Genomic DNA, 288,358 nt, shown 5'->3' with positions numbered 1-288,358 from the left:
ACAATGTTTCTTCTTTCCTTGTCAAAGTTTACACACATAAGTCATGTTTTCCTCAGAATCTAGTCATTTTACAAATAGTACTCATATCTTTTCAATCTCCAGTTAAATGAGGCAGCTGGCTGATCTGCCAGAGTTTGCTCATGTCAAAGTAGACACAGGACTTCTCAAGGATTTCTTTTAACGGTTCTGTTCTTCTTGCCACTCTTCCACAAAAGCCAGACATAGCAACCTTGGAAATATAAGTCTAGGAGGGTGAAACACAGATAGAAAATTAAATTTAGCTATAAACAGCTTTAAAGCACTGAACAAAAAAACTCAGTGTCGAAGTGATTTACATTCAGTAGTTCTGGATTTCACACATGATTTAACAAACAAAAGAGACAGTAATAAACTTCAGGGTCTCTTAAGGCAGGACAAAAAACAAAAATGCCAATTTCCGACTGAAAATAAAATAATTCTTGTCTAAAGAAAATACAAATATAACACTTAAGCTCCCTGTCTGACCTTAAAACAGAAAATGGCTGTTAACCCCTACAAAACCTCCCATCTTAAAATGATAGAGTTCACCAGATAAGAATATCTGATGTCAGAAGTCCTCTTTGCATTAAGTGTCACAGTCAACAAAGTCACAGAAGACCAAGGGGAAGAGGTATGGTAATGGATGACTGAAGGTTTTATGCAGTCCGCTGATGATGGAGGAAGAAAGATGGGGAGGTAGAGGAGGAAGGGAATTCAGTTGTGCATCAAGGTGTGACAGGAGGCATACAAACAAATAGAAAAGAGCTCTCTCTTACTTGAAGAGTCAGTGGTCATAACACCAGATTTGTGGAGTGCACAGCTCACAGTTGTTCTCTTGACACATCATTCCAGCTGAGCTGTAGATCCCTACAGCTCCTTCAGAGTTATCATGGGCTGTTGACTGATTCTCTGAATAATACTTTTCTTGTCCAGCTGAACTGAGCTTTAAACTTCACAAGATTGCCCCTTATTTGTCAGAGGTCCTCTTCGGTCTTTGTGATGCTGTTTGTTGGCCAACATTTTCTAACAGTCCTTTCAGGTCTTCACAGAACGCTGAGATTGTACCGTTCACTCTGTAGGCTACTTATGCTAGAAATTTGTTTAATTGGGTTTTATTCAGGGCCACCAATATAATTTGCTGAATATTAATACATGCCACTCTTTTGAGATTTCTTTTTGAAAAAAAAAAAAGAACACTCCACAATTAGATCTTCCTTTTTTGTTTTTTGTTGTTGTTTTTGTTGTTGTTGCGGTTCTTCATATTTACGTGAAGGACAAAAACAAAAATTTTCCCAATTAATGGAACTCAACATTTTGGTTTTAAAGATACAAAAAAGTTCCAGGGCTTTGAATACTTTCCCAATAATATTTCAAATCATCTCTGTATTTATTTACAAAAGTTGCTTGTTAGGCTGAAATATCTCAGCCAGCACTCTGTTTAGCTTGTGTTTTCTGAACATGAGAAAGTGAACAAAATATGTACCATCTGAAAAGCCTTTGTTCCTAGAAATGGTTCCCGTGATTGGATCGCTGACCCAGGTCAGCGATTCACGGTCACAGTCAAATACTCAGCAAAGTCACCGTTTCATTTTGTTGTGATTTAGTTTGTCCTCCTGAGAAGAGGGTGAATATTAGGAGGCTGAAGAAATCTGGCTGTGATAAAAGCCATGCACTCATGCAGACTATGACAGACAACTGGCGAACCAAACATTGGAAAAGCACTTCTTTGGTTAAAGTTAACCAAGAAGTACAAGTTAGATGCCAATCAAACAACAACAACATTGATGACAAAAATGATGATGAAAGCATATCAGAACAACATATGATCAGGTTAAGAGCTCTGTCATCTGCGGGGAGCTCAAAGCAGAATGAAGCCATTTGAGATGGTTGGGACATCTGATTACGATGCCCCTTGACCGTCTCTTTTTCCTGCCATGTCCCAGTGGGAAGAGACCCAGTAGGACATGACACACGTCCCTCTCTACTGGGAGGAAGGAGCCCATTTCAGAGCGTAATGGAAGACCCGGAACTCTCTGGAGGGATTATGTATCCCATTTTGCTTGGAAACACCTCGGGATATATGGATGGTTAGTAAACTGGCTACATCTTTCCCTTTATTTCTGTCACAATATTCACAATCCTAAAGAAATGTAATTTCAAAGCTCAAACATGTCCAAACATGCCAACTTTTGGCAGTGTGGTTGAGACACATATTTCACTGCTCACATAAATATTTGGATTTTTCATTGGTATCAGAAGAGGAATTAAGACGATTGAGGCTGAAGAATTTAAATTCAAAGCAACCGCTGAAAGCCCTAAAGGTGTGTTCTAATTAAAGCCAAGCAAGGTTGGAAATTCTTACCCTGCTGGTTGGGCTTTGGTCCACCACCAGAGATGAGAAATCGGCTTATGAGAACTGCTGAGAGTAGATCAAGTATGATTTTATGTTTCAAGTGAGTACATGTTTTCAGCCCTTTTCTCGCATTCTTTACTTACAACAGAAAATTACCATCCAAAGATAGTAAAAGAGACAACTAATGCATCGCTCAATACAGAATTACATTACATTTTGACCTCTGTTCTCATCCTCAGCATTGGAGTTGACAAGGCAGATAAATAAGCCGGTATGCGCTATTAGAGTCCGTTCTGCAGGTCATTCCCTCAATTGAAAGATAAAGTAGCTTGTATGATGATATTATTCCAGCTAGGACATAAGAGGTAATTTTTTGTATGTTTTTTTTCTGGATTTGCTCTGCAAGAGAACAGTTGGTTATGAGTAAAGATGAGACCGGGAAGAGAATTTACACAATGTATCATGTGGGCAAGAAGTAAGATGAATAAAAGGAGAAAACTACCAAATTAAGAAAACTAACAGAGTTATCATATCAAAGTTAATCAGAGTATATTTTGATACAATGCCAAAGTTTGTGTTCTCTAATTATTTGTTCATCATAACTTCATAATTGAAATTGCCACTACACAAGATTTTTTTTTAAATGTCACGAAGCAAGAGCATATTTAGAGCTTAAAGAACATGAACTTTTATATTAACAAAGCAGAGAGAAGCCATTACCTTAGAATTGAAAAAAGACTCCACATGGATGAATGGGCCTCAATGGCCAATAATTTTTTTGCTCAAAATAATTTTTTCCTTCTCTTTTTTAATCAGTCTCACTGGATGGTCGGGGAAAAAACATAAATTAGAACCTCTTTCATTTAAGAAAGATTGAAGATGCTGAACTTTTGTATTAATAAAAGCTGCAGCAATGTGCTCTTCTCCAGTTATGTATCTTGAATCACATCCGTCTTGCAAATTTCCAGTTTGCTTTTTGACACCCACCATTACTTGTGGACTATATATGGACAGATAAATGCATAACCCAGTTATGTCTACTTAATGCAACTGGGTGAAGTTGGAGGAGAGTTGCTCCTTTTGTAAAAGGAGACATGGTTTTCCTAAAAGCAGAAGGGGTCAAATATTGCGTCCAGCTAATTTTGGTGTAGTCTAAAACACTTGCCACTTAATTTACTTGGGCAATACCGATGTAGCTTTGCTGTTGGCTTAATATCAGTATGCTGCTGAATACAGCCCAGTGGCAGCTGAATATGAGCAATTTTTAGACACAAAGCAAACTCTGTCAGCTGTACCCTCTCTGGATGAGGTTAAAAACTACTTCATTTCGACCCCATTATGCACTCCTCAGCAGCCCGGATAGCAACAAGTTAGAGCCAGGGAAGCGCTTGACAGAAAGAGACCCCTGTCTCTAGCACATGTGCCAGTCACCATTAATGCTTGTTGCACCAGTAAGGCTTTTCCCTCTGCCTGACACTCACTTGTACTCAGTCTACCCTCAATTGCTGTCACTTGTGTCCTAAAGGCTGTCATCTCCACTTTGTGCTCCATTGCCACCGCGTCTTCTCCACTGCTTTATTTTTCCCAGTTCAGTCAAGCTTGTGGCTGTTTGTCAGAAGAGGTTGATAGCCCTGTTATTTGGTTTAGCTGTCTGCTTCCCTGTTGCTCTGCCACTACATTTTGGCTCCTGTGAGACATTTTATTATCCATCAGTGCCTTCGCAACACCGATTTCCAAGAGCAGCTCATGCTCATTATTGTACTCAATTTAATGACCCACTGTCAGACATTCCTAAAATAAAAAAAATAAAAAAAATAAAAACAAGATAACCGCAACTAACAGGAATCCATGAGACCAAATACAGATCTGCAGATTGCCTAGCAGATTGTCTGTTTTGTTTAAAATTCGTTCTCTCCATGCCTTATAATGTGTCTATCAGGAATGCAAGTCAAAATCATACCTGTAGAGGTCAGCATCTGTCTAATCTTTATCTAATGGAATATGTATGCTGTGTGCAGAGTGACATCAGCCTTCCTCCTTAAAGCAGCCTTTCTGCAGGGATGAGACAAATTATAATGCTTAGCTAGAATCAGATACAATATATAGACACATAAAAATAACTGCTGAAAGTAAGTGAAAGTTTCTTCCTTGTTCCAATTTCAAAGCAATATCATGCTAGAGCTCAGCCCTGCTTGGAGTATTTGATTTACAAAAAAAAAAGTAATTTTGGAACAAATGAGCAATTAGTCAATACTGCTTTCATATTAGATATCCACTAAAGCTGGCATACTCCACCGCTTTCCCATCATAATATGACACCGAGATCTCATAATGGAGAATAATGTTTCGCAAACACATGGAGAAACGTGTTCTTCATGTGAGTCACAAATCTTGTAATTATCATCCTCATTGTTCATAAAACCTGAACTTCCTGGCATACAGAATTAGCATGATGCCTTTGCTATCTACTGAATGAATATTACGCTATATGCAGTTTTATATATCGATAGAATAAGGACTTCATATATTATTGCTTCCTTGAAATTTAAACAATGGTGCGCCATAGATAGAAGGTCAGAGAAAAGGGTAGGTTTCCCATACAAGATTTGCAGCCTGTTATGATTTAAAACTTGAATAATCCATTAAATAAACATTTACATAAGTGCTAACTAAAATAATTAATTGGCATTAATAGATAAATACATATTGAAATTATATAAATAACTTAAAAATTTATATTTTCAGAAATTACTAAATAAATATTTAAGTAAATACATAAGTAAGTCTGAAAATTATTCACGTTTTTATTTTTATATGTGTATATATTAAAACAGGCTACTATTTGGTAATTCTTTAATTGTTTCATAGTTGTACTATATATTATATTTATTTTCAGCTCTCAAGAAGTTTGGGTGGGGCTAATTCATTGCAACACACAAATTTAAGGTTCAGTTGCTGTGCAAGTTCACCAATAAGATGTTAACACATAAAAGAAATTCCATAATCAATTAAACATTTTAACTAATTATTTCCAAATATAATTATTCAATAGTGCGCATAGTTAAGTATTAACCCACTGAAATGACTTTAGATGCACTTTTAATTTACTTAATGGATTTGTTTATATTTTAATTATAACATTAGCTTTTGGTTTTCATCATGACATTCTGAAGGATGCTTTTTCATTATTTAGATTCTACTTTTATACAAAAGGCAAGCAACAAAAAAGGCCCTATTTACAGAAGCATGATAAATTATTTCAGTTCATCTGTCAGTTCCTGTTAGCATTTATTTAAGGACTTTTGTCAACAAATAGAGTTTTTGTGTTTAAAACTTTACACAAAAAACCCACCTCTCTGTTTCCCTGTTCTTTGGAAGTCATTATCGCAAAAATGAATCTTTTTCATATCTGATATGAAGCAGATGTTGCACGTATAGTGAGTGTGTATATCTTATCTCACCCAAACATATTTAATATTTTCCCTGTTTCATCTAACCTTTTATAATTAGCTAAAACATCTTCATGTCACAACACGCCAAAACAGATTAATTGCAGAGGCTTTAGGTAAAGCATATAAAACACAAATTAATCACAGCTCTTTGCAGTCACATCTTTTTATATATATATAAATATATAAAAAAGCAGATATGTAATCTTGGCAAAGAAACAAGATTGTATGTTTCTCCAATTTAGCCTGAGCTGAACGTTACATCATCCAAAGCTCTGCTGATGAATAAGAACATCTTTCATCGAGACATGCACCAACAACGCGTCTGACGCACGTGTTTAATTGGAAAGGTCAGGAAGCAGCACTGTCAGATGGAACCCCACTCCCCTCTGCATTGCTAAAGCAATTTGGATATTTGCACTCACACATATTTAAAGCGTGTAATGGAGATGTATCATCGGTTGCTGTATGGATCGCAGAAAAACACATCCACAGCTGAAAGCTCCCAGAAATCAAAACAGCAAACTCACAGTCATCAATCAGAAATCTCCTTTTCTGAGCCAACTTGCTGCCTGATATTTTTTATTGCCAGTGTTCAACTGGATTTGCATTTGTAGTATGGATATTTAAGAACAGGCTTGAGCCTTTTATGACTTTGTCGTAAAAACAAATAATTTACTGTAATTTATAGCCAAACAAAAACATTTGAATGTAAATCTTTGTTTGCGTAGGTGGCACCCATTTCAAATTCAAAATATCCCACGCAATAAGAAAATACACACTACCTCACTGCAAAAAATAGAAACTTTAAATTATATATCAGAACCATTGAGAGGTAAAAGTAATAGTGCTATGTCTATATTTTCAACTACACAAATGTGTTTTATATTATTTAAAACGTGAAACAGTTTTTTAATGCCCTACCAAATTATAGGAGTTTAATGGTATAGCAGGGAGAATAAACCCCTCTGTCTGGACACGTTGCTAAGCAGACGTTGAGGGGAAATAACAAAAAAAACATTATTATTATTTTAGGAAATGCTGCATTGTGTATATTTGTCAGGGAACGTTAGCATCTGATGAAAACTACATCGGTTACTATGAGTAGTATTGTAGGTAGCAAAATTTGAATAGTAATTTGAGATCCAAGAACAAAGAAACAGACTTTCTTTCTTTCAAACAAAAACTGTGCTATAATTCAACAGAGATCCCCTGCTTCTGCAGTCTACAAAACACTGAAGCCAACATAACAGTGTGCAGCAAAAAGATCATTCAGTGTGTTGGGTTTGCTCTGAAGCAATAGGTTGGGTCTGCATGCATGCAGTCAGATGAGAGATGCAGTTCAAGTTAGAGGGCTGGCTGAGTGGGTGGACAGGTATTGGATAGAGGCTGTAGAAACGGTGAGTAGAGCCAGTGAAGATGGGTTAATTTCACCTCCCACAAATCCTCCAACACTTGATTGCCTGGGTGGGCAGTGTCTGAGGCAATCCTCCCTGCCCTCCTCTTTGCTCTGGCATTACATGACTGCTCAGTGGAGAGCAACTGGCAAGCTATGGCCCCTCTCAGCTGGATGACACGCCACAGTTTCTTCCCTGAAGCAAAAAGAAATGGAGCTGTGGCAGATTGCACGGGGATATCAGGACAGTCCTTATTGTCGATCTTTATCCCTAGACAGGATGTGCTCTGATATGTTTGTCATGCCTATTTGTTACAGAGAAAAACACAGTTTTGTAAGAAAACTGCATTTATTTAAGACATTGTGAACAATAAAAGCATTGTTTTTTTCTGCAGTCAACATTTTCAGGGGTAATCAGGTTACTGGTGCACCGAAAAAGACTCATTATTTGTTTATAATATCCAAATGGCTTCCTGACATGATACCACGGTGAAATCAATCAATTTCAGGAGGAAAAGTAATTGTCTCCTGTGCTTGGCAATGCAATGGCCCACATTGCTGCCTGTTAGCAATTACTTCAATACGGCTTCTTGGGATTAGCTTTTGACCTATATCACGCTGCAGCTCTAAGGAAAGACAGCATTTATACTGTGTAGAATTATCAAACTGAACTTCAACAGCAAATTCAGCGAGAAATGCATACAATGAAGATAGAACACCATGATCGAAATTATGTTGTGAAAACAGAAAGTCTTAAAAACGTTGATTGATAACGCTGTGATTAGAATTTTATGAATTGCTTTCTAAAGGTGAAGGTTTGACATTTGTCTATATGTACATATACAGTTTGATTGGACTGAGTGTCCCTTTGTAGGATTGCAATAGCACAACGATTTCCGAACTTGCAACTGTTGATAGGAAAAAAGTCCATAGCAACACATAAAGATAAAGAAATGGAAGCAGAGAGCACAGTGCAGCTTCACAGAATCCATCTGGGACTGTCTCAGTCGTCTTTTCACAACACCTGACACATCCTTACAAAGGTTCGGAACAACTCAGCCTGCCAAGTACCTGGATGAACTGAGAGCAAATTCAGCAACAGCGATGGGATGCCTTACGTTTTATAGGTGAACAAAATGTCAGTGAAAGATTCCCTTGTGTTTTTTTATTTTTTATTTTTTAATGTCAATACTAAAATAAAAACCAAAGCATTATGGTTGCTTAGTCTGACTTCATTTGAGTTGCTTTGCATTTCTTATTGATTTGATATGACTTTGACTTTGTCTCAACTGAAGCCAAATCAAATTTGTCCCTCAAATCCGATCTTCAGGACAGACTGTCCTCACTTATGTGCGCAGGTGATCGAATCAAATGCTTGTCAAGACATTTGCAGCCCACGCAAGGCATGCATACAGCCATAACCAAGCAACTATCCACCACAGTATAAATGTATAGGTCTTGTTGATATTCTCCTTTCAGCACTAGATTGTGCAGACGCCTCCAAACCAAAGTGCCACAAGAGAATTCACTTGCGCGTCAGTCCATGGACCGCTGTTTTCAATGTTTTCTTTCAGGGTGCCCTGCTGATAGAAGTATTGATTCCTCTCTGCACTTCCATTAGTCTGGATTTGTTGTCATTTTTTGCGCGTCCTGTGGCGACTGAGTAAAAGACACTTTGAAATCTGTTTTTAGTGGACAGACTGACACTGCTGAGAAATAATCTACAGATGCCTGATTGAAATTTCATGTCCAACCCAGCGTCAAATGTGATTTGAAACCAATGACCCAGATCAGCAGAAATTGCCTCTTTGTATTTTTTTTCATTTTATTTGGAATATTTTTTTCAAAGCTCTGGCAACATTCCTAAGAAAATATACTAAACTGTTCTAGCACTCGGAGGAAATTGTACAACCTAACATGTCAACAAAATTACCATTATGCCACATATGCGTCATGGCTGATCAAATGATTGGGATTTCCAAATAGTGCAGAATATGTAAGCAACACTTTTTACAGCATAAGCATATTCATGTTCAGTGTGCCGACTAAAACATTTCCTGTTTCATTCCCTTTGATCAATATGCAGATTCCAATGTATTGGGCAGCACTCTTCATAGAGATGTGGTAAAAGCTTGAAAATGTTAAAATTATTACAGAAAAATCAAAGTATCTATTACTAAGAAATGATTTAAAGAAATTAGTCACAGTCACAGTTGTTGGAAATCCTGAAGCACAGGTGGCTGAAATTTTTATTGTGAACACGTTTTATGGTGAAACATAACGACACCTCAGCTAAAAATGACAAAAGTTGGAAGGATAACTTTGACTAAGCAAATTTGATACTAAGACATTCTTTCTAGTATCTAATTTCTGCTGGTTTAATTCCGCAAAATAAAAATTAAAAGAAGACTTCATTTATTTTCTTATGTGTTCCAAAACTGAAAAAAAGTTTTTAAATGCTTTTGCCCCATGTCCACTGAACGGGTTTGTTTAGAAACGAGTTCCATGATAAAAGTTTGGGCTCACATATTTATGGACAGGAAAAAAACAGTTTTTATGAAAGTAGCAACATAATAGCAACCTCTAACTTGACCCAGGTTCCCCTTCAGTGCATTAGAGGCCTGGTGGGCCTTACGTGACCCACCACAGGCTAAGCATTGTGTATTTGTTTTTATTAATTTTTTATTAATTTTTTTATTTTTTAATAAGCTGGACTGCAAGAGTCTCTTCGGCCATGAGCATTTTACTGGCAGGGCAGAATTATTCCTGACAGGAAAATGGGTTTATAGTTTTTAATAGTTGTTGAATTGTACAGGGAGCGCTGCACCGATCAGACCGCTGTTTCCTCTGCGTGTTGGCTTCTTCGCGCTGTCATGTCTGGATCTCTGAAGTTTGCCTCCGCGCAGATCGTTCATGTGGGCTCACCTATATGGACATTTATATCAACCCCCCGTCAGGATGAAGATCCATGTTGCTTTGTAGAATTTATCAAGGTAAGAGTCGAGCTGAAATCCACTGCATTTGCTCTGCCCATGCAGCTCGATGTAAACAGCAAATGTTCACATTGAGCAAAGCTCAATGTTCACAGGTGTTGAGGTGCACATTTAGATGAGAATATTTCTTTGTTAACAAAGCATTATGTTCGGCACATGCGTTTATGTCTCAATATGCTGACTCTGTCTGCGTTGTTACATTTTGACTTCCAAGTTAGTTGGTACGTTAGTGGACTGGGGGTTCAACCCTTGAAGGAGCTTTTGTGCTCACCTTGTGACTAGCACAGCACATTGGCTTATTTTTATTTTAGTAAATTTTTTGTGGTGACACAATGCCAATGCTTTGTCTACTTAAAATGAGGGAGAGTTGCTGTGCGGCCCTTGCAGAAATCAGAAAAACTTGTCCCATGAAGCTCGGGTAACCAGCTTCATGGCACCACAGCAGTCTCATGCAGGGCCGGTCCAATGTTGAATGAGACCTTGAGCAGAATTTGACTTGTATCCCCAAATATGGATTACATGTGCTTGATTGTGCTGCAGCAGAACCTCAATAAAGCTTTTAAGCTACAAAAGGTTCTATAAAAAAAATTCTAATCACACATTTCCTTGTGGATGGAGCCAAAATTGACAATAGATTGAAATTACAACCAATATTTAAAATTACAATTTTGTTTTTACTGCTTACTTTCCAAAAGAACAAAATGACATTCCACACTACCTGCATTGAATTACAACCAATATTTAAAATTACAATTTTGTTTTTACTGCTTACTTTCCAAAAGAACAAAATGACATTGTTCATATAGAAAAAAAACTTTTATGCTTCTGTTGTCAAACAGAACCACATTTACATGGATTTCAGACTCTGGAGATCTTGAGATGCTACCTGCATTGAATTATGACTACATGAGCAAGTTTTGAAGGAGCCTGGAGAACAGCAGTTCTTCTAGATGCATCCGAAACTAGAGATAATATCTTTCCAAACATGTAACAATTATTACCTCTAGCTTTGGATGCTGTGCACCTGAAAAGACTTTTGCTCAATCAGTTTTTTAAAACCGAAAGCAGCTGATTAGCATCTCAAAAGCTAAAATAAATTCTGAGCTACAATCCCAAATCCCGGAGGAGTTTAAAAGGAGTCTTCTTAGAAGAGCAGGAGCAAAGAGCAGAGTGAAGGAGAGAGTTCAAACCTGTGTTCCCTTTTGATGATAATGTGCAAGGATCACATAACTGACTCCAAAGTCTTTCTGCCTGGGTGTCTGACCAAAAGGCCAGATGGAAAATTAAACAGGAGCAGCAAACGCAACTGAGGTGGATTAGCAGCGCTTGCCAACAACTGATAGTGCCACTGAGGCATCTTGGTGTGGAATGTTGTTTCTGCCACCAGTAAATTGAGCTTTCAGCATGTCATGACAATCATGAAAACTGTCATACTGTAGCAGTCTTCAGTCAGAGGCCTCTTCAGATTTGTTGCAAGACTGACTGCTACCAGAAATCCCTCCTTCCAACAGCAACACTATGCACAGTGACTAGGCGATGCTTAGATGATATGAGTAACAAAAACATGTAATTTCAATTCGGAATGAATAAAGTAGTGAATTGAACTGAATAAATGTGCTCCAATTAAAGGCTTGAATTTTTTTCAGGCTATCAAAAAGTTTTATGTGTCTGAGTCTTTTTTATTTTACAACACCATTGTATGACAACATACTGTCGAGGTCTTCAAACACACTAAGACTGCTAAGAGTCAGGAGACAGACCGCTGACACAAAAACAGCTAAAATTCTATCCTTTGACAGGAGCTCAAAATTCAGGGCCTTCGATTTCTCCTCAAACAGACGTACAGAGGATTATCTGCAAGCGCTGGATGAGATTATAATTTAACTTCTTCGTAAGTGCTCTTACTTCAAATGACCCCCTCTTCCTTCATTTCATTTGAAGTATTTAAGGACTTAAACAGAAATATCAGAGGAGGATGAGTATAACTCATAACTCTTTAAGATCGAGTATGCATCTTAAATGTCACACTTTGAGAGCCTGAAGCAATGTGTGCCGTTTTTTTTTTTTTCTCACTCTTTCTCCTATTTGGTGTGTGGATATCCACACAGCCGAAACCTGTTCCAAGAAGAAAGAAAAAAAAAAAAAAAGAAAGGAAAAAAAACAACAAATTGTTGTCATCAAGCTGAAGGATGCTGATAATGGATTCACCTTTTCTATTGACCTAATAGGGCAAATCAAAAGGAAGGGTCTACCACAGACTGCTGAATCAATATGAAGCACTTATCCTGATTGGGCGCTACACAGGTACAGCAGCATTAAGGCTGGTTAAAGGGGTTAGCTTGCTTTCATTCCCTCTCCATCTGTCTCATTTTTTTAACAACACTTAATAACTGCTGGAGAACTTAAACTCGGTTCCCTTAAACGACAAGATATAATCATTAAGAGAAAGCAGACATGCCTGTGTATTGAACACATGCTTCCTCTTGGTGAATGTGGATCCAGCTGTAAGGTATGATAGGTACATCTCCGAATAAGACAAAACCTTTACAGTTTAAATGTTTTTATTATGCCTTCCTTTGCCGCATGCTGAGCATTTGACAGTTTGCTGAGAATAATGTAATCAATATCTTGGCTCTGTTGAATTGGAAAACACAAATTACTCCTCAGTTATTAACATAGCTGTGCTTAGGTTGTTATCTCAGCAGTAGCACAACATTCACATAAGCCAACGCCTCTGCTTCCCAAAACGTTCAACCTCCCTGAACTATCTTACATTTGTCACATTAGAAAAACAAACTTTTGTGTTTTGTTATAATTCTATGGGACAGAACAACTCAAAGGAATGAAAAGAGAACAATGCATAGCTTTAAGTTTTCTTTTCACGTATACAAATTTGAAAAGTTTCAGACACCCTGAATCGATGCTTTATGGAGTCGCCATTCAGTGCAGAACAGTGTTCTGTAACAGTCTAAGCTTGTAATGCCTAACTTTGATTTACACTTACACAGGGGCGGAAATTAGCACCCGCCACTGGCCACATGCAGGTAAAAGCATTAAGTGGTGTGTAAATTGGAGCCTCGCACCCGCCACTGTGGCGGGTTGACAATTTCAACAGAAAAAAAAAAAAAAGTAAAGAAAAAAACTCCACTCAGTTTGAACTTCTGTCCAGGGGAGGACTGACTGTCTGGGATACAGACTAATGCACATACAAGCTGCACTAAATAATTAAACATAATTGAACAAGGCAGGTACAGTTTCCTCTAGGAATTTTAATAATCAAGGTACTCGAATCATTCGAGGAATCGTTTCAGACCTAACTGAGAGTGCTACATTTTGCAACACTGCACCAAAAAGATTTAGACATCTGTCTTTAAATCTTTGCATTGATGCTGTGGGGAAAAAAAAAAAAAGGCATCTTAATGTGTCACAAAGCTTTTAAGCTGTTCACTATTGGCAAGCTAGCTGTAGTAACACTTTTAACAGATAATATGTGCAGGAGGTGACACTGAGGGCTGGTGAAATAAAATCAACAACCATTCTTAATGGATGCAGGTCAGTTTGTCCAATAATCCCTCTTACTTGGATTCAAAGCTAATAAAGACAGGGCACATTAACTCGCTTCTAGTTACAAAATGGACTATTAGAAGTTGAACTGGAGATTTCTGACTTTGACTTTAAAATAAGTAGCATCCTTGTTTTTTTTGGAGATGTTTTCAAAGTCCTGTTCTTGGTGAGACCAAGAATGTTATACCTTCTTTCTATACATTCATTTCTGATGGAGTTTGCACAGTGAGGTGACAATCGCTTGCTCTCCTCCAGCCAAATGACTGGCGAAATTTGAATTTGAATGTTTAATAAATCAGTGTACATTTAAATGAGTGGAGGTGCTGATAGGTATTATTTTTTCATTACTCCAAGTCACATGAATGTTTTGAATCTGGTTGGAAAATGGCTTCACACATCCACATTGTTCTATTTTGCTCTAGAAAAATGTGTTTTGTGATTGGCTTTGTGTTCTACAACACAGGGTTTTCTTTTTCTGCTTAGGATAGGTAGAAAATATACAAAGCAGCACGGCAAGGAAATTATATAATCAACTTCTGAGGAGACAGCCAACTGACCAAGAACGCGTAGAATGTGGTGTGATTTATGAAGAAGTAACAAAGAAAAACTTTTAGTTACTAATAAAATGAGTAAAACTCTTTTATGAATGGAATATACATGCTGCCAAGGAAACTATACTGACAATGAGGTAATAATGGTAATAGAAAAGTCTGGCAAAGATTGCAAGGAAAAGACAACATGTGACATGATAGGAGTGACAAATGGATCAGAAAAAAAAACTGAAACCGGTCAACTAAATGGAGAACAAGGAATAAACACGATAAACAGAACACATAAGACAAACGCAATTACAAAAAAATTAACCCTAATCCACACATGCAAAACTCTGAAAAAAAAACAAAAAAAAAAATATATATTATATATATATATATATATATATATATATATATATATATATATATACATATATATATATATATATATATATATATATATATATATATATATATATATAATATATATATATTCTAGTTCTTTTTTCCCCATTATTGCCTATCTGCAGTCTGCAGTATGACATGGTTGTTTTACAACAATAAACATCGCTGTATTTTTCATTTTCACCTGGTGTTCAACTCTACAATCATCCAAATGGTGTACAGGTGGATCATACGTCGGGATGCCTGAATATTTGAGATGTACTGGAGGATGGCATAAAAATATTAATAATGGAGCAGTTGGTTTCCACGGAGACTGAACGCAGGCTGCTACAAGCTCAACGTTAACTAAATATTGCAAAAGCTTCATTAAAAACATACATACAATCCAACCCCCCCAAAAAAACTAAGCTATTGTATTTTTTAACATGGTTAGAAAATGACTAGCTAAACGAGTGCAAACGTATGCATGAATGTGAATTTGTGCTAAAACGGGTAGGTTGACATTGCCCACATATTCTGCATTTCCAGCAAACCAAGCTTCAGATTACGATTTCAGTAATGTTAACACGGCGTTATGCACCTTTACACAGTTCAACTTTGGCGCAGACTTTGACAGAGAGTTATATTACTTTCTCACAGTGGGACAAAATTGTATACCTGAAAGCTACAATACCAACAAAGACCAAACCCCGAGTATCGCAGGTAGAAAGAGAGCTGGAATAAGTATCTTGTTGAATATTATTGCTGAAGGACAGCTGGAGGGAATTTGCAAAGATCAGGACACTGTAACGTATAGCGTTGCATATACGGTTTGTGCTGTGTATTTAATGGGGCTGGCTGCATGGCAGAGGCTTTGTGTGCGAAGCATGCTGAGAATGTCGAAATGCTTTCTGGAGCAGCAAGGAGCAATCTTCACAACTCTGTCACCTGAAGTGTAAAAGAATTGAAGTTATCTCTGCAGCCTGTCAGAGGCTGCTAAAGTTGTGCTGCAGCCGGACCGAATAAGAAGTATCTCATACGTCACAGTATGCTACAGTGCAGTAAACAACCGGACCTCAAGACATGCTTGCTTTAAGTCTGCGAGCTGGTATGTGTTTGAGTAATCCTTTTCCTGTAAAAGACAGAAACAGATAGACTCACTGCGTGATTCATTTAAAGAGCTCCACAGGGTTTGTTCAGCTCTTTTTTTCTTCTTTTGTTTTTGCTGTCAAGCTATCTACCACACATCACTTCCTTATATGTTTTATAGTGGTTTTCAAAAGTGTAGACAGCACCGGAAAAAAAATGTTTTTTAAGGTTAAGATAGATCACGTTGAAAACCTTTTACACCCTTGATTTGACATTTTTCTGTGACATTTCTGTTCAATGCCAAACAAATCGGGGAGAAATATAAAAGTAAAAGCGCTCTAACCTGATCCCATAAATGTTCACACTCGAAACCAAGCACAATTGAATTTCACTTTTTGGTTGTGCCTATTTGTAGTCTATCTGCATGCCATTGGTAATATTTGCCCACTTTACCTTGCAAAGGTTTTGCAAACATGTCAAGTTGCGCACTAATACAGATTCCATGACATAGTTCTACTCTCAAATTTTGCAGCATTGTAAACTTATTTTAAAAACACCCCTAAAATGATTCTGTCACACTGCAGGGTATAATTGTTTGGCAGTTTTCAAAAACATTTAATAGGTTTATTCACAAGGAACTGATTTTTGAAATACTATTCTTTTTCTCTTCTCTGACAAGACTCCAGCATCTTTCAAATAATTGATTAAAAACAGTTGTCTAGTGAATAATCTGCACAGATGTGGCACCATTAGTAGTTATGATAATTGCTGACATGCGACTTATCTGAAGGCGAAAAATAGAAAGAAGTTTTTTTTTGTTTTTTTTAGCTATTCTTGTTCATAGATTCACAATAAAGTAATAGACAATGATCCACGCATACACATGACATTAACGTGATCTTCAAGGATCTTTTTATTTGTCCCTGACTGTCTCAGAACAACAATGTTACAATTGGGAACACAGTAGCTTTTTAGATAGGTCCGTCACATTATAACAACCTAATAGCAAAGTAAGATATTTCTTTTGCTAATTGTAGTGCTTGTTGTGTTGAGAAATGTTACTTAGTTGAATGAAATTAGGTCACCTTATTTTTATTTTAACATCGACTCTTTTAATTTGTGTTAGGTATTGTTATTTGTCTGTTTGAGTTTTGCTATTTTTGTATGTTAAGCTTGTGTACTGGCAGCAAGTTAAGCTTGAATTTAGTTTATCCACTCTGAATAAATGCCCTGTTGAAGAAAAAAAAAAAAAAAACAAAAAAAAAAAAACAAAAACAAAAAACAGGGCATTTAAAACAGTAAAAATAAAACAAGCTAGAATACTTATAATTAATATTTACAAATGTTTTAAAGGAGTTTCTAGAACTAGAATACTTTAAACAAACTATCCCGTCAAAAACAAACTGATCAAAGAATTGATGTTTTTTTTTTTCAGTTATCAAAACTTTTTTCTTAATTTACTTTGACACCTGATAAAATGATCACTACAAATCCCTGCAACCTATTTGCTGATGACATGTCCCAGTAACACAAGCCACATTCATCCCCAATTCTTAGAACTGCTTCATGCTGCCGACTTATCTGATGACATCACTGAGTAATGCACTTCACTCCACTGTTTTGCTCTACTGTAACAATTCAATTCTCATGTGATGCAATTTAAAGCAATGACTTTTAAGCTATTGAAAAGTAAAGTGATTATAAGAAGCCAAGTGTCAGCTGTAAACTAACCTGCACTACAAAGCAACACACACTTAAAAAAAAAAATCAGGAGTTAAATGTAGCTTGAATCCTATTTTTCATATCATTTTTGCTATACTAACAACAACCATCATTGGCTGTTTTAAGTAAAACAGTCATAAAACACAGTTAAATGACATATGTCAGTGAAGTTGATAAGTCATGTAAAGTGATGGATTTGAAAAGTTTGGAGCTCTCTGGCTGGCGGTATTAATAGAAATCACTAATATTGTGGAAGAAGGAAGGCATATTATTGGCACTGGAGGCGAGATCAAAACAGACTGAGCTTTTCATTTTTGCTGCCATGCTCCACATGACATGCTGCATTATGAACAATCCTCCCATTTTGCCAAGCTCTTTGGATATTTACTTTTCAGCTCTTTGTGTGTAGGTGTGTGTGTGTGTGTGTGCGTGTGTGCGGGTGTGTGTGGGGGTGTGTGTGTGTGTGTGGGTGCGTGTGTGGGTGTGTGTGTGCGTGTGTGTTATTTTTCATTTTGCTTTGTTTGCATGTTTATGTTATGTGTAGTGAGAATAAAACTACACATCGGTGTTCCAGATCTTGACATAATAATGGCATTTTTATTGAAAAGGGAGATAGAATGGATCATTGTGGAGCACTAAATATGAAAACTCAGACATTTCTTTTTTTTTTAAGGTAGCATTTATTCATATTTATATGAAATGCCCTACTTCTGGATGCTTTTCCATTTATCTTAAATAAAAGCCTTCCTATGGAATACAGTATACATAACTGCGGAGCAAGGCATTATAGGTCTTATCTTTCCCAGAATGTGCCTAATTTCCTCACATTTAAGACATAGTTTGAGATACATTTGTGTTTGGTTGTGAAGCGCTTGGAAGTTCTTTTTAACCCGATATTGTGGAAGAACTTTCACACAAAACCTGCAATATTGAGCCTTTTTTCAATGAAAACAGACTGGTAACTAATGCTTTCTTTAGACATTTGTGAATGTTCCTGTAACATCAGTTATTTCCAATAAATTCTGTTCCTATTGTTGCATAAATGCTTAGTGCTGAATAGAATGTCGTACTGTAGTGTGATATAAGTTTCCAAGTGCTCAATACTTATAACAAGGACAGAGTTGTTGATCAGTAATTGCATCTGAAACGATTATTTTCATTTTTTGATAAAGCAAGGTTAACAATTTATTTTTTCACTTTATATTGGAACCTGACAGGAGAATCAGCAATTTTCTTGTACAGCATTGACTCGCATGCTCTCTATAATAAATACCATCTCTGTAAATGCAAGGTATTCTAACTACCAACTAGCTGGCAGACACAGGGGTGACAGCGAGATCAGTTTTTCCAAGGCCAAGGTGAATAGGGGTCAAGAACTGGGCCCTCTTACTATTGAATATAGTTAAGATTATAAGATTTTTTATTTATTTTTTTATTCAAAATAAGTCTGCTATTGAAAGAAAAACTACATAATATAGAACCTGTGCTGAAGGAAAAAAGTAGTAAAAAATTAAGCAGATGAAAGAGAGGAGAATGAAAGAGTTTAGGTGAGGATTAAGTAAGCATCTGAATTATGACACATTTTCTAATAGTTGAAGAATGCTGTGAATTGATGGCCTCCTTCCTCACCCACATCGCTTCAACTCTGCACACTAGTTTTCTGTAAGACTGAGGTCAGGACATTACGATGACCACTGCAAAAGACTGATATTTTTGCCTTTAAGCCACTTTGTAAGTAATTTAGATATGCATACACAATTCATTGGAAGGACCAATTTGTCACCGAATTTGTCTGAAAATGACACGATCCTTCAGTATTTTTGTAAAATACCCTCTCTTCGTGGTGCCATCTATTTTGTGGAAGTAGATGGCTGGACATCTTATCAACCACATACTGGAGCCGGAGTAGTATACAGTTGAGCAGGGCTTGCAGTCCTCCCATTTTGTTTCCAAAAGTAACAATAGTCATTGTGGTCAAACTCTTAAATTTTCATTTCATTTCACAAGTATTCGCTCTCGACTAATTTGTAAACTGGATCTGCCTTTTTACCTTAGTGTTGGAATAGTGGCTTTTTCCTCCCTTAGCGTGCTTTCAGCCCACATCATTACAGAACTTTCTTTTACTGCACATAATAAATGTCTCTCAAGCTTCAGCCAGCAACTGTGTTTGGCTTTTATTCTAGGGTTGATACACACATACACCAAAACACTTTCATCTGTGAGACACAGAACCCATCTCCTTCCTCAGCAGCATGACTGCTGATCATTCTCTCCATTATCTAACAATGCATCTGTTCGTAGCATTGTTTGAACAGATGAACGCGGCACCGTCAGACATCTGGAAATTGTACCACAGTTGTTAAGGTTCACAGTTTCCTTCCTGACATCTTGGATGATTTCTTTTGATTTTTTTTCCCCCCATGAAATTACAGAAGAAAGTAGGTGAAAACTGCATTTTCAATACGATGCACAATAAACCACGTGAATCTCGTATCATCATCTGGGTCATTTTCTAAATTGTTTTAAGTGATGGAGGTCATAGTGTCGGTGACCATTTTAAATTAAATAAAATAAGAAAGCTTTCATCATTTGTAGAACTTACAAAATAAAAATACCTGTGCTTAATAATACTGACTGACTGACCCAAAAGAGGACAAGTTTACTTAATTAACAGTGGGAAGTAAGAAAAAGAGGTTGTGTGTCTTTTAATTTCTTTTTTTTGTAAATTGCTGTTTTCAGCTGTGTGGTTTCCAGCCATATCATTACAAATCAGATGAATAAGATTCACCATCGTCCTACAAACCTCATTGGCTCCCACGTAATTGCGCTTTCCTGTCACATGATATAACTGTATGCAAGTCGACAACCGTGACTGGAGTGTGTTAGTGCTTTTTCCAGTGGTAACAAACTGGGTCGTAGACTTACCCATAATCGCCATGTAGCTTGGCCGTGACGTTCACCCAGGGGACGATCGGCAACAGACGGAACGAGCACAGGCAGGTTGAGTGCTGACCAACTGTACGGTTTAAATGTTAATGAAAATCTTAGAAGCTGGATGGATTTGAGGTTACCATGAACTGCTGTTGTGTTAATGCACAGGGCAGGATACATAAAGCTTCTTTGGGGAATATGCAGATTTTTGTCAATATATAGACAGGGGTGTTAAATTATATCTATAATTTTAATGATTAAAGGTCACAGGAATTAATCATCTTTGCATTAATTATTGAAATACAGCTAAGTAGTCAAAGGAAAACCTTTCCTTCTGCTGGAAAGTGGAGTAGGCTCAGTGATGGGACTGATTAATTTACTTCTCTAAACTGTCAAAGCAGAAGGGCTCAGTGATGGGGGGAAGCATTTCAAATATTCAAAGGGCCGAATGTTCTTGTAAAACATCTATTAATCATGGAGATTTTGGCCAGGCAGATGAATTGTGGTGTCGGCTTTCAGTGCATGCTGCCACGGAATCATTAACTGCGACATTCGCTCAAACCAGAACAGATACGGAGGCTAATCAGTGGCTGTAATGGACACACTTCATAATTGTCAGTCCTTTTACAGAATCCTAAGGAGATTGAAGCTGGGGAGGCTGAAAGCACAAAGTGTGAAGGCAGCTTTGATCGAATGAGCTGAGAAAGTGATGGGCCTATATACTCATTATTTTTACTTCCGAGTTTTGTGTCTAAAGAACACAGAGGATTTCCAGCATTTAATTCCACAGTATTTTTAAACTAAAAAAAGAAAAAAAAAAGACAAAGCCTTCCCATTCTTATAGCTACTGAAGCGAAGTCAGTTCTCTATAATTAAGGCAACTTTATGGGCACTGTTCCCATGCGAGTGTATGTACAAGTACCTGTGCTAGATGTTTCATCTTTATTAGCCACAGCATGGTAAGCCGGGCTCTTCATGCACTAATCCCCAGCTAAAGAAACAGCTTTCAAGGAATTAACATCAAAAGTAAAGCTTTGCGTGCCAGCGGGGAAGCTTTCAACGCAGCCTGCTTCAACTATCTCCTAAGTATTTTCAGAGCCTGGGGGATGAAGTGGAAGTTAAGTTTAACTTGCTCTGTGTTCTTCTGTGAGTCTTTGACCTTGTTCTCAGGTCTCTTTATAATCCCAGGTATGTTTAGGTCCATTGCAGCTTTTCTTGCATTTGTGTGTGCCAACGCAAGAGGGGTGGAGAGTTTTCACCTGCAAGCTGCTTATTTCTGTGATCTTGAGGTTTACGGTGCACCGTGCTGAGTTCTTGGATTAGCATCTGATACACAGAAATACCTGCAATAGTCGTTGATGCCCACATAATCTTCCCATAAACTGCAGTATGTTGCTTTTAAAGTTAGCTATTATTATTATTATTTTTTTTTTTACATATCGTGACATTATGTTATGAGACAGATAATCTGCTAATGGGGAAAAACAACTACCATTGTTACAGGAAAACCTTTAGCATAGCCACCGCTCCTAACGGTGGCTATGCTAACTCGACTGATCATTCACAACAGGATGTGTTTAATGGGGAAAAGCTGTAGCAGTACCAGAAAGCAAGGGGAGGAAGGGAAGGGAGGATCAGCCACAGGAGATTGACAGGGCTAGTTGCTGCCTCTGGGCTCTGATTGGTTGTTTCAAGTTGGCACTGGAAGCACTGGGAGAAGGCAGCGACTCATAACAGGCTGTCACGACATAGTGAGACTTTCAATACATCCATAAAAAAATATTTTTTTTTAAATTACATAATGCAGATTTAAAATGGTAAAGAAACAAAAAAACATAAAATCCATAAAAATGTGGAATATAATTAAACTCAGCTACTATGTCTGATACTAACCCCAAAAATAAATGTTTACCTTCAGAAGTCACTTAATTAATAAATTGAATCCATCTGTGTATAATACAATCTTAGCATAAGGTCATCCTGTGAAGGCCTCAGAGGTTTGTTAGATAGCCAACATAGACAATACTTGGTTGTTGAAAATGGCACTAGCACTTTTCTAAGTTGCTGTTTTCAACATAATTCTTTAAAGAAAAGATATGTGTAAGGAAACTAAAAATTTTGTGTGTGTTTTATTTTTAAGGTAACATTAGCATACACTGACCAGAAACTTTTGAATAGCTCCAAATAAACATTTGCACTCGGTGTTCCAACTGCTTCCCATCTTTTACAGCTGAATACAGCTTGCAAACGGTTGGGGCTTGTGTAACGGTTTTTCAAAATCTTTATAACATTAGGACTGTAAAGCAGCAGACCACATCAGACTCCTAAAACCCATCTGAAGAGATGACTGTTTGACCCGTAATGATTGCTTTCATAATGCTTGCTCTTGCTTTTATGGCCGTAACTCATTTGCTCTTTCACAGACTCCGACAGGCTGGATTGAGCTAAGGGACAGCGGTGACTGATTCATGGTGTCTTTCCAAAGTACAATTGGAGAAAACGACTTTGGCTGCTTTGCTTTGTTGCTCAAAGCAATATCAAAACATAAACCTTATGTCTGGGGAGGTCCACAATGAGTTCTCTGTAGTACAATAAATCACTTGTCCACCTGATGTTAACATCACAGCAGGAAATCATCTTTCTCCACTCCAAATGTGCTCATAAGCTTTGTGGACCCCCACCCAAACAAAAAAAAAAAAAAAAAAACACTGACGCAAGAGCAAAAGCTCATCTCCTATCTGGAAAACACCAGTTCTGAACAGTGAAAAATCAAGCAAATGCACAGCAGTGGTAAAATAGCTCTATAAGTTGGTATTTAGCTTGTTGGCACAAACTATTTACATTATATAAACTGACATTGCATGTTCAACTGACTTTAATTCTCTTCTAATAAAATTAATCTGGATTGCAATAAATTCAATTTGATCAAATAAGAACTCGATCCAGAAAAAAAAAATAGAACAAACACCACGGATGCCATTTATTTTTATCATCGGCTTTAACTGTAAAATTCTCAAGAATTAGATTTTGTTGGAAGTTATCTTATAAACTTTAAGTAAATAGCACATTATCATCTTATGGTATTGCTATAGGAGACACACATGTAAATTTGCTCATTGCTGTGTCTTTTGGGTCTTATTTTACATAAAAAAAAAATCTCTCTAGCTCAATACATAAACTGTCTGTTTATGTATTGAGCTATACAAATTAAATGCCAAAATATTTTTGATAATTTAGATATTTTATGATAATTTTGTGGTTTGACATGACTTATTGCTTGTCTAATAACACATTTTTGACCATCTTTCTACATTTTTGATCTTTGTGTACATCTTTCTAATGTACACAAAGATCCTGTGTCCTATGTACACCGGACTTTTGACTTTTGTGGGAGGACATGGCTAAAACCATAAACATGAGTTTTTTTTTTTTTGTGAATATTGTTTATGCTTTGCAATTGAAGGGGACTTCAAGTTCTCAACAAAAAACTTATTTAAGACTGCTGTTTGTGAACCTTCTTGACCCGCCACACTTTCCAATAAAATACTTGAATACATTACAGATTTCTGAAGAATCAGGTTGTTCAGCAATGTTGTTTTGTGGCTTGGCCCCCTTGTCAAAAGTTTCAGTCAGTCAGCATTTTTCCTGCTACCGTTCAGCAGTGTCAAAGTCCAGTCCACGAGAGCCACTGTAATGCATTTTTTAGATGGGCCACTGGTCCAACACCCCGGAATCAAATGGTCAATTATCTCTTCACTATGTAGACAAGCTATCCAGAATCCTACTAACAGAATAATTATTTCATTCAAGAGAGGCACATCTAAAAAACACAGAACATTGGGCCACTGGACCTGGAGTTTGAAACCTGTTTGTAGACCATGACATTTCTATTTATTGACCTGGGGGCTTAATTTTGGCTTTTCGCTGGTTTTGACCAAGCTCATTACACTTGATAAAGGTGAATGCTTAAAATCTGCCACTCGGTGTGTCCATTCTCAATTGGAAGTGAGCCCTCTAGTAATAATCCTAAAGTAGATACTATGGTATTTCAGTCTCCTTTGTTTTCAAAATGACCAATCTTAACTAAATAATTTGTGATGTTGAAAAGATGAAGTAGTCGGTCTGCTACAGCCACAATTGTGCTTGTACTGTCTTGCAACAGTAAAATGTTTTACATCTGTCCGACACAGAGGAATTTTTTTTTACAAATACATCCACATTATTTCGTTTAGAAATATGCTTTGTCAATGAAAAGGCTAAATCTTCCCGTCTTTCTAAGCTTCCATGGAGACAGAATAAAATGTAATGTAAAAATGGGTTTGTTTATATATACACACACATATATATATATATATATATATATATATATATATATATATATATATATATATATATATATATATATATATATATATATATATATATATATATATATATGATACCCTCCCATTACTCCTATCCCCTCTGTAACCCATGTGACCGACATGACCCAATCATCTTCCCTTTTAAGCCCATCCCTTTAAGTTCATTGTCATGTGTGTTTCCGGGTTGGCTGCTGCTCACTGTTGGTTGTCGCGTCCGTTGTTGATAAAACAACTTGAAGTTATAAATCGACTCATCACTCATTTAATCTAAACTCAACTTTGAAGATTTCTGGTGAGTTGTTAAATACGATCTGACTTGACGTATTGTATCTGCAATAATAGCGCCGCTAACATTCCCTCCCATTGCAATATTCGCCCATTAACAGCTGGAACACCTTCCTGAATTGAACAAGTTACCATTGCATCCACCTCCTCAGACAATCCGTTACTCGACGGTGAGTAAATAACAGTCATTTACAGTAGGCCGTTACTTTTGCTACGCTCCGCCAATTAGCATTAGCTACCAACTCGACAATCAGGGGCCACATCATTTAGTCTATTTATGAATTATTTACTTAATGACAAGTCACACTGTTTCAGCCGAATTAAAGACTACCCCTTTAATACTTAAAGGTTTCCCTTTTAACTTTAGATTTGATTATTTTTCATGATTTCTTTGTTGGTGTTGTTTTCTATGCTGGTGCAGCAATGAAGTCTCATATCCAACATGATTTGTTGTAGCTACTTTGATCAATCACATTTTTAAATTGATTGATTTTGATTCAATATTACTTGTTTGCAATGACTGCTAATTATGTCAATTAAGAAACTTTGAACTTGAATTATGAAGTGCACTTTTTAAAAAAGGATTTTTTTTTTCTTATTATAATGAAATTATCAAAACATAGCAAGTATGTATTTGTTTTTTTACTTGTATAAATGTAAAATTTATATATGAACTTAATGTGTGTTTGCTGGCCTTTTAGGTCAGGTTTTTTTTTCTTCCGGACTCCTGCACGGATACATTGGATGACGGAAGATGGCGAGCTACCCACCCACCATCTGGTGGTAGGAAACAGAACTACACTTTCCATATAGGAACTGAACAGACTCTAAGGAGTATCAAAAAAAAAGGGAAAATAACTATTCTCCCTTCATTTTTGGACCTCTTGTGGACTCTATTAGGTTTTGAAGTGTCACTGACAAGTGTTTTGTTTGTTTTCTATTTTCCTGTTTTTTGAGAACTTTATTTATTTATTTTTGTTGTTTTGGTATTATCATTATCATCATTATTATTATTATTATTATTACTATTATTATTATTGCCACTGCAATAAATAGCAGTATTAACAAACCTTTTTTGGCATCAATTGTATTAATTATTCACCCAATCATGACTCCATGTCGTACCTACTTCTGATCTACAAACTGGTTAACACTATACCTTGCAGTCAGATCTGCGCATCAAAAGAAACCGTTACACCTCACATACACAGACACCCAGTCTCACCTTGTGTGCCAAAATGTCAAGAACCAGCTTTTTCCTGTACTTTACCATTAAAGAGTCTATAAGACAAATAGACTATTTCACTTTGGTACTCAGTCACAATCACAGTCCCTTTCATGTCGATCTCTTTCCACTGTAGATGTGATGTAGCACAGATCACTTTGGGGTTATTTTGTGTCTAGACGATCCAAAATAATAATAATTTTATGCTCTATTGACAAAGGAATTGCAAAACATTATGAACAGCCAAAACCATTTGCTTCTTGTATAAAAATTGATCACGTTACGCTAGCGGAAGCAGATTTTGCCATACTTACATTCAGTCTTAAAATTAAAATATGTCTGCAGGCATATAATTCTCATTGTGTGTAGCCACTTATGCAAACATGGGAAGAGTGTTGTCTATCCCAAGTGGTCACTGGGTGACAGGCAGGGCAGGGAGAAGGACACATCAAACAGCTACACTCCCACACTCATCCCTAGGTGCAAATTAGCAAAATAAATTAATGTAATAGTGATATTTATGTGCTATGAAAATAAACAGGAATAAACATGCATGGGAAACTCCATGCAGAAAAAAAAAATCACTGAGATTCTTGCCGTTTTTGTATTAATCTCTCAGCTCCAGAATGTTCACATTTAGACGTTTTTTAACCAGAAAAGAAAGGTCAGAGAAAAACTTAGTGCAGCCTAACAAAAGGCTAAATTCACTTTTATTAATGAGGAAAATGTTTGTGTTGGGGGAGAGGCTGTTTGTGTTTATCTATAAAAATATACAGCTGGTGCTATTTTTACTTAACAAATGTGTTTTCTGAAGCAAGTTTATTGTCATTTAAAATGTATGTTTTGTTGTTGAATTATCCTGAACTTTGGACCGATGAAAGTAAATTACCCTGAACCCACAATTTTACCTGAGGTGCTTGTCTTGTGTATTTCCACTGCTTTTGCTGTTAATGTTAATTATAGCCGCAGTCATTTAGAGGTTGATTGGATTCACAACCTTGATACCTGAGGCAGAACATGAAAAGTAAAATTATAGAAAGGTCTTAGGAGCTCCCTTTAAAGCAGATGGAGATGCATCCTCACAGTTTCGGGACGCATCGTAAAAATCAGTACATGCACAAATTGCTGTGTGAAAATGTTAGATTTTTACACAGCAAAAAATATTTCAGATAATTACGCAAGTTTTAAAATGAGACACTGATAAATGAGACACAGAAATTTATTTTAAATTGTGATTTATTTATTAATGGGAAATGGCTCTCAAAGCCAACCCAACCCTGCTGGAAAAAGTAATGGCTCCCCCTCTTGAATTATGAATTAACTGTAACTAACAACATTTTTGGGAAGTTCCATTTACCTAGACACATTCACACTGGATTACTCCCAAACCTGTACAAAAAAACAAAATATTTAACCTGTCTGACAAATAAAGTCCCTGAGATTTACCAGTCTTAAAACGTGTTACAAAACTTGAAATAGAGAAATCATGGAACAGCGGTGAACCTCAAACTAAAATTTCACAGTAAGCGCATCGACCCACCCATGAGCTCCCAAAACCCACACTGTACTCTGACTTGCCTCTTAAGGCCAGTATGTGTTCACTATTTAAAAATAAGATGAATACTGGGCCGTAATGTCATCCATGGGAGAGGTGCAAGGCAAAAACCACTGGTGATGAAAGAAACATAAAAGGCCCGTCTCACACAAGAAGACTTTTATAAGATTAAGACATAATTAATGTGAAAACCAATAGGATGATGTGTGTTTCTTGATGTAAATTTTACAAAGCATTTAATAAAAAGAGCGGTGTGAATGGAGATTGTACTGCGATGGGCTGAACCTAAATCCATTTATAAGCAAAAGCCCGAACCATAATCTCCCCCGTTACTTTGTCTCTGTTTGACACTGACAACAATAAACACATGTAATATACTTGAAAATAAATACAAAATAAGGTAAAGACATTGACTGAAAATGTTAAGAAAATGTCTAGCACATTTTTATAAGAAAAATGTCAGAGAATATTGCCCACTAGCATAAACTAAAATGAATTGCAAGTCACAAAGTTTAAAGAAAATAAAACTCACCTTTATATATGTGAATGTATAATGAGGCGTACATCTTAAAACCTTTCTCCGGCTTACTTGTTGGACATTCGGTTTGAGGTACATCATTCATTGTTACCTTGGGCAAGCCCTGCAAGCATGAAGTGTAAAATGCAATTTTCAATAGAGCGGAAGCGACCGAGCCGCTTATCCCCAAACACGGAAGCGTACGTGCCAAGAGCCCAAAATCCACAGAAACAATTGAGCTCTTTTTCAGTGTCGAACAATTAATTTATTTTCCGCTACTCAATCAGCTGTCACCAATCGTTCACTCTTCTCCCCATCTGGGGAGCCTTTCAGAATAAAACATTTCACATTTTCATAACTCCAATTTTCACTCTTACACTAATAGTGTGTCTGAGCACCTAGCCTCATCGTTCACCTGTGCTGCCTGGATTTCTGGAACCCTCACCGCAATTACCCCAATTCATAACACTGTGCCATGACTTTAATTAAGACAGTCGTGTTTGAAAAACCTGCATTGGGATTGAATTTAAATAATTCAATCAATAAAAAAAAAATCTCTATAGATAGGCAAAAGACTGTTATTGGAAACAATAAATCATACGTTGTTGTCCACAAAATTTGCTCAATTGGTTTGCGGGTTTAGGGGAGATTACTTGTCTTAAATACCGGTTCGAGCCTGGAGATCTGTTTGGAAAACTACAGATTTTAATTAGGTTATTTTTGTCTGAAATCCAACTGATGAACTGAAAAAATATTTAAGGGTGACATTTAAATTCTGTTGAATTGGGCCGATTCAGATTAAGGATGGCAGTTGATAAAGCAGCTAACTATTAAACTTTTTTGTGTAAACTTCTGTAAACCCAAACTTCCCCACGTCAACTCACTTATTTCTCCAGCGCAAAGAAGATGTTCAATTCTTTCATTTGAAACTGATTCGTTAAACTGAAATTGCAAGTGGAGCTATAGTTGCAGATTAATGTTCTTCATAACAGCCTTGATTTTAATAATCTGACAGAATGGTTTTCCATGTAGTATACATGCCGACATATCTTATAATTCATTCCATTAATGGAGGATATTATGGTTTGTATAAATGTACTTCTCCTCTTGTGGCAGCTCTCAATTCAATCTTTCAGCTTTGCTTTCTTTTCTTTTTAGGTCTTTAGTTTCTCAATTCCAAGTAATGTCTGACTATCACATACCTAGAACTGTTTTCAAAGTGCCAGTATGAGCACCCACATGAGCATCTCATATTAACAGTGTAGAGTCACTGTAAAATTGCCTTCGAAATTGGTTGGAGCATTTTAACCCTCATTCCTCTTCTCTTTTTGTTTTATTGTGTGTTTTGTTCAGTGGGCTGTTGAAACAACTTGCATGTTTGTAGCAAAAAACTTTAATATGTTGTGCCATTGTTGAATTTGAAATATGCGTCTTGGTCCTCACAATAAGGCGTCAAGGGAAAATTATTCATGCACACTAATGAAAAGCAGCAGCATTGATGCTCTTACCTTCAGCATAATAACATTTCAGTTGCATTTCCTAGTATTCTGAATGGTGAAAGGATTTGAAAAGAGGGACCTAAAAATTATGATTTCTATCAAGATATGGGGCTGCTGTCATTTTATTGTGGCAAATGATGCCCTAACAAACATAAATCAACTGAATTTCTAATATTTAACATAATAAATGATGAAAATGAAGCTAAAATGTTAAGGCAGTCATTAGTGGTCCCACTATCTGTGGAGGAACAGATGTTTTCTTGTGCTTTAGTGGAGAAAAAAATGTGAGAAAGACTTTATCAGTTATTTGTTCAATCAATAAACTTGTAAAACATAAATCACATTCTTGCTGTTCTTGCAGCCAGTAACACATTAAAGAAATCCAAAAGAAACCCTCCCATCTTATTATTTTGTGTCCATAACAGCAGCTCAGAGACGTCTTAAAGATTTTAAGGAGAGCCGTTGGCTAAATACACTCTGGAACAAAGCCTGATAATCCGAATAAGAAGCTCCACTGAAGCTTTATCATATTCAGAAATCAAACCATTGGGTGTTATTAAACCCAATCTGGGCAGAACACAATGCAGTGAGATTGACAGCCATGTTGCTGTGACCCTCTGGCCTTCTTTCTGTTGTCTAGCAACACAGCGGGAGCTTTCATTTACACTGCAGTTTCTCTTCGTTGTAATTGCAGTGACGTGCAGCTATATGCTGTACTGTCACTGTACGGCTGGGTTTCGGTTTAGTGTTTTGTTATTAAGGATTATCTTCAGCTATCAAACAGGTCACAAGGTTATACTTTGCTTTGACAGGATGTGGAAACGTGGAATATGCTGCATGCTTCTGGTTGTGTTTAGAAAATTAACTGAGTAAATGCATTGTATTTTCATTTTATTACATAAAGTATAAAGTAACCTGATGTTCAGAATACGGAGTTCTAATCAGCAATTTAAAATACTGATTAGAACTCATCAATATTACCTTCAAATTCACTTTGTGTGATAAACAATTTAAGTCAAGCATATATTCCCCAAAGTGGACCGATGATATAACGCGCAACTTCAATAATTGTCAAAATCATCAGATTTCAAGCTCTGAAGGTCAACTAATCAATGTTTGGATGCTACTGTATTCAATCTGTCTGTGCCTGGCAGGCTAACACCGTGTTGCGAGCTCTCTGCAGATGCCAGCCTGATGTTTTGTCAACATAAACTGTGCAGATTAATTAGTGAGCAGGCTGTCATCTTCTCTACCGTCTGCACAAATCATTAAAGCGGATGTCTGGACTAAGCTGAGACATCTGGTAATGCCACACCTTCCTTAGATGTATGCAATACCATGTAAACCTTTTAGAATATGCAAAAGGGGGACGTGATGCAGGTCTCTTTTCTGTTGTAAAAAAGATTAACGTTTCCTGACTTTGAAATCATTTTAGGATGAATTACTATGTAAATTATTGCTTTTGATTGATGAACCACAGAAATTTTCAGGCTAGGTCTGAGATTTTCACAAAATAAAACTAAAAGTCAACTTGCACAGTGGCACAGTTGATAGCAGCAAGGAAGTACTTGATTTGAATACCAATGTGGGGCCTGGCTTGTGATAAACCGGCAACCTTTCAAATTATCAACAGTGTTGTATCAGTTTGCGTCCATTTTTAATATAAAGTATTAAAGTTTGCATTGTTAAAAAAATAAGAATTCACTTTAAAAAAGCTGTAGGAATTGCTGAAATCACTTAAATCGCAATGACTGTTTTATTATCAACAAGAAATATATGATGTGCTGTTTTCAAAAATGACAGGATTATGAAGTAATTTTGTTCTCTACATTTTTGCAGAGAAAATCTGGCAAGCTGTGCACCTGAACACTTTCAAATTGAGGTCTCAGGTGTTAATTAGCTTGTTTGGGTTGCGGGTTTCCTAAGAAAGTCCAGCTTGTTAGACTCAGGAGACGGCCAGAATATAGAAGGTAGGTGTTGCAAACGTGTTTAAAGTTTACAACAGCTTTAATGATGGTGTGTGCAAACACACATACACGCACAAAAAAAAAAAAAAAAAAAAAAAAATCCAAGGCTGCCTCCGTCTCCAGAAGGAGAAAACACTCATCCAGTAATGGATGTCCATGTGTATGTTGGGACGAAGAAAGGCAAACTGGCCAAGAAAAGTGCAGATGCAGACAAAAGCTTGCTCTTAGATGCAATGTGCACAATGATTACTGCCAGAAAATACAGTGAATAAACAAGCAAAAGAGTCAAAGAGAAATAAGGGCAAGACTAACAAAGTAAATGTGCTTCATAAAGACTACAAAGACAAGCAGACACTGAGACAGACGGAAGAAGAAAATTGCTTAAAACACAACATAAAAACAAAATTACCATTGTGAAATTTTCAAAACTTTTAGACATATATTGCTATGTCAACAAATACGTAATTTTACTTTGTGGTTCTTTGCAGTTTCTGCAGAGCATCATGACTACTTTTCTGAAGTCAATACAAGAACCCAGCCTTGACAGTTGGATAGGAATGTCTTGGTAGGTCTGGAGTTATGGTAAACTCTTCCCATTATTGGATGATGCCTTGAACAGTGCTCCAAAACTTTTTTTTAATATTTGGATCTGATTTTATGACCTAATCTACTTTAAATGACCCAAAAAACGTAATCCCTGACTCCCTGACCGGCCTGGTGTGTTCAGCGGTATTGATGATGTTGCGTAAAGATGTTCTCTAATGGACCACAGACATTCAAAGAAGAACTACATTTACAAAAGGGTTATATTTAATGCTGTCAGATTATTAGGGCAAAATGAATGCAACACTTTTCACTTTTGCTTGTAAAATAAAATGTTAGATCATAACAGTAAATTTTAATAAAATAGAAGGAAGTTTACCAAAACAAAATATATAGGTGTGCAGCCATAGACCCACATACTAAGTTCAATTTAGAATGATCAGAGTAAAATAGGCTAGTTGTTTTTTTTTTGTTTTTTTGTCATGGTAGGAAAGCACTGAGATAAATGGAGACAGATTTGAATTAGTCTCTGGTGGGTGGAAGAGTTTTAACTTCATTGCAATCAATAATCAACCTTCACGCGTTATTTGAAGATGTTTTTCTTTTTTGAATAAAAAAAAACATCCTTGTGAAGACAATACAGTTACGAAGTCAAGTGTTTTCACATCGCCATTCCATGTTTCATAATACAATGAGAGAATGGAAGAATACTGGAGGTCGAGTGGAGGTGTAAAAATGTTAAAATGCAAATCAAAACACTTTGCTGTGTTTCTAATCTGACTGCAAAAAGACAGGAAGGTTCTTCAATCTCTGGTGTTCTGTTTTACTGCTGCCACTCCACAAATACCAGTGCTCAAGTCTGACATTGAGGCAGCAACATTGAAATTACTGGGGAGAACAAACAACTCGGTACACAGTTGAAACAAGCTGTTTTAGAATTGAATTAAATGTACATTTTGTCTGGAATGGAGAAAAAGAAATTGCTGATATTTAATGGAAAGCACTTTTAAGGACACAAGTGCAATGGACATTTATGCAATAGGTGTTCCTCATTTTCTATTCAGAAGTTTTTATCTGCCGTTTGAGATCATGCTAAATTTTACTACATCATTTCCCTGCAGTTGACATTTTGACTTTTGTGAACAGTGAACAAAATACTCCCAGTGACTGAAACTTTAGCACCTTTATTATCATAGCATGGGATATCAAGGGTGGTAATTTTAGAGTCCCGAGGTGATAGAGGAAATAGTCAAAAAATAAACAGCACTAACAGGAAGAAAAAAACAGAAGGAAAAACAATAATATTTCTTCTCCAGTGTGAAACTGGTGTGAAACTGACCTCATGACTCATTTTCGGTTCTTTGCACACAAAAAAAATTGTCATTCACGTCCAAAAGTGCCATTATTTTATTCAGACAACTCCTTTCAACAATATTGCTCCTTCTGACTTCATTCAGACAAGTTTGCTATACAATAATAAACATGTTTGACATTTTGCAAGGGGAAGTATTTCACCAAAGTCAAAAGGTGTCATATTGTTACAACAGGTTATACGAGTAGGCCAAGCATCAAGTGTTTTTTTCTTTTAAGAAGAGAAACATCTCCTGTGATATTTCTACCACAGCAGCTGTTAATACTACAATATTGCTTGAATGTCCATTTGCATGTTGTTTTCCAAATTGTGAACATTCTGATGCATTTGCATAAATTTGTTATTTTTATGGTGGTCTATTGTAATTCTTGACAATCGGGAAACATCAAAAGTTTATTTGACACAGAGACGCTTTAACTGTTGCAGATCTCATCAAAGTTTTCTCTTGTTCGCCGGACTTAAGTGCAATAAAATACTATGTGGCTGCTGCTGCTAATTATTGAACGGATTGAACCATTTACTGCAGGTGAAAATTAATGGGAAGCTTTGATAGCTAGGTTATTTATTTAATAACATGATCTGTCAAATTCTTCTGAACCTATGATTATATGCCAGATTAACCCACTACTGCTGTGCATGTCTGTCCTTTAATGGGGCTCCTGCAGCTCACACTTTTGCTGTGTTGAAAGGGATTCGCTCAGTATATGTTAAGTTCAATTCAGTCAGACTGCTGTTGCACAATGTTAAAGGAAAGCAACGGGGTGCTCAATATAACATGAAAATGACATGTTCACTTGCTGTCTGATTAATGGAAAGGAGTGTGTGACTGAGAGAGGCTTTTAAAGGACAACCCTCGCATTTTCATAGAAAGAAAAGTCTTGCAAATCTAAAATGGAAATTTGGAATCCATCCATCCATCCATCCATCCATCCATCCATCCATCCATCCATCCATCCATCCATCCATCCATCCATCCATCCATCCATCCATCCATCCATCCATCCATCCATCCATTTTTTTTTTTTCGCTTATCCATAGTCAGGATAGTTTCCTAATTAAAGGAAGGTTAGACATCCCTCTCCCCAGCCATTTGGGTTAGCTCCTCTGGGAGAATCCCAAAGTGTTCCCAAGAAAGTCCCTCCTTCACGTCCTCGGTTTTTCACTCCTCTTGGTTGGATGTCCAGAAGACCTCACCAGGGAGGCGTCCAAGTGGCATCCTAAACAGATGCCTGAGCCACCTCAACTGGCTCCTCTCGACATGAAGGAGCAGTGGCTCTTTTCTGACTCCCTTCCTATCTCGAAGAAAAAGCCAAGACACCCTACAGAGAAAACTCATTTCAGCCACATGTATCTATGACCTCATTCTTTTGGTCATCACCGAAAGCTCATGACCATAGATGAGAGTAGAAATGCAGAGGGACTGGTTAATCGAGAGCTTCGTTTTTGACTCGGCTCTCTCTTTATCACTGCAGATGCGTATAATACTCACTTCACTGGATACTCTGCACTAACCCACCCATCAATCTCCCGTTTCATTTTTCACTAATTTGTGAACAAGATCCCGAGATACTTAACTCCTCCACAGGAACAAAACAGTTTCTATTTGTTTTTTCTGACCATTTTGTATCTGATTTCTGTGAAATTCAGTTCCCCACAGCAGCAAAACCATATATTGCAACAGTGACTAAATTAGAATTTAAATTTGAAGATTGATTTTCTTGGAGCAATTGATGAATGAAAAAAAGTTTTTCCAATTAAAATGGAGTTTATATAATTTCACTTACCATACAAATACAACGGGAGGCATAACAAATGATTTTATTTCCACTAATACTGTCATCATCATTGGAAAATTAGTTATTTGTATATGTAGATGGTAATTTTTACCTTTTCTATTATTAATTTCAGGGATCTCACTTTTCATTACCACTTCTTAGATAAAGTAGGAGGAAGAACATTTAAAATTCTTCTTTATCCTTACATCTGACAGCTGGGAGTTTTTGATATGGCTGAATTTCAGAAGATGTTGGCATTACTTAATTATGAAATAGGACAGGCTCTGACATAGAGCAAACAACATTCATTATTATATAATAAAATAACCGGTTTGCCTTTTTTGCTTAATGTAACACATTCTTGACACAAAAACTATCCCTTTCATTAACTATATGTGAAACATGTAAACATTCTGACATTAACTCTTGCATAAAAAAGTGAAAAACAGAATTATTAAATGCACTTTTGTGCTATGAATACCATAAAACCTGGAGATGTCATGGCTTTTTCTTTAAAAAAAAAAAAAAAATCATTGCTTTGATGGGGAAAAAATAGTCGAGACACCATTTAGCTTTGATTGCTGCATATATTTGCTGTGGTATGTTTTCAGTATTCAAATGCCACAGCACTTATTTTCATCCAAAGCTGCTTTTCATTTTGTCATCAAGATTTTATTTAAATAACAAGTAGGTCAGACACATTGTATGCATTTTACTGTAGTCCAGGAAAATGAAAGGTCCACAGCAGTGTTATGCCATTTAATTCTTAACAAGAACTAGTTAATTTCAGTCAGGTTGAAACAGAGTGATTAAAATTCATAATCTTCTAGGAATATTTTTGCTTTAACTATTTTAGCTAAGCTTACAGATCTATGTTGATCTAGTTTTAGTTCATTTATCACTGCCTCTGTTTTATTATTTGCTGACTTTCCTCATGAAAGCTGTTTTTGTAATGTCTAAATTCCTAAAACAATTGCTCTTATTCACACATTTTAATAGTTTCACCTGTTTTGTCATTTAAACTATTAGAGTTTAGCAAATAACTGACAAATGCTGAAATTGGAGTTGTCTTGGACGAATGTACTCATTGCACATTTTCTTTTGACAATTCTGTGATAATATCAAAAATAAATTCAGATTCCAGATATACAATTTGAGTCATACAAAAATTAGCTGAATTTTATATTTTCATTTCAAAGAGATTTGTCCATCTTTTGTTCACTTCTAAAGACAGTCCCATAAAGCATCAAGATGAGCTGTATTCGCTTGATTCTCCACAAACAACAATGTTCTGTTCAAAGTTCTTTGATTTGTAAACTCCACTCATAAACATGTTTTTTACGCTACGCTGATCCAACCAATTTATGAGTAGTGATGATGCCAGATCTTGCCTGAACCACTCTAACAACATATGGCCCTGATAGATTTCGGATTGTCGCCTGTGAAATAATTTTTGTTCTTCTACTTAAGCCATTTTAATTGAGACGCACAAAATTGATGACTTAACTGAGACAATATGTCTCTCAGAGCCCATGTTAGGTTTTTTTTTCTGTTCTGTTTACTTTTTCCTTAAGACATTTCTTATATTTCTAGTTATTTTTCTTATCTTATTTCTTTTTATTTTTAGGGACTTACTGCCATCTATGCTGGGATACACCAAGCTTGTCAACCAATAGACTTTTGGAAATTTCTCGCTGAATTGCATCTTTGAAATCTGTAAAACTTCAGTATTTGTGGCAGGCTGCAACAAATAGCAATAACTTGAGGTGTGGTCGAAATTTGTTGTTTACCAAGTTGTCTTGTATGTGCAAAAACAAGAGTGATTTATCTTTTGAGTTAGGAACTGTGCTTGAATGATTTATATTGGTGTTGGTGGCCCAAAAACAACAAGCAAATATCTACCCTGAAAATTGTGTGGCTGATGAAAGTGGAAAAGAACGGAAAATAAACCACAGTCCAAACTTTGGAGGAGCCTCAGAAAGTCAGAAGACCTATCGCTTATAACTGCTAGAACTTGAGGGAAGTCCATCAAAATGACAACACAACATAAACAAAAGCAAAGATACATAAACTACGTATGTGAGACGAGAAGGAGTCAGAAATACACAATGTGACAATCATTTACTGTTTGCTGTACAGGTAGGGAGAAAACACAAAGCAGGCTGGACATTGAGTATGACTTCTGAGTTGATACAATGACTCAGTGTTTCAGACTCTCATCTCATCAAACTGTACTGTTTCAGCACCATTGCTATGCTGAAGTTTAGAAAAGTTTTATGGCAAAATGTTGTTTGCTGCATGTAATTCCACAGATGAGAGATATTCTTTGCTCCATTTTGCAGTTGCTATTACAATCATAAGTTCTGAATCATGGCTTCTGCTACTGTGAATCAGCTCCAGCTTTATCTTCATGTTCTCTCAATGTTATTGAAGAAAATAATAAATTTAATCTTAGAATTCTCTTTTCCTCTTTAAGTCATGATTCTTTTCCTATAGTGGTTCATTTGCCAAAACATGCGTCTTACTTCATTTTGTTTCAAAGTTTGGTTTGTCCTTGGGAAGACATTTTTCTCTCTCCATTTACCACATTTCTACAGTAATTGCTCTTTCAGCCCTTCTGTGTTTCAGCCTCTTCAGGCTGTGGCATGTCTAGACAGCCTGCGAAATTAAAATGGTACATTAATAGCACGACAGGAACTTCTATCAGTAACCATGCAACAGATTTTTTTTTCTCTGCACCTATTCTAACGCATATGTTAAGTCCAGAATGTGAAACTTGACTGAGACTTGAAACTTCGATTGGTGCTTTCATGTGCAGCACACTGACATGTGTGCACATGTGATTATGCAAAGCATGTGCTTTGCATAATCACATCTGTATTAATGAAGACAGAATATAAATGTTTTTCTTTTAGGTGCATTTAAGACTTTAAATGGAACTTCAAAACCATCTCAGTGCCATTCTCAAAACAGAATACTTTAAAACCTGTTACTGAGGTGATGACTAAACCACTGACAGTCAATATCTGCTGCTTTTAGTTGCACCTGATTTTTACTCTGTAAGGCCAAACAAGGTGTGCAACATTGTTCAGTGTGAATTTTTATTCTCTATTATATATTATTTATGAATATAATCCCTAAACATCACCTGACACTAAGCATTAAGCACATTCTTTTATTACCAGTCATAAAAAGGTTTTTGATGTTAAACTGCCGCAATACCTTGCCATAAATTTTTAACTGCCTAAAATTAAATAGCCCACAGCATCGGGTACATTGCATCTTGTAATTCAAATCACATAATTTAGGATACGTTCATAAATAATAATGTTCGAACCTACTGGAAACAGAGAAACCTACACGTCTGTGCAATGAATTGGTTATGTCACTAGAATTTAATAAAATGAAACATGGCTTTAACTACTTAAACAAAGTAATTGATATAAGCATATATTTTTGTATTTTTTTTTAACACACTTGTGTAAATTGTGGTGAAAACAATGACCTGGAGGAGTCTTACAAACATTTTTGACCCCACACTGTTGATGTGTTCATGTATATATAAATATACCTACTATATTTTGCTGAAGTCCAAGGTCCTGTGGTAATACAAATCCAATTCAAACTGGCATATCTGTGCTTTGGACAGAAATGGATGTGTGATCTGAAACATAATTTGGCTGTTTTTGTTTTCTTGGCGCATTTTTATTTGCTTGTGGCTAAGAATGGAGGCTACATTAAAATGGATTACAAACCATTTGGTTTCTGGGCCAGCAAAACCCTATCGACCCTTAATGTACAGCATCAACAAGAAAAGGCTGAAGAAAAGGAACAAAATCAGATCCAAATGTTGGCTCATATCCTGCTTTGCACTGATTTTATTATTTTTTATGAGTGTTATTCAGCTGGCTAACGCTGGCAGTAGCTGTGTCCTTTAAGCAAAAAATTGGGCAATTTTAAATTACAAGAATAAATTTTCTTAATGGACACACACCATTTTAAAACAAAAAGTATGGTTTTTGCTAAGTTTTTGTGGTTTGATGCGATCATTATTCAAGCATATCAAAATAGGTATATTTCACAAAAACAGCAATGGAAACACTTTATTTCTCATCATACGAGCCACGTCATCAACAGCCAGATGTTACAACTCGTGATACCCACAAAGAGGACCGAACGTTTTTGGTGGGAAGTTGTTTTTCTTTGTTTTGGACAGTGTGCAGAAGGTTCCATCAGAGCGCTCACAACATCACACAGTATAAGTTGCTTGTTGCTTGAATAAGACGCCGACGTCTCTTAGGTGTTGAGCTTTTCATGTGAACAAGTTTATTCATGTGTGATTTTAAAATTAAATGAATTTCATTTCATATTTAATGAAAACACAGCAACTGCAAAATTTCATTTTTTCATCATTACCAGGAACTCTACACAGATTTGTTGCTTATTAACTGACATTTCTGCTTGCTTCTGGCAATCGCAGAATAGCAGATTTTGCTTTTGCAGTTTTGGCATGGCACTCTTTAGTGTACCTTTTTTGGGGGGGGAAGCAAGCATGCCTTGATGAGAAGTGACCAAGGCCCACTGTGAGTGCAGCACTATGATCTGGCGACATGCGGATGCAGCAACCCTGTATTTATGGAGTAGGTAGATAATGAGAGCAGCTGGCCTGCCCTCAAGGCGCTGCCTCTGCAATCAAGCACAAACAGAGGAAGAGGAGATAGAGTAAGCAGGCATAACTGCCTCCACAGAAGCATGGTCCACGACACCGAAGGATTAAAAGCCAACAGACTTTCTGATTTCTAGTTGATCTGGGCCAAGATCAGTTTGCACACCATTTGTCAAAGTCTTTCTGTCCGATAGATAGGACTTTGGAAGGGTTTCACAGGTCACTGCAAGAAAAAATAGCAAAATGTTACTTTGCACCTACCTGCTGAGCAGACGAAAAGTACCTATTCTACTTCTTAGCATTTTAATGCATCTTAAAATGCATTAAAATGCATTTTAATGCATTCTTAATGCTAAGAAGTAAAATTAGACAATGAGAATGAAAACTTGGTGAGAATCACCAGTAAAATGTTTTAGAAAATTCTACATGCACACAATATGGGAGCTCTTAGTGCAGCTTCCATGGACCAGACAATTGGTCATTTCAACAAAACTTATGGGACCTCTATTTATTTGCAAGTTGGCCCCTTTTTAAACATATTCAGAGACATTTAAAAAAATATATATATGTTATGAATTACAAAACAGGAATAAGTGGTGCTTGATACCGATGGTTGGCAACCAATTTTAGACACAGACAATGGCTAACCACAATATGTTAAAGTCAACAGATGAGGTTAACTATTGTAGACATTAAAGGTCAAGAGATCAGGATTGACCAGCAGACTAAGTGCTAACATTGGAGAGAGGAATATTTTCCCATTTGTTCAAGATACAGTTTGACTTTGAATGCTTACTCACACTTAAAATTAATTGTCTCATTGTCTTTTGCATGCATTGCACAAACTACTGTCGTAGTCAGAGACAGGGATGGGAGGCAAAATGAGGGAAAAAGCAGGAAAAACTAATCTCAAAAGACCGGTGCAAGGCCTGGAAAATAAGATCAATATAACATTAAAGTTAAGCTGCTAGGAAAAAAAAACTATACATTTGGGACAATTAGGTCTTTCTTAAAATGTACAGCAAGTCCCAATGTAATATATAGATTACAATGAACTATGTTCTTAACAAATACATGTTTGATGGAATTCATGCTTTTTTGTATTTAGTCTGGTAAATTACTTAACTGCATAAAAAGTGTTTAGGGGTTGATATCTGCCTCAGTATTTGCCATATGTAGAGCTGGCTAACAGGAAAGAGAAGACTGTTGTTTCCGTTGTTTAGAATTCATTATGTGTAAATAAAAACAAAGGGTTATTATTTTCCAGAAGTCACAGGGGGGCACAGAGATGCGGTTCGGCTAAATGATCATTCTGATTGTGTCTGCTGTCACGGAGAGTCTCACTTATTAATGGCACCACCTGAGAAGATTTAGTTTGGGCTGCCACTCTGCATTGGTGCTGCCATGAGTCAGCAAGAGAAGACAATGAATTCTCACCGAGAATGCCGAGAAGAATCAAGAGATCAGGACAGAGCGTCTGTGTTGCATATATCAGAGAGGCATGCAGCCACCTCCGTATGCTGGGATAAAGCAGGCTTTAGAGCTGTGATTTATTGAGTGAGTGGAGGGGCCTGACAGGCACGGCTCTCATTAGACAGACATAGTTTTAATTAGTGGGGACACAGCAGTGATGCAGGTGTTTACATTTGTTAGGGAAACTACGCCAAAGCAAAGGCACTTACACAGCTCCCCTAAATACAGAACAGGATGTATTAGATGTTCCCATGGTAACCCATTTATACAAGGACAAATGTTGGTTAAAAAAAAAAAAAGTTATAAGAATCAACTATTTTTGTTTTTCAATCTGACAAAGTTTCAATGATACACTGGAGATACTGAAGATGTTATTTTATTTTATTTTTTTTTTACTTTGCAACACTGAAGTATAAGCAAGTGAACAAAGTCTGCAAATGCTCAAGTGTTTAATGGTTATCAAGGAAGTCTGTATTGATCAACATCAGAATTAAGCTTTTATTAATGTTAATTACTTTTAATTAAGGGATATGTACGGAAAAATGCCAACATAAGTGTCTGTGAAGCTGTACACAAACTATGAAATATTGAAGAATATGGACTAGTATGAAAAATTCATCCCCTCTTCATGGATCAGACCTGACAAGTGTTGTTTAATTTATGCTCCTTAGCGCCAGTAAATTCTCACATTGTAAACAAAGTAAAACCAATCTGATACTTAGCTTAGATATTTGGCCTCCCTAGTTCCATAGCTCTGTATATCAAATATTATAAAATAATTTATTTATTTCAGGAATTTAATTTGACTGCCATTTTGGAATAGCGGACACCGTGAAAGACAGTGGAACTGCTTGCAGATACCCTGTTGTCCAGACAAATAGTCTGATATAGTATTAGGCTTGAATAAAAGGTTCCCTAGCAGTCACTACAACAGACTGGGGCCTAATACAGTAAATGCTATCTGGATCAGCGTGAGAAGGCATGTGTCTATCAGTGAAGCTGCATGTGTCATGTGTGTCCCAACCTTTTGATTGGTAATAAATGTAATGGGTGCACCGTCTCCTCAAAAACAGCTTTCAGACTTTTTTGTTGTGGTTCCCTGGTTCAAGAATTCCCATTCAGAACCTAACATTGTCATGCCTGAGATGAAATTGGACCCAAGGGCATAAAAGCAGACAGGTGTCTAATAAATATGGTCAAGACTGCCTGCCTCTTATGATCGCCGGCTTTGTTTTGCCAGTATGCGCCACGGCATTACTCATATACTGTAAGTGTCATTTTTTTTCTGAGTTGTGTCCCATGTTTTCTCTGTTACTGTCCTTAGAAAAAACTGATGGTGGAGATTTACTTCCATAGCTATCAAGAGGTCTGCAGTGTTATAAAAACTGCTGAACTTCTGTGCGCCATATAAGTCAACCAAAACGATTGTTTCATTCAGCATGATATGTATAGACATTTCAAAGGGCAGCCAACATGGGGACGATGTTGGCTGGGAGCAAGGGCTCCCAATACTTATAGGTAGTGTAATGTCAGTAGCGCCTAAAATTGTAGCCATTGTGGTGGCTTATAAGTCTTGTTGAAAATACCAGAAGATGGTATCATAATAAACATTGTTTCTCCATCACAAAAAAATACCTCTCAGTAATCGCTTTTGCATTTTGCAGTCGGGTGGGTCAGAGAAACTGCGTTCCTTATCTTTATTAAATATTACTATGCAAAGATAAATATATTGTTGTATAAGATTAATGACTGTATTGAGCTGAGAATTACTGTTCTTTTGATTGTTGTGAATATTTCACAGGGGATGTAGGTGGGCAGTTGGAACAGATCATTATCATTGTATTTTCAGCGGGAAAACATCTTTCCACATGCAAATTTTCAACCTACAAATTGCATTTTCAGCATCAAATATGCATTCAAAGATTCAACTGTGCAACAAAAACAAACTGATACCTTAACAGATATTTAATGTCCAGTTTCCATCTGAATCTAAAATAATATTTTATTAATTTCACAAATGATCAGTAATGCTTACTATAAAAAGGAAGGCAGAACATGTCTCACCATTTATTTTTTTATTTTAAAAAAGTTCACCAGTAACAAATGTAAGATTTTGATTAAATACTCATTGTCTGTTAGAGGCCAGTTATTAACATTTCTTCCCAACACCTGAAAAGGTCAAACATTCATCAAAGAGTCAGATTTTTCTCATGTTTTTGTCAATATTGAGCCTCTCTAATTAGCACCTAGCATGATGAGCATTGTTAAAATGGTTAGCATTGCTAGCAGCACCCCTGTGTATTCCCAGTGGATTTAGTAGGCCTTTGTGCTCACTGTGATTTCCAAAGCATTCAGCAAACCAGCTTGTTCTATCACATAGTCTTTTAATGGATGAAATAGACAACCTTGCTGCAATGCATCGAGTTTCCAGTTATTTACTGAAGTCACGCACCCTGGGTGAAAGCCTCAGTGAACAGCTGACATACATCTGTAGAAAAACAGACTTTCCTTTGTAGGAGCTTCTTGCACCTATTGTGCTCCTCTGACTTTATTTATAAATACTTTGTTCATTATGAATTTAGTACTGGTAGCACTTATGTCTGATATGTCTCATGAATACACTGACGCAAAATATATTGAATGAACTAGCACTAAATTACAACTTCTACCGGTCCTATTCATCATAGTTTTTTGTTTTTTTCATTTCAATATTCTATCTAGGTGTTGTGTAGTTAATTGTTTCCATTTCTTGATTAAACTTTTTACCTTGCTGACATTTTGTCTTTTCCTGTTTTGCATAGTTGCTAAGACATGTCAGGTCACATTTATATCCCGAGGAAACAGGAATGAACTAAAAATGAAAAGTTTCTATCTCATGAGGAGCAACTATGTTGACTCGTGAATATTTTTGGACACCAACAGCATTCAGATTTTTAGTTAAAAATGAAAACTTTCTCTAAAAAGATCAACAACCATAAGAAAAAGAAATTTACTTGACTATGGAAGACAGTCTTGAATGTGGGGACATTGGACAAATAATAAAAAACGGTTGGGCTGAATATCTTAAAGGAATGCAAGGTAGAATTTAATGATTAAGCTCAATCAAAAAGATGCCAATTTTCAGGGCATGTGCTGGAAAAGTATAAAGATGTCAAAAGGTTGCTGTTATGTAAGTGTGCTTTAAATACCGCAGACCAATGCAGCATGAAGTGCTAGACTGCTGCCAGGAGAAAAGAGGACATTTCCAGCAGTACTTACTCAGAGTGAAGAAAAAAAATATATGAAAAACAATTTATCTCATTAAGTCAAATCTAGGCTAACAAGTGCTGTACAAGTACAAGGTACCAAGTGGCTAATAAGTACCATGATGCTCTTTTTAAATGAATACTTTATGGTTGCTTCAAACCATAAATATCCCATGCTGAGCTAAACTTAGCAGCAAACCCAGTTCTCTTAACTGGCAAAGTTTTCAAAATAAGGGAATGCTATTGGTGAAAAAACTTGACGGTGGATACAACCCACACTATCTGTGGTGAGGAAGATGTCACATCAAGGTAGGTAAACTTTTCATCCAGAAACAAAAGCACAGCTTTGTTTTGACAATATATAACAAGACCAAAGAAGTTGAAGTTTTAACCACCATTAAGTGGTGAATCCAACACATCATAGATGGTTTGGATCCACAGAGGCACCATTACCATATTTGGTTTGAGAGCTCCATTAGATTGTCTTTGGGGTAACACAAGGTTTTTATTGTACGGCATCTTGTAAGGATGTAACAAGATCTGAGATGATCTTGACAGCTTGTGATATTAAAATTCAACAATATTTCTTGAAGTGCTGTCTCGCCAAGCCTTATCCAGCTGCTGTCAGCATGACTTTGTCCACTAAAATAAGCACTGAAATAGACAAGGCTTGTGATTTGTGAACACTGTAAAAAAATGGCTTGTTGTTCGTCGCTTAAATGTCGACCCTTTACTAAAGATCTAGTTTATCAAGGTTGTTATCCAGTGTGGAAAAGGTATGAGAATTTATATTAGCATACCACAAGTTTGAAGAAATGTGGCCAAATAAATCAAAGGTTTGAAAAACTATTTTCAGATTTCATAGCCAATTCCATTAAGAGTTTATGCTTTACGTTTTCTTCCATTGGAACATTGACTCTTTCCATACAACACGCTTTATCTAGCTATAACAGTGTAAAGTTTGTTATAGAAAGACATCACGAGTAGCTGAGTAGCTGCTTAAAAAGCTATCAGGGTTTTGAAAAGTATTTTGTCAAATTTAGACACACTAGTGACTGATACAGTAATTTCAAGACAGAACTATTTTGGCAAATGATGCTATTGTGGTACAAAAAAAAAAGTTCATGCTGGAGGAAATGGATTCTATGCAAGTTATTTCTCACTTCTATGTTTTGCATATTGAATTGTGACCTGGAGGAGTTGAAAGTCCTTTAGGTTGGGTTGTAAGCTGTGACTTTTATGAAGACCAAGCCAATAAGAATGTGCACTCTTTGATAAAAAATTAAACCCATCTGACTTAAGGCTGCAAGCAACGTTTTTGTAAATTATTATTCTGTTGATTTTCTGATAATTAGAAAAATATGGCACATTTTACAGATTTTTTATTTAAGCCTTTTTATACTTTATGTTTCAACTAACATTGAAACATTGTATGGTTAATATGTTTGTTTATTAATTAATAACTGAGATAGTAAAAATAGATAATCTTTTTAATTGATTTTTGTATTCTTTTTTCTAAATTTGAACTGGGTGAAGTTAACACTTCAGGTGTTATATATTTAAAGATAAATAATGTTTTATTAATACATCAATTCAAAATGTGTATTGTTTGTATAATTTTGTGTCAATTGGTGCTCTGAGTGTGCTGTTCTAATTTAGTTGATGATCATTTCAAAAATTGATGCATCACAATTTGTCCGATTAATCGGATGAACCCTACTCAGAAGACCTTCTAAATTCACCGTGTACAACCAATGACATCTAAAACAATAACTGTTTTTACCTGTGACTGTGGTTCTTCTTGTCTGTCAAAGTTTGTAAAAAAAAAATATGTGATGCCTGTTGCAGTTCAGATGCACTGAGAGTTTCTTCCACCAGATTATTGTGGGCTGTTGCTTCTGTTTTCGTTCATTGTTTTTTCCTCAATGAATCTGATTATTTGACACTTCTCAGATCTGTAATTTCATCAGTTTGCATCTGCCTGAGCAACTCATTGTAATATATGCGGTGCTGCAGTCAAACAAGTTTCAATAGCTCTGCTGGCATGGCGTATATGAAAGCCTGGCTGTGATTGAAATAAGCCTTACATAAGAATGTGGGAGGGATGTCTGTCTGCTCCCTATCTCTGTCATTACATCTGTGTTTATTAGGCTGTGCCTGATTAGGTAATGTCGTTCTGCGGCTGTGGAGGAACTGACATGTTTGATGTTAAGATTAATGACTGACCTGGTGCTGAAAAAATGAATCATATTGATTTTCAGTGTGATTTGATACTGGGTATCCATGGCAGCAGGACCAAAACGGCAGTCTTTCACCAATAGGTCAAAAGCTACATTTGTCAACAACAGTCACTCCCTGCCCTCTTAGGAGTGGCTCTTGTTTCTGAGGCAAAAAAAAGAGAAAGATTTCCATTAAACTAAGAAGCTTGTCTTCTTCAGACTATCAGATGGTCTCCCTTTTATATAGGGCTGCTGTGTGGATTTGTGTATAATTTATGGCTGGACTGCATTATCTTAGATTGATAAAGTAGGATTAAGGAAAAGGGCGATGCAGGCATGTCATTTATCATTGAATATCTGGGAACAATGAAATGTCAAATAACTGTCTGTGAATATAAGAGATATAAAACCCCATCAATCAAGAAAATAACAGGAAAGGATTGGATATACCAAGAGAATGCTGCAATGACAGAACAAAGCAGGTCAGGACAGAGTCTCGCTGTTAGAGAGCCTTTATGGTCAGTATTAGCTGCATTGCGTATCGAGGGAACAAAAGAGCCGTCCTAATGGCCATTACTGCTTAATAATGAGAAACTTATTACTCTGTTACTGTATTATTCATGACTTCCTCATTATACAAGCGATTTTTAACGGAGGGAATCACATTTCTGTCCATGTGCGGGCTGAATTGTGAGTATACGCTCACAGAGGCACTGCCACTGAGCGTAAAAAAAAGCACCTTTCACCCTTCCTATGTGGTAAAGGATATACAGTGATATGAAAAAGCATTTTCTCCCTTGTTGATTCTTTCTTGAGAGAGATTTTGTTTTGTCACTCTGAAATTTTATCAAACAAGTTTTAATTTCAGACGAAGGATGACAGGAGTTAAAGTATCACAAAAAACATGTTATCCTTGTCCTGATCTTAGTAAATCGAAGAACAGATGAGAAACCTTGAAAAGCCTCTCTAACGTCATATGTTTCAACCGCTGTTTTTGCCTTTTATTTTGTATTTCTCTAAGGGAGACATGGTGCGTATAGTATCCATCCAATGGATGCCACACTTATCTGAACCTTCCAAAGGAATTAATGAAGATCTATCGATCTGTCTGTCTGTCAAGTCATTTCTAAGGCTTTGACCCTGGAGTGAACTGCAGTGGCTTGCAATCCACAAATGGACAAAACACTGAGCAATGGGGGAACCTTCCAAGGAAAAGCTGGCGTACCAGAAAACCTACCTTGGCAAAAAACATAGCTGACAAAAAAATAAGTCTGTCTCACGTTTTCTCCAAAACATCTTATTTACAATTATTCTGTCGAATAATGAGATAACAGTGAAACATAGTAGGTGAACATCTTGCTGCAGCTTATACAGAAAGAACATGGTAGAGGTAGTGTGATTATCTAGGCTAACTTTTGCTTATGCACTTGGTTGATTTAATATATATATATATATATATATATATATATATATATATATATATATATATATATATATATATAAAATATAAAATATATATAAAATAAAACCAACTGCTCCTTAATTTAAAACTTGAGACATTTGACCTATAACTCAAAAACACATATAACCTACACAGCTTAGAAATGGTGCAAAGCACTGCTGTGAGTCCATCTACAAAATGCTGAAAAACAACAAAACCCAGGCATTGGAGGGGATTTGCCAAAATCTGGACCTAAATCACATTGCGATAACATGACATGAACTTAAAACCCTGTTATGTGCCTGACTCAAAAGAAGAGTAAGACAAAATTCCTCAACAGTGATAAAAATAGCAATTACACTTATATTAAACATTTCATGACAATTTTACAGTATACAAACAGTTAAAAGATCAACTAAAATCCATCATAATTTTAAAACTTAGCTCAAATTTGATTAATGTCCAAATTGTCACATCGAGTGTGACAAAAAAAGCAAATACAAAAGAAATGTGTAAAGAGATAAATACCTTTTTTTGTAGGATATATGAAGAATATTGCAGAGATGATTTAAAGAGGTAAACATATCCTCTGTGTGGCAAAGAAAACACATTGACAAGTCTGCAGCTCACTGTCATACAAACACATTACATTATTTTCTGATGCCACAAATCAATTTTAAACATCACCATACTGATGCTGTGTGCCTTTGTTTAGTGGATCAATAACTATTAAGACTTAATTTTCACATTCAGAAGCAAGCCCTCCGCTGTGCACTGGCAAGGATATAAAAAGAAATGTATAATTATCTCAGTGCATTTACAGAGTTGGTTCTAAAAGTACTGATTATACCACTCTCGTTGTTCGCCACTAAATCTGCTGCTGCATTGGAGTAAACAGCTTTGTGGGGATGCATCGTTTCTGCTTAAGAGTGTAAGAGGACAATTATCTTGTTCCGATGGATGTGTGCACTTTAATTAGTAAGGACAAATTAAATGAAACTCAGGGAGCTCTAGAAAGTATACAGACTGTGTGTGTGTGTGGGGGTGTGGGGGTGGGGGGGTGTTCTAATCCACACAATAATAGGAATAAATGAAGTAGTAAGACAAACACAGGCACTGCAGAACAAAGTCACACAATATATATATATATATATATATATATATATATATATATATATATATATATATATATATATATATAAAATAAAAAAACACAACTTAGAACAAAGTGTGGAATTATATATATATATATATATATATATATATATATATATATATATATATATATAATTCCACACTTTGTTCTATATATATATATATATATATATATATATAATTCCACACTTTGTTCTAAGTTGTGTTTTTTATTTTTTTTTTGCTGTCTTTTAGATGGATACATAGAAGCAATTGTTTCTTATTGATGCTTCTTTTTTGTTCCATTTAATGCCAGTTGGGGTTAATTTATTTTCAGTGGAGTCAGGGTTGCGCCATACAATTGTCCGAGTAGAGAATATATTGTTTCATATTTTATTGATCTTCCACCAAGCTCACAGGTTCTTAAAATAGGTGCAATGTCTGATTGAGTTACTGATTAATGGTAGTTATTTCATTAATATGTCTTTGGGATATTAACAGGCTGTCAGTTGATCACGTCATTTTTGTCCTGTGCTGATTTGGCTTCCATAAGCGTATGACGCAAGAGTCTCTTTAGAGAAACATCTGTGTGCCAATTAAATAGCTCTTCGTAAAGTGTGATCCAGATGTTTATTCCAATGCATAAAACAACCGTTCAGTGAACAGCATTTAACGTTGACAGAATGACGAATCCCCAAAGGGCTTGGTGGAGACTCCCGTGATGAACTGAGCTAAAACAAGTAGTTTAAATGATAACAAGCTGGGATTTTAAAGGACAATTCTACCAAATTCACTGGTTGTGTGGTGGATTTCCTATTTTTAGAGTTGCCAACTTTTCTATGTATGAAAAGGAGCCATCTGCTTCGAAAACGTTTGTCACAATGAAGATGATCAGCATGCCAACCATCAAATTGTTTACTACAGAAGAAGAAGGAGAAAAAAAAAAGTAAATTCACATTTAAATTAGTTTTTTGGCCACCTAGTTGCCTTTGTAATTATGATTCTCTTGTCACATCAGGTGACCCAAGTTTTCACTATCAGGGAAGCATTTTAAAGATGTTAGATTTTAGTGAACTCCTGCTCATTAAATTACATCCTACTGTTTTTCTAATAAATTAAAAAAGTTGTTTCAAAATAAATAGATCCCTTTTTATTTACTTTAAATTATTGTTCTTGTTTGTATTGTACTCAGTCTGCCATGATGTAATATGATTCAAAAACATGTCAGTAGAAGTTTGATCATATTTCATATTAAGCCAAACAGTGATCCAACAATTAATGAAAATTGGTTATTTTCTGTCACCAGTATAATATACAACATATGCGAACGACTGAAGCTGTTACCTTTTGATTAGTTATTAATCATTTATAATCTGCTAATGTTTTGCTGAACTTATTAAATGAGAAACTGCTGAAGTAAACAAACTGAAGAAATAAAATCTGAATAAAACTATATTCATTTCATTTCAAGTAAATAGCATTGATACTGAAAGTATCAGTGAATAAGATCTACATATCTGAATTTTTTCCTGTTGCAGTCTTATCTGTAATTAGCAGGTCAAGCACTGAGAAATCAGAGCATTTTTTACACTTTATTAAATGCATGAAAACTCTGACATTCCACAGCTTTTAATCTATAATTGCATGAACCGACATCATATATTTTGACAATCTATTGAGTTATTTAAAAATATCTGCTAAATGTAAGGGGCATGGAAGACTCAGAAATTATTTTTCCCCAGGAGTTTTTACAATTCCTAAGAAAATTACTGTCCATCAAAATTGGAATGGGGACTTAAAGGTAAAATGAAATGAGGGCTAGTGAAGAGCAGGTTCACAGACGCATCTCTCGTCAATGAAAAAATCATTCTTGCTTTAATAATAGGTGACAGACTTTGCTAGAAAGGACAAGACAGTTTTTTTTTATTATGTTAAGGCACTTCCCAAAAAATAAAAATAAAATAAAAAACTAGCTGGTCCAATCATACATTGATTACAACTGATCTTATCAACCAGTGTTATCAAGTTCAGTTTATAATTCAAGTTGGGGGAAAAAAAACAAATTCTACCAAGGATGTCCAGCAGATTGGATCCACTCATAGATTCCAGCTTTCACTGGTCGGTGACTTGTATTTTGTCCTTCACGTTGCAACAATCTCTTCTTCTGAGCATACATGTAGCGACAATCGAAAGTAAAACTCCCTTTTAACAGGAAGAACGCTCGCTTGTTGATACTGTGGAATATATGCTGTGATTTAGCACTACATAATTAAATTTAAAGAGAATTTTCATATATTTTTAAAAATAATATTTTTATCAAGGGTAATACTTGCATCTTGCAGTCCCTTTGTTGAATTCAGCCACACCTACCTACCTACCTACCTACCTACCTACCTACCTACCTACCTACCTACCTACCTACCTACCTACCTACCTACCTACCTAGGTAAAATTAAGATACCACAATGCTTAATAACATTGAAAACCTTATGGTCATTCCACCAAATATTACTTTCTAAACTTTTCCTGAGTTTAAACATTATTATTGTTTTTTTCTCTAAATGAATGAGTTTTTTTTTTTTTTGTTTTTTTTGAGGTCTGAAAGGACTGTGTCATTTTTGTTATTTTGACCATTTTTCATTTCCTCCAAATAAATATACAATTTTTGCTTGGAATTTCAGAGACATGTTGTCAGCAGTTTATAAAATAAATGAGCAATGTTCATTTTACTCAAACATATATTTCTAAACAGTAAAATCAGAGAAACTGATCAATTTAAGTGATCTAAAATCTAACTAATTCTTAATGGGCAGTTGGAAATTTAAAAACAAAATAAAAAGCATAATTGATCTCATTCAATAAAAGTCTGATTGATCCAGCTCAGCTTCACAGTGCATCTCATAAGAAGGCTGTCAGGTGTATGAAACTAGATAAAGTGCCAAACCAAAAAGACATGTTTTTTGTAGTCGGCTTCATTTTAAAGTAATTTACCTTGATCATACTGAACAAAGCGACAACACAGTAGCTGTTCAAATTTCATCAACACAGTGTCTCAGAGACGGCATTTTTCTTGGAAGGCATCTGTTGCCAGATGTGCTGCATAAGCTGAGCTCTGTTAAGCAGAGGCAAAAAGATGTGAGCAAGGCTGATGAATCGGAGTACTTCAGTTTCTCAAGTTAGTGGGGTGCAAAAGAGTCAAAACCCAACCAACTACCTTTGAAACTGGAAGGTGTCCAGCTGTGCCATTACTTAAGGACTGGAAGAAATCAGCAGGAAACAAGAACATCCAAAAGCCCTTCATCTTGAAGTTTAATGGAACACATTGTTTATGTCTATAGTCTGTAAGCAAAGACGAACAACTTAAAAAAGAAACAGAACACAGGAATTGGGCTGAAGATAAATGGAAGCAGGTGCTTTTGACTGATGAATCAAATTTTGACATATTTGGCTCGAAGAGAATAATAAACTTGAGCCTGCAGGGCATCTGCAGGCTACATTGAAGTAAAGTGAGAGTGGTGTGCACTTTCTGCTGCATTTCTTGTGACTGGAGTTGCATATTCTCCAAGTCAATGATCGTTTTAGAGCTGTGTTTTTATTACATTTTTGTAAACATAAAAGCATAAAGGTCAGCACGTGAGAGCTGGTAAATCTCTTTGCCTTCTCAATGCAATCTTCAGTTTTAATTAGGTAAATCTTACTATTTTTTTCTTTACCAAAGATTTATTGAAAGCTTTGTTCTGGACGTACCCTGCCTCTCATCCTATATAAGCATACCATTTAAAACATTACACATGCATTTTTTTTTTTTATTATTTCACGAGAGAGACAACTGGAAGCAAGTACAGAGGAACAACATTTGACCAGGGTTTTCTGTTGTTTGCCACAAATAAAACCCTAAAATACGTTTATTCAAGCTTTTTTTTTGATACCCAGAATAATCAAATCTGAGTCTCTTGACTCTGAAATATTGACTTTTATTGTGAATCCACTTACTTGTACGGTACTTTACATCCCCAAGGAATAAAGTCGAACTATTTCATTCCTTCTTTCTAATTTGCTTTTGCTCGGATAGGTCCTCTCTTCCCAGCAGGAAATCATCTGGAGGTGTAACACCGAAAAGTCCTCTCCCATTTCTGTGCTTGTCATTCTTCTGCCAGGAGTATCTCCTGCTTTCAAGAAAAGCTGCTCCTTAAAGACATATCCCCTTACAACTAGTTGTGCTTGCTACAAATCCCCCTTTTTGGTTAGTGCATCAAGAAAAAAGTGACCATGGAAAGAAAGACAGAAGAGCTACTGTTTGTCACAAGCTATATTGGAATCAGAATGTCTTTATTGCCATTGTACAGAAGCACAACAGAATTTCATTTTAGTGCAGCCGGTCCAAAGAGACAGGGAAGACAGGTGTCTGAGGCTGCAGCCCTGAATGGGGACATGGAGGGTCACCACACTTTCATTAGATGAAAATGACATTAGGTAGGATAGGATGAGGGGAAAAAAAATGTCACATTGTGTCCAAGTGGACACAATGTCAGGTTGCAAAAAAAAAAAAACCTCTGCACATAAAGCAACATACAGACAATATAAGGATAGGGGACCTGGTGAAGACAGTGAGTTAAGGGGGATGTGTTTAGAATAAGTGTAGGCGTGATTGTGTGCGTGCGTGTGGTGAACATAAGTCTTGAAAAGTAGCCCCAAAAGTCTGAAGGATTGCCACCGTTCCATGTTTTTTCCATTTGTTCATAATGGCTTCAACATATAAATTATTCAGGTTTCTTTTGGTAGGATTTGCCACCTGCTGACATGAATAACTGAATTTGGCAAAAATCCAGTGAGAGAGATCTGTCATGTTTCAGTGCACTTCCGCATGACGCCTCCAGTACGTGATACAGGCATCAGTTGATGCATCATTTACAATGTGCATTGACTTTAGAAACGCCTAAGCTCTTTTCAGGCCGTTAAATGTCAGTGACTTTGTTTCTCTTTCTTTTTGGTTTGCTTTTTGAGACCTTTTCGCTTACTTTCTGTTGTCAGGCAGGGTTTGTATGAGTGGTTTCTTGAGGTCTGGCAGTTTTAAGATGTGTTATTAGCAAAAATGATTCAAAAGTCTGTTATCAGAAGTCACATTTAACATGGGGCCAGACTGGTTGGCAAGCTTATTTATGTATTTATTTTTTTACTTTCTAAACAAAGAATTTTCTATTATTTTTATTTATTAGGGTTATCTTTTTGTAATATTAACACATGATTATTAAGCTGAAATATTTGAGAGACAAAGAAGCAAACAGATTATAAATAAATAAATCTGTAAGGGGAGAATATTCTTTGATACCAGAGTACCTACAGTAGTTGCAGAGCAGGAAGGATGCTAAATGGAATATTTCATTTTGCGTGTAATTTCCAAGATACTACCTTCACTTTTTCCACATGTAGCCAAAAAAAAAGTGGTGAAAAGCCTCAGTCCTGAAAGAAAGGATGCACAAATTCACCAAAAGTCTTTGGCAAAGTTTTTTCCTGACACTCAAAAAATCATAGACTGTGTCAGGACTTCATTGAACAAGCTTAGAAAATAGTGCATCATCTTACGTCATAAAAAAAGTCCTCACAAACATTAACTTAGCAGGCTTCTTCTCCATAATGTGCTCAATCCAGATATATGCAAAGAAGATATGACTGCATTGGACCAAATTTTGATGTATTCATGTGATTTTAGGAATCGCGAGGAAGTTGAAAATATGCCGATAACTGATCAAAACACCTCAGTCAAGAGATGACTTTTAATCTCAAGGTTTATTTACAGCAGTCTCTAAAACCTGTGGTGCTCAGGCCACCAACAAAGACAGATTGATCAGGGCTACCATGCTGATTAAGAAGAAGTTGTCCCTGCAAAGTCTAATTAGGACTGTACAAAACAGACATTTGTTCGCCAAAGCAGCTGTCAATTAGAAAGAAAAGATCTAAAGCCAGCCCCAGTCTTAGACACGCTTATAGGCACACTGCAGTAAAAATTAGACTTTCTTTTTTCCTTTAAGATTTGTTACTACATTTTTAAGACCTTTTATGGCAAGTCTTTGTGACAGTAACGTGAATGTGAAGTGCAATCATTATTCCAAGTTCACATGAACAAAGTCCATTTTTAGATAATTTTAATTCTGCAATTTTGAAGTGAGATTATTTGAACTTATCAACTTATCATTAGCACCTCTTTCACCAGTAGGAGTAAGAGGTCATATAGCAGCCAGCTTGTACGAGCGAGAGGAAGCTTTTTATCATTTAAAACAACTGAAAACTGAAAGACTTACAAAATTATTCAAAAGGCACTTTTTTTTCTTTCTACCTCCAAAGTCAGTTCGGCCACAGATCTTTTTACACACATATATTCAAACGATCAAACTTAAATTTTTTATCATTATACCATCCACAGAATTGGATGGAGGCTAGTGCCTGTTATTCTGGAAAAAAAATATGTTAAGAGTCTGAATGAGAAGATTTATTAAAACCTTGCAAGATGAGAATAATAATAGTCAAAGGAGTCTGTTAAGTCGGTTCCACCCAACAGTTGACTCAAAGTGTCTTTTGTAGGTTCCGGTCAGTAGATCTTGTGACAGCAGGTCATCACTGTTTCTGTGCGTTTCACATCAAAGGCTAGAGAAGGTTGATTTGAACTATAGAAGTGAAGTTTTGAATTGTTATGCAACAAGGATGTTGTGGAGTTAAGCGCAGATTGTTTTACCATTTGCATTTTGTTAAGAAAAATGTTGCATGTTAAGAAGGACAACTTTGATCCTGAAAAGTTCTGGGTCAGGAAGGCAACGCCTTCTGTTTGATGACACCATTTGCATTTCCGTTAGAAATGTGTGCAAAACTTTGCTGATATTCAGCTAAAATCTTAAAAACACAATTGCTAGTGTTTCCATTAAAACATGAATCCAATTAAAACCACACATAACTGAGCTTGTTCACGCAATAAAACATAAAAAAAAAAAAAAAAAAACTGCCGCCAGATCATCCTGATACCACTCTGAGTCTTCTTTGTCTCTCTGGATTGTGTATAGATACGTGACACTTAATTGAAAGCCACTCATGGCTTCTATACTTTATGCAACCAGTGCACAAAAGGCTCCTCAGGTTACTCTGTTGGTGGGAGAAACAGCCTAGTCAAAATCAGAGCGGAAATCTACCTGCATGCTGCTAGAATTGTCTTTTTAATTAAAGTTTCTTTTTAAAGTCGTTTGTGCCACTGTAGTGATTTGCATGTAGACTAACTAATCTCATCATGGAGAACTTTTTATTTTGACGGTTAGTTCTCCAAGCTGCTGCTCAGACTATATTTCTCATGAGTTTCTTCTGCACTGAATGTAAATAAATTTAGCTGGATAAACTTAGTTGCACTTGTGATCAGCTGCATTTTGTGCACTTAAACTTGTTTGCGCAATTTTAAATCTTGAAGAAGAAAACAAAGAGAATTTTCAAAACATTCTTTGGGAGTATGCATATTTGGAAAAAGTAAAAAAAAAAAAAAAGTTGTAAAGATAATGTTCTTTTTAATAATGCTTTGCAGTTAAAAGCAGTAATGCCTACTCAGCCAATCTTTTCTAAAGTGAAACACAAGCAGAAAGCAATCTTATCTGGCACATTGTTGCAACCCAAGTGCTTTTGTCACAACATTTAACATCTTCTCAGACCATTGATGGAACTTTTTGTTTCTCATAAAAAATAAAAAAATAAAAAAAACACCTAAATGTGTTTGAGCTCCAGGTTGCCTGTTCCTGCTTTAGGCAGAGAGAAGGAAGAGCTCAGACTATCCCATTACCATAGCGATAAATATACGAGTGTGCTTCAAAAATAGATGCAGCCAATTTTACCAAGCAGAAGTTTCAGCGGACTTGACTGCTACCTCCCGAGTATGTGCAGCAGCCCAGGAGCTGACAAAGATGTGAATGTGAATGAGAAGGGAAACATGAAGGCTTTCTGTTGCCTATGTAATAACATGGAATGTGAATATAAATATAACTGAAAAGTAAACCAACCTGACCGAATTATCCCTCATAAACACAGTTATTCACATCCAATATTGTGTTGAGAATCAATCAATTTAAAGGATGTTTATAATATATCTTGTTATATCAGGTTTTCAATATTATATTGTGCTTCAGTACTAGATAATAATAATAAAATCTAACAATAATTAAAAATGCTACTTCTAGTTGTTAACAAAATCACCAAGTGTGATTGGTTAATCAAATTGTAACTGTCAGGAAATGTCAGAAAGTCAGGAAATGTAAATCTGGAAAATCTAACCATTGAGCACCTGTTAAAAATAAACATGGCTTGGATTGTAAACTGAATATATACCCAGCCTTTCTTTTGAATTGAACATTCCCAAACTTTCTCAAGGTTTACTCTTGAGAAAGTTTGGGAAGTTTAAAAACTTATTTTTCTGATTCATAGCCTTGTTCTCTCCAGCAGCCTCCACTCTCATTCCCTCCTTATCACAGACAGGCACAGACCTCTTTAGTACTGGTGCCTCCATAAAAGTTATTTATTTTACTGCATATCCAGTTCTATCTGTTCTGTTAAGGCTTAGTTAAAGAAATGTGATGGAGATTTGTTTCATATAAAATCCAGTCATTTGTTCAGTGTTTCAATGGACGTCTGTCCTTCATTGCCGTTGAGCCATATGTGCCAAAGTTTCAGCAGCTCCTCCATCATTATTATTATAATGACGGATTCCTTAACACTTGGAGCTAGGAATCATATTTAACATTCACAAGCACCTTCATAAACTGACCAGACTTCCACTCTGCAAAAACAAACATTCATGTCATTTGACAAACTGATTTTGTGTTACAATTTCAACATTTACTAAAATATTCAAAAGAGATATGTTAGTTACAGAAGGTAGGCCTCAGAGCCTTAGCCAACATCATTCAATCCTTTATTGTGATATATTTATGACATGTTCATGTCATGTTAAGACCCAGGTTTGCAACATAACCCCTTCAGCAATAGTTGATTTCAGCGATGAGGTTGTTTGTACGGCGTATTGACAGGGTTTCGGGACCACGGACATATGTCAACAGCTAAAATCAACAAATACTTAAAACTACTTTCAAAAACACTGATACCTATTTCTGTCCACCCTGTTCTTGGGAGGGTTACTGTGGAAACGATTACGAGTCTTAAAAAATTGTGAATGTTTAAACTATGATTAATAAACTGTGAATAGACTGGGGGTCCACTGTAATTCTTTAAAGATGGAACACTAAGTTAGCTGATATTAAATTAAAAAAAAACAAATTTGAATTAATTGCTTTTGATTGTGTTGCTTTGATGCCAGACTTTATCACCAAACAAGTGAAAGAGACATTTGATCTTTTTCAGTGCACCACAAATGCTTAGGAATTGAATGTCTGCACCACTGCAAGGGGTATTCTTTCACAACCTTCACAAGATATAGGTGAATTTATTTTAAAATCTTTATTTATAGTGCCATTAGGATAAATAAGTAGAAATACCTAAGGTGGGCTCTGTTAAAAAAAAAATAAAAAAAGAAAGAAAAATAAAATTCGGGGAAAGGCAGTAGCGATGGAAGACAGAGTGAGGTTAGGTTGTTGATGTTGTATTAGTGTTCTGAAAAATGGAGCCCTTTCATGTTTTGAATTGTTAAAACACAGAAGACAGCACTTTCGTTGTTGTGCTGAGTAGTGTATTTTCTATTTCGGTGTTTGGGAGCCACTGTTCAGATTGAAGCAGACAGATGGAAGGGTCCAGAGTCAGAAAAACCTGAGACTTCAAACAGCAGCAAAAAGGGACAGGAGCACCGCAGATGATGGTGGGGCTTTTTCAGGCAGTCTCAGCTCAACATTTGCTCAGCTCAACATTTGCTCTCGTTTTCTTCTTTGCTTTCTTGTTCCATCCCAACGCTGGAATGAAATCTCTGTCCATGGAGACGATGCCTGTCCCATGCAAAATGACAATGTCATATCCCCCAATCAGAGCATATGGTTCCCTAAAAAAAAAAAAAAAAAAAAAGATTTTCCAATTATGTGTGAAGCCCACATTATTTGCTGGACGCCAAAGGTGCTGAAATATGACATGTGTCTGAGGTTATCATTCATGGTCAGGTTTTGTTCTACTTTGCGGAAACTATAGTTTTTCAGTATTAATGACAAAAAAAGAAAAAAAATGGCACAGACAATAGATTTTATTACCTTTGATTACACTGTTTATTTGAAAAAACACCTAACTCTATGTTTGTTGTTCCAAATGTCAACTTTAAAATCTGTTTCTGCCCACTTGGATTAAAGACAGAAAAATGGGCACATTAAGTAAAAATTAAACTTTGTTCCATTGTAAAAGAAAAAATCATCAAAACCTTTAGTTAGTTCAGCTCCAGAGATTGCATATTGTACATTGTGCAAAAACACTTAAACAGCATACAGTGAAGTACTTCAATGCAAATGAAAAGGAGCAATTTTTACTTCAAACTTGTCATCCCTGCTGAATTTGAAACTGGAGATATGCTCTTTTTTCATTTTCTCCTATAATTCTGGCTGAAAACAGGTTCTGGTGTTTCGCCACCCTGGGACCATCGTACCTAGTTTATGTCAGCCTCAATCTCTTTGACATTTGTCCCCTGTTGAAAAGAATCTAAAAGATTCTCTTTCAGAGAAAGTTAATTGAAGACAGATCAAATTGATGGCTTTTTTCATACCAGACTGACCAGCAAAGTCTTTACATGTTTTGCATGTAGGTCTTGCTGCACTACATTAATTCAGAAAGGCTTCTTTCCCCAGTAATTTGCCACAGGAATTTATTTAAACTCCCACATCACAAAATATCTCTCCCCAGCTATGAAGTTATTCAATTTGAAATAAAATGCATTCCTTCAAATAATTGAAAAATTCAGGCAACATGTTCTGTAAGGCTTAGATTTACATAGACAACTCAAGAAATGCAGCTAATAGAAACATTATATTCAGAGATTTATGGTACCTATTTTTAAAACTGCTTCCTAATTTTTGCTCTGTTGAGATGATGATACATTTTTATTGTTCCTTTACGTAACACAAACATATTTTGTGCTAAAATGAAATCTTCTGTTACCATATTCTATCTGTAATTCTGGATAGCAAAAACTAAAATATCCAAATGTGGATCATAGGTTTTAAGTAAACTCAGTCCTCCAATTATGGCACAGAAGAGCTGCGAGACATGTGTGAGGCATGCTAAACTGCATACTGATCTCTTGGGGCTACGCATTAGAAATGAAAAATCTTTTAGTTACAGATGGTAGGCCTCAGAGCGTTATCCAACATCATTCAATCCTTTATTGTGATATATTTATGACATGTCACATTAAGACAATGGTTTGCAACATAACCCCTTCAGCAATAGTTGATTTCAGCGATCAGGTTGTTTGTACGGTGTATTGACAGGGTGCACTTACAAAAACACTGTCCATCCTATTCTTGGGAAGGTTACTGTGGAAACGATTATGGGTCTTAAAAAATTGTGAATGGTTAAACTATGATTAATAAACTGTGAATAGACTGGGAGTCCACTGTAATTCTTTAGAGATGGAAGTCTAAGTTAGCTAACTACTAAAGTAGACCTTTTAAGGTAGTTGCAATACTCTGAAAATTGAATGTCCAATTCAAACCTGACTTTTGCAGGTTCATAAAATGGTGTCTGCAAAAACTACTTTGGCATTTTTTTGAGATTTAGTTATCTTGTGATGGTAGAGGTCCACTTTGGTTTGTCAACCTCTCAAGCTAATATAAATCTGGAGCCTTTGGGATCAGCTACACTGGATATACACAAAATGAAGATGCTGTTAAATTTCTGTACTCTAAAGAAGGCATTACCTTAATAATTTTTTTTTTTTTACTATTTTTTACATCGCTGTAAGCCTTCCAGAAGGCATTGGGAGGCAAATCTGACACTGGCTGATTAAAAGAACTGTACCGATACTATATAATTTACTGAACTTCAGCCTGCTCTACTGATTCGTCAGGCCCTGGTTAGATGATGCTGCCCCTGGCAACACATAGATACTGGAATCTGATTGGTCAGAACACCGATAATCCGAGAGAAACAGAACAGTCAAGAGAGTTATTAAAAAGAGTGTAGACCACTGGAAGTAAATTAATATAATTTAATTGAACACAAAATATAATCTCGGTTGCAAACACATGTTAGGGATTCTGTTAGACCTACAGAGAAGGCCCTGTGTGTTAATAAGTTAAATATCCTATTACTGCTTTTTTGTAATTTTGTTCAAAATACAAAAATTTAATCAAAGATCAGTAACTAAATTGCTTTAAGCCATTGTTGCAGAAGATTAGATTTCACTAAATCATATTTGCTTATTGAGTGGATTTCTGCTTGTGGTGTTTCCTCTGAAGTCGTGTGCTTCCTTGAATTCACACATCGGTGTTCAAGCATATTAATTTACAGGCAGGGGGTTGGATTTCATTACAATATATAACCATGCAATGTAGAAATTCACTACAATAAATCTGCACCTGTAGTACAGCAGATTATTCAAAATATGTCCTACGGTTTTAACGTCTTAGGTTATACGATCAGAATTCTGACAGTAATTCTTGAAGGGTGTGAGAATGTGTAAAAACTGTAACACTGTGCCAAAAAGCTCCAAAACAATATGTAAAAAAAAAGAGAGTTTTTTTTTTTTTAGACAGACTTGGAGAGAAGCAGGAGATTGCAAGGGTTTATTGGCGATTTTCAGGAAGTGTGACATCCCATGGGAGTGAACTGTTGAGGTGATGCGTGACCTTGATCCCAGAGGAAAATCTTTGGCACAGATAGTATCTGGGGTGGATGGAAGAAAGTGACAGTTCTTCCTGACCCTTTTCTCACTCCGACATCATTCCTTCCTGTCCGTTGATCGGGGGCAACGGACAGAAAGTGTTCTGTTCAGTTGTTAAAGTGACATGTTGGAGCCACAGTGGTCTACAGGGAAGAAGGCAGTGCTGGAGTGTAAGAACTACGATGCTTTGAAGGACTATTATTACCTCTTGAACCTTTTTTTTTACAGCCACAAAATTCAAAATTTTTCTTGGGTGTTTTAAGTGATTAACAAAAATACTTTGTAACATTTCTGTAACAAATGAAAATGAGAAACAAGTGACGTACTAAAAAGTATTAAGACATCCTGAGTCAGCACTTTGTAAAGTCATCTTTTTTCGGAGGCGTGTCTCTATCAGCTTTGAAAATTTGTTTGCTCATTTTGATTTCCAAAACAGTTAAAACTTATTCATTGTATGTTTAAGAGACATTATCCTGTTGAAATGTGACCTTTGACCTAAGTTAAAAGTGTTTTGAAGCTTTTCTAGCAGTATTGCAGCAGATTTAGCTCTGTCCATCTTCCTAATAACCCTCCTGGTGAAAAGTACCCCTCTCCTCAACATGATGCCACCAGTATATTAAAAACTGGGCCTGGTGTATTCAAAGTTATATGCAGTTTTAGTTTTTCTTAAGACTAATAAACATGTAGTTTATTAGTTTGTGTATTTTGATCTCATCAGCCCAAAGCATCTTCTGCCACATGTTAGTTGTGCCCTTTTCATGCCTGTGGCAAATTTGAAAACAAACTTTTTGTCACTTAAATGTCCGTCTTTCAAACTGCTCAGCTAGTTGTTATCTTGTGAAAGGATTGATCCAATCAATCCTTTTGCAGCTTCTCCAGAGTTACCATCGGTCTTTTTCCTAGAAAATCAAATATGGTTTTCTGTCCACTGCACAACTATGCAGTATTTTATGGTTATTTTGTGATATAAAGTGAATCAATTAGAATCAAAACTTTTTTGAACACATTGTAGTGCTTTTCTTAGCTGTATATACACATAAATCTCTTTAAATTATGCTGCAAAATTAAATATTGATATATATATATATATATATGTCTATTTAATGTCCTACAGTCCAAATCATTTTTCTCCCTTGATCATAGTGCATTAAATTACCCCTTTATTCGGCCCCTCCACCACTTACTCCTACATCACAGAAAGAAGCCAAATTAAAATAACATCTTTACCTCTCCTCTGTTCCAAATCTCCCTAATCTCATGCCGATTTGTTTTGCCTTGTCCTTAAGTGCACCATTTACCTGAGTCTGGGCAATCCTTCTTCCCAGTACATCGCTCCCACATTTCGACCATCCCTCTGAGCCAAATTACTTCTGTGCACTAATCTCACACTGCTGTAAACTCACTGCCAGGTAAGCCCTTTTCTATTGGCAACAGAACAAACTTGAGGCCGTTAAATCAAATTAGAGCATTTTAACAACGCCCAACGACCCCACGGCTCTTTGGTGAACTCAGCATTAACTCATGGTAGCTCTATGTGTATTAACCACTTCTGCACACGGACATTTGTATGATGTTAAAAGGAAAATCAGCATAGCTCCTCATTTTTCATCGCTCTGCAGAATGCCCTTCTTAAAATTACATCAGTGAAAGACGGAAAATGTACTAAGATTTCCATAAAACTCATGGAAATTGCTGTATTAGTCTATATTATAAGACAGCTTCCTTTAAGAGAAAGTGGAAAAAAAGAGGTACTCTATCATATTTTCTAATTGTAGATATTTTTAGTATCTGGGAAATTGTTTCTAACGTGGACTACTTAATCTAAATGTCTTCCTCCACCATAATTTTCCCTGCAGAGCTCAACTACAGGCTGACAGTATCAATATCTGAAGCAAACTGGCAATCAGAAGTTGCTTGCTCAGACCACCGTTATAGTGTCTGCCAGGGGAAATCCAGTTGCTAGGGGATTTGTTGAGCATGGCTCTGAGAGCCTCTGAAGCAAGTGTCTTTTTGTACCATAACTACTGTTACTGTTAGCTCATGCATATTCATAGTTAGTTTCAAAAGAGAAGAAAACATGTTGTTTTACATTTTTGCTGAAAGCCGGCGGGCAATGATGATCATGCAAGCAACAAGCCTGGAAAACTTCAAATTAACATGACAGGCTCTTTAACTGCTGAGGTCTCACATTCATTGACTGCTGAGGCCTTTCAAATCTTTCACATTATTTGCAATGTATTGGAAAATTTGATATGAACTGAGCAGCTACAGTTTAATTCACCAGTGGTGTGGATCCATCTTGTATTGACAAGATAATTTGGCTTTGACCTTCTAAGGCCAGGCCTCCCAAAGACCTTTCAAAGTGTCCTGGGGTGTCAGATAGCAAACTTGTCTGCAGATTCAATGGGAGACTCTGAGCTGAATGCAAATTATTATTATTATTTTTTTTTGTAGAAGTTCCTCTCTGTGTCTCATCTAGTAAGACCAACTTTTTGTGATCTGGGTTATCGTTTTTCACCGGAGATGTAATAGAGAAGTTTCTAATTTTGGTAGATTTCATCAATTTTTTTGTCATTTAAAAGACATTTTTAAAAATAGCTATTTTTCCAAATGTGCATTTTCACTAACCCTGTTTAGTCTGCTTCAATCGAATTCTGCTTCGTTTGCATAGAACAGGGGTGTCCAAAGTCGGTCCTCAAGGGCCGGCATATTGTGTGTTTCAGTTCTCGCCCTGGTTTAATGCACCTGGATCAAATGATGGCTCATCGAAGGCCTAGGAGAATACTGACATGCTGAGAAGGTTGTCACAATCTTCTCAGAGAACTAAAGCATGCAGGGTGCCGGCCCTCGAGGACCGACTTTGGAACCTCTGGCCTAGAAGATCCGGTTCATTAGGGGAACAAGCAATTGAACTGGAGGGCCCAAAAAACTCTGATCCGTCTAAGAACCTCGTTCTCGGTTCAGTTCAAATGAACTCTGGTACATTTCGAACACAAGTAGATCAGAGACTGCTCCAAAAGCAAGAAGCAAAATATAGCGCAGGGCATTATGGTCAATATATTACCCTTTGCTCTGTGGGTTAGAGGAGGTGTTGTTGTTTGCCATGGCAATGTAGAGTGAAGCTGACACAGAGAGAAAGGAAAAGCAGAATATAAGTGGTTTAAGGTGTTTTATTACACCTGTTTACCAGCATTATTTTCACTTTGCTGTGGCACACAGCAGTCACTGAAATTTAAAACATAAAGAAAATGAAGAAAAAGAAGGACAATTAAAATAAATTGTATGGATCATAAAGATGGAAAAAACTGGCTTTAAAGTTGCAAAAGTGTATACAGAGGTCTTCATCTTGTAAAATTGTAACACAATAACTGAAAAAACCTTTAGCACCCATATACAATCAAAAAGCTTCCCAGAAGGCGTTACCGTAGATTTTATTTCAATTCTTACAAATGAATGTGGCTAAATCTTCTAAGGTTTCTCTTAATGAGAACTATTTAAACAGACATTCAGTTAAAGTCTAACTGCATTTAGATAGAGCAATTAAGCAATTTTAACATCTGCTCTGCCATAGTTGTTTTAATCTGCAGTTATGAGAACAGAACATTTGCTACTATGAACTACATCCTAGCTGCAGGATGCTCTCACAACATTTTCTCTGAGAATTGAAATTACAACAATTGGAGAAAAGTGGTGCTCATTAAAAACAGGCAACTAACCTCTGAGAACCTCTCCACAGACATGCCATATCTGCCATTTCAGAGGAACTATGTACAATCCTTTTCCTCTTTTAACATCTTTATTTTCTGGGCTCATCTCTTCGCAGGCAAATGATTCAGATGGTTACATAAGCAAGCTGGAGAATTTAGGAGCGTAATTGTGAATGTAATAGGCAACCTTTTCACTTTCAGACAGACATGTACAGCGCTTATTTAATTTCCATATTCACAGGTCCATTTTCCTGTATTTTTGTCCTTAAACCATTTGCAATACATTCTAAGCTTACTGATCAACTACATGAGTCATTCACTGACATCAAGCACAACAAGCAACAAGAGAGATTATGTAGAAGATCCACATTTAAGGACAAAAAGAAGATATATATATATATATATATATATATATATATATATATATATATATATATATATATATATATATATATATATATATATATATTCCTTTCAAATAAAGGAATTGAAAGCATTTTAGACCAACCTGCCTTAGAGGCATTGTATGTGCTGATATCCTTCCATGGGCTCAAATATCATTGAAATCTAATTACCTCCAATCATTTGTTGGAGCACTTGCAGGCCGTTCACACTACTCCTGGGCTAAACAATTGAACAATTCAACCCTCATCTTACCTAACTGTCTGCAACTGCATTTCAAGAAAACTTAAAGTGTAACTAACCCTACTCTGAAAGCTAAATCCCACCCTCGGAAAAATGTAAAAAAATCCAGCAAAGTGGGAGGAGCCAAGACACATGGTCAAGTGTGGGGATTAGTGAGTCATTGTTGTCAACTTATTTTTTATTTTTTTTCAAAACAACCTTTGTGATTTGTGCATAACTGAATTTTTCCCTGTGTGTGCATTTTACTCTTTATCCTGCCATAACAATGCAGGCAAAACCAACAAAGGATTTGGCTTGGCTATAAATTTCAAAGTCATTTTGTAACAAAATTTGTAATTATGATTGCCTCAAGATTGTCAAAAAATAAAAGCCAAATAGCCTGATAAAGCTTAGGTATATAAACAATAGCTGAAGGACTTGAGTTCAGCTTTGATATTTCCAAATAATAAACAATTTAACTCCAAAATAGCAGTTTATTAAAAAAAATAATTAAATCTTTTTGATAAAAAGACTCAACAGTTTGATACAAAAAGCTTGGTTCTGCTTTGGTGACTGCTGTGGAACCAGGGGTTATGGTGCAAGCAGAATTCTTTACAGAATTTAATAATTTACGGACATCTACTTACACTATTGAAAAACTTGCTTCAGCAATACTGTAACAAAGTATTATGAAACTACCCCTATTGCCTTCACATCAATAGAGGTAACTGGTGCCTCTCCTTTCCTCAGAACTTTTTAATAACTACATCAGAAGGAAGGTACTGTATAATATTGATACACTCTGGAGACGGGAAACTCAATTTAACCACTATTATGTCATGAAATAAGATCAAAATGTGCTGTTGTGAATCATACCAATGTGTGTTGCATTTTGGAAGCCAAATTTATCCAGCTTTCCCCCAGCCCTACAAACTTTTGGAGAACGCGCCCGACCTGGAGGACACGGCTATTAAGCAACCCCCTCCTGCCCTCCACATCTCCATCAAGCCTTTATTGATATGTTATGTATGTGATGATAGCTTTTACATTATCACTTTTCCTTGACCTCATTTACAAACATTCCAGAGTTGAGAAAACACAATAAATTCTATAAGCGCTTGGGGAAAAGCAGACATTGCTCTAATGAGAATCTGACTATGCTTGAGTCTTGCTGGGATGTGACTCTGTAGCTCAAAAACTACAAGTGAGGAAATTATATTTTCCACAAGAAAAGCAGTAAGTGCTTTGCCTAATACGGATTTACCAACTTTAATGTCAAAGATATTGTTGTATCCAATTTTATTTATTTTATTTTTTTTTACCATATCATTGTTTGTATTCAGAATTGTGAAATAAGTGTATGCTACATACATTGGAGATGCTGAAGGGTAATTTCTTCCCTTTTACTCATGGACAATTTTTTATCTTGCATTTCTTGATGGCCTTCACACAATTCACTGGACAAGTATTAAAAGTTGAAGTTGCATAGGTGTGAAATATAATATCTTCGTTTGCTTTGAAAATCTTTTTTTTTTTCTTACTTCGCAAAAGAATGCTGTCATTTGACTAGCAATATACAGAAAGTATTTAAATTTGTTAATTGATTTGCATGAAGAGTACATTACGTAGAAAAATTAAGGAGAATCACATTTCTATTTTTTATTATTACTTGGCTCATTCAATGTTCAAATGTTTCCTGCATCTGATTTTTTTTTGCTTTGTTTTGCAGTAAGCCATGATCATCAAATCATCAAAAAGAATGCATCAGGTGTTCAAAGGGGCTTTGCGCTAAAACATGCCAGTTAGTGAATGAGTCCTGAGGTTTCTCGGTATCAGAATTAACAGGATGGATGAACGTGTCCTTGACTTGTGACCACTAAAGTGTCACGAGTAAAGAAGTGGAGTAAACAGGTTTACGCTCTGAGCTCGTAGGGTCAAGACAATGCTCATTAAAGCACAGCGCTCACAGGTCCACATCTGTGCACGAGGTGTGTATCTACAAGCTTTTGGCCATATTTCTCAGGTAGTGGATACAGTAATGTGTTCTCATTGCGGAGAAAAGCAACCGCACAATGATAGTTTTCAACTGAAAGGAACCCAGCTGCATTTTTGATTTTGACACTTGCATTTGGTTTTCAAGCACCTGAACTCATTTCAGTATCCATTGTGAGTTTTTCCTCAAGGTTTCCTAAATCTTTTCTTGTTTGTGGCTAAAGCTTTTTGGCGAACGATGCTTTAGCCATGTTGTTAACAATTTTTAGCTGTATCAAACTGTCTGACCAGTCAGCAGATTACTAAAAAAAAGTTATACATTTGGGAACTAGCTGACAGTTGCACAAATTTATTAAAATGGCCTTGCTGATTTTTTTCAAGACTTTCAGTTGTTGCCTGAATTCATAATCAACTGATTAGGCACTTGATTCTCAAATGAGATTTCCAGTACTTTGAGATGCTTTGAGAATTTCTTTACTTTTCTACAAACTCCTTGTTTTATAAAATCAGATGCAGTTCATTTTAAGCATAACAAATCACCAAACAGTTGCAAAGTACCTTCAGTGTAGATCTTAGTACATGTGAAATATGCAAGCAAATGCAAAAATAGGGTGGAATTTGGATTCAGTCACTGTTGTTCAAAATCACTATTATGATTAGTACGTTTAAACACATATTCATGTCCACTGGTGTTTGCACTCGTATATTTGAATGTATTTATCAAAACATCAATGATTACCTTGGTTGTCATGATCCACATCTGTTTGTTGTTTGTCTTGATTGCAGTCAACTGTTTTCAATTAGTCCTTGTTATATTCAGGTCTGTGTTTTCTGCTCACTTGTTGCCTGACTATCTGTTGCTCTTTGTCTGTCTTCATTATTGGTCCCTTCTGGGCTATTATTATTTTAGTTTATTCAAAATAAACTCTCTGTACATGCGTCTGTTGATGTCCTGTTATCAGGAATTAGGAATTAATGATGCCATACTCACCAAAACGTTAACCAATGTCTTTTTGGTCAGTGGTGGTTAGTTTTTTTTAATTTTTAGTATTTTTTTTTTCTAAATCGTATGAAAATTTATACATTTCTGATTTCTGATTTAGCCTTTCGGTGATGAAGCAAATACATTAAAATTGAATGTTTATTTCTTTTTTTAAGCAGTTTGCAGGACCCAAGAAGACTAGAATCCAAGAAATATGAAAGAACAGCTTCCAACACTGGCAAAATTATGGAAAGGTCAAACTTCAGTCTCTCTACCAGTGAGAATTTTTTTATATTTTTTAAACTGAGCACTTGCAAAAAAATACACCAGTCACAAATTAGAGCCGATCCAATCTATCTACAGATAGAGCAGCAACTCAGGAAGTTGTAAGGAGTCAGCACCTTGCTCATTGACATTTCGGCTGAGTGGATATTGGACAACAGAGAGGCTTCAATCTAGGGCCTCGGGCTGCTGGACCACCTTTCTAATGATTAAATCCTCCCTTCCCTCTTTGGTGGTTGTGCTTAGGGCATTTGTAATGAGACGAACAAGTGATCACTTGCACATTTGCCTCACTTTAATAGCAGTTTCTTTAATTGTGCTGGAACCTGATGTTTCAGGTTTGGTGCAGAGCAATCATGGGCTAGTCTCAAGACATGCCACATTTGAAAAGGTCAGAGTTTCAAAATCCCCCAAATTTATCATCATACTATCCCAGAAGCTCCAGCTTTTTAATGGTCTTTCAAAGCCAGAAAGTGCAGGAATTAAGTGAAGACCAGTTAACTTGTGAAGCCAACTCCCTGTGTTTGATGGAAAAAGTAGCTCAACATGACTCATAACACTGACAATTTCCAACGAAAGGGAGGTATCAGGGTCTTAAAAGATACGGCAAAAGATAAGATGGCTAATACCGTTTTGACAGACTTTACTTCATGGATGCTCAGTGGAACTCAAATCTGGAAGTCCAGTCAACACCTTAAGATAGTTGAACTCCATAAACTATATCTGGACTAATTTGATTTTATGTCACTATGTGTGATCTAGCTTCAAAAATACAATTGTCATCAGGGAATACCGCTTCCAGGGAGTGGCACACATCATCTTCAAAATGTCAAAAGTAACATCAATATAGCATGACGCAAGTTTCCCAGTAGAACACTTCTGACTGCCTTTCCTGGTTTGCCTTTTTTCCCATTATGCTCCTGATGCCTTGCCCATTTTTTTCATACTTCTAACAAAGCAACTTTGAGAACAAAATGTTCACTTGCTTTCAAATATGATGACTCCAGATACTGTGATGAAGAAATAAACAATGTTAGTCACTTCATCTGTCAGTGGCTATCATAGTATGCATATGGATAACAGAGGCAGGTACAAAGATTATTGAGTCAGAAGGGGCAAATGCATAGCTCTCTTTTATTAATAAATGCATATAACTAAAAAAAAAAGTCACACTTGTAATTTAACACAGCCAAGTCTACTTTTCTCTAACCACTGTATTATTCTGTTTATGATATATTAGCAAATACCATATTTTTTTGGAAATGTGATCAGTCTCCACAAACTGCTGCCAGCTTCCCTTTAAAGCCTCATTTCCAGTGAGTGGTTCTGTCAGGGTCGATGCGGTTCGGTAGGGATTTTATGGTCTGATTAAGAGGGGATAAACTCAAATGTCTGTTATATTATAGTAGTGGGGTGAAAACACATACCATACTCGTATGTCTTGTTTAGTGGTGGAGAAAGTACTCAAAAAATGTACTGAAGTAAAAGTACAAACAGATAAAAATGTACTGTAGTGAAAGTAAAAGCACATTAACATTTTTACGTGTGTAAAAGTAAAAAAGTACTGGTTTTTAAAAATACCTAATTATTAAAGTAAAAGTACTTGCTGAATGCATTAGCTAATCGCTAATACAATACCATTAAGTGTACCTATTGTATTTAATTTTAATACATCAGAAATGTGCCATTTTAATGAACAATGCCACAGATAAAGCATGTTTTTATTGTGTTTACTCTCTGTGACAGTTTATATGTGATTCTATGCATCATAATTTCAGGGATGGAAGCATCTGGTCTCCTGTCCTAAGATAGCATAAACTTTATTTTTTTGCCACTAATAGCATTTATTTTGAAAGAAATGCAACAGAAAGGTGATGGAAAGAAGGTGGGTGGGGGAGATGCAACCAAGAAGCCACGTTGCAGTGTTGTTGGCAAGATCAAGACCAGCGCCCCGCGCGAAATGACACAATAAAATTAAGTGCACCTATCAAAATTGCTTCTCAAACTGAAAAATTCATATTCCCATGAAAACACCTAGATATTAAATACTTGGAGCTGAAATGAATTTAACCAATAGCATTATAATGTCAAACTCTTCTTCATTCTGCTTTGCTCTCATCTCTGTGCCACAATCCACAGAGGTTTCCTACCACCCCTAACAACATAACACCCTGGGCGGTTGCCCATGTCACCCATGTTAGAAACCACAACTGTCTGCACCATTAGACATTGCAATTAAGGGAATGCATTATTGGTAAGCAACACTCAACTATGATCACTGTCCAAGGTGCAACAAGCAAGAAGTAACCAAGCAGAAGGAGCACTGTGACTGTTCTCACCCTGTCTGCCACCATGACAGGCGACAAAAACAATCAAAGACCAATGAGCATGCCCTGCGTTCTTATGTTCTTGTTTTGTTTATTTATCGATTAAATAAATCTATATATTTTTTGCATTAAATAAAATAATGGTAGCAACTGCAGCGTATGCAGAGCATCACAGGAATAAAGAACGGCTCTGAATGAAGCTTCAGTCCTATAGGACTTAGTGAAGATCGGTCCATTAGAATTGAAGAAACCACTGCGCATGTCTTGTTCTGAATCACATCATCAATTCTCTCGCCTCAGTTAAAACACAGTCTTTCACACGGTTTCTTACCTTTGCTAATGCTGCTCGCTGGTTTATTTTGGAACTTCAGTTGATTAAGGATAAATGTTGTCAACTGGAGCAACTCCATAAAATATCTTGTCTCACCATCCATAGTGACATAGACAGTTCTTTCATATCACATTACAATTTTTCTTTTAATTTCTTAAATTAAATCTGCTTTATACTTTGTCCTCATCTCCTGAAATGAAGACAACTCTAAGATGTTGTATTCATTATTAAACTATATTTTCCATCCCACTGATACTTCCCCCTCTTATTTGGCTGAAATTTGTGAGACCTCTATGTTCTTTTTAATGATGACTTCAAAAAAGCTTTGTGAGCAACTCTGTTAATCGTCTCTATCTCCTTCCTCCTTGTATTAAGAACTCCCTCAGGTTAAGAGTCATCCTTGACAGAATTCTACCATTTCACTGTCATCTTAAAACTTTTTGTTTTAAGGACTTTGAAGGACTGATCCATGCCTTCATTACCACTCGTCTGGATTATTGTAATTCTTTATATAGTGGCATGGTTAAATCACAGATTCATCGACTTCAAATGATCCAGAATGCAGAGGCACGGCTTCTTACAGGAACCAGGAAGCATGACCATATAAGGCCTAAGCTGGTCAATTTACACTGGCTGCCTGTTATGTATAGAATAGATTTTAAGATTCTTTTATTAACTTATAAAGTTTTAAATGGGTTAGCTCCCCCTTATCTTCAGGATCTTTTAAAACTTCAGTCTGTGTCCAGAACCCTCAGATCAAACAATCAGCTTTTACTTACAGTCCCTCGGACCCGACTAAGGAAAGGAGATCGGGCTTTTTCTGTTGTTGCTCCTAATTTATGGAACAATTTGCCTTTTCAGATTAGATCTGCTAGCAGCCTGGATCATTTTAAATCGCTTCTCAAAACTCATTTTTATTCGTTGGCTTTTAACTGAAGCAATTTTTTGATATTCTGTTTTATCTACTTGTGTTACTGTCGTTCCTGTGCAGCACTTTGGTGCAGTTTTATACCTGTTTTAAAGTGCTATATAAATAAATTTGACATTGACATTGACATTGACATATCAATACCAATACCAATATAAGGAAATGTCACCTTTCTTTTGTGACAGCAGCTGACTTTCTTCCCTTCTTCCCTTTTCTTATGTCCTACTTCCATTCTGGTCCAGCCTTGTCATTTCTCAAACTAATAACTTCAACTCTCTTCCCATTGGTCTGCCTCACAAATCCCTCTGAAAACATCAAATGATCCAGAGTTTGGCTGCCCATAACATTAACAAACCCCCCTACTTGTTTTATCACATCATCCCAGTCTTGCAACAACTTCACTGGCTTCTAGTCATGTTCAGAAGCCAATCTGAAATACTGTTGTACACATTCAAGGCCAACTATGACAACTCCCCTCCCTATCTGTCCAATCTCCTGCATATCGGAACTCATTCACACTCTCTCCTTTCTTTATGTTCATTTACCTCACTGTTCCCTCTGTCTGCTTCAGTCCTCTGGAAGCCTGTTAATCACCCAGTTGAGGAACAGAGCCTGTTCTCACTTTGCTCCCCAAATCTGGAACTCTATACTTCCAGTTATGATGGGTTGTCTTCAAATCTCAGAAAATAATTCCTTTTGAGAATAGATGTATTTTGATTTTAAGAAAAACTAATTTGTTATATAGTTACAATGAACATTTTTGGAGTAGTGACGTGCAGTAAGGGGAGGCAGGAAAAATTATAAAAAAATAAAGCATAGCCTAATGATAAAATAATTTTAATTATTTTCACCCTGTGGTTTGTCCTACAAAGTACCTATTTTTCATTTTACTTAACCAATTCTGATGATTTTTTTCTTAATTATTCGGTTTTCGCATTTTCCCATTCAAACGCTCAGAAGCGAAGCCGGTGAGGCATCAGTGAGCTGAGCCTCACCTGGGATTGTGCAACTTCTTGCCCTGGCTGCCATTGGAAGCATGTTCCTCCCGTCTGTATGTCACCAATAAAATGGCAAAAAAAAACATAGAATATATGAACTGATTTTCCATAATTTAACTTATGTATATGATGTAGAGTGGTTTTCGTCACAAACTGTGTGTGTAACTTGTTTTGTGTGCTGAGGAGCGATCAGAACTTACCCTCCACAACTGCAGGGTAAGAGACCAAAACAGTGATCTAGCCATACAGTAAAGTCAAGCGCAGTGATATACTTACAGTTTTTTCTTCTTCCCACAACTATCAGTTATTAATAATCACAAATTAAACATTAAGCCTAAAACCATGCTACTCCAGCAGACTGAATGTTCTGCTCTTTGAGCGGGAAATATTTCAACGTTTTTTTGTGGTGTTGTTGTCAGTTCCTATGGCAATGAGTCTGCCATAGTTGTGCTGATACAGAGAGCGAGAAAGAAGTGGTTTTGAGTGGTACTTTAAGAGTGTTTCCCTTTGCTGTGGAGCACAAAACCAAATTAATAATATCTACATGTCAAAGTTTGATCGAGTTAACAGAATTATTCTATGGCAGCAGCACAGCTGTGCATGACATGTCGTCTTTTTGCCCTCCAGCGTTGTCCGCATGCGCGAAATTTTCTGATGTAAACAATAACTATATTTGTAAATCTGATTATGATTAAGTCAGTGCCTCACCAGCTATGAACCTCACCACTCGTCACTTTTCAGGAGATATGAACAAGTTATTTAATGGGTTTGCGGTATTCTGAAGGTTGCACAACATTTACAGCAATACTTTAGTCTCTTCTTTATTGCAGCAACTGAAGACCAGAATAAAAGATGATACAATGTACACACAAATGTTTTTTTTTTTTTTTTTTTACCTTTGTTCAGCTTGATTTGTTTAAATAGTTTTTTTTTTTTTCTGCCTAAGAAAAATGTTTGTTTCAGATTTTCTTTCCAAATGAAAAAATAAAAGAAAAACAATTAGGGAAATAGCTATTCTGAAGGTATTTCATAAAATAAGTAAAATGCTCCAAAAATTTTATGTCAGGCATTTTATATATGTTTAAGTAGTAAGTTTACAAAAGCTGTGGATTGACTCATGTTTAAGGTGAAATATAAGATTCAGCCATGTTCAAAGATAAATGCTTTACATAAGCTCAAGCTGTAAGAAAGAGGAGCCTGATAATAGGCCAAAAGGAAACAAACATTGAAATCTGTCAATCAGAGGCATGCAAGCGTGTGGCAGTAATTTTAGGTAAGCCATTTTTCCTTCCTTGTTTAATGTGGTTAAAAGGTTGGAAAAGAAATCACAGGCTGTAACCTTCAGACTACATCAGACACCTTGCTTGTACGTCTTTCAACTCTGGAAGTTGTTTGAGGTGAGTCACTTTTTATTCTGCAGCGACTTCAACTCTTTTTCAAAAGTGAGGGTGGATAGTGTTCAGTTGCTAATTGCCAATGTTATTCTTGGTATCAGCGGTTGTTGATTATAATGTCCACCATTCTTGGATGTGATTTAGAAGGTTAATAACTGCTAAAGAGGACAATCTCACAAACATGGATTTGATGGTCATTCTTTTCTGCCGTTTTAAGGGTTAATTTGGATCTTGAAGAAATTCTGTCTTTTCCAATTTTCAAAAAAGGAGAGGAGACAGTACAATCTGTAATGGGGGAGTACAATCTGTACTTATCAACTACTTATAATTAAAACACAAGTTCTAATTGTTATTATTATTATTATTATCATTATTGTTATTGTTATTATTATTATTATTATTATTATTATTATTATTATTTATTAATCTTGTTATTAGGACAAGCAATAGTGGATTAGATTCATCTAACAGAAAATCCCTACCAGTTTAAAAATAAAGCTGTCAACAACAATATGGAAGCCAGGCACCAAACAAGCAGTTGAGATGGACATATCCGAACAGAAGCTACAGGTGTACATTGAATGTGATTTCTTTTCCTTGTTGTATTGGCATTGTGATGCCAATACAAAAGAGGACAATCTCACAAACATGGTATTATGGCCATACCATGCATACCATGCAGTTTGGTGGGAGAGAGAATAATTCTTTGCATGGACAAGAGGGAGACTGGATAGAAAGGTGCTCTGTTAACCCAAATTAGTTGACTTTACTAGAAAATCACATGGAAATCCATTGCCTTAAGCCACTCTGGTTTATACACAATGGTGAAACTAAACACGTTAAGCAGTGTTAACATAGAACCTCAATACAACCATGACCTATAATTTCTTTGGGGGTCATTAAGGGCCCTTTGCTACCATTCATATTATTTTTCTCTGCAATTTGTCATTATTTGTCCTCTTGTTACCAGTGAGGTTGGCTGCAGTTCTATTGACTTTAAACTTCTGAAGAATTTGTGCAAACACATTAACAGAAGCATCAAGCTGCTTGGAGACCGTCTAATTTAGCTTTAGAATATTTGTCTATTATTTTCCATGTAGGATAATGCTTCCTTTTGCTACCACACTAAATATGTGATAAACATTTAGTGTGGTTGTCACTGAACAAAACAAGACTTGTCACCCATTAAAAAAGGCAAACTCACTTATTACAAGCTTCCTTTTCAAGAGGTACCATAATTTCTTATTCTATTGATGATTTAGAAACACAGATGGAAAACAGCAACATATTGTTTTTCTTTTAATTCACCCAATGGCATACTTCAGAAATTTTGACATGGAATTCAGTCAGAAAGTTATAAATAGCTTCTTATTTCAGCAGCATGGAGACTAGTTTGGTATCTTAGTCTGGTATAAACTTGGTTTCTTAAAGACCTTTAGCTTTTTTATCAAGTCCAGAGGACCCCAAAGAGCTTCACATTACATTCACTCATTCACCTATTCTCACCCAGAAGCAACTGAACAGCAGCCACAGCTGCTCTGACCCACCAAAGAGGGTGAAGTGTCTTGCCTGTTGCTTTATTTAATGACAGAAGTAGAGAGAATTAAACCGACAACCTACCCACTGCAGGACAAACTCCTACCACTGATGCCACCACAATCCTGTCCACCATTACTATGCAAGATCTGTCAAGCAAGATAATAACTGATAATATCTCCTCTCACCATCCTTAAAAGTCCATGTTTTCAGAGACAGACAAACCACAATGTGGTGGCCAGTCTGATAAATTCTAACTGTCTGGCAAATAGTCAAAAATATGTTGCTGTAATTTTTTTTCCCCATGACATATTTTTATTGAAATCTTTGCCATTTGAGATCTAGTTCTGTGCTTTCTCTACATCTCCCAATTGGGGAAAAGCAAGACAGCAAAGATGCAGACAGGTTAACGTACACCCTCACCTCATCTACACAGTTTGATTGACATTAAACACAGCCTTTGTGGTGAAAGTCTTTCCTGTTCTCTCCGTAGCCTTGGATACAAACTAAATCTCAGAACAGGATCTATTCTGCAGTGTTGACTTTAAAAAAAAAAATCTATGAAAATCATTTCAGACTGTCTTATGAAAAAGAGAGCATATGAATATTAAGCAATCCCTCACACAAACATTTAAATCAGATTTACATGTTTCTGTTAAATTAGCTGGATTATAAATCTGACACACACACACAAAAAAATGCAAACACAGTTCTCTCTTTATGGATGCACACAACATTAGGCATGAACTATATGAAGACTAACGCTTTTGGCCACAGGTATTCTTCATTCCTGGCACCTGTAGCTGCTTAGTGATGTTTTGTGTTTTTATTGAGTAATTTCACAATATCTCAGATCATTTGTTTCATACTGTATTGTTATGTCACAGTGACAGTTTTAATACATTTGTAAAATAAGTAAATAAATAAAAGTTATATAGGACTGCTTTATAGGAAAACTGACACATGTTGAATGAAGAGTGGCAGGAGAATTTGTACAAGCGTAATAGTGGCTGCTTGCCACTATTTCTCAACATAAGCAAGTTGAGGTTTAAAAGCTGGTTGGTGTTTCACAGGTAAGCTAAATTAGGCCTAATAGTACACAATCAGTGTAACTCTACACTCTTGCTATTTTGAACATTTCAATTAATGATTCAGTGAGGGTCTGTTGGTTACCAAAAATTGTGATTCACCTGCTTTTCATGTTGCTGTCTTTTCCAACAAGGTTAATCAAGAATTATATCAAGCTTAATATCGCTCTAATCAGTATATCAATGCTAATAATAGTTTCTCCATGAGGAATGAATTTTATAAAAAAAAAAAATTTCCCTGAAAGTTCTGGCACATCACCAGGTGAAATGTGTGGCACAAAAGGCTAAAACATTTAACTAAATGTTGGCTCACATCTAGTTATATGGTCCATCACTCCTCACTGGAGAGGACTGTAAAATGACATTTCTCTGAGACCTTCAGTGGGAGTCTGTTTTGGTCTGACTTTGATTAAGATTTACACTGTGGCCTAGCTAGATACTTTTTACTTAGCCTTCTTTTTTCCCTGGCAAGGCTGTGAGAGGAATCAAAGAGTGCATTGCCTTTTCAGTGTTTGCAGACAACACGGCAGCTGTAATTCCGCTTCAGCTGCCTCTGTTGGCAACAAAACATTCTTTAGTTGATGCATATATGACCTGAGGGGAGACAATATTGCATATGAATATTGCTCTTGCTCCTGACTACTCCTTTGACTCTTGATGATTAATAATGTACAGCTATTACCGGCCGGCTAAGATGAACGTGGAAGCAGTGAAATTACCAACCTTTCCCTACGTTACGACAGGTATCTGAAGCCAATTTGTTGCCCGTCACATATTTTATTGAAGGGATGCCCGTGGGAAACTCTTATCTGATGGACGCTTTCCAACAGCTTTGTGCCGACTAAAAGGCTTGGAAAAGTCAACCATTTACCTCGGCCCAGAGGTTTGGGATGGGGCTTTGTTTGTGTGGAGCTCAAAGGCTTAGAAAGGCCAAATGCTTATCATAGACCAAAAGACCTTTAAGGCCACCTGCTCACAAAATAAAATCTGTTTTGTGATTTTGTAGCTGGTGAGTAATGCTGCTGTGAGTGGACAAGAAAGACATCCAGTCAGTCTTTAATTTGCTCTTAAGTGTGTTCCTTTTATTATGTTTTTGGCTGTTTTTTCAAGCTGTTAAGATTGAACAACAAATTCTTACACTGATTATTTCTTGTTAGAACTAATTTTTGCTGTATTCAGTTCTTTATACAACAAACTTCACTTCTAGTCTATTTCATGGCACAAACCTCTTCATTCATCTCCATGAAAGCTTTGGTTACAGATCTTGCATGAGCCTATTATATATATTGATGAAGAGCCGTTGTGTATCTGCATCTTCTCCTTGATTTCAAGGTTGCTCTCTGGCATATCTGTGTTCTTTTTTTTTTTTTTTTCCCCTTTCGTTGATCAAAGAGATACCCAGACTGCCCTCCAACCTGGTTGTCATGGGAACAAATGTCACATGACCTAAAGTGAGACAAACTTTGGATGAGAGAGGATTGGCTCTCTGGAGGGCGTCAGTCCCCCTCTCACTTCATCTGACATGGTTACCTAGGAAACAGGGCTGTGAGACAGGAAGCCGGGAGAAGATGTAAGCCCCTGTTTGTTTGGATAACGGCGAAGAAGCTGCCTGTACTCAAGGCTTTGAGAGGATGGGCTGTTAACTTGACGATCTCAAACATGCAGGCAAATGCCCATCTATGTGTCCACAGCTCGCCCCATTTGTATTTCAATGCACTTGCCCACAGTTCTACACAAAAGTGCAGCAAACAACATACCAGGACCATTTTTAGGAAGTAGAAAGTTCTTAGTGATTCCATTGAGATCAAAGACCTTAATTATTGAGCATTTAACAACAAGGTTAATGGGTTAATGAAAGAGGGCGCTTGATGCTCCCAGCTGCCTTGCATGGACTGATGCTCACGTTTGATATTGATGGCCTTGAGAATGAGTCTGACAGTCCCTCAATAACAGTGACAGCCCATGTTCTGATGGAGGGTGGTAATCAGTTTGCCTTGGGATGTTGTACATGTCCAGCCAGCTGTCAGTCTTCTCAAACCAGAGTCACTATCTGGGAGGCCCAGTGTTACTTCTTGATAAGGGTGCTACTATTTGAGTAATAACACCAAGTAGTGGACACTTTGAACATTTCATTATTAACAAACTTTGTTACTATCGTCCAGTTATTGCTGAGCATCTGTCTTTGTGATGCTGCTTATTCACTAATGCTCTCTAGTAAACTTGCAGAATAGCTGAATTTATACTGAGATTGCATTACACACAGGTGGATATTTCCTACACTGGATTTTATTTACAGGCATCAGAGAAATACAAATGCAAATAAATACTTTTAAATAATTATACTTGTAAAATAATAAAAGGAAAATATTCTGTTCATTTTCTTTACTGTTATGCTCTACTGTTGATATGCCACATATAATAAAAAGGAAAAACATTATTGGAATTTTTGATGTTCTATAAGAAGTGTTAAAACATTTTGGGGGGTATGAGTATTTCCATTATGTTCTGTAGTTTTTAGCTCCAATTGTTTTTGAACCAACCTCTGTTTTAGTATTGCACACTATGAGCATTGTTACAAGAGCAAACATTTTTAATATTGCCTGCTTGTAGATACTATTTATAGGGCAACAGGCCAACTACCTGCTCTGTATCTTTTATTCATGCTGCATAATGATAAGAACAACGGTAAATGTAACATCATAGTCTTTTTTAATCTCATATCGTAATATAAAGGAAGCAGAAATATTCTGCACAGAAAAAATGACAATATTGTCTTGTATTAACGTTTGTCTGTATGTGAGCACCAGCTCTCTTATCAGCGACCCACTTATTTTAATTGCTTACCCACAAATACAAAGATGAAAAAAAAAAATCAAAATAGCACATAGAGTTATTCATGCCCCAGCCTTACACGCACATAAACAAGGAGTATCTCCTTATTAACGTTTCATGTGATCAAGGCCTTTCTCTCATATAAAATCATGAAAGAGAATACATTATCAGCGGCAAACCACTGCGTTAACTGCATCACATGTAAAAACAAAAGTGTGGAATTCAAAGGATTTAAACCGATTCTGACCCAATCATGAAAAAAAAAAAAAAGACGCCTTTCCAGGATTTTCAAGCGTTGATTAATGTCTTCATGACAAAGATTCATTGTATTTTCATGAAATTTATTCTCTGTCCCACTTTTAAAAGCAGATTTACTTTTGCTCAAACTTGTCTACAGCACATTTTCTCACAGGAAATGACTTGTGATCTATCCCTTCAGTTTGCAACCTGTTGCATGTTTATCAAATCAGACAAGCTGGTTCCCAGACATCACTTCAGATGCAGCACAAAAACATGCACCAACTGCCTAACGCCAGCTGAATAATGAGATGTGTTGCTTTCTTTACTGTGCTTAGCAATCAACTTGCTTCATTTAACCTGTTGGAAGAGGCACTGCCATATGGTTTAAGAAGCTGCAGCACATTTCTCCAATCAGAAAGCAATTTAAGGCTTGACTTTGAGGCTTGTCGCAGTGCTTTATATTTTCTTGAAATATTTTTTTTCCCTATGTGCAACAGACTTTAAGATGTCTCACTCATTATGTGAGGTTAATCTATATAAAAACAGAACTCTTCCAACACTCTTGTTTGCAAAAGGGTTTTGACCATGATGAGTAAATCTATGGTCTTAATGGTTTAATTGCAGAGTCCTTTTTCAATTTAGTTTTTTCAACCAAAGAAGGAGGATCGAACAGGGACACACAAATTGTCCATAGCTCTTGGGGAAAGGAAAGCATTCACAGCAGGAAGGAAAACACAGAAGGGCCTGGCATGGATGCAAAACCCCAGCGGGAACAAGTTTGTTTTTGAGAAAAATTAATCTGATCTGTAAGGATTTAGTTGTTTCTGTGTGTTTATATAGGTTTCTATATTCTGTAGTCTCTGTGTTGTCCCATCTACCCCTTGATTAGTTACATCTGTTTCTCCTGAAAGTCAGTTTTGTTATCCAAAATATACTGTGATCTTTTGTTTGAATTCTCTTTAGCAGCAAGTCTCTGTTGATGCAAAATGACCCTCTTCTTTACATTAACTTGAAGCACTTTTTAACGTTGTGTTAGATACTGATTCTATAGAATAAGTACCCTAAAACTCTGTGATCAGCATGTTGAACTTGTGGTCTGTTTTCTTGTTTGAGGCGTAGTTGACCTTTAATGACTGAACTACAGGTATAATGAAGACTGTGATAAGAGTCCTCTTTATAGCCAAGCTCGGGTTATTGTCCTGGTTATGTCATTTTAATGGCATTCTCTTTATTATGTAAAGTGCCCATGTGTAGTGGAGATTTCTGGACAATTTTAGGTTTTGAGTGTGTCCCTTTAGTCTTCTATAGGTGGGATACTAATTTGAACACTGACCGCACCACTTCAACTGTTCACAGTTGTCCCTGTTAGAGTCATGAAATCAAAATAATGAATTCAGAGTCATATTTTACCCTTGGCATATAAAATTACAAGCAGTTTGATTAGCAACGGTTATGCAAGCACTCTTGCAAATAATTAGGCCCGGGCAACAAAAGCACTGTGAAACTCTAATGTATCTGTAATGTTTATTAATCTGTTGGGAAATAAATTGATTTTGTGGAGGCCTAAGCGTAAAAGAAAACTCACCAAATGTTGCACAAGTGTCAGCCATGCCAGAAAACATACATATTTTAAGGATTTTGCAAAAGCTCAACAGTGTCCCCAAGACATGAGGGACCAATATAAGATTAACTTGCCTAACGTGATTTGATACTCAACCTCTTGCTACAACTCTAATGATACTATTCCATTGTTTCACCCAATATCATTGTTGTTCTCAATTTGTTTAAGCTTTTTATTTGTGTGTGTGTGTGTATCTGACAAGAGAAATAAGAGTGCAAAGATAACAGAACTGTGCCATTCCAAACTTTATCAGACACAACTGACATTTGCAACCTTTATCACGCTGCCTCCAGGCCTCGTGTGAAACAGTCCGCATCTGGATTGTGGCCTGTGACATTTAGACAACAGTTGGCACAATATCAGTTGGCCACTAGAAAAACTGTAGTGGCGAAAAATTCTTCTTTTTGTGTTTGTGTTGACAGATGTCAAAAGTAAAAAAAAAAAAAAAAAAAAAAGCCAAAATGTTGGACATAAAAGAAGTCTCTTAAAAGGTAAAGCAACACTTTTATCAGGGAAAACGTTTATTTATTTATTTATTTATTATGTTGTTACTGTGAGTATATAATTAATCATGTGATACTGTGATTAGGGTGTGCTGACATGTATTTGATGGAATTTATAATCAATTTTTCCAGCGCATGCAAACGTAATACTAACATCATCAAGCGTATGGTAATTATAGCTGTAGGCCCTGCATTGATTTCTTGGGGCTAAAGGGGTGATCCCCTTTCAGCTGCAGAATAATAGCTGAACCTTTACCATAGACGGGAATCAATAAACCTGCAGGACTTCACCTTAGTTGTGAAATGAGCACCACCACTGGGCGCCCATTTAACCGTACGGTCAGGAAACTCTATCGCCGCCCTCTCCTCCAGAAATCCTGTGATCCGAGACAAAAAGTGATAGTCTTGATTTTTGATGGCCTGATTGTTCTTAATATTAATTACATCCAAAAGCCATGAAATCCTGTGTATTAATGAATAATTCAGAATTGTTTTTGAACCAGCCTTGTGAAATTGGCATTTGGTAAATAATGGATGAATCTCTGTCTTTGATAATAGGGTTTGCATTAGAAGTATGCTTTCCTTCATTGTATAGGCCCTATTCCTGCCCAGGCAAGTTATTGTGGAAGAATTGATTTCCCTAAAACCCTAACGTGCCAAAAGACATTTGCGTCTATTGTCTGGGAGCCAATGCATTAGTGAAGGTCCCCAGTGTCACGTTGGAGGGCGGGGGATATTTTTTTTTATCCATGTATAATGCAGTGAACCTAATTATTTCCAAAATGACGAGAAATTGCTGAACACAGCGATCGATAGAATCTAACATATTTAAACATATGCAATCGTGAGAAGCAATATTTTGAGAATGAATTTGTGCCCCTTCTGATTGGGGTTTATGAAATATATATTAGCAACCAAACAAAGATTTCCTTGAAATAACCGTCGAGAGCAACAGGGTAATCAGTGAAGTTGATCAAATTTACCAAAGCATGTAATTTCACTCAGAGATGAAAAGGCCTGCTTTAATGAGTCTCTAATCAAAGAAATTAATTGTTATTGATTCATCTATGCATCTAGATTTGTAGACTGAAAATAAAGTGTTTAAAGTGAGACTCGACAGAGGTTACCATTCAAAACGTGCTGATAATATTTGTGTCAATTAAAGTCAAGTTTTAATCGGTTAATAAGTATGCTTGGCTTGTACTTTTTCCACTATGATGTTGGATAAAGGTACAGAGCTTACTAAAAGTCTTTAAACTACTTGAATCTATCTGTATTTTAAATCAGTTTTATATAGTAGATTGTTGTGAAGTAAAGACATAATTGCGACATGTTTTTTAAAGGATTTCACAAAATAAATTCTGAATGGGGTTGTAAGCAATAGGGTTTAGTCATGTTTACTCTGACACTCCGAAACCAGTGGAATGAGATGTTCCTACCAGAAACCAAACTAAACTTTGGGCACTATAAGCTCAAAACACCCAAGGGGATAGATACTTGAAATGAACACTGTTTAGCCACAACTACAGTTGAGTTGCTTATATAAAAGTATATTCATATGTTAGCATGACCCAATCCTGCTAAAAGAAACAAATGAAAACATCTCACTGATGCATCTCACATCTCACTGATGTAATGTACAAAGACGAATGGACCAGAGTTTTTGTTTTTTAATGTGCTGAGCTGGTGGAGACAGACATAAACAATATCCAGAATAAATACAACAAAAACACTTAAAATTGTAATACAAAAAAATCTAAAAAAGTTGAAAGGATAAGTCTACTTTGGTGAGGTAGTATGTAATTAGACACTGCACAGTGAAGTGAGGCCATCAGAAATAGTTGGATTTTAATTTGGCACTTGGAGGTTTCAGGATATTTTTAGACACGCTGATACAAACAACGGCATGACAATGCATTGATCACAGTAACTGTCACCGACTAAGGGCTGTGAAACGACTGACAGAAACAGATCTCTGTCAAAATTCAGCGTAACAATATGTCACGCTCGCATTCGTGCTTGCAAACGCGTTGACACAGAGATGGTTCATTTTTCCAATTTATTATTTTAAAGCTGAAATTAATGCCACTTACAGGAATAAGAATCATAGAGTTCTGCCTGTTGCTCAGAAATAATTAGTTGGACTGCCTATCAGATCTTATTTTAATGGATTTTGTGCATATGTTTGTGAAAATATCTAGCTCTGTCAGGATATGCATATGGTATATAAAACAAACTCCCAACTAGTTCAGCAAATAGCACCTTTTTATCCTTATAGGTTTGAGTGACAAATGTCACACACTAAACCTTATTCAGTTCTCAGTTGACATGCTGAAGCATGTCAACATTTACATGTGTGGTTTTAACTAAACAGGTTTGGTGTGACATTTAAGTCGATTTTTTACTCTTTGTTGAAATAGTACTTTTATAAAATTGTCTGAAAATTATTATATTATATTGCTCAAAAGGGCAATATCTAAAAACCACTGTACTGTTGGCTTGAGGATTTTTGAAAGCATAAACATGTAAACTGTGCAGTAGATATGTGGATTTTGAAATTTTACAATTTAAGATTCTAAAATATTTCCATATTGGATTTTATTTTTATTTTTTTTAACAAATGAAGCCCTTTTAGTGTATCCTTCCAAAAATATTGACCTGATGTTGACTCTGATTGATGTGCTATTAAACTGAAACATGTAACTAAACCTCTAACTTTGACTACTCATTTTATAAATATACCAGAAGTTGATATGTGGTTAGGAACAGCACAGGAGTACGGGGTTGGGCTGTTTGGGTGGAAATGTGAGGTGCTCTGAAAATGAGGAGTCGCAGGCCACCCATGTCACATGTCACTACTCTCTAAAATCCCTTGAAGGCAACATTAGTGTGGCGAAGGACCAGGATGGTCCTGACCTGCATCAGTTCAAGCTGCTCTCCTGCCTGCAGTAGTGCCGGCGGGCAAAGCTCTCTCAGTCGAGTACACGGAGTGTGCAGGGGGCAGGGGAGAGTGGGAGCATTCTCCAAGGTGTGCAGCAACAGTTGCTAGACCGGAGTCGCCTCAGTCAGGTAGAGCTTCTAAAGGAACAAAAACAACAGCGTCAAACTACTGTTATGGATTTGAGAGGGGGAAAGGGTCTTAAACAAAACATAAAATGGTCACTATCTTTATACTTATCCTGGACAGAAGGCAGTGCAAAGTTGGTATATTTCTGTGGCATGGACAGTGATGTCACCAACACATATAAGAAAGTTGTAACTGTAAAATGTGGCAGTTTAGGCACATCAGCAGCAGCATCTTCTGTCTGAGCAAAGAAAAACACAGAATGACATGGAAAATGCTGCAATATAACCTCTCTAACACACCATAGTAGATGAATTGCTGCACCTGTGCTTGCCACCAAGCCAAGCTGCTGTGGTTACAGAGCATATCTACTATCCACTTCATAAACATCTGTATTTCTCTCCAATACCAAATTAAGTGCTGTCACACTTTAGAAATTTTGGAATTATTTATTGTCATCACTATTGAGGTATGTGTGGTAGCACATTCATTTAGAAAAAAAAAATTGAGGTAAAGAAATTTTAAGGACTTTAGTGCACATAATTTACTCCCACTCATGTATTTGCATATTTCCTGAACATTCAAAGTTATTCTATAAAAAGTAGCAAAATAAAGTTTCAAAAAGAGGAAAACACTCTGCATTGGCTATTGGCAGATAACTGATTATGGAGCTTGTATTTAATAATGTTTTTTACTTTTCATTTTTTCAGCATAAAAAAATACAGCTCTGGAAAACATTAAGATACCACTTTAAATTATGAGTTTCTCTTAGTGTACTGTTTATGCATATATTTTTGAGTAATATGAACATTCTTCTTTTATCCTATGAATTTCTGAAAATATGTCTCAGAAATTTCAATCAAAAATTTGTGTGCACAAAATGAGAAATGGTGAAATATGCATTGCTTTCAGACTTCAAATAATGAGAAGAAAACTAGTTCATATTAATTTAGAAACAGCAATGCTAATGTTTTAACTCAGGAAGAGTTCAGAAATCAATATTTGGTTAAATAATTACATTTATACAGTACATGGGATAAATGGGAATATTCATAACATCATTCAGTATCCCCACATGGATTTTGGCATATCTCAAAATAAATAAATAAATACATAAATAAATAAATAAATAAATAGCAAGCCAAGAAAATAAATAAAATTAAACACAAATGTCTCCACTGACATTTGAACATTAATTGAAAATTACTTTCAAATAAGCATAACTTACTCATTTTACTTACAGCAAACTCAAAAATATACTGTAAGCCACATCCTTTTTATAGCATGTTACTTATCTGTATGGCATATTCTGTGAAAGGTCGTACTAGAGATCACCATTTGAAATAGACAAGACAAAACAGTGCCAAAAGCCACAAAATATGCATATGCCCTGGCCTTCTTCACGTGTCTGCGTGGGTTTTTTTAAGTACTACAGCTTCCTACCAACCCAGGAACATTTTTGATTTCAAATTAATTGTGGGCGTAAGTGTGAATCTACATTGCTTTTTGTTTTTCTCTGTGTTGGCGTTACGATGGACCCCATGACCTGTTCAGGGTGTACCTCGACTCTTAGCCTGCGACAACTAGGAAAGGCTGCGGCTACCTCTCGACCCCGAGCATGATAAAATATGCATGAGAAGCGAATGAATGAGCTGCTCCTCTTGTTAACTCTTGTCTGAGGTATACAGCGGCAGCACAAAGGCAGGATAAGGTAAGGCGTCCCTACATCGGGTGCGCGCCAGAGATTAAAGCATCTGAATCATTCACCTCCTCAAATCTCTACTCTGATTATGCCCTTTGAAAATGCTTACTGTTAGCACTGACTCATATTTGAAAAATGTTGCCACTTTTACCTAACATGGAAAGGTAACTGTAAAATGTGGCTACTCATTTTATAAATGAGTAGCCACATTTATAAAATGTTTAACAACCAATATCTAATGTATATATAATAATGTCAAATATTGTTGAAAAGGAACTTTCACATACTATTGCTGCCTAGTGGTTAGTAAAAATAAAAGAGGTAATATTGCTTTAAAGACATTGGCATATTCAAACATGAAAATGACAGATAAATAATAAGAATAAACTTTGCACTACTGTTTTGTTTTGTTTGTTTCCTTCTTTTGTTTTTTTTCACCAGTGGAAACTAGAAAAGCCCGCAGCCCTCCTACGACCCTGAACAGAATAAAACATGGATGGGAAATGAATGAATAAGCTGCTTCTCTTCTTAGCTTGTTTTGTAAGGGTATTACAGCAGCACAAAAGGCACCATAATGTCATGAAAAGCATTAAAGCACCTTGAACAACCAAGTAATAGACCAACACAAAGCAGTCCATTATTGTGAAGTGGGAAGAAACCATACATTATTAGATTTAAAAACAACTATTTTAGAAATAAAAACCTGAAAAGAGTGACTTGCATCAGACTTCTGCTAGCTCCGTGCCAGAAAAATGAAAATATATATTTTTTGTTTCTTTTTTTCTTTTTTTTTGTTCAAACTCAACTTACATATATTCATTTAGAAATTGGTAGAATTATTGGTACAATTATTGTGGGCGAGATATGAGCGTGCAGCAACCGACTGCTTCTTGCATTAAAAAACTGCTCAGGAATTAAAAAAACTGCTTCTGATGGACTCAAATAAACTTAGATAATTAATTTTGTCTTGTAATTCATTGCTGGCCCAAACATAAGGAAAAAGACTGAGATCAGCTAATTATTTTTGCTTTATGCTTATAAATGTAATTACATTCTGACATTATTATTAATTTAACTGCAACCTATTACATTTAGATGATGTAGTCCAAAGCTGCCAACCAATAGAGTTGGACAGTTTTTTTTTTTGTTTGTTTGTTTTGAAAACTCTCCCAAAAATAAAATATTACGGCTATTTTCAAAAATTATTTTTAAGTGTTCAGTTGAATTTAAAACATGTTTCTACTCTGACCAATATATTTTATTTTATTTTTTTTTTCAAAATGTAACTTTTAAGCAATTAAAAGGTAATTAATTTCAGCTGTTTCTTAATGAGCATGTTTGGATTTCACCAAAAATGGAATAGTAATTCCAAAATAGACCACTTTGGGAGGTCAAACACAAATAATTACAAAGTCCTTACAAACTGATACACATTGGTTTGTGTAACATTTTACAGATTAGGTCCCCTTATTTATTTATTTTTTTGTGAGTGTGTTTTTTTTTCTTTTCTGTCAAGAAATCCAGAGGTATGCAAGCAAAACTAAATAGAAGAGAGAAAAAAAAAAAAACAGCATTTATCTTGCAAGTTTGCTGTCTTGAGTCCCAGAGAGAGAAAGGCTGATAATTATTAAGTGATAGTGAGAGAGGAAATGTTGACTTTTTTTTATCTTTTTAGTGCGTGTGCACTGAGCAGCTATGTGACATTCAGGAAAGTCGGAGGCAGGCGTTTTAAGAAAAAAATTGGTAGAAGCAGATAAGAGGGGAAGTTATGAGTTTAGGTGGAGTAATACACACAATTCTCACACTTACAACATTTATTACTAGAATAGTGGAAAAAATACTGGATATATTGTACAACAAGCAGGTTGATTTTTGTTAAAGTCATGTTATAGAAAGACTAGGCACACTATTGTCCTTAAAATGTTTCTGAACAGGATGTACATTTAAGTGAATATGAAATACTGACATATGTTTATACAATTGGTCAATTTGACTAACCTTAACCTTTTTGACTTGCATGCAGTATATGATCTAAATACTTGGTTGGACTCGTTTTGGGTAAATTACTGCGTCAATGCAGCATGGCATGAAGGTGGTCAGCTTGTGGCTCTTCTTACTTGTTAATGAAGTCCAGGTTGCTTTTACAGTGACCATCAGTTAATTTTGGCATTGTTGGTTCTGGTGTCTCATCTTATTCTTTATAATCTCAATCAGGTCAGTTTGCAGGCCAACAAAGCCCAGTGATTTTAAATATTTGTACTTTTGGAAGTTTTAACAGGTGCTATATTCTGGAAAATGAAAGCATCTCTGTGATTAACAATTATACTGACTTTGGACACTGCAAGTCATCACTGACCTCGATTTGATGGTCTGGATGACTAGTTTTCTGATGATTGTTTTTTATGTTTAAAAGCCTTTGTGTTTAGCAGTGCAACATCTCATTTAACTGAGGCATGATGTCACTGAGAAAAAAAAATGCTATAAAGCTGTGGAGGTAAAGGAAAAGAAAGGATACTTTGTGAGCAGTCAATCAATTTTATTCTAAGCAGATTAGCAGATGATTGCCAGATAAGGTGAGCAATTATACAGGGGAATTTATTTAAAAATATTTGGTGCATCTCAGTGACTGCTTACAGAAAAATGTCTAGAGTTTTATAACGAGGTAAAGTAAAAAATTAGACTGACAAATTGCAGAATGCAAGCTATTGCTGTGCTGTCTATAAAGGTCACCCATGTTCTGCTTCAGCAGCAGCCCACTGAACAAAACCTGCGTTCACGCTTTCCAAATTTCCTGCTTAAGGAATTGATTGGCACCATCCAAAAGTATGCTTTATATTTTCCTAAAATTTAATCAGTGGCTTGACAAAGACAGAAATTAAGTCTGAAAAGTCTTCCTTCAAAATCTAATAAGCAGAAATCAATTTTTAAGAGCTTACAGAATAAGCGAATTGTGGCTATAACATTTGTTTTACCCTTTTTTTTTTTTTTTACTTCTCCAGACAGCTAAAAATAAAATAAATCCATCTCACCTTGCCTTCTCCTTTTCCACTCTTTAATACCATGTCCCTTAGGAGGCAGACTGATGGCAGAACACTCCATACGTTCAGAACAAATAATGACAGTTTGCTGTGTTTAGCCTGCAAGGAGCAATAAAATCTGACAGCTATACAGACTTCATACAGCCTGATAGTTGTTGGGTGCCAAAGGTTGATGCTCCTGAGGATGCCATATAAGGAACAGGTTAACAGTTTAGTAGGTACCTATCAACAAAGCCAATCTTTCAGTAAGAAGGGGAAATAATTATGTAAAAGCCCAAAGTTAAAGTCAAAATAAGGAGAAATACATGAGAAGAAAAAAACATTTTAGCACAAGAAATTTGTTGTGGAAGGCATGCATCCACAGCAGTGACCACTTCGAGAAATAGGAGTTTTATGATTTCACTGTGAAAACCTCCAGCAGTATCATCATTGCATCATGCAGTCACTACCTGTATAGACCTAATCTTGTTCCTCATGACTTGATGGTGCAATACATTTTGGACAGGATCTACGCTGGGTATGCTACAGGGCCAACACAGAGATGACAGAGACATCTTCGGATAAACATACTCTCACATAAGAGCAAGTTGAAGTTTTTTTGGAAGGGATGGTGATTGAAGGAATAGGTTTGGAATCTTCTTACACTATTAATGGAAAGCCATTATTGAGTTTGAAGAGAACCAAATAAATCCTTGGATTGATGGTGACTGGACAAAATTGTTGGTTCCCCACTGTGGATGACCAAATAGCCCCCTGTGGTCTTTGGATGGACTTGAAACTGACAGAATATCAATAAGCATTTTAATTTTCCTGAGAACTAAGCAATAAAAATCAGACCTGGCTTTTGAAATGTGATGCAATAGAATAATTTAGTACAAGCGAAAATTTAATAAAAAAAAATAATAAAAAATGGAATCAAGCCTTATGACTTGCATCTAAAAAGAGCCTCAGATTTCTGATTTTCTTGACTTGGCTAGAGATCAAATTGCTTGTGCTACAGCATCAAACATGTAAAATGCAAGAGTGTGAATCAAGCTAGTAAAATAGATCTTTATACTCCCCTAATGTGTGAGACAGATAAGCAACAGTGTGGTATGAGTATAAATGCTAGTCCCTTTCCCTATTAGTTTATTTCCTTAAACATCTGAGGATGTCTAACAACAGTAAGAGAGCTTATTGTGAAAGCATTTTTGACCTCTTGTGCAACGCTAAATGTAGATTTTAGTATAATGTAGTGCATAGATAATTAGCCCAGATTCTCTCCCAGCTGACTTTGGACTCTACACCCTTGACACTTCAAGAGACAACGTGAATACAAAGCAAAGACAGAGCAGACATTTATTTGAATTGCATGCTTAAAAAAGCTTTATTTTTCTGTACCCTTCTTCTATTCACTTTATCTGGAGTTAAGATAAAGACATCTGACACAGGGTGAGGCCAAACAGCAGTTTTGCTGGTTGAACTTTTTTTTATTTTTATCACAAGCTAAAATTTCATAACATCACCAACAACGGGACAGTCCATCTGTTTTTTGAAAGTAAATATCCTCTCTTGGTTTGATTATTCAGTCAGATGATTAACTCTGCCCATAATTTTCTATTTCGATGTAATCAGCAACAACCCCTGATTAAGGCATATATATTTTTCAGTGCAGGTAACTGTGCCATATAAATTCAGTGGAACAATTCGTTTGATTGCATGCAGACATGTATTTAGTTGAAGCAGATCTTTGTAAATATAAAGCATGCGCTGGAGACAGATTGATGAATAATTATTCCAAAAGAGGCAACGGAGACATAAACAGATGTTCATCAATTTTATGTATTTTGTTGTTAATTAAATTTTATTGCCAAACTTTTCACAGATTATTTGCCATGGTTATTTCAGGTGTGCAGCTTGGAGAAAAAGGAAAAAAAAAATATTCAAAGCTCAAGATATGATTTCATTTTTTACTCATTTTGACCTTTTGGAAATGAAAATTCAGATGGAAAGTGAGTTGACACACAACAGAGAGCATGGCCCAGTTGTAATCCGAGACTAATTAAAATTAGGGGGCCAGATGTTTGCTGCTGTTATTTACTAAGCACATCCCTTTGGCAGTTCAAGCTTCCTAGCAACATTAGACATTTTCTCTGCCAAATTAAGACATCGCGTCATGACATTTGCTTCACAAATATGGGAGGCATTTTTTGAAATATGAAGAGTGAAGGCAGGCATGAACGCAGCTTGCAGTGTGTGTGCTAGCCTGCGGCAGCACTCTCAGTAGTTGAACAAGTGACAACAGGCAACAACAACAACAACAGAAAATCTATATAAATCCAGGCATCCTTGGTTAATCATACTCAGGATGTTGCCTGTTGATGTATAAAGACAGGATAATCATCATAGACATTGCACAGATTTAACTTTTTCCCTCCAAAACTCTAAAGTGTTTCCAGAACCCTGAAGACAAAAGACAATGTTGTGAAAAATGGACAAAAACTTCAATATTTAGATGTGCAAAGCAGGAACAAGGATATATCCCAATATGAAAACTTGCAGCCGTAGCTTGAATCCAGATGCAGCCCACACTTTTCAGGTGTTTTATATATATATATATATATATATATATATATAAAGATTTACGATTAAGGGGTAAACATTTAAGGGAAATGAATCCTTTCGCCAGGCACTGCATATTTAATGTCATTTTGGCAAAGTGTCATGATTTCCTGTTTTTAGATCTATTTCTCTCTCTGGTGACTCATACTGCTCTACATTAGCAATCAAATTGAATCAGAGAAGAAAAGAATGCTAGACTAAGCCTCGCTGTTTCTTACTCATTGCTTGGAGATGAGCAGTCCTTTTTTTTTCTTTTCATAATTCCTCTGTGCTCTCTGCCTAGCCTTGAGTTCTCAGCATCATTTTGCTTCCTGCTCTCCTACCTTAAGAATCCACTTTTCTCACTTTTCAGTTGACTCCCTGAAAGCCAGCTGAAGTTTCATGCGGGGGTGTGCAACATCTGCAATGGCGTAGGTGAAAAGTCACCAGAAACAAATGTAAAAAATAAAATAAAATAAAACTAAACCCACAAGAAGAAGGAACACACTACTACAATGACTGTTTATTTTTTCTTTTGTTCTTTTTAGCAAAACATATTTTAGTTACGATAGTCACATGGCAGAAACAAAACTCCAATCGAAACATTTTTCAACCCTCCCTGCACATTAAACATTCAGCGATTGGGGTTTGAGCCAGCTATTCACAATACAAAGAGGGGACACATTACTGAACTGTGCAGCGAACTTGGATTACTGAAAACCTGCTCGTCTGTCTGAGAGGGGCGATTCTTGCCTCCTGCTCTTCTCTCCTATTGAAACAAATGGCAGAGTGTGAATATGCACACACACACACACACACACACCCGCACACACACACCTAAACACACAGAGCCAAAGATTCGAGATTATTGCTCAAGTTAATGTTCATTATGCTCGTTATATCTGAAAGTGCATCAACTTCTGCCACCGAGAGAAGCTCACTTAGCAATTTATGCAACACCTGTTGGATGACCCATAAAGTTCAGGTCAGAGAAGCGGGTCGTCTTCAACGCTGCCCTCTCAGTCAGCCCACTGCCCGTTCTCCAACTGACGACGTATAGGCTGAATATTTTTCCACTTATTGCAGCTGCTCGTTGTGATAGCTGCAAATTATAAAGAAAGTGCTTCAAACTCATGCTAATTAAGTGACATGGTTTACCGCCAGGGGTTGAACTTCTTTTGATTTCTAGTAATTTGGCTCTCTGCAAGTATGTGGAGCTGTTTGACTCACAGCAGCAAGCGCAGGAAGGAGAAGAGGCAACCAAATAGTTTGGAGCATGTTTATTGTAAAGGTCAACATTAATTACCCCTAACAGTATATGAAGCTGCAAGTGTAGCATGCATATGGTTGCTAGGTTGACAAATATAGGACCTGGTATGAGTTTATTGAACTGAACAGGGGTCAACATGCATTTGAATAACATATTAACTATGATTCATTGACTTCTAATCTTTAGATACACATACACGGTTCAAATTGTACTTTCCTCTTTCTTATTGTGAAATAATCAAAAGGATCACATATTAATATTGAAGATTAAACAAGGATTTATAAGTTTCATCTGAAAGGTCCTCTGATTCGGTTTAGAGAGCAACTGAAAGGCAGTTAGTCAAACAAAGTATACGCTCATTTATGTGGAAACACAGGATTCTTTTTCGGGCTCCTTGAGACAATACCCCATGCAGCCTATGAGGAGAAGACAGCTTTCAGTTATGTAAAACATTTCTGCGAGTAGCTCTTCAACTCACCTGTGTCTTGTATGCAGAGTAATTTACACGCATCGTTTGCCAAGACATCGCGTTTGCATTTTGAATGTAGCACTACAAACACATTTATTTTTTTTCTGTCTCAAAGGACAATAGACTGGTTGAATAACGAATGCTGTTTTTCACTGAAGTTGAATTCAGATTATTTAAAGAAATTGGAGCCTGTTTTTAATTCGTCTCTGGATACTTGAAGTGTGTAACACTAGTTTCTAAAAGCAATCAGTTTGCCTAGTTTTAACAAGGAACGACATGGAACATGCTAAGTCAGTCCAACTTAGTTAGTTGCGTTATGGCTAACTTGAGAAAACTTCACATGCAATGGTTTAATACATTAAAACATTAATTTTGTATAGGCCTGACTAAATCAAGAATACGTTTGAAGTAAATTATCAAGTACATGCGACTTGTACAAGGAAACACTTCTTCATGCAACTTAAAATAACTTGGCTATGTCTCATGTTTTAATCTGTTAGCATGCTTTTTTTGTAGGAACTTTTACTAAATGTTTTTTATCTAAACCAGTTCCTTGCTCCATGTGGAGGCGAGTTACCAGCCTGGAAGGTGAACATCCATTGCCTCTGGCCGGTTGACTTCCTCCACTGCTCTGTATTTGTCTTGCCATCAACCATGTTGCTGCTGATGAAAAGCATTGCCACAGCATGACTCGGTGCCCAACATGTGACACTGATGGTGTGTTCAGGATATTTCCTCCTACATATAGTGCTCTGAGTTTACCACAAAGTTCAATTTTGGCCTCAACTGACCATTGAGCCTTCTTCACGATGTCTGCTGTGCCCTCTTTGTGGAATGTAACAAACTCTATATTAGGACTTCTTGTGGCTTTCTTTTGTAATGGGGTTTCTTGCTACTTTCCCATAGAGGACATATTTGTGTTGTGCATAAGTCACCAATAGACTAATAAATTCCAGGGAAATGTACTTTTATTACTCACTACTGTCAGTTTTTACATTTCACTTGATAAAGCTTATTTGATCAAATATTCCAAGACACAACAACATTGACAAAGCACAATGTCAATGTGATTAATGTCAATGTGTTTTTTAAATTTGTGATTGTACTTTTATCATGCATTTTTTAACATGTAGTTGTGTTAGTGATGTGGTTTGCACTTTGGAACCGTCATAAAATAGAAACTATGCAGTTACAAAAACAAGACTGTTAGGTTCAAACAAGTTACCAGCATTTTGTTTATGTAGACAAATTCATCTCAGTATTTTTAGTAAAACAGGTTCACGTTCTGGGTTTGGCACCATGCTGAGGTTGGTTTTCAATACAGTATGGGTTAAAGTGACTAATTATATTTTTAAGCAGTTTTTTTGGCTCTGGTTACCTTTTCTTAATGGAGAATTGACAAGAAAGTGGGTTGTGAGAGACAAAGGCCAACAGGCCAGGACTCAAACCTGTGATGGCCACATAGAGGTCTGAAGCCTCACGCTTTACACCACCACCTTGCCTAAGTGTCTGATTACAAATGTTAAAGGCTTACAAAACAATTTATAACACAACATAATTTTCTTTGTTGCTCTTAAAAGAAGAGATTTTCTCTCACTTTGAGAATGTTCTTAAATCTATTCTGTTGTTTGTAGGAAAAGGACTTACCAGACATAAGGGATCTTTTGAACATTTTTCTGACACTCTAAAACTTTATTTGGCTTTATCTAACTATGCTACTCCCAAAGTGAACAAACTTGTTCTTTACTGTGAACTAAAATCATTAACACAACCCACTGATATTTGTTGGTACTATACAGTATCATTTGACTGTCTTAACGTTTCTTGGATTTATGTTTTTATCTCTTGTTGAAGAGGTGCATTAAAGAGAGATCAAAACTGTTGTCTGTGAAGAATGATGACGCTTCTCTTCAAACTGGGTGACAATTTATGCATGTGTCGGTGTTTGGTTGTATGAAGCAGATTCATTTTAACACTTTTGTTGTGACCCTTCCATGCAGATGTTTGCAGCTCTTTGTCTTTTGTGTTACATTTCCAACTCCTCTTCCTGGCTGGTTAGTTGGTTTCTTTATTTCTACAGCACCACAAATTTTATTCCAAATTTGTTGAAAGTGTGACGGATAAAAGATGTCTGCGTCCTGATTTTGTGCACCATAAAACTTTGAAGGGTACTTCACCATCATTCAAGCTATACTGGCTGAATAGGTAATGAGGCCGGCGGAAATATTCGAGACATATAACACAAGCCACTTCAAAAGGAATAATCATTGAAAAAAAATCCATTAGTGCAAACATAAAGGCTTCTGTAGTTTGCTGATGGCCTTCTACCTTGTTGAATGTTTTATTTTTTTTTCACATGTAGCCTATGTGACAACACATGGATGTTCGGAGCCCTTCTTATTGTTTATTGGGTTTTTTTTTTCTATTTTTTTTTTTCAAGAATGTGACCCCATTTCATGCTACCGCAGTTTTTGGCAGAGGACCTTGAATGGAAAGCGATTCCCACTGATGTTCAGTATACTTATGGATTTGAGTTGAATGTGGATAATTAAAGCAAATTTTCATTGTATGCGCACACGCATTCAAGGTTAAAGTTCCCCGCGTTCTCCCACTTGAATAGCAATGAATCCCACACATGCTTTCCCACCTGTATCCATATTCTCTATCTTCCTCTCTACTTTAAATCTACCAGAGAAAGAGAGAGAGGGAGAGAGAGAAAGAAAAACAACCTCACAATTTTAAATGACGAGTCCACTAACCCATGCAAAATAAGGCAACTGATAGTGCTGAGCCAAAATTTGTCACATTTATCCTAGATGCCAGATCTGCCAGTTGTTGCTGACCTTTTCTAAGCTTCCAACTTAAAATATCATACCTTGACTCTCTGAGCTTCTTTTAATTAAAGGTCCACTAATATCAGCTTGGAATTTCTGCTCAACATTTCTTTTTTCTCTTTTTTTTAATGTTTTTTTTTATTGTCTGTATCCTCCAGTGAGGGTAGGAGGGCTGGCCAGCGATGCCAGTCCAGGGTTGTTTCTGTGGTAATGAGCTGTCAAAGATATGAAGAAGGCCGTGCTTTTTTTTTTTTTCCTTTGCATATCTCTCCTTTCCAAATAGGGAGTGTAGACAGTAGAGCAGGTCTGGCAGCAGCAGCTGTGGAGAGCACACCCTGGGGATTCTAGTGTCACAGATGCAGTTTAAGAAGCATGTGAATGGAGTGGCTCCCTCACCGCAGGCTGTGGGCCATGCATGATTAGACCTGTAGATGTTGTCTCCTGAATGGGAAATGGGTTTGCGAGGTGCTCAGGAGGACCAGTCTAAAAGACTAATTTAATTTGCCAGCCGCTAATGACAAAAATAAATTCTCCATCCGGTCTCTGCTCTTTTGGGCCTGCTGATATGTTTCTCTATGATTGTGTAAGCGCTGATTGTCTTTTTCAGTGTGATTTCAGCTGGCCACATCCCACTTGTTCAGCCAGAAGATGAACTTTCTGTGTTGTATCCATCCTTCGTGCTACTGTTATCATCCTCACATTAGAAGAAACATTCAGTGACCGTCAGTAATTTAACTGCTTTTTATATGGTTTCATATAAAATGGTGGAAAATGAGGATTTTTTTTTTACTCTAGAGCTAACAAGTATTTACTTTCAACAACAGGTAATATAACTGTAGCACCCCACTGTTATGTCTTCTATTACCTAAAACATGAACATGCTCTCTCGTTCTTAAACTTCTAAACAAGGTTTCCTCTGTTTAGAGAAACACTTAATGTTCTAATCACCAAATACAGCATAAGTCTTTCCTCATTCGACAAAGGTAATTCCAGACAACTTGCTTATAAAAATATTGTCATTTGATGAAACACATCGCACAAAGCTGTGACATACTGTAAATATTCACCAGTACCACATTGTCATTTTAAACTTTGTATTTTCTAATACTATTTTCACATTAATTACAATATCAATTTCCAAAATGTCTGCATGTCTATGGAGGCTTTGTGAGACCAGCCATGTTTAAAGGGGCAGCATTATGTATTTTACAGTTAGCACCATTATTGACACTATTGGCAAAAACTGTCACTAAGCAAAGTGCCAATCGCTGTGTTCATGTTGGTGCACAGAATACACCAACATGAAGGACTACTTGTTGTGAGTGAATCACAAAACAAATTCACTTCTACTAACACGAGAAATAATTATGTGCTTTTTTCTTTGTTTTTTTTTTATCTACTGTAAAAGGTTTCGCTCTCAAGTTTTTAACGCAGCTGAAAATTTGCAACTCGTGTGCAAATTACACTGCAGCAAGTTTTAATGTAAAATGCACCCAGCTGCTTGTGTCCTAAAAATAAACAAAAAGAAATAAACAAATAAACATATTTTCCTCTAGGGAGACGAGCAGCAGCAGACATTTCCTGAGATGTAGTGATCCAAGGAGATGTGGCCATAGGTATGGACTATGTTGTTGAATTGTGTGATGGGGCTTAAACAATAAAAGCCCGTCTGATCTTTTTGCCTCTGATTTCCACAGTTTACAACAGAATAGAAATATAAACGCAAGAGAACACAAACAAAAAGCCCCACCAGGACGTCACATCAACATGTGTTCTGTATGTTCTACAGAGTGTCAGGCAGGAAGTTTGCTAACATACTCGAAATTATCGTATTGCAGCGGGGAGTCATGTTTCCTCCAAAGATCAAGAGGTATTGAAACTGAACTTCTAACAGAAGTGCTTAGATTGAAGCAAATCTGAAAATCCATGTAAGTCTCCAGTTATCACTATCAATGGAAGCTCTTGGTGCTTTAGCTTCTTCCATCAGGCAATCTTTTTGACATTTTGACTCTGGTTTTACCTTAGCTGCTCATATTTAGTGGTTTGCTCATATTTCCATTACTTTTAAAATATTGCCAAATTAAGTAATCTAATCTCAGGATCCGAAATGGAAACTATTATTTATGCATTTTCCCTTTTTGAGACTGGATTACTGTGATACATTACTCATCCACATAAACATAGCATGGCCGGACCACTCCAGAGTACACTTAAAGATCTTGGTTATCACTTATGCAGTTTCTTTTGGTATGCAGCACTCTGTGATCTATATATTAGAAAGTGCTATGAAAAAATGTCATGTTTTACTTCACAATAGTAGCCTACATCTGCTGCGACTACATATGTGCTCTTTCTCTTGTAATATTTCTTCACAGAGCAGCCAACAGTGGAGCTGCTAACTTCCAAAGCCGTCACAGATGTGTGTGCAATGCCTGAAAACGTGTGAGGCTTCTGTGTGCAGCATCACATAAACAAATCTGTCTCACGAAGCAAATCTCTGTACAATAGGAGAGCAATCTAACTTGGTTTCTTTTTCACTTCAAGCATAGAGATGCTATTTGTGTCAGCTCTTTTGGGCAGTAAGTGTGGTAAAGCAGTGATATAAAAAAATGGTATTGTTGCGCTAGCTTTTTGTAAGTCATAGTGCAATTTTTGTCATTCAGAAACTATATATAAAACAAACACTTTTAAACATTCTAGATTTAGTTAATAAAAAAAGAAAAGCCCATCTCACTGATCTCTATAATCAGGGTCTTCAAATCCAGGCCTCCTGCAACTTTGAGATGTGTCCCAGAAAGAGGGGGTCCTACAATATGCTGCCCGTAGTGGTTGTCCATATCGGCCATTATAGAAAGTCCCACTGGCCCCAAGTCCAACACACCTGAATCAAATGGCTCAAATTATCTAGTGAGTTCTTCAGAGTGCTGCTAATCACATAATTATTTGACAGCAGAAAGCAGAAAGACTTCTGAAAGGACACAGGCCATCAAGGCCTAGATTTGAAGATTATTGATGTCAAATAGTGGGTAAATTGCCCCAGAGAAACTCTTTGTTATTCAGTGTTTCACAATAATTTGACTGTATTGGCAATGTTATAATATAGTATAAATAATTACAATGCAAAAAAATTTAAAAAAAAAAATCAATCACAATGAGCATCTGTAGAATTTTAAGTGCATGGTTTGGCAGTGTTTGTACAAATTATTTTCATGTTTCCCTATGAAGATTTTTGGCATATTTGTAAACACATGAATGAACTTTGCGTAACAGAGGTTTCTCTACATTCTGGACTTCAGATATGAGAAGTGGACCTTTATACATGGTACAAACAAATAGACACCCTAGTCTATCTATGTTTGAGATTTATATTTTGAAGTGATAGGCAAATTAGTTGTAGCATAGACAGCATTGGCTAGAACTCCAGCCAACTTTTGAACGGCAGATGCATTGAAGAAAGATTCACTGCTTTTGGAAGAGTCTAAGACTTTGAAACATAATTACAGGACATCATGGCCAAAACACATTCCTTCCAGGCTCACAAAAAACAAACAAAAAAAACAAGGGGATAATTTCTTGGAAGACAAACAGTAATTTAATGAGGAAAAAAAAGTGTGTTGAAGTTTATTCAAATATACATATTTTTCATTTTCTAAGATTTTTTAGACGTTTCTTTAGTGGGTGCAGAAAAGGTATCAAGGTATCAAACTCCAAATGGATTAATTGAGGGATAACAACATCAATGCCTCAATATGGGGACTACATGTCGCCCCAAGCATCGAGAAATAATTTGGTTCTGAACGTTTGTGGTGTCTGTTCATATTGAAAGCAAAGGAAAAAAAAAACAAAACAAACAAGAGTGTAAAGTGTGTTTGTGTAAGCACATGGCATTCACTTCTCTTTCGGTGTCAAACATTTTATTCTGATGGAATGATAAGAGGGAATTCCACACAAAAGCTTTCTAAAGATGACTAACTCTTTCATGTAATTGTCATAAACAAACAACAGTGATACCCAACTTCGTGGCAAACCTCATAATGTCAAGTCACACTGCAGATAGGAATCATAACTCGGAGTGGAGAGGGGCAAATGCTTGTGGTGACATTGTAGTCGGTAAGTCAATAGATCTGACAAAAACGATGCTATCAGGAGATGAAGGAAAGACATGTACCGTGAAATTAAAGGCAGGTAAGGACATCCCAGACTCGATGACTTTGCTGAGATCAGGACAAATTCAAGTAATTTAATTAAGTTCATTGTTATAAATCGAAATATTTACTCCTGGAGAGTCAGATGTCAAAGCCAGTTGGTTTCCTTAGTGCAACCAGTGATCTAAAAATAAGGATCTTTATTAGTATGTTTATTTCTATTACCAAATATAAATGAATAATAAACACAGATATGCTTTGTTCTTTTGTAACAAAATTATTTTGTGCTGCTCACTGTTGCTGTGTTTTGTGAATGTTTTGGAATGAGCCTTTGTAAGTTTCGTCAAAACAGTAACAGGGAAACAGCATATTGCAGTGATATAACACAAGATATTGAAAGAAAGGAAATCAAAACTATACAGTTGTGGAGCTATTACTTTAAAAATGATCTTTTCTCTACTTGCATTTGAAAAGCCAGCCTCATGTTGTATTTTTTCTGTTAAGTTGCATTCAAAATGCTGCTCTGTTTTCTTTGCCTTCTTGATGAATGAAAATAGTTTTTTCTTACAAAACTTACAAAAGTTTCAAAATATTTCCCAATGTTTCCCAGTTGCCCATGTGTATCTATACTTTCCAATTTTCCCCAGAGCTACAGTCTCTGTGTCACTTTATAGTTTACAGACAGCACACAAATGGCTTACCATTTTTTAAATGGCATAAAGGCTCTGAGCTTATGCTACCAAGACATTGAAGTAAGATTTTTTTCTTTCAAACGCTTCGCCACAAGCACTATATTTAGTTGATCCGTTGCACTACCTATTCCGTTTTAAATGTCTTAACACAGACACATGTTGTAATTCACAGAAGAAAAGTATGTTTTTTTTGCTTGTTCTAGCAAAATATATTGGGTAATGGTGCTAAAATTGATTGAGTGTCACAACACTGAGTGAATTAAAGCCAGTGAAGTTGCCCACATGCAATTTATCTGGTTTATTGATACTTGGTCAGCACTAGGCACAGGGAAACATTTTATGCACTCTTGTGAAGCTGAAGGAGTGTTCTGTTTGATAGAGAACTGTGTGGCACATACTACTGAAATGCTCTTTGAGTAAGCTTGTTTTTGAACATTTTGATTTTTCAATAAATATCTTCTTAGTTATAACAAAGGATGGTTCTGTGTCCTTTAGGACTGACTAATATTTGTCTGTGCAACAATGACAGGAGTCTTGGAAGTGTAAGTTTAGAAAGCAGTGTTTTGACAGCAAAAACACCATTCGGAAATCAGAAATACAGTTATAAGTTTGAGAGAGTGCCATAAAGGTAAACCCAGCAGCATATACAAAGAAGACAAAGAGTACAAAGGAACCAGCTTACTGTTTCCATAGGGCTAAATGCTAAAGAAATGCTACTTAAGGGAACTGTGTGTCAAAACAAGACTTGAAAAACTAGCAAAGCTTTCAGTGAAAGCTGCAAGTCTTTGTGGACTACAAGGGGAAGCTAACTCCCTTGTGATTGTAAAGGAAAGGCAGGAGAATTTAGCTGAAACATCAGGGGCTATTGCACTGTTGCACATTTCAACAGGAAACTATATATTGACTAGCAAGAAATCCCTTTAACTTGCTCAAGTTTTACAACATTTACAACCTCAAATATTAATTCATTTTTCTGGAAAGTGGTTTAAAATTGTGAAATGGAAGGAAAAAGTAAATGAAATCATAGATGTGCATTTTATGCAACACCTTCTGTTACCCCAGCTTTAAGTTGGACAAATCGCAACACCGGCTTTGAGTTTTCAGAGACAAAAATTGACCATTGTTTTTTGCAACATAGCTTGAGCTATCTGTCAGGATATAGAGCATGTGTGAAAAGCTACTTTCAGTAATTAAGAACTGGTGACAACAGTAATTGAGACCAGTTCTTTATTGAGTCTAAGTCTACGCTTGGGCAGGGACATTCTAATACATCTGTAAACCTTTTCTATTGGCATTTAGGCTGTGTGATTGGGGTCATTGTCATGCTGGAAAGCAAATTCTTGTTCTAGTCTAAGATCTGTTCCAACCTGTAACAGCTTTTCTGTCATGATTAACCTGCATTTAGCTTTACCGTCCACTCTTCAGTTCAACTTTACTGTCCCTGGTGAATAAAAGCATTCCAACATGACATGATATTGTTTATATTATGTTTCACCACCTGGGTGGTGTGTTCCAGGAAACATGACATCTTGGGTTCTATTTTTCTGTCTTTCTAACTTTTTTGTTGCAGTTTGCAATTGAAATTAATCAAGAATGGTTTTCTTTTCCCCAGTCTTTCAAACTGTCATTTTCTTCAGCTTCCCAACTATGCACACCTTTGTGTTGGTCAATTAATTACATTCCAATATATAGCACAAAAATATATAATTGAGATAACAGCAAGCATTAAATTATTTAAAAATGTTCAGAGGAAAAAAAAAAAAGTTAACTACTCCTGAGTTTGTATACCAGATAAAAACAATGAGTAATATTCAATTTGTATAAAAAAAAAAAAAAAACAAAAAAAAAACACAAACATACACATCAAAAATCTGCAACTCTTGACACTGTGTTGATTGGTACAAGCAGAAAATACAGAGAGTGTAACTGGTCCTCATTTTACAATGTCAGGCTGTAGTGGAAACCAAATTAATTTTCCACCCAGGACTGCCATATCACAGCCAGACAGGAATGATATATTGCACTTAATATTAATTTTCCATCATGGCTGGCAATCTTTGCACTTTTTGGCAGGCTAATAGTGGACTTTTAAGAGCAAGAACATCATCCATTTCAAATTCTCATGGTAACCACTTTTTTCTCACATATGGGAATTATACTACACATAGCAGAGGGAGTGTATTTTCTTCAGCTGAAGACCTGCGTTTACTTTGTATGAGTTCTTTAATTACTGACTGAAGATATCTGTAACATTATGATGCATAAATGTCAGTAATAAGTTAAAAATGGCAAAAGATTCATGTTGCAGTGTTTTACATAAAGTTGAAAATGAATTCAAAGCATGCCAACTCAGGATGTAAGTCAGACTTCTATAATCTCACTAATGAGGATGGCTTTTTGAAGACGCCAAGAAAGAATTCTTCACGATTGGTTCCTCGTAGAACACGATGAGTCCAAGACAATTTAATGGGGATTGAGGCAAATTTGAAAACTGCTCTGTATCTTGATGAATGGAGATTTTAAATTCTTCTGGGTTAATCGTTAACCACAATCTCCTCAGAGGCATACATGAAAGAAACTGTCCAGTTTCCTAATGATACACAGTTCAAAAGCACTAGATATGTGATAGGATATGGGCAATGAATGCTGTCTGCATGTGGCACTTAATCACGGAGGCATCATTACTACTGAATTAGCTGTAAAGTGGTCGGTTGGAATCGATGGAACTGAAAAAACTTATTTTGGTATGTTGTTGGAACACTGAAGTTTGAACTATGTAAGCCAATCTGTCACATTAAGACAAAAGGAAGTTGGTCGGGATTTTCACAAACAACCATGGAACCAATGAAGCTCATGTCTGACATGACCTGTTGAACTGTGTATTAAGTTCATTAAGTAAGCAAGGAAATAATTTTGGAGTACTGTGCTATGTGTTCAGCAAATCCTCTTTTAAGGTCTCTGCAAATCCTTTTGCTTATACTGTAGAGCTGCATGCATTGTAAGCCTCCTGCTCCCCCTCTCTATTACAGTCTGGCATATTAATAATACATTTTTGTAATAATGATGAACTGTTGGAAGACCAGTGTTACTGTTGTTTTTGCATTGACTGACCAAGACATAAAGCAGTTGCATCAAAACATATCTATGCTCAACTTAATGTTGCTGTTACCACATTGGCAAGCAAAATTATGTGATTTCTTGTGATATGGAATAGAAAGGCTACTATACAAAGAAGAATGTTTGGAGGAACACTGACAATGATTTTAAATTGTCAAAATAAATGGTGACGGTAGGATTGATGTTTTTTTTATGAAAATAGATAAAGGGGCACTTCACAAGTTTGATAGAATAGTAAAGAACGAGTACTTCTAAATCATTCAACTACCCCTTATCTAAACAGATACAATTTATTTATTGCTTTTTTAAAACTATGCAAAATGTAAGCAGGTCAGGAATAAGGTTTAGCAGCACTGCTAAATTTTACAGTTCTCTAAAAAGATATTGGAACTTTAAAGCCTGGCACAACTGTAAAGCCACCAAGACACAGTAAACCAGCTGAGCTAACAGTTCAGACATGGGGAGTATTAATCGTATCAGCCACGAGGTCCCTGGTCATTCTCAAGAGCTAAATCCAATGACGTCTGGAGATCTAACATTTCTTAGCACAAAGAAAAAAATAGTTAGAGTATAAAAACTTTTGGTTGAGACAGTTTCACTACAGTCCCCCAAATTTTCAGTCCCCCTTTCAGATCGAAGCTGGAGAGTGCTTATTCTCCCAAAAATCAGCACAGACAGGAATCATGAGAAATGTATTTTATCATAACTGGTGTTACATATTTTGCAGTGGTGTCATTCAAAAACAACGTAAAGAAATCTGAATCTAAAACATACACAGGCCATTTAGGATGACACAAAAACAACATGACACACTTTGAATGAATCAGTTTTTCATAGTCTTGAAATTATGTTTTACTTTTTCTAAAAAAAGAAAAGGAAAGAAAAATACAAGCCTCTGGGGTATTGTAAGCAGGGGTGATGTCAGGACAAAACAAACAGATGGTCTCCTCTCTGATACAGCCTCCAGAGATGTGGTAACAGACATATACCCACCAGTGAGAGCACAGAGGCCCTCACTGTGCAAATAAACAGAATATATGGCCCTGTGTGATACTCCCGTGGGGAGTATATGTAGAGCCACGCTCATAATCACTGTTAGGCCTGATTGACAAATACACCAGAGTCATTAACACTCATTTTCTCATTTGGCTTTGTAATGATGAGTGTTTGTTGGAAGGAGAGGAAAAGAAGAGGAAAGGACCTGTTTGGAGTTGGTGATTCTATGGACTTCCACATATCCATTTACATATAAATATACATTAGAGATTGATGGTGCGCTGGCTTCTGCAGAGTCACTGGTATCATGTTCCACCATGATATGGATTTTGCATTACTGTCATTACTATGATAAATACAGAAATTTAATATTAGTTTTAGTCAATACACAGGGGATATCTGTTTCCTGTGTCGGTTCCACAGATTATTTACTGTTTGCCTATACGTTTTTTTTTTTTTTTATCCACTCGCTTTGCCCCTTTGTTTTACAGAATAAGAAGCCTTTTATTGCCATGTTAGGTTAGATTGGAAAATTGAGCAGGTCAGATAAAAACACTGTTGTGAAGTACAAAATTAGTCTAGCAGCAGGGCTTATACACAGAGGGAAAATCTTGGTGCAACAACCACAAGTTGGCAATAATGTAATCGAACATACGTTCTTCCTCTGTTCAACTGTGTATTGATTGTGTGTATTTATGCGTTAAGAGGGCAGGGTCCAACATAATATGCCAGACTGTAATAGAGAGGGGGAGCTGGAGGCTTACAATGTATGCAGCTCTACAGTATGAGCAAAAGGATTTGCAGAGACCTTTAAAGAGGATTTGCTGAACACATAGCACAGTACTCCAAAATTATTTTCATGGTTACTTAATGAACTTAATACACAGATATTAAAACAGTTTGCACGTAAGACAAAACAACAAGGACATCAGACGTATGCTCTAAAGAGTCGGAATTGAGGTCTGCTACTCAAGTACCATAGTTTGATCACTAAAGATTATATAAACATATGGTTGTCATGGAGATATGATGTTTAGTAACAATAGTGACAAGTTTAATTTACTTCAGAAGGTTTTCTTATTAAAGTCTGACATACTTTTTATTTTTTTTATTTTTAACATGCATCTAAATAAAGTCAAGGCATGAGTTTTGACTGCACCAGAACTTTCTAATTCTTAGTTCTGAACAAAATATAATACTACTACTACTACTAATAATAATAATTTTTGTAATTTAAACTTTAAAATGTTTTAAAATTTTCCATACCCACGTCAAATAACAATATTGAGAAACTTTAGAGTGAGATTTTGCAGCGGTGAGCAGCTCAGCAAGGGTTAAAGCTTTAACATTTACTTTCAGCAGTTTGGTCTGGTGGAAAACGAGCAACACATAGTGTTTACCAGAATGTCCATGGGAAAAGTTTGGCAGGATTTGAATATGTTTTTATATGCGTGTTTTATATACATTTTAAACACAAATAAATTCCTGTTCAGAAAAAAATAAGTTTTAGCCAAGTATTAAGAAAGCTGATTTCAGTAAAACAATCAAAATCTTATTAAAACAATGCATGTAGTGTATTTCTGTAATATGTCTGTATTCCTTCTTTTTGTAATCCATGTGAAATATCCTCTTTTTCTCTCTTTTGAGCAGTCATCAGTCAGCACAGTGCAGCTGTACTTGGCAAGTGGCAGGTGTGAATGTAAAACTGTGTAAGTGTGAAGGACATTTTTAGAAAATGGCATGCATATTCAGTTGGCAATTCTTAAAAAAAAAAAAAGAAAAGAAAAAGGCAACCAAGAAACATTCAGCAGGTGGCAGATTGGCAGATGATGCATTTCTCTGCTTAGTTTCAGGATTCACAGGGAGTGGACACTTTAGCACATTGAAGATTCTTCCAGAGCTTGGGATCTTTGTGTCCTCTTCACTCTATGATATCCTGGCATGCATAATAATGTTAATGTGCTGCTTAAAGTTTCTGTTGTGGACCACCAGAAATATTTGTACAGAACTTTCAGGCTGTAAGTTAAAGACAATATTTTGGTTGTTTCTTTTTATAACTACAAAATGTACGCCAACCATAAAGACGGGGGTGGGTAAAGCAGTGAAAATACAAACTGCAGGACTTTAGAAAATACTCTAAAAAGAAGCATTGAGGATAAAATTTTTTGATTCTGCTATGGCTGATGAAATCTGAATGGCAGAACAATTTGGCATCTCAGCTGACATTAAACACAACCGGAGGACAAGTGGTTTTTGAAAGATATTGACACAAACGTAGCACAAATAGAAGATTTGTGTTTGGCTGATTATTTCTTTACTGTGACAGTGCTTCTTGGCAGCACATCTTATTTCATTGGAAAAGCTCTTATTGCCCTAATTGTCTCAATGCTTGGTTCCATGGAGTTTACATGCCACCGTGAGTTCTTTCCAGGTTCTCCATCTTCCTCTCACTGTCCATGTCCACAACTATTAGGTCAACCGATTAATATAAATTGTCATTAGGTCTGAGGGTGGTAATGCAGAGTTTCGTTTGTCTTGTGTATTTCTGTGTTGCCCTGTCTTGGGTATATGTTCTCACTCAATAACAGGTTGCTAAGTAGCCACCAGCAACCTAACAGTGAGTGGATGTCTATAGAAAAAAATCAACTACATTTTTAATACAGATTTGGCACCATGTTTATTTCTAAAATATACTCTTAAAACAAGAATTCAGGAAAAAAGTGATGCATGGTTTATTTTCTTGATGAATGACTATACCAAGAATGACCAAATCATTCCTGATATGGTCAATAAAAGTGTTCATTAGATCAGCAGTGTTGGAAAATGGGTACATCTATGAGATTCAAGATATAGACTTTTTGGGTGGAGGAATTTTGTTAAACTATTTGTAAGGGGGAAACAAGATTATGAGACAATCAACATCAAGGTCTCGTCATAAAAAAACTAATTCCTTTAAGAGTGTGTGTAATTCTCAGAGAAACTGCGCACTGGTTATGCTTAGCATTATGGACATTCATCACATATTCGATTTATGTTTCATACATTAAAAATACATAAAACACCAGTCATAAGGACAGGAATGATGAGGCAATGGGGTCTTGGTGAAAAAGTAACCTTGTTGAGTTCCAGTTGGTTATTCTGTATATTGACTTTGTTTAACATAGACATTCTGTTCTCATATCTCCTCAAAGTGGTACAAAAAGGGGATTTGAAGCCAGTTGTACACCTCAGACTCTGATTTAATTTCGGAGTTGCTGAGAAACAGTTTCAATCAGGAGCCATGCTGGTGTGTTGATGGTGGCACTCCTACTGTGGAGGCGGTCTGTTGCCATGTGGGGGTTTGATTTTGCCTCCAAAATATTCATAATAGTAATAATGCCAGGATCCAAATCTTCACCAGCAAAAGTGTTTCAAAACAGATAAGTTGCTACCCAGTGAACCTGCCAAAGATAACATTATGTTAGCTGATAAAAGCAAGCCCTGAGATGTTTGTTTTTTCAGTTTTTTTTTTTTTTTTTTTTTTTTTTAGATTTAAAAATCTTACTGAATTTAAAATCTAACTCACCCACAGGACAGTCAATCCTTATTTGTAGCTCTGATGTGAACATGGCTCTGGTTAGCTTTTTGCATATAAAAGAGAAGATTGTGCCAAAACTGCGTTATATTTCCACCAAATATGATATCCAGGGACTCATTAGAGTAGAGAAAGGGACTTAAAGTTCTCTCCTTTGTAGTGTTTGGAAAATTTTTGTGGAAAGCAAAAGGAGCACAACAAGAATCAAGTTAAAGGAATAAGAATCCTTCTTCCATGCTTCATCTGACATGGAGAAGCACATATTTGGTGTGTGCATTGTTATTGTGTTGGAGAACCAATTATCATAGAGGAAATAAATATATCCAAAGAACATGGCTACATTTTCTGTTGAGTTGAAGCTTGTTTGAAAGTATAAAGTGGAACAGGAAGTGACTAACTATGGGAAGGGAAAGCAGAACAATTTATAATGCATTACAACCTTTTAAAATAATTTTAATTGACATTGGGCTGCTTTTTACTCAGCTCTATCTACATGCAGCAAACAGACAAAAATAGAACTTGTGTCCTCGAGCACTTTTTGGTCCAAATTGAGAGTGCCACACATGATCTACTTAAATTGGGACAGTTTTTCAGAATGTTGTTATGACATTTTAATTATGTAAACCAAGTGTAATTGTTGTGTAGTTTTTGCTTCCTGACCAAAGACTCAAAATACTGAAAAAGAGGTATCTAGTTTCAATGGAATTTCCTAGTTAAAGAAAGTAATTAAATAAAATATTGGGTCCCATTCTTTTCTTTACAGAGTCTGCTCTCTCATCTAGATAAAAATAAATAAATAAATAAATAAAAAATGGTGTCTCAGAAAATAAAATGTTTGTTATGCTATATATGTTCTATAACACAGCAGATAAATAGTGTCCAACATATGATTCAGATTATACTCAGATATGAATTTCTTCTGCAGCATGACAGAACATGCCACTATTGGTGCATTAATTCTTAGTAAAATAAAATAGTCCAAGGAGGTTAACATATAATGGATTTATCTCATTTACAGCAGTAAGAATAAATACATTTTTGGATTGCTGTTTTCAGTTCTTAGGGTGAAGAAACATGTTTGGAGAGAAGAGACTCCATATACAAAGAATGGGAGTTATCTCTCCAACTTGCTGCATTCATCATTCCCTCTGTCCTGACTACCCTGTGAGTTTCTTTGCTTTCATTCTAAGTGTTTGTACTGACATGTAATGCCAACTGCAGGACGTTAAATAGATAGCTCTGTGCATTTCTCAAGTCAACTCAATTTACCACAGGTGGGCCCCAATTAAGTTGCAGGAGCATCTTAAGGATGAACAGTTCCATTTTGAGCTTTGTGATTATTCAAATGTGATTTCTTGTTTTTCTATTTTTAATAAGTTTGCAGAAATCTCAAAAATGTGTTTTCCACTTTGATGAAAGAGATTAATTTAATATAATGTGGAACAAGTGATCCACTGTGAATATGCACTGTAAGATCAGGGTCTCTTTAAGGTCCTGCTATTGTAAGTGCAGTGTTCTCTGAAACCAGACTTCCATCCATCTACTGTCTATAACTGCTTCATTTCTACTATTTTACTTCAACATGTTTCTTATGTATGTCCGTACTCTTGTCCTTTTTGTTATTTCAAAGTCTCCATTGAGGTTATATTCATTAATCACACCCACATCAGCACCACATACAAGACAAACAGATTTAACCTTGGGATTATTGAGCGTATACGATGAATGCCACCTGTTCTGAAAGCTTGTGCTTTCAAACTCCACCTTTGATTTGTCTGTTGATCATCGGGTAACCTGAACCTGCCTCTGGCTTTTAGCACAAGATTACAGAAGAGCATAATGGGCTGGAGCTGGACAAACAAGCCTTGAGCGACGCTACGGCGCACTAACTGTTCCTCTGCAATCTGCAGTTTTAGTGGTGCATGCACCTGGGGGCCTGGTATAATTAGGTGGAAATGTTCAGGGCCTTGAAAGAATTCAGAGAGGTCTCTGAGTGGATCCAAAAATAAAGGAAAAACAAAAGTGTATTTCAATAAAATCTCCATGAAAAAAAAAAATCAATATATATATTTTATGACTGCTTGTCTTTAGAAAATAATGAAACACAATTTTTTTGAATATATATATATATATATATATATATATATATATATATATATATATATATAATATATATATATATATATATATATATATATATATATATATATACATTTTCTGTGTGTGTGAATTCCAGGGCACTGCAGCTAATGCTGATCATAGTTCTGGTCTGATTGCAAAATAATAATAATCATAGTACCTGTGGAAACATCATCACAAATTTCTTGTTTTTCTCGAACATATCAGGTGGATTTAGGGATGCTTGCTGCAGCTCATTAAACAGCAGATGCGTTGTGTCATCCGAGGCCCACTTCTTCTCTCAACCACAATAATGTTCAGTTGGGTCATTTTGTCCCCGTCTGAGATTGTAGTTTGTGAACGTGACATTTTCTTGTTCCTGTAGTCTTTTGTTAAAATAAAGCAAATTGGAACATACCCGCAAGAAAACATGAAATCTTAGTGTTAGTACAATTGGTAGATTGGTAGAGCCAATGGTAGCCAAGACACTGCCTTGTGTCTACATTTTTCTTTGTCTACTCATGTTTTCTTCTTTTTACAGCAAATATGACAAATGAGCACAGCTTCCTGCGGTGGTTTTGAAAGTATGTTTACTTTAAGACTTCTGCCACAAGCATTAGAAGAGTACTCTTCCTCAACCCAACATGCATTTTTCGTAACATATGGTGATTCTGTAACTAATGGGAATGGCCAAGAAAAAAAAAAGCCACTTTGCAAAGTGCAGTTTTAGGAAGAGGTTATCAACCCATTTCTTTTATTTATTTATTTATTTTATGGAAAACCTGTTGCCACCACCAAAAATGAAATTATTTCAGATATACAAAAAGAAAAGTAGCCTCCACTAACTTTGAAGTCACAATGTATCATCCCTTTAGAAATAGAAAGCAGTGGTTTAATGGATCATACTGGACATCTCTTTGTTGCACTGAATAAAAGTTTACTTTCTGATAAAAAACCGCAGAGAGGAAAGGAAATAAATAAATAAATTCAGGTTGTGTTATCTCTTTGTTTGCTGTTGTGTGTGCAGTTGCTTCCAGAGCACTGCTCCTAATTACTTCTAGGCTTGTTAGGCTGCGCCCCCACCGCTATGCTTACCTTCCCCGCAGACATACTGTGATGCTCATACCTTCGATACAAATACAGCCGATTATATGCCGTTACGTTATCATACTCTCCCTGACAAATTTGTTGAGCCCAACATCCTACAGCATTTAACTGAATGTGATACAAATATTGAGTTAGGAAGCGATTGGATGCAAAACTCCCCACAGCTGCTGCTACACTTTGCAGTCCTGCTCAAAGGCTATTGTTATCTTACCGTTCTCATGTGATAACAAGAACATTTCCTTATGACTGACTTACTTATTAATATTTATTAAATATTTATATGCTTAAATGTGCTGTTTTTTTTTTGTTGTTGTTGTTAATTAGCTATAAAGGCTTCATCCGTAACCGCTAACTCAAGATAAAATGCCAAAACTATAAAATAATACATAGTGTCAACTTTGTAACTCTTAATTTTTGTGGCAATATTCTTGTTTACTCACATATAGATTGCAAACATAGATGATAAACCTACATGATTAATTCTAGAATTACTTTAAATAGCTCACCTCTAGTAGCTGAAATCTTTACTGTGGTGTTGCCTAAAGACTGCTATTGTTGTGCTTTATCTTGTAATAGTGGGATAATTTTCATATTATGACAAGAAAAGAATCGTAAAGATTAGTCCTATCAAAAGATAATGTCTCTCTCTCTTTTAGGACAACAATTTTCTGCTTATTCTTACATATAAATATGTCTTGAAAATGATACAATTTATCTGCACTGGCTGTTGTCAACAGAAAACTTAATTGGAGTCATTTGGTAAGAACTTTTGTGATTACAGACAATATAATAATTTTCTCATTATTACCAGATTTAAAAAAAAGAGACAAAAAAATATCTCATCATCAAAAGATAGCAACTCTCACAATTTATGAAACAAGATTTTTTTTTTTTTTGCTTCCATTTACACAACATTCAGAGTTTTATAAATCTGTTTGTTCAGACAAAAAATCTGTTTGCAAGTTGACAAGAGGTGTAAAGATTACAGGAAATATCATGTTTGCGAAATATTCACGTTAGTGAGGACAGGGTGTAAAGTGACTCCATTATTACAAGTGCCACAGCAGATGTGCGCTAGCTGACACCTCTGTGATTATGGCAAGCCTAATACTAGCTCATTGCAGCAGGCAAAAAAAAACAACAAAAAAAACAACAACAAAAAAAATCCAAACTTGTTAAGGACTACACAAGGTTTTCATATTAAATTATACAGTTATTACTTTCATCAGATTAAAAAAAAAAAAAAAACTAATATAGATGCAAAAGAAGCCAACATTCAGTGAATTAAGAACAATAAACAGAGTAATAAACCAAATTTCAGGGAATACCTACAAATAACCTCTTTGATACGCAAAGGGCTTTTGTTGAACTGCAGTCATCTGAATCAGGTGTCTTGAATCAGGGACACATATAAAAACATGCAGGGCGGTGTGCCTTGAAGACCAAGGTTTGGAAACACTGCTCTAAAGTATCAACTAATGACAAATCCAGCCACTTCTTCTTGTGTTGTTAGAGACTTTTATGACAACAACACTGCTGTGACCTAAGCAATGATTCCACCCAAACCCCCTTCCACTCCTGCAGCATGCGGTCGCCAATGGCGCCAATTACAAACATAATACAAACTTATTGATAATGTCAAGTTTGTTAACGGTGATCGATAATTTTACTGAACTAACATTATTGATCAGTACTCGAACCCAGGGTTGTGTAACAAAAAACTGTACCGTGTAACGTAAAGCCGTACTGTTTTAAACAACAATTTAAATTCAGCTGCTTAGCATTGTTTGACCAAAGGGACCTGCACCGAGGCTAAATAATACGGAACTCAATACATTTGCACAAAAATGTCAAATCTTCCATACTCCATCTATACTTTTGAATTATAACTCCCATAAACGTTGATTGCATGAAGCCCAGATTTCTTTTAACAGAAGCTTTATAAGACAGGCCAGGTCTTGTAAAGTAAAGTAGTAGGTTAGCTAAATGTCAATAATTTATAGTTGTCAATCAAGTACTATGCAATGGTTTTTCTTTATAAGCTGTATTAATGGAACAAGATTTTTTATTTTGTTTTATTTTAACTGCTACACATAAAGCCAGGATGAAGTGGTGGTGCTATGTCAAACCTCGGTTAATCTCTTATCCTGGATTTCTTGATTCTACTTTTGTGAAACAGCCCTCCGTCTTGTGAAACGTTTATTTTTTCTGCTTGAAATGTGGCAACTATAGGTTCAGTTAAATCTAATCAGGTCGTTGTGTGTGGTTCAATAGGGTGGTCTGTGAGGAATAATGAGGCTCCTTCTTGTCTGCTCCGATTCGACAAACTGGGTCACATTTTTTATGTAATGTTTGTTTAAAGCGACTCACTTTCTAAACCAACAGTATCAACACAGCATGGAATTTGGCTTGGCCTGTATGAAAGAACCCTCTGCTCACATTTCCTATTAACAATTAAAGCTGTTTGAGAGTACAACCTCAACATGTACTGCTGTTTGTTTGATTCAAACAGTAGTAAGACATGTAGGCTTTATTCAGAGGAAATCCTACCTTTTTTATGCACAGGTTATCTTCAAAGCTCCAGATTATTTGGCGCGCGTCCTCCTCCCTTGCCTACATGTGCATACACTTGGCTGAGTGCAGAGTTAAAACACAATGAATCCAATGATTTTTACACAGAAGAATAATTCACTGGTGTTTTAATGTGGGTAATCTGTTTCCTGATGTTTCCCCAGGTTTGTCGGTCAGACCACAGCGATTTGTAAATGAAAAATAAACTGACAAGTCGGTGTTTACTCCGCGTTCCCTATTGACACGTCCTCGTCCTCAACTTGACAAAAATATGTTTGAACTCCTCTATTTAGAAAAAAGTATAACCGCCTTCACAAATGTATCTGTTCTGTTTGTTAAGTTTTCAGGCAGTTTCTACCTTAACGCTCAAAAAAAGAAAAGAAACAAATTTATTCAGCAGCCTCTCCAATTGTTTCTCTCCTTGACTCGCATCTCATGTTAATTTAAGTGTGGGAGAGAGTACAGCTGGGAAAAAAAGGAGACATAAAGAAGAGATGGTCAAATGGGAGCACAGGATTAGGCACACAGTAATGAACACAAAGACAGCTGGAGGACCGGAATAAATAAGAGGAGTAGAGAAGCACGAGCGAGATAGGATTGCGAGGAGAGCTACCACAAGAGAAGGCAAAGAGCAAGACACATCAGGAGAAATAAAAGAGGACAGAAAGATGACCACTTAGTGTTAAAAAAAAAAATAAAAATAAAGAGGAGCTGAGATTCATGAAGAAAAAACAGACACCATAAAGAATCAATCTTATTTTACCAAATTCTGTGTAATATAGAGAAAAAAATGCAACTGTTTACTGATATAGTGCTTTTCAATCATACTGACCACTTAAAGTGTTTTACACTATCAATACATTTGTACTCACTAACACCCATGTGTAGATCAGTAGGCAACTTGGAGTTCAGTGCCTTGCCCATGGGCACAGTGACGAAGGAAACTGGAATCGAACCTAAACCAATAGATAACGACAACTACTCAATTCACTGAGCTGTGGTCAGACTGCTTAAAATTACCCGTTGATAACTGAAAGGACTGCATCGTATTTTGTTGGGTTATTTTTGCCATTTCTCTGCCTCGTTTTATTCATAAATCTTGCAAAAACGACCAAACCTTTTCTAGGTTATAGAACAGGGTAATCTTTAATTTATCTGTGCTTTTGTTTTTCCTTTTCGGTGGGCATTGTGTCCAAAACATATAGTCCTGAGGGGAAAGCTTTCCACTTCACGTTTCTTTGTCTATAAATGAAAAAAAAAGAAGAAAAAAAATAGAAAATGCGAGAAGCAGAACTGCTTGACTGGGATTGTTTCTCTTTGTCAGAAGAAAGTAACCTTTGAACACACATGCAGCGCCTTGCACACAGATCCACACGTCTTGATGTTTTTTCACATTTTGTCATGTGACTAACCAGAAAACCGGGATTTCATGTGGTAGAACACAACATAGTAGCTCATTATTCTGAGGTGGAAGAAAATGGAAATGTGGTTCCCAAAGTTTTTTGCAGTATGTAAAAAAAAAAAAAAAGGGGGGGTTCAAAGTGTGGGAATGCATTTGCATTGCATTACTGTACAACATTATAGTAAGAAGTAAATGAATATAAAGGTTTTCACAAAAGGCTGCATGCTGGTCTTTGACCAAGTTCTTCTGTAGTTTGGACTTGCACTATTCTGATTAGACTTTTAAAGTAACTACTTATAAAGTCTTACAAACCTGACACTCACGCCACTCACTGCGGCGTTCAGATTTACAGCTTAATGTTACGTCACGACATCAGCTCAGAGTAGAATTATCCAGCAGCCTGTCTCTATTTTCAACCAAACAACTTCACTTTGTGCTGCATTAGTGGTAAATGTAAGTCTTTTGCAACACTTTTGCAAAGTGGACCAGAAAGAGGCTGCTGTGTATGGATGCCAGTCATCTTCAAGCCATTCACATTTGCACAAGTTCAACCAAGTCTTTCTCTTTTGTCAAAACACAAAAGAGAAAGCCACAAAATGCACTGTGTGCAGGACGGGCTGTTGTCTGCAGTTTTACTGCACAACTGTAAACAACAGCAGTTAAAGCCGAGGTTCACCTGAGAGCAATTGCTCAATCTGTGAGACATTTTCGGGTGAGAATGGTAAAGAAATACATAAAGCTGGCAGGTATTGAGAATTGGTTTACTATTTGTGTTTAACCTAAAGCAATGAAATGAGGACTACTACGTAGTTCCAGAGGGATTGACTACTCAAAATCCATAAGTGTTATTCATTTTGTCTGACATGATATGAGCAAACGATAATGATTTAAAATAGCAGGTAATTACATGGAAGCAATTTATGCAAGTCCTAAATGATCTGCAATTTGTTTGGAAGAATGATAAAATGCTACTACAATGAGAACAAATGATTACATGTGATCATAAAAATGCATCTAAGCAATTTACAACAAAATAAACTGCTTCGAATGAAACTGTACGTACTACACACATCTGTCTGGCGACGGTAGAACCCTCCAATGGTCCTGTAAGGATAGTTACGGACTTGTTTGGCTAGACAAAACTGATTGTGATTATTCAGTGTTTCTGTCAAACATTTCAGATTTTATCACTGAAACATTTCAAAACGTAGGAATCTTATACTTCACAACTAATTTGTTGGTCTGTCTGATAAAGTCACAATGAAATACATTGACGTTTATGGGTGTAATGAGACACATTTTGGAAAAGTTAAGTGGATATGAAAACTTTTGCACAGATGCTCAACATTTAAGGTATATTTTGTTCTCGCAAGTGATAGAGAACAAAATATACCTTCAGGAAACAATCTCACAGTTTCCTTAATTTGATGCAGTAATTTCATAGAATGGAGAGAAAAAAACAAACAAAAAATAGACATTTTGGAGCTTTTTTGTTGGTCCAGACTATCTCCTCTTCTTCTGTGACAGTTGGTCTGGTTAGATAAACACAGCTGAAAATAGCTGACACAAGGAGGTGGCTGAGCGTGATGATTTCTGGAGCTTCCTGGAGCCTGGAGTATTCACAGATCATATGACCAATGAAGAGCCAGCAATTTCAGAAAAGTCTTAGGTCTGAATCCTTGGCTGTATAAGTCATTACTGCGTGCACCAAGAGTGATTGATCCAACATTCTAACTAACCTCATCTATCAATATTTTCTGAACCCCAGGAACATCCAATTTAGACCTTTTCATGTGTTTGACTGTATGAGGCTGGAGAGTCTTTTACACTAGGAGACCATTCTGCAAGCTTATAAAAGCCTGATTCAGTCATAATATCAGAGACTTTATCCGGGGTTGTTAGTGAGTTTGTGGTTCTCTCCAGCGTTTGTCCTAGCTGGAAATCCTTATTTATGGATTTCTGAGGTTGCTATAAGGGAGTGTATGGTTTTCCCTGAAGGCCATGTTCGTTTGTTAAAACAGTGATTGAACTCAAGCATAAAAAACAGGATTAGGCTCACCCAAAGGGTACACTGACCTGTCATTTGGAAAAATGACTTGAATGGGGCAAATCGCTAATGAGAATTGCAAGTTCTCTATTACTGTGAGGCTACAAGAGAAAAGAAACCATAATTTATTTTTTTATTAAATGAGGTTAAAAAAAAAAAAAGAAGTTTTCTTTGTTAGACAGCATGCACGGTAGATGGAACAAGAGAATTAAAATAAATAGAATAACAACATGTAAAATAAAATTCCAACACTTATACTGAATAACAGCACACTGAATCAAATACAAACACAATATGATTGAATATGACTCGCATATGATATATATATATATATATATATATATATATATATATATATATATATATATATATATATATATATGTATATATATATATGTATAAATAAGGCACATACTTATTGATCCAAGAATGGCTACATCCATGTGTGGTCAATTTATTTTTTGGTTTGTACGCTACAGTGCAACATCCCGTTAGCAAAGAACAGCAGTGGTGACGTTCCATGCAGGCCAGCTCTAAGTTTTGCCATGCTAATATTCATCAGTTGAAGATGGAGAGATATATACAGCTCCAATCACACAAGCAGCCTTCATGCCTTCCAGAGTCTGCTGTGCTTTTTTTTTTTCTTACTATTTCCATAGCAACATCTCTGAAACCAAGCAAGTGCACTAACTGACTGGCAGCTAATTTGCGCGTATAGATGACAACGATCTGTTCAGAAACCTTTATTGTGATGCTGTGTTGAAAACTGTGAAAAATGAAAGCATTAATGGAAGTAGTGGAGATTGCCTCCATTCATTGGCTAGCACAGCACTTGGTTACCATAGAGATCAAACATGTGTTGGTGGAGAGGCATTGCTGATTAAAGAATCACAAATATGTATCGGGAAAGCCCCCCTGCTGCCTCGGTATTAAAAGACTTGAGAGGTGCCACTTCCCTTCCATGTGCTGCTGGATAAATGTATCCTGCTGATACTGGAAATGTAATTATCTATCATTATATATTTTTAAATGGCATGATGAATGCAGTTACTTTTCTGATCTGTTCTGCCAAAGCATCATCTCTATCTCTATTACTCGGTCTTTCAATACATATATATATATATTATATATATACATATATTATATATATATATATATATATTATATATATATATATATATATAAATTATATATATATACATATATATATATATATATATATTATATATATATATATATATATATTTGGGGGCAGTAAACCCCCAAACTGGAGCAGTGGCTACAACAGATCCCAGGAACAACATCAGACATCTCAGTCCAGAAATGTGCAGTCCTTGGCACAGCCAAGATACTGCGCAGAACCCTCAAGCTCCCAGGCCTCTGGTAGAGGATCCGAGCTCAGAGGATAAGAACCACCCGCGGTGGGTGAGAAGGGAATTTATATATATATATATATATATATATATATATATATATATATATATATATATATATATATATATATATATATATATAATGGTTGAAGAAACTACATAGAATTACTGCATTATTAAGTAGAGATTATGTGGCTGTTGGTTTTGTTTTGTGTGTTTATTTATTTTTCTTTTTGGTATAAAATAACTGTTTGACACAATGTTGATTAATGCATTTGCAATGTCTAGGTTTTGCTTTATTAAAGCTGTGCTCATGCATTTTGCCTCGTCTTCATTTTGTGTGTACATTTTACTTTATATGTACTAAAGAAGTGTATGTCAATTTGCATACATAGGTGTGTGTGTGTGTGTGTGTGTGTGTGTGTGTGTGTGTGGGTGGGTGGGTGGGTGTGGGTGGGTGTGTGTGTGGTGTGTGTGTGTGTGTGTGTGTTCTATCCCCATAGGTAACGGCTTACTCAGAGAGCCATATGTTCATGTTTGCAGGCTACTCCCTGTGTTTGCATGTAGAGGTGTGAGCCTGGCCCATAAGCATGGGGTTACATCATCTGCATCTTTTCACATGACGGAGGCACTGACAGCTTGACTTGAGCTCCAAATGTCCACGGCGCATTATTCACTCCTTAAAAATCCCATTCTGTTCAACCAGTGGGGGCCTCGAGTGCAGTGCAGAGGCTACGATCCTTTGCTAAATTTATGTATGAACAGGATTTCAGTTGTATTTTGAGAGGATGTCTGGCCAAGTCAGATCGTATTTTTTCTGGGATTGTGCCAGGGTGTCTGGGACAACTTGGACAGTTGCAAAGTATTTGCTTGTTTTTAGGTTGCCTCAGATGGCAGTGACATTGTTGACATCCCAGCATGTTTGGCTCAAAGCAGCTTTGTGTGGGTAAAACATTGCTGAATATTTAGTCCTGGTGGAATACCTCGATAGATAGTACAAATCTTTCAGCAAAGAGAAGAGCAAATGTTTATACTCCTTAATGTACAATTTCCATCATAAGGGTTTCAGAGCTTTTTGTTAATGCTCTCTTACTTTGCTATGAAGTAAAATAGAAACAAGACAAAATCAAGGAACCAAGGAACACAATAAAAATGGAATAAGAATCAAATAATAAAAAGTCCAAAACTGGTCTTCTCCATAGTAAAGAGATTCAAAAAAGTCTGAGACTGCAGCTAATCTTCATACATACCACCCTAATTACATGCAATGATTTAGATCAAATCATATTCATGTGTTAGATTGTCCCAAACAGAGCCTATGTCTGAATCCAATTACAAATCAGTTGAAAGAGGGTATTCATCCAATCTGATGTAGGTCCAACAAGGAAAATACATTTTCTTAGTTTTTTTGAGGTCGAATAGCTGATAAACACTACCTATCAATTTACTTCCATCAAATTCTCAAAAACCCGCCCGACGCTGAACATGACAAACTTGCTGTGAAGCAAGATGAAACATTTTGTGAATGGCTGAATTATCCTTACAACTCATTGATTCAGGACTGTATACACAATCCATGAGTCAATATCTGAATCTGAAATGTGTCTGCAGTCATTTGTTGGATAAATCTTATGACCTCTATTAATTTAGAGGTAGTAAGAATTATTGCTCAAGGGCTCCCATTAAAAAAATAGATAAAAAAAAAATACAAGCACAAAAAACAAATACCCTGCCATGATTTGAAGGCAAAAGAGCTCTCAAGGTGGAGAGAAATAAAGTAATTTGTGTTCCATTGAAGAAAAAAATAGCATGAGATGGACGGCATTGTACTCAGGCTGATGCAAAGTAATCTGAGGAAAGGCACCAAAAATTAACATAAGCATGTTTACCATTTTCACAAGTAAAATTCAAATATATTTTGTAGCTCATTAGAGTATGCTAGAGTCCAAGAAGTTCAATTTATTATGAAGTCAATTCTGAGATCATCCAGGTAAATAAGAGAGAATTACAGAGAAACAACTCTGAGTCTTTAAAGTGGTGTGGTCATCTCTCATTGAAATGCACATGACAGCCCATTGGGTCACTTAGCAGGAGAAAATCATATAGTGATGTTTTTTTTTTCCATTAGTGATGACAATCGATTAAGATATTAATCATGATTAATCGCATTTTGTCTATAGTTACTATTTTTTTTATATTAACTGGATTTTACCAAACACTGAGGATAATTAACAAAAGCAACAGATTTTATACATCGGTCTTCACCTTCCTAATGCTTGGTTTGAACTTCAGCCAGTCGTACATCTGGAACCATTACAGAGGGCCCAGTTGTTAAGGTTTAACAAACAACTGAGGAAGTGTACCTAATAAAGTGGCAAGGCAGTCTACATACTAAAAAATCTTGGGATATTTTGATAAAAGTCTTTTCCAATGAGTTCAAAGTTCAAAACTTAGCTTTTTTCTTCTTTTTTTGCCATTTTAATTGGACAATAATTCAAAAACACATTGCCAAGAAAACACAATACTGAGATCAAGTGTGACTCAGCCAGAGTGTGAACCTAAACGCATGAGAGCATTTCTGTGGAGCAGAAAATGGCTTAGCACTGACAGTCCCCATGCAGCCTGACTGAGCTTAAACGATCCTGCCAATAAGAATGAAAGGAAGGTCCAAAACTCTGCAAAATGATCTGAGTGGTTCAGACCCTGCAGTTATACTGAAGACATACATCAACACATCGTATTATATCTCTCTTTATGCATCCGTCAAACACTGTGGAAGATCTTTGATTATGCCTTATCAAGACAAATTTTAAGATAAGCAAGAAAAAAAGTGTATCAAAATAGAAATGTGTACAAAACCAAACTAATTAACAAACTAATTATGTAATGTTAAATTAAAATCTAATCCGTTTGGATAAGCAACTAATTGCCATTTCACTACTATGTTTATGTTTCTGTTCAAATTGAATTGCTCCCTTTAAATCAAAGAAAACAAGATGTGGCACCTTTTTTTGTGTGTCTCCATTGTCGCTCTTTGTCAGGCAAACTTTCAATCTCACTTGTCTCTCATTCCAAGTGTTTGATTCAACAGTGCTTCGGATTTCACACCTGCTTTTTCCCCGGCACAAGATGTCAGGCACAATTTCCTCTGTCATGTTGGTCACTCTGCATTAATAAATCAGGTCTCTTCACAGAAATGCCTGAAGGTACGCACTGAAAATGACCAAATTCTATTCCATTCTCCGCTTGATGTGTTTTATCTGTTTTAGTCGCTGAGAATTTAATTTGCTCATTTTCCGAATGTGGAGCAACAAACACATGAGACGTTCGGCTGATTTTGTACATCAAACGGGAATAATATGTCATTAAGATCACCTGGGCTTTTGTCTGCAAAACATTTCAGAAAATCACATTTCATCATTAACTTGCACAGAGCTTCACTATGATTAAGATGTGGTTGACTTGTTAGAGAATGTGAGCAAAACGGATCACAAAGACGAAGCTCTGGGGATTTTAAAGTCATAAGTAGTCCCATTTAGTTTTCCACAAGCCACATAGGTCCCCAACCTTTTGCTAGTTGCAGACAGCCAAAATCTAGCAGACAAGAAATAAAGGATAGATCCAGATTTCAGAATAAAATATTTCTCACAGTTTGATTGTCAATAACATAGAAATGTTAACTTCAGAAATGTTCTTACGTTTTCTCTTTGACCTGGTACTAAATGACTAAGTAAATGGAAATGTTTGGAGTAGAGAACAGTGAAAAAATGAGGCAGAAGTTTGTTTGTTTTTTTGTCAGACAATTCGAAATCAGAAACTTTTTGCCTTTGGATAGTTTATGTGAGGAGGAACATGCAGGACACCACTTACGTTTTCTTTACCAGGATTAAGGAAACAGATTTTACTGATGAAATGGGTAATAGACCTAAAAAAAAGAAGAATATTTGTTGACAAAAAGTTAATGTTTGGAGTGCAGATTAACCCACAGGACAAGCACCATTAGCATACGGTCTGGATGTGGAAACACACTAGCTTCACACTTGCCACTTTAATTAATCTAAAACGTAATTATAAAACTACAAGCTAAAAACATATTTTGTCACATTTTCTCTGACAAAATGGCAAAGCAGTAAATATGTTAATCTATATCTTGTCCAATACATGCTTCCCACTGTTACTATTATGTTTCTAACTGAAGAAAACAGGGAAGACAGAAGGTAAAATCTGCAGTTTGATTGGCTATTGTAGCCACTATACTCTTCCAAAAGCTAGTTGTATACCTATAAGAAAAACCTTTATTCTATTGTATGAAAAGTTTAAAATCAGAAAATTTCTTTTGTAGTTAAAGCTACTTTTGTGCCACCAGGAAATGAGATGGTCTTCATCACATTTCTCACCTTCTTTGAGTGGTAAGGAGTGAAGCTCTAGTTTGTCTTGGATAGGCATGTAGTTTATATGAGGCGCTTAAAGAAAGGTCCTCGTTTTATCAGTCCTCATAAGACTGGTACTGTTAGGCAAACCTTGCTGCTCTTTCATGCCTTGCTCATATCACCATGGCAACACACCAGCCCCTGCAGGCGTCTGCCAAATTGACAGTGTAAAACAGAGCACACACATCCACCCATTCATCCAGCCCCCTCTCTTTCTGCAGCACCAAGACGACACTTCTTATATAGTTAATTAGCCCGTGTGTACACATCTTACAGCAGATTTAGCAGATCCTGAACGGTCACGTGTTGGCCTTAAATCAATGATTACTTTGTCTCTCTCTCTCTTTTTTTCTTTTTCTTTTTTTTTTTTTGCAAGGGTTCATTTGGAGGAATTCAAGGGAAGCAAATTGCAATCGGTGTTAGTGACCAAAAGCCTTCCAGGTTGAGATAGAATCAGGCGTGGGTGCAGGATCACAGTGTAGGAGGATTTAATAGACCCTTACCTGCAGGGTATACAGACATTTTCAGCAATTGAGCTGTGATGTTAGTAAGCTGTTATAAAGCCGAAGATTGCACACACTCTGTCAGTTCACCAGCGTCTCCCTACATAAAACCCTCCATGTACTTACTGCGCACAGCGTGCATCAAAAGGTGTGCTCTTTTGCGTTAGAAATCTATTATGTTTGACATTTTGACATTTATTTGCCGAACACGGAATGCTGAAACTTTACATGAGAAACATAAAAGATTACATGCAAAAACTCATCTGCAATGTAGCTCTGAAGAAGGAAAAAAGAATAGTATAACTTTATTTGAATGTACTTGTTTTACTCTACAATTGAAATCTGCCATTAAATAACCCGAAAAAAAAAAAAAAAAAAGCATTTTGTCTCAAGACGCAATCTCAGAGGATTGTAGCGTGCCCAAATACTCTGAGGCTACTCGTTCTCAGTGCTGGAAATGTGTAAATGTTTATTATCAAGAATGAAAAGACATTTTATGAGAATTTTTTATAGAAGATATGCAAAGGCATTTGTGTTCTCCAATTAGCAGAGATTTACTGGTATTCCAGAGTTGTTTATTTTTACTTTGCGTGAACAGTTTAAGAATGGCTCCTCCCTGTTCCAACATGGCTGCACAGTTAATGCTGCCGTAATCTCTTTATAGCAAGAGCTATAAGGAAATAAACACATATGTTTCATGTGGAAGAACTTAATTGTCCTGCACCTCAAGTCAGTTAAACACTATAGGAGTGAATTAAGGTCTTTTTGTCCAAGATCAGTGTCTGACCATACACCTAAGAGATTGCAGGACTGGGGCTGATACTACATTAAATCCCATGGTTTGAGAAAGGAATGTCACTCAGGACTGGATATATATACTCAGGCAGAATATTGAAAACAAGATAGTGTTTGTTCTTGTGTCACAAAGGCCCAGTTAAAGATATAAAACAAATTTAGAATCTGTCAAGATTTGAAAAAAAAAGAAAAAGAAAAGGTAGTCTCTAGATGAGCAAAACTAGAAAATGTTGCTACTACAAGGGAAAATCAAACAGCTTTCATTCAGAAATTCAACAGTCTTATCAGTCTTCCATTGAGGCCAGATTTGTTGTAAGTGGATTTTTATGTCATGTAAGTTCATTTATTTAGGATATCAGAGCTGGATTGAATTCAAAAACACACCACACTCTTCATGTCTTTAATTTACTATATATAATGCTAAAGACCACGCATCATTCATTTTCCACTTCACAATTAAGCACCAATTAGTGTCGGTCTACCACACAAACTCTCCCTCCTCCCAAACTATGCTGACGTTTGAGTGGACAAAATGTGAGAAAATATAAATTGGGTATGAATACTTTTTGCAAGGCAATTAAACATGGTCACAAGCAATTGGTAAGACCATGAAGTAGTAAAGATGAAATGATCTATGCTCATTAACAGTCCCCAGTGCTGTCTAATTAGCATGTAATAGGACACCAAATCCTGCACAGGAGGCTTGTTATTTAAGGATAAAGCTCATCTCTCATTTGAATGCATTTTTCATAAGATGCTCTAATTAGGTTTCATTAGCATTATTAATTAAACATTAAAAGCCTCTCATTTCCTCCATATCATGGCGTCTACTTCAAAACAGCATGTGACAATCCTCACAGTAATGGAAATCTCAATCATGATCTTGTTTCAGAACCTATCAAGGCCTGTCTATTTCAGTACAGGCCTTGATAATTCTTGAAAACACATCTTTGTGCCACGGCTGAGTAAAGTTGACGTTTTCACATTTAAATTTTCAAAGGAACCGCACGACCCTCTCCCTGAAAGTGACCCCGTGCAACAGGTTTTTGATTTTAAAACACTTTCGGGTCCACAATGGGTAATTGAAGACTCCCGCAATGGATTTCAAAGGCCACTGGCTCAACAAAACTGCTGATCTGCGGCCCTCGGGTTCACCACAGAAAAGTTCTGAAAGCCTCTGTTATTCTCCCTCAGTCAAAAGCGGAGCTAACCTTGGTTTCAAATGTTTCTTCGCTCGTTAATTTGCCTCATTAAAAATAAATCAGGTGTTATGCCGGGGTGGCTCATTGTTGGCAGTTCCATTCTGAGCTCCTTCGAATGTAGAAATATGGCTTGATAGGAGCTCTGAAGCCCAAGTTGCTTCCTTTAACAAGCAATTTAAATGCAAAACAGTAGCTTTAATTTAGTCACCCACTTTTGAAGTTCACTTTTAAAATAAAACAGGGATCTGCAACGTAACCAATTAACAAAAGTTTGTATATCCTAATTGGTGAGATGCTTGACAAGTGGAGGAAGATGGGAAGAAAGTAAAATCGTGCAAACACAGGTTGTTTAATTAGTAGGTGTGTTGCACACATCATTGCACATGATATAAAAGAAGTTAAAAAAAGTTTTATTTAATTTATTTTTGATTTGATGCTGTGTAGAAAACTCAAAACATTGATGTTTGTATTGTATGAGTTAATTGAATCAGTTTATTTAAATTTGATATGAACTATCTCCCGTAATGTGTTATTTTTTTCAGAAACAAAATATTCACAAAGACAGCATGTCATAGCAACAGAAAAAGTTGCGTATTTATTTATTTGTATCTCGTCTGGCAGACAATATAAACCTCAAGCAGACATTTTCTTTTTGACTGTATTCATTTTATATAACACTCCTGTCTTTGGAATGATTGCACTCATTTCATTCCCTGTATTTAAGCAGTTCAAAACCCCATTGACATTTCGAAAGCATTTGCATATATTTATTTAATCGATTCATGTTCTCATGAAATCTAATTCATCAAACTTATTGCAGTTCACAACTGCCTTATTTTGATACTTAATTTCAGAATTTAGATAATTGTGGTACATTGTAAAAATATTACATAATTACCATGTCACATCGAATGAAAAAGCTTAAATGTAGAAGAGAAAAAAATATATAATTAAGCAGGAATCAGTATTCTGGTTATGAGTCTCTATAAATTTACTTAATACAATGGATAAGGTGCACTGGAACAACATGATGTTCTTATATATTTGTGAATATAAGTAATGACCAGGCAAACAAGATCGCAAAGAACAAGGAGAAATGAGTGACAAAACAATTAAGCTGTATATTACATATCTTATAGTCTGATTTGTTTCATGAATCTGAGCATTTCCTTCAGCTGTGTGTATTAAAACTAAGGGTTTAAAACGTTTCTTTCTTTCTTTTTTTTAATACTTAGCAGATATCTCTGCAGACAGAGATTGATTGCTTCCATTGGATGAATTTAAATACAGCACTTCTGTTCAAGCAGCATTCAAATTTGGACTGGGAGCAGAAATCTGAAGAGAAATTACTAAAATTATTTTGGCCAAGACGAGAACCGTTACTATGATCTCAATATCTACTGGAACTAAAACTGGGTAAATATATTCATCCATTTTAGTCTTGTAACAACTAAAATGGATGAAATTTTTTCATTCCTAATGATTGGCGACTTTAATTTATTGCTTACAGTTGATGTTAGCATTTGCAGTCATTCTTATGTGCTGTATTGCACACAAAGTTAAAAACACAAAGTTCATTTAATAGAAGAGGTCAAAGTGAACCTTTAAAGAATTGACTAAAAAGAAAAGTACAATGTGAACAGATACAACTAATTCTTTGTTTTTGTGGCGCTTGATTTATCATATTGATTATGTCTTTTTTAAACCAGGTTTTGAACTTCTTTAGATTATTATCATTATCATAGACCAACCGGATTTTCATCTCGCACTTCTGAATATAATTGATTAGAAATTGTGATCCACTGATGTGGAACTTGCTTTCCTTAACAGTAGTTTGTAGTCCATGTTGGGAGATGATGAAATGAACCCGCAATGATCATTTCAGATATTTTTGACTGAGGACGGATGCGAGCAGAGGATACAAGTTAAATGAAAGCCAAATAGATTTCCTGCAGGGCCTCTTTTGTGAAGTTAAAGCATGTCAGTGTGGCACTGCATAACTCCTTTTTTTACCAGCTTTATTACAAATCCAATATTTATTAAAATATTTACCCAGTTTTATTTCCAGAAACAGCTCGGCAGTTTTAATAAAGTATTCAACAGTCCGTGGGTACATTTCAATACTTTTTTATTTAAAATGTTCCAGCACACTGCCGGGATCTGGCGCGGGGAAAGAAGAAAAGAAGATAACCTGTTTGTTACTGTCCCAAGGCTCTGATAGTTTTCAAATAATAAAGCTTATTAAAGTTTTTTTTATTATTATTATTAATTTTCCTGAATGCAGAGGGTTTTCCATGAAAACAGGAACATAGTTTTCTATTTGTCAACCTCCAAGGTACTGATCAAAATAGTTTTGCTCCTTTTTCCATACAAAAAGAAGTAGAAAAAAAAAAAACATTGTTCTGGATATATTTGGGTGGATTCGCTTAGTACTAACAATCCCTGTGAGTTTGTGCTCCAGTTAATCGAATATTACTAACCCCATTTTTGTGTAGTGCTCCTGCATGCTGTCAAACACTGATGACACGAACTCAGGGCTTTTAAGACATTCACCAACCTTTCTGACTTCATGTCAACATAAACACTAATGAACATTATATCATTCATTAGTTTATTTTTTAAAAGCCTAAAACCCAAGCCATAAAAGCTGATGCATTCATTTTTTTTTCTTTTTGGGTTTCATAAGTACTGCACTATTATCCACAGTCACAGGGGTTGTCAAATGACCAGACTCAGAGAAGATGAAGGATTTTCTTCTCTTTATGAAAGCATGGTCAGCATTAAAAGATGAAAAAAAATAAAAAAAACATTCAGAAGTCCACTCTGCTGAGCTGCTCATCTTAGCCTGAATAAGAAAACCCTTTTAAAGTGAAAGAAATGGCCTCTTAAGCAGCTGCAAAGAGAGGTCTGTATAGTTTGGTAACACAGAGGTGATGAAAAATTGCAGAGATGCACCTAAATTCTAACCCTAACCCATTTAGAGCATGCTTCTGTCTATCTCTGTCTGTCTGTATGTCTGCTTATCAGTCAGTCGTGAGCATCAGCAAGAGTTTTGTTCAACTTTTTTGCCGTTATGCTTTCTGATACAATAAGTATAGTGTGATAAACTTTCAATGTAAAGTTTACCAAGAGACAAGCCAGGGTCGATCTTACCGGCACATTCACTCTAGTGAAAACTATCTTGAACATTTTACACTTGAATAATCTTTCTCACTGAAGAATGATATATTCCATATTATTTTTGAAATGGCCTTTTAGCCATTTGTGCACTGATGGTTAGAAGCAATTGGCTCAAAGCAATGCCGACACCTACTGTAGCCCTAATGACAGAACTGTAAAATGCAGAATCAGAAACAAAAATAAAATCCCACCATTTTATAAAAATGAAAAAACAGTCCAGGTGTTTTTATTATTATTATTATTATTATTATTATTATTATTATTATTATTATTATTATTATTATTTTCCATCTATCTTTTCCTTACACTGGAGCCTGAATACTGTATTTTTTAAAGGTTTGTTTATGCACAAAAAGCATCAGTCCACACTTTAGTTAACCCAATGTCTTTTTAATCGTGTCAGTGCTGTCTTTTGTAATCCAACTCACTCTTTCAAACCACAAGGATATAAAGCCATAATAGTGCTGCATTGCATTGCTATGGCCAGGCTTTCATGCTGTAATTCACCCAATTTCAACGTCTTTGAAGGAATTAGAGGCTGCTTTTTGGACGTGCACAAGCGGCACAACAATTTGAAGATTTGAGAAGGACTTCTGAGAATCGTGATTCTGTTCTGAGAAATTCCTAAAAGCCACTGAGAAAAACTGTAACCATGCAACTATATTGGAAAAAAGTTCAGTATTTCCATGTTATACACAACCAGGTTCCTGTCGTATTGAGAGGTGTTTAAATTAACTCCCTCCAGGTTGCATTGTGACATTATGACACACACCTTGGACCACATTACTCTTTTGGCCAACAATTCTTCTGATGTGTCTTTTCCTTCTTGACAATACTTGGTTCTGAATGTGCTTTATATTCATATGAAGTAATTAATGAATAATATTGCCATATCTCTTCATTTGTGCATTTTTTTACTACTTGTAAAAAATGCACAAATTTCAGTCATCCTCTGGTTGACTGAAATTTATAAGTACATTTCTCAGTTGGTTGAAGACATAAAAGCTCAAATTTGTGATGCAGAGTTTGTGAACTACATGTAGTTTGAGGATATTAAATTGCTTGAAAGTGTTGAGAATGGGTGGAGAAAAGTATAGCTTGAATGAATGCATTCCTCTGAGTTTTTTGATCCTGCAAAAGGCTGTACTTTTTTTTTGACCTATGTGAAGAAAGTTGGTGGTTTTGAAGGTCAAAAGAAGCCGTTTGAAAACTTGATCAAAGTGCAAAGAAGTTTGTATCTCTCTCTGTCTCAAGTGTCTTTGTATGAATTTGTGTGGGAGGGAATCAGCAGAAAAATTTATTCTTTCTTCTGCCAATATCTACTGCCAGTTTCAGCAATTACCAGGTGAAAATTTTATAAACCCAATGAAACATTAATTGTGTCAATTATTTTATTTTTTTTTCCACTTGGGGCTCATATATAAGAACTACACTCCTCAAAGACCTCATATATGACTGCTTCATCATATATTTGAACGTGAAATTAAGGATTTTATGATAGTTTTAGTGAAAAAATGGTTGTGCACAAGTGAACACTTATCTTTATGTTCAGCACCCAATGGGTGCTTTGTCAGCATCATGCATTTATTAAATTAAATATACATTTATTTATTTATTTATTTGGTGAAAATGTTTACAAATAATGTAAAGTTAAAGCTTTTACCCAGTATATTTCAGTCAGATTTTGTACATGAAAAAGTTTAAATAAATAAATAAAAACAAACAAGAAAATTATAATCATGGGTCGAAGTTAAAATTAAGCATTTACATATACTGAACAAAAAGTACAATATTTCTCATTATCTTTCAATTAGGCTGAACTCTCTTTCATTTACATACATTTGCATTAGCAAAATGATTAATATTTCTTCAACTCCAAAATAGCAAGAGAGTGAGAGATAATATTTTGAATAATTCCTAAAACTCTATTATTTGGGACAATCATTTTAGACATCCTTCAGCATTATTTTTAGTTTTGTGGAATTTTGGCTCATTTGTCCCTGTAGTTCTGACATTGTGGAAGTTAGACTGCTGTACTCAAACAAACATTTTCAGCTCTGCTCACTAATTGTCTATGGCACTGAGGTCAGGACTTTGTGAAGCCACTTCCAAAACTTTGACATTCATCACTTTTAACGAATTTGAAAGTATGCTTAGGACCCATTTCTAAGATCAACTTGTGAGATGATTCTTCAGAATTTACACATTAGGTTCTTTCCTTTTGATGCCATCTGTTTTGTGAAGCACACCAGTTCCTCCTGCAGGAAAACTCCCATCCACCATGACAACACCACTCCCATATATCACAGCTGGGATGGTGTTTCCTCTAAATGTAAGAAAGACTATTATTGCCAAGCATTTCAAGTTTAGTTTCATTAGACCACATAGTGTGTTCCCACAAACAAAGTGTTGGCTGTAAATTTGCAAATTACTCTGGCTTTTAAGTTGCAATCAGTATTTTGGGGTTTTCCTCTCTGAAGGTTATTTTCAGTCGTGGATTTATTTTACACTGGCTAAAGATAGGACCACATTTTTCTTCCTTTCTTTTTATTTATTTTTTTTAAATAATATTTCATGTTTGAAGAGTTAAAAAATGAACTCAAGTTAAGTGAATGTGTATTACCCTAATGATCAGAATCTTACAAAGTAATAACAGTATCATGTGGGCTTTTCCCAAGCAGTCCAACTGATATTGTACTATTTAGTGAATAGAAATAATCTTGACAAATGTAACCCCACCTACAAATGAGAAAAATGTATTCTTATTTATCATTAGGTAAAATATTTCATGCCGCTTCTCACAGAGTGTGTTAAAGGAAGAGGTACTGTCGACTTATATTTTAGCTTCATATCAGGTTATAATGCTACTCTTTCATCAAAATTATAACTGGAGTGTTGCTTTGATTCTTTCATGCATGTTTGAGGAATCCTCATATCTCCTGTGGCAATCTTTTGGGGGTGCCTAAACACTTGCTCTCACAAAGTGCTGCCTATTCAAGGAAAGCTCCTGCTTGGAGCTACAGTTTCCAGTCTAGGTTCTTCCTGTCAGCGCACCCCTCCCGTCTATTCAGCTCCACCAGAGTAGTGGCAACTAGAATTAACAAACACCTGGTGGAACTGCTCGTCTGCATACAAACTTGTTCTTACTCCAACACTCCTAAGAACGGTTGTAAACAGCATAATGGATAAATATTGTGATTTTGTGCTGGAGGCTGAGTTTTGGAAAGAGGTTTATGTATGCAAACTGTTTGGACCTTAACAAAAACTAATCACTCCTGCTATATTACTACCTTAATGCATTGTATTCAGAGGTGTATACTTTTCACCATTTCCCTTTGGGGGCAGATAACGCACAGTGGTTTCTTACCACCACAGCAACACAAGTTTTGTATCCTTATTGTCTTATTGTCTTATTATTGGTTGTTCCAATAATTATTTTCATCAGAAAAAACAATATTTTTCAACACTGTGCTGTTGCTTATAGTTAGACCTTGCAATACCTTTGTTTCTTTTGTTTTATGCCACTCTCAAACTGGGAGTATTGCTTAACTTGGCACGCACAGCCCATGTGGTCACAAAGCCTGGGATGCACACAGACGTCTGGGGGAGATCACAAACAGTCCCTAGTGGCCGGGCACAGATAATTACAGTTACATCTGACGGATTTCTGTCGAGCCAACCCTAGAGTTAAATAGTTGTTAGGGTTTGAATGCATGTATTTGAGAAAAGTGCATTGCTATCAGTGTGTTTAGCCAGAAGCAGTTATTGGCACACAATACAGAAAATCCCCACTGGTTTTCAGATTTACAAACAAAATACACTCAAGTTTGGTGTTACTTCTGAACACTGACATTCAAGAGACTTTGCAAAACAACTTTCTGTTCTTCTTGAACAGAAAGACTGAGAACCTCCACCTTGTAACAACAGCGATGCCAATTGTTATCCTTGAAAAACAACTCACTTTCTTCCTGACAACTTACTTTTAGTACCTTCTGGCAGTATTGAGTGAATGTTTTATTTTAATTTAAAGTCCTTGAATTTGCATACCGTACTGCCTATCCGTATTCTAAACTTTCTACATTATCAACAACCTACTCTTCTGCAGATAATATAAAAGAAAAAAAAAGATGTTACCTTTAGTTCACCCTGTTGCCTGTTGTTGCTACTGTATGAACATGTGCCAGTGTGTGTAGATTTACTGAACTCCCTGAGCTCTTCCCACAGTGAGATTCCAGTACACAGAGCAAGCGACAAGATAAAAACATTGCAACCAGAAACAACTGCAGAACATGAGTTATGTGTTATGTAGTGATTTTTATTTTTATTTTTTTGTGTTATGTAGTGATTTCCCATTAAATATGGGAAAAACGCAATTGAGTATTTTTTCTTAGGTGTGAACAGATTAGGTTGTCTCTAATGAGTTCTTTTGAACTTGATTCAGCATTCTCTATAGTGACACCTGGGGCAAATATCTAGCAACTTTAAGTATTGAAAAAGGGATAATTGTTAAAAGTGGGTATTAGTAGAATTATTATTAGCAGTCAGTATCTTTTATGAGGCAATCCTCAAAGGCCTCTCATTGCATTTATCATCTTTCAAACCCAGGTCTTTGACATAGCAAAGACCTGTTGACAGATTCTTCAGCTTGAGATATTGATATTTACAACTCCTCCAACTCCTTGGTTGTTCCTCTGATTAATTCTCTCCTGGACTGACAAGTTAAATTGACAGTTATGTTGTGGTTGTTTGCAGTGCTAGCACACATTTTCCACTTTCAAATAATGGACTAACAAGTGCTTGTTAAATCTCTGAGCCCTTCAATAGATTAGTTGGATTTAAACTGAAATAAAATTGCAGGCCTGGTGACTCTGTTTGTTCTTTTGTTGGCATCTAAGTGGGGTTGTTTGTCCTTGATTTTATTTTGATATTCATTTATGTTCACTTTAAAGCCATGCACCACTTTGTGTTTCTTTATCTCATTGTAGTCCAATTCAAATCCATTTAGACTTAAGTAAAATGACATGGGAAAAAGTTTGAGGAGTTTGCGGACATTTTCAAAGCGCTGTAAGCAAACCATGCAATCGCACACATGAAAGTACTTTTCGTTAAGACTCACAAACGAGAGCTTAGAAAACCTGAAATGAACTAAATTAGAAGATTAAAACTTTATAATCTTTTTACAGCTATTAGATCTTTTTCTGTAATTAACTGAATGGCTTGGCTGAAAATTAATAAAAGTAAAAAAAAAAAACATAAAATAAAAAAAAGACACAAAAAAGATGCAAGTTTGGATATTTTCCATAATTCAGTTAGTGCTTCCCTAGATGAATGCTACCATTTGCTAATCCATTCCAATATATACCATTTATTTATGACTTTCAGCATAATGTAATCTTCTAGCAAGACTAAAAGGCTAAGTCGCTTAATTTTTTTTTCTCTCTCTCCTTTTTTTTCTTCTTCCCTGTGTGGTGTTAGAAGCTGTGTTCTGGAGCAAATGACAGCAGGAGTGTTTGAAGCGTACTGTTTCTCAAAGAGAAATGTTATTGTTGCTGCTATTGCATCCCTAACTGTCATGTTTGTGTGAATACATAATCCTGACCCAGTGGCAGATGTAGACAATATGCAAGAAGAAAGAAATGCAAACAACAGTGGCTCCTGGCATGTCTGAACACCCATTCACAGTGATGAAAATACCAATATCCTAACCCATTTACACACAACTAGGAATAAATGAACTGCGCAAAATGGGAATGTCTAAGATAACACGCAGACGTATTTACATGTCACTAATAAGATTACTTTCTCTCACAAAGCAATAAATTGTGTGTACTTACTAAAACGTTAGTTCCTCAAGATGAAGTCATATTTTCCGCCATGTTTTCAGACTGTGCATTTTCTACAAGTGGGAAGAGACACATGGATCCTCCCACCTCCTAATACTCCACTTGCTAGAGAGCCCATTCTGTTAATTAACCAAACCACATGGGGCCAAACATAAGTCCAAATGCTCTCTCTTGTTTTGATTGAAGTTCACAGTACATTCCATCTAATAAATAAAAGGCATCAGAGGATCCACAGGAGAGATACACTACAACACATACTGTATTTGGAAGAGAGGAGAGTTAATGGTCAGATCAAATACTTTAGGAGTAAACGCGCAAAGAGAAATTCAGCCACATCATATACTTCCAGCTGAAGCCAGATATTTAAATACAGCCTGTAAAATGACATCAGCCTTTATTCACTATAGTCAATATTTACTAAATGTCAGAAACATGACATTAATTAAGACAAATAAATTCAGAACGTCATTTATTCAACATTTGGTAGACGTTGCGTTTTTAAGTTGTATGATTTGGTTCAAATGCGCTATTGTGATATTTTTCTGTAAGCATCTTTCAGTAGCTTCCTGGCATCCTGTCTATCTCTTCAATATTTTAACAAATTGCTCTTTCATCATGAAAGTACTTGTTTTGTTATTTTGCTACATTTCCACATCAAATCTAACATTTCAGAGCTGGGATGGGGATCATAGCTTACAAGCTTCCCACTTTTTCCTCCAAATGTAATGATGGTCATGAGGGCCAATTATTAAATGTGTCATTTCATCAGACGACATGAAACATCTCAAAAAATAAAGATGCTGTTCTTTGAAAAAAATAAAGAAGAAGAAGAAAAAAAAAAGAAAATGGCAGACCAGCTACACTAGGAGAATTTCTTTGGTGCGCTCCTTCCTTCCCCAACAGAGAGTATTTGCAAACTGAAATAATTCTTGCTTTATTACATTGCTCCATTTTTTTTGGGATAGTGCCTTCTTCCTTGTAGATTGGCCTTTCATCTCATATCATCATAGGACTTGTTTCACTATGGACTTTATTAATAATAACTTGCTCCTTTCAATGGCCATGTTTTTGTTTTGGGGTTCATTCATAAATTTTGTCCTCAACATGTTTATTCATGGGATAATAAACTCATCTTTTTCCTGAACGCTATGATGGCTGAACTTTCTAATGCAATTATTTTTTAATTAAATATTGGTCAAAACTGATGAATGGTGCATTTTCAAGTATCTTTACAAGGATGGACCAAACTTGTGGAACTCAATAGTTGTTGTCCTTGTGTCCAATGGAATTTCTTTTGACACAAAAGTGTATCTGTTTAACTTACATCAGATTCAGAAGCTAACAAAGCCACGGCATCATCATCTGGGCTTTTTCAAATTGCTTAAGGAGACACTCGTCTCTGAAGAAAGAAGGAAGGAAAGAAAGAAAGAAATACACACATATATATATATATATATATATATATGTGTGTGTGTGTGTGTGTGTGTGTGTGTGTGTGTATTCGTCATTTTCAGGCATTTAAACATAAAATGACTTTGGTAATCATGACAGAACCTAAAATAAGAATCGTTTATCTCATACAGAGCCAGAACTTGAGAACAAAAAGGTTATATATCTGTGGATCTGTGCATGCAAATATTGTTTTTGCTATATTTTGTCATATGCAGTTTTATCTATTTATTTCTTTGCCCAGATCAGCTATGCCTTTCTTGAAGTATGATGTTGTATGGAAAAGATAAGTGCAAACGGTGTTAAACGATAACAAACTTGACATTTGCTGGAGGAAAATATGAGTGTAAATCATTGAGCCTTTGTAATTGCACACGCCCACGTATGCCGAGCTAAATCATGGAAGGAGTGATGGTGAATGCTCATGCGCTGCTGACAGCTTTATGAGCGCACTTCTTTTAAATCTCCTCAGATGCCAGTCTGCCGGCAGAAAATCTGTTGTCCGTCAACACATTTCCGGCAGTTAGATCACTTTGCACATTTCATTTGCAAGATTACCTCAACCTTTTCAAAATCATTGTTCTTTTCCTTTTTTTTTGTCTCACTTACATAAAAAAATATCAAAATTACTTGCTAGTAATTTTATATATATATATATATATATATATATATATATATATATATATATATATATATATATATATATATATATATATATACAGACAAAAAACTCAAGTTATGCTTCTAGTTACAGCTCGCCTCTGAACATAGGCAACAGCATCAGTATTCTTGTTTATAAGCTAAATGTGATCAACTCGTCATTTAAAACTAGTTTTAGCAAAATAAGTTTTGCTATAACAACATATTTCATTGCGACAGCAAAAAATGTTTTATGCTCAGAAATGACATCAATTGCTCAATTTGTACATATTACAGATGGCTTCTGTTTGCAATAGGAGTCAATATGCCAAAGTAATTTGTGCCAGTTTTGTGTTTGTTCAACCCAGATATTTCAGTAAATGTGTCATGGTGTTCTGCATGGCAACATAACTTACCTGGATGCTGTTCAGGTAGCTTTTAGACATGTCCCTCAAATTGAATGGTGAGGATCAGTTTCACATTCTTTAAGTTTCTTTTCATCACTGATAATACAGTGATGAATCAAATTTCAGTATCAAGATGTGAAAAGCCAGGAAGAACGTACATTTGAAAATTTCCAGCTGTAATTGAATAGGAGGCTGCTACTGAACATAAATTTGTGCTAAATTATTTGATTTGTAAATAATTTTGATGGCTATGTATTGTTTTCAGTCCACTTCGTAATTATTCTTTACTTGTTACATGTCCAGATATAAAATATTTTCAGGGGTGTGTACAGTTTTCAAAGCATTACATGTTTTATTTATCTACATTCGCCAATGACTGATAAAAATAAGGGCACCTACATGTCCTGGTATCAAAGTTTCATCACTTCCACTGATGTAACACTTGTTACAACTCCAACTCTATACGAGTTGATTTGCTACACATTACTAACGCAACACATTATTCATTGTCACCACAGACAGAAAGTTCAGGGAAGATAAAGATCTTTTTTTTTTATTTTATTTTTATTTTATTTTTGCTCTGCTGCAAAAATATGTCACTTTATTATTTATTTGCTTACTTTTTCCCCCCGGTGACATTTAAAGAGTAGATCTGCACCAGATTCCTTGTGGCAGAGAACTGCTGCTCCACTAAAGCCTGCAGGCCTGAATCTTTCAGACCACACACCATGGCATCATAGTAGGTATTTTCGTCTGAAATTGCTGCACATGGGATATCTGAGCTTGTCAAAGTAAACTTGTGTGTTTTAAGTGCATAGTTGAAAGCATACAAGGAAATCTTTAGGGATGCTTGCTGTTGCCAACATATTTTTGTCATAAATATTACTTAAATGAAAAGATGAACCAGAAGATTAGCTGTGTTTTGATGAGACAAACAGACAAAAGAATCGTGAATGCTTTAGCAAAATTACATTTTTAGGGCATATGTTACATTTATATGTTTAGTGAGAATTTTGTTTTCAATCTGGATTTGCTTTGTTCTATTTGTTTCATAACTCATCCTAGAGATTATTAGTTTATCACTGCAATTTTATTGTAGAGTTTGGTCATCCTGAGGAATTATGGCATGTTATATGTTATGTGATGATGCTTGAATACACCTTCAACCACATACTAAAAGTGAACAAAATATTGCTTCTGTTTCTTTTACCAACCTCAGTTTGCTTTGGATTTGTTTTTCAAACTTTTGCAGTATATTTCTCTGCTTCAGACCTCACTTTATGCCTGCATTTTCTCTGGGAATATATCATGTGTAAAAGAAGTATAGGAACAGGAAAGGTCCTCAGGGTGGGGTACGTCGTGAGGAAATGGAAGTGAATGTATATTGATCACATTTTTTGTGCTTTGTGCTGTAAAAGCAAACAAACCATGACCTTAGCATTCTCAAACTCAGTCTTTCCGGAGAGTGTTCTCGTCTGCCGATCTCTGAAGTTTCAGCTTCAATAGGCAGAAATGTGTGTGAGACTTAAAAATATATACATATATATTTTTTCTTTTTGCGAAAACTTGATGCTTATTGAATGTATTGGATGGCCTCAGTAAGTTTCAGAAAAGGAAAAGAAAAGAGTAAAAGTGTGAGGCTGTGATTTCCTGGCTGAATACTGCATGGAAGGTATGGACGCTTTTAGGAGAATTTGAGAGAGTCTTCTGATCTTCTTTTTCCTATTACCCATTTTCATTCCCAGTTTTCGCCCCCTCGTTTTTCAAAAGATGACCAACAGAAAGAGGGGAGGGCAAATCACCTCAGACTGTGCTCTTTAGGATGGCTAATAAAACCATTGCATGCTACAGCATCCAGGTCCACACTTGCTCCGTAAGTGGACAAACCTGCTGATGATTTGCAGCCTTGCCACTCCCTTCTATTACTTGTATGCCTTTTTGTTTAAAGTGAAAGAACTCGACAAAGGTCCTCTGGCTGACATCACTGGGATGGAGATACATCTGTTGAATTTAAGAGGCATGGATAGTTAATTTGACATCCATCATTGTTTCTGTCAAAAGCCAGGACATGTGAACCACAGATGATGCTGCTAATTCCACTCTGGCCTATTGGTCACTCTGTTGCAATGCTTACTCATGCACTAAATATCCTAATTATTCCCTCATTGGGTTTTATTTGTTTACATGATATAGAAATAGCCCCACCTTTCCCTTTTACAGGAGTCAAATGTGACAGAATCGAATCAATAGGTCAATAAGTAAATATGTTGTGAGCGGTGGAGTCATTTGCATAAAAATGAAAGCACTGAAAGAAACATAGCTAAATGTATAAATTATTTAAATGTGTCAATAATTTATTGAATAAATCATGAAATCATTCAATCTTTCAGTCATAAATTATAATTGTAAGTGAAATTATAAATATTTATTTATTTTCTTTAAACATTGTTCCTGAGAAATGTTTTAAATTGTAGACCAGCCTAGAATTTTCTCTAAGGGGAACTAACTAAATTAGTGAAAAATTAAATAATAATTACAAAAAATTAAATACATGTAATATATATATATATATATATATATATATATATAATATATATATATATATATATATATATATATATTCTCTTCTTTTTTTTGCTTGCAGACATCATGAGACAATTATGGATTATTTTGAACAGCTTATAAATTAACAATGTATTTCTTTTATTTTGACATTTATTAATATAGCTATTAATTTAAAATATTGTCAACATTAAATAATTTTTTATTTTTTTACACTTTTACAGACATTAGTTGACTTTTTTTGTATTATCATTTTCTGTGTTGAGTTACTTTTTCCTCCTAATATCTCTGCTCTGTTTCTGCACTCTTCTCAGACCACTCTGGGCCCACCTGTGAAAGCACCTAAATGTTATTAAAATGACTGTTGAATGGGAGCATGGCAGCGGGGGATGCGTGGGCGGGAGCTCTAATATGATTGGCTCAGGGACACTGTAAGCCTGAGTGGCAGCCCTTAATGGGAGCCCTGGAGAGGTAACCCAACAGCTGTGTGTTTGCTGCTAATGAGAGATGGGGGAGGAGTGTAAAGGATCACAGACTGGAAGCACTGTGATAAACTCTCGTTGCAGCAGAACATAGCTGCGGGAAGACAGGAAATCAAGTTTTCTCCGGAGTGCATTGCTTAAGGCTTTCCTTGGTGGCACACCCCACAATGCTCCTGGTCCGTTGCTTTATGCTTAAACAGATATGATCACTGACTTCAGTGTTTACGGGAAGAAAGGAAGAGTTACTGTAGCATGGAATGGATTTTACTCCCCGCTGAGCCATGTTAATATATGGCCCTGGGCAAAGCATTGTTTTTGTTTTCCTCTTTATTCTTATTATTTTACACACTTCTGCAGTTTTAACTCATAATGTCAGACATGTCTGGTATTTCAACCTAATATGTAACTTTACATTTAGCGTATTCCCGATTTGTCATCACTGAGAAGTGTTCATTATAGCGTGCACTGGGTGCCTCCAGAAAATGTTGGAAATCTCTGTATATTAAAAAGGTACCATTAAGCTTTATTTTGAAAGGCCAACATACTTTTTTCATCACTAACTACAATAACGGTATATTTACAGTCATCAAAAGTAAATATTGTCACTTTTATTATTTAGTGCTGCAAACCATGCTTATAATAATCTTAAACATGCAAATTCTACTTTTGCAAATATTGACACTATTTAACAATTAAAATTGTAGAAGCACTGAACATTTCAAGCAACCTTTGAACTGCAGGATATTTCTTTTTAAATAACTGCACAGTGTTTGTTGAAATGTTGATCTTACAGTACAGTATTATTTTTTTTATTATTATTATTTGTTCCGTTTTAATAAATGTCATGTTCTACCTCTGTGTGAATCTACTTGTTTTAATTTCTTGTCACTTTTGTTGCTGTTGCACAGAAATTACCATACTGTGGAACAGTCCAGGAAGCTCCGTTCTGCAGTTTGGCTTTCCTTTGAAAGTCTTAGGTTCAGTTTTGGGTACTGGCTTAATTCAATCAAATTTTACACTTGCAATAATTTTGACATAAATATAAATAACTAGATAACTATAACATATGATGAAGTTTATGATTTGAAGAAAAAATTATGTTTATTTTGAAAGGCTAAATTAATCTTTGGCACCGGGGGTCAGGTTTGACCACACCCCTGACGCCATACTGTAATGCGTATAGCAACACCTCCATTCAATTCCTCTAATTTCCCCACCAGATACTTCCTGTCTTTCTTATCATAAGCGCCTGAGGGTGGCGCCAAATGAATAAACAGTGTCCAAGCAGCTCCCATGTTAGGCCGCTCATTCCTACATGTAATGCATATCAACAAGTAAACTGTCAGCGCGCGGCCTACCTGTTACGCCACGGTGCATTTCCTTGTTGCAGAAAGGAAAATAATAAAGAACTCGCGCAATAATTCTACGACGCACTCATTTAATAAGGTGCATTCCCGCCCCTATTCCGATGTGACCCACTTTGATGAGATATTCTTAAACTGTATGGAATCGCTCGGAATTTTTTTCTTCTTCCTTTTACTCCGGGCACACAGCCGTGGCTCATAATGTGATGTTGAGTGTGAAGTTGCTGTGTGTGCCGTGGTGGATGTGGGAGCCCCACCTCCTCCCACGCTCGGATGAGTAGAGAGAGGCGGCAGAGAGAGACGGGAGGAGAAGAGAGCTGGGGAGCAACTAACATACCCACAGTATCTCATCACTTGCTCTCTGGAAATGCTTCAGATGGGCTCCTCGTAGTAGCTGCAAAAAAAAAAAAAAAAAAAAAAAAACGTTGCAGAAATGCAATTCTTGCCGCTGCCGTTCAGACATCCTGTGCGTCCTTAATAGTGCGTATTGAGCTCCGGAGAAACTTGGACCAAAAGGAATGCGCGTGTTTTGGCAGGGATCGTGTATTTTATTTTCTTCTTCTTTTCCTACATTTATTTTGAGGAATGAAGACGGCCATACGGAGTGAGAATCTTTATCTAGGTTTGTTTTGAGAGAGAGAGAGACAGAAAAAAAAAGACAGCCCGAGATCTCAGACGAACTGCTGCACTTTAACTTCCCCTTTAGAAGGAAGAGCTGTCCGTTCTGCGAGATCCATCAGGCTGGGCGCAGGATCTCCTCAATTTGATGAAGAAAGTTCTGCTTTTCAGCTCGGTGGATTTTTTTTTATTTTTATTTTTAAAGTGATTCCTTGACGGAGGTTTGAGGGTTGGAGACCTGCCTCTGTGGACATACGGGCTGCCGACGAGCTGCCACAAACGCTTACGCACAAGTCTCTGGCTCAGGTATTTACAATATAACAAAATATACGGGTTTTTTTTCTTTTAAGTTTTTTATTTTCCAAATGAAGTTTCCCCCCCCCACCACCCCCGCTTTCGAGCTGCTCTTCACGTTTTTAGTAAATGCCACAAGTTGTCCACCATGCAGTGAAATAAGCTGCAGCTGGTTGGTGTTACAGGTTGATAAGATGCTGTGCTGATGGAGAGAGGCAGCAGTCCAGATATGTCACCCACATTCAGCATCCGCCGCATGATTGATTAGACGATGCATTTCAATTAAGACACATCCGAGGAGATCCAACTTCCAGCCTCCAGTGAGTGATGGCATGAAGTCATTAAGTCTGCGTATCAGCGCACTTGAGCGACATTACGAGTGCATGCGCTTCAGTCCGCAATCCGATGGGCTGATTGCTTTTTTATAATACCATTACGGCTCTGTGAAGCAGAAAATGCGATCCAATTGTATCACCCCTCTCTCCTGTGATTTTCATTTATTTATTTATGTTTTTAGCTCCGACCTAGGCGCAAACACCACACTAATCGCCATCATTAGTGATGGGGGGAGGATGGAGGGGATCTTAATTTGGCGCTCTTTCCCCGTGCAAAGCAGTTTTCTGCGCATATTAATAAAAAGCCGCGTGATAACTAGAGTCGAGTGTAGTTTTCCTACGGAGGGGGGTAGGCATCGCGCTCGTAATTGGGAAGAACAGATCTTTGATCAGCGCATCCTCTCTGCTGAGAGTCAGGGGTGTTGTTCTTTCCTTGCCACTCCACCGACCACCAGGCACATTTTAATAGTCTGTGAGCCACATAGTGATAGCGGTTCAAGTTCCCATATGGACTGGAGGCGAGTCTTCAAAGCCGTTCAAACAGAGAACAGGTCAGATCAAAACAGGACAGGAACCCACTTTCACCCCTGACTACCTCAGATAATCTATCTATCTATCTATCTATCTATCTATCTATCTATCTATCTATCTATCTATCTATCTATCTATCTATCTATCTATCTATCTATCTATCTATCTATCTATCTATCTATCTATCGATCTATCGATCTATCATCTATCTATCCAGTTTTTTTCAGGTGCCATGCTTGTCAATATTTGGTCTCTTAGGTATTCTTTAGTGCTCGTTACAGATTTTAGTGACCCAAATCATAAAGGGTCACTAAAGGGTGTGTTAAAAACATAGTTATGACGGAAAATAATTTGAGTTGTAAGAAATGTGCATTTGTTGCAGTGATGTCATTGCAAAATTCTACAATAATTTACCAATAATATGTTAAGTTCTTGTCAAACCCAGGACCTTCTTGGTGCAAAGATACAGAGCTAACAAGAGCACAACAGTAAAACGAACATTAAAACACCCTAACATGCTTAAAAAGACCTTTATTGACAAGCAATTGCATTTGGACAGCAAATAGACTACAATTTTAAAACTCCTAATAGAGCACAGCTTGTCTGTAATGACTTTGCCCAAACCTTTGATCAAAACGTGACTGCTGAAGACACCAGCTTGAGCTAACCGCTAAGCAAAGAAAAAGGCTAATATTATAAGTGAAGGAATTCCTTCTCTTACCTGAGGGCATGTTTTAAATCTTGGGGGAAAGCCAGTGAACACAGAAAAAGAATTTGAATATGCATAGAGAGAACACACATACTTTCTGGGGATATTAAAGTTAATATTCAGTATTTACTTTTGTACTTTATTGTCTGTTCATATTGACTTTATGACCAAATGCTTGGTGAAAGCATGAATGTTGGACTTAGCTAGCACTGAGTTGAGCTAGCGACAAGAAAAGGCTGTCTGTCTGTCTGTCTGTCTGTCTGTCTGTCTGTCTGTCTGTCTGTCTGTCTGTCTGTCTGTCTGTCTGTCTGTCTGTCTGTCTGTCTGTCTGTCTGTCTGTCTGTCTGTCTGTCTGTCTGTCTGTCTGTCTGTCTGTCTGTCTGTCTGTCTGTCTATCTATCTATCTATCTATCTATCTATCTATCTACTATCTATCTATCTATCTATCTATCTATCTATCTATCTATCTATCTATCTATCTATCTATCTATCTATCTATCTATCTATCTATCTATCTATCTATCTATCTATCTATCTATCTATCTTTCTTCTCATCAGCCCATCTTTAGCAGCTATACAATACAAATTTGATTTAATCAGGAAAAAGAGCCCATATTTAATTGGACAGCTTTACAAGCAACCAAGCCGGCGACTATCCATTGTTTTGAGGGGCTCTGATGAATTTGGAATCCTATGCAGTGGCTTAGTTTGCTTCTGCCTCAGTCCAACTGTGTTCTGATCTGGTCTGTGTAAGGAAGCAGGAATATGAATACCATGAACTGAATATGAATACCATGAACTGACATTATGCACATTCTTCTCTTTACAGAATCATGTAATGTCTGATTGCAGCCTCTTTGATCTCAATATAGTTAATAGAATTATTTTGCATTTGATTGCAGCGACCCTCCTTCAGTGCTTTTTTGTGTGGCTCAGATTACATCTAACTGAACGAAATGGCAATGCACCTAGCACATATTCTCCAACCAAAGGCCATCACTTTCTCATTACTACAGGGCTGAGGGGGAGAAGGGGAGGTTCTGCTCTCAGTCCAAATGTGCAGCCATAACATTTTGCAGTAAATTCTATTGGACGGATCAGCTGTTTAAGGGGGACCCATAGCTTCTGATACTACCCATCATAAATCATGCAGGTGGGAGGCTAATGGATTTTACCTGTTATACTAGCTAAAGGCGCAGAGTCAGCCGATACATCAAACCACATCAGTGGAGAAAATCATTAAATCACCCGTTATCTCTCCATGCTGGCTAAGCAGCGATGAGCACATCCTACAAGGAGAATTCACAGCCTTGATTTGTTGCATGTAACAGGTGAAGACGCAGGTTGAGCCAGGGTTTGCTGTGGGATCAGAATCACCTCTTGCTGTTGTTGCAAAACAGGGCAAGGCAATGAGATCAAAGTAATCTATTTATTAAAGGCTGCCTTTTATTATTTTCCTTCACGCATGCTACATCATCTACGCTGATGCCTCAGTTCATTCTGCACCGGAGTCCTTTTTTTTTTTTTGTTGTTGTTGTTGTTGTTATTCCTGCTGGACCCGAGGAACCGACTTAAAGACCAAATGTCACCCAGTCAGTCGCTGAGTTGACTCAGGATGCACAGAGTCGGTCTCTATGGCAACCAGAGCAGACATGCGCAGCAACACGATTACATTATTCATCCATGTTAACTATCTCCATTTTGTATATTTAGTAGTATAACACACATTTAATAAGTCACTAACAGTCTTTTTGCTTTTCAATCCAGAAGTGCTTTAGATCTTCGACAACCCTTTAAAACAATGCAAAACATTTAACTTCACAGCCTAAGACTTTATGCCACTTAAAAAAAATAAAATGATTGGAATTGCACTTGACTGATGATGTTACTGATTTTCAAATGCACTACCTGATGAACTACATGAAGGCCCTCACTTTGTCCCTCTGTGAATTTGTTGGAACTCCATTAGGTTACATTTGAATGTAATAATCAGAGCCAATAATAGCAAAATGGCATTTCTTTTTCTTTCTTTTTTTTTTCTCATGGTGAGATGATTAGCTTTGCCTGGAAAACATAATTTACAAACACTTTTCGACAGCTGCCTGTAGTGAAAAGGTTTTTGTAGCAACACGCATGTGAAGGTGTTTTAGGAAGGTCGACCCAGAGTCAGGATGAATGAACAGGAACTGATCTTCAGCAGCGCTAAAAATATTTCTGTTTTCCTGTGGCTAGTGTAGGAGTAAGTTTAGCATGTAGTAAGTTTTTCACAGGTCATTGGCATGGCGGAGTTCGGCAACCTGAGCTTCATTTGTGCAGGGAAGCGGGCTCTCCTGAGAACAGCCACACACTTAGAGGCGGCGCAGGGACGTTGACTCAGAAGTTTGACGTGTTCTCGTGAACATTTAGGGTCAGTCGGGTGGCATAAGGCGTGCAGATTTCATCTGGAGCAGGGTAAGTCTTTCACCTCCTTTACAGTGACCAAAAAATGCAACATTAGTACTGGGTGAGCCTTTATGGAGAAGGAGTAGTTGCTGATTATGCTGTCTTTGAAAATCAGTGACAGAAACTGGTATATCTGCAAGCTAAGGAAGAGCTCAGCAGAAGAGACAATAAAATAGGATACAGAAAAGTGCATCATTGTTTGCGCAGTTTCTCTTTAAATTACTACAACTTTCTCAAAATCTTCTCTCCCTTTTTTATTTAACCAGTGTGATCTTTAGTCACACACACACACAAAAAGATTTTGCACAAAGCTCTTTCTCTGCTGGAGAATTGAGGATTAGCTGTGGATTAAAGCATTTTAAGTATTTTCTGAACTTGGTGTTTGCCTCTATGTAAAATTAATGATGACTCAAAATATTTATTTACATTTTAAATTGTTTTTTCACAAGTAGCTTGAAACTCTGCGACTAACACTAACTAGTGACCACTCACAGCTGGAGGGCTATTAAGAAATATGTTTTTGCGTCTTCTTACATTATAGTTTCTAAAGAGCTATCAAAATCAACCGAAAAAGAGAAAAGCTTAATAAAAACGTGGCATTCTAAATCCTAAAGTATTACCAGACTAAAGAACAAATATAGATGAAGCGGCTTCTAAATGCAGTTGCTTCTTTAACAGACAAGCTGGCCATAGCTTGCCATAATTAATTCTAAACTACTTTTATCTTAGCACGTAATGCCTGGTGCTTCTTTACTTTCTCCGCCGTGACTGTCTGAGATTGTTCAACGAAAATATTTTCACACAGCAATCTTTGTCTTTCTTGTAAGCATTTAACAGATGTCTTTCATCCAATTCACAGGCATAGCACAGTCTCATCACTCCTGCACTTTCCCTGACATGTCTTTAGAATTTCTTTGAAACGTCGAAACAATATGACAGTACTTTTTCAAGGTTTCAAAATCATAACATCTTCAACCTTGATATTAGTAACTGGCCCATGCCTCACTTCTACATTACACTGAAGCTTGAATGTACGACCATAAGATGGTTTTGTAAGAAACAGTAAAATATATATATTGTTTTGATTTATCTTAAAATTGTGAAGGCATATTTGTTTATCAGAAGCTACGCTGAGAATGAGTCATGAAGATGTTTCTCTATGGAGTGGCCTTGCAATAGTTTCAATAATCTGATTTTAACAGGCGACGTTCTTGAATCTTGGCAGTTATAGTCAGCTTTAAGTCCCTTCTTATATACTTCCTTCCTCTCTGAAGGCAAAAATCCCATCATGGAGTTTGATGCTGTTTTTGAAGACCTACTTTCATACAGTGTTGTGGGATGCCTTCAGTTTTCTCTCTATGTTGAAACCATCTGGACCGTTGGCTGATCACACCATGTGGCTGTTTGCTGAGTGCTGCTTCAGAGCTCGAGTTAAATTAATATCCCTGCTCAGACTATAGATCGCTTGATTGTATTAGAAGTGCTACTTCCTGAAATATCCCTCCATCTCCTGGTCACATTTAATGAGGTGTTTCAATATGTACATTTCTTGGCATTTTCAACTTTAAAAAGGAAATAACATTGTTATCAGAATGGTAAGTAGTGAATGGAAAAACAATTAGTACTGGCTTTCTGGAACCATAAGAGCTTTCCAAAAAAACAACACACTGTTTACAGAAAATGCATCACGTTTACTGCATTTGCATTCTTTTTTTCTATCAAATATTATTCAGATTAAAGTTTGCCTGTGGTGCAGCAACCAAAAAAGTTTTGGTAGAATTTTCAACTCATAATTTGCTGTTCACTGATGGCAAAAAAAAGCATTTTCTTTCTTACCGCTGCTTCTGGGCATTTTCAGGTTGAGTTTTGAAAGCCTTAAAATGTTCTTCTTTCTCCATCTTACTCCTCCTGAATATTTTTAAATATTTTGCCTTGCATGGCAGGCATTGTCCCCATTATTATACATTTTATTCAAGTGGAAGCTAAGACCTTTACTTCAATACTCAGTATGAAACATTTGATTTAAAGGGAGTTCTCGAGGCTCTAAGAAGACAAACACATTTGCGGTCCATGGAATAAGTAACCTCTTGCTCCTCTTTTTGATTTTATGCTGATTTGTGATCGGCCCGAATCAGCTTGTTAGTCTTCTGGGTCTCCACACCATCTGGGCTGGCAGATGATAACCAACCTTTTCTAAGGGAAAAAGCGCTGAAAAGCAGGAAACGCCGCTCCTGGTCGTATTCAGCACTTCTAACTTCTGATTTTTTTTTTTGCTCATGAAGCGAACTTTTGTGAGACATATAGCAGGTCTCGAAGTCTGACACGATTCGGCAGACACCAGCCTCAGTAGAAATTTTCTTTACTCTCTGAGAACTTTGGGGGGAAAAAAAAGAATGTGGTAGCCTTTGGTCTAATGTTCAGAGGTATAAAATCTGAAATAAATGTCAAAGACATAGTTTCACTGTAAGAAACTCTTGCTATGTGTTAGCATGTTTCACTAACAACATTAATTTTAGCGTCAATGTAAACAAAGAAAAAGAAAACACCAATTCACTGGGCTGCCAGGCACAGAGCCATCTGGAAGACAGGCATGAGGCCAACTGGAAGGCATTAAGTCATGAGTGTCATCAACCATAACAATCATGTCACTATCAAAGCATGCCTGCTCATGTTAGAAGTGGCTGTAATAGCTGAGGGACAGTTCCAGCTAAACAAAACATAATGAAATCAATTAGGGGTTTTATGTCTAAATGGCCATTTTGTAAAGAACTAAACTCAACAGTCAATATTAAATGAAAATAGAAGCTGAGGAAGATATAGCTGCAAGCTGCAGTCTGTAACTTTTGTAAAAAACATGTTTTTTTCACATATTTGTCAAAACCAAATTATATTGCATTATAATATGAGGTAAAATGTGAAATGATCGATCTCTTCCGCCTCCTCCCACTATTGCCATCTGAAGAAATGTACCACTTTTGACCAAAAACAACCAATCAGAGCCAGGAGAAAGTTCTTGACGCTGTCACTCATCCTCATGTACTCATTGCTAATTGCTCTGTTGTTGGAGAGACAACTTAACATTACAGCAAAACCATTTATTAGTGGTGGCTATGCTAACTAGCCTGAGCATTCACAACAGGATCTGTTGACAGGGAAAAACTGTAGTGATAGCAGAGAGGGCACGGGAGAAGGAGCAGCTAAGACCTGCCAAATGTCTCTGATTGGTTCTTTCTAGTTAGCCCTGGGAGCATTTGGATAAAGCAGAGGAGCTTGATATTTGTCTCAGATTATCTGTTTCATACCATATTGTCAAGACATAATAACAGATTCAACAAGTATGTAAAAAAACAAAGTTAAAGAATTACAACATTTCACTTGGATGCGAGCGCCGCATTTAACTTTAAGAGGCGAAAGCTGCTGAACTTTCACCTCACAGACGACTCCACGGTTTTAGAACTTCAGACCCTAATCATGGTCATTTGCAAACTTTTGAAGTAAAGTTGTCACCACTGACAGCAGGATGAGCATGAGCTACACCATCTCAGCTACAAACACATTTTCAAATGCAAAAATGTTTTTAAAATTAAAAGCAGAACCTCTGACGTCCAAACCTGGAAGAACTCAGAAGAACACTCAAGAGAAACATCTCTTGCAGATTCTCCCTAAAGCTGAACAAGCAAAGCAACAAGTATATTTTGACTAAGTCTAATTCAGTACAAAAGAAACAGCAGCGCTGAAGACGTTTTGTTTACATAAGGCCTTTTTATTACAAAATAAGTTTTGAAAAATATTGCTCATACTTTTTTTGGGAGGTATAGATATAAGCAACGCTGCACTCTATCAACTGTGATGATTTCTAAAATGGTGTCACAAGTGTTACAGTGTCGATAATAATGTTAGTCTAAACAACAGGGACCGTTTTTCCACAGTGTCTTTGCTGTTTGTCATTTTGCCTGTCTGTTCCTCATTCACTCATGAACACACACACACCCACACACACACAGCCCTCACCATTCACGCAACATTGACTAGAGGTCTCCCCCCACAAATGTAAAAGCTTACACATCAATACACGAGCAATTAGTGCATCAATACCAGCACTTCCAATTTCAATGTATTCAAAAGAAAATGGGATTTCTCATTGGATTTCTCTGTATTTGGGCTTTGGAGTCTAAAAAAACATTTTATTCTTCTCTAGCTTGTCATTTCATGTAAATGGAGAGATGAGTTTTACTTAGTCTGCTTCAAATGGTTGTATTCACATATTTACAGGTACATCCCAGATAAGAATAATGATAATCAGTTTTATAATTTTCTCAGTATGTGAAACCTATACATTACAGAGATTCATTACATGTGTGATGAGAAAGAAATACTTTGAGTCTTTATTTGGTGTGCTTTTGATGATTTTGGCATACAGACAATAAAAAAACAAATTCAGTACCACAGAAGACTGGAATGTTCCATAAGATCAATAAAAATAGCACATGATATTTTAAACAGAAATGTCAAGGTTTTAAAAAGAATTGTTTTTAAGCACTCAATACTTGGTTGAGCTTCCATGTACATAAATTACTGCATCAATGCAGCATGGAGAGGATCAGTCCATGGTAGTGCTGAGGGGTAATGCAAGTCGACGTTGCTCTGGTAACTTAGATGCAGCACTCTGTGAATAACTAGCTTCTTTAACATTGACTTGTTGTGGCTTACTCTGTGTCAAGGATTGTCTTCTGGATATCTATCATGTCAGCAGTCCTACCCTTAATTTCATAGCCTATTGACCCAGACTGAGAGATCATTTAAAGACTTCAGAAACCTTTGCAGGTGTTTTGAGTTAATTAGGTAATGTAAATGTAGTCCTGTGAGTTTCCAGTGTTTAATCTTTTCACAATGTTTTAATATTTTATGGGGTACCTTGATAAGGGCTGTTAGATTCCAGAGCTTAGTTTGCATTGCCAGCAGTACGTTGGGCTCATTGCCATTGAAAGTCCACCAAGGCTCCTCTTTGTCACTAATTCTATTTATAACCTTTATGGACAGAATTTCTTGACACAGCCAAGGTGTTGAGGGCATTTATTTCTGGTTTTTCAGATGATTTGGTCCTACTGGCTTCATCAGATAATGATTTCCAGCTTTTGCTATCACAATTCACAGCCATTTGTGAAGTGACCAGGATGCAAATCAGTGTATTCAAATCCGAGGGCATAGTCATGAGCCAGAAAAGGGTAGAGAAGTATTTTTTGCGCCAGAGAAGAAGTCCTGCCTCACGAGGAGGAATTTAAGTAATTCAGGGACTTTTAGGGTGTCTGATCTCTCCCTTATGCGAAGCTTGGCCATACGGGAGGGTCTCAGAGCAAAGCCACTGCTTTTCCACATTGAGAGGTGCCAGTTGAGGTGGTTCAGACATCTAGTTAGAATGCCCCCTGAAAGCCTCCTGGGGGCATTCGCCTCAGGAGACGAGCCAGAGGAAGACCTAGGACAGGGGTGGGCACTCCTCGACCTCGAGGGCTGGTCTCCTGCAACTTTTAGATGTGTCTCTACTTCAACACACCTGAGTCAAATAATGAGGTCATTATCAGGACTCTAGAGAACCCATTTAGGAAGTGATGAAGCTATTGGATTCGGGTGTGTTGGACCAGGGAGACATCCAAGAGTTGCAGGACACCAGCCCTTGAGGACCAGGAGTGCCCACCCCTGACCTAGGACATGCTGTAGGAACTATAGCTGCTTCTCCATTGTCAAGTCTCCTACAACCAGTTAATGTCTGATTTGGTTCTACCCCAATTTGGAATGTCTCCATTACAGTTGGCTCCTCACTATTATGAACATAGGCCTGAAAGTGTGCAGACTGTGTGCATGGCAGAGATGTGGTTGACTCTCCAATGATGTTAGCAGCAACACTCATCAAAGGAAAACCTCAACATCATGATTTTGATGGATTCATTTTGCCTCATAGAAATTTATTGCATCAAAGATAATGAAGTACAGTCAAAAATTGGAAAACAACATCCACGCATTAACTTTATATAAAAGAAAATGGCAAAAAATAAAAAAATAATAAAAAGCACACCATACCACACTAAAATCATGTACTTCTGGAGTTTCATACTGGCCGACACAAAACTATAGCTCCGACATTGACCATAGCTACACACTTTCTGCTTCTTTATTGTGTGCCTTTTCTACAGACAATTGCTACTTGCAGGATTGCTAAATCATGGTCATTCATATCCAAAAGTGTTAACATTTTCTGCACAGATGTTCTTGGTAACAAAAGTGCTCATTAAATCCGCTCTGTGTGTCACAAATAAGACATCCCAAATCTACTTGGCAAATTGTTGTAAAAAAGTATTTATTTCTTATCGAGAAGTTATCCAATCTGTTTACAAGACATCTTTGCACTGAGAGGCTCTTTTTGCTTTCGAAAACATTGCTTGAAAATCACTTATTTGCTTAGAAAACAATCAAAAGGGTATTTGTAATGTAGTCATGTTTTACCCTCTTAAACTTTGGATTTTCTTGCTAAAATATGATGTCCTAGAGCCTTTAATGGGCTATGCAGTCTTCAGTTTTCCTTTATTTTATCAGCTCAAGTAAAAACAAGGAAATTCAATTATTTTGTTAAGATACAGGCGGAGCAACAGTATTGGCTATGGATTGGTCTAGCCTGACTAATCCCTCAGCTGTAAGAGCAAGTATTGATCTGTATATTCAAACAGTGCATCACTAACATGAACCCATTGTATTACTCACAGCAGGCACTGAAGGCATCCACATGAACAACACGTGATGATTGTTGGTGTTACACTCCCCTGATGCACTGCACATGCAAAGTGGTTAAAAAACGTTTCCACCATTAAGTTTTCTAAAGCACCAGACCATGATGCTTAACCTCAATGATTTGCTCCTGTTTCAATTACCCATAACACACAAAGTCAAATACACACATAGCTCACACAGCTCCCCCACTCAATGTCTAATGGTATAATACAGAAATAATGAGTCTCTCTGGTTGTGAGATTCCGTATTATATTTTTATTTGATTATTCAGCTGAAACAATCCACATTGGCTTTCCAGTTTGTTTTATGTGTGTGCTTGCAAGATTTAATTTCATGTTCTGACATTAATTTCTGCATGGAATTCATAAAGTCAAGATATTTATTGAAGCTCTTGAAGCTTTGAGAAAAAACAAAGCCATTGTGGGACATGGTTATTATTGCATTTTCAGAAAAAAAAGTAACTTTCTTTTTTTTTTTTCCATTGCCTCTATGTCTGCTTAGGTTTCTACACAGTATTAACAAAAAATACATAACTTTACAAGTGTACAGCAACCAGATCACAATGTAATGATTTTCTCCCTTTCCCTGCTGACTAAATATTAAATTCTGGAGTGCAAGAGTTGCTGATGTGTGCCCTGTGATTTCACTTTAAGATAAAATATGTAATTATTTCCTGTGAAACTTGCTCCATTTGGGAACTGGCTAGAGGAGAATGCTGAAGTGGGCTTTCTAAGAGAAATCCTCATCATCATGACCCAAATTCTCTTCTCTTCCTTTTTACAGGCAGATCTTCCGATGACCTAATGGAACTGAATTTACGAGTAGTATTGTTTTGGGTCGTGGTGCTGCACGGTGGCTCCGTCGATGGCAGTATCCTCTACAGAGTCCAGGAGGAGCAGCCACCCAACACTCTCATAGGCAGTCTGGCAGCGGACCAGGGGCTGCCAGATTCAGGTCACCTCTACAAGCTTGAGGTGGGTGCCCCTTATCTCCGAGTTGATGGGAAGACAGGAGACATTTTCACTACTGAGATTCCAATAGACAGAGAGACCCTCCGGGACTGCCGGTCCCTGGCCAAGGGCAAGCCGTGCTACTTGGAATTTGAAGTATCGGTAACAGACCTGATACAAAACCAGAGCCCACGACTTATTGAAGGACGTATTGAAGTACAGGACATCAATGACAACACCCCGCAATTTCCCTCTTCTGTGCTCACCATCTCAGTACCTGAGAACACAATCATGGGGGCATTATTCTCCATACCTCTAGCCACTGACAGGGACTCTGAGAGGAATGGAGTGGCTGACTATGCGCTGACTGCGGGCCCCGATGCAGCAACGCTATTTGGTTTACAAGTGGCGGAGGACAGGGGAGGGAAACTCCCACAGCTCATCGTCCTCGGCAATTTGGACCGCGAGTTAAAGGATTCTTACGACCTCACCATAAAGGCGGTGGATGGAGGGAACCCTCAGCGCTACAGCAGTGCTCTGCTCAGAGTGGTTGTTACCGATGCCAACGATAACGCCCCTAAGTTTGAAAAGACTTCATACGACGCAGAAGTTTTAGAAAACAGTCCAGTCGGGCACTCCGTGTTACAGGTGAGATTGCCTTAGAATATTTTTATTTGTGTAATGTTATGATTTTAAATAAGAAAATATAAATATCTAAAAATGCATTTAACTTAGTTTACTTTCAGATTCTGTCTCAATATAATTTTCATTCTCCATTCCAAAAAAGGGACATTGCATAATATGTGAATACAAATAGAATGCAGTGATTTTCTTATCTCATAGACCCACATTTTAACCACAATGGAAAATGTTAAGTGTTTAAACTTGCAAATTTTGCTATTTCAAAAGAAAGGGGAGACAACATAAGGCTGTAAAAGCAAGTGGTATGTAGCAACGGGTCAATATAAGCTTTTTATAAAACTTAATGTTTCATACAAACATTTTGAGCAAAAGTAAATGCTGTGATTAAGTTGTTTTTATTTAAAGTATAAGTTGATAGAAAATATTTTGTTTCTTAAAGTTATAATAAAGCAATCCATACATTTTGCTTTATATTAATTTTAATGCTAATGTGTAGACTGAACCAAGATACCAAATGAACACAAAATAAATTTAGCTATTGTTGTTTTCATAGGTGTATGGGTAAAGATATTATATGTACATTTTGCCATTATTATGTTGGTAGAGTAACATTTGGGAATTAGGCCAAATCAGCTTTAAAACTAGCAAAGAAAGATTTGCTAGTTCTAACCACCAGCTCTTACAGGTTTTTTTTTTTTTTTAAATCATGGTTTAATAACTATTTACTAAATTATAAATCAATAACATTTTGAAGAAAAGATTCTCTACATCTTGCTTGTTCCTTTATGTGCCGCTAAAAAATACTATTGTGAGTATTGTTAGCATGCTACGGCCAATCACAGAGTGAAAAGAAGAGTGTTGTGACATAGTTGAACTAATGGTAAATTTAGCTTTGGCAGTGTTTTAACATTAGTAACAGCAGGGCTTTAACATTAGCTGCTAAAATAAAAGAAACAGACTTTGCAGTCATGTATTTTTCTTCTTATAAAAGAAAAGGAAGTCAAAACAAAGAACAATTAGAATAATCTCACTAATAAGCTCACAGAGGAGCAAAGTTACTCTTCCCCAGTCTTCAGCTTGTGCTGATAGTATCTGGTAATTGGGTCAGCTTTTGGAACAATTTATATTTTGAACAATATATGTAAACATTTCATATTACGATAAAATAATGAAAACAAAATAAAATAAACAACATTTAAATTATTTAAAATAGAGCTGTACTTGGTGTAAGCAGCGACCTGATTACACCAACCGACTCATCTTGGAGAATATATTCTCAGATTTTTTTCTGTAGCTAGTTTCAGGTGGCTAGTCTAATTTTTGGGCACTGCACAATCACCAGTTACTCTGACAGCAGGCTTTACTTTGGTTTGAGTTCAATGTTTCTTAAAAGACATGGTCATTTACACAGCCAGCAATACCAAGGTAGGAACATAGGAAGGATCCTGCCATGCATTGGTTGCTAAGGGAAAAGAAAGCAAAATGCTGCTAAATGACAAATTTTGTTGTGACAGAACATTGCAGGGATTCTAGCTATGACACTCTTCTTTTGTTCCCAATTCTTTCACGAGGAAAGAATAGGAAAAAGTCATTCACCTTTAAAAGTTCGACCAACTAGTTTTAATAAATGGGAGATGTTGAAATGAAGAGGTGATGGTTTACAGTCTAAATATTGACATGTGTCAAGGACTTCAAATTAAAAAAAATACTTTTTCCCCCTCAAATAACGTATATCTTAGTTTAAATATTTGACCATTTTACTATCTCCATTGTATGATTTCTGAGGGTTTTTTTTTTTTGCACGTCCTTGCATTTCTTTAACTTTTTTTAAATTTTGAATGCAGTCTGAATTAATTGTAACTCTTTTTCTGATAGTCTTTTATATAAGCCTTAATACCATCATTTAACTCTTTCATTTGTTCCACCATACAGTATGCATGTCATCCAGGCTTTTACTTTCGCACAGTATGGTTTTATAGGTAATTCAGCTGCTCATTGTTTGTTGTGGTGCTGTTTTCTTATGAAAAATATCCTGAAATAACAGCAACACAGTGTCTTGATGTAGGCGTTAGATGTTCTGTGCAGCTTTCTCTGAACATATTGCTGTGAAATCTTTACTGACTGTCATAAAGGAAATAGTTTTAATATACCATATGTTTTCCTATCAATCTGGAAAAAGCAATAAAGGCACAAAATAGATGCAGTGACACAACAACCAAGATCAAAGTAGAAAGGCCATAAAGAAATGTATGTGGTGTGTTTTATACTTTTCACGCTCACTTTGATCTATTCATTCAGTTTTGTAATCATCCATTTTTAGTGAAATAAAAAAAATCATCACATGTTTCCTTTCTGATTTGACCCTGATTTGATGCATGCCGTCCAGGTTTTTGAGCATGTCTTCTGTTTTGATTACAGGTCAAAGCAAATGACTCTGACATGGGCCCTAATGGAGAAATTGAATACACCATTCACCAAGCAGTTGACCCAGTACCAAGACTCCTACGAATTGATCGGTCTACTGGCATTATCTATGTGAAGGGACCACTGGACAGGGAGGAAATCAGCAGCTTGTCTTTCTATGTGGTGGCAAGGGATAAGGGTCCTCAACCTAAGAGCTCTAAGACGTTTGTAACGATTGAAGTGACTGATCAAAATGACAATGCTCCTGCTGTGGAGATTCGTGGAATTGGTCTGGTGACTCACAGTGACGGAGTGGCCAATATTTCAGAGGACATGCCAGTGGGGACAGCTGTTGCTTTGGTGCAAGTGTCTGACAAAGATGAAGGCGAGAACGCTGTCGTCACATGCGTGGTTGCGGGAGATGTGCCCTTTCAGCTTCGTCCTGCTAGCGACTCTCCCACTGACAACAAAAGAAAATACTTTCTTCAGACAACCACACCTCTTGACTTTGAAAGAGTCAGGGACTACAGAGTAGAAATTGTCGCAGTGGACTCTGGAAACCCAGCACTGTCCAGTACAAACTCCCTAAAAGTTCAGGTAACTGATGTGAACGACAACTCTCCAATATTTTCCCCAACACTGTTTGAAGTTGACTTTGCTGAAGAAAACCAACCCGAGGAGAGGATTTTGGATGTCACTGCTACAGATGCTGATAGTGGCACTAATGCCCAACTGCTGTACGATATTGTTGCAGATTCAACCATCAAAGGTTTGTTTGAGATTGACCCAAACTCAGGTGAAGTAAGAGCTCGAAGCCCACTGGATCGTGAACATAAAGAGCGGTATGAGTTTCGGGTCACAGCTGCAGACAAAGGTTCACCTGTCCATAAAGGAACAGCAACAGTTGTGGTGAAAGTTCTTGACCGCAATGACAATGAACCAAAGTTCATGCTTAGTGGGTACAGCTTTTCAGTACTGGAAAACATGCCTCCCTTAAGTCCTGTGGGTATGGTGACAGTTCAAGATATGGACAAAGGTGAGAATGCCCGAGTTCACCTCTCCGTAGAACCTGATGGAGGGAAGTTTGTAGTTCAGAATGGAACAGGTACAATTCTCTCAAGCATCTCTTTTGACAGAGAAAAAGAAAGCAGCTATACTTTCCGACTAAAGGCAGTGGATGGGGGAGAACCACCCAAGTCCTCCTATGTTGGTGTCACTATCAATGTACTCGACGAAAATGACAATGAGCCTGTCATCACCAAACCCTCCAATTCTTCCTTCAGGCGCTTATCACCTCTCGCATCTCCAGACAGCCATGTTGAGGTGGTGGAGGCTGAAGACCTGGACAGTGGACCCAATGCAGAGTTAGTCTTCAATATTGCTGGAGGAAATCCTTACCAATTATTTCGCATCTCCCCCACTACTGGAGAGATCACTCTAGCAAAGGAGATGACCCGCAAACATGGGGGGCTGCATCGTTTAGTAGTACGGGTGAGTGACAGGGGAAAGCCTCCACGTCATGCAACTGCCCTGGTTCACATCTATGTCAATGAAACGATTTCAAATGTCAGCTTCGTGGAAGCCTTAGTTGGACACAGTCTTTACACTCCACTAGACAGGGACATTGCCGGTGATCCTGACAGTGGTTTCGCTGCCCATCGCAGTAACATTTTGTTTGGAAGCCTGGCCGGTGTGGCGGGAGTTGTGATGTTGATCTTGGTGGTGGTGTTTATTCGCCACCGCATCCAGAGAGAAACAAAGAGTGGCTATCAAGCGGGTAAAAAAGAAACAAAAGACCTATATGCTCCCAAGCAAGCACCCAAAAACACCAAAGGCAAACGAGGGCGAAAAGGCAAGCCGCAGAAGTCCCCAAAGCCACTTGGGGAAGATGAGGAGGTCAGCCTACAAAAGAGTCTAAAGTTTAATCTTGATGGAGTAAACGACAGTCCCCGCATACACCTGCCCTTAACATATTCCCCGGGAAGCCCCGACATCGGTAGGCATTACCGATCCAACTCTCCCTTACCTTCTATCCAACTGCAAGCCCAATCTCCCTCAGCTTCTCAGAAGCACCAGGCCGTGCAGGACCTCCCTGCAGCCAACACCTTCGTTGGAACGGGAGGAGATGACAACTCCACCGGCTCAGACCAGTACTCAGATTACAGCTACAAGACCAGCCAACCCAAGTACAACAACAAACAGGTAAGGTCAGCTGGAACACAGTGGGCCATTGGAGGAGTGAATGATTTGCACCTGGTTGTAAGCTCCTGTCAATTATTTTGATTTACTTAAAGGAAAGTAGTATATTAACAGATGTTAATGGCACATATTTTATTACTGGGCTATAAATAGTAAAAGAAAAAAATAATTTTTTTGATTTGTTCTTGTCATTTTCTTCAGTTTTTCTCAATATTAATCAGTTGAGGTCTCAGTGGTGTAATTTGATAAGAGAGCTCATGTACAACACAAGTGGAATAGATACATGAAATGTGTTCTAACTTACTCATAAATGCAATGAGGTTTGTTTTAGGAATAATGCTTCAACGCTGATTAGGCATAATGTTATGACCCCATATAGATGAAGTAAACAACATCGATTTTCTCTTAAATATTGTACGAATTAATCAGTGTAACATAAAAGGCAGCAGCTGGTGTCTCGAGGTTGATTTGTTTGAAGCAGCACCATGGACAAATTAAAGAATTTGAGGCATGCTAGTGACTATTGTGGTGAACTGGCGATAGGATAATGAGTGGCTGAGGTCCATTAATGTGAAACGAAACTTGGTTCATTGGTCTGACCAAACAGACATGCTGCTGTTGCTTAGTTTGATTTAGAAGCTAGCACTGGTTTTGTAAGAATATACAGTACATTGCAGCTTTTTTTTGCATCCAAGGTTGCGTATCCATTCAAGGTGCCCATGCTATTCAAAATGTTTCTTTTGATAACAGCTGCAGGGACATCCTGCCTTGCTCCCATGTAACTTTCCCTCGAGGGTTCAAAAGTGGAAATGGAGACTATTTGTCCATTTACTGTACCTCCAGAGGACTGCAGTGGCCTGTCATATTTAGTTTTTCCATCAGACTGGCAACAGAGTTGAGCAGGTGAGGTCCATTTTTTTCTGTTACTTACTTCCGCTCCTGCAACCGACCTCCAGTGCTCTGGATCTCTACAGGTCACTTGCTCTTATCTCCCAGCTCCTTATGCTCTTATCTCCTCTTATCTCGACAACATTTGGCAAGACTCAAATTGCCATGGTAACAGAACATATTAATAGACTCAGAGGGGATTACAAACAGTAAAAAAAAAAAAAAACTTACTGTCTAGGGATGGAAAGCTAGTGTGTCTTTAGGTTTCTGTGTCATTTGCAACTGTGTTAATGTTGTGTGTTGGACTAGACAAGTACATGTGACTTTGCAGAGTGTGATGGGGATTATGCAGGCATCTATTATCCTGAAATGGTATAATGGGGTATACAATCCAGTAAAATGTTCAGATGTCTTGATCCTTTCCATTTAACGCACCGTACTGGAGCTTTTGAAACTCCTGTATTTTTTTTTTTTTTTCAGTTTATAAATCACTGAACTTTGTTGCAGTGTGATAAAAGAAGAAAAAAAATGATAGTTTTTCCTAGATGCCTTGCTTCAAAAGACCGCATAACATAGGGCGACCCTTTTGCATAAACAACCACAGTAGCAAATAGAGTGTAATTAGCAACCTAATATGACTGACATCTCTGAACTACACCCAGCAATATATTTAAGAATCACACAACAACCAGATCTAACAGTGTTGTATTCATGTTGCCACAATGTTTTGTTTTTTTTTTTTTTTCTAAAGAATGGCCATTATTTGAAAATGTTTGACACTGATTTGTTTCCACCCAACACAAGATGACACAAGCTTTCAAGACGCTTCCCACGTCGCAGTGTCACAGGTACAAAACAGTTTGACACTCTCTAAGGCTTTGGAGATAATGTTTGCCACATAAAAAAAGATACAAACAAGAAAAAGAAAATTAGCAAAAATAGAAGGCGAAAACGCGACATTGAGTTCTGAACATGTGCAGGTGACACGTTTTCTGTGGAGACATCTTGAGTGCCAGCCTCACAGTTGACTGGATGATGGTTCCAGCAGATGCTTGCTGACAGTTTAGGTGATCACAAGCCTTTTGGTAGGTGGAGTCAGTTTGGAGAAGAGTCACCACTGTCTGCTTGACGGACAGCATAAGGGACCAAAATGACTGCGAGCCACAGGGTGTGTCTGGGTTTTTTGTGTGTAGTGCCAATCTCAATGGCTTGTGTGTGTCGGCTCGCTGCTTAGTTGGAGCAGCGCTAATTGTGGCTGCGCCGCAGCTGTAAGCTCTCAGCTCTTGACAGTGCTGCGTATGAAGTTTTTCAACTTCATAAATACAAACAAGGATGAGGAATGGTTCAAGTGATTGACAGTCAGTGCAAAAATAAAAAAAAAGAAAAACACAGGCAGATGCTGGAGCTCATGTGACATACCTAAGCAGATGTTGTCTCGTGTATGGCGTACCCTCTCACATCAGGAAGAACAGATTGACCAAAATATATAATTAAAGTCGCTGCCAAGTGATATGACAGATGTAGAGTCGTGCCCTTGCGTTAATTAACTGTGCTGCTCTCAACAATGGCTTTTCATTTGAAATGTGATCAGGCATCTGAGTTTGAGGCACAGTTCATTTCTTGACATTATGTCTAAAAATTACTGCTTGTTTGCTCGCAGATTATGAACACAAAAGGATTTGAATTTAACTTTATTAGCTCTAAATCCATTTGAAGCCAAAAATCCTTTCATTCTTCCTCTAAAGCTCAGAGTACAGTTTCATAGTTGCATTTGTATTTACATATCTGGTTTATAAAAGCTGTGACATGGACATTTGTGTGCAACATTGTGTGTGTTGTCTTTATTAGCATATGATTGAATATTGAGCATTTTTAAAGCAGGTTAAAATGTATCTAGCTTAAGTGAGATGTCAAACAAAATATATTAAAAATGATGCATAGTGTCATAGGTTCTAGTCCACTTTTCAACTGACTTTCTACTATTGACTAATGATCTTGGTGAGCTTATTTTCAACACTCTTGATTTAACAATGAAGAATTTATTCCAGTTTTGGAACCAAGGCAGGGACAGAAAAAGAAAAATTCAAAAAGGGTAAGCATATGGGGATTGTTGCTTAATTTAGTTGATAACGCTGCAAAACTAAAAATTATAGCAGTAAATCTGCCACTTTATAACGCTATCATTTCACATAGAGTGTTCTAAATTAGGTATCTGTTCCCAGTCAGATTTTTTATGTCTTTGCATATCTGTCACACTTAAATGTTTTAGATCAAACAAAATTTTAATATTCTATGATAATTTCCGTAAATACTAAATGTAGCACTTAAATATTCATTCAATCAGTAAAGTTCGGTGTGTACAACAGGCATAAAAAAAACAATGTGTCTTTTACACTGTGGTGGAGAAATGTAGATTGTTAAATTTTAATTCCGGCAGATCAGGGCATGATGTGTCAGAACTGCGCTTACTGCCTGCAGCGGGTTTTGTACTATATGAGCAAAACTGGGGCAAGAAGCAACTCTTCATAATCTGTCAGGTCTGATCATTGAGGTGTTAGCCTTTAGTTTGTTATAGGGATAAAATGACAGGGTGAAGGAGGGGGGATCTGAAAACATGTGCATAAAAGCTAAACATGCACTTACGCTTGGAAAAACATGTACACAGACTTCTTACCTTGAATGGGAAATGTCAAAACTCTTTTCACGATGAAAGAAACATTTTTCTTAAAAGTCTTTTGGTTCAAGTCTTTTATTCTATTCCAATTAGACTACCATTTAAAAGAAGCTGAAAACAAGTTAAACAAAATAGCAATACTTCTGTTTGGCAAGAAAGTGTAGCTATTTATTTTTTCATCAGACTGGGATAACTTTCTAATTATTGATATAATGTTTCAGGCTTATTAAGCAACTGACTTAATGACTGTTTATCAGTTGTTTATAATGGTTTACTTAAGAATGTGTGAACGAGGTCCCAGGTGTAACAGTAATAATGTACATCCTTCACGATAATGAGATATTTTAAAGTGAAAACATGCATACCATAATGCATTCTGACTAAGACGTGGTTATACACACAATAGGCTGCAGGTAGTTTATATGAATACCAAAACAAACAAACAAACAAAAAAAAACACATTTACTTAAATGTGCAGTCTTCCTTTCACAAAGAAAAATCTACTACCATTGTTTTTGTATTATTATTATGTTTTTTATTTTCCCTAGAGGATTTTCAAAATTTTAAGAGCTGCATCTCCTCTTTGAATACTGGCTCTGAGAACAGCCCGAGGCTGAATATTTAAATACTTTATAGCCAAGAAAGGCTCGCTGAGGGTGCCAAAGCCCCAACAGATGTGCTAGATGTCCTAATTAGATCACAGTACTATCAAAGCATGTGCCAGCTATATGTGCAAAAGCAACCCTTTGTTTTGTTTCCGAACACTAGGAAGTAGTACCGCCATAAATGTTGAATCATTTGATCTCGTCAGACTCCATGGAAAAATTTTCCACCATCTAATTGCTTTAGACTAACCCACATAAGCAAAGATTTCTTAAAATGTGTTTTCTGGAGTATAGCATAGTGTTATACAAAAGTCATACTTCCCTCTAAATGAGACTGCAGGGTGCAGTATACCGACAGCCTTATAGTAAAATAAATGGCGTAAAACATTATCGTTGAATTATTTGTTTCAATAAATACAATATCAGGCACATAAACAAACTTCATGAAAGTAGGAAATAGAATATAAAACTATACTAGACCTTTTTTTTTTGACCATAGCTGTAATCAATGGCTTTCATGCACTGTATATGTCTGGAACCAATGCAATTCAGGACCATGGACAGCTCATTTTCTGCCTACTGAGCTAAAGCCTCTTTGCAAATGAAGCGTGATAAAAATATTACTACAAATATCTGTTTGGGGGACATTGTTCAAACCATAGAAAAGTTATAATAATACTATGAAATATGCATTTAAACTATTACACATGGTTTGATGAAAAGAATCAAAGTTGAAAACCCACAATCGCTTAGAAAATCATGAAAAAAAAAAAAAGACTAGTCTCATTTAGAATAATGCTGTAGCTTTCCTAAATCTCAACATAGGCCCTTACGGTTGCTTTCACATTTGCCTGCACCTGTTTGGGTAATATTGTAATTAAAGCTGGGACACTGGGAATTTTCCTTGCGGTCTTGGCAAGTTGAACCGCTCTCAGGTGTGTGTCACAATTTTGTTATTGAGCCTGGGCAGACATTCACATTTCAGAAAATGTGGATTTCAAAGGAATAATTATGCTGGGAAATATCCTGCGCCGGATAAATGTATAACACATGACAATTTGTGTTCTGTGTAGCTCATCAAAGTTGACTTAGGAAGGTGATAGTTACCCCTTTATTACCGTGATTGAAAAATTACCTTGCGTTTTATCCAGATCATGCTTTATTTGCATAAATAAATCATCACTCATGTCTAAATGCTTACTTATCACTGGGTAAAAGCTAGTTGCTTACAATTTCAATCTTGCAAGCTTCTACTTTAGGCAGCTGCAACTGACAACTTACGTTAATTGATGTAACTCTACGTCCAAATGTGAGAATGATTTGGAGCCATCTATTTTATGTAAAATTAAAATTAAAGCTGCACAAAAAAGATATGAAAATGTTGTGCTTACAATCTCTGAACTGATGAACATTAACAAAAACATGAAAGTAACTGTGCAACTATCTCACATTATTGTACATTGTTTACAATAAACAAGCAACAGCAACCTATCACATGCAACTTTTCAGTTTGCAGGGTTGTCATATGGGTTACTGACTGGAATCAAGTATTTTAAAGCGTTTAGACAGTTACACCATCAAAATATCTCCAATATTTTTTACCAAACCATTACAGCAATTCAAAGACCTCCTTATATAAGAAAAAAACATGCTGAAGTAAGCTGTTTCAAAAATAACGTTAGTAAAATAGCATTAGTATCTCTGCGTAGAACTGACTGCAGGCTTTCAACAAAGCCCATATTATGCTCAATTTACTCATATCAGAAGGTGTATTTTATGTTGTTAATCTAGAAAATTCTGCACAGAGTTTCATACTTGAAACATTTGTTCTATTTAAAAAAGAAGAAGAGATTTTTCCCCCTTTATCATTTCAAAACAGAATATTTTAAGCATAAAACAGCTTTTTTTGTTTGGTTTTGACACATTGACTGAAGTTCTTAAAACTTTGAATTTCCACAAAGTATTGTCATGTTACTGCACATGCCCCAACAGATGTGATTAGATTTTACTGAAATAGTGGAAAAACTGCACACATCAGTTCTCTCTATATAAAATAAAGTTTTCATATCACTTAAAATATCTAAATGTTTTAAGTCCTTAAAAACAAAATTTCACAATTAGTACAATGTCTCCAGTTTTTTGTTTAACCGACAGTATTTAGTGTGCCCTTGCATCCAACAGTGATAGTAGCTTAAAAATTAAGCACCATCATAATTCATAACATATAGAAATCATAGTGCATAACGATATTGGCACAAGGAAAAGGGTTTTAGAAATTTGCATTGTGCTTGTTTACCCCTCATCACCTTTGAATGTGTGATATTGCATGATGGTTGCTCAAGAAACCGTTGACTCCAGCCATTAGAGCCGATAATTAGCCCTTTTGGGTCCGAGAGCTGACACCTTTTATTTCACACCACACTTAATGAGAATTCTGCATTTGAACAAAAGTGTGAAGCGGCAAAGTTCGTGTGTTGCACAGCAATCACGTCTCTGTGAAAATGTGCAATGAAGTCTCTCCATATACACAGTAACAGACACACAATTGAAAATGTTTTATTCATCCACAATGAATAAGTGTGGTCTTCCTTGGGGCTATTCGTTCATTTCCATTCCTGTTTGCGGCTACCTTAAGCCAGTGCAGTGGGTTCTTTGAGCCAGGAATCGGGCAGAATGAGTCAGTGTGAGTCTTAATTAACCTGCTTCTTTGTTAAGCAGGGCCCACACTTTGTGAACTTTAGGCATCCCTTTGAGCTGGGATTAGCCCAATTTACTTCAATACAGCTGTTTGAAGTCAGCAGAGGTGCATTTCAGACAAAGCCAGAGGCAAAATTTGCACTTGTTCTACAAGAATGAGACACATTATTCACTCTAACTTGCACTCAAGACCAGCGGAACCCAGAAAGTCATTGACGATATGTCATCCACATTCGCAGGTAAGCACAGAGGGCAGCCGACTTATTCGCCCTATCTTTCCCTATCTCTGTTTCCACTCTGCCTTCTGGTATTTTTTCCTCAGATGAGACACACACAGACGCACGCACATGAATTTGCATGCAGACACTCGCACATTCACAGTTCTTTGCACTGCACATATTTGCCCGAGCTGATTACCCAGAAAAGGGGAAGCTGGAATGAAAGTGAGGTAATGCTGGAGTAATTTACCCTGTCTGTGTTGTATGTTTTGCTTACTGGTGGCAAAGAGTGATTCAGTGCATTGCACTAAAGCACTACATTAGATTGAAAAATAGCTCTGCATTGTTTCAGCCTCCAATACTGCTGCCATTTCACATCTTTACATTGTTCTCAAATGCCTACATGCACACTATGCATTTTAGATTACCAAGTGCACTCAATTCCAAGGGTCAATATGTAGGTTTGTAGTATATATTACTGGTACGGCTAATTCTATTTTAATTATTTACTTATTATTTAGACTGCTGAGGTTGGTGACTGCAGACCCATCTCAAACCTCGCATACCACTGCAGAATGCTCAGCCCTTTTAAGCTGCCATATATTCCTTCTAGCAGATGAAATAAAGAGACATGACATATTTCATAAGTATGCAGATGATATGCAGTTTATTTAATCTATCTTTGCACAAATTTATAGATAATAGAAATAGGTGCATTTGTCATAATTTTTCATAACGATTACACAAAAAATGCACAAATTAAATTTTTTTTCAATTGAAAATGAGTTGCTGTAGAAGGACACATTGTTGTACTCAGAGTCTCTTTCATTTGAAGAAATATAATATTAGGTCTTAGTTTTAACTGCCACATCAGAAATCGATGCAGGATGGAATTTTATCACCGGCAGTACATCGCCAAATTTCTAAGCATACATTGTAAAAGTAATTACATTGTGAAAGTAATGTATGCTCATGATTATTGCAATCGTATAAATTGCAATAATTTACATGATTATTGCAATTTAAATTCTTGCTTACATCTAATTTGTATGTAAGGCACTCATTTGCCTCTGGATGGCGTTAGCTGATCCACTGCATTGCACAAAATTAAGTATTTTGTTAATATTTTTAAAATACTCTCTTTTTTCTTTTAACCTGAGAAACAAGCCTCCTCTAAAAGCATATGAATATGACTCCACATTTAAAATACCGTCTTATGTGAGGCAGGAGAGACATACCATGGACTCACGATCATTTGTTTGTGACATTGAAATGGATTCTGGAATGCTGTGTTACGAGCAGTAGATGTGCTTTTCTTTGATCCAGCCTGCAGGGCAAGGCTAGATCAAACACAGTCCCAAAGATGGCATGAGTAGATTTCAAGGAGAAAGCCCTTCATAGATCTGAGTCACTTTTTTTTTTTTTTTTACTTAGAATCTACTACTGAAGAAAACACATAACATGAAGGTTTAAAATAATGTACACAGGAGACGGGTTTGCCTTTTGGCGTCTCTTACATCACCTTGCTTTCCTCCCACAAGCTTCTATACATACCAGGTTCCACTTTCTCCTTTAGTAACGTCCAAATCACACTTTAGGCTTGCAGGTAAGTGTCACTAGAAGTTTGTGTTGAAATGTGTTTGAATAATTCCAGTCTTACAATCCTTAAAAAAAAGAAAAAAGAAATTGGGGGAGCTTCAGGAATACAGCAAAGACAGGGGCTACAGTCAGGCCACCTGGCAAAAAACAAACAAAAAAAGTGGAAGTCAGGAGAGATGCTGACACATAGATAACAGGTGCGTCTGCCAAAGAGATGCTGGGCAGGCGCTGTCACAGACAAATATATAACAAGAGGACTGGCCCGCAGAAAAGCAACAACGCCTGGCAGTGAGCTGCCCTCTATAAAAGCTCGGACTAATTGATGATGACGATCGGCCCGGCAGACAGGTGATAGGGTTAGGTGAGATGCAGTGAGGGGCAGACATTGGCAAGAGGGGGAATGACAAACAACGCCAGGCAAATGGGAGAGAGAGAGAGAGAGAGAGAGAGAGAGAGAGAGAGAGAGAGAAAGGACTGTGTAGAGATAAATAGGACCGAAAAGTCTTGGTTCAGTGGATCTTATTCTTGTGTAATGCCTTGCAAGAGTACTGATGCACCGTGAACCCTTTCACATTGTACAAGCACAAATTTGAATTTGTGTCTATGGGATTTAAATGAGTATACTTACAGATACTTGTGTGTTTTGGCAAACTGAAAGAAAAGGAACAGCTGGTTATAATCATAGATGGCGAATCAAATCAAAAATATATTAGTGTTTTATTCACATCTGCCCTATTTATTCTGAGTCCCCAAATGTTGGATTTTAGTATCCAGTGTCTAAAATCCAAAAAACATTTCTCAGTTCATCATTTGAAAAAGGAGACAGTATGACACAACTGCCAAAAAGTTTGTCTTCCTTTAAATAAGGCCTTTCCTGTCACCTAAGAAGTAGTAAGTAGTCTGCTGAGATCACAGCTGTTGGTCATGGACTACACAGATCTACCTCATATGAAAAAGTGGTCTGATGAAAACCATTGTTGTAATAAAGCCATATAAGATTCTGTTTAAATGCATGTATCTTACATAGTAAACATGCAATAAGGTTCTCCGCTCTGGTCAGATTATATCAAAACTGAATATTTCGGTCGACGCACAGAGATAATAATAATCCACCACCGTTTTCATTCCACTCGTTTATTGCAAGACATCTCAATAAAACACGTTGAAGTTTGTTTTTGTAACGTGACAAAAAAATGAAAAGCTAAGAGGTACAAACACTGGATAAATCTGCGTGTAAAGCTGAGGAGATGATTGAAGACTCAAATATGTGGATGCATTTGGGAGTCAAATTCAGTGTAATTTTGACAAGATCTTGGCAACAAGTATTCTCTAGACAACCAGAGAAAGAAATAGATAATGCAAATTGTCAGTGCAACAATGGGCTTAGTGTCAGTCACCAGTCATGTGCTGGATAACAGAAAACGCTAAATGTAACACAGTGCAGCACTGAGCTGCTCAGGTCTTGTGGGTTGTTAGTGTTTGAGCTGCTCCCTTGCTGCTGTCTCACTTTGTTTCCCATTAAAAAAAAAAAAAAAGTGAATCAAACAACCCCAGAGCTCTTTCATTATTTTGTGCCAGTGCTTTGCATTTAAACATTGTATGCTTTTAATTTTGTTTTGTTTAGGATGGGTGAACACAAAGACTCAACTGGCAACTTTCCCCAGCAGACAGTAATTACATTAAGGCATCCCCGAAACATTCTTCATGCATTCTATAAATGATTTGCGGATATTTAACAGCGGGGGAAAAAAAAAATCCTCTCTTTGTTTATTTGTCAAGAAATTGCACAAGTGATAAGAAAAACACTTCATGTTTCTTCATAACAAGAACATTTCAGACAGTTATAAATGGTGTAAAAGCCAGCTCATACCAATAAAAGGTTTATAGAAAGACTGCAATTAGTATTTTTTCAAGCCCATCCAGTGCAGGGGGATTTTAATTTAAAAGAAAACAGAGAACGGAACAATCTAAGACATTCAGATATCCATTATTCACATCTAAACTGAATTTCAGTTGGTTTTGCTGCAGTATTTTTCTGTAATATTCAGTGCTCCCTGCATTTACTTGCTCCTTTAATGATGAAGTTTAAAATAATATTGCAGAAGTATAATCTCACACTGAAAAACCTAGTTTGAAGTCAGTGAGGAAATAAATACACATCGTGCAAACAATCTTTTTTTTTTTTTAGGACTACTCCTAGATTTATTCATATTTCATCAGTTTGTAGCACATAGGGAGGTGAATGTATTCGTCATACCATAAATAAATCAATCATTCAGAGTCCCGGGTTCTACATTTACATTTTAAATTTTTTGGCAAAGACTGCCATACCTTTGCCACAAAATGTGCTGGTAGTTCTTGACGCCATGCATTTTCTGGGCTTCAGCTAGATAAACAGCCAAACAGCATAACATATTTTCAATAATGGAAATGATATTTAGTGCCATCTAAGTGGAAAAAAAGGGATATAACGTTCTTTCTTTTTATTTAGTGACTCTATAGCAGGGCATGTAGCAGTCTTTTTTCTGGATTACAAAGATCAATTCTGTTGCTTTGTTCTCCTATCTTTCCCATTTTGAAGTGACGAGTAGAAATTGGATATTTATGAAACTCTCCTGTACACATTATAAAGTCATGGTTTACAAATTAAGCATGTCTTAATGAGTGTTGCATGATTCACATCTCTAAAACTATCATTCTGACCATGATTGATGTGTTCTAGTTCGCACTGCGACAAGGCAGAAGAGCTTGATTTTTTCACAGATTATCTGTTTCATACCATACTATCACGACAAAGTGACTGTTTCAACTTATATCAATATATATATATATATATATATATATATATATATATATATATATATATATATATATATATATATATATATATATATATCAAAACTATATATATATATATATATATATATATATATATATATATATATATATATATATATATATATGTGTGTGTTATAAAAAGTTACATGCGCAGCTTTAAGCATGAAGGATGCTCTAGTAAAAGTTTACTCTGTTCTTGGAAACTGGATACAGCATTTGTGCATAATACCTTTAAAGTTTGTACTAGTTTAATGTTAAAAGCTGATCCACAAATCTCAAGAAACCGAGAATAAAATAATAATATCAATACTACTACTACTACTACTAATAATAATTTTATTTAATTTGAATTTTCAGGGTAGGAGTGTAACAAAGTCAAAACATATCAGTATGTTCATCAAATCCCCATGTGCTCTGGGATTTTTTTTTCTTAGGATATTGATATTCGTTATAGAAAAGCTGCAGTTGTAACGAAGTTAGTAAGCCACACTTAAAGTCATGCAGTAATCTAGCATGCAGCATCTACTGTATTTGGGTTGCCTGTGGGAGATTTCCTGACTCACTTTCTTCAAGTCTTCTTTCGAATCAAAGTTTGTCCTTGACCTTCCAGCTGGATCTGCTGCTGTGTGTTTCCTGCAGCCAAGCCTGTGTAAGTCCAGAGCAGACAAGAAGGCATCTTTTAAGTTATTTAGCTTGCTGACAGAAATAGTCAGTCAACATCACAGCACCCGAAGCGGGACTGAAACAGCTACATCTCATCCAAAAAACGATAGGTGCTGAATTTCTGTAAAGCGTGTTAGGTGGGAGGAAAAGTTCAGCTTTCATGGTTGATAAATAAATTAAAATCTTTCCTATTCTGCGGGACATTTTCCCAAATTGGCAAGTCAGTGGAATTATAGCACCAAGATTATTCCAGGCATACAAAACTGATCAGATGAATGATTGTTGCATTTTCACTGGTTAAGTAATCAAATCAGCGGGTAAAAATAGCAAGCTGCTGTCTTACATCCTTGGACTCCACCCATTTGTATCTTCATCCTTGTAACTGTTCATTGCTATTAAAAATTGTGCCAAGCAGGTGGAAAGAGAGGCCAATATTATTCACATAACATCTGCAGATATCCTTTGAAGTAGGCTATCATGCCAGGATAGAGGAGGTGTGTGTGCGTTACCTTGAGATACAGTAGACGGAGATGGATGTCAGCTTCGCAGTCTGGCTCGGCACATTATAAAAGATGGCACGGCTCAATAATCAAGGTTTATGCAGAAGCGCTGTATGCATACATCACCTGCTACACTCAGCACAATTACAAGTTCTTGGCAGTGGCTGTGAGATCCGTGCGTCGCTGTCGGTTCCTTGTACACTCCTAAAAGATTGCCATGTTCCAGGATGTGTTCATTATTTAAAGGCTAATCAAGTGTCAAAACTTGGAGGGAGGCTGTTTCTTTAATTTGGACTGTAAGTCTACTTAATGCAGGAGATGCTCATCTAAATAATGCTCATAATTCTGGCTTTACACAACGAGTCCAATGGAATGCCTGGCTTACTGTGGGGTTTAGTTGGTTGAAAGTCAGAATCCATGGATTAGAATGTAAGTAAGACAGTCCTGGTGTACATACTGAGAGCCTCTAATGCAGAAAGCTGGCAGGTTTATGTGAAAAGCATGTTTAAATAATGTGATGTACTATAATGACAAGTTCAAATTGGGTATTTGGAGTACAACATACCCAATTTGAAAAAGCAGGAAATGCTTTTTTTTTTTCCCTCCACGTTGTTGGCACTCTGGTAACAGTTTCTGTTTAGAAAATAAACATTCCCCACACAGTCTTGCTCAGCATCTATAATGCAATAAACAAATTATTCCTATTTTACCTGGAAAACTATTTTAATAGGAGAAAAATACAGCAGTATATTAGTGCTTATGGTTAGAACTAAACTATACTTACTGCTTATTTCCATCTCATTTCACCAAATTATGTCAAGAGCTTAAAATAAGTCAAATTTTTTATTTGTTTTTGCTTCAGTCAATGTGTGATCAAAATTTGCTTATTTTGTGTAGTTCAAACCCTGAATAGACAAAAGTTTTCTTCTGCTCAATAAATGCATCAAAATTGAAAAGTCACAATTTTAAAAGCATTAAATATTATTTTATTTTGTGTATTCTAGCTTAATGAAAATTATACTTGGACTTGTATGGTTAATTTCAGATTTTATTTTGTTTGTGTGTTTGTTTTTGACCATCAGCTGTGTTGTTAATTTGCATCTTCTGTTATAAAGCATTGCAAAATTATTCAACAATATTTAGTTTTAGCCTCTCTGTTGTGTGCATTGTTAATTATTTACATTTGGAGTGGATGAAACATCATGCTGTGTGGGGGAGGTGGAGGGAGGAGGCATTAAAAACAGGGCTTTTAAATATTTTCAAATTACTCCTAAATAAAATTGTGATTTTTAAAAATGATCACTTAGTTTCTTTGCAATCTTTCATGAGTAGATAGATGGCTAAGTTAAGCTTTCTGTTAACAAAGACAGTCATCAAAGTCCCAGTTATGATGTGCATCAAAATGATAAACAAAATCAACTTATTGTGCTTTGTTTAACCTTCCCGTTTTCTGCAAAGCTTCTTGCACTCACTCACAGCATAAAATCCCAGCAAACGTGCCATGTAATGGTGTATGAAATATGTTTTTCTTTCTTTTCAATACAAGCTCGGTATTCAGTAACAGCCTTTTACACCAGACAGTGTGACTCTAAGTGCAACCTGACTGTGTTCATACATGGCTAATTCTAAGCTTTCTGACAATTTCTCGGTGAAAATCAGGGAAAAGGTTGGACCGAGCTTCGATGTTTGTCATGCCTTTAATTTCTGTTGGATTCAAAACTAGATACATAGTATATCTGGTTGTGCTTATATTGTTAGTATTTGTTAGTTTTAGTGATTAAATTAAAAACAACCTTTACACAAATTAGCAAATGTTATGGACTCCAGATCTCGAGTAAAACAGAATTAGTTACTGGATGTCTGATCAGTGCTTTTCTGGTTTAATTTATGTAGTTTTCCTAAAATTTAAGCCTGGTTTATTCATAACATTATTAATCAAAAAGAAAAAAAAAAAGACTTGCTAAAAGAGAAGGCATCGATCATGGGTAGATCAGAGAGTAGCTGCTGTACATACTGACAAATTAGTTCAACCATTTGTTTCAGGCACGATAGATCAGGGACACGTTTTAAAAATGAAGGACATTGCCCCTTAAGACTTAGAATTTTGAGACCCTTGGCATTGATTCTCGATGTTACCGATGAAACCTTTTAGATGGAGAAATGATCAAAACAAAGAAAGGAAAGGAGATGGAACAAATGTGGACGTCGTCAATCAACAAGCCTCTAATGAAGGAGCGGTCTGCTGATCGAGGACGTTCCCATTGATTTCATTTGTGCCTCACTCTTAAACCAAATGATCACATTTGGTCCTTTGGGATCATCTGGCCTTGGTAAACAGTTGACAGTTGTGGATAATGGATAAAAACAAACATTTACTCAATGAGAGTTTTAAGCTTTTCAGCGTGTGAAATAGGTAATCTTTTCTTTTGCAGTTATCATGCTGCTACCTAAAATCCATCACACTGTTCTCTGCAGAAGGGCAAAAGGTGGTTTTCTTTCTATATTCTGTATTTTTTTCTTTTTCTTTTTTTTTTTTTAAAAAACAAGCTTTTACAAGAATTGGAGGATGTGCCAGTGTTGTGTGCTAACACGATGTGACACTTGTTACTTCCAGTTTGCCTGTTGTTTAAACTGGATTTGCTGGAGTCATAACTGAGGAATGATGAAACACGACAACGTGATTAACATTTCAGCAGCGGAATGACATCTCGCCAGGATAAATGTCTTCACTTCGTAGCTGATGAAATTCACACATATACAGTACATCATGGACATTACATTTTGAGTAAAAAGGGCTTGTCATCTACATTCGAAGTTAACATAAATTACTGATAAGCAAAAATGTGATAATAATGTAGGGCTTTGAAGATTTATTTGTTGTCTTTTTTTGTGCAAAAACATGTTTTCATGTTTTTTTTAAAACCTTAATTTTTTTTTATAATGTTGAATTTAATCTTGTTCCCAAGAAAGCCCAAGTACATATTAACACACATACCCTGTATTTAATTTGATTAAATAGCCTTTATCGAGTGTATAGAAACCACATGCTCCTTGCTAAATAGAATTGAATGATTATCTGGCAACGACGCAGTCATTGAACATTTATAATGTTCAATGCTTCAAGACAGCAGTGTGCCACCCCTTTTTATTAGAAACCACCTGCAAATAGTTAAAATATGCAAATACTTGAAAATACCTCTAAAATGGTCCATAACTGCATTTTTTAATAGTTAAAAACAAAATATATGTAGATGCATTAACATGCACTGCGGAAACTGTCTTAGCACCAATTATGGAGTTAACATCCTTTTCCTCCCTTCTCTCCACTCGGGGTTACAACCAATCAGTGTCAAAGAAAACAAAGGGCACTGATTGGCTACTTTTCAAACTCTAGCCAGTTGTGTGAAGAAGCATTACAGCTAGGTATCTCACCTTCCCAACCTGGATTTTTTGTTAAAATATTTTAAATATGCTTTGTGGAAAAAAAAAAAAATCAGCATATAGGCAAATTTTCAGCAAATCATATTCCACAGAACAATCTGCAAGCTGGCAAAGCTGTGAATACCGAATTACCAATAGGTGGGTGTCCACTGTCGTCCTCCATTGTTGCACTAGGAGAAAAAAAAAACTGTCAGCATAATGCTTTTACTGTCAAACTTGGCAGTTGTTGAATTGTTCTGGAAGCCATACCTAAACTTTTACAAACAATCTTCTTTTCACTGTGGTCAAAGTAGTCAACAATAGTTTGGGAATGAACAAAGCAACATGATTTTCAATTTTTACAAAAAGTTTGTGGACTGTGTGTGAAAATCCGGTCCATACCAGGAAGCCAAAAATAAATAAATAAATCTGAACTTTACTATTGTAGAGGAAGAGTGGTCAAATATACAGTCAGAACTACCTGAAGTACCCGCTGATGGCTAGAAGTTGTAATATTTCTCTGCAACACACCGAAAAGCATTTACCCATGAATTAGTGTGAGCTTCTGGCTGAATTCAGGTACATTGGATCATAAAAAGAGAGGTTTGACTAAATTCTTCAAGAGAAATGAAAATTGTTTCATTCTGTGTGTCGAGGGTCTGCCAACCATGAGCACTCTTAATGTCATCAAAATGCTCAGCCGCGCTGACTTGCTCTTTCATGTAGAAGGAAAATAATTAAAGTGATGCAAGTGATCCATACACATATTAAAGAGACAACGGTCTCTGCCTATCGATCACGTCTGATGAAATGTCCAATGAAAAGTCGACGGTTTACACAATCATCTGCTCCAACTTTTTCCTCAGGCTCAATGCTTCCAGCAAGCCGGCCATTTTCCACCTTTTATGTAAAAATAAAATAAAATGAAATAGTATAACTCCTTTAGGCAAGGCTATGTGGAGGCTCAGGTTCCTGATGATATTGCGTGTAGCTAAGATATTATATCACCACACCACCCTGCCTCCTTACCTTCTGCCAGGCAGATTAGTGCTTTTATCAATAAGCAGCTTAGCACCAAAGTGTCCCTCAATAATATGCCATTTCTTTCCCCACTGGTTTAACTCCTGGGCTTCTTTTATACTCAAACATATTCTATCTTCACTCCCCCCCACCCTCCACTTTTCAAACCTTCCAAAAAAATGACACTTTTATTTGTATTTTTTTTTTTTTTAGCAATTACTTATGCAAACAGCAGAACATTATGTATTATTTTCTTCAGGTCACATTAGGAACCTAGAGAGAGTCCCCGGGGTGAGGGTGGAGTGAGAGCTGCATCCCCATCAGACATACAACCCCATTAGAAGCCTGCAGCGCACCATAAAACCCATTAAGATCCATTAGGGTAGCGCTCTCGCCCACAGACACCTTTAAGACGACTCAGCCACAAAGGTGCACAGTTACATATGATGTGAAACTCATTTGATTTGTCATTAAAAAGCCATGTGCTTCTTCCAAAACATGATCATCGTCAAACACGGTCACCCGAAAAGCATTGTTTCCCATCACAATGGGCACGCTTGATTTGCCCATCCTCAAATCAGTCAACATTTTACTTCGACAATTGTTCTGTTCAGCTATATGGTTGCACTTTCTGGTTAGAAAACCATCCCACAACATAAAGTACAGCAACAAATATGAATTAGCATAAGCATTATTGAGCATAAACAGATCGCAGCTGAGATTTCTCTGGGGCTTTTGTAACTGCTTGAACATGTTCTCCAGCTAATGGGAGCTCGTTCACTCTCCTTCAATTGGAACAATTGCATGCAGCTGTGAGGCTTCCTCACACTGCCTCTCATGTGATTAGTGTGCTGCTTATTATGTTTGATGAGCCTGACCCAAATCTTCGAAAGGCAGACACATTTTTTTTTTTTTTTATGGAGACTTTTTTTTTTTTTCTTTTCATTGAAATCCCAAATCATGTCAAAGGTGAATCACCGACTTGGCTGCTATTTCTGGGGCGCTTGGTGAAAATGGGGATACTTTGACATACTTTCAAGCAGACTGTTCTCTTTGAAGATTTTAATATTTCTTCAGCTGTTGCGGACGTGTACTTTTGATGGCATGGTGCTATGTATATTTAAACCAATGTATTTTTTTTTTTTTACATTAGGGATTGCCTAATGAAAAGATTTCAATTAGCATTGTTTCAGCATTTCTCATTTTAACTTTTTGCAGAGCTACAATTAATTTCTTAACTAAAATTAATTTGATGTGGGTTTTTGGTGTTTTTAATGCTTTTGGTAACAGCTAACTTATTCTCATTATCATTAAATTAATTCTCACAAGCACCTTTTAATGACTTGTACATCTGCTATTTAATTGGACCAAAGAATAGTTTGAAATATTAAGTAAAAGGAGCAAGTTGTTGCTGTCATCCTGCTGGAGTTTTTCTGCTCTATGACTGCAGCCCTCTGTGAAGTACGCTGGGGGCATGTTTGGATTAACAGCTGGGTAAAGCTGCCAACCGTGCCCTCCTCTCCCCTTCAAAGAACCCAGCTTTACTACATACAGTGCCGTGCTAGAGTATTTATACCCCTTAAGCATTCTATTCTATGTGATAGACCAGCACCAAACATTGTAAAGTTGATCTAAAATAATAGATGATTTGCAAAAATTTTAAACTAATAGGAACTGCGATTACAGCTGCAAGTCGTTTTGGGTGTGTCTCTACCAGGGTTGCACGTGTGGGGGCTGAAATAATTGCACAACCAAAATAGCTTATGGATATGGCAGATCAGATGGATATTATCTGTAAACAGCTGAGTCATCCTCTCACAGATTCTTAATTGGATTTAGGTCTGGACTATGACTGATCTGCTTTTAAAAGGCTTTATTAGACCTAGCGGACTTTATTTGAGAATGGTAAGAAAGGAAAGTGGGTAATGAGAGAGGGAAGATATGTGGCCAGGGTCATCAGGCCTCCAAACATGGGTTGTGTTTTACCCCTCTGCTGCTGTAGCACTCCCTCAATTTTCTGTTTTAAAGTATGATTAGACCATCCTAATCATACTACAGTGGTAGGTGTTTCTGTATATTTAGAGTTGTAGACTTGCTATAAGGTATCTGAAACAGGTAACATCATTTTTACAATATTTTGTATTCAGCTCCATCTGTTTGCCTCTTATCAGCTTTCCCGTTCCTGTAAACCAATGCCATCCCCATAGCGTTATGCTGCTACTACTAGTTTTCACTGTGAAAAAGGCATGTTCAAGCTTATGCCATATGTTAAGGCCTGCACACACTCCACAACAACATAGACCTTTGTTGTTTCACTCTAGGTGGGAAGAACCAGAACAAAGTTATTTCATGCCAAAACATTTCATATTTCACAAATCTGTACAAAACCCTTGGAGAGTGGCTCCAATGGCAGCATTTGTCAGTGTAGTGATTCACTTTGCCTTTTTGATTCAGTCAATGATTGTCAAACACTGCAGAAGAGAACGGATTCAGGATCCACCTGAGAGGTGAATCCCTGCAGCTCCTCCTGTTTCACAGTTGCACTCTTGGCTGCGTGTGTTATTTTATCACAAATACCAAACATAAGGTTGAAATGACACTGAAGAATAATTAATTGAAAACATATGTTGGAATTGGCACATTTTTCCTCTCATTCGTCTTTCTTGTCTCTCTCATCATGACATCGCCCCCCAACTGTAAACTTTATTATTCCAGTCACTAAACTCTATAACATGTTTTAGCCTAAAACACAGTATACTTCTATTCCTATTTCAAGTATACTTCTTAGAGAAAGAATGTGCACTCATTATCACTGTGCATATTTTAACACACAGTGATAATGCATTGTTATTGCTATGTCAACTGTGATATTTCTTTTTCTTTTTTTTTAGGTGGAAACAATTAAACCATGTAAACTTTTTCCTTCCTTCAACTGTTGTGCCGTACTGCGCGTCTGCCTGTCATATAAAATCCCCATTAAATGCATTGAAGTTTGTGTATGCAATGTTAATTTATCAATTAGGAAAACCCACATTTACTTATCAAAAGAAAAGAAAAACAAGAAAAAAACAGAACTAAACCAAGACTTGCCTAAGCGTGATATATTTCTGGAGTCCAGAGCTCACCCCTGGGACGCTTGCAAACAGTTTTTATTACAGAAGGCATCTGAGAGATAAACCCTTATTGTTGTTGTTCAGTTGCTTTTATGTATTTCTCTGCATCTTGAGACAGATTCAGCGAAAAGTTATCAAAATGTCATTTCAACACCAGTGAACGATGTTTTTTTACGAAACCAAACACACCTGATATAAAGCCCACAAAAGACTTGCCCACAAATGCATTCCTTTTTATTCCGTCCTCCTTCCATGGCATACCCATGTTCTTAAGTCATTAGATACCCATTCTCTGGAGTTAAGTATTATCATCCGTGAAGTAGACACATAAAAATTCAAATCTCAAGCATTTTAAAAATCTTTTGTAGTTTTGTATTAAACCATATTTCCAGTTCACATTTTTTTCTGATTTGTGTTAAAAAAAAGTTGACTCTAATGAAATATGACATATTAGAACAGAAGGAACTCCAAGCCACATCCTTCTGGCAAATTCTATTTACCAAATGACCAAATTTTCTTATTGTATACTCAGTAGATCTTTGAAAATGATTTTCAATTATATGTTGTCTAAGTACTTAAGAATTAATCCTGTTGTAACCAAAATGAGTTGGCTATAAATTGACTAAAAGAAACAAATGCCATAGGGACAAAATGATAAACACCATCACCAAAAGATGAAGATTTAATAGAAACATTCTCTCAAACAGTTGTAAATAATACAACTGTTTGTACCTCTTTCCCCAAAATCAATGTCACATTTCTATATTTCAAGCCATTGATCAAAATAAGTGACAGTGCAAATCAACTTTACCAAAGTTGTTAGTATTCAAATTCAAAGATTTAAAAAAGAAACTCCTTTGTTTGACAAATCACAGCCCTGTTTTTCACCAAACCTGTTGCTAACAAGGTGCTAATATCATACAAAGTTGACATCTTGAATTAATTATAAATTAGATGTGTTACAAGTGTGTAAAATCACAAAACCCATCTGTCAAGAATTATTTTCTTCAACTGTGAATTAGTCTTAAATTTGATCCAGAAACGTTAATTTTATTTGCTGCCAATAGCAATGTCTCACAATCTGATTCTTTTATTGACAAATTTAGTGCTGCTTTTTGTGGTGCTATTTTATAAGTTGCGGGTTGTCCGTCCGTCCGTCCGTTCGTCCGTCCGTCCGTCCATCCATTTTCTAACACCCTTGTCCCTAGTAGCATCAGGAGGGGTGCTGGTTGTTGTGGGTTGTGACAACAAAAATTAATAAATGTTTTGATATGCGTTACATGTCAGAAATGTGTTCCGACAAAATATTTTTGCACTCTTCTGTTAGCAACACCTGTGTTCTTCCAAATTTTGAACTCTGAAAGACAAACTCCCTTAAATATATTCATCTACACCAGCTCCAGGAGCAAATTTAGCTTTTTCACACCTGTCACCTATTATTTGAGTTCAATGCTTAGAGTAATTGTCAGTATTTCAAAAAGAAATATTGAAAACATAATTTTGAAACAGACATACAATCATAGCAATTCTGGCAGGGAAAGTAAACAGAGCCACATCTGTACAACACGTCACTTAAAATAACACAAAAAAAATCTTTTTAAAAATGTGTCTGCATGACTTATTATTTAGTTGCTTTAGCACCATTTTCACATCATGTCATCCACCACTCAAGAGGTCTTTGAAAGGATCTGCAAAATGGAAAACCTGATTATTTTCACTGTGGTGGCTTCTGAATTCATAATAAGTAATCATTTTATAAAAATGGCTTGATCTCACTCCATCATTTCAACTATGGGAATGAATAACTAACTCTTATCATTGATCATTTTAAATCTTGATGACTTCAGGGTTGTCACTGCTGGTGTTTTTTTTTTTTTTTTTTATGAAAGAAAAAAAAGAAATCATCAAACGGAAACAATCTAATTAATTCCTACACACTCAACACTTTGCATGTGAAGCAGAAGCTAATTTTGGAATTTCTCACAAAGTTTCATCTAATTAGAGAAACACCAAAGATTTCCTCTCAACAATTGTAACACAGGATGACAGTTCAGTCAAGTTCAATGTTTGTCTCGCTGGAGGACACATATCTTCTAGGTGGTGTCTAACGTCACCTAGAAGTTATGAAGCAATTATGCTCAGTTTAGTTTACATTCATTAACTGGTTGTACTTATGTCTTAAGTAAAACTTTTATAGAACAGCAGCTGCTGTCTTTGAGATTCTCACAATATAAATGCAGTGTCGCATCTTCTATACTCTGTTGTCATACCATACAGAGTAAATAAAAATGGCATGATCTCTTTTCATAGAAAAAAAAATAAATAATATGACTAACTTTTACGAAACTTCACATTTGCAAACAAGTGTGCATGAAAACTAAGTAATTCTAAAAGGTAATATTTGACACCCTCCAAGATAAATTTTTGTTTTATAAGTTGATTTTCTTCTTTAACAATTTAAGTCATTAAATACTCTTTTTGACATAATTTAAGTTTTTTTTATTTTTGTTTTGTAGCTTTTATTGTTTCAGAAAAAGCATATTTATTTGTAAATACCACTTACATACCATTGAGGAGTGGTATATTGTAAAAAATCTTGAACGGCACAAAAGCAATAGAGGTTGTTTTTCTTAGGAAGACAGCTGGAAGGAAAATCCTTCAAACAAAGCAAAAAGAAGAAAAAAAATATGATTCCAAAGGAAATAATGGAATCCTTATGGAAGCAAACACCATGATGGGAATTATCATTCGTATAAACAATTCAGATTCAGATAACTGCAGGAGCAGCAGAAACACCTCATGGTTAGGTTCAGTAATTGCCTTACCTTTCCTACACACACCCCAAACAGTTTGGGTTAATTACACTTGGTGAAGGATGCTTAGGCACATTACCCACAAGGGACCAAACATGCAATATGACTGCCAACCACACTGCCTTTTTCTGAGCCAAAGAAAGTATTTCCTAACCTCCAACTGAGAGATTTTTTACTGAGGAAGCACCACCACGGTACTCATTACAGGACCCAGGTTGGGGTAGACACTCAGCCAATAAAAGTTTGTTGCATTCTGCCTGTGATGCATCCAGGAGTGCTATATCAGCACGCTGCCTCCAGTTTCATTGCAGGAGGCCCATATAGAGATGGAAGAGGGCCCACAGTCAAGCTGAGCTGTAAGCAGCTGTTCAGAATTTGCATTATTCCCACTCTAATTCACTTGTTCTTTAATGTAATGAATACATAATGTACTTTTTGGAAATAAATAGAATGTAATAGGTTCATGACTTGTACATTTTGGTATCAAAACAAAGAATATATATATATATATATATATATATATATATATATATATATATATATATATATAGATATATATATATATATATATATATATATATATTTAGACATGCCCATAGACAAAGTCTTTGACTCGAGGCTATAGGTTGCAACTGTAAGTGGGACATACATTTGATTAAACTCAGTGAGCATTGCCACACAGACAGATAACATTATGTGCACTGTTGCATGGGTGCATCCTCCTCTCCAGCAAGGCCAGGTGCTGGCAGAGGTTGGAGCCTACATTGCGATGGGCGGTTGGCTCAGGAAGGAGAGAAATCTGGGGCTGGGTTGTGGGCCAGTTCGCGTCCTTGCAGTTATGAAGGAGAAACAAACTGATCTGACAGTGACAAATGAACCATCTCCTCTTCTCCAACTGCCACTTTTGTGCCTCTAAGACTTCTTTTTCACCCTTAGTCTCCTCTGTTCTTCCCTAGCCATTTTCTTCTCAAGCACCCTCAACCTCTCTGACATTTTTTTTTCAGTTAGTTTTCTCTGTCATATTTTTTACTTTTTGTTTTGTTCTCCTTGTAATGCACACACACACGCACACACACTGCTTCGCCTTTGACTTTTACCTTCCCTATGTTTTTTTTTTTCTCTACAGCTTCAGAAGTATCTCAGTTTCTCTTTTCTTTTTTTTTCTTTTTCTTTTTTGGTAAAGATAATTCTCTCTAGTTAGGAGATTATGTAGTCCATTTTTATGTATAGATTCATCCTGAAACACTATAATTACTTCAAACTTATGTTTCATGTCTCCATTGGGGGCAAACCTGGTGTTTAAATATCATAAATTGCTTTTTGCTTGTACCCGCAGTTTTATTTTTTCATTTGAGTGGAATTGTCGTAGCTGGGCACCTTTAAGCAGGAGACCCTGAAGTAGCATAGAGGATGAAGGCATAAGCTCATCAGTGATTATTGTTAAGATTCAATCATTGACTTGCTCCTGTAATAGACCTTCTGCAGTGCTGAAATGAGATGCCAAGCAGAGAAGACAATTAATTGCATGACTTCCTTTTGTACCCGCCCTCATCCCCTGTGCATTGGGCCGAAACCTGATAAGATACAGGCTTAGGGCCACCCTAATACATGAACACACTCGTCTGACTACGTTGGCTTCATTGCGGCTCCATTGTGTGACTTCAGTTGTCTGGCTCAGGTAAACAGGAAGTAACTACAGATATTTGACTACATTGTGGGCTTAAGATAGAAAGCTTTAAATAATCTGAAGCATTTGTTTCTGTAGGTATTTGTTGAGTTGCAAGAATATTCAGGCCCTTTGAAATGTTTATTTTTTTTATTACTATGTTTTTTTTTGTGACAGATCAGCCCAAAGTAGATCATAATCATTAAGATGAAGGAAAAGAATGCACAACCATCAGGGGTAAAAAAAAAAATCCAATAGTTTTGGTATAAATTTAGATTCAGCCCCTTTTATTTTGATACCCCAACACTGTGATGCCACCGACCTCACAAATTACTAATGGTCTAATGATGTGTATACTTACTTTTCAGTCATATGCAGCATTTTAAAAGTAGACAAGACATTTTGATTTGATATAATCTTGTCATCATAGAAGGACTTATTGCTGTTTTTGGGGAAGAGAGTTTGTGATAAGTCCACATGGTCAGTTGGCTAGAGCAGTAGTAGAGTGGGGGCATCTCAATAACAGATTTATCTTTCAGTTGTATCTTTCCTTCAGAGAGTAATCTCTGCTTGCGTAGGGAGACTAAACCTTGTGATTTGTGAAGAACTGCACAGCATTTCATTCTTCTCACATCTTAAGACGATTTTCTGGATTTTCATTGGTTGGGTGGTCGATGCAGCAAGAGGCTACTATGCTCAGGATAGTATGGATGCAAGAACTGCCACTGGGGTGTTGCTGTATCAGATAAAATCTGAATAAAATTCATCGAAGCTTGTGGTTGTAACACAAGAAAATCCGAATCATTATGTGATTTTGCAGGGTAATGAAAGAACAGGCAATGGACCAGTCTATAAATTAATATTTAAAGATAATAGATTTATTTTCCCTTTGGTTTGCTTTTGTAGTAGTTGTTGTTGTCTGTTCAGTTGGCAGACTGACAAAAATACTAATACTGTATGTATAAATCAGGATATTACAGCTGCGATCCCGGAGCAATACCATTATAGTTTGATTGTTTCTGTCACTGCTGGTTTTCCCGCTCTGCACCAGACATAAATTCTATTCTAAACATTTATTTATGGAGCAAGCATACAAAACAATTGCAAAATAAACGTACCACACGCATTCCAATCTATTGTGTGCAATCTGCAGAAAATTGGGGACAGGTGTTAATATACCCTGAGCTCAGAAAAATAAGAAAGAACAAAAGGTTAGCGGAAGGTTGCACTCTTCTGATCAAAAGCTACTGAATGCAGAACCAATCCAAAAGTACATTAAGATAAAAGTGGTCAAGTGTATTGCATTCAATGAAAAAACACCTCGGGGAATGGTCTGATACAGTTTGTAGCTAGCCTTTAGGGCATCATGGCATTTTACTTTTAATTCACAATCCTACAAAGAAAAATTAAGCGCCACAAGAACATCAAGTCTCCTTCTTCGCCATAATAACTGACACACAGCTACACGCTTGCACAGATTTTCTGCACATCTCTGACCAAAATCAATGTAATTTACAGTGGCACCTCACCTCCAAGATGCCTCGAATTCTAGATAAACATCTGTCTTTGTATTCCCAGCTTTTTTTTTTTTTTTTTTAAGAAGAGAGGGAAAAAAATCTTTATAGGCCTCATACAAATAAGAACAACATTATATCAAGCAGTGGCTCCAAATGCTGTGGTTAAATGGTGAATAACATATTCTGCAGGAAATAAAAAAAGAACACAGCTCACACTGTCGTTTATGAACATTAAAAATGCATTGGTGTTCTAAATCATTCTAATGCAAATTCTTAGTCCTTTAAGCAGGAGTGCACTGCAAACATTAGATGAGTGCAAATCCATCAGGCAGAGCTAAAAAATACAGTGCTCTGAATGTAATTGGAATAACAAATAGTAGAGTATGGCATTCAACATACGGTCAATATGGTGCAGTTGGAGTCAGAGTAAATAAAACAGCAAAATGTGCATGTCTGCTACACCATTTTCTCTGTGGCAGTCACAGTCTGTCGAGCTATTAAGGAAACGACTCATTGGGGGAGCGGGAAATATTAGAACCTCAAATAAGTTCTGTCAATCAATTAGAGGCAAAGATTAATTGAAAACGAGGCAAGTCATAATGTGTTCATAGGATTTCCATATTTCGTCGTCCCGTCTTTATTTTTACTTCTTTTTTTTTTTTTTTCGAGCATCGCTCAAGTGAATCCCAGAAAACAGCATTGATTTATAAAAATCAGATTTCTGTCTCTTCCTGCTTTCTGCTAAGTGTCAGAACAAACAGAGCACTTAGAGTCAAGACTAAAGCACTGCAGTGTGGAATTTCAGCTCTCAACATAATGACTCTCCGAGGCGGTAGCAGCGGCGGCAGCAACTCACACTGGAAAAGGATTGTTTCTGGTTTGCAGTCATATGAAATGTCATCTGGAATTTGACAAGATATGAAGAAGCAATCCCCACTGAGAGCGTCACTGAACAGCACATTTTCTTATATTGTTCTCTTGTTCTAATCAAGCCCTTACGGGTGACCCATGTCATTGTGTGATAAAACTAATTATTTGCCACAAGAATTATTGTGAGCCGTGCTGTCTTGAGGTCAGAATAACTGGCAGCCTTCTAATTCTAACAAACTGATTATTTTATTCATTTTTTCTGTCACTGGCCAGGAATGCTGTTAACATCACAAAGCCAGCTTTTCCTCCTGTTTTCTATTAGTTCTTCATTATCCTTTTTAAGATATTCAAAAACCCTCTCTTTTAATGTGTATTTGTGTAATTCTCTGGTGTGTTAATAAATGCAATCCACTGAAGAGAAAAGATTAGAAGATGATATTTGCAAAAACAGATGCTTACATTTTAATTTTAAGCTGTCATTTTAAAGCCATGGAAATATCTGCATGAAACGTTTCTTCACTTATTGCTGGGAGACGCTTTTGGTAACACATCTGTTCATTTATTTATTTGCAGCTATCATGGGTTTTGCAGACATCTGGCTCATTTTTGGATGCAGGCCTTTCTGGAGCGCTCCCTAAGGTGCCTGTCCATTTTTTATTTCTGACTTTGTTGCCACTACTACAGCAACTATAATGTTCCTGTGCAATTAGGGTTTACTGGCATCCAAAATGGTGAAACGTTATTTTATTCCCCCTTTGAAGTCTTGCACAAGGTTGCTCTGTTCAAGTACATTGAAAAAAAAAAGAAGAAAAAACTGCTGTGATCATAGTGGCCTTATATCAAATGATAGTATTACATCTTTTTTCTTTGATAATTTATTTGTAGCCTTTTCTTCACAGATAAACTTTAGTAACACTGGACGTCAATGTCTCAGTTTCAGACTAGTAACATGCAATGTATCTCTAAAAAACCCACCGCCAAAAAAAAAAAAAAAAAATTCCTGAATTTAACTTAGAAAGAAAAGACAAAGAAATAGAGATGTCATGTGTTGTATATTGTGCTCCAGCTGCTGGGAAGTTTGGTAGCACAGCTGGACTGAGGGGGGGTTGCATTAATAGCCTTTTTTACTTACTGTAGCACATTGATATTTCCATGGCTGCACTGTTTGAGCTTCAGGGCACCCCACAGTAAGACAATTGTCCGGTATCAGCTCGGGCAGTTTACATCCAATGTAGCTGCATTCACTGCTGCATACTAAACTTTATATATTTTTGGGAAAATATCTCATGTTGCCAAATGGGAACGCTACCTAAAGACGAAATATAATAACAGCTATTGCTCTGCTAACCGCATCTATTATGTATAAGGTTCTTGAATGCAATGTTGTCCAAGTCTGTCATGGTGATACACTTAGGTAATCTTTGCCACCATAATTTATAAGACATGTTTTCTGTTTGCGAGGATGACACATTGATTTCAAAATAAGGTACTTCAAAAAGGCCAACAAACATTGAAAACAACAACAAAAATCAGGTAGGAGGAAAATTTTAATAAGTCACCAGATTCAGTCTAGTCGAGAAGAAGGACGATACAAAATTGAGGGAGCAGAGCAGATAGAAGACAACAAAGTTGATCCACACTTCACTACTTACAGCTCTGAAACAAGTTATTTTGACTCGACCAAAACGTCACACATTAAAAGTTACATCAACACCCCACACTGCCTCCCCAACCATTTGATCACTGAAAGATTCCCCTGGCTTTAAAATAAAAAGTACTGCAAGATTCTCAGCAAGAAATGCTAATCTACAAAAGGCATATTTTACTTTTTGAGCTGAAGGTAAGAAGAAGAAAAAAAAAAGATCTCCTGTTACTGGATTTGCACAGATGATACACAATCACTGTGGTATATTTGTTATCTGACAGGCGCTGCATACGTCCTTACTCAGTCGTGCATTCCCTTTGAGTATTTCCACCTTGTTAAGCGGGTAGCACACAGTCTGCAGAGATGGATAAGCTCAAATACAACATAACAGAATCCCAAATATTTCAGGGTCTAGCTGTGAAAGGCCCCTAACAGTATGTTAAAAATAGTCTAGCTTGGCTTTAATAGCGATTCTGTATGAGCTGGATAAGCAACAGTCTTAAATCAATGTGCTGCAAGTGAGTGATAAGCCCCACATTTGACTGTAGCCCTCCGTAAAAGCACACGGCGATCATCTTGTGTTCGCAGTGCATGTAATGCCAAGATTTCAACCCCAACTCTGTTCGAATTTCCTTAAGCGGCTGGATTAATATTTGTGTTTTGAGTGCTGACTGTGGCTTGCGCTGAGAGGAGTCTCGAATCAGTTCTGAACAAAGATGCGCACAATGTTGCACCTCGGAGATGACTACCGGTGCTGTAATAACTCCTTTTTTTCTACTCTTTTGTATTCATATCTGGCTTAGGCTTGCTGCTCTACTGTGTGCAATATGAGTCTGTGATAATAAGTAATGGTTTTCATCAAAACACGTATCTTCAGTTCTGTGTTTTGATTTTCTTCGTTTTTTAATACAGCTAAGGTACAGATTTGTTTCAAACTATTTGCAATTAGCTTGATTCTGTGATTTTGTGGCTGTATCCCTCCAGCTGGGAGCTTGTTTGTGTCTTTCGGCTTGTCTGCCTCCCCGTCGGAAACAGTCACTGACTCAGAAACAATTACCCTTACGACTTGAAAATAATTCAATTAATTTCCTTCATTTCCTAAGTAATAATGCATAACAGAGTTCATTTGGCTCTCTCTTATAATATACATAAGGTTTTCATGAGAGAGCACGATTGCCTTCGGCTTCAGTTTTTTTCTGCTTTGCTGGAGACAGACTTCCTTAATCTTCTCCATTCATTTGAAATGATTTATGAGTCTGCTGGGAGATCTCACTTTGTTTATTGAAATGTCCAGTCAGGCGTAATACAACAAAATAAGTTTAATTCGAGTATGCATGTAAAGTTGAAAATAGATATTTGCATACAACTTTTTTTTTTTTTTTTTTTACTTTTCTGTCTGACTTAAGTCAGATAATTGTAAACTTTCTAAAAGAAGGAGTATTATGTAAAAACCAACTTGCCTGACCTTTGCATCATGTCATATTATTTTCTCATCCAAATAAAACATACCTGGAGTGTTCCTCTGATTCTTTAATGTGTGTTTGAGAAATCTTTAAATGTCTTGTGGCAGCCATTCGGAGTTGCAAAATAATTTATTTTTGTTTTCACTTTTTAACTCTCTCCAGGCAGATGTTGCAGATTTGCAAGAGCTAAATACTACTTTGCTAGTCTTTGCAAGTAATTTGAGCCTGAGAGGGTTAAATCTGGCAATTAGCAAACGCCACGTAGAACCACATGTCTCCGGAGCGTGCGGACATCATTTTGCATTTTCAGTGCAAAATTATGTTTGAGGCTAAATAGAGAAGGAGCAGGAAGTGTCAGAAAGAGTAGGAGCTTCTTAAAGAGACAGAGGCCCTATTTCAATGTATTACATTATTTTAAATCATGTCTGATATTTACAAAATTTTTATAACAACTGAAGGTAACACGGTTACTTTATTGTGCTATAAAATGATTCTGTTGTCAATTCTGCCATTCTTATGTGTTCTAAATGGTCTTTACTCATAAGGCTACCACCGCCATACTTTGTAATTAGGAAGGTATTTTCAACTTTGTAAACCTTTGCCATTTTTTAAACAATTATAACATAGCTTACATGCCCAAATAGCCTAAATTTGGTATTAGCAGCCCCCGAGGTACGTTTCCAAAAATGAAGGCATTTGTCACTGACTACACAACAACTTTTTAAATTACTTGTAGGGTATGTTTTTTTTTTTCCTCATTGAGTGACTTTCAAGCTCATGTTGATAAAAGAGTCTTTTCATTGGATTTAATATGATGGTCTCTTATTGGTTTTATTCAGCTTCTTCACAAGGTCTTTTGCTTTCATTCTCGGCATAATACACATATTTTGCACCAAAACTCCTTTATATCTGACACAAAGAACCGCTTATTTTCCTGAACGATATGATGGCATATTCCCTTGATGATTATGTTTCTTTAAAATATTTGAGCAGTCAACGTGGCACTTTGGAGGCATCTGGAATTTGTACCCGTCTTATATTTGTCTTCCTTATGTCCTCATATTTATCAGATGCATATGACATAATGTGAAAAATTTCATAAATTGTTTTAATGGTACTAATTGGGACTTATGGGAACTTCTGAAATTAAAGAAAGTAAAACATCAAACTCAATCTTGTCAGGTAATTTAGCAGTTATTTGTTTTATTCCTGCTTATTAGACTTGTTGCCTTTACAGTATGATGCATTTATCTGGTTCTAACTTTCTACGTATATTATTGATTTATTTCTCTTTTAGGTGACCAGTCACCATAGCGGTAATTGAAAAGGTCTAGAATGAGATTAAGCCTCAGACATTCACTCTCAATCTGATATGTGTGCTTGCGTGTATGTTTACATATATATGTTAGAGCCATAACAGCTTGACACCTCTAATCTACATCTTGATGACATTTGCTGTTTTGTAAAAACTCACAAGGTGATGGAATATTCTTGCAGAGCCCAAGAAATTCATGGGACTCGGCGCTCACTGACAATATTTGATGTAATGCGAACGTTTCATCAGCCCAGTCTTTTTTTCCTTCCCTGAAGTCACCCCTTCCCTCTTATCAAAGGTTTGTCATTTCCTGTAGGATAAGATCAGAGGTTACATGATGTTGCTGTGATGCCCGCTGGTGTTGGTCATAAGTGTTCCCCTCGCTAAAAGAATCCAGAAAAGTTTTGCCTGCCTTGGGCTCATCTGTTCATCACTGATATAAGCACTTCCAGAGGCTTGTTCTTCGCTCTGATATGCAAGGCTTTCTGTAATGTCTTCACCAGTTAGGGTAAAACATGCAACAAGAGCTTCATGGAGGCCTCACAGAAACAACAGCATACACTATCATGTTTTTTTTTGTTTTGTTTTGTTTTTTGTTTTTTACTGTTTTTGGAAGTGCATGACCCAGTTACAGATCATCCGTGCATGATTTTTATTTAAACCAGGGCAGTAGTTTGAGGGACAAACACTATCACATTACAGAAATAAATAAAAAGTTTCATTTTCCAATAACTAAATATTGATTATTTACACAAGAGGAAACTGAAATGGCCTTTTTGTGTGTAGAATATCCAAACGTTGGAAACTTCTATGTATAATTTATAGAATAATAACCTCTCTGTGCATTCAGATGTGTCATTTAAAATTTGGTGCAAGCTTCTATTCCATGGATTTGAACTTACTGCAGCAGTGGTGGGCAGAATGGATACAGTAATTCAACTAAGCCTTTCTCCATGTACCAACAAATTGTTGATTTACTTTAGTAATTCTATCAGTTTGAGTGCTTCCAGGCATAAATGTGTTTCAGGGAAAATAATATCTAACTGCTTAGGCAGACTTAAACTAGGTGAACTCATACATTTTGCATTTGAAACTTTTGAGCTGTTTCCAGTAAAATAGGCGCACTCACTGCAGGAAACCACAACAATCTTTAAACTGTGAAAAGAAGATAGGAAAAAAAAATGCTGATGACTCTTAAAGCATTGATATTAACCCTCGTTTTGCAGTGTGGTAAGTAAAGTGGCTATGATTTTATTTATTTACATTTGAATGGAGAGGCACTCATTTCTTATTTAATAAGTGGATACAGGTTCTAGCTATTCCAATTTATCCATAAGAACAATTAGTTAAAATAGTTTTTTCCCTAATTTTTTTTTAAATTGAACTGAAAAAAACAGCAGCCTTTTTGTTATGCAATCTGCTTTTTCAACCGAAGAGGACCATTCTGTCTTTTATCATTCTCGCTGCATTAGAAAATGCTGGTGGTCTTTTAGAAACCTCATATTTAAGGTAAAGGTCAATTAATTCTGCAGGGATCCCACTGTTCCGCCAGACGACTGTTAGTAATGTGAACAACACTAGCCATGCTTCTTGTGCTAATCACAAATATAAGATGCAGAAGACAAATTGAAATGTCAATTCTGAAATTATTTAATTGTTGTAAGAAGATATCAGTGAAATCATGTTTAATCAGAGAGCTATGTAATCCACAGATGTCTGTTTTTGTACTACTACAAGGAAATGAAGATGGGGCATTTAACTTTTATTTTAAAAATAAATTAAAACATTTATATATATTTATTAAAGCTGTTAGTATGTCAGTATTTCAGTAGAACAGTAAAGAATGAGACACATAATCTATGAAAAAAAATCTAGTTAATTTGCCTTCTCCCAGTGCTAACAACAGAAATACACAGCTCAGTCAGAAGCAATGAGAGCCAGGAGGAGGATCACAGTGATGTCAATCATCACAGTGTACATGCTACTCACATCCTCCTGCTTGCTCTCTGCTGTGCTTCAGCTTCTCTCCATCAGCAGAGCCTGCCACTACTGCTCAGACTAACTAGCATTGCCACCGATGACGGCAGGTAAACAGTTGTTTCTTTGCCATTAGTACATTTAGCTGGATGCACACAAGGTTGCTAAGACCTTTCTCCTGACTCTGATTGGTTGTTTCTGACTGGGAGTGGTGCATTTCTTCAGAAGGCAACAGTACCACTAGGAGGAGATGGAGGAACTCAATATTTTCACAGATTATCTGTCTCATATACTATCAGGACATTGAAAAAGTATTTAAAATATATGTAAAAGAACATTTTGTTTTGAAAGAAGCTTAATAGCTGATCACAATGATGGAACTTTTGGCTTCGTTATGGCTACACAAATAGGTGACTGATGAACGACTGAACAACTGGATACATTGCATATAATCCATTTTGTGAAGAATTTCACATCTCTGTATTGGTATTTCAGTTAACTGGTAACACCAAGAATAAATTAGTTTATAATATGTAGAACAGAGAGCAATACTATTGAGTCTAAAACATTATTGTTACAGTTGTGTTGAAACGGAGGTTGATAGGAGACATGAAAAAGGATAAGGTGTTTTCAGAGTATCTGCAATTTGTCACCTAGATGTGATATTTAAAAAGAAATAAAGCCCAGATTTACTTAGAGGAAATCTAACAAAAGCACGTATAATTTTTAGGCTTCACATCACAGTAAAATCAACACCATCTAACTTGAAAACATTCATATTCTCCTAACATGGGCAAAATGCATAATTTTCATGATGAGCACAAGAGAAACTCCTTTATTAAGCATAATATTATCTTCTTGGGAGAGCACTCATGTTGGTGTCGCCCACTATGACTGTAAGGCTTCCATGGCAAATTTTATCAAACAAAATAGGTAGCTTCCTCTCTGAATAGTCAGGTCTGACACTTCGGGGCATTTTGCAACATATCAAAAACAGAAATCACTGTGCACAACCTTATCAGCTCTGCATATGCATAATTTAAAGAGGAGATGTTCAGTAATTGGCAAGGTTTAAATATCTTGAGCTATGGTAATTGAATAGTCTCCCCACTAATGGAAATGTGTCAGACATGCCCTTGCACCCAGCAGACTGCAGACAGTGAGTGACGGAGCACCGGGGTTTTGAAAGTGAAGTGTGGAAAGATGGAAAGAAAGAAATGAAACAGAGAAGAAATGAAATTCTGCCTTTTAATTTACCATTGAAAAAAAAAAAAGATGCTGTGATGAAACAGAATAGCTGGGTCATGTTGTTCTGTTGCCATTCAGCTTCAAGGACTCATTCTGTCTGTTTCTTCTCATATTTATCTTAGGATACATATGCTTACTGTTAGCTTCAGGCCTACCTGAATCCTGTTGGTTTTGGCTTCATCACAACCCTCCAGAGCATTTAGTCAGGTCTGACAGCACACAGAAGGATAACTTACTTAGAGTTAAATATATGACACAATAATTTATTTTTAGACTGTCATTTCAAGCTGCAGTTTATTTGTTTAAAGTGAATAATAGAGGAGGACTACCAATCCCTAACCGCAAATCGGCACTTTGGGAATTATAAAACTGTACATCAGAAATGGGGTGGGGAAATAGCTGAAAGCTGTGACCCAGTTAGAGTGATGTGTTCATTTTAATCCGCAACAAAATATGATATTCCTGACTTAACATGTATTATGTTCTATTAAATGCAAGATTTTTTGTTTTGTTTTGTTTCGGAATTTATGCTTACCTTCAGATTTTTAGGGTATTCATAATTTCATTTAAAAATACATATCTTTTTATTTCTCTTTTTATAAAAAAGGATGACATGTCTTAGCATGTTTGTGGTTAGACTTAAATCCTTTTTTAAAAAAAAAAAAAAAAAAGGTCGATATTAAGGCAGTAGAAGTAATTAGAAGTATGTTTTCTTTTTAGTATGATGGTATGTTAAGGGTGTGACTGCATCTACATATGTTTGAAGGGGATTTTGAAGTAAAAGAGATTGTATTTCCTTATTTGTCTTGTTGCGTTGACAGAGTTGATGAATAGAGTCCTTGTTGGGCTGTTTGACAACACTTATGCATGCATGTTGCGGAAGACTCCACCACATCTAAATTGTTTATTGTCTGGGTTTTGGTTTAAAAAAACAAGTGCTGATTTGTAAGCACTAAAATGATGAAATTATTTGCTAACAATGGTGTAGTTACTATTTACTTCCTGACTTCCTATCAGCAGTAAACTAAAAATTTATTGATTCTAGACTACATTTAATCAGCTTTTGTTAAAAACTGAGATGCTTAGACTTGTCAGACTTAAATGGATAGTTCCACACTGAATGGAGACACTGATTATGTTGTTACACAACAGACCTTCACACATTAGACCAAACCTCTTCCTCAAACATGTAACAATAGCAAGTTTCCAAACCCATGTCCCAGGCCTTCCTCCTCTCTTTTTGTATTACAATGACTTTAGTATATTTATCCATAAATACCTGGCATGTCTATTATAACAGTTTGGGTAATTTATAAAAAAAAAAAAAACAAGATGCCATATTTATATTGCTAGAACAGTTTAGAATAAACAGTTTTTGTTAAACTCCAAATACCTTTAGAAAACTCAAATATAAAACTCTCCAAATTAAAAAAAAAAAAAGTCATTGGATAGAACGAGAGACAAACCTTTGTTAAAGAGTTTGACAGACAACTTTGTGATTATTAGTTATTACACTGTTTGAGTTCTTGAATTTTAAGCTGTGGTTGTTGAGAATTATGCACAGTTAACAAGGTGTGTATGTTCCTGCGGTGAACCTGTAAATCTCTGATGTTAAATGTGATGTGGTCGGAAATTCGAGTACACCTAACTACACTAAATCAAACATTGAATCTTTGATTGAGTGTATTTAGGTGGTCATGGAGCCTTAGATACGTCAATAAACTGCCCAACACTTATGTTTTGGTTCGTGTTCAACATCGATTATGTATTATTGCCTCAATTCAATGCAGTGTCCTAATATTTTCTGCAAAAATTAAACTTTTCTTGTCAAATCTAAATGTGTAATAATGAAGTAATCTCCCCTTCAAATGTTTCTTGAGGCAGAAAAAATTTACTGATGTAGCACATGTGCCACATATGCTTTTGAACTCCATTTTTACCCAGATAACTCAGGAAAATAGGCCTAATGCATTGTTTTGTAAGGTTGTTAGCTTCACTTTACTGCAAGCCAGAGCTTGTCTTGTGATATTTACCCTGCTGGAGTAGTGTGTTCGAACACTGGAATTTTTTAAGGTATACTTTTTTTTTCAGAAAATGTCAGAGGACAATATAAAACTAAGAAGAGCGTCACTTTTAAAGGAAACTTAGGGACACAGGAAGATCTCAGATTTACCATAAGCTCCTATGGTTCACAATGACAACAATGAAACAATTATTCAAAAACTGCTTTACCACAAAATAGGATTAGTATATGAGGGTTATGTACATATCTGCATATGTTTTCTTATAGATCAAAGCTAGAGTGAGTCACAAAATGGCTTTTTGTGGGTGTAAGTGCAGCTCTGCCGCTGTCACTTTGAACAGCACTTAGTAATTGCTAGATTCAATACATCTTGTTCTTTAAAAATCAAATTAACACATTGATCACCCAGGAAGCTATCTAATAACAACACAAAGTGGACCAATAGGAATTAGTCTCATCAGTCTTTTGAAGTCTGCTGTGCTTGCTTCTTTTATAATTAATGCAAATGCACTTTTGGTCAAACAGAAGTGCTTTGTTTGGGTAAATCTTATTGGCTGAGCTCAGTTTAACTGCAGATATTGGGAGTCTGAGTATAACTGTTACCATGTTATGGTGTTTCACACAATGCAACAAAGGAACAATTAATTGAGCTGACAATATGTAGATCAACAAGTATTGAATCAGTTTTATTTTATTTTCAGGCAGGTTTTCCTGTCTTGCCAATATTGTTGACATTTTCAAAAATCTGTGTTGCACAAGTCTAAGTGTGGAGAAATTAAGCTGATTTAAGTAGAATGTTGAGTCCTACTTTGAAGTGTGTAAATGCTTTTAATGTGCTTCAAGTTTGAATAGTGAGTGTGTGTGTAGTAGGGCAAAGGGTGTGAAATAAGCTGTGTCAATATGGTGTGCATTACATTTGTTGTGGTGTCTTCACCTTGTCTGTGGATGAAATGCCAATGCTCTATGTGTGTCAATAAGTGGTCAGATAGTAATGACCTGAAGTATTTTAAAAGTAAGTCATGCTGTCAATTTCAAGCATTTGGCACCCTGAGGTGTCTCCTTCAGTGCAGACAGGGACATTCCATATTGTTGCACAAATTTAAGTAATGTTAGTAGTTGCACAATGCTGTTATAGTTCTTGTGGTAAAAAAGTGAACATATAAGTATAAGGTAGAGATAGGAATATCACACATTTTAAAATAAGATCTGTGGCTTCTGGCAGTCCCATATAAAAATATTTACCCCTTTTACATATTTCTTCTGTTCTTTGTTTTGTCAAAGCTCTTCAGGATTATCAAAAAGTTGCATTGTTCAATGGAGATACTAAAGTATGAAAATCAGTTTTCAAATGATCAGGCAATATATTAAGGGTAAAAAAGCTGTCTAAAGGAACCTGGTCCTGCCCCAAAACTAGCAATATGGAGCGCTCCAAAGCAAAAGCTACATCTGACCAAAAATAAATACATAAAAATCCTAAAGTTTATCCAGTCTTTTGGTAATCTTTTGGTAATTAGACTTTAAGTAGTCTAAGTACCAAAGTCTTTATAGTCTAAATATTCCTTGGACTTTAAAAAGATAAATTATTTAAAGGTTGGGGTTGTATGGCAATCGATGAAAATCCAACACAACCCTCCAGAAAAAAACAAACAACAAAACAAATTGGTCTGGTTTGTTTTTTCTTCTTTTGAACTTGGAGCACTTGCTATAAATGATGGAATCTTGAATTCTTCTCACCTGCAAAACACATCTGACCATTAACTTTATACACACTCAGATTGTGCGATGGAAAATATTCAACGTGCCCAAGAAAATAACCCTCTAAAGAAATCACTAAAAAAGGAAATTACACGTAGAAGGCCTTAGTTTCCGTTTGGACTTAAATTCAATTGAAATGCTGAAACATAACCTTAACTATTCAGTTCATTCCTAAAATGAAATCATTTGTAAAAGAGTGGGGAAAATGTCCCCCATGGGGTTATAAAAGGCTGATAATAAAATATGCTCAGTGTTCTGAAACATTTGTGACAAAAAAACAATAAAAAATTAAAAATAAAAAAAATAGGTGAGCCCAAATACTTTTTTCACCACTGTGTGTTGCAGGGTTTTATAGAAAAGTGATGCTGGAGGATATTTTACCTAAGGCATTGTATTTTTCAATGCTGTTGAAATGCAAGGCAGGCACACAGTAGCATGAGGGTATTAGGTTTGCTAAAACACGAGCAAAACGACAAAAGGTATTATAGTTTATCTTAGATATTTGTTGTTTTGCTGAGGTGAAATAAAGAGTATCTCCAATGTCTTTTTGAAGCCCAGTCCAGAGGACTGCTTAAACTATTCCTGTCGTGATTGACTGGCATGCCAGCAGCAGAGCAACCATCACCAGCTGTAGAAATAACCCCATATGTGGATATCGCTGTTTGTTCTGCCGTTTGATTTTTTTGGGTCACGATACAGAAGAAACATTACTTTGAAAGGAATGCTTAACAATCTGCCAAAAAACTGAATATCTAGGGACACATGCTGTTGAAACCAGGATGTATTCATCTCTTTCAAAGATGCTTCTGGACACATTGTGTGACTGAAGCTGACTTCACGGGGTACATTTCAAATACTCTCTGTTACAGTTCCAGCTGTGACAAAATATTGCATGATTTTCAACATTTAGGTCCATTAACTGAATAGGCATTCCCCATTTGATCACCCTGAGAACGCAGTTTAGTCTGCAAGCCAGAAAATGTCCAGATCTTGTGGTAGGACAAAAAGAGCATTGTTGCATGTTGCACTTTGAGATACATGGATTCATTCACGCTTTGATCCTCCGGTTGCATCATCTTGTGTGATAATGGGTCAATTGTTCATGTCTAACTTGGTTCCCACTGCATGTAATGAAACCCTACGGTTAATCCACCTAAAGACAATCTAGGTTTTGATTTATGCCATCTAATTCATCTCTCACACTGAATACATAATAGAGACTACAGTATATCAGAGGCATATTCTGCTGTAATATTTCGACCATTTGTCAGGTAGTTGACAAATAATTGTGCTTGACACTATTAAACTAAGAAATGAGAAAGCGGGTGTAGATGGGGCGCAAAAGAGAGATGGATTTGATGGTGGCCGGGAATAACAGTCTGACACGAAAGAAATTAATCCTCAATATCCACTGCTCCCAGTGCACCACCACAATTGCATGCTCAGGCGTCTAGTCCATTCATGAATCACTGGACCTGGGAGACATGCAGGAGAAAACCACCAGCCCTCATAAATAAAGCAAGAGCATACTACTGTAGTGCCAATGAGTCACCCAGGTCTGTTTTCGTTCACTTTTGGAGAGGGAAATATCATAATAAACGTCCTCCAAATCTCTGTAAAATGAAATAAATAATAATAATTAAAAAAATGCAACATTTATTCCCTGACATTGCTTCCTTAAGGCCAGAAGCAGCATTAGACACCATCGCAGTGGGAAAACACACTTTAATTAGGAGAGAAACCCAATGAAGCTTTGTGAAAGAACACACATTAAATTTTCATATCGATTGAGAGCATGAATGTGGATTTTTTCTTCAGCAGTTTATCTGGCAAAGATGATACAATTGGTGCTTATTTTTTTTAAATTATTATTATTTGAACCTATATAGCAGAAATCTGCCCAGCTCATCAGAGAAGCTTCACATCAAAATGTCACTAAAATGCCACAGAGGAAATAGAACTATATATTTTTTCTCGTAAGCCTCTAATGTTTGAGGGGAGAAAACACAGCTGAAATCTTAGAATGGTTGTTCATTATCTCAGTCAAATAACTGATCTGTGGCATTTGAACTTTGATGGCAGTAAATCAGCTTACATTCACAAAAGTGGCTTTGTATTTTTTTGTGTGACAGTGAAAGCAATGAAATATTCGAGGTTACATGATAGATGAGCTTTAAAAAGAAAGAATCTCTAAATTAATCTTTTATGGCATTACCATAATTTTGCACTGAAACATCTTGTGCATATTTTTTTTAATTTGGGGGAACTGTCAAATTAATAGTTATTTTCAAACAATTATCAATATTCTGACACCAGTTATCCAAAGTCAATTTAAGTGAGTCTATAAACAAATAGGTGTTTTTTTTTTTTTTTTTTTTTACGAATGTTCACGGGAAAGCTGTCCATGCTCACTTTTAAATGCAGTAGAGTTACTGTAATGCTGTGGGCATCCTTTCATCATATCGGCCTGATTGTTTAAACAAATTTAAGAACGGCATGACGAGTTTAAAAACATATTTAAATTGCCCTTACATATGAGTGTGTGCATCCCAGCCCCAAACCCAAGGATTGGGTTTGGGGCTGCCTTTTTCATTCATGCAGCGGTTTTGTGTTGTTTTTCCTACTTTATTTTTCTAACAAGTTTGTACATTATGTACAGGAAAGCCTGTACCAATAGTGGGGAATTGGTGGAGCTGCTGGGCTGGGACAGGTATAAATTTGGATTATCATGGCCAATGTATGCGGCGGCAGTGTGAGAGGGGAGGCTTCAGCAGTTCGCTTTACCAGTTGGAATGTGAGGGGCATGAGAGGACCAGTGACCAACAAACTGTCCAGGGTGCATCCCAAAGACTGCTGCTGGACATTGGTACAAGTTCCCACTCAACCCTCCAAAGATTAGAGATGGTGGACGGTTGGATGTCTGAAATAATAACATTATTTTTTATTGATAAAAAATAAAAGTACAGTGTTCAGCAAGTGAATGCTTTCATGTTGGTAACATAAATTTACAAATTAAATAATAATAAAAAAAAGGTTTTAAATACAGTCAGTAAGCCAAAATATCTAAAAATGATTAGTTGTAACACAATAGAAGCTACTCGAAGAAAAAGGGCAGGGGAAAACTCACAGAGTAACCCGAGGCAGACAACTGCAAGCTAAGAAAGGGAGAGCTACTTGTTTACCGCTAAAGTTACAAGTGTGTATCTTGAAATAATAACAAACACAAATAAGAGTTGAGTCAAAAAATCAGTGGGCCTTGTTTACTAACTGACAGTCTAACTACGACAAGCTAATAACATTTCTTTTCTTCACATTTTATGAACTCAAACAATAAGGAAACACATTACTGTCACACCTATAGAGTAGCACAGAGGGTATGCTTGCAGTACTCTGTGTACCGCCTAAGTTATAATAATCACCTCTGTAGAGTATGTACTTTTGGTAAGAGGTTTGAGAACCACTGGTTGAAAATCAGCAAGTCTGCTAATTAGAACTAATGGTAGAAATAAAATCTTTCTAAAATATGCCATTTCAAGGTTGATGAAACGCCATAAATCCCCACCATGCTAATTAATTACCTTCATTGCAGCTTTGAGTGGTTTCTCTCCAGCAATACAAAATTAATATTTCATAAACACTTAGAGAAATCTCTCTAGAAATGTATGTCATTAAATCCTAAATGTAACTATATGAAAGCCATTCACTAAGAGTATGCCATCATTAGTATTTATTGCAAAGGGAAACTGGTGACTTGTTTACGTTATTTGCAGAATGCAGCTTGTGACAGAAAGGGGCCTACAGCAGACAGTACATCTCAGAGACATTTTAGATCTACATGGCTGCTTTTGTTTGATTGCTGTATTATTGCTGAGGTGATTCGAATAACACTGAAAAATGTCTTGCAGATGGTGCAGAATATTGACATTTAAGATTGTCAGTCCCATATGTGATATGTGGAATGTTGGCTGTTAAGAGTCCTATTGAGTTGTGGGACTTTAGTCACATTTCCAGCAGACATTCATGTTTCAAGGTTAATAGCAGCAGAATACACTCGAAGAAAAAAGACCAAAACAAAGGAGGAAAAGAGTAGAAATAAACTGGGAGTTTCATATTGACTTGTGGGACCTAAGTTGCTCCTACTGTCCCACAACTGGATCTGTTAATTACAGTCACTGAAGTGTATCCCGGTAGCTCTTTGCAGCAGAGGTTCATTGGTGGTGTAAAACACTTTGTGTAGTGGAAAACAAACACTGTGTGTCACCTTTAACACATCTCTGTGTGTAGCACAATACTGGCTCCATCATGATGCGGGGAAGTCACTCATAGGTCATTTGAGGATGAACAGAGCTAACCAGAGGCAGAGACACTACAATGGAATGCTGTATATCCTATTTCATTGTAGTGTTAATGTCTATTTCATTCTCTTTAATAATGGAATAGTTAAAATCAAAGCATATGAGAATGGTCTAGTAAAAATCTGCATATGAGTACATTTGAAAATTTATGTCAATACTGCATTATTGCTGTTCATTGGCAATCTATCCAACCTAATTAACTATAAATAATTATGAAATTTCTTATTCTAAATGTATAGTTTTTAAGAGACAAAATCTTACAGCTCTAATTGTGACAACATTTTGATCCGAGAGAAACTTGTGTAGAGTTGGAAAAAATGTATGCTAGAATTTTCAGACTTCACTAAAAATTTAGAAAATTCCATATCATTATTCTTCCACTTCACAACTGTGCACCACTTAGCTAAATGTGCACGCAGCTGCTTCTGTTGGACTTTTGTAATTCTGTGCACTTGATTCAGGTAATATTGTAAAATCTCCAGCATATGGACTCTGATCATTTATGTTTAAGGGTTGTTGTCGAATAGCAGACAGGGAAGCCGTTTGGAATGCTAGTTATTATAAAGCCTATTGATTGGTGTGACTTGGAACATATTTTTGCCAGACCTCCCTTTCATGTCTCAGTGCTGAAATTAGGAGTGTGTACTCTCGCAGATAAGAAGAAGAAAAAAAGTTAAAAGAGAGAGCAAAAGCGTGGAAAAATCCTGGACTCCCCGTTGACTTGGCCCTGGTCGCTCCTCAGGTCCCACAAACTGGTGCTATTATTTAGAGTCACTGAAGTGTAACCCCGTATCTGCTCACGAGAGAGCGTGCTTTGTGACTCTATAGTGAGGAAGCCATGAGCATTTCTGTGTGCTGATGGACAGGGTCAAACACCATGATCTGTATTTATCAGCAGGATGCTGCCCCTGTGCTGTAAACGTGATTTTAAAGCCTCTTTATCCTCTTTTTTTTTGAGGATTTGCAGTATAGCGGATCACATGTGACTCTCCCTGCACTTAAGCTACACTATCAGCAGCTCAGTTGGCTATCCATAGCACACACACACACACACACACACACACACACCACACACACACACACACACAACCCCCCCACACACACACACACACCCGCGCACGCACCTATACACAGAAACACACCCACACTGCCTCCTTTCATTTTGTTTTTGTACATTTATTGAGCAGCTATGCACACTGGATAGCGTTCAAATTCATGAAGCAATCTGCTAAGTGCCTTAACGTTACGACTTTAAGCCAATGAAAGTATTGTGGGAAAAACTTAGTGCTGAATCTGTCTTTGTTGCCCAAGAAGCTCATTCATAAATCACTCTAGAAGAAGAAGAAGAAAAAAAGATTAGATAACAAACAGTTTGCAGATAACAGCATGGTGGAATTTGTATTGGAATAAGGAAACTACTTGGCTTTAAACTTTAAATGCTGTTTTTTTTTTTTTTTTTTTTTTTTTTTTTTCATCTCAAACTCCTGAGCTGTCAGAGATTGGTAAACAGATGGAGACAAGTGGGAACAGAATGTTTATTAATTTCCTGGTGAACACATCCCAGAAATGAATGGTTTGTCAGTGGCGTTTATGGTTTTCATTGTGACTGACTTCAGTACAAGATATGAATTGATGTCGACAAGTTCAGCTCAGTTTATAAAGACCATACTCAATGTTTTTCTATATACTTTGCCTGCAATAGAGCTTTGTAGCTCTGATTTTGTACTGTCTATCCTTTTGCTAATTTTACAAGCAGACATTTAACTTTTCATGTCTAAACATTTATCAACTATTTTAAAACCGTCTGAGAAACAAAATAAATGTCTTGATATGAGTGAGAATGTTGAATTTAAAGTGTTTTTATTTTTGATAAATTTGAAGTGCCTTTTCAATGACACAGTGAGCTTAACAAACAGATTACTTTGTTGGAGGCAAGTTAAGTATTTATTTTGTTCCGAAACGAGCCACAGCCTTTTAATACAGCGTTTAGGTGGAGAGCTTTGTGTGTGGTCGTTATTTGAAGCTACAGCTGAGATGAACAGATTGTCATAAACCATTAACAGCCTACAGTTTGCCAACAGCTAATATATCAAATTAATTTTTGTCACAGGAAAATATGTGGAAGCAGCATATCACCTATCAGAACCTCAGTCTGTATTATTAATAACGGCTTGTTTTCATGCATGTTTGCATAAAAAATATATATATATATGTATTTATACTTGACTCCCTGCCCACAAGTCTAATTCAAGTCCAACGTTTGAAGCCTTTGCAACTTGAGTCCAAGTCTGAATCCAGAGTGACTATCTCTGGCTAAGGACTCCTGTTTAATCATTTATGCTTGGATCTTTATAATCAAATTCAAATCAATATCCTGTTGAAAGCACTGTACAATCAAATGGATCTGAAATGCAGGCCTGTCATTGTAATTACACAGCACTTTATGCTAAAGATATACTAATGAATGCCCATTTTATTAGCCTGTGATCCAATGAGCCACCTGTTCTATTCATGCCATGAAGATCCAATAATGCTATAGAGTTGCAAGCCTAAAATAATAGAAAACATTTGTATAAATTGATTTCAATTGTAATGTTTAGATTTGAATGCATTTGAAGGTCCCTGCTTGTTCCTTCACTCATATGGAACATATTTTTCTAAACCAGAGCTAATAAGAAGTACTTTTTTTGTATCTACAAATAAAAGTAGCTGATGTCATTTTTTTTTTTAATAAAATAAATAATTTGTTGATTAGAGGCCTGTTGGAATTTCTGTTACATCTCACAAGCTTCTTAAGCTCCACTGCAATGTCATCTCATTGTGGAGATGTCTTCCTAACATGACATTATACCAACTTACAAAAAAAGCAAAAGGTAATACGTAAGTGAATCTATTTTGGCAGCATGTTCTTTAACCACCCAAACAGACTTCATAGGGAATAAAGAAAGTAGGGAAGCTGAAAGGGGCGTGTGAGGGGGTGGGGGACAGCCAGTGAGGAATCATGCGCTGTCAGAACCATATCTGTCTAAGCTTCAGGAATCCAGGAAGCTAATGCTGTTTGATGTATTAACCATGATGGAGGGGGCAGTGTCTGCGTGTTTCATGCTCAGTCTTGGAAGGATTTGGGTACAATATGCCCCTCTGCATGTGTGTGTTTGTGTGAGGGTTGGGGGTGAATGCTTGTCTTTGCATTCGCGAGAGCTTGCCCGCCATAATGCGAACGTGGGCGTGTACAAGCGGGTGTGTGCCCATTGACAAGCAGGAGAGGAAGGAGGATTGATGTTGTTTGATGTATTAATCATGCATATGTGGGATCGAGAGCGCTCTGCGATGGGCTGCTTGGGCACTGATTCTATCTTCAATCAGCAGCTCATTTGGGTCCCTTTGTGTAAATGTTTAACATTGTTTGGCAGAAAATAAGCACTCTGCTTATTTGTGTATGTGTGGCATTTGAGACAGAGAGGAGGGGATAAGAAGCATGAAAGCTAGATTTTTTTTTTCCTCACTCTTATGCATAAAGCATATTAGCACCATTGTTTTCTATGAACCACTTATTCAAACATCTATCATGCTGTTTCTTGTTGACAAAAATGGGAAAATATACCATTCAAGCAGCAACTTGTGTATGATTTAATCAGCTGTATTGGAAGAAAGAAAAAGGTATGGCGCTGCTATCTGAGACATTGTGATTTATCAGTTCCTTGTTCAGTGTCTGGCTCAATGCACATGGCACAAATGTTGAACCTACCCTGTTCATTAGCTGTACTTATTTTGTGCTCATTCAGCCATTCACATTCAGGTTTGAGTCAGTGTTAGCAAAGTTATTATGGCACCGGAAAATTGTTTACTTTGTTTTGTTTTGTTTTTCACCTCAATTCACTTTGCCCACCTTAGCTATTGAAATGTTGTCCATGAGGCACACCTTCCGTCTAAAACTTAATCCATGTTTCCCTTGGATTACAAATGTATTTCATTTGACACTTTAATTCACTGCAGAGCTCCAGTTCTGTTGCCAGGCAACTCTGTTAAGGAGCACACAAAGGATCATTATAGATTTCTTGGGTGCAACTGTTAAGTTGTATTAAAAAAAAAAAAAGAAAGAAAGAAAAAGGGAATACTGTAACACACTATCCTGATAAGACTCCTATTTGTAGTGTTTCCCTTTGCTTCGACATACCCTTTGTATGTCATTCAATATACAGATCAGTGGTCAATAATTTATTTGACTAAATAGGCATTCTTGCAGAAACTGCTCCTGCCAGTGCCGGCCTCTTGTATGTTCACCCGCACTATGAAAGAATCAACTTGAGTGCCTCTTCTTATGCGTCGATCAGACATATGTCACTAACAGGAGATGACAGCATGGCCCACAGTACTTAAATGGTTCATGGTGCTTGTTCTCTGATGGGTACAATATGACACGATGAGCCACAAATATGTCAGATATGACTCAAATGAGCTCTGAAAGGATTTGGCAATAGAGTATTCATACTAGATACTTTGCTTGTGGCCCTGTCTAAACCCCACTGCAGAGCTCTCCACCCAAATTTCATCAGCGGATTAATCAAACCTGTCATCAATATCACAAGACATCTGTATCAAGTGTCGTCGAATATTGCCCCACAGAGTTACCAACCCTACACAGTTACAGTCTCACATATCTGCTTACGGTGTCTTGCTTAAGTATGGACATTTTTTTTTAACATTTTCATTCTCCGGCATGGTAAAACCACGTGGATTTTTCAGTGGTAGACCAATACAGGGTAGTGTGTAATTATGCTTTGTTTTAGAGTGTTGCTTTTCAGTGAAAACCAGAAGAGTGAGTGTCTTGTGTTTGGCCCACCTCAGCACAAATACATGTATTGATGCAAACTCTGCATTGTGAAGAAGCAGAAACCCACCCATGTCTGGGATAAAGCTGTGGAAAAGTATAAAGGAGAATTAGGTAAGACAACATTTTTCCAAGTATCCAAAAGTTTAAAAATATCCCAAAGCCTTCCAAGACATAAACGTTCAATTAAACTGACAAGCAGAACTTTGGCCAAAGAATCAGGAAAACAAAACAAAACAAAACATAACAAAACAAAAAAAAACATATAGTAACTCTGGAGGAGTCACACAGATTAACAGCTCAGGTGGAAGTATTTTCCAATGGGGCAACTATCATCAAAGCATTCCACAAATCTTTCTAATTGCCAATTGTCTGACTAGAAGAAAGCTACTTTTAAAAGAAAGCCATAAGAAGTCATCTTCACTTTTTGCCAAGAACAGTTTAGGAGACAAAATAAGAATGAGATGGTGGTGCTTTGGTCATAAGAGAAATAATCTTAATTTTCTGAATCTAACAGTGCACATCACCTTGTAACTAACCACAGCATGACACAATCGTCATGCTGTGAGGATGCTTTCCTTCAGTAGAGATGGGGAAGCTAGAATGGGTTGATGGAACGGTGGCTGAAATGAAAGACAAGACAATCCTGAGAGGAAACTTGTTAGAAGCTAAGAAAGCCTGAACAAAATGGGGGCTTTCGCCTCTTCACCCTAAACCCTAAACACACAACCAGAGCTGAAATAGAATGAATTGGAATACAGAGTCTTTATTTGCTTGACAGGTCAGACAAAAAATTGGATTGAGAATCTGTAGAAAGACTTGGAAACTGTTGTCCATATATGGTACCCATACTATTTGACTGAATGTGAGCTACTTTTCAAAGATGAATGTGATTAAATTCCAGTCTTTAGATAAAGTTCACACCCCTAAAGACTTGTGTCAGGGAAAATGGGAGGAGGGATGAAATGCACTCTGCACAATTTTGAAAACCACACATCCTTTTTGTCCTCAATACTGAACTGCTTGCTGCTGTCTGATATAGAATATCTGCAAAATATGTTGGAGTTAGTGGTTGTAAAATAACAAAATACAAAAGTTGAGCACTTTTACAAAAAACAGTCTGTTTCATTTAACAAAGAATAGACTTTTTATTGATCGTTTTTTTCTATATACACATGGTACTTATAAATGTGATGAGCTTTTGATGTTTGTGCTTTGTGCATGGAAATGGCGCTTGTTAAAACTGTAAAAACTGCTCATATATTTTGTTTCTCCCCTCTAAAGCTGTAAATTATCCTTTGTATGATATCCCCAAGAAGATTGATGGTCAATGTCACAGTGTTGTGGCAAGAACAGGGGAGCACAATAGCAGGATGCAAAGGGAGACGAGATAGAAAGTACCATGTGGCAGTGAGAAATGCAGCGGGATTACATGTGTAGGTCTGGCAAATGGGCAAACCCCCCCTCCCAACAAAAAAAAAAGCCCTTGATACTTCAGTGAGAGTTTGCCTGCTATATGATTATGATGCAGTAGGTGGATTACAGAAATATATTCAGAAAAAAAAAACATGCCAACTGCGAAAGGCCTCGACACAGGGAGAAGCTCTGGCAAACAGAGTAATCTCTCCATCTGATGGTTTTGATATGTTGTTTTTCTGCCTTGTTTCGCCGAGCCTTGGTCCTCTCAATCCCCAGGTCTGCAGAAAGATCAATGTCGAGAACACATTTTTGCTTCAGCACTGACTGAGCGCCGGTTGCCTGGGATGAAAAAGGTCACTATGAATCTAATTAGGCATGATTTTTTTTCAGTTCTTTGATATAATGGCAGCGCATGGAGGCTCCTCATTCAGTCGCTTAGAAAGAGACCCGGCTAAGTGTGAGGAGGCGATGCAGACATGCTGCCCAAATCATCCCGTTCTCAGGAATGCATTGCCAATTGGGACATCTTGGGTGCAAGGGAACAAGTCGAGACAAGCAAGACCATAAGAGATGCTATTAATAGTCCTGCACATGCATGTGCATGCTTAAATAAACAAGTGCACGCCCATTAGATGTTTTAAGTAAGGCTGAAAGCCTTCCCCCTCCTCATCCTGCTTTCTAATCCACCTTTCTTCCAGTTCAAACAATTGAAAGTCCCTGCATGTTTTGCAGTCAGATACAGCAGCAGTGGAGATATTAACTCTGAAGATGGAAAGTTTGAAAGGCAATAAGGTACCCAGCAGGGAGTGGATATTGAGGATTAATTTATCTCATGTCTGACTCTTTATTTTATCCCATCTCCTCCTCTGTTTATCTCTTCCCTCTGGCATTATCAACACCCGATATGTCTTCCAGAGAGACATTTTGGAAGATGTGAACTTTACAGTGAAGCCTATTATAAGAAATTGAGAAGTGTGAAATATGCACAAGACGTTGCAGACAATCTACAGTTTACAGTAAGAGTGTACTTAAAGAAGTATCAAGTCGGTTGTGGACATAAACTCTGGTGTAATTCAGCTTACTGTCAAGAATACACTGACGGATACTATACTAGTCCACAGACAGCTATTAAGGTGCGGTGACGATGCAACTTCAGCTCTGGGCTTAAAAACAGTAAATATCGATTGGTTGCTCAGAACTTGAAGCAATTGCTTGCAAGGTTATACAAACAGAAAATGTATCATGGAGTGTGGGTTTCAGTCATAATCCATGTCAGACAAGGCTGTGATTTGTTCAATAGCCTCTGAGTCAAAGATATTTGAGTTGGTGGCAAGCCTTCAAAGAAGCCCAAATGAACCGTTTGTAGTAACTTGCTCTCGACGCAATCGGAATGCTGGAAAATGGTGACCGCTGGTTCAGCTCCCTTTCCTTTTTTTCCCCTTTTACAATAGTTCCTTTGTATTCTGCTTTAATTACATTTTGTTTAGCAGCACAGCACTTGAAATTAGATCCCCACATTGCTTTAGGGATGTTTCTTCAAGTTAGAAATAAGACCACATTTGAGCATTGGTGGGCTATGGACCATAATGCATATATATATATATATATATATATATATATATATATATATATATATATATATATATATATATATATATATATATATAATTTTTTTACTTTCAAGATTTTTTTGTACCTTTGCTCACTTAAACTTACAAAAGTATTTACCGCCACTGAATTTTGACATGTAACAACAACAAATCTAACATTTTCTTAAAATTTTATGTAGTAAACAAACACAAAATAGGACATAATTATGAAATGGAAAGGCATCCATAATTTTCTTCCTTATTCTTTTCGTTAAGAAAATTAAAAAAAATGCACTGCATCTCTTTATAGAAGCACTTTGGTTGTCTTGTTGCAAAACAGTAAGAGACAAAGAAATTGTAGCATAATAGAGGTTTTATTAACCTTTCAATTAATAAAATTGTTGTCGAACTTTGCAGTCTAATTTTCACTACACTATGTAGTGTGGTGTAAATCCTTACTTGAGACCCAATACCTGTGAACTCAAATATTTTTTTTAAATATTATTTGTGTTGACTGTATTTATTTTTATTTTTTTCCATTTGCAATTTTGTCCATGTGTGAACAAAGCTATTGCTTTCCAAAGTTCCAAAGGAACTTTCTCACTTTCTCTTCTCAGAAAGAGAGAAGAGAAATCTTACAATTGAATTACATTCAATTGTAACATTAGAAAGTTAATGACTAAGAAGAAAATATAAACAGTGTCACAGAAAGCAAAAGCTTTGGGTAAATCTTCAGACCAGCACAGCTTTAGCCATGCTAAAAAAAGTCAGAAGATGTAACACTAAAATTACTCACCTTCATACCAAGTGCTCACAATTATAGTTTACACTTTTTCTCCAGTCACATGTTGATAGCAAGTGGATAGCACTTTTGCAAGAAAGAGGAGAAATATTGTGCCTTCTTGATGTTTCAAGATCTCTTGCTGATCTTGTCAAACCTTTAGTATAAAATGTGCATTCTTTAACCTGCGGTGTATTGATGTAAGTCTAATTAGGATAAATTGTAGACTACATTCAGTGTTGAAATCAGGCACATAACATGCAGGCAGAACACTTCGGCAGTGGAAGACTGAGTGTTTCCGTCGAACTTCACAGAACAGCCAAGTGATTTTCTTGTTTCGGAGGTGCAGAGTCACACAGTGCAAATATATGTCTCCAAAAATATCCTGCTGAGGTGAGATGTTGTCAGGCTTAAAGCTGAAGCCAAATTTCTTTATAAATTAGAATCAACGTCAGTTTTGCTGTGTGCGCAGTGCTGTGATTCCATACTTATTAGGATGGGAAACAATGACTCTCACTGTATTTTTACACAAATCATTGCCACTATGTTTGTAGTGTTTCAATTTTGCTGGGGCTTTTATATAAAGGCACATAATCTGTGTTATGTATAATGTCTTTGCAAATGAAGGAAAGCAATTATCGCTTTGTATGTGGAAGCTTAGATTACTCGAATAAGAATAAAGTTTAGATTCATTTCTTTAAATAGTAGAGGTTTCTAAATATTTGCCTCATTCTCATAGCCTTCCATGCTTCTCATTAACTGTGTACCCAGTGGGCCCTCTTCCACAGTACTATGTAGCTAGATTAATTCCCATCAGTTCTCTTCTAAATGCACCTGTTCTCATGGTCTCCAGAGATTTTGTTAAGGTACAAATGTTCCTCTACATCATTGTGCAAAGTCTGCTCATCAAAAAGCTACACATTGCAAAAATCAAATAACATCCCTAACTTGTGTGGTACTTTATATTGTAAACAATAAATGACAAAGATGAAGGAAATGACTGTTTTGGGAACACCGGTTTCAACACTATCTTCGCTTCAGTGCAGTAATATTTTACCAGAGCTGTATTTTGGGATATCAGATATCTAATAGTGCCTTCAAGCTTATTCACCCTTTACGCTCCTCTCATATTTTCTTCAGCATGTCCTCCAGACAAACCTATTAGCTTACTTTGTTCTGCCTGTGTTTTGGACATGGACTAATTTGCAAAATCTCTAATAATGCTTTTCTTGCAACCTCCTCAACCCCTAAAAATTGCCTGCTGCCCTTTTTAGCTAATTAACATTAGCATATGTACTCCACATGGTTTAAGACAATAGAAGTGTCAGTAGGAAGGCATCACCCCATAAGCCTTAAACCAATCAGAATTTTAATCCTACGGCCTTTCCAATTAAGTTTCACCACTGATCCTTTCTCTTGCTTGATCCCTCGCCTCCAAATCTCCCCTGACTACAATGAATATGACATTTCTGTTTCTCCATCTTGTCATCCTGTTTCAGAAATGTAATTTACAATACATCCTGCATTTGTTAGCGCCACTTCAAAGATGCATAAAAAGCCCAAACATTTAATTGAATAAATGTATTCCTCCTCAAAATCCTTCTCACTATGTATAAATTGATCTTTTCCAGCCTTGGAAATCTGGACAGATTTAGGTCACTGTAGTTTTTATTTCTGAATATATGAAGATCAACAGACACCTTACTTAAACTTGCTTGTTTTAATAAGATGTCCCATTGAAAGAGATATTGACCTTTGCCACACCTCTGCAAAAGGTGTGGCAAACTTTAATTAGGACTTTAATTAGGACTGCTAATTAAAATTATAAAACAATGAAAATAAACAGCATCATACTAATTTTATAGTGGCTTTAAGGCAGCTTTTTTCTTCCTCCTGTTTCATTACTTTTGCACAAAAATTTCTTTTTTTTATTGCTCTAAGATGTAAAATTATATATATATATATATATATATATATATATATATATATATATATATATATATATATATATATATATATATATATATATATATATATATATATATATATATAAATATTATATTTAAGGTACACTAATCTTTGACTAAAAAAAATGTTTTAATCAGTAAGTAGTTTCCCTTGGGTATATAACATGATAGTCATTTCTTTTAGCGACTCGCCATCAGGCTAAACAAGAACACATATTCATTCTGCCAAAATGTGTGTGTGGAGGATGTTTACGGAAGTACAAACCAATATTCTATGTTCTATAACAGCTGCACCAAAGGGTGAAACCTTGGTCATTAAGTTTAGATAACATGTATTTACATGCCAGCAGGCTGTGCAAGAGTGACATCGTTCCTGAACTTGCATCGTGACATAGGGAGATGTTACTTGAAAAATAAAAATAAAAAATGAAATAATGGAATCTATCCATAAACCTAAATAAATCATGGCTTGGTCTTTCAACATCATTTGAAGCATGCTGAAATCAGCATAGGTACTCTTGAACACAGGCAGAATCCTATAGACAAACTTGAGTTGTGCAAAGTATTGGCAGGAGACCTAATAATTGGCCAAATGGGGATTTTGTTTAGAATAATTATTTCTCAACATGGCCAAGTTTCCCCCATTGAATAAAGAAATAAAATTAGACATAGTTTTTTTTTTAACGATGGCAGTTTTTTATGTATTTCATAATATATAAACCATTTCTCTGCATTTGCATAGTTATTTATTTTATTTTTATTTTCTACTACAATCTTCCTAAATATTTAAACATACTTCTATATTAAAAAAAAGTTTACATGTTCCTGCAGAACATTTTTAACACACTCCAAGCAAAGTCTCTTTAAGGCCTGCTCAGATGGTCAAGTGATGGTCACAAAGTGCAGCTTGGAAAAGAGAGGTTATTTCTTTTGTGTGCAGCATGCTAGAAGGGGTTACTATATAAACATTATGCAAATGTGTCACAATGTGTTCTAAGTATCAGGTTAACAGATGACAAATGTGGACTGCCCACGAGGTGATTCAGCCAATTGAAGAGCAGCCTCCTGTGGGAGAGATTAATACCCTTGTATGGGTACTTTGGGCGTGGTAACTGCACTGAGCTTTTCATGTGCACACAAGCTGCATACCACTCCGGAAGAGTCGAGAAGGAAAAGATCCAAAAAACAACAATAAAAAAAAAACAAAACATTGCCTCTTTTAAAACAGTGCAGAATGTCTCCACATGTGGCTTGTGTGACATTTACCAATTTGTTCTCCATAGATATGGCTCTGCTGCACCCTTCCTCCTCTTGTCAGAACAAATGACTGCACCACCAGTGCAGTGTTGGCGTGCCCCAAAATTACCAAACAGGAGCAGGATGGGAGGGAGGGCATAATTCTTCACACAAGTTTCTGCCAGTATGAGTTGTGCAGAGGAGATTACTTTAAGCACTATAATTTGATTTCAGCATCATGTGATGGAAGAATTTTACGCCTTCATTAGACACTAAAGGAATCAGATCTGGCTCAAACCAGGTCAGTGAAGGTGGGAGGTTTATGTGCGGCAGGGCCGACCCAATATTGTATGAGACCCTAAGAAGAAATTCAAAAGGGGGCGGGGGGTTCCACCTAAGTCGATTATTATACACCTGGGAGAGACTGAGAGGAGGAATACAGGTTAATGTTTTGTCACGACCAAGAATATCAAGAGCCTGCTGGTGAACCATTGGTTTTGTTAGATTTTAGATAAAACCCAAAACTTTCTTTCACATTGTTCCTAGGGTTTAACATCCTCTTAAAAAGGTGACTGAGAAACTGTAAGTTACCTGAATCTGTGGAACATAATAGAGTTGTGCTGCCACTAGAACAGGCTTTACTGGATATTGCTGGTCAGCTGGCTGAGAAGGGAGTTGTTACACTTTTCCCACACTTATAACAGTTGGATAACCATAAAGTGGAAACTAAAGTTTTGATTATAGTACTGATTATAGTACTTTTAGATTAGAATTATTGATTTTCAAAAGTAAACATTGACATTTGCAGTCTTCGTTTTCAGATTTTTGCTAGCCAGAAGTTCTCTCCTACTTCTGTTCTTTATGTGAACCCAATGAATTAGATTCAACATCACACCCCCGTCATATATATATATATATATATATATATATATATATATATATATATATATATATATATATATATATATATATATATATATAGGCTATATATTTTTTAAATTACCTAATGTTTGAATTCTTATTGAACGTTTTGTCCAACTATTGGGAAACTGTAGTATATTTGCTCAGGGTTATTATATAGTCAGGCACTTACACTGGAGTTAGCCAGCAAGCAAGCACAGGGAATACAGAGCAATTACTTGTTGATCTGCTTACAAACAGTTCAGGTAAGCATGAAATATTACCCCAGCTCTGACAAGAATAAAAAAATAAAAAAAAACGTAGAAGAAATTATTAAATTATTACTAAAGTACGATTGCAGCGACAAAAAAAGACTGAACCTTTTCTTTTGATATGTTATTGTAAACCTGTCCTGTGTAGATTCCACTGCTCTGGGGCCTCCAACTAGGCCTTCAGGGGCCTTCCCCCTCCAAACAGTCATACAGTTTGCATACACCTCAGGCTGGCTCTGATGTGAGAAAGCCAATGGCAGCGGGATGGAATCATTGCCGGAGAATGCCCCAAAGCTGACAGCAGCACAGCTACCGGAATCATTTTTACACACCAACTTGGAAGTGCATTCTGTGGTGAGAAGTGTTCTTGTAATAGGGAGAAAGAAAAAAAAAAAGAGACATCCATAACTCATCTTGGGACAGAGAGGCTGACGGAGAGCTTTTTGTTGAAGAAGGCTGATGCATTCACCCCAACACCCCCACATCCTGTCTTGCGGAATTGCGTGAACAGTCAGATTTGTCATTAGATGTGGCAGGTATGTTCACACTCGGTAGGTCCTGCTGCAGTAATACTTGGTTTCACTGTGACAACATTATGGTATTTCAAGGCCAGCGCTCCCATTGTAATGAAATTCTCCGGGTTAAAAGAAAAGAAAAAAAAATTAAAAAAAGAGAGAGAATGCTCCTGAACAGGCACAGTCGCTGAAGAATGCAAATCCAGTCTTGCCTATCAAGACCATTAAGGTCTGTGTGATTGTTTTTTAATGCATTCACTCCAGCCCCCCAACCCTCCTCCCCCAACCTCTCCCCATCTCCTTTCTCTCTCCATTTACTGTGTACGAACAAAAGGACTTCTCGTCTTTATCCAGCCCCCCTCAATCCACCTCACTCCTCCATTCTCCTTCTCTTGTCTGATCACTTCATCCTCCACCACAACCCTTGCTGAGTCCTCTGCAACCCCCCTCCCCCCCATCCAGCCCTCCACCCCACCTCACGCTTATGTTCCTCCCCCTCCTCCCCCCTATCCAGTGTGTCCCCTAGTTTTCTGGTAGCTGTGTCTCTTTGATAATCCAAGACTCTTTGAAGACTCCAATTCCACGCTGCTTGCCTCGGAGCTATTGCACCTACAAAAACAACCGTGTGTATGCGTCTGTGTGCGTGTGCACACACGCACACATGCACATGTGTGTTAAAAAAAAGAGAAAGAGCAGTAGATGAGATGAGAATGGAGGACATAATGGTGATATGGGAAATAAAAACAGTTCCATGTGAATTTCCTTTGCAACTGCTTTAGTCTTTATGGTTTTATGCTTGCTGCGTACACTGAGAGGTGCACTTCTTCATTGTCATATTTGTTGGTGCAGCTCATTTTTTTCTTCTGCCTTCAGAGGCAGCAGCTCATTGATTCCCACATACACGCCAAAATGTCAGCGCCAGGATGTACCCGCAAAGACTGGAACTAAAAGGACATACTGACTCGTGCTCTAATTTGAAATTACAAATATAAAAAAATAACTAAATACATGAAAAAATCCCTTTTTAAATTTAAGCAATGTTTTTCTCTACTTCCTCCACTAGCTAAACCCAATTAAAATAATTGTTTGCAAAAATGTTTCTTCTTTGTTTTGCCTCTTTCTCTTACCTTTCCTTCAGACTATCCCCTCCACGATTATGTCTCCCACATCTTTATTGTCTTAGTCCCAATTTGTAGGGCCTCTCTCCTCCGTCTCAGTCTTCAGTGCCGCCCCTCCCCCTTCTATTTTTTTTTGTCTCTGTCATTCCGCCTCTCTTTGGCAGAGGAGCTTGGCATTGGGATTTAGAAGAAATTGAATTGAATTATGAAGGAATTTCTCTGCAGCACGATTGGCATCATTTCCTCCACACAATGGAACATCATTCTCATATCTTTCAGTGTGAGGGAATGAAAATAGGCCGTGCACCATTCTTTCTCTCATCCTTTTAAATTGAATTTTTCATATCACAGGGGCACTGAGACATCAGCCGTTTCCTTTAACATGGGCAGAAAACCCATTTCATAATATCAGAGAGAGGCACACACAACTGTGATTCAATGGAAAGGAGTCTGGCTTTCAGCACCGGTGCACATACGATATACCTAACTCACTATTGATAAACAGGGCCACATGAGTTACCCGCAGTTGGAAAGTTGATGTTTCGGCAAGGAGGCTGTGCAGTAGAGAGAAATAGTCAAGGGGCCTCTCAGTTTAGGTTGTTGTCCTGTGACCCAACTATTAGATGGTAAACTTTCATAACAACTTCCAGATTCATAACAAGACTTAGTGGATCTCGAGAAAAGTTTTATGTAAAGAAGACAAGTATTATGTTATCTTATTTTGGAGTCAAGGTTTGGCTGTCAAATCAAAGAACCAGGGACTAACTGCCAACCATATTTGGAGTAGCATCATGCTGAGAATGAGTTTCTGTTTTTACATAGTAAAAGTTTGATGAAAGAATGAAGATCACCGCCAAATATGTTAATGTCACCTGAAATAAGCTTCTAGAGGGTTGGAAGGTGGGCAAAATTGGTGTTTCAAAAGAACACAATTTAAAAAAATCTGAAATGTTTATTATTATTATTATTATTATTATTATTATTATTATTATTATTATTATTATTATTATTATTATTATTATTATTATTATTTAAAAACAAAGCAAGCTACCCTTATGACCCTGGTATGACCTACTCTCTATTACCCAAAGCCAGAGTTCAATCAAATATTAGCATAGGAATACATATTTATTTGTGTCCAAATAAATAATTTAAACCTTTTTTGAAGGAGGGGAAATTGACAATAAATTCACACCTTTTATTTACTTTCTGTTTCATTAAAAATAGTTTTGTTTTAGTGTGAGGCCACTACAATAAAACATTTAAAAACTGCATAATTAAAAGACCCTGATTAGCATGGCACTCACAAGTAAGTTTAAATCACCGAATCAGCCACCCATTGGTCCTTATTTTATGGTTTTCCTATTAAAGAAAAACATAGTTTATTTCTAAGCTGTAAATTTATTATTTTTTTTATTATTATTTCTTAGATTAAGCCAACTGAGTGATAATTGTTGGAGGTATATATTTTTTATTTATCAGTTATCTAAAATGCAGACATGTTTGTTGCGCTTTTACAAGTGTAAATCCTTATATTCAGTTCACTTCATTGGCAATGGTGGAGGAACTTGAGCAACACCTCAGTGTAATAAAAAATTTAACTGCAAACATTTGTCAACACTTCACCTGTGAAGACTACAACATTTCTCACTGGACATAAAAGAGAACAGCAACTTTTACTCAACGTTACGCCGCTGCCAATTCATTTTCAGGAAACGCACGATTTATTTATTTATTTTTTCCCAATACGGTGTTGCAATATAGAGCAGTAAACTGAAATTTATTTAGATTTATGTATTGGATGCATCCTTTTTTATTATTTTACACCAGTTTAGCATATCTTTTTATGCAAAATATGGATTACTAGACTGATTAAAAGGATTATTTATATGTTTTAATTAAAGATTATACAAATGTGTTTTGGGGCGCAGTAGGAATAGTATAAATGGAAATGCAATCAGAGTTGTATCAAGTTTTCAGTCAGACAATTTAGATTAAAATTCATTGGTTAATATAATGTATTAAGCTTGGAATCTCAAGTTAGACACTAGAGAACACAACAGTAATATCAGTAATAGTAGTATTATTATTATTCATAGTAATAATAATAATAATAACACCTTACACCCGACATGGCGTTTTTTTGTCCAAAAGTACACAAAATCAAGCAGTTTTGTATTCTAGAGCCATGCAGTACATTTGTAATCAGCAAGACTTGGCCGGGTGACAGGGCACCCGATGGCAGAGAGGTCTCAGATTCCTCCATGGCAGTCTGAATGAAGGGGGGGAAACTCGATGCAACATGATAGCGCGGCAGTAGTGGAGACCTGCTATCCCAGCAGGAATCGGTACTGCAAATCAGCAGTTGTAAAAGAGATGCTGGTCACCAAGATGTTATCCTGGCTGCTTACGCAAAGGGTTTGGCCCTCATATTCCTTGCTGGGATGGTTTAAATCTTTTGGACCAGATACCGGCCTCGAATGTCTCTAGGTAAATTAAGTACTGGTGCCTTGGAATAAATCAGAATATCATTAAAAAGTTAATTTATTTCTGTAATTTGATTCAAAAAATGAGACCTATAAATTACACAGATTCATTACTTACAGGGTGATATATTTCAAGAATGTATTTCTTTCAGTTTTGATTATCATTGCTTATAGCTAATTAACACACGCCTGCAAGTGCTAGCTTTGTTCAAAAAATGTTATTTAATATGATAAGCACATATGATGGCACCAACAATTGTGACATTGCCTATTGCTAAGTAGACATTAATTGCTGTTTCCCAGCGTATTCATGGAAAGTTGATGAGAGAGTGTTTCAAGAGTTACCATGAGAGGATGCATGGCGGACAGGGAGTACATGTATGGCAGTCCTTTGTTTCACAACAGTTCCAGAACCAGAGACGTCAACAAAAACTAACCAGTGTTGAAGAAGAAAAGAGCTGTAATTGAGTGGTTCAATCATAGTTTCAGATTGAGATAATTTCTTAAAATTTCATTCGAAAATCAGGTTAACAGAGTCTGGATGAAGAAGGAACACAAATCAAGTTGCTTGTGGTCCAGTGTGTAGTATCCAATACTCAGAGGAAGTCTTATGTAATTTTGTAAGCAACATTATCAGAGTTCTAAACAAAAATAAACCCCTGAACTACACCAATCTGACTATCATGACTGTATTTAGCATGTAATTTACAAATTGTGCAATATAGCAATATGCATCTATCCATCAATATATTGTCTATACCCGCATATCCTTTCTGAATTATGAGACACCCTTCAATTATCTTTAAATGTATTAAAATGTGCCTGATTGTTTTCTAGCTTTTAAGTCTGAAGACCATTTTGAGAGCTCAGTTTCAACTTAGGCTTTAATGCACTTTAAATTTGAAATTATATGATGCAAATATTCCTACCCAACTTTTACATCACATGCATCATAACTTGCAATCATGCACTTGATTTTATTTTACTCCTTATCAGATTTAATTTCAGGCCAGATTATGGCACCATTGTGTTGTCTGCTCTCGACTTTGTATCAGATATCCTTTATCTGATACGTCAAAATATATTGTGGGAACACACACTTAGAAGTGGTTGGAAGGCATGATCATGAAGGATATCGGGACAATTACGGCAGCAGTTTTAGTGAGCAACGGCAGGTGTGGAAACTGAGTTGGAAAATTACACAAAGGTGGAGTAGAAAAAAGAAAATGTTGGGGATTCAAACAAAGACCAGAGATAAAAGCTGAACTGCATGAGTTTTTTTTTTCCCTCTCTCTCTTTTTCTCTCTCTCTCTGTCTCTCTTTCTCACTAAAGCCAGAAATGAGCAAACAAAATCCAAAACTTCATGTCACACTTTGCAGGAAAGTTTCTGGTGATAACAAGCAAATGCTTCTGTGGAGCTTGCCAGTTGTATAAAAGTTCTCAGAGAATTTCAATCCTTTCTCCTGCTGTCTTGCCAGAGTGAGGCGGATTCTCCTTTGTCTCTGCCAATTCTTCAGTTGCTGTAGTTATAAGCACGGTTCATGTGTGACAGCCACTGTTTTAGATTAACTAGTAAAGTACAACAGAGAGGGAGAGGGAGGAGCCTGGTACAGGTCATTTGTAGATTATAATATTAAAACCATACAACAAAACATATGGTTATACAAATATGCAATATAAATGTTAACGGCACAAAAACTGAAAACGAGACATTTTAAAATGTTAAAATAATAAAAAATGTCACACCCTCATGTTTATCCCTACATAAAATTACTAAAATTGCACATGACATATCTCATTCGGTACACACAATTAGATCTTAGTGAATTTTTGGGGTAACACTTTATTTGAATGGGTGTGCATAAGACTAACATGATTCTGTCATAAACTTAAACATGAAGGATTTGGTAAATAATGACACTTAGAATGCAAAGTTGTAATAAGAGTCTCATTAAAAGTCCATTAAAATTGCCAACTTGCATTATTCTGTTAATAATAACTTCTTTTAAAAGTTCATTAAAAACATCATTATCTACCGAATGACACTTCATGACAGTCATAAACATTCATTAAGACGCCTTCATGTTTATGACAGGTGTTATGTCATATTTAAGGCAGTATTATGCCAGTCTTATGCACAACCCTTCAAATTAAGTGTTACAGATTTTTGTTATGTCAACTTTAGAGATTTATGTTGGCGTGCTTCTCACTGTTGAAGAATGATTGAACACCGTGGCAAGATTAAAAGAGGCCTTCAGAAGGAAGACTGTAGCAGCCTTTGAGTGTGGTCAGATATTGAAAGAGGGCTTCAAGAATTCAAAATTTGCCATTCTACTGTACGATCAAGAGTCTACAAAATAAATAAGACTCAGGTCTGCTAATGAGTGAGCAGCCATTCTTAAATGAGAGCTGGCAAGCTTTTTTGTTTGAGTTTACAAACTGTCTGTTTGCTTCACGAAGTCTTGAAGCAATGTTTAAAAATTAGGCAATAAACCATGTTTTCCAGACACTAATGAAAAGTATTTTGGGTTCTACAGTTTTTTTTTTAAAGGTTTTAGCTGCACTGGTGACCTTTGTTCATTTGTAGCTACACAAATGGAAGGGCAGAGAGAGACAACATGCAGTGATTGGTCCAGCGCTGGGAATTGGACCTTGATCTAAGCCTCTGCATACGGTGCGCATGCTCCACCACTGGGCCTAGCGGCAGCGTTCTTGACCAAAACTTGTAAATACAAGAAGAGAAAATTATGTCAATTTGTACATTTCCAGACCAAATAGCTTTCTTAGTCACTTTCAATTATTTTTTTTCATTTTATTTTATTTTTTTACTTGACCACAGTGTTCTGCATATGGTAATGTAATAAAGGCATAAAAACATTGTTATCTAATTGGCAGCTTCTGTTTCTAACTGAATATCAATAGGCTTGAAATTACCCTGTGGCATTGCAGTATGGATAATACTTTTGGCAGTCTTACGAAAAAAAAAAAACAAAAGAAAAAAATCTGGGCTCTAGGTAGGCAGTGGATTTTTGCTTTTTATTACAGCATTAAAATGTGTCTTGTTCCTCTTGCAAAGACACAATCCGGCTGTATCTTTCCATCTGCTTTGGGATTGCTTTATTACAAACGAGGTCATTTTAGCTCAATCTAAATGGGGTTATGAATTCAGATGTCACAGTTAATGTCCCTTCTCCCATTCTCAGCGCCACAGCTTCCTGCTCCTACAACAATGCCCAAACAACCCCGCTCTCCCTGCCTGCAGTCTCCCAGAATCTAATCCGTCTGCCTGTCCCCTCCAGCCACAGCGATGTCCGTGTCTGCCTGACCAACTCCCGCAATCCCGCTCAGCCTCCTCTTTCCGTCCTTCCGTCTTGCTGCATCCCTGCAGCCCCCCAAGGCCTGGCAAAAGATTTTTTTTCTTTTGCACCGACTTAAATGAGAATCTATTTAACATCTATCCAGCTTTAGTTAGTTACCATATCATGTTGACTCTTTGGAGTGATGCCTTAAGGAGAAGTTTAAGCTTCAATCCATATTTGAGCAGCTAAATATCACCTACAATTCATATATCTATGGGAGCGTCCAATCATTGTAAGAATGGCATAAGTAATTTATCAGTTGGAGCCACATTAGTCGCCTTCAGAAGCAGGACTCATTTTCATCTGATGTGCTGCTGCTTATTGTTTACTGCTGCATATTCCTGTTTAGTTTGGAATTATTTAAAATAGTCCATAAAAGTCATGTACTTTTTAGGTATTAAAGTGTATTCTTGAGAATGAAGCAGAGTTATTAAGCACATATTTGTACAGAAGTTGCTGTACCAATGACAGAACATGTTTTAAACCAAAGAAAGCAAGCTACAATCTCCCAATGCCCTATTTTCTCTTTTTTGAGAACCTAACATGCAGATATGCTGGTAAAAAATATGTAGCACAATATAAACAGAGCTGTAAACAGCTCTGTTTCACTTTTTTGCGTTGTGTTCAGCACCTTGCAAAATTATTCAACCCCTTCCATTCTACCAATTTATAATCACAAACTTTAATGTGCGTAAACCAGATTTTTTTCCAGACATCAGCACAAAGCACAGTGCATAATCATGCGGTGGAGAAATAATTTTATGATGAAAAACATGAAAATGTGGCATATGTACCGTATATGCATTCTACTCCCTGTACTTGAACTCATCTACATAAACTTCAGTGGAACCAATTGCCTTCAACAGCTGTACGTAGCGTTCATGTTTGTAACTGGAAGTGCATAAATCCAACTTTCGTGTGAATGTATCAGAGGTTTGTTATAGAACATTAGTAAACAAACAGTAAGATCACGGATCAAGGTTGTAGATTTCAACCAGAGTTATGTTATGAAACAATAATCCAACCTTTGAACATCTTACAGCGTAGGATGAAATGCATCATTCAAAAAATTATTATTGTGTACAACTGTGAAACTATCAAAACTTGACAGCCCACATATAGCAACTTGACAGGCAATGAGATCATTAAACAAATGTCTGAAGCTGCAAAGGTCTTCAACTCAGATGGGGGGATCTGATAAAAGGAGAGCTTTGTACTTTATGGAAGTCTGGTAGCATCATGATGTTGAGGATTAGGGCAATCCTGGAAGTGAATCTCATACGGGCTGCTGAAGACTTGAACCTGTGATGTTGATTCACCTTTCAACAGTACAATACGAGGAATACAATAAGAATTGGAATAGTTTAAATCAACCCTTACTGATACCATTCAAGCAAATCAAAATGCAAATCTGAGCCAAGACTCGAAGAGAGATCTTCTCCATTTTGTCTGTATTCTGGCAAGGAAAATTATAAATGCTCCCAGGCCCTTCACATGCTGTGTACATATTTAAAAACTAGCATCTTTTTTCTTTCCATTTCGCAATCATGTACTACTCTGTGTTGGCAGCTTGCGTAAAATCCTATGAAAATAGATTGAGGTTTGTGGTTGCGAGCGGACGAAACAAAAGTATGAAGAAGTTCAATACTTTTGCAAGGCACTGTAATGTTGCCGTTGAATGAAAAATGCTAGATTTTCAACCAAGTAGCGTGTGCAGTTTATTGACTGGACTCTGTGGTAGCACCTCTGTTAGAAAAGGAGGGGTGAAGGCAGATAAAATTGCTCACTGCTCCACTACTTTAATAATCATTATTTCACTACAGATGCATTGTTTGCGTGTAAAAAGAAAGATGATGGGAAGACGCACGAGCTTCTGGAAACATTGCAAGGCTACTGATGGCATTAGTGCGTTGATGGCTCTTACCTGAGCTTTAAAAACATTTCTTTTCTCTACTGTTTGCTCGAAAAGTGGTGAAATGGTAAAAAGTGCAGGCCGTTCGTATTGATCGGAGCTGACTAGTAGAGCCCAGGCAGGCCTGTTCTGCTGTATCAGTGCTTTCCTGACTTTTACGAGAGGTGCTCATGTGTGGGTGTGGAGCGGGCAGGGGAGTGGCCAGCAAGCAAGACTACACGCGCCCTGCAAGGAGTCATCTTTCTGTTGTGGATCGGTGGTAAGTAGCCATTAGTAAACCGATCTTTGGATGAGGAAATTTAATGGTCTCCTAACTGTATTTACAAGCCATTCAATTTGATAAAGGGTGTGATCTCCAATGATTCATCACGCGCCGCTCCGCTCCTCTTCAAGCAATCGCATTCTTGAATTCATCTTTTTATTTTGTTTGTTCATTTCACTGTTTTAATCTTTAATTAAACCTTATCGGCATAAAACAACAAAAGAGCCCCTAATAACGCGTTCTAACGTTTGCATAATCATGCCTGTCCCAAACTGTTTTCTCTGTACTCTTCTGAGGTTCTTTTTTGTTATACTTATTTAGAGCCTCTTGGGAATTGCGTGAAATTGTGAAACTATTGTTTGGGCTTTTTATTTTTATTTTGCTGGTTTAAACATCAAACGGCGTGGAAGAAGAAATGGAGGGGGATTGGGAAGGGGAATATTAAAATGTGTTGTGAGGAAGAAGCTTACTGGGGCTACTGATTAGTGCACCAATCACTGTCATCAGAATTCATTTGGTGGCGACAGATTTAGAGAATGAATCCTCTAACTGACTAATGATGATAATAACAGCTATGAAAATATGTTTGACGCTATCAGTTTCTGCCATCCCCTCACACCCCAACGATGTTTGTCTTTTAATGTTTGCATTCAGGTTCATACATATGAATAGGTATTGTCTCTGTAGGTAAACAGCTGATATGTACAAGCTTTATTCATGACACTCCAACCATTTGCATAATGGTTTTATGTACACAAAACATAGACAGGATTTCAAAATTAAAGTGGTCAAATATATTTTTTTAAAATATGGGTTCTGTTTTCAAGTGGGTTGTATTAATTTATACTTTACTTTTCAGATAATAACCAGTTTTGAACCTTCTTGATATTAGCACAGATAATATTTAATATGTTTCAGTATTTTCCCCCTATTTACACAAGTCTTTTGAGTTGGTGTGGAGTTTTGTGATAGTTTATTCGTTTCTGCTGCTGCCAATTTGCACATTCTTATTACAGAAATAAATATCCTCATCCTCTTCACATATTTATACCTTATGTAAAATTTAGAATAATAATAGTGCAAAAGTCTTTTTAATATTTGATAGTGCTTTAATATTTGATACTATTTTCTAACTTTTGGTGAAGGAATATTATAGAGAGAGGTTTTCAGTGATGATAAATGGAGCGATTTCAGGTATAACATTTGTCACTGGGGAGCGATCCACTGCAGAGACAACAAAACTAGAAAATGTAGTCAGAAGCCGTGTTTGCTTATGTTGAAGAAAAAAAAAAGAAAAACATCTGTTGCTTTGTGTTTTGCAGCATCCCCATCGTCGCGTGACCTTTTCCACCACCAACCCCGTGCAAGACCTGCAGGACGCCTCGCAGCACAGCTACTATGACAGCGGCTTAGAGGAGTCGGAGACCCCCAGCAGCAAGTCCTCATCTGGTCCTCGCATCGGACCCCTGACCCTGCCCGAGGACCACTATGAGAGGACCACCCCAGATGGCAGCATTGGAGAAACAGAACACCCAGAAAACGGTAGCGTGCTGAACTTCGTGTTTTGTGTTTTTCTAATTTTTGCACAATCTTATGCTTCAGTGTGTTCTAGTGGGATTTAAATTCATTGGGTCATGCAAAGTAGAGCATAAATGTAAAGTGAAAGAAAATTATTTTCAAGATTCCAAGCCATTTATAATGCCAAAACCTCTTAGTTTTTCACTCTCAAAGTAATTACAAAATAATTTTTTTTAGAATAGTGCTGAGTTAAAGTCACAGTTAACAAACATCTTCTGTTGATAAAATGTTGAAATTAGAAGTGCTTTGTTCAACTTAGGTTTAAACTTTTGTCATTTTAAAGTGTTTAGTTCCATTGTTCTGCTGGTAGCTTAACTTACATCCCAGTCTCGGATCTTTTGCAGGTTCCATCATGTCTTTTGTTTTGTTTTTTGTTTTTTTTCTCTTACCACCTATCCAATGTCTGCTGGGCTTCTTTTGCTTTCTATTGGATAAAAGCATACCAAAACCATAAATCTGCCTTCTCTGTGTTTCGCTGAATGGTGTGAAGTTATAGTTTGTCTCGCTGCACAGTCACAGCAAAAATGTCTGGTCTCATATAACCAGGCATTGTGACTCAAACACAGCTGTAAAAACTCACATTAGCAAATCTAAGGACAATATTCAATCAACCATAACAAGAACAACCTTACAAAAAATGGAATTCAGGAAACTTGTCGATTTGAACATCATTGTTGGGTCAAAAGACCTTTTCGAAGCTGAAACCCAGAGGATAACAATCAGGGCTATGAAGAAATGGCAGTCTCTATCAACAGATGCTTCTGAACCATGCTAAACATTGGTTGGCCAGATAAAATCAACAACAGTGACCTTTGGAAATAGACAAACCAGCTGTCTGTGTAGGGAGATTTGGAGGGAGACATAGGCTGTGGAATTGCAATATTCCTTTCCATCCCACTCATAAAATCACTAAACAAGCTGTGACTTGGAGCCTCACAGAAAGGGGGAAGATAGGATTCCCTCAAAATAGCTGGCAATAGGATTTGGATGCAGCTCATGCAGGTGAATGGCCACTTGGAACGTTTGCAGTTGTCATACTAAAAAAAAGAAGTAAATTCAATCCAATCATTCAAACAAATTCCAAATCAGCTACAAATTGATCGAATCTGTCAAACAATGCATTCAACTTTTAACGATTTTCTAAGGAAACCCAGAAGATTGAATTAACTCCCTAACTTGTAGCAATCATTCATGCTAAAAGCAATGATATATTTTATATTTTACAAAAAATATTAAAACAGTTACTGACAATAGTAGCTCCTTTTGTGACTTCATCTAGAAGAGAAACAAAACAAAGCATATAGGCTCTGAAGCAGTTTTCAAGTTTGTAGGACAAAAGCAAGAACAAAGAGTCAGCCATAAGAAAAGCCAATTGCTATGACTTGGAGAGGGACACGATGCACACCTCACAGACTAATACTGGGAGCTTGATAACTAAAAGATCTGCATCCTATTCTAGCTTTAAGATCTCTAGAAACCACCAGTAAACCTGCAGTCTGACAGCAAGGTGCTCTGATAGGAACAAATGAAACAATAACATCCCAGACATATGGAGCTTGATTATTATTAAAGGATCTATTCTGAATTTAAGAGGGAGCCAGTGAAGAAATAAAAGAGGACGAACATGATCGCTCTCTTGAAGTTGTAATTTTCATCAGAACAGCTGTATAGGAAAGGGAATTGGGTCAAGCACCGAGCCCTGTGGATCTCAACATGTAACCCTGGTGAAGAGGGTTTATCATCTACTCCAACAAGATGGGATCTGTCATAAGAATTAAACACACATAGTGTTCGTCTGCTGATCTCTGCATTATGTTCAAGCCAAGTAAATATTGTAGTTGACTGTAAGACACATCAAAACTTGACTGCAGCCAGAGAAACTGAAAAAGTTGAATAGTTTATCATGTTATTATTTTTTAAGGACAGTATGTCCGAGGGATGCTTTTGTGCTATGTAGTCATTTCGTAGTGCAGCTATTCTCACCTGTGCATCGAGCGTGTTTGTTGTTGACTGTGTGAAAATTTGTTTTTTAAGCAGATCTGTGCCTTTCTGAGTGTCTGTGTGTGTGTGAGTGTTGTCCAAGGAGTGCCTCCTTCCTCCCTCATCAGCAGGTCCTCTATCAGACATCCTTAATGACCCTCTCTCACAAGTGTGCTAATTAAAAAAGCTAAACTAATGGAGCATTTGCCCTCTAAATAAATCTGACCCATGACATCCCGGCAGACAACACAATGTTTGGCTGTGGGTGGACACAAGCTGCACAGCAGCTTAGAACTGTGGGTGCCATTATTGCTCTGCACAATAATGGTAATAGGAGCTGATGATCTCATCAGATGTCCATTAAAAAAACCCCAAAAAACAGTCACATCCAATCACTAACCATGTATTTTCTTAAGCTGCCAAACATAATCCAGTATTTATTTATCGTCGATGCTAGTGACTCACATGGTATATTTCCAATTTTCAACATACCACTATTCCACTGCTGGGCAAGAGCAGCTCACCTCTCTCATTATGTTTTTATATCACTGCTTTGTTGCATTAATGTGATTTTATCTCATCATCATGCAGGGGTTTTTCTTTTTGTGCATAGGTTATCAGATTTGAGGGTGAGCCTTTCCCAGAGTCCCTTAAGAGCTGTTAAATGAATAGCAGCAATAAGACTGATGCTGTGATACTCTTAGAAAGTTACAAATGTACACTGCAAATTGAGAATTCAGTCAGTCATTTCTTTTATAGAACACTTTTATAATGCTAAATGTAACACAAAGTGCGTTACAGTGGATAAAAAACAAAACAAAAGCAAATTCAACATACTATTATCAGACAATCTTCCACATCGTTGATGAAGATTTTAACTGAAAAAATGAAAAATGAAAACAGTCAAAAACAAGAAAGAAATGTTAAATTGAAATTTCACCACTAGTTGAATTTCTAACTGAAAATTTTAGCATCATTACCATTCCTTATACAAACTCTGCTTGCAATCCTACTTTTATTTGTTTTTTTGTTGTTTTTGAGGCAGTTGCAATATATATATATATATATATATATATATATATATATATATATATATATATATATATATATATATATATATATATATATATATATATTGGGTATTAGATCAAGTGAATAAAAACAAAACAAAAAAAATTACTAGGCTTTCAGAGTGGGTAACATAAATAAGATTTTTGTTATTTCAGCTGTTTTTGACCTTGCATTGTAAAGTTTTATCAATGCAAAGACACTAAGAGAGTTATCTCCAGTATAACATGTACAATATTAACTGCTAATGATTTTTTCAGAGATAATAATTTATGTCAGATTATCTGAACGACCTTATTAAAAGGGGACAAGAAAAATGTTTTTGTCTAAGGTAATTTAGCAAAAAAAAACTAATTGTATGGGTTTATAATTTTTATCTTCTAATTTATATTTTCACGGTCCCTCTGTTGTCTATGTGTGCAACAAAATTGTCGACTTCTTCAAGGCATAGAGATGTAGGAGCCTGTTGAGGGATCAAAGAATAAAATGTGTCACCGTCACGGCAGAACAGCAGACGGCAGGGTTCTATTATTAGTCCAGCAACTTGCGTTGTGATGCATGGACTGTTTATTTGACAGCTTGGTAGAGTCTGGTTATTTAGTTTATTTATCTCTTTTGGAAATGCTTGTGTCCATTAGAGACACCGTACTTCTAGAATGGAGTTGGTGGTGGCTGTGCTGGAGAGGATAAGTCTTGCCAATATTGCCTTTCCCTCTGGCCCAGTGGAGGTCAGAGATTGCTTCAGAACCCATTAAATAGATTTAGTCATTCCATATACAGGCTTGCTGGTCACCCAAGAGCCAGGAGCTGATCATTTCCATTTTCTCCATATCCTCAGCATGTGAAAGACGTGCATTTCCCCCTCCATTGTTTCTGTTGTTGTGCCTGTTTATTGTGCTATTCCCATCTGCAAAACACAGTTTCTTTTTTGGTTTTTTGTGAGACTGGGTGCTCTTTGTTGTCAGCAGCAGGAGAACAAGATTGTGAGAGGAGATGGAGCAGTTAAAGAATGAAAAGGTGGCACAAGACGGGGGGGAGGAGGATATGTAATGTTCTGACAGGGAGTGGGGGACTGAGCGCCCTCAACAAAGAGGCAAAGCCCACAACATGAGCACATACGGCAGGAAGATGCGGAGATAAACTGCTAACCAAGGATAGACCTAATTAAAATGTGATTCCCACCTCTGGGAGATAACGCCGAGCCCACATAGAATGAAAGATTAGACAGGAAAGGAGAAATCAAATGAGACACAGGAATTCCTCCCCAGCTCCACCTGAATTGTGACATGAAGTCTTTTTTAAGCGCTTGAGTGGCAGAGTGACAGGTTGTACCGGCTCAAAGCTTTATTCATTGCAGTAAAGATGACTGACAAGCAAAAAATGGGGAGGAGAGCACGATGTGTCACTCCATTTAAGTTGGATAAAACGCAATATATAAACCCCAGACTGTCAGTTTTTGCATCACCGGGCCCTGGAAATATTGACATGGATGTGTGTTTAGTCATACTAGGGAAATTTTGACAATTGGGAATCTACATTTTAAGAAACTGCTGGTGCTTTGCAGTGGAACATGACGTTCTCAGAATCCATTTTAGTTTTGCTGTTTAACAAAGTGATGCTTGCAGTCAGGCGCAGCTCGCCTGCAGTTAGAATTAACTTATTGGTCCTTGGGGTGTTAGCAATCTCTTTATCAATGGCACAGATCTCTTACAGTGAAAATAATTTCCATATGTGGTGTATTGGCTGAATATATTATTAGCTAAGAGCGTACATGGGCTGTTAACGGTATGTTAATGAAAACAATAATATCCTTATTTTTTAAAGTCATGGTATTACAAAAATTTTATCCAAAAAAAATAAAACAAATCACATGATTTACTTGCTTATACTCCAACTTATACTCCAAGGTTTTCTAAAAATGCACATTAATTATTGCTGTTAGAATATCCTACATGATATTTATTGTTTTATTTTCCCTTTGATTCATATACTTAGTAGGAGTAAAGCTAGTGTCCATTAGGTCACTTATATTGTTTGCACAGTTGATGTGGAAAGATCACACTCGGCAGCTGAGATAAGTTAAGTCCTCATCAGCGCAGACAGAGCATCTGTATTGTGTAACATGAGAATTAGCAAGATAGACAGGCTATCTGCTTGGTTTATCCTTCAGTTAGCTTGGTGAGAAACAACGTTACCTGCAGATTGCTCACCTTAACTTCAAAATGGCATAATCTTATGAGGCTTTCTGGAAGTAACATCTTGACTTCTAAATAGATTTCAACTTACATTCGGGATCTACATGAATTAAAATAAATAACTTTCCTTGCTTACTGAATAGCTTAATTAAACATAACTGTCAACTTATCTGCAGTTTAGCCTTTAGCATTTTAAGTATATGCAAGAGCATTTAATTGATCTATGTTAAACATTTTGTGTCTTAGCCTCTGTAGAAATCACCATAATTGTTACTGAGAACAGGTTTTATTAGGATACGATATTCTTCCAACCCAAACTTCCTTAAATATACACTGGCCTGACAGAGCTGGTAATGGGTAAGAACAGTTTGATTTAACTGCTCTAAATAATAAACATGTCAGGTTTTGAGGTATTTTCCTGACCAACATGTAGAATTGCAGAGGACGGCAGAAAGCAAAGTGATTTATTCACAGTATTTACCAGAAATATGAGTACTACTACTAGGAGTTTTTTTTTATTTTTTTCTCAGACAGTGATTCCGAAAGAGGAGAAGAGCAGTTAGATTGGACGAGAAATAAAAATGATGAAGAATAATAACAGGAGGTACTGAAATAAGTATGGCTGGAAGGGTAGAAGGATGTAGGTGAGCGAGGAATGATGATCATATAGTGGTGGAGTGTGAATGGAGATGTGTCGATGAGGATTTGTGTTTGAGAGGTGGTTTTGTTGGAGGAATTGCAGGAAGGTGTGCAGTCTGCAGCAGGCCAACCATGCCCCTCTCCCTCCAGCAAGAATCTTCTGTTCTAAGAGAAGACTCACAGATATACAAAACCACTGTCACTTAGCGGAATTAAGCAAGTTTTACAAACCGATTTCATTCGTAGATTCCTGAAAGGCTTATAACAAATAAATAATAATTCAGGAATTCTTGAAGTGAAAAGTGATACATGCCACAAAACCTAAAGTATAATTAGTTGACTAATACTTTCTGACAGTTTTACCACTAATAGTGCATTGAACTTAACATTAAATTGATTGGCATCAGATTTTCTCATGTTTAGACCTTCGTAAAGACACATCCTTAATATATATATATATATATATATATATATATATATATATATATATATATATATATATATATATATATATATATATATGCACCGATATCATGTTAAAACCGCATGACAGCTGTTTTAGCACCTTTAATGGGGAAAATGTTGCACATTTGACACTTTGCAAGGTAGAAAACTGAAATGATTCAAATTTTAGACCTTTAAAAGACTAAAGAAAACTTGCAGAGATCAGTCTCACTCACTTAATTTCTTTGCCAAGACATTTCAACCCACTAACTCTTTCATGTTAGAAGAAAAAAAATGTGTGAAAACAACACCCTGCAGAAACAGGTGAGGTTAGCACTCTACACTGTTGCTCTGCTATCTGCAAGAAGGACAAAACTCCAGTCACTCCAATACATTCTCTAGCATCTCATTAAAAAAACTTTAAATTATAGGAACTGTAACATCTAGGTGTTTTTGAAAATTTTACTGAAACCTCGGTATGCTCTAATACTAGCTATAGGTAATGAATCTGACAGCCCATTATGGATTTTGGCTATTAAAGTAAGCAAAAATTTCAATCAAAGTAATAGAATTTTGAATATAAATGCTCTCTTATCTGCAGAAATTAATTTCTGGATTTTTTTTCTTTTTTTCGATGTGCGCAAGCATCTCTCACATTTCCTAATTCTTATCTTCACATTGTTGTAGTGCTGTCTGTTTCAGTTGGCTTGGGTTTATTTCTCATTCCTCTTTTAGTGCATACAGCATCAAGGATTGTGTACATACATTTTATGTGTGCACGTCTGCCTACCATGAGTGTGTTTGTGCAGTGGGTATGTGATGGGGGGTTATGAAGGAGGTCGCATCACAACCCAAATGTGTAAATCAATTTGATTACAGTGCCATTTAACTTTAATAGGCTCTGATCATAATCAGTGAGCTCTGTAATTCCCTTTAAATTGATTGCTTCACACAACATGAAAACTGCTTATCTTATATATCTGGTTGGTGTCAAGATTCATGATTTATCATGCACCGTAATCACATCAGACAAACGGTGAATGGTTTCTCTGTATACAGTGAGTCTGTTTGTATTTCAGGCAGTTCTGGTCAGATTTTAATTTGCAATGCCGAGACGTTTGCTGTATTGTTGTATTTCAGAGAAAAATTACTATTTAGTGACTTTTCTTTAAAATGGTCACCAAAAAAACCATAAAAGGTAGTCACCCCCTTTGAACATTTTTGAATTGTCACATTACAGAAACAAACCTAAAAGCTCCATTTTGGGATTATAAGTGACACATCTGAGGACTTGTGTTTCTCCATGATATATTTTTTAAAATATCATCTGAACCCATTTATTCTTATGGGGTGACAGAGGGACTGTTGTCTATATCCATCAGTCATTATACAAGAGACTTGGTACACCCTCAGAAAGTCGAAAGTCTATTGCACAGCAACACAGAGACACATAGCTCAAACAACAATACAGACACACACACACACACACACACACACGCACGCACACCCCCCCCACACACACACACACACACCCACACACACACACGCACACACACGCGCACACACACGCTGAGGACAATTTAGAGAGACCAATTAACTTAACAATCATTGTTTTGAATTGTTGGAGTACCCAGAGGGAACCCACGCATATACAGGGAGAACATGCAAACTCAGTGCAGAAAGAACCCAGAACTTTTCTGCTTTGATGCAAGGTAATATTACTACCAGTTTTGTTTTTGTTCAGCTGGAGAAATTTATGATGCATCCACAGATTTGATATGTTCTTCCACAACTAGATTAGTATCAGAAGATATCGGTTCAGTAAGATGATAAGGCTTCAGTTATTGTTTATTTATTTATTTGTCACATGGTCTTTTATTCACTTTCATTAATTATGTATCCTAAGGGATACACCAAAGACATTTCTTCCCCATTTTATATCATTTTATTTTATTAAATAAGTCTCTTTTTTGTACTCTAGAATACACTTGGAATCCGATAACAGACATCTTCAGAAGCCTAATTTAACCTCTCGACTTATCTGGGGCCAGCAATGTGCCCCGTCTCTCTATTTGGGGGCACACATCACACATTTGACGATCAATCCCTTTGTGTTGAGCCCAGGCTCAGGAATAATCACTCCTCTGGGGGATCCATGGTTAGTCATCTTCAGTGTGATATGAGGGCTAGCACTCGTGTAGCTGGACTAAAGGCAGGTACTAGCATGTGCACACAACTGCACAGGCACACACAGATTTACACACAAACTCAATTGACCACAGATGGAGGAATTTTGATGTGGCTGCTTGCCCAGCATGAGGTCTTCCTGTGTCTTCCTCTGTGCTGACTCGCTGCCATATGGGCTATTGAGAAGGGTAAGATAAAATGGAATAAATGGCATTTGCATGATAATGAGGTTCTTTGGTAATACTGTCTGATTTTCCTCCCTTAGATCTCACAGACGATGTTTTTAGCGTTATATATTTGTTCAGTTTGAACTCCCATCAGGGGGTTTTCCTATGCTTTCATTGCTGGCTATATCAGTGCCAGAAAAGGGTAAGGTTGTTTTGGCCATTGCTGATTTAACACATGAACATCTTGTTCTTGTGAACAAAGCGTGAGCAAATAAAGGCTTAAATTAAGACATTGTTTTGACTGGAGGGCAGAATATAGCACTAATGGACCTTGTTTTTCCTATGAATGCCAACTTGGGTCGATGCCCGGGTGCCAGTTTGAAATGCTGATGCAAAGGTGTGGGTTTCCTTAAACAGAGGTCACTGTGCTTTGCCAGAGTGTCTGCCTCTTTTATTCCAGCCTGAACCAGCACTGTGGCCTATTGCAACAAGAAAAGAGACAGGGCATGGGACTAGTTGGTTTTTGGATACTTCTGTAGAAATGGCTCCAGTCGAGTGTTTGCTTTTGGAAAGCTGGTATGGGCGGTATGCTTATCATTCCACAGTCATTTCATCATTGAGCCTTTCTTAACTTAGCTGCTTCTGTTTTCCATGATTCAACTGTGGTTTTATTTTAAAGCAAGTAGGTCATTGGAAGAACCTAACTGGAGCGCAAATAAATTCTCTATCCCGCATTAAGCAGCAACACTATATAGACTCTGGTAAACTATAGCCCTTTTAACAAATTACTTTATGGGACAATGGACCTGAATCCAGTGGCGCTGATGATGTGTCAACATGTCATAGTTTTGAATGTGTCTACATTTCCCTTCGCCCAATTTGAAATCGAAAATGTGCTTTCGCTTGTCTGATCTTCGACAATGAGAGCGAAGGCGTCCCGTTTAAACTTAGGCCACACACATTACAGTATTTGTGAAATGACAGCAGACAGGCCAGAACCTTTGAAAGGGGGTTTTGTGGCATGTAATCGCATCTCAGGCCATTAACTACAGCACTGTAAAGAATTGGCTTATTGTCTTTCTGATTGAACTAAATTATTGTGTGGCAAGGATTGTAGCCACATGTTGAAATTGAAATGGAACACAAGCAGGAGTCCCATTATCTCAATAAACCCCCCTTGCATTTCATTCCATACCAGATTCTTTGACACATTAAAGAGATTTCTCCACAGTTACATCACTTTGTCCAGCTGTCTTGAAGACTGGGGAAACATAACTGATAATAGGATCCTTTTGTCCTGAAAATGTATTATGGTCATTCATGCAGTCATAATGTCTGTCAGTGTTTCTACCACTATTAACACTTAGAGCATTCATTTGTGATGCCTTGAAAAAGTAATTATACCAGTGAATCTTTGTTTCACATTTCATCACATCACGAACAGAGACTTTATGGTGTTTTATTTGGATTCCATGTGATAGACCAGTGAAACATAGCAAAAAGGTGTGCTGTAAAAGGAAAAAAATATATATTAATTGCTCTTTTTTTTTAAAAAAAGGACTAATGCCATTGTATCTCTCGCTAAAGATACTCGCTGCTCAGGTGAAAGAACATGTTAACTTCAGTTTTGCACTCAACAAAGTTGCTATTTCTTACTGTAGCCCAGAAGAGTTAACAATGAAATGTTATAACACAACAACAAAACGACAAAAAAGAAACTATGCTTAAACCAAAGTTGTGCTGGCAGGTTCATCATACATAACTGGTTGCTTTTGCTTTGTCGCGTTTGTATTTACATTTTAGCTTTTGGTTGTGTTATGGCTTTTGTTGTTGCATTGTGGCTTTTGCATGTTCTTGACCCTTTGGAGCCACTGTGGTTTATGGAACAGTGACGTGCGGTCAGGGGAGACAAGTGAGGCTGAGTCTCACCTGTCATAACATGACATTGTTGTCAGTTGCTGTGGCAACAAGTCTGTGTGTCGCCTGGCAATGCAGAGAGGAAGAAAGAAGTGGTTTTGAGTTGTACTTAAATGGTTTTTCCCCTTGCTGTGGAGCATAGGCTGTAATTAATACCTACATTTTCAAGTTTCATTGTATTAACAGAATTATTCTCCAGCGGCAGCACGACTATGGATGGTATGTAAAAGAATCGTCTTTTTGCCCTCCAGCATTGTCCGCATGCGCAAAATCTCACCAAGATGGCCAGGTGAGGAAGGTCAAAACTTTTACCAAAACCGTATCTGCGCATTGCCATCTGCACATAACTTCTATGGTCATACATGGTGATGGCAACAGAACGATACTTTTATTTATCAGTGATATTGGTAAGATTCGATTTGAAAGAAGAATAAATGTTGTTAGAAAGTGTCAAAGACTGCAAACCATGTTCAACCTTTGTACAAGATAACTAATGCACAGACACATTTACAGTGGAATGATTTACATTGAAGCACATTTATGTATGAATTCACAACCTCAACAGTTCCAGTTGTGCTTCTAAACACAAATGTAACTGTTAATATACTGAAGAGTCTATTTAGAAAAAAGTACTTTTCAAGAGTATCTTTCTAATCTGACTAAACTGGAGCTCTTTAGGAAAAAAAGATCAAGGTTTTCTATGTATTTAAGAAAAAAATCTTGAAATCTTTTTCCCTATTTTGCTATATTTCAGGACAGTATGGCATATCAAATTCTTATAAAGGTAATGTTTATAGTACACTGTGATAAACTGAAAAGATTCATGGCATGTTAAGATTTTTCCAAGGTATTGGTGGCTGTATGATGTTGGCCATAAACATTTCCTAGTTGTGCATTTCTCATTTTGGTATTTTCTACTCATCTACTTCCTCACTTAAGTGAAGATGACATGGATGAAAACCCAGATAAGTGTTCAGAATTACATCTAAAAAGAAAAGTGCATGCATATAAGCTCACATTAGTTTCCATAAATAGTGCTTTTAGCACCATGCGGACACCGAACATGCTCGGTTTTAGCACTAAGCCTGTAAAATGAATGAGTGAGCCAGTGTGCCTAAGCCAGTATTCCTAAGCTTTAAATGTGCTCATGTATTACTCTAACAAAAGTGGATGGCTCTGTGTGCTTTAAAAATTGGATAGTATGCTGTCTACTTCTGCCATGCCAATGAGTCTTGGCAGCAGGATGCTGAAGCAGCAGGTTCGGAGGTGGTAATGTGTGTATAAATTTAGGCTTGAAAGGACAAGTTTCTTAAGACACATGAAGTAAAAAATCTTTATTATTCCTGTGCCTCTCATTTCCATAGGAGGGGCTCCTTTTAGCTGACTTTGTACGGCCAGTTCCAGGGGATCTTAAGTCGAAACTTGAAGGATAATTATGGAGGCAGAAATAGAAAGTGGAGGTAGAGCTCTGTTGCTCTCACTGGGTCTTACCCAGTCTCACTCCAGATGTGATTCGTGGAGTAGGTATAGACTGCTGTGCGTCAGGGAGGGGATGCTGGCTTGGGGCCAGTTCCACTTCAACCTTAGTTGGTGGGGCTGCTCAAGCCAGCATCAGAGAAAAGCCCGGAGGGTCATCTTTCCATCATAGTCTGAGTCGCTGAACCTCCCTCTAACTAGTGCTCTGCCCTTCAATGATGGATGGCACTTGAGGGACTGGAATTGTACGTTATGGGTCTGACATGCATTTTCTTATTTCCAGTGAGTCTCGCAGGAGTGGAACCATTGTGGCTCTAAGCCTTTCTCGCGGATGTGTCAGAATTCCCCTCAGTTTAAGAGCTTCACAAACTTGATGAGGACTAGATCCAGTAGATCAAGACATTCTGGAAAACAAAAGTTGCAGTGCATTTTTCCTACTTTCACCCCTGTGCAAGAATCATTTCCTACTTTGCAGTGTTGCGTTGACATGGTGTATCATGCAGTCAATAATCGTTATGCTTTCAGCTGCATACTAAATATATACTTCAATTAGTTTAGCTTTTCTTTCTAAACACAAATGTAAGTGTTAATATACTGACGCATTAACAGTAACATTTTACTTTCCCATTGCAAAGAATCCAAAGCACATTTTATTTTTCCTTGACAGAGAGTTTTTATTCAGTCCCACACTTTTAGTTATGACTTTGCCACGCTGGAATTTTTTTTACTTTTATAACCTTAAATCTTATTCTCTGTGAGTTACTTCCAAAGAACCCTTGTTCCCAAGCCAAAAGTTGAGTAACTCTGACAGAATATTACATGATGGTGTAAAATGGTTCAACATTCATCTTAAGATTCTCCAACCTAATTAGGAGGCATGTAGATTCCACAAAGAATCTACAGTCTTAAGTCCCGTCATCATGCAAAGGTTTCTTAATCATCAGAAGTTATTTCTTAATTTACTTTTTCTGTTCTTTGTCTTATGTTTTCCTTTGGGTCATTCCTTTTCAGATGGCTGCACCATGTTCCATGCCCCAACGTGTGTCACTTATCTTGATGTGCTGTCTACTGAAAAATTATCTCGCCTGAAGAAAGATACTCCTCATACGTATACCTTAGGCACTGTTGTAACAGATGGTGAGAGGAAACAGACAAAAAAAAAAAAGTGTGCTCTCCGTCTGCTTTTGACTCCTTTATTGTTTTGTTTTGGTGTTCTTGGGCATTATGTTTGTGACAGGACCAAGTGATAAGCATCAATGTCATCCATGTTTCATGTTTGAAAAGATTTCTTTGAGCAAGATGATTGTACTTAGACAATCATCTAAAGCCCAGAGGGTCTGAATTTATCAGTTTTATTATTGGACTTTTATCCTGTCTTAATATACTGTGGAAAAGATTTAAAGGAACATCATGACAAAAAAAAAAAAAAAATAGTATGATGCACTGAACAATTAAAATATAATACTGGGATCAAAATTCATGATGAATAACAAAATGTCTTATAATCTACATTGTACTGCTATTCACTAACGACAAAATTAAGTTAGAAGTTTACAAATGGAGAATACAAAGATATGCTTTTTTTTCTCACTTTCTGAAGTTAAATCAGTCAACCTTTTTTAGGACGGTTGGAATTAAAATTACTTCTATTTGTGAAATGTCACAAAAATGAAAGAGAATGCCAGAGATTTATCTATCAAAGTCTTCAAAATTAGAAGTTCACTAACTGTTTGACTTTGGTCAAACATTTTGGCTCTGAGAAGGAGCTGAGCCTCAGAGGCAGGTCCAACCAGACGATTATGCAGCTGAGTATTTGCCATGGGAGATTAAACATGCATGAAATAATCAAAGCAACACTCCAGATATGTCTTGATGAGGGAATGAAATTTATGACGTGATTTTAAGCTAAAATAACCCAATTTTGTGAAATATTGCTCCTTTAGTAGGACTGTGATCAGGGCTTTGTGATGACCAAATCAAAAATCAAATTGATCACTTACCTCACTGATAGAGGGCAGTGTTCAACCTACACACACAACAGGTGCTCTTCTTCTATGCTTTAGTAGTAAAGCATAGAAGATAATTGATAAGATTGAAAACAATTATAAAAATACAAACATTCAGTGGGAATAGAACCACTTAAGGACGCTCTCTTCATTAGTGATAATCTCCATTAAAGCGGACAGACTTTTTTAAATGGAATCAAAGTGAGACAGAAACAAGAACAAAGCAGAATGATAGGGACACTGACTTCATTTTCAGTATGTGAATGTATGTAATGGATAAATGACTAAATGTAGTCTGAAGCACTTTGGGTTCCTCTCGACTTGATGAAGAACTAAACAAGTACAGGCCATTTGCCTTTTATCATATTACTTATCAAAAAAATTTACACTTTAAAGAAATCGGACTTTATTTAGGTTTAAATAAAGCCGAAATAGGCTTAACCTGAATAAAGTTCTCAATTTGGCGCACGTCAATCAAGTATTGTCAACTTCAGTCAAATGGCTACAAACTTAATTTCACTAAAAGAGAAGACCTAAATGCCTCTTTATGTTTGTGGCCAGTGCAAAATCTCTGGTGAATTTGAAAAATATTTTTGTACTCAAATTTCCAGTCTTCATGACATGTTTTTACCCATTTTTATTGCTTAAGTAAAAACGTTCAGATGACCTTACTACAGATTTTCCCTTACAGAAAAACATATTGTAATAAACCAGTTACATTGTGGTATTAATCCTCGTTTAATAAAGAAGAAGATTTTAAAGTGTAAGTGTTGACTTTACTGAGCTAGAGTATCAACTTCTCTTCCCCACTGTTCCTTGAAATAAGAGAGAATATATTTTTATTTTAGTGATTGTACCACATGTCTGATCTTATCAACATCATCAAAGGACATAGATCTTGACCATGCTACATCAAGTACTGGCAGCTGAATACAACACATCACTAAGAAAGACCACAGGAGGGAGGAATCATGTTGGCCTTAAAAGCTGCCTTGATGACCACCCCCACCGCCTTCTGTGTTTTGTAGTTTTCCTCAAATCTATATTTAAAGACTAAAATGTACAGTTTCCCTTTTTAAAGATTAACATTTAGTGATATTATTTAGCCCCATGTGCTATTTCCTCACTAATCAAAGCCCTGACAGAAAAGCTATTGCCTGGCATCGGGCCATGGCGAGTGGAGCCCTGTGTGGAGATTGCTGTCGTCCTTTTCCTGCTACACAAAAGGCAATTTTCATATTCCATCACAGCATAAATTTGAATTGTCCTGCTCCTAACTCGTGGCTGTATTGTTCAGAGCATTGTGGGAGCAGAGGCTTTCCATCTGACTGCCTATAGTGTGTTGACTTTCCATGAGAATTGTCAGTCATGCAGCAAGTCTCTATGTGCAGTAAATGGCCAAATAAAGCCTTCGCCTCTCTGGGGTTGGTTTTTTAGCTGCAGCACAGGCAGCTTACATAGCTCTAAAGATCGGATTTTGTGAGATTATGTTGATATTTGTCCATATTGGACATGGAAATTATCTACCTCCTGTGATGGTATTATCTAAATCTGTCAGTATTTGACCACAGTCACATTTAGTAAAACTTGCGCTGATCCTCACATTTCGCCCTGCAAAACATCAAGTACACATGGGGCTCTGACACAAATCTCAGCACGACCATTTTGTGTCTGGCTGAACAATATGACTAAATATGAAAGATATCAAGAATCAACTACACCCAAAGGCAAGGTTGTACAGTTCTCTGAAACAAAAAATGTTCTTTGCTTTTTTTCTGTTACGCTTAAATGTGAATTCATCAAAGACATATCTCTGTATATAAAAACAAGTAATTTTCAAATGACATTTTTTATGCTATTCAGCTTTTCAAAACAACCTTGATCTTGTGTAAAACTTGAATCTGAAACAATTTTTTGACTCAGTTTTGCTAGCCAAGACTTAATTAGTGCCATACATGTACCTTTTCACTTTAACATGACCTGCCTGAAGAATAGGTAGGCTTATATGTCACATCTTGGACCAATTTATATACATCCAAGACCAAATAAGAAGCAATGCCATTTACAATCTGAAAAAGGGTTAAAAAGCTGTTTCCAAGGCTTTGGAAGGTGAACCACAGGAAGACCCATCATGTACAAATGAGAAAAACATATAACAGTGGTGAACCTACTTAGGGGTGGTCAGTGTCCCAAAATTGCTCCATCAGCCCACTGATGACTCATCAAGGAAGTCAGAAAAGATAATATCTAAAATACTGCTGACCAAAAAAGCAACACACACAAGCCTCATCTCATATTTTCCAGAAAACGTGGTAATCATCCCCAAGACTTTGTTGAGACAAATGAGACAACTTTTGCCTTGTTTGTGGATAAATGAGAACTAAAAGTGTGTGAATCCTGTTACATATTGTGTCAAACTAGAAAAAGAAAGCGAGTGTAATGCTGACATTCAAACGTGATGTTTAATTTTGGGTTTCTTTGCAAGTCCTCTGTGACTTACCCTAACTGATGAAACCATACAAAAAAAAAAGTTTTTGCAGTGTCCTAGTTAAAATACAATTGAGAAATGGTGGCATGACCTCCAATACACTCATGCTTAGAAATCCTCCAATGCAGCTGAATGAAAAGAAAAAATGTGCAAAGAAAAATGGGTCAAAATTCTTAAACACTTATGTTAAACTTATTGCATGGTTATTGCTCCCACCAAAGCAAGTACCTTCTCACATTGGACAAGTTTGGATTAGTTTTGTGAAATGGGAGAAATACCTTTTTCATGGGAAGACGTGGAAAAACGTGTTCGTTTTGGAGCGACTTCATCACATTCCCGGTCTTAAAAATCCAGTCAAGTTTCTGGCTAATTAGAAGCTAATGTCAGTGCTTCCATGTTAACTGTGTTTCGCATAGCAGGGTGTGGGGATCAAAGGCAGAATTAGCTATGAGATAACATCCCAATCGAAATAGGAGGAAGAACAACAAACGGCTCATGGAAGACAACCATTTAACATGTCAGAAAGATCAGTCAGTGAAAGATATTGAGCATGAAAGTCATGCATTGGATGGTACTCTATGGGGAAAATCTCATAAGAAAAAAAAACAGTTTTTGAAAAGCAGATATGTAAATCTCATAAAAGGAAGCCTTTGATTCTTTTTTTTTCTTTTCTTCCAAGAACAAATATTGCTAAAGTAATTTTATTTGATAAAAACTATTAATATCGCTTCAATATTTTTAGTAGATTAGTTATTAAAAGCTCAAATCTGTTTACGCCTCAGGGAGTGGGGTGCGGCGGGATTCATCAAGTAAGTAAACAGCTTAAATGCAACAAAGACGAACGAATTGAAGACTGATTGCTCAGATTTTTTTTTTTTTTTTTTTCAGTTTTTTGGAAAATGCAGCGTCTTTTACCCACTTCCACGAGGCTATTGAGAGCCGGCGCTGTGAAAGGGCCACAGAAAAGGCAGAAAACACGCAGAAAGCTTCAAAGGCAAGGACACAGAGAGAGACATTGACTCGAGAGGAAGAGGGAACAGTTGGGTGTTAGACGAAAATAGACAAGTATCACTCCCAAGTAAATGTCACACAATAATCAAAGAGAGTCGGATGATAAAACGTTCTGTTTAATTATCATGACAGGATTTTCTAGCAAATCAGTCATAACATTCACAAAAGAACTTTCTTTAGGCAATTTTATAGCTCAGTTTCATCAGCTCCTTGTTTACTTTCATCTTCAGCTAAACTAAAGCGACTAGACTGCAGCTAACTTGCACATCTGCAATCCAGCTTTGCCTTTATTTTCACACTGTGCAAAATTAGAGTTGAACTTGTATGGTGATACAGAGTAGAGAAAAAAAGACCATTGTATATAGCATTAAGTTACAACCCTTCACCACGAGAAAGCAGTCTGGATTTCCTTGAGCGTCTGCAATTAAATTACACAGAAAACTTTGGGAAATGCGTGGTTTCCTGTTTCAGTTTAAGGGAGAAACACAGACGGGGGATAGAGGATATCACAATGGTTCAAAATGTAATTATTTGGGCCAGGGTAAATATGAGATTGCATGAGCAGCTAGTTGGGAATAATAAAACTCATCAAGCTTAAGTTGCAGCAATTTTTGCCCTGTTATTCCTAATTTGTATTCTTACATTAACATTTTATTTCCTCCACTTTTAGCCTATTTTAAACAACACTTGTAATTGTTTGAATGCAGTGTTAAGAAACATCCATATGAGACAGAGGAAGATGTGTCAATATCTTCATATAGAATCTGCCAAGCGCCGATTAGATTGTTTTTGGCCAGTTTCCAAGATTTCATTGGTTACTCTCTTATTCTGGTGTTCCCTGATGAACAGTTTTATAATTAACAGTATCCGGGCCTGTTTTAGCCTTTTGACTTAGAAAATAATCAAATATTCATACTAAGAGTAGAGGTGATGTCACATTGCAAGTGTAGCTGTTAAACAGTTTTCTATTTTTTGTCATTAACCCTCCTGTTGTCTTCGGGTCATTTTGACCCGAAGACAACAGGAGGTTAGTCTTATTTTTTTCGTCAAGTTCACATTTGAATTGCTCCAGCAGAAAATTCCATCTGAGTTGTGAACACTGTAGGTCTGATTCAGGACTGTTAGATTTCAAGTTGCTGTATGCAGTTGCAATTAAAAAATGTTTTATAAGGGCTTGTCCTCGGGTCATGTCAACCCGAGGGCAACAGGAGGGGGGGGAAATTTGAAAAGATATCAGTTTTACGGAGATCAGTGATGCCATTCCATACTGTTTGCCTGTCCAGCTGGGATTTCCTTAGTCTTCCGGTCCAGTCTGACCTGAGGCCTGGGTTTGGTTATTTTTATTTCTTTTGTAAAGTTCACATTTGATTGCTTGAGCCTAAACTTCCCCCTGAGTTGTGCACACCATAGTTCTGATGCAGGACTGTTAGATTAAAGTTTCTGTTATGCAGCTGCAATGAAAAACATATTTTTTAAGGGCTTGTCCTCGGTCGACATGAGCCGAGGACAACAGGAGGGTTAAAAAAAAAAAAAAATGACAGAACTAATGTGAAGCTGTCTTTTGAATCTTATTTTCTGTTCTTTGTGATTAATTTCTTTTCATATTATTAAGATAAGTCTGAAATTTTCCAATACGTTGTCATTATTTCCCAGTCGGACATGTTTCTTTTATTCTTTTTTAAGAAACAGCTTAAAAACTCAAAATTCTAAAAGCAAGCAACTGTGTCTTGTTTTTCCCTGAATGAACAGCCAACATGCGTCTTTAGAAAACAGAGTTTTCACTTTCAGGGCTTGTTTTTGTCATCCTTATGTTAATTTGAAAACACTTCACTGAAATGGAAAACAGCTAATGTTAATTTTAAATAGTCATTATGTATCAACTACTTCCAGAAAGACTTTATAGCCATACATAAAATATCAGATCTAGAAAATGTTGAAAATCTCCTTGGAACTTCGGTGAAAGGAGTTCCAAGGTTAGAAACTTCTTCTCCCAAGGTTAGGTTGTTTATGTAAGATAGAGACATATGCTCTCCTATATGTTGTCTTCTAATAGCAGAAGATCTGTAAACATAAACTTGCAGATTTTCAATGCCAAGTTTAACCAATTCTGATTTCTCTTCCACCACTTTAGTATAGAAAATTAAAAGAAGAGCATTCCAAATATAATCTTTCTAATGTTCCTCGCTGGTACCTCCATGTGTGTAAGAGAGTGGTTACAGTAAAATAATGTTTACAAACAAAATGTTTACAATGTTGAAATCATATAAGCACAACCAGCAACACTAAAGAGCTGTCTCTGTATTTGATAGATGTTGGTCCTGTCATAGGTTTTGAAGACTCCCCAACTTTGACAAACATCATGTTCCCTAACAGAAAGAGGCTGAAAGTCAAAAAGAAAAATACAGAGCAATGTTGCTGTATTCAGTGCAAATATGTGCAAATATGTCTTTGCATATTGTAGAAAATAACAGGTGCTGTTTGAATATCTCCTTATGTCTCTACTTCATCTAGCTTCATTTTTGAATCCCTTGTTGATACTGGTAATATGGCACACATCTTCACTCAGTGACAGCGTTCACACTGAACAGGGTTATTTCTGCAACTTTCCAAGCACGCTTCCTGAGAGGGAAACAGATTGATTTATTCTTGCCAGGGTGGTTAACACTGAAAACCGGCTGAATGTTGGCAATAATCTAATTTCTCAATTCATCTTTAGTTGTAATACAAAGTAATATATTATTTAAATGAAATTGTACAGTGTTTCCAGTTCACTGGACTTTGCAGGGATAATCATAACACTGACTCTTTAATGCTTTTCATAGCTACTTTTATTTATTTTCACATTGGCAGGTACCAAGAATCAATATCTTGTTGTGAAGCTCCACAACGCAATTTCCAGTCAGTAATTGACCAGCAAGCCAAACATGGTCAGAGGCTGAAAGCTGCTCTGCACTCATGCATTCAACAAACACCTTTGCACGCCAGCGGAGAAACAATTCTATTCCTTACAAAAAAGGAAGTATATCATCATTTAGCACACTTTACTCCCCCTGTCCTTTTCCACCAGTGTTTTGAATCGCTTTTATCAGAAGATGCTGCATGCGCGTGTCGCAGTTTGACAAAGCCTTAGTGTTGGTTGACACATCACACTGCATATCAGCTCCTCAATTGGAGGAGCCGGTGCATAGCGTGATCTGTCAGCAGGTGCTAGGGCTTTGTCAAATGCACTGATACAGAAGGGAGTCTTCAAATAGAGGAAGTCTAACACAAAATGGTGGATGGTGAGAGATCTGACAAGAGGTTCACCGGCACCCACTGAAGTATCTACAGCATCGTTTTACTTCTTTTTTCTTTCTTTCCTTTTTCCCCGTCTTCTCCTTCTCCCTTCCTGATGTGCCCCTGGCCCGACATGTCCACTCATCAGGATTTGTCAGCAGGGAGACTCGCCTCCTCGGGAAGCCGAGAATTCAGATCTCAGTGAATCTGCGAAGGAGATACTCTGACACTTTTGCTTCTGACCAATTGTTATCCTGCCATCACCTTTTGCAGACAGCTTGACTGAGAATTGATTAACCTGTGTCTGCTAAAACATTTAACCTTGTGTTTCTCAGACAGACAAGAAATCCCTGTTCAGGTTTGAAAAACTGATGCATTCAATCTTTATTTTTATTAGGATACAAAGGAAAGCTTAACAGGACAGCAGCTTTAGAATAAATATGCTGTAATTATCCACAGAGCCTGCCTAGAAGGTTTTCTAATGGTGCACAATACTTCATCTCACACATCAAATTTTGCAGAGCTATGGTGAAATAAAAAAGTTTGCTCCACATTGTAATTTTGCTGGTGGAATGCTTAAAGTGTTTCTCTAAGGTTACAAACTCCCCCATTGTTTTTTTCTAGATTCCTGTTACAATGAACAAGCTAAATGTGCATGTCAACACTATGTTTGTGCACTTGTAGCAAGTTTCTTTCTTTTAAGAATGCAGCCCTCCGCAGGGGGAGTAAAGAAATGAAAAAAAAGTAGATAAGAAAAGCTGCGTTTGGTAGCTTCTGCTTACTGTGCTTACTGAGAGTTCTTGAATAACAAGACTTGACATGTCACAGCTAAATAAATACAAAACCCTGGTTTCTTGTTGTTTTTCCTCGCCGAGGATGACAACCACAGAATGCAGTCACACCCAGTTATCATACTGATAGCCACCACAGGAACTACTGTCTGCAAAGATAGGGATATTTCTTCCTCAGTTCCCATTGTTCCTCTGGAGCTCCTCCACTCATTTACCACATAAACTCTTTGCAGGCACCACAAATGCGGCATTTATTTCCCTGGCACTCTTCCCCCAAAATGCGAGCTGCCGTGTTTTTTTTTCCCCGGCAGTTGTTTCCCTCCGCGAGCCGCGGCTCTCTCATATTTGTCCGCCATCGATCATAGCGGTGTGGCGCTCGCGCTGGAAAGCAGCCGGTGGGGAGAGGCAGCATTTGCAATCAAACAGAGAGGGAGCAGTGTGAAATCTCAGGAAGAGGCAGCTTCCCTCTATGCCCGTGGGCAGGGGATCAGACGATGAGGAAGCCTGCCTCAGACACTCAACACCTCCCACTGGCACCCTGATGCAAGCAGCATGCAAACTCACCCCTTGCATGTATCTGTCAGGCCGGTGGGTTAAGCTTCCATGCGTTGCCCCCTCTCTGCGACTACACTGTGCAGTATGTACATGTTGTGTTAGTGCAATAGAGGCACCTTTAAAATGTCCAGTGTGAGTTGACTGCGACACAGCTGAAGGTGGGAAGAGGTAAATTTTTTTGCTGTTTTCCTAGTTAATGATGCCACCGTAAGAAGGCAGACAGGAGTGACCCCTGCGTAAGGTAAAAAGAGGTGCAATTTGTCTCCAGGCAAACAGGAAAAAGAGCTCTGCTGTGCACAGAGGAAGAAATGTCAATGAGTCACTGTTCTTTAAAGCAACTCCAGTCAGTCTATGCCAGCAAATGTAATATCAGCATCTTGCAATGTATTGGCACCCATGCGCACTTGTCATATTTTGTAAGCGTCGCCCATTTAGAGACTGAATTATTTGTTTGTTCTTTGCTGCAAAATCACACAAGTTCAGTCAGATTGGCAGGAGAGTGCTGATGAATAGCTATTTATAGAAGAAATTTTAACTATTTGCTTCGAAGGCAAATTATATAAATTAGGCACACTTGGGTATAACTTACAGAAATTGATGGTATGTAGCTTTTATTAAAATGTATCCTTTTTTTTGTACATATTTCCTCAAACTGTCAGTGTTCTGATAATATGAAATGGATAATCTGGGGGGAAAAAATGATCTGCTCCTCTTGGACCCTGTGGAATTATAGCCATCTGGGGAAGTAAATGCAGTGTGTTTCTCCATCTGCATCCATTCTTAGCGGTTGAAGAGGCTTTGATCTAAACCCCTTAGCTCAGGCTAGGTCTTTGTCTTGTGTCCAGATACAAGGCCTATCGTCCTGTTGTTAGCTCCATCATCTCCCTGTCTTCTCCAGCCAGCTTGATCCCCATGGCATGATGCTGCCACTGTCAGTTTGCTTAGGGTATTATGCAGCGCTAAAATTTATGCTAGACATAGCGTTTTGGGCGTTAACCATTCTCATCTAACAAGATGACTTTCAAACTGGACTTCTTACGCCTTTCCTTATTTGGTTCACAGATTTATCAAGTAATTGACTAATAGTTGTTCTAACAGTGGATTCTCCCATCTAAGTGATGGTTTTCTGTAGCTCCTCCAGAGTTACTACTGGCTGTTAGCTGCTTCTCTCATTGATTGGGCTTTCCGATCACATGCGCAGTCTTCTCTTGGCAGGTTTGCTGTAGTCCCATTTTATATAGATATAATGAAAAGGGCTCTGTGAGATACTCAGAGCTCAGAATATTGTTTTATAATCTAACCCTGCTTTAAGCTTCTCTCCACAACTTCCTCTCTGCTCTGTCGGCTGTGTACCTTAGTCTCCATGAAGCTGTTTGTTCGCTGATGGTCTCTAAACCCCCTCTGAGACCTTCATGGAGCATTTGTATTGTTTGCACTGTTTGTTTACAGCTATCGGAATAAAGGGGATACAAACACCTGCCACATTTTTATTTTTTATTATTCTTTTTTATTTGAAACAGTTGAAAAGCAGATATAATTTTCCTTCCACTCTGCAATTATGGACTACTTTTGTTGGTCTGTCACATAGAATCTCAATCAAATACAATGAAGCGGGTGAACAAAAAGGAGTTCACGTGGTCTCCACTGTTTTAGTGCTGTGATTAGATAATCTGTTTTCCATTGTCTGCCCTTATGTCTGTGACATTTAAAACTCCAAAATCCAAAAGGCTTGTTATAGAGTGTGGGCTGAGTTATTCTAGGTATGTATACAAAAAGCATGTGGGCCTGAGTGGGTGAGAAAATACCAATTTTCCCACAGTCCCTTCCGGCTCGGTCCTCTTACCTGAGGTTGACTCATTTGCTTCATCACACCCTCCAAATATTCAGACACCTTTGCGTGGGTGCATGTTTTTATTTTGCAGAGTGGACAACAATTCACCACGGTTAGCTGGTAGTGCACCGCAGCCACTACCAGCTAATGGCCATGACACAAAGCCAGACACCAAAGTATAATTATCAGCATTGATTGTTCTTTGTGGAAATGGATCTGAGTGTGACTGAAAGGTCAGCTCAACGTAAAAAAAAAAAAAGAAAAAAAAGAAGAAACCACAACTTGTGCTTTGCCGATAAAACACCCTGTCATAACATGGCATCAGTGCAACATAATCAGCAACTCTTTGTTTGGAAAACCGACGTGCGTAAATGAAAGTGGCGTTCAGTAAAGGACGTTAATGATCGCACGGAGCAGAGCTGACGATAGACTACTCTGTTAAATTGTGTGTTAAGAACAGACGGTTTCTCTCAGAGCCCCGCTCTGAATAACACCAATTCAAATGGGGATAGTCGGAGAGACTAACCAATGTAGTAAATGGCCTTGAAAACTGTTGGCATGAAATGCATGCTTTGGCAATTCTGGTGGAAAATGACATGACTTTGGCGTACGAGTTGTGTATTTATCTGTCACCACAGATTTTCTGCCCCTTGATAATGATGAGGAGGGCTCAGCGTGAGCGGCGCGCACTCCAGTCACCGGTGCAATGTGTCATTTTTCATAACGCATTTTCTTTTGCTTGGCATTCCTTTAAACAACTTCATGTTATCTTTTCTAAAAACACATTCAACCTGAAGTGAATCACCAGGCTGACAGTCAGTCAAGATACAGCAATCAGTGTTAACCTTAGACTCTTTCATCTTTTCTTTCTCTGGACTCAGGAGTTAAAAGGGGAAAGCTCTCATGAAACAGGCAGACATGAGTGATCTATATCATTCAGAAGTTGACTGTGAATGTGGGTGCCTTCACTGGTGCCAATTCTGATCACTTGTGCATCTTTCTTGGTAATTTCTAATTCATCAAGACAAAAATATGCCCTAGTAATGCCTGTGGTGCATTTCTAAACCCCCCCCCAGACCCCTGAAAAAAGGTGCTCCATTTCCACCCCCCACCCATCACCATACACGGCTTTGTAGATGTGCAGCTGCTCCGATTTGAACATGTTGCCTCATGGTGAGACGCAAACCTCCTAGAAGCCGTGGAGAAGTTTTAATCAAGTGTGAAATCCATTTTGGGGTAGATGCCTATGCGACTGCACTTGTACTTAAAAGCGTGCTCCTCAAACCTCGCTTCCTGTGAACCTCTCCTGCAGCTCCAGTCCATTTTCGCTGCTGTGATGCATCCTGACCACGCCTGCAGATAGCAGAGCTGGTGAAAATGAAACTCCGCTCGTCAAGGAGGAGGTGGCACACGGCCACGCACATGTGGATCTCATTTTTTTCCCAGTTGCTCGTCATTTTACGCAGTCACTATATCTTTCAAAAGTATTCAAATTCCTCGATTTATTATTATTATTATTATTATTATTATTATTATTATTATTATTATTTTGGATATATTTCAAAATGTAAAAGAATGTAAAACTCCAATACATTTCATTATGCTTTTGTGTGATAGGCAAACAAAAAGTGGAAGGAAAATGATTTTTTTTTTTCCTTTTTTTCTTTTTTAATTCTCTGTGCAAATAAAACTCTGAAAAGCGTGGCATGCATTTGTGTTCAGAAGAAATTGGAAAAAGGCGCTCTGGTCAAATAATACCGGAAAAATTTGGTCTTCATTCACGATGCTGTGTGTAGATGAAAACTGACATTGCAAGTCACCATGAGCAAAGTGAAACACCATACTTGAAACGTCATGCAATGCTTTTCCACAGCAACAGGTCAGATTTAATGAAAAGGTGGCTAGAACTTAGAACATATCCACGTGATAGAATGGCCTTGTCAATGTCCAGTCCTAAATCCAACTGATTATGTAGAAATAAAAAGAGCTGCTCTCCATGCAAAACGAGTCAGAGGTATTTTGCTATTTAAAAGCCAAAGAGACATTCTTCAAAGGTTTTGCTGGTGCAAAGTAACCACAGGGAAAGACAGAGTAGCAACGCATGCCGCACTTTTCAGATCTTCATTTGTTTAAAAATAAATGAGAGAGAGAAAAAAATATCAGTATCAGTCAATGATACTTCACATAATATCCCAACATGATATGTTGAACTTTATTTGCAGTTCCAGTGGGATTTGTTTTGTTGTGGAAAAGTTTAGATACTATGAATATTTTAATAAAGCAGCTTTTTTCCCCCTTCTGAATCAAACATAATATTATAGGTAATTCATTTGAAAACAGTACTAGCTCAATTACAATGGCCTCATAAACATAAACAAGCCTTGACTTAAGCATCCTGGTAATTAATTAGGCATGAATAAGGCAGAACATTCCCCAATTGTGCGGTGAATGTATTAAATAGCCTAAACATCCTGCTGCTTTGGATTAGAGAAACAATGAGATTAGCTGCAACAACGGCTCAAGCTATGCATTCTTCTTCGCCCAGTTGTTATTACTGCAATAAACAATGGGACAATTATATATGGATTACCAGTAAGAAATAAATAGTTACCAATATGGACGAAGAAATAAAAAGAAATACCCTCCATTATGAGTTTGTTAGTCGTGAAGCAGTTGAAAGTCTTGGCACACACACAAACACGCGCACACATACGCACCGTGTCTCAGAGTCTTTATATTCAGCCAAGAAAAAATCTGGAATTTGATTTTAGTCTTTTTCAGGTCTGGATAAGTTTGAAGAAACAAAAGTTGATTGTCAGAAAATATTTTTTATTTCCAGATATTATTTCCTACCCCATTGTCTATGTCTTTCCTTCAATCATCCTCTCTAGTGCCACTCTCTCCTGTATTACTTTGTTTTGTGCTTCCTTTCTTTTTTTATTACTTTCTTTCTTTCTTCCTCTCTCACTCATGCCCTTTGATCAGTTGTTTTGTGCCCTTCTTTTTTTTCCTGGTGTTCTGTCTCCTTTTCTCCTTGTGTGAGTCCATGAATCCTTTCCTCCTTGTGTCATTTGGTCCTCATTTTCCTTCATTCTTTGGAGACTGAGCTCTAAGACAGTTTTTAATTATAGATACTGTTGGTTTTCTGAAATGGGGTCATTGAAGGTCAAATATGTATCAAAATTGTACTAAAAAGAAAATTTGAATAAATTTTAAAGTTACAGTTACCCTAGTGTTCTCGCTCCATGGAATTTTATTGGCATAATAAAACAGGACTAGAGCATCTATGTGTGGACAAAGGCAAAAAAATAAAAAATAAAAATAAAATAAATTAAAAAAAAAAAGTTGCTATATATATATATATATATATATATATATATATATATATATATATATATATATATATATATATATATATATATATATATATATATATATATACTTACTTATGTTCTTCCTTCAAACTGCATGTCCTTTATTCTTTCCCTCCCCTTGTTGTATTTCTTTTTTTCCTGTCTGTGGACTTCTCTACATTTTATTCTTAAAGTCAGCATAAATTCAAAGGTGAATGTTTCACTTTTGAAATGTGCTTTAAAAACACGCAGAACTCTGAACATTTCAGACTGAATAAGTATGTATTTTGGACATTGAAAATTGGTAGAGACCTTGTTCTCACAGGGACCCTGTGTATTTTGATTGACTGAAGCAGTGGTGAACCAGATGCAATTCTCCTGCCTTCAGTGGTCTGACATTTTGTGGGCTAATTATCTTGCCACTGGTCATGAGTACAATACTGGCGAAATGTCTCCCAGGCTTTCCGTCAAGCTGGCACTCTGTCTGTTAACTTTGAACTCTTGTTGCTACCTCCAGTACGTCATCCTTTGTGGTTGCATCAGTCCCATTCAGCCGCTTCCCTCAGTTTGCTGTGTTTGCGTGTGTGTGTGTGTGTAAACACTTTCTCTCATTCGCACGCTGTGCTGCAACCATGGAACATGAACAGAGCATCCATAATGGACACGTCTCCGCATGGTGTGGACAGCCTTGTGGCATTAGCGTAATGCGTTTATCACAGCAATCACAACTTTTTCTCGTCAGTCGCATCACAGAGACACAGATCTTTGCTATCTGCTCCTCTCTCTCAGACATTGATCCGACTTGTCCCAGCATGAGTGTAAAGGGATAAAAAAAAAAAGAAAAAAGAAACGATAACAGAGTGGTATTTTCATTTAATCCGTGCTGCATGTTCAGCTTGTCAACAGGTGCACGATTGGCAAGCCCGCCGACGGCCAGCTGCACGTTTCTGGCCGACAAACAGAGCGCCTCCCCGGAGCTGTGTTTGGCTTCAGAAAGTGTGAGACTGCTCCAAAGTGATAGCTCATGCAAACTTATTTTGGAGCTTTCTCGACTTGTGTGTAAAAAACGAGGTCACTGGGTTGTGGACCCATTTATTTAATTAGGAGTAGCTGAATAAAAAATGGATGATAATCAAGGGCAGGGAACTCATTTCAGTGCTGTCAATCAATAACTCATTCAGCAATGTTTTTTTTTCTTCTCCCTTCCCTTAAAGGATCCAGATATCCCCTCCGTAACTGAACACTGCATGTTTCCAGTGTGTGTTGTTGAAATGTGTGTATTTCTCCTGCCTTCGTTTTTTTTTTTTTTTTTTTTAATTCCCCCTCCATGCTGAAACATTTTGAGTGTTCTATTCACAGGACGGAGATCATGTATAATGGAAATAAGTTCCTGTTGAACATTTTAATGATATGATGATATATTACAAATATACCAGACAGACTGCTGGGGGATACTTCTAAATGACAAAGACACAGCATGTCGCCTCTTGCATCTACCACACCAGCTTGTGGACTACACACACAGTAGCGCTCATTACACAGTGCATAGCGACAGCTACATAGCAACTGCTGCTGACTGCTTAGCAACAGCTGCACAGACCTCAAAGATGGGGGTGGAGGGTCTGGGGTTTTATGGGGTGCATAAGATGACACCGTTTCTGTTCACAAATGCCATTTCTTGCTACTTTAATTCCACAATGAGTATAATTCCAGAGCAAGGCTCTCACTGAAAGTGTTGTTTTCTTTTTTACCTGCTCACAGACATCCGCTCCCTCCCTGACGTGGCGATGACCGGAAACTGCACAACCGAATGCAGTGAATTGGGTCACTCGGATGCCTGCTGGATGCCGGGGCATCCCTCCCCCATGCGGAAGACCAGGAACCCCCCCAAGCTCTCCACATTTGTGCCTTACCAGGAGAGAGGGAGTCTGGGTCGCCTGGCCAACGGCAGCGCCAGGCTGGGTGGAGAAGAGCACCGGTCGCGCCTTCCGCCCTCCCGCAGTGCCTATTCCAGCAGCGGCCAGGACCCCAGTCAGGACTGTCCCGTAGAGGAGATGCCCCTGAGCGTGGCCTCTGAGTTCCCGCCCACGTCCCCTTCTGCTCACACCCCCAAACGAGAGATTTACCTGTGAGAAACAGATTGGTACACAAAGAAAAGCTACACCCACTTCAGAAGAAGACAGAAAAAAAGACTGTCCACATTCTAAAGCCTACAGTTGGGTTGTAAGTAACTATTGGTCGTAACTCATTTAATCACTGGCATGAACACTCGTCATTTCTGACTCAAATTATCAGCTCATCAGCAAATCTTGGAATGATTCCACAAAGATAATTGATGCACTCCCTCGTTTATTTATTGAAGCTCTCAACGGATACAATCCAGAAAGTTAGACAAGAATCACAAGTGGAAATAGCGACTTTAGCAGTGACAAATTCTTGTTGTAGTTAGGCAAGGCCCAGTCTGTGAAGTGAGTTCTTGAAAGTTGTGATCAGTGCTCTTGTGCCATTTTATAGGTATTATTTAATAGACAGCTAATCTGGCCATATCAGAAGGCAGAACACTTGAGACCAGGAGTTAGATCAGATGGCCGTTCTTAATGTACAGAGCTGTAAATACATTTGAATGGTGTGTTCTACATATATTTTCGTCTGGCATAATCTTCTAAGAATGCCTCTGAATTTTAGCATATTTACGCTTTTCTTTACTGCTGCTGTGTAAACTTGACTGAAACCATCTCCCAGTGAGGGACTCGATATTGTGGAAGGCATTTATTTGCTCCGCAGTATCCCACGCGTCCCCGCGTGTGCACACTCACACACACCCACACACACAGACACCTTTGACCCCTAATCATAGTAGAATGGCCTTTACCTCTGCTCCCTGTAGAGCTCCGCCACTGCTGGAGAGAACTGTGTGGCAGCATTTAAAGCGACATTATGTCCCACTGACTTGCAGCACTGTGACCTGTCGCTCATCATGAAAACGGTTGACTTGGCCACAGAACCTGGAGGGTCACGATGGCCAAACGCAGAGCTCGCCAGACACATTCTGATTGGCTTTTTGCTCCCTACTTGAGATTATACCAGTGCACCAGTTGCAGAACGTTTCTGTCTGTTGAGACAATCAGATGGGCTTCACTTGCAAGACACAATTCGTTTGTACTCGCTTAACTTTGCAGTTCACAAGAATTGATGTAGATCTAATGAATGAGGATCTACTTTTTTGTTAAAAAAAAAAGTGTGGGGGGGCGGCACTTGAATAGATTATGGTTACTATTGGAACCGAATATCATACCAATAAAGTTGTTTAAGCATCACGATAGGTAAACCCACCTTGAATGTGAATTTCAATTCATAATTCATTGCAGTAAGAATAAACATGGGCCTGACATGAAAGAATATAAAATTTATATTTAAACTAAAGATTGAATTCCAAGTCAGACTTTGATTCTTGAGAATTCAGTGCAAAATTATTCGTAAACCTTTTTATTCTTATTAGATTTTTTTCACTTTACAACCATAAATTTCAATGCATTTTGTTGAGTTTTCATGGAATAGACCGACAATGTTGTATGTGATGCAAAACTGTTACTACACATTACTCTAAATACACCATTCTCACAGTGAAACAAGGTAATGGCAGTATGATCCAGTCCAACTACTTCCTCTGAAACAGACAGATGTGTAAGATTATGCCTACATTTAAGACGCATCAGTCAAATTTGACTGGCTTTTGCATGTCTGGTAAAGAAACACAAAGGCATAATGAAACATAGCTGTAGCAGTATTCTGCTATGGCAATAGCATAGAAGTCCTGACTCATTATGGGAACTCTTTTTAGATTTTTATTTCTACAAAAATTAAAATCATGCGTTTTTATTTTTATACATAGCAACAAATGTTGGTCTATAACACTGAACTCCAATGAAACGTTTAAGTGTATGATTGTAATGTGAAAGTGCTCAGAGTATGCAGACTCTTGCAAGGCATTGTGCAAGACAGGATTGAACTTAAGCAGAAAGTTCAAATGTAGGATTGAAGCATGGTAATGACATTGCTCTTATTTAGATATGTTTCTCTAAATTGAGGACAATATTTTTTTTATTAATTTATGAGGCATTTTTATTCTCAGACTCATGAACAGAGAATACGAATAGGGTACTCCTGGGAGATTTTTTAAAATCCTTATACAGATTTTCCAAGTAAATTTGAAGGATATGTATGAAGGGCACTATGTATTAGGCGGTAAGTGGATGCTAATGATGACTCCACTAACCTGCACTACAACATTGTAGCGCTCGTCGGTGTCTTTGATTTAAACATCGATTTGATTAGATTTGTAGATACCTTTCACCTCTGCAGAGTATTTCCATAGTGAGATTGTGCCTCTGAGTGAGGGTGGAGGAGCCGAGAATGGACATTTCCTAATTAGGGTGAGTAATGAGTCTTGAGCTGGGGCATGTGTGAGTGCACCCCCAGGACAAGGCACCCACCAGACAATGCAAATCCACCCACAGAGCTACAATCATTTAAGCGGGGGTATTTTTAACAGCACTTACCTCTTCGCGCTGCCCGCTGCAAGCCGCATTTAGGCTGTTTAAAACAGAAAACATATGGAGATTACTGGACATGGCCATGATTAAATAAACTCAACAAATGTCCTGCCTTGAGGGGGAGAAAGCACATTATGCCACTTTCAAAGCCATTTAGCAAGCGAAATAAAAATTCAAACAACAAGCCATGATACACTGTGATTAACCTCCCTTCCCCCAGCCATCTCGGAGCTGTGGATTCACCAACAGAAAGCAGCGGGTAAGATCGCTGACCTGGAATTAATGACAAGTGAGAAAGATAGCAATGAGTGATAAAATGAATGTCGCAAAGCCTCAGTCGCAACTTTGTCTATTCGAATACTGTCACTCGATTCAGGTTCACCCAAAGGATCAACTCTCATCCCTTTTCTGGCCTAACAATCACTAAAGTAAATCTGGAAAATATCTCAGTTGGTCTCTTTAATTGCCAATACCTCAGATACGGTTCATAAAAATACAACTATTTATTTTCTGTCTGAGATTAAATTATCCCTTTCTGTTTTAGGTCAGCTGGAAAAAAAAAAAAAAAGAAAAATGAGGCAGGCACTTTTTTTGTATTATTTTCTTCAAATCTTGAAGTTTACATACAGATTACACGTTTACATGTAGACACGCCTGTGGATGTGTTTTAGACCCACAGCTGAAACACACTGCTTTCTGATGGGAATACAAGATAGCAGGGATGGGATTGAGATTCTCCACAAGTCTGGTTTATCTTGATTTTAGATAGATGATGGTGCCACATTATTCAACCAATTATTCACAAATACAAGCATCTAAGTAATGTCCATTTACTTTTAAGAAAGATTACAATTTCTGGGTTCCTGAGAAGAACTTGTTTTGATTTAAAAAAAAAAAAAGTATTTCAACCTCAAAACAAAAACAAAATAACTTTAAATTAGACTAACTGGCAATCACAAGCAGGGATTTGAATTTTGGTAGACATGTTCAGTGATCGTATAAAAATTAAAATGCTTAGCCATAACATTTGGCCTATATTCAGTAAAGAAAGGGGGAACTTACAAGCCATAGAACACCAGTTTTACTGTGAACAGTACTTCACAACATAGATGTCATAATAGAGTCATCAACCAAGAAGTTTTGGTTTTCTGACACAACTGAGTAACAGCACTAATAAGAGAGGCTATCGTACAGTTTGGCAGTCCCAGGGTCCGAAAACTCCAAATACACTCGGAAGCTGTCGTGAGTTTTTACAGATTATTGTTATGGAGTCGCTCTCGTGACTCAGTGATTCCACCCACTAGCCAATCAGTGGCCAAAAGTCTTCTGACATCATGTGTTCAGCCCAACTCTGCACACTTGGAACTCCAGCAAATTAGGTTCTAAAAAAAGGTGCTTGTACCACAGAACCCTTAATATTGGAAAACTCTTATAACAGTATAGAGCAAAGTCAACCCTCTCTGAGTAGGCTCTGGCAGACAAGGGCCAAAAGTGGCTTAAGGCTGACGAGGTCAGTGACCATCACAAAGCCCTTATCTCAGTCCTATAGACAAATTATGGGCAGAGCTGAAAAGGTGTGCGTTTGAGCGAAGAGGCCTATAAACCTGATGCAGTTACACAAATTCAGTGAGAAGAATTGAGACAAATTCTAATAATCTCTTGTGATAAACTTGAGGACACACATCCACAGTGTGGAAAGTCATACAGTTTGAAAGGCAATTTTAGCAAATACTAAGGAAATGTATGCAAACTTCTGACTTCTGATTCTCTGAAAACTCTTTCTCGTCATTATTTTCTGGCAGTTAAGAAATATTTTTGGTAGTCCAGCTGATTTACAACAGGAAAGATTTAGCCTGATTTAATGGCAAACAATGAGTCCTAAGGCTATATTAATTTTTGACAATATTTGTAAATATCTTGTTTGAACAGAAATGGATTAACAGGAGATTTAAAAAATATAAATAAATAAAAATAATAATAATAAAAAAACAAGCCCACCTTGTCCACCTTTCTTCTGGCTTGATGAACCAGCCTGACATCCTGTTGTTCACAAATGGGAGAGAAAATACATATCACCAGGATTGCCCTTTCTTTTGAACTCAAGCTAAGTGAACTGTCTTTACTTCTCTCTGAAACAAAGATGCTCCTCTTGATAAAAGTTTGATGCACCTAAATACACTCAGAAGTGTGTTGGATAATGTTTAATTTGTACTTTAACGTTGATTTAATGTTGGATTCACTTGAGTATATTTTACCTCTCTGTAATGTGTATTGTATGGTGATCATTTATGTGCACAGATGGACAAATTACAGTAACAAAATTGGCAAAGGCTGTTTGTTTTCTCTTTCTCTTTTTTTTTTCCTGCTGATCAAAGACTCTCTGCAAACTGGCTGTGTGAAAAAATTAAATCTGTTGGTAGCGTTGGTGTACATAGATCCTCATCACAACCCCAAGTCTGCTGTTCTGCCGGCGACGATTTTTAGCATGAATCCCAAAGATGATTGGTAGAAACTGTTTACTCATTTTAGTTCTATTCGACGACCCACTTACCCCAGACGGAACTGAAATTGACTGAACATTTCATCTTTTTTCCACAGTTCATCTAGTACAAAGACAATTGCCTTGAAAATATGTCTTTGCAAGAGAGAATCTAGTTGTTATCCTAAATGTTGGTATATTTATATAGGATAAAATGCTTGTGATGCCATGTTTTTGTACAGTTTTATGTACATACAAGTGAAGCTTTCTAAAAGTTGAGAAAAGCCGATGGCATATAAAAATTGTAACATGTTTTATTGAGATGTGCACATCTTGCCTTGGTTGGATTGACCTTTGCTGAGTCAGTGTGAATGTGGCCGTTCTATGCCTGCACTGTAGTCATTCACCGGCTCTCACCTCCTGAGGACTTAATCAGTTTTTCTGTTTATTGTGAACAGTGGATTGTCTTCTCTTACCAGTTTGTTAAACTCCTGTGTTCTGCTTTGTTCTCTTTCCGCATGTTGGCAAATTCTCTTGTAATACTGTAAGTCCTCATGAACTTTATAATAAAATCACTTCAGGGAAAAAAAAAAAAAAAAAAACTAATGTTGTCAGTGCTTTCTTTGATTTCTATTATTATTCATCACTTTTGACTCTGTGGTTGTTACATTTTTAAGAGGTTTTGCAGCCTTGCAGCTATCTTGAGTTGAAATGTGTCTCGCTCAAGAGCTAATTAAGAAGAACTTGTATTCTTGTCATGCAAGGAACAGCAGCTCATTTCTGATTCAGGAGAGCCCAGAAACAAGTTGTTTGAGGGCTAAAAGTAGGCGAGCCTCTGGACTTTTATTCACCACTCCAACAAGTTAAACACCGGGTAAGAAGAACACAATCTCATTATGCTTTTAGTTTAATACACAGCGTTTTTTTTTCTATGGCTGTGTATTCACGCAAGTCCTTCTCACAAGGGTGATGTTGTCTTGTAATATTAATTCTGAGATATCTATGAATATGAGAACACTTCAGCTCAACTATAATTTAAAGTTTAAGCCTTTAGGATAACACAAGCGAGGGAAGTAAAACATTATACCCTAAAACCTGATACTCATAGACACTTTTGCTTGTACATGACTTTGTATAATGAAGTATGAATGTTTATCCAGTTCGTTCAGGGATTTTTTTGTTTGGTTGTTTTGCATATATGGGATGTCAGGATGGTGGAGGTGTACAAATACATTCAACCCCCTCTCTCACTGCAGCCACCTTTGCTCCTTACCACACACCTCCCCACAGACAAGAAAACACTGACAACCCCCCCACACACCTCAGCACAACCTCCACCCCACATCACCACAGACCAGGTCAGAGAACAGCTGAGGAAGCTCAAGCCCAGGAAAGCAGCAGGGCCGGACCAGGTGTGTCCAAGGCTGCTGAAGACCTGCGCTGCTGAACTGGGAGAGCCACTACAGCGGATCTTCAACCTCAGCCTGCAGCTAAGGGAAGTGCCCACCCTCTGGAAGACATCCTGCATCGTCCCAGTGCCCAAGAAGAACAGGCCCAGCGAGCTGAATGACTTTCGGCCCGTGGCACTCACTTCACACCTGATGAAGACGTTGGAGCGGCTCTTCCTCGGCCTCCTCAGACCTCAGGTGGAACATGCTCAGGACCTCCTGCAATTCGCCTACCAGGCAGATGTTGGTGTGGAGGATGCCATCCTCTACCTGCTGCACCGGGCCCACTCCCACCTGGATAAGGGCAGTGGCACAGTGAGGATCCTTTTCTTGGACTTCTCCAGTGCCTTTAATACAATCCAGCCCCTTCTGCTCCAGGACAAACTAAATAGCATGGGAGTGGACCAGCACCTGGTCACCTGGATCCAGTTACCTCACCAACAGGCCGCAGTATGTCAGGCTAAAGGACACCGTGTCTGACACTGTGGTCAGCAGCACAGGAGCCCCTCAGGGCACAGTGCTGGCCCCTCTTCTCTTCACCCTGTACTCCTCTGACTTCCACTACAACTCGGAGCTGTGTCACATACAGAAGTATGCTGATGACACAGCCATAGTCGGATGTATCAGGGACGACGGAGAGGAGGAATATCGCTGTCTGGTGAGGGACTTTGCTCTCTGGTGCCACACAAACCACCTGGAACTCAACACCTCTAAGACGAAGGAGCTGGTTATAGACTTTGGGAGGTCCAGACCAATGCCGAGACCAGTCGTACTAGAGGGAACGGAGGTTGAGGTCGTGGGCTCCTACAAGTACCTCGGGCTGTGGCTGGACAGTAAACTGGATTGGTCAAAACACACCAGCCACCTGTACGGGAAGGTGCAGAGCAGGATGTACTTCCTGAGGAGACTGCGGTCCTTCAACATCTGCAGCAAACTGCTGTGGATGTTCTACCAGTCAGTGATCGCCAGTGTCCTCTTCTACACCGTGGTGTGCTGGGGAGGCAGCACATCCAAGAAGGACACGTCCAGACTGGACAAAACTGATCAGGCGTGCCGGCTCTGTGGTCGGCATGAAGCTGGACTCTCTGGTGACGGTGGCAGAGGCGAGGACACTGAACAAACTGCTGGACATCATGGACGATAGCAGCCACCCTCTACACGCTCTCATCAGCAGCCAGAGGAGCCTGTTCAGTGACAGACTGCTGCTTCCCAAGTGCCGGACCAATAGATTCAAGAACTCCTTTGTCCCCCACGTCTTCAGACTGTACAACTCCTCACTGGGGGGTCGGAGGTGACACAGGACAGAGGGAAGAAGGAGTAGTTTTTCTACAAATGTGAACTCCATATTTATCAGGCCAAACCATACAGTGCAATACCATATCACTGGTCAATCTATCGACCAAATTGCTATAATTTCCTTTTGTGTTGTATTTATATTCTTTGTTTTGTATTTAATTTGTATTTTTTTGTATTTTGTGTATGCTTACTGTGTGCCACATTTTTGCCTGTGAGCTGCTGGTAACTATAATTTCCTGAGGGAGTCTTCCCAAGGGATCAATAAAGTCAAGTCTAAGTCTAAGTCTAAGTCTAAGATCGTGAGACAACACAATACACAGAAGTAGATTTAAGTGAACGAGACGGCATTTTAAGAACATTGTTACAATGTTACAATGTATGCACAGTCAATGACTGGATTTGTTATTACTGGTGAATGCAGATATCGACTATTTCGACAGAGGATGAATCCAAGTTAACATCTGTCATCTTTAACCAACTCCTATCTCAACTCCTATCTTAGTGGTTTAAGAAAGTGTAATTTTGTGAAAACATTGTCATATTTTCTGCCCTAAGTCCTTTTAAAAAAGGACTTAGGCAATGCAGCAGTGCGTTATTTTTAAAAGAATTATGACAATACATAAAATCTCCAGTTTCATAAGAGGGGACCCCAAAGACAGGTAAAAACTGATTAATTTGTACAATTTTAAAGCTGAAAATAAAAAGTAAGCATGAAACGACTAAAAATTGTAAAGAAGAAAAATTATAATATGACAATTAAAAAGTTAGTGAAATAAAAATTGTGCATATTGCTACAATATTTTTGAGATTTTAGGTATTATGAGACAAGAGCAGTATGCTTTGATCACTGCCTTATTTTAACAAGTTGCTAGTTAAAATGAGCTACTTTGACCAACATATTTTGACTTATGCTAAATGAAGACAACAAGACTGCAGGAAGTTAGTCAATAACCGCATATAGCATTTTAACAGAACCGAACTTAATAACACATCTGGGAGTATTCCATAAAAGCAAATAAGAATTTAACTTTTTTCCTACAAGCAGGGTTTATAAATCCCAAAGTGTGTTTTAAAGTATTTGCAATTGCTAAAATATTGTCCAAATAGGACTTGACCAGCATGGAAATTTAGAAATGATCAATTCTCCCACCTCAGTTCTGGGAATAGAGAAACAAACTTTCATGGAGTCAACTGTTTTCCAGAAGGGGACTCACTGAACAGCAAATTTCTACCACGGAAAGCAACTTGAACCCCTAAAGTTTCACGGTAGTCAAAGAAAATGCTATGTAGTTTTCCCTTGAATCAGTTTTGCAACATGCTGGTATTTTCTCAGAAGACTTTCAGCAGATGGGTTGTAGTCTGCTGGGAAAAAGATTTTCTTTTTTTTATAAGGTTACCTGGTCTAACCAACCACTGTCTCTGACGCAAAGATGTAACTTCACAAAATCTCATAGTGTTTCTTTAGCAGTAGAGTTTGTGGTTTAAAACCCTCCTGTTATGTTCGTTTCTAAGGCACAGCAATAATGTTTGCGGGTCAATTTGAACGGGATAGTGCAATAGTGTCGGAAATCAAAAAGTTTCTCCAAAACATTTTTGTATAATGATTAACTCTAATACCAACCATTTCAATCAATATTTGGGCAGTGATGTCTTACAAATAAAGGATCAATAACGACAACTTACTCATCTACTCATTTGGACATAAAAAATACAATTTGCATTTTTTTATGTCCACTGAAAAAGACCAAACAAAAAAACAACAATATTTTCATTGAAATCGATCTGCTGTAAATTTTTGTTATTTTACATTTTGGGTGATCTTTATAATTGAACTTGAGACACATATACTGTTCAGGGTCAACTTGATTTGCTGATTAAAATCAAGACACAAGAGTTATGCAAAGAGTATTTATGTTTCCTCCACTTCTGCTGAGTGTCCAGTCAGTGTGGGTGTAGTTTGCCCACAGGAACAGAAAACGCTCTGGTCAAAAGTTGTGTGAACACCTGCTTTCTCACAGTTTCCTAGTGAAGTAAAGAGAGTTGTGAGAAAGTGTGCGTGTACGTGTATGTGTGTGGTGTAGTGTACATAGGTGTGTGTATGTGTGTGTGTCTGTGTGTGGTGAAATATGGTTCAGAGCTGCAAGGAAACATATAGAATTGGACATTTTTTGATCTTTTTACTCTTTAACTTGACTGCCTCGTCACATTGACCCAAACAGTATCTATATAAAAAGTAGATGCAGGGGGGGTTACAAATGTGTAATTTTTAGAGCGCACCTATTAAGACAAATAGAAGTTTCATGCAAAAAATAAAAATAAAAAGTACTTCCAACTATTTTTTTTATTTTTAAACTTTAAAATGGGTCAATTTTACTCACAACATAACAGGAGCGTTAAACTGATTAAGGTGGCAGAAACTGAGTCCTAAATATATTCTACATGGAAAAACCCTCTGACTGATTCCTCAAGCAAAGTTTCTTCCTTGCTTTCCAAATGGAGATAACTCTGATCCTGTCTGCTGCAGGCTAAAACTTTAAAAAGAACTCAACTGAGCCATCAAACTCCACGACGTAACTTCAGACAACAGGGAACCTCTTCCAAAATCAATTAAAATTGTTTTATCCATAGACTTTAAATATTTAGTTCAGTTTTTAATTTGATCTTTTCCCGATCTGATTCTGTTCTTGTTGTTTTTATTGTAATTTTAAATAGCTCAGCTGAAAGAAAGGTCTAGAAATTTTTAACAAATTAATAAGTGAAAATGTAGAGATGAAAGGTGGATAGGGCATCAGAGTTTATAGGCACAAGGTTCAAAAGCCAGAATCTTTAATGGGTTCTCATTAGTGCACATGGCATGTCTCATCTGTGAAGGCAACATTAATACTGAATGATTTATGCAGGCTTTTGAGCAACATATTTTGCCATCCAGATGACATCTATCTCAAGGATACCTTCCTTATTCAAGCAATAAAATCTGAAACCACATTTGGCATGTACATCAGCGTCCCTCTGTAGAAGGTGCCAAACCTGCAAGTTTACTTTTCAGACATTTCACTCAAAAAAATAAACATTTGGTACCACATAAGATGAAAATATTGCTAAATAAACGGAACACTTGAGCAGCTGAAATCTTGGTTCAGCCAAAAATAGACAACATTTGCAGTGACTTTCTCAATCAAAACATCCTCCTATAAAAAGTACAACAATTAGGATACTCATCTCTTGACCTACTCTCTATCATAATGGAAACTGAGTCGCTGTTGTGATCTGTTCTTGTTTTCTTTTATTGTTTTTTTGTGTGTTTCATTTCAGGTTATGTGCAGACAAAAATGTTATCTCAAAGCGTTTTAGAACAGTTCCAGTTCATATACAAAATACAAAGTTGATCGCATCTGCTCATATAGACCCTGTAAAATCACTTACATATATTCCTATTCAATTACCTTCCTTTTTAATTACACCAAAATAATCATGATTTTTTGTTTTGCTTTGTTTTTTGCAGAAAAAGCTTCTCATGTAAAGCCTGCAGTAGAAGCTCCCTCATGAGGATGGTGCAGTTTGGGCCTCAGGAAGCACAGACTGCCAGAGCTCAATAGCCAGGGGTCTAATGTAGCCTTAGAAAATTGTAGACTTTGGAGAAATATTTTTCAACTAAATGAGACATTTCCATTCCATATGACTGGTTTTGGACTCCATCTGTTGATCAGCATCTAAAGAATTTTCAGTTTCTGAGAACAAAAGCTGACCCTGTGCAAAGCTGTACAAACCTTCCAAGAAAGGAATGAAAGGACATTTGTGAAAAGTCCACAGTCTAAATATAAAAACTTTAAGATAAGGATTTTTTTTTTCTTTCACAATTTTGTTATTAATTTTACCTGAATGCTTTTCTATTAAGATGTGGATTACATTTAACTTGTGGTAAAGGGTCATGTACATAACAACATACACTGCACAACCAAAAAGGTCAGTATTTTATGTACTGCAAGAGGTCATTTGACAGAACAGTCCCTGACATGACATGTATGTTTTAAGCTCACGGGAGCGGCAGAAAGCAGACGTTGTGCATGTATTAGCTAGTATCGCCACTTTAAAATGCATCACTTTTGGGGCGTTAGGAGTAGCATCGGTGAGTTGTTAGTGGTTCACCTCTGCATGTGTGAAAATATATTTAGAAGCACAGAATCTATATCACACTCTGCTCCAGGCCAACAGCTGTTTCTGAGCAGCATGCAGAAGCATAAATACCAATTATTACAGACTCGTGGGTATTTTTTTCTTCTCCCTTCAACAGTGTGGCGTTGCATTAAGTTGTGTGATCCACAAATGTTGGTGAGTGATGCTAGCAGACTCCTAATATAAAACCCCCTACATGTTTTATTCATGTCCTCTGCCAGAAAAAGAGTTCTAGAAATTCTATTTATTTGCTGTTTTTCCAAAGTTACTGAAAATAGCTAAATGCGAACCAGCAAAGAACTTAAAGTAGGGGGAGACAGAATCATAAATTCCATAATAGCCACATAATATTGGTTTAAACGATCAAGCAGACAGCCGTGGCTGCTTATCAGCTGAGCCGACCACACTACCCATAATACCTTCCCTGGAAATAAAGGCCCTCTTTCCCTGTATAATCTACACTCATTTATAGCTGCTGGAGAACACTGTGGCTCGGTCGGTACATTGCTTTGTTAAATAAAGATGTCACTCTAGTCAGTGATTGTCTGCTTTCTTCTCTTGCATTATCTCAGTGAACATTGGCAAACAATATGGTTACACAAAATGGCTCATCAAATTTAATTGAATTTCAGATGTGAAGGATCACAGTTTTCTCTTGGAAATAATTAAACTGCAAATGTACAGCAAACCATTAGCTTTGACATTACTGAAGTTCCAATCCAGCAGCAAGTAAACCGTAAACAAGCAAAATACACCAAAGTACACATGGAGAGTGAGTGTAACAGAGAAAAAGGTAGCCACTCATTTGCTTTGAATTATTGACTTTGTTTATGAATGTAGATGTTCAGCATTTTTATTGTCTAAACATATTCAAAATACACTGCTTCTCTCAAAATACTACAGCTATCTTTCAAACTTACAGTAGGTTATTTAAAACGAAAAGCAGCAAAATGATGAAAATATTTTGTTAGTGTAAAATAAAATCTAGCACAGGTTGGGCTGTTGGAATTATGTTTTGAGTAAAAATCCTACAAAAAAAATCAAAGAAAGTCTCCATAGTTTTCCATCACAAGGTAGTTTGTAAAATGTATATAAAGTTGCTTCATGTAGGATGAAACTACTTTTGTTATTGATTTGAAGCATTTCAGGTTCAGGTTGAGCATTTCTCCATTCAACATAAATGTTCATAATAATCATACAAGGTTGCATAGTCAAGGGATTCATGCTAAAATTTCAAAAAATTTATTGTTGCAATGTCCACAGTGCATGCTGTACCCATGCTGCTAAACTCTAACAAAGGCAAAATGGTCATTGAAACATATAGCAAAGCTTAGGTATCCAGGCCTCCTGAGGATGCAGTGTTCTTGAGTAAGGGTATTGTGCATGGTCTCTTACTCCTGTCAGCCTTATTAGAGACCCTTAGTGCAGGCTGGGAAAGAGGGATGTGCATCACTGACAACAATGCTCAGTGGTTTTGTGGGGGAAGGGTTGGCTGAAACCTTGCTCTTATTATAGACTTATAGTTAAATGTTGTGATTTAGGGATCAGTATTTAGGTTTCTCTTTTTGAGAGAGATTCTATTAAACACATCCAGATAAACCATGTAGGATATAAGTTAACTCCTTGTGCTTTGGTGTGTGAAGGCTGGTTCCACTTCATGTCAGTATTGCCTTCTAGTCTGATGGCCTTGTTACTTTAACACTAAAACCACATGTCAAGGTAAGCAATCCTTGATCAAAATTTGCCAGGGTGGGATTCCCCTTATTGCTTTCAAAAATATGGAAGGACCAGAAAATTGAGTGTTGGTGTGAATAACTAGAGTAGCTTGACAACTGAAACATCTCACCATCAATTACAGCCTAAAAATAATGTAAAACATTATCATCCTGGCAAAGTGTCTCTTCAAGTTGGCAAGCCAACTCTGTTGCCTCAGGCTGTGGCTCTGTGGTGTAACTCGTAAAAAATCTCTATTAAATCAGAAAAGCCCAAACAACTGTTACACAAGCTACAATCTAAGCAGAGATAATCCAATTATCACCCAACTTTGGGAAGGAGGTAGAATATGTCCAATATGTTGAATAGGTTCAATTCTTTCTTGGAAGGCTGCCTTCTTTTCAGCTCCTTCCCAAAATATTTGCATGAATACCTCTTTGAGTTTATTTGCTCTGATGCCGCGGTTTAGCTTGGTGCTAATTTTAGCTGCGCTTGTATCCCAGGGAGTGAGGGAAAGCCAATATCATCAATACTATGTAACCTTACAGCTGGACAGGGACAGCTTTGACAGCGACCACAGCTCTTGCAGCCTCCATGCAGGAGCTCAATTGCAATGGGGAATTGATTTGGGGATTCAGTCTTTTTTCCTAATATTCACTGTTAAAAATGAAGAAGGGTAATAGTCAGTGGGGAAAATATCAAATGCCAAAATGTATTTTTCATTGAAGCTTTAATATATAGTGGCAGTATCTCAATGGTTTCTTTGTGTTTGTCTTCTTTTTTTTTGTCTGAGACTAAACATTTCTGGTTTTAGGTCACTTCAGTTTTATATTCTGAAAATATAAAATGATGCAAGAAAGACATATTTTGATTGGAAAAATGTTCGACTCAAGGGAGACATGTCTGTGAATATTTTAAGGCAAGACCTTCAACACACAGATTTCTTGCTTGACATCAAGAAAAAAAAAATCTAATAAAATAAAAATAAAAAAAACATGTCAGTGGGAAGTATCCGTTTCAACCAAAGAACAAAGGCAATGACCTCTTGACAAGAGAGCATCATTATCATTTGGTCAACCCCCACATTCAAAACGTAAAAAAAAAAAAGAAGATCCTTAAGAGATTATCTGTTTCGTAATTCTGGTCTTCAAAGGTTTCGGGTAACCTAACTGACCCAAAATAGGAAATGTGTAGTCTGATTTACTGTCAGATAGTGAGACAAATATGTTTTTTTAGTATATATGAAATCCTGGTTTCAGGTGTATCTGTCCACAGTATGAGCTACTTGCACATTATTGCATTATAAGAAACTATTCATTTGTAGGTTTTTATCCGGTGTAGTCACCGAGCCTCTCAGCATTGTCCTGCTTTCTGTCCATCAATTATTAATGCCTATATGTTCTGCTGAAGACAGTCTACCTTGAAGGATGTGCTGTCTCAGTATTATGGTTATTATCTACTTTTTGACTCATGGAGTCACCTAGAAACTGGACGGGAGAGTTCTGAGATCATGTCGTAATTGACAACTCTATAAAGATGAAGCCAGGAAGATGATAAATTGAAGACATTAAATTGAATCAATAACTGTATATATATATTATGAACAGACTGAGTTATAATTCAATTCTAAAGATCATTTTCACTTAACAATGTAGTTGGCTGGCATTGGCTGAACACGGTTTCATCTTGTTTGATGTTAAAACAGGTAAAAAATCAATCTATGCCTTGTCAGTGAGTCTTACAAATTCAGTACAGTCTTAGTAGGAACAATGTTGCCTCAATGATTGTGAGTTTCATTTTTTGTTATTTAGAGTTTAATCAAAGTTACTGAATAACTGAAATTGCAGTAGATAAGTGGATATCAATAAGCTTTTGTTTTCCCCATTGCACATACTTGTTTTTTAATTAAAAATAGGTTTTTATTCTCACTCACTTGTACAATAAGCATTTTTCCCTGTAGAACTTAATTATTTGCACAGACGAAATAATGGATCACAGAAGTTATAATATTTGCCTATTAGGGAAGGCTTCCCTTAATCAACTGGGATTTTGCATCATTCCCTTGAGCAAAGTTTTTCTTTATTTTATTTGTAACTAACCGTTGGGCTAATGCAACACATCGGCTACACTCTACCAATTTTATCTTGCATTTCCTGCCGGGCACTGTGTGTCCTACTTGGAACAGATCACACACATGGGTACATAGATTAGATCCAGGACTAGAGGACTAATGTCTCAGCCAGATCTAGAGAAACTCATCCATGCGTTTATCTTTAGTTGCATTGATTATTTTAAAAGCGTCTTCACAGGTCTGTCCAACAAATCAATCAAACAGCTGCAGCTGATTCAGAACGCTGCTGCTCGCGTTCTCACTAGAACCAGGAAGATAGATCACATAACACCAGTTTTAAAGTCCCTTCACTGTCTCCCTGTAGCTCAAAGAATAGATTTTAAAATACTGTTGTTAGTTTACAAATCACTGAACGGTTTAGCACCACAATACCTCATAGATCTGCTGTTGTTGTATCAACCTGCCAGACCTCTCAGGTCCTCTGGTTCTGGTCAGCTTTGCATCCCCAGAACCAGAACCAAGAGAGGAGAAACAGCTTTCAGCATCTATGCACCAAACATTTGGAACAAACTTCCAGAAAACTGTAAAACAGAGGAAACCCTGACTTCCTTTAAATCTCACCTGTTTAGAATTGTATTTGAAATATGTAACAATGTATTGTTTATTCTATGTTGCATGACTTTGTGTTTTTGTGTTTATGATGTAAAGGACTTTGAAATGCCTTGTTGCTGAAATGTGCTGTGCAAATAAAATTTGAATTGATTTAATTTGATAGAAATTTAATTGAACTGTATACACTATGCGGTGAGAGAAAATTCTTTATTAATTTGTGAGTTATGTGGATGTCTGTAAATAAGATTTTTTTATTTTTTAAGATTTGATAAAGTTTAATGTTCCCAAGGAGCTATTTTCTTTGCAATCAACAAGAACAATTGCAAATAAATATACAATGATAGTTCAGCAACATCAACACAGCATTATATAGAACAGAATTTATTTGGGCTCATCTCAAATTATTATGAAGGCAGGCACTAATTGGAATAAAGTACTGTTTATACCTTTTTGTGTTACATTAAATCGCAATGTATGTGACCGGAAGGTGATGAAAAGGGCAATTTCGGTCAGTAAGAATACCTTTAACCTTTTTTTGTGACTCTGGTATTGCAGAGCTGGACAAACTCTAGCAGATTTGTCCCTATTGTTTTGCAACACAACATTACAACTCTGCTTGGTCTGTGCTGTTCTTTTAGGGTAGTCAATTCAAACCAATAAATTAAAGAAAATGTTAAAACTCCCTCGATAAAACAAGAATAATAAGAAAAAAGACCATCGCTTGTCATCCAAAGATTCCCCAGTCCATGAATAAAAAACTACTTTCAGTGTGACAAATAAAACCTCAATGAAAAAAAAATGTTTTGTCAGTCACCAGTACAGTGAGGGAATTGTGAGGTTTCCAAAATAAATCCAAAGCTTACTGTGAGAAAACTGCAAAAGTCTTCAGGTCACAAAATCCCCGTAACAGCCATTACACACTCTGTACTTGCCACCTAGTTATTTGGATGGCAAGCCAGGAAAAAGTCTTTTGTGCCCTCAGATCACAACTGTAAAATGGTGCAAGTCTGGTATGAACCAAATGACATAAAATGTGGAAAAGTGCTGAAATCCATTTGTGAAGTATGGTGGAGGATGAGTTCTGCTGAGGGATGATTGAAGCTTTTTAAGAGCTGGACTTTATATTTTTTTAATAGTTTCAGTTCGTTTGTTTTAGGACTTACAGTTCTTCTTTTCCTCGCTACTGGTCAACTTTTCTCATCATTTAAACACATACTGGACAGTATTGTTTTATGATCAGAAAGAAAAAAAAATCTGAAGAAAATGAGTAGAGGAGGTGAATTGGAAGATGGTTCTGTCATTCACGACTACTTCGAACAAGAAAGCCAGTAAGCTATATTTTGAACACTAGCATGGTGTGGTTCTTCCAATCAAAGTTGGATACAAATCACAGGTTAACAAAAAACAGTCATTGGAAATTAGATGCACATCTCAGATCAGAGCCTCTCTGCTTTTTATTCAATTTTTTAAAACATTTTTTTTAATTCTCGGATCTAAGAATTTGAACATTCAACCAATTAAACCAATTACTGTAGAACACACCTGGGCATTTTAGGTTTAGTAAACTCATCCAGGGCCTTAGAAGTCAGACTTACTAATAGTGTTTATTTTGTCCACAACTTTGGTTTGAAAAGCCTTTGTGATGATTTTTTTTTTTTAGTTATTTAAGGCTGCAAATAATCTTCCAGCAATGAATCAGAAAGATAGACACAGAATGCTCATATTTTGAATAAAACAGTAGTTATTCGGTAATCTAAAAGTGGTGTGGTAAGTTTGCAGGAAACAATTATTCTAACTTGAATTTAAGTGATCAAACCAAACATGAAGGAAACATAATAAAGCACACATTTTTGATTGTGTTTGTGAAAAATACAGTATTTATGTTGAAAAAAAATGTTACATTAGTGTTGTTGGTATGGATTGTCATGTTTTATTGTTAAGTTGCAATGCCTAGTGACCCGAGAAGATCATAATTGGATTTGTAGTTTATTATTCAAAGATATACTCATAAAATTGTGCTCAGCCAGTGAAACAATGGCCCACTGGGAAATTTTTGTTTAAACCTGTAGAAAAGTCTGGATGATGCTTGGGGGAGAAGGTGGGAGGGGTAAATGTTTCAGGAAAAGTGGGGGTGTTACAACACCCACAGTCCCTTAAGCTACAATGCTCTCGGGAGATACATATCAGTAAGAAAACCAGGACAAAAAAAATATCGTGCTTCTTTGTTTCAACCTTAAGACAGACAGACATCAAAGCTCCATCCCAGCAGAATTGCTTTCAAGACATGGTGTTTGTGTACATCAGAAATAGCCTACACAAGCCTTTGCTTTTAAGGAAAATTGTTCCTCTGGTGAATTGTAGAGGGCTTACTCCACAGGTTTGCATACATTTTGCAACTGTGTAATAGCTTCACAATTGTATCTATTATTTTACAGCTATTCAGCGCGAAGCTTCAGGGAAACATAGCTTCCCTGTATCCTCTTCCTCAAGATGAAACCCCGCACTCTGTTGCCACTGCTGTTGCCTTGGAAACTTGGTCACTCTTGCTCTTTTACCCACACTCTTCACCGCTTGCTTCATTAAGTGCGTTGCTGCTGGCAATTAGAATAAAACTGGCGGCAGGGCTGGATGTCTCGAAATGCAGTCTCCAATTAAATACTTTCACACAGCAATGTTTCTTCTAGCTACATGTGCAGTCTAATATAATAAACTGTGCACCTGGGACCTGCATGCTTCTAAAAGACAGCACTATAGAGTAACTGTAACAATAAATGTCTCCAAAACCTGTCTGCTATTAGAAAAAAAAAAAAAAATAACATGATTGAAGCAAGGATTGGATTTTGCTTGGTTATGTATGATGTGTTCTTTGAAGAGTTAAAATAAGCAAAGGAAAGTTGCAGAAATTATTTTTGTCTTAGCACCGAAGACGGACGACGAGCCTAACAATGCAGCTTGATCTACAGTGCATAAAAAGAAATAACTTTTCTTTTTGATTTGTAATTAAACTTGATGAGTCTTATCTGTTTTAGGAAATATAGGACGACCAATATTGTTTCTATTTGATAAATGACAAAATCATCAAAAACAATGATTTCTTCAGTTCTTCCATCATTTCTTCAACTAAATTGATAGGTTTTGATACCTGTAGTGCTTGCCTTTACGCTGAATAATGTTTGGGGTTTCCATTCATGGATAGCGCAAAACGGTATCAATAGATGGTGTTTGTGTATTTTTTTACTTTATCCTTTTTAAAGTTAGGTGTGCTCAATAGTTTGAAATTTACAGTAATCCAGACTGAATTAAAAAATAAACTGAATTAATGACAACCAATAAAATAAATAATGTTATTTCATGCAGTGTATGTATAAATTTGGTTTCAACTATCTATACTTAAGCTTTTCTGCTTCACAGAAAAAAGTTCAATTTCAACTCCTCAGCTCAAGGTTGTATATATGATTAATAACTGAAATATCACTGACATAAAGTGGGCTTTCAGTCTTCGGCCTTCTGAGGCTCTTCATTTTATATTTCTTCCCATGATTTGTTTTATTTCAGCCAGATATGTGAGCTGGCTATTTCTGCCGTTAAATTCCTGCAGTAAAGTGAAATGGTCATCATTATGTGACGTTCGCTCTGAACGCGGGGTACTCCAGTGAAGCGGGCCCATTAGGCTCATGTAAAATATCATAAATTATTTAATCTTGCCCAGCAGCTGGTCTTAGATATATGTTGCTAAAAATAGAGAGGAAAACACACTGTGTAGCTGAAAGTGGCCATTGTTTCATCCCTAATAGTCTTCACAACAATCACTTTTTGCTCTATTGCTTTCCAAATCAGCTCACTCTTTATGAAATCAGATTTGTATCAACATGATAAAACAGAGCTGTACACAGGGGGGAGTTATAATAATAAACAAAACAAACTGCTGGTTTATTTCAATGAGAGGAGGGCTCCTCATTGTTCATAGACCTCCATTTTAAATTATGCAATGTCCTATTCAGATTTCAACAAACATCATCCACTGAATAAAAAAAAAAATCAGTGTGCTATTACTGATGTTAGTAATTTGTGTTAAATTAGGACAATATTGATCTAATAATTACAAAGTGAAACTAATACTATGTTCAGTTTTCACACTTTATTGAAAGGATCAGTTATGGAGTGAGGCTCACTTACTTGCACCTATGCCAAAATAGTGTAATCACAAAGACAGTAAAGAAAGGCTGATGCTGTATTTATTTATATTCCAGGTGTCTTGGAGTGATGTAAACATTTTTTTTTTTTTGCTGTACATGTTTAATAATTCATTTGATTTTGGCATTTTCAGATTAGATATTATTTATTGATATTCACAGGTACAGCCTGGACAGTTCATCAGGGCAAGCATGCATTGTTGGACAGCCAGAATACCCAGAGAGAGTGCTCAAACTTTGTGCAAAAAAACCCCAGGCAACGATTAGATCTAGACGTCTTTGTAGTGCAATGCAACAGTTCTATCACATGCACCATCATCCAGCCCTTATATGAACTCAATTGTTTGAGAATAAAATTATTTTAGGACTTTATTACTGGGTTGTCTATTTTTTTTTTTGTGATCATAGTTCATGCAGATTTACATTAAGGATCATTTTAATCCAGATCTGTGGAGATGTGCATGATTCATTTCAATTCACTTATCCTTAGTCCTGATGTTTCCCAAAGGCCAAAGTCTAACTAAGTCAAACTTATATCCAAAGCTTGGTGCTAAATCAGCCCTCGCATGGATTGGTCCGTTCTTTGCTCAGCATGTTGTAAACAAAAACTCCATATTAAGCTGTTTAAACTTAGTATTTTTTTAGATTGTGTATTTCTTTTAATGTTCTTTCACCTTTCTCACCCTGTTCAGAATGTTTCCGTCATTATCAGCTATGCGCTCACTCATTTCTGCTGTCTGGTCTTTTTGTTTTTGATTGTTAAAGTTGTATGTGCTCTTCTCTCTGTTGACCCATTAAAATGTTCTGGAGACTGTTATAGAAATACATTGTTGAATAAAGCTTGGGGTAAATTGTCTAAATGATAGGGAAAGAATGCTTAGATAAGAATCATCATGTAGTGCCAATTCACGATGAATGTCATCTCAAGACACTTTACAAAAACATTAGTTCAATTCAATCATACTTACATTCCAACTGATCCTAGTTATTAAGAAGTACATTATACTCAATTATTTAAAGTAGATTAAGAAGTCTTGATCGTAAACGCAGCAGATTGCATCGTTTGCAGCATTCATTCCTCTTGGTTGAGCACATAAATCTTGCATTGTGTTGAAAACACTTCAGTATTCATATATTACCTTCCATAAGCATTTACACTCCTTAATTTTTTTCATAGTTTGCGATGTTATAAACATAAACAAATTTGTTTGGGATTGTATTCAATAGTTTTTTTGAATACCAAAATATACAGACATAGGCCTATTTCTTTCTTCATCACTCCAATGATTACGTTGAAGAAACACATTTTTGCAATCACAGAGACATGATTTGGTGGATTTGCAAGTATCACTTTTGCAAATGAAGGCAGTGAAGGTTTTTCTCATTCTTCTGCCTAAGTAACTCAGGTTCAGTCAGACTCTGTGGAGGGCATCTGTAAACAGTCATTTTCATGTCTGGCCACATAACCTCAATTACATTTGAATATGGTCTTTGACCTGGCCATTACATCATGCAAATATGTTTTGATCTAAACTATTCCATTGCATTTATTTTGCATTTATTTTGACTGTATATCAGTACTGTTGTGCTATGGAAGGGTATAACCTTTCGCCCCGATCTCAAATGTTAGTAATCTGAGCATGGCTCAGTAATTAAGTCCATCTATCTTCACATAAGCATCAACACAGGATGATGCTGTCACCACCGTTGTTGATGGTGAGTTTGAGTGGGCTCTATTATGTTAGTTTTCTTAGTTCATTGTTTAGAGTATACATCTTTAATTTTATTTTTTGCAAAGCACTGTAGTTATATTTCACAGTTGCAAAAATTGAAAAATGGTAAAAATGTTTTCCTAATTCTTTTTTGTACCAAAAGCAATGTATTGCGTGTCTACGTGTGTTAATAGCTCATTTAAAAATGGCCAGAAGCAGATTGTAAAACTCTCAGTGCTCTGATGACTAAGAATACACTGCTGGTGCTACATCCACAGGGACTGTACATTCTGGCAGAATTAAAAGATGGCATTATTCATCTTACAGGCTGTGTTATAGTAATGTTTCTAAAAATCAAGACCCTCTATAACTGGGCAAGCTTGTTCTCAGAAAGAAAGTCTTTTAGTCCACAAGCTGCTGCTCTATATTTTCCTAACCTCTGCATTTAACGATATGATCAGTAAGCACATGTTAATGTAAAGAAGGTGAGGTAAGGACAGTCTTTCAGTCGTCCAGCACCTGCAGTTGAAACATGGGGATCCAGTTCTGAAGCCAATAAGAAGCTGTGCCAGTAAATACTTCTGAGAACTGTTGAGTCATTTGATGTGGGACTGAATGCTGATCAAACAGTTTTATAATTACGCGCACATCCTGATGTAAGTTGTGTCCATAGGTTTCTTCGGTGTAAAATTGGCTATGCTTTTGTGCTTAACATGGTTGGTGTTCAGAAATCGAATGACAAGAGGGTCAGAGTGATGAATTTGTAACAAGTTCCACCTTTTTGAATCCGTTCTATTTTGAATTAGATCTGCAGTGATGAATTAATGCTGCTTGTTTTGTCCCATTTAAACATACAATGATATAACTAATGATTAAAAGAAAAATATATTATAAGTCTTTTTAAGTAATCACAAACCAATTTCCAACTTCATTGTTGCAGGATGTGTGTGTAGGATGGGGATTTGTGGTACCTATTTCTTGTGGTCACTGAGCAAAAGGCAGGGTTCTCCCTGGACAGTTCACGAGTCCATCAAAGAGTAACATAGAAATACACAAAACAAACAAACATGTCCATATAAAGACAAGTTAGAGAGACCAATGAACCCAACAGTCATGTTTTTCAACATGAAAAGCATGTTGAGAAACAGGTGAAGACAGGCATGCAGAAAGATAAAACACGTAAAACTCCACGCAGAGGGAGGTATAGCAGGTATACCCAACTGTTATCTTTTCTAAATAACAATAACAGTGGAACAAAAAATCAATTCTGGTTTCACCCTGTCAAGATCAAGAAGCTCTATCATCATTCTTCATGTACTAACAGATCCCCTGTTCAATACATGAGGTGACAGTGCAGCATGAACTAGAGCAAAACAATGAACAAAACAGGAAAGACAGCCTCCGTCCAGGATTTAGTCTGAGAACAAGGGGATTAGCAAATAGCACAAGAATGAGGTGGAATGGATACATTCAGATTGTCCACTCAGACTAAAGTGCACACAGCGGTGTGAGGAACAGGTCAACCTGGTGTTTTGATAATTGTATATTTGTTAATTTGTTGGCTCTAACTACAGTCTCCAGCATGTTAATATGCTATATACATAGCTGAAATTCTCTTCCTTTTAATTTTCTGTAAGTTGTGGTTTTCTATAAAGATTCATTTATAGAAAACGTTTTAAATGGACTGTCAATTTCTCATTTGGGACATGACTTCCATTATTCCAATATTTCCTCTTTTCATGTTTTCAAGAAGATATTGAGGTTTGCATAAAGTTAAATCCTGCTGATGGCAATTTTTTCAATTAAGATGATTGAGGTGAACACAAAAACCAGGAACAAAATCGGAGCCAGGTACAGGAGGAGAATGATGGGAGATAACAGGAGGAACAAGAGAGGAGTAAAAGGACAATAGGTGTGTAAGTACTGGGAGAGTAACTGCTGGAACAAAGGACCAGGGCTGATCAGTTAAAGGATGTGAGGGGCAAGGGAGAGAACACTTGGGTCTAGGAAATGAATCTAACACTAAAGAAAAACTAAGATAAGAAACACAAGTGAACTAAGAAATTACTGAACCAAAGGAAAAGAGAAACAGGGTGATCTACTCAAAAAAGAATAGCTCAGAATCCTAAGGACCCAAAACAAATTCAAACAACTCAAGCCCTTGACAGAACTGTATTAAGGAGGTAAAAAGCTGGAGTGCTTTTGACATTCTTCAGAGATGATCACTTTTTGTCCTCCAAAGCCCTTAGTAGTTGACCACTAAGTGTCGTTTTCATTTATTATTCCCAAGCCATGGAAGAATAAATTAAATTTAGAGATTTTTGACAGCCATTTAAAGTTTGATTAATTTAACAATCTGTGGTCAAAGAGTTGTTTTTCGTGACTAAGAAATATCTCAGAACTCACTGGTATAATGTGAAAAAAAAATAAATTACCACTTTAATAACCTCAAGGATAGACTATTGTTATTCACTTTAATTTGAAATTAAATTCTGGCAGAATTCAGTAGCCTTATCTCTAACCAGAAAAAGAGACAAAATTACACATGTGTTAGCATCAGTCCACTGGCTTCTTGTGAAGAACAGAATAAATTTTATTTTATGTTTGTGTGTTTGAAAGCTTTTTATGGTCTGTCAAGTAGATATATAATTGAACTACTTTTCCTCCATTTTTTAAATGACCGCGCTCTAAATTTTAATTATTATTTCGTTATTATTTTTGTATTATCTTAAAATCCATGTATTTCCTGGCACCTAATTGCTATTGTCTTGCTTTTTTAATTAATTAGAAAGTCCCTTTGAAGTCAAATGACTTCTTATTGCAACTTGCCTATGCTGGGGATCTCACCAGCATCAACTATACAGTATTTAGTAGCAATTTTGAGGTTGTTATTGTACACAAAATTATTTAGTTTCTTTTTTTTTTTTTTTTTTTTTTTTTTTTTACCTTTTTCTACTGTTTTTAAAGTAACAAATCAAGCAGATATTTGCTGGTTAATTTGTCAGGCTAACTGTTCAGGTGCAGTACGCTGCCCAACAGAGGTCACCTGTAGCTTACCAACTCTAGTTTTACACATGGTTAAGAGATACTCTTCTTTTGTCTCCACACCATGGTGATCAGAATTTTCTCCAGTTGGAAATATTTCCAAACAGCCAAATCTGTCATTCTTGTAAGCAAAGACAAATCCACAGGGGCGCCTCAAAGGGTGGGAAAGTTCCCACAATTCTCAGGACCATTGACCACAATTTATTTATTTTTTTGTTCATAGAAATTAAAAAAAAAAAGATATCGGGGCCCTGTCAATTACAAAATTAATCATATGGTATTTTCGAAGATTGTTTTTAGCAGGAAAAAATAAATGTTCCCACTCCCAGACCAAAAAACACACATCCATATTTGCCCTGAACGCCCCTGGATCTGCATGAAATGGTTTGTTCCTGCTTGGAGCTTGATGGTGATGGTGTTCAGCAGCAGTCAGTGGAACACAAGAATGACTGTGGCAGTTACTATGCTACTATGAAAAATAATAAAGATAAATTTTCAAAAAAAAAACAGAGAGAGAGAAAAGGACATGAGTGTCAATTTACAACCCAGTTTTTCTCCAAGAGAGGTGGATAGACTGTGAGATTATCAACCATTTAGCTTAGTTAGCTTAGCTACAGACTACTGTTTTCCTCCATTTCACTAGCATCTAATGAATTAAGGAAAATATTACCAAGATATTCATATGTATAAATTGTTCCTGTACCTTTTACCACTTAACAACAGATGAGTCAGTTATGTTTTGTCAGGGGGCCCAAGATTCCTGATGGCACCCCTGCAAATGCAGTCGACGACTTGGTCAGCTGACCTGCAGTTCTCTGAAACAGGTGGGGTCGCAATGTGTTGTTCAAACTCTTGATCACTCTGAGACTTTTTTTTTCTAACCTTCCATCAGTAGAGAGTAACTTTGTAAAATACTTTAAATTGGGTTCAGCCTGAGGCTCCTGACAGAGACAGAAAAAATGTTTTACATGTTTTACTGAAAATAATGTCATGACAGGGAATAAATTAGAGCTGGTTCTTTGCAAAAAATATTTTCCATTTAAGGATGATGTCAGTGCAGATTCATCCTTTGATTTTAATTTGATTGTTTTATACTTGAATGAATCCAAGACAGAAGTATGCAACTCCAGTCTTCAAGTGCAACTGTCTTGCAACTTTTGATGTATCCCTGCTCCAAAACACCTTAACAAAAAAGGCTGAATTACTTCTTTGGCATATCAGCAAACTTTTCAAAGGGCTAGTGACGAACCCTCAAGGGATGCCTCCAGAACTTGCTTTACAGTGGCATTCAATGCCAAGACTTTCAGACCCTTGGTCTAAGGGTAAGTGCAATTGTACTGACTGAAGAAAACTCCCATTTTTCTGAACAATATTGGGGAATCTCCAAGGTGGCAATATATATTTGTCTAGCAAATATATATTTGTTAGATAAACAATCAACATGTACATTTAGTTATCAGCCAATCAACAGAATCCATGTTGATTTCAGTCGGCTTGTGAATACAAACATAAGTATGCATTTCCTTTCCCTTCAGAATACCTGTGCGACTTTGCAGTGAGCTGTGAGTCATGCATGTGCCATTTTATGATGCTTTGCTGCACCATTTACGCCGACTCGCTTCAGGTGGCGACACACTCACCTGTGGTGTTCTGCTCTTTTCTGCCGCTCACACAGCCAGGCAGACACAGAGACAAGTGTTGCTGTAGAGTGAAAAGCAAGTATTCAAGAGGCAGTAATGGGGACTCTTCTGTGGAGAGTAAGATTTCTCTAAAAAGACAAAACGTCCAACACTTATAGGCCAGTCAGGATACACATTTGGAGAAAAAAAAGGGGGAAAAAAAAATAACAACCTGGAGTATTCGAGAAGCTTGCCTTGGAACTGCAAACAAGGTCAGGCAGCTCAAATAGGAGAGCTGGCAGCATAACCACAAGGCCGACACCGAGGGCAGGTCTGATCAGTGAGAGGGAGAAGGAGAGGAAGAGGTAAACAAGGGAGCAGTAAACAAAAGGAGGAGAAAAAAAGCAGCGTAAAGACTAACAGTTGCACAAGTTTGTTTTGGTTTGTATTTGAGATAGCATTTCAAAAATATTGTCTCCTCTGAGGTTCCAGTCGATGATTTGTTGCTATAACACTCCTAATGTTAATGGCACAAACTGTTTCTAATAGCTATTCTAATATCCTTAACTGAATAATTGCAGTTTTTGGTTTTTTTTAAATCAGCCCAGTAAACTAGAGCACATTATCTTCAAGACATTTGCTTTTAAAAAACATTTTTTGGTAATTGTTCATGTGCTCAAGCGTAAGCAGCTGCAGCTTTAGATTAACTTAATCTATACCACACAGAAAACAGATTTACTTCCATCCACTTTGACTCGACTAATGTAAACCCTTTGAATGGTCCCAAGACTCGTCATAATTACCCGTCCCTCTGTGACAATATCGAGGAAACAAAATGCCTGAGTTAAAACCCTCACTTAAGCTAATTTGTCTTAACAGAGCTGGTGAGGAAGAGAGTGTCAAAATTAATTCAAATGAAGACACATACTGCAATAGCACAGAAACTCAGATTGGGTTTGTTGAAATGTTATTAAAAATCACAAGAATGGAAATGTTTATTTTAATGAAGTAAATTAATGTGAAACAAGAACAGGTTGTACAAGAAAGTATTGAAATGTCATTTTTGCAGCTAATCGCTAAATTTGTGATGACGCAACTGACTGTCATCTTCTATAAAGAAAACTTTTATTTGATGTTACCCGTCAGAGTTATGTGAATCTTTTCTGATAAGTTCAAGGAAACAACATTTTTATTTCTCCCAGTACTGTTAGGAAAATCTCTCACGTAAATAGGTCAAAGATTTGGTCTGTCGAATATCTGATTGAATCTCCTCAAGGTAAGTTGAATATTTTAAGCAAAACGTCTTGCAGTGCTCTTTAAACTTAAAAAAAAATGCATTGTGACATTTTTCAACCACAACTTCAATATATTTTATTCCTATTCAGTTTTGTAAATAAAAACATAATATTTATCAATATTTATATAGCCCAACTAAATCAAAGCATTACAAAACCTCTTTAAATGAAATGACAGCTGCAAAATGTTTGCTTTGCACATTAGGAAGCAAAAATGGTGGCCTGCTCTTTGTAAAAATGCTCAAACCTAACCAGACTGAATGTATGCAATTGTCCGTTTTCAAATTCTGCCATTTGTGCATTTAGACTGTGTGTTTAATTTTGTTGTTGGGTTTTTTACAGTATTCCATTTGCTCCATCAATTTAATCACATTTACTGCTACAATGAAATAAAAGAAAAAAGAAAAAAGAAAAATCCTCTCAGCTTGGTGCTTGTGGGTATGGTGTGTTCAGAATGCCGTTTTAGTTTTTCAATTGCGATTTTGCACGTAACGACCTCTTTCTACTTGCACCAACTATGTGAGGCACGACTCTGCTCTATGAGGTTATTTAGGCTTTCCACTCATTATGGTAGCCAGTCTACTTTTTTCAGAACTTTGAGTCAGTTCCAAGTTTGGTGGGTTGAAAGCGCAACATCAAAAGACATAGCTGGTCTTTACATGTCTAATTTCTGAGTCTGCACATCTAACTGTATCCTGATTAGGCACTTTTTTCCTGGAGGTGTAGACTAATGTATAATATGATCTTCACTTTACCTCACAAAATAATTCTATCAGCACTAATGACAGTAAAAAAAAAAAAATACCCCCCCTGATAATAATATATGAACATAAAACCAAGGCAATGAAATTCTAAAACGTATACAACTTT

General features: G+C 36.8%; 1 protein-coding gene and 1 long non-coding RNA gene across 2 annotated transcripts; both read left to right on the top strand.

The window, feature by feature from the left end:
- Positions 1-24,944: 24,944 nt before the first annotated feature.
- LOC129368720 (uncharacterized) lies at positions 24,945-26,058 on the top strand. The gene is made up of 3 exons (XR_008606888.1): positions 24,945-25,088; positions 25,183-25,251; positions 25,783-26,058. It is a non-coding gene; the product is annotated as an uncharacterized LOC129368720 (long non-coding RNA).
- Positions 26,059-145,193: 119,135 nt separating this feature from the next.
- On the top strand, positions 145,194-264,895 carry pcdh1a (protocadherin 1a). The gene is made up of 5 exons (XM_055043662.1): positions 145,194-145,808; positions 157,377-158,191; positions 160,604-162,790; positions 229,640-229,859; positions 259,041-264,895. Exons 2-5 carry the CDS (start codon positions 157,397-157,399, stop codon positions 259,409-259,411), a joined length of 3,573 nt encoding a protein of 1,190 aa, XP_054899637.1. The 5' UTR covers positions 145,194-145,808; positions 157,377-157,396; the 3' UTR covers positions 259,412-264,895.
- The last annotated feature ends 23,463 nt before the right edge of the window (positions 264,896-288,358 follow it).

This window comes from Poeciliopsis prolifica, unplaced genomic scaffold (genome assembly GCF_027474105.1).
Source record: "Poeciliopsis prolifica strain line A6 unplaced genomic scaffold, Auburn_PproV2 SCAFFOLD019, whole genome shotgun sequence".
Lineage (NCBI taxonomy): Eukaryota > Metazoa > Chordata > Actinopteri > Cyprinodontiformes > Poeciliidae > Poeciliopsis > Poeciliopsis prolifica.
Note: the sequence above shows the minus strand (reverse complement) of the source record. Positions and strands in the feature narration are given on the sequence as shown.

What these genes read in the sequence shown, in the direction of transcription:
- pcdh1a (XM_055043662.1), top strand. Translation starts at nt 157,397, where the DNA reads ATGGAACTGAATTTACGAGTAGTATTGTTTTGGGTCGTGGTGCTGCAC. An exon ending in TCGGGCACTCCGTGTTACAG is followed by an intron (nt 158,192 to 160,603) that starts GTGAGATTGCCT and finishes TTTTGATTACAG; the next exon opens with GTCAAAGCAAATGACTCTGA. An exon ending in AACAGAACACCCAGAAAACG is followed by an intron (nt 229,860 to 259,040) that starts GTAGCGTGCTGA and finishes ACCTGCTCACAG; the next exon opens with ACATCCGCTCCCTCCCTGAC.